The following is a 288,358-nucleotide window of genomic DNA, read 5'->3' as shown; positions in this document are numbered from 1 at the left end:
CATTACAAAATGATATAATACGTCTCATATTTGGTCTTAGGAAACCCACAAGCACCAAGTTTCTGCTTATGGAGAGTGGATTAACAACAATAAGGGACAGACGTAGCTTTCTCTTGATAAAACATCTTGCAAGAATTGAATCAAATAGCTCACTCACATTACATAATTGGTTAAGAAATCCAGTCATGTATAGAGGTATTGCAAATGAGTATGCCAATATTCAAAAGAAGTTCCCTGTACCAGTAAAGTCTATTGCACCTACTTTCCCCCAATCCCCTCCATGGAATTGTTCATTTCCCATAATAAATACTGAATTTTAAAAATGGAATAAATATTTAAACACAATTGCTTTTGTTAAGAAAAAATTTGCATAACTCAATACAATTACCTATAAAAATCACTTCCAAATGTTTTTTGATGGGTCAAAAATGAATGAGAAGGTTGCAAGTGGTGTTTTCCTTCCTCACCTGAAAATTGCAATGGGCGAGAGATTATTTAATAATTTATCTATAATGTCTGCTGAGTTAAATGCCATAATCATGGCATTAAAACACCTTAAGCAAAACCAACCTTTGATTGAAAAATTGAATAATATTATCATCTATTCCGACTCTTTATCAAGCCTTGAGTTGCTGGCCTCAGCTCCTCAATATAAGTTGGACATTGACACTTATCATTGTCTTAGTATTATTGATAATCTTGCTTCAAGTGGCATAAAGACTTACTTTCAGTACATTCCTAGCCACTCTGGCATAAGTGGTAATCATCAGGTTCATGAAATAGCAAAAAATGCTATAAATATTGACCGCCAAGTGGAAGACCAATTCCAGTTAGGGATATTTACCGATGGAGGCTATCAGATATTAATTTTATTAAGATTAATTCTATCCTTTCCCCCTTTCCCAATAAGAAATCTTTCTAAAATTTATCATAGAATTCGTTCTGGAACAAATGGACTAAATTTCCTTGCATTCTCATATAAGTTTTCTAATTCAAGTGGTTCAATTCCCCTGTCCCATCTTTGCAGGCATTGTAATATGAATAATGAAACAATTGACCATTGCCTATTTGAATGTAATATGCTGACGTCTGCACAACATACCTTGCTTTCTAAACCGTTAAAATACTTCAAACACCACAAAATCCCACTATCAGTCAAGAGCCTAGCCAACTATACCTGCACACAGAGCATAGAAATCGACATCTATCATCTTATATTTGAACTCCTAGAGTCGAAAGATCTGCTGAAAGATATCTGAATATATCTAATAAATATGAGGCAATCAAGCCAGTAGCTCTGTAGCCCACAGAGTGAAGCAGAAGGAAAAGGGCTAAATAGTTTTACTGAAAAGCCCGCCTGCTGTTAAATAGAAGAGGAAGAAGGAAAACGGTTAAATAGTACTACTGAAAAGCCCGCCTGCTGTTAAATAGAAGAAGAATTTTGTTCTTTTGGTAAGATTTTATTTTGAAATCTGACTGGTGAAAGGGTTCTCTAATAGCCTAGATACCCCCATAAAAATTTTGGAATAGGAAATACAGAAAAACAACCTAAAGGTAGTTGCTGGCCCTTACTTAATGCTTATAAAGTAGGCCTAGGCTATAACTATATTCTTATGTGTTTGTGCATTTGCTAAAAATTGAAAGGTCTGCAAGCATATTTTGGGCAATTTACTGATCTTATATCTTCTAAGAGTATGTTTTTGGCCCTGGGTTCCTTACTGAAAGATTCATTTTTCTTGCCTAACCCCTTAAAGTATAATTTTAGGACTAGCCAGGGTCATAAGGAGACATATTAGAAAACAAATTTTACTTCTTAATATGCAAAATAATTTTGTTAACATATTTTCTAGGGGGAGCACCTTTGGGTAAATTTCTACCAAATCATATTATTGACTTACGCATAAAGTGAATATACCACTCAATGCCTTTTTTTATGCTGATTATGAATATAGTAATCATTTCTATTGGAAATGAATTTCAGCCCCCCCCCCCGATAGCCTAGGCTATATGCCAATTCAGGGTATATATTTCTACAAACTAACCTACCCCTGAATTGGAATATATATGGGGGGGGGGGCTGAAATTCAATTCACAAATAAAGTATTATTATCTTTTTAATAAGAATAAAAAAGTGACTAAAATTGTGTAGTCACTATATTCCTAACTCAATAATATAATTTGGTAGAAATTTACCCACCTTTGTCCTCTCTATCCTCACTGCTGTAAGCTACATTTTTGCCACAAAATTATGAAAAGCAAACACATTTGACTGTATTTACTCCATTTTCAAATATTCTATAGGGAAGTTAAGCACCATCACTGCCATCTAGCAAAAAGATACAAATAGGCTAATATTAACCTAAAAAATTTAGGGTAGGTTTGGTTAGATTAGCTAGATGGCTCTTGGGTGTTAGTTTTTTAAACAATTTTCAAAACTTGGAGAAAAGATAAAATATTGAAAAGTGTGATTAACAAACTGGAAAAACAAGTAAAATAGTGAGGATAAAGGTGCTCCCCTTGGATAATATGTTAAGCTAAAATTCTACTGTAGCTACTTTTGGCTATCTTGGAAAGGAGTTAGGTTAGGAAAATGAAACTTTCAGGGATGGGTCTAAAGGCTAAAGAACGTCCTGGGAAGGTATTTTGAAGTACCTACTTCCAATCCTTCTCTCTCTAGAGGGTCCTGAAATTTGCGTGCATGACAGGTCAACAACATTTTGCCTTAATTGTCAGTTATCAGTTTCTTTTTCTCTGGCTTTAGTTCTGGAAATGCAATTCTGGTTATTTGAGTAGAATTTTAAGCCATATCAGTTTTTTTTTTTAATTTAGGAAATGTAGGCCTATTTGCATATCTTTAAAAACTTATAAATTGGGATTGACCAAAGTTGTGAAGCTGAAAACAATTTTGTTGTACTTTATTTGAGCAGAAGATATATGTATGTATGTATATATTTCCAAAAAAAAGCTATCAGGCCATAGAAAAAAAACAGAATGTAAACATAACAAAACCAAAAGAAATTATTTATTTTGTAATGTTTCACTTTTATTACACACAGATTTTTTAAGGTCATCAAAGGTCAGGACCCTCTAGATAGAGAAGGAGTAGAGGTAGGTCCTTCAAAATACCTTCCCAGGACATACTTTAGCCTGTAGAACCATCCCTGATTGTTTCATTTTCCAAACATAACCCCTTTCCAAGATAGCCAAAAGTAGCTAAAGTAGAATTTTACCATATGTTAATTATCTTAACCTTAAATCACACTTGCCTGCAATAAAGACAAGTCCTATGAATGCCAGTTACTAATGATGATAATTCAACTTGTTAGGTGCATCCCATATTGTGAGCCAAGGTTTCTTGCACCAGTCTTTGTCAACTGCATACTTGAAGGCTTCAACACTGGGCGACATAATAATATTCTGGCTAAGGGAGTTCCAGAGGCTAACTACGTGGTTAGAATAAAATTTGCTTTGCAGCCTGATGTTTGCACATTTTTGATAAAGCTTCAAGGGGTGGCCTCTGGTACTTGGTGACCTGACTATCTGGAACAGGTTGGGGATTGCACTCTGGTCATGTACTAACTTGTATGTCATTATTTCATCTTCTTACCTACACCTATATGTGAGAGATGGTAGTTTGAGCTTATGCAATCAGGTAGGATATGTAAGATGTTCAAATCCTTTTATGCATTTAGCTGCAGGTTGCTGCACTGATTCTAGAATTGAGATATCTCTGTTATTTACTGGTTTAGTGACACACATCCCAAATTCCAATTTTGGTCTGATCAGCCCCTTTATGAGCTTGGTGATCACAGCTGGAGATCTACTGCAGAATTTTCTTTTTATTAAACCAAGAGTTTGGTTGGCACTGGCTACTAATGACTGTGCATGAAAATTAAACTTGAGCTTATAATCAACCAAGACTCCCAGATCTTTTTCACCATGACTACATATGAGTGGCTGTTTTCAGCCATAGCTGGATTCCATAAAATACTGGCACAAGGGGTTATTTGCTCTAAAATGAATGACTGCATTTCTGTGTATTAAATTCAAGCTGCCAGAATTTTGCCCAATTTGACAATGCATCAAGATCAGGCTGTATGGCTCTGGCACTTTGAGGGTCATGAATAGGACCAATTATTTTAGAATTGTCTGAATACAACAAAATTTTATTCTATATGATTGAAGGTGCATTGTTGATAGAGATATTAAATAAAGTTGGACCCAAAACTGTTCCTTGGGGTACTCCACTTTTAACATCTGCTGATTCTGAGAAGAAGGTTGATCTGTTGTCTTCAAATACCCTTACCACCTACTTTCTATTGGTAAGAAATTGCATTATACAGTTGACAATATCATTATGGATGCCCATTGCACAGAGTTTAGAGTTTAGTCTTCTGTGGCAAACTTCATCAAAAGCTTTGGCTAATAACATATCAGTAGGAGATCCCTCATCCATAAGTTTTGAGACATGCTTGTATGTGTTGATGAGGTTAGTGTCAACTGATTGATTAGGACAAAATCCATGTTGATTAGGTGATAGTAGATTCTTAGTATTTAAATGGACCATAATGGCTGAATTGACTATTCGTTCAAGTGGTTTCCCAATTGCTGAGGTAAGACTAATTGGTCAATAATTGTTAGCTTCATTTCTATTGCCCCCTTTGTGTACAGGCATGATGTAAGCATCCTTCTGAGCTTGCAGAATATATTTAGTACTAAGGGACTTCTTCAAAGTAGAGTGAAAGAATACAACAATGCTGTGTTTGTCTTGTGTAGTAGCCAGGGGGTACTCCATCTGGTACTGTAGATTTATTTGGGTTAATTTTTTTCAATAGGGTTTCCACTTCAGATTTGGCTTATATTAATGAGCACCATGCTGTTTAAAATTCCATACCATTGGGGTTCTGGAATTGGGAGTATTATCAGAGACAGTAAATACCAACATGAAAACTGCTTATTTAATGTATTGGCAATCTCCCCTGGGTCACAGATTTTACTATTCTCCAGTAGAAGTTGTATGACAGAATGTCTACCAGGGTTACCAGATGATGCATACCTCCAGATTCCTCATAGTTTTCAGTTGTTTTTTAAGTAAGATTTTGCAGTTGGTCACATGTCTGTTTGTAGGATAATTTTGCATATTATGGAGTAAGAATGGTTTTCTTAACATGTCTCCTTATGACCAGGACTTGTCCTAAATTTATACTCACTCTAAATATAGTCATACGGACCTAGATGTCTTTTTAATATCTCATTCTATTAGCCTATTTAGTAATATAGCCTAAATAAAGTCAAACAGATGACTTTTTTTTAGTTTTTCTTTATATAAATGATGCACTAAAATTTCATACAGAAGACACTGAATCATAAGGAGCAAACTAAAGGTATAAAAGTCATCTGTATGACTTTTTATTGTTTTCTCTATATAGAAGTATGGCAGTATAGTGTCTTCTGTGTGACATTTTTGGTTTTCATCTGTATAAACTTTTTTATATTGCTTTATAATAGAATAAGACATTAAAAGGCTGATGTAGGCTGCTCTATAATAGTATAATGTAAAAAAGGCCACCAGTATTACTGTTTAGTATTTTTTCTATATAGAAGTTGGACAGTATAATGTCTTCTGTAATTATAGTGCATCATTTATGCATAAGGAGAAAACAACAAAAATCTGTATGGCTTTATTTATATTGCTTTATAATAGAATGAGACATTAAAAAGCTATCTTATGACTATGTAGGCTGCTCTATAATAGTACAAGGCACATAAAGTCATTTGTATAATTTTTTATTATTCTCTATAACTAGGGAAAACAGAATAATGTCTTTTGCTCTACTTTATAGAGCTTTCTAAATAAGAGAAATATTTTTTTTTTTTGTAAATACTTTATTATTTAATAAAGTATTTAGAATCTATTATTATTTAATTATTAAAATTAATTTTTTTATTTAAAGTATTTATTATTTAATTATTATTTAATAGTTACTTTATTATTTAATACTTTATTATTTAAATACTTTATATTTAGTGCTTTCTAAATAAGAAAATCTACTTTATAGTGCTGTCTATATAAGAATAAGTGTCAAATCTTGATGCTTAATATATAAAGGACCAATAACTATAATGGTCAAATATTACACACCTGAGAATTTATCTAAGACATGGAATTTGTTTAAAACTTAAATGAATATTTTGGTTATGTATCCAAGTGTTGTTCTCAGCAAAACATATGTTTAAAATAAATTGACTTATATCAGAATTCAATTGTTAAATTAAAAAAAAAGTTCGAGAATCATTAGGCTACTTCATCCAAGTTTAACCAGGAATGAAGATAATACAACATGAAACAAGGTAACTCATTCAAGTAAGTGCAAATCAAGAACATCTTTTAGTGCAATTCTTGCTTTTTTAGCTGCTAACCTAAAAGTTTTATTTGTAATAGGCTCATCAGTAGGCTATCAGCTGTTGATTTTCTGTTAAGTCATTCTTAACTAAATTTGTTTATAAAAGTATTGAGTGATTACTCCCCCAAATACATATTTTAAAGTAATCTGAGATTTAGCTGAAGTTTAATTTCTATTGCCTCACAAACAACTTGTTTGATTTCTAAATCATTGCTGATGAGGAAGGTACTTTCATAAAGCATTGCTTGGCTAGGGTTAAAAAAAAAACGGCTGCTTAGATTAAAATCAACAGAATTTGGTAAATACTTACATTTTTGCAAAATTTAACTAGGATTTAAAAAAATATCACCTTATCCTTTTTGTTATAATTTTTTCCACATTTAATAACTTCCTCTGGGGGGGGGGGTATTTGGGGGTGCCCACCTGCCCAGAGTCTCAGGCAAGTGACCCAAAATTTGAAGAATTTGGGAAAATTAAAATTTTTTCAGAATGTGGGACTGAGCTTAGGCAACGAATAGGTACTATTTGAAAGATAAAGATGGCTTTAAACGATTGTTTGCCTGTTATTTCAAGCAAATTAATGGTCCTATGTCAGTTCTAAATTCTTGGTCAATCTTCTTAAGACCATAGGTGGGCATGCCTTGTTTGCCTCTCATTACAGGCAATCTAACGGTCTTATGTCAATTTTAAATTCTTGGTCAATGTGCTTAAGACTAGGCAGGCATGCCTTTCGAAAAACTAATAAACAAGTATGTGTCCAATAAGAGAGTCATGCATACTCCCGCCATTTACCCATGTCCCAGCCATTTAAACATTTGCCTCTCAATTAATTCAACTATCTGTCTTGGCTTTTCTCTGGCTACAATTAGCCATATCTTGATGCAAGCTGCAAAATACATGATAACTTCAATTCAAAATCAACCATCTTGGTCAAGGCCTTCAGCCTTGACAAGCACAGAGTCATTGTGAAAAAAAAAAACAAGAAAAACCAAAATTCAATGAATTCCAAAATTAGAAGAATTAAAACCAAACACCTAACAACCAAAGGCACGTCATTCACCAATATCCACAAACTTGTACAAAATCCAAAATTTTTTGAACTGCCATCAAAAGATACTAGGAAATGACTGGCCTGTGAAATAAAATTTATTTACCCAAACAAACAAACCAGCAATTAAATAACTCACATAACTATGGCATTTTGTTTCTCATTTTAATAATTGCATTTCTTGCCTTGGTCCATGTTTGTTTTTGGTTTTCTTTGTCTTTTTTGGCATTTTCCTTAAATATTTTTTTGCTTGTGCTGAACAACAAACAAAAAAAATGTTTTTGTTTGTGTTTGTTTGAAGCGTTTTTACTTTTAAAATATTCACTTTGACTTTCTTCAGTATTTTGTTTCTGCTTTAAAAACCCCATTTTGATTGTTTTTTCTTTATATTTTGTGGAACTTTCCAGGTGTGGAGGAACTACTGCTGCATGGTTGCACATTCTGATTTGACAAGTTATTTTGTCCATTCAAGTAAATCTACTTTAGATGCAAAAATCCTTTAATATGTGCCTAATGAACAATACTTTATTCTTCTTTGCAGCAGATTTTTCTGTATTGTGGAGAATACACCTTCTACTAGTGGCATGGGTAAATATTGGATTTAATTGGATATGAGAAGTGATGAGAAGGATGTAGATCAGAATTTCAGTATTTCAGTTTCATCTAGCTTAATTGGAATACTAACCAAATATAGAGTAGAGAAAACACAGAAAAAGAAAAGAAAAAAAGGTGTAACTTATGATTAAAAAGGAAAAGTTGCCCCCCCCCCCCCAAAAAAAAAAGTATTAGTTGGCTCATAAGAGAGGGATCAAGAATAAAGATTAGTTTTAATGTGAAGCAGCAATTCCATTAGACACTCACAAACTTCCAAAAAATGAGATTAAATTTGAGCAAAAAAAATTAAATCACTGGGAATTAATTAAAGTAGAATAAATAAAACCCAAAGAGAAAAATTGGTAGAACTATATTATGTATCACACAATGTTTTATATGTATAATATGTATTACACAAGACAAAAAAAAATGAAGAAGTGAAAATGGCTAGTAATTATGTTTTCCTTACAGGTCAACTATTAAGAGCTGTCAATAGGCCTATCAATAAACAGGAATCCAAGGACTTCGGCATCAAAACACAACCTAAATTGACATAAGTAACACTTAGAGTTTTAAGATCTTCAACCCCATTGGAAGGTAATTTCTTCATATTAGGATTTGTGATTATTATTCTATATGTAATCAGTAGTTTATAGTATAGTCAGTTTGGTAGATGTATCTATTAAGTTCAGTTTGGGTTTTTCCAGAAAAAAATTCTCTGTCAAAGTTTTAGACTGATAGGATAAGAAAAGGTTCTATTTCAGAAAATAGACTTATAATCTAAGCCAATATTCCAATCTAACTAAAGTGTACCAATACCTGGAATCAATGAAAATTGGTTGTTGGTGATTTAATTGAAATATTTGCTTTCTCTTTTTTAATTATTCTTCCTTGTCAATTCAAAACCCCAGTTTTCCCCAAAAATATAGTAACTATTTTCTTTTTACTCTAGCTGAGCTGGTATTGTTACTGGAACACCAACAAGAATTTTGAAAATTTTGGTCTTTTTATATTTTCATGGAAAAAATTTGTCCCACCCTAAACAAATTTATCGGTCTTTTTCTCCTTATTGGTTCCAGGTAATGCTCTTGGATAGATACACAACTAAAAGAAAATATTATTTATATAATTTATGCTTAATTACGCACCACAAGTTTCTATTAATTAACCTAAATCTGTACACTAAAGGAACACCTATTAAAAAGCGTATTATGCTGTTTTTGAAATCTTTAAACAATATTAATTAATTTATCAACTAATTTAACTGATTAATTTTGAATTTAAAGATTGATTTAAAAACATGTCTGAAAATGGAAAGAAGGAAGAGAATCTGAGTAATAGGAACTTGTTGTATTTTATAAAATTACAGAATTTTATTAATAGTATTTTTTTATTTTTTTTATTTTTTTATTTTACATTGTCTAAGTCTATATCTGGGGCTATTAAGGGGACATGAATTTGGCAACCAAAACATATAAAAATAAGGGGTTTTTCAAATATGGGAATGGGATTTGGTTTGCAAAATACTTTAAAAAGTTTCTGTTGCACTGATTTTCTTGTTTCCTTCAATTTTTAACCAGATGGCAGAATAGTTGTTAAACAAAATATTTATCCAACTGTTTTGCATTATTTCACATTAACATGATGCTTTAGGCCTGATAACCTGAGTAAGCTATCCCTCCCCCCCCCCCTGATGGAGGAATGTGTAGCCCACAATATTTATTCCTATATTTTAAAATGATGCAGCACTTTTTCTCTTTGATATTCATATGCCTGTTGTTTAATTTTGCCATAAAGCTTGTTTAATCAAAGCCATAAAACCTTGACGTATTCTTGTTTGCAATTTTTTTCATCTTCCTAGAGCCACTTCATATGGAACGGTTGGTTGGATAGATTTCAGAGGGGGGCTAATTTGAATGGAAAGATCTTGTGCCTTTTTTAAGAGTCAAAAGGGATTGGATGGCAACCAGCCGCTTCCCATACCTTTCTTTCCCCAAACACATCTGATGAAAATTTTCAGGTAGCCAGTTGTTTAAAATAGTCCCAAGGCTAAATAACTGCCTCCAGGATTGACATAAACCCCCAGATCCCTGGGGAAAGGGCTGTAAATTGCCTGTTGTTACCATATACAGTAAGGTAACATCCTCTCAGACGTCTTAGAATCCTATGATGGCTTCTAAATGTATATTTCAATCAAATGAGCCCCATCCGTAGTTTCTACTAACGTCCTTGTGAATAATGATAATACATTGAAGCCTCGTGAACCTTTATAGGGGAAGCTAGTGTATTGCCTCTTTTCTAGTATGGTAAAATTTGCTAAAATCCATCTTCCATTTCACTTGTGTTGAGTTTTTTTCATTTTTTAATAACATGAAATTATTTCACCAATTCAATTAAGTTTGGTGATTTGATTGTGGTGTAATTCCCTATGGTGTTAAAAAAGAGAAGTAGATATTTAAGTTATTTCTCAAAAAAACTATATTTTAATTACTCATGGTTGGAGGTTCAATTTGATACCCTTAAGAGGAAAAAACCTATGAATAACCATCTACTCTGTAAAAATAGAAATTATCAAACAGGTCATGGTGAAGAACTCCAAGTAAGGAGCAACTCATCCCCATAGTAACCAAAACTCTGAAAAGGGGAATTTTTATATTAATAGATACATCAAAAGAATTGGCTCAAACCAATGCAACATCAGAAAATTTTACCATCATATCTGGCATATCAGAGAACGCTACTGTAGAAGTTTTAAGCACTCAGCTAAAAAGTGTGGAAGATTGTATTTTTTTTGTTAGAAGAAAAATTATAGATGCATGTTTATTTGTTGTTTTTTTTGTTGTTGTTTTTTCCCATGGGTGATTGTATCAAATCAATGGCAGTAGAAGACTAGAAGAGGGCTCATTAAAACGGAAATTAAAAGTTGTAGTGCTCTTTTTAAGTAACCAAAAAGATTGGAGGGTAACTACCCCTCCCCCTCCACGCTCCTTTGTTCCTTATGTACATTTTACAAAAGTTTGTATATTCATTTGATTCAGTATAATTGAAATGTATCATAACCATGCCTTTGGGGATGACATGACCCCCCATAGTTCCTTCAGGAAGGGATGTAAGCTACGCAATTTTTCCACTGTTCACATATAGTATTTGCCATTGGGAAAAATAAAAAAAATTTTAAGGGGGGGGGGGATTTCCACGAGGAAAAGTTTTTGGGGGAATTTTCCAAAGAGGACAGTCCATGGTGTTTTAAAACACAGTGTTCAACCACAATGGATTTTGAATATGAATGAGAAGTATTTTAAAAGGACTTAAAGACTTTGGTGATTCTAAATCGTATTGTCTTATTTGCGCGTCCCTGAAAACAAAATATATATTTTTTTTTTTTCATATGAATAGCATTGGAAAACTAAATTAAAATGCAGTGAAATAAAATATTGAATTGCTGAGGTTTCTATGAATGAATATTACAATATACTAAATATTCAGCCAATTTCAGTAGTTCTGTCCTGTTATCTTGATTATTATAGTGATTTAATTAAAAAGCAAGTGACATTATAAGCTTTAGAAGCTTAGGGAAAGAGAGAGAAGGGGATGATACTAGCCAAATTCCTGTGTATTGTAATTTTTTTTCGTTTTAAGTTTAACTTGAATGTTCAATTTAGTTTCAACTTGTTTTAAGATTTATGCATTAGTGTCTGTTTTAGTATCTGTTTCTTTATAGTTGATATGATGATCTATATTAGGTTCTTTTTATTTCGGGTTTCATCTATTCTTCAGTAGTAATTTCTGGTCGTTTTGAGTTTTAGTTATGATACAACGTTTTTGTGCTAATCGTGAGTTTAATATGACTTTTTGGTTTAAATTTTTTTTTCATTTAAAATCTTTTTTTAAATGAAGACAGTAAACACTTATCAATCAGCAGGATAGAAATAGCTGCAGTATTTTAAAATATGGTAGGAATTATTGCTACTTCTGTGGTTAAGAGCAAAATGAAGCATTGTGCTCTTGGGAATGAAATAATTAAGCATATATATTAGTGAAGGACCAATGACAAAATACAGGGGTCTAAACTAGTGATGCTTTGGTATCCTAATTATGTTTAATGCTGTTCCCAAAGATAACACCTGCTGCTCTTACAATTGCATTACAACCCCGTCCGAATTGAGAGGATATAAGCCAAGTTTTTGGGAATAAAGGAAAGTTTGCACATTATTCTCTTTGCTTTTTTTTTATCAATAATGACAAATAAAGCCAATAAAATATATATTTATATATATATATATATGATATATATATATATATATATATATATATATATATATATATATATATATATATATATATATATATATATATATATATATATACATATATGTATATATATATATATGTATATGTATATATATATATATATATATATATATATATATATATATATATATATATATATATATATATATATAATATATAATATATATATATATATATATATATATATATATATATATATATATATATATATATATATATATATATATATATATATATATATATATATATATATATATATATATATATAAACAGTATCCCTCGTTAAAGTCCTTACTATTCAGTAAGTGATTGCTTATTTACCCTCTAATGGATTTTTCTTAAATGGATCAATGGTTTCAACAGAGGCAGCAGGGCAATTCTAGTCCACAAGCGCCATTTGCATAACATCCAAGTATCACTATTTTGAACCAGGTTGCTTGTGTGCTGTCTCTGCGTATGCATTAGAATGCCAAATTCAAACTGGAAGGACTGTAAAATTCTTATGCCTGATTCACATCTGTCAATAAAATCAAAATTACGCACGACTACAGCACCAATTATGTTTGGCGTTCGTAATTTCGTCAGTTGAACATTGTTCAACTTTCAAGCATAGATTTCCTGACTGACCAATCAGATTAAAGGTTTGGGGCATATTTTTTAAAACTAGAAAAGATGGAAACTTAGAAAAGTGGTTCTTCTATCTATGAGTAGTGTCTGACAAAAGTTAAGAAGACGTAATATTAGTAGAGAACAGTGGGACACAAATTAATGTTGGTGCAAACTCTTTGATCTAATTTCTTGCAATTTAAATTTTCTGCTTTTTAAACACAAGTACGACGCAAAAATAAAGAAAAATGTCATATCATTCATGATATTTGGCTTCTTTATCGACAGATGTGACTATGCTGTGGCTCAGGCTTTTTTTTTTTTTTTTTTTTTTTTTTTTTTTTTTTTTTACTCAAGAAAAGGTAATTTTCATTTGCTGTCAGTGATGCTTCTACTAAAGAGATTAAATACCACTATCTCTTTCAATAGCTTTACCTCACTACTTTAAAAGTCTTGAGAGTGGAAAATCCCTCTTGATTAGTAGAAAGTACTGTTTTCCAGTTGCTTTCATTGTAAAAAGGAATTCTGGAAAATTCCTCCGCTCCGAAAAACTAGCCCCATTCAACACTTTCTAAATATAATACGCCACTACCGTAGCATACTCCTCTACTCTAAAATTGAGTAAATTAACGCAATTGAACTTTTTACAGTCCTTACTGGCGGTGCTGATCTCCATTTCATGACCCTTCATCCAGGAAGTGCAATGGGGGAGGGGGTCTGAGGGCTAGTCATCCTGTGCTTTCACAGACCCTTCCTCCTTACTTTCCCCAGATTTGTCCAGGTACCCATTTACAGCTGGGTCAAGTCTGACCAAGCTGACAGAGTCACGCCACTGCCCCCTGTCCTAAATCAAATAACTGGCGAAACCAGGAATCCACCCCTCCCCCTCCTCTTCGGACAAAGAACTCTAATCGAATTGGATTCAACACATGCCATCTGTAGTATATTCAATGCTATTGTGTCTGAGTTTGCATCTTTGCTGGTAACTTGAAAAAGTTTCTGAATTATTTTGAGGTCTTTTCCTGTTGTTGTTTACCCTCTAAAGATAGATTTTTTGTCAAGTAGTGTTTGTATGACCTTCTCCAACTATTAGAATAAGCCCTTTTCCCTGGGTATTTTCGCCTGTGCTATCTTTTTTCTGGGGAATATTATCATGTCATCTATTGTATTAGATCTCAATAACGCCATTTTTGACTTCCAATCATTAAGAAGCATACTGAGAACAAGCAGAAGAGGTGACGGAATCTCCCACAACTGACATATTTGTACCTACCAGTATTCGCTCGCCCAGGTTTCTGAAGCGAGGAGGCAAATCTTCCAGTTTCGCCATCCTGGGGACCCTTGATACCCTGGATGGTCATGATGGTATCGTAAGTGTGAGATCTGACCCTGTCAAAAAAAAAGGTGGATAGTCCATACCCGAGATAAATCCTCAGCCGTCTCTCTTGCCACCACTTCAATTAGTCAGCTAAGAGTATTAACTAATGTTCTTGATACGAAGCTGATGGGTATTCTCAGTAACATCTCTGTTGTTGTGCAAAAATCAATAGTATAATTCCTAGTCTTGTTGAAGTAAATCACTTTGGACATTCTAACTCCTTCTGCCTTTAATTTCTAGACAATGTTGCCCTAAATAAAGCTATTAATGAGGGTTTGTGTTTGAGATACGAGCTTTTTAAAATTAGACGTTTTCAGAAGTTACCTCCTAGATGCTACCGTTGTCAATCGCTGAACCACATAATTGCCCACTCCCATCGACTAATCAAAAGTGTTCAAGGTGCGCTGCTGGACATTGTGACACACGTGATAATCCTTGCACTGAAAGCCCGAATTGCGACAACTGCGGGTGAAATCATGTTTCCTATAGTCTCAGATGCCCAGTGTTAAAAAAAGCTCTGAATAAGGATAAAAAATGATTGTTAGTGGCAATAGATTTTGCTTTGTTTCACTTAATATTAACGGAACCAAAGACAAAGATTGTCTTATTGATGAGCTTCTTGATTATGATATAGTTTTCCTACAGGAACATTTTCTAACTAAGGCCAATACAGATACTCTTAAACGGTCACCCACCCACCACACGTTTCTGCGTGAAGCTAAAAAACGCGCGGTCGACCCTCTGGGGGCCTTGTAGCTTTAGTTCGCCTCGCTAAGAAACCTGAGCTTATTTCTTCCCATCATAATTTACTGGCAATAAAATGTGGAAATATGGTCCTCATCGATGTATTTATGCCAGGTAGTCGTAAGAACATTCCTTTCCTATCTGTCTTCGCGGGTTCTTGTAAGCGACTCAGGACACTTCTGCTTAGAGTGACCAATCAGGGATTAAATAGGATCTTGGCTGGTGATATTAATGCCAATCTTCTGTCCCAATATGAAAAAAGTGACCTGTTTCTTGATGCATTGCCTAGTGGCTATCAGTTAGTCAATAAAGATAAAGTTTACCTACATTCATAACCGTGATGGTTCTAGATCAAACCTTGACGATATTATAGTTTCAAGGGGATCTCTCGTGGTTCCTCCTGTCATTTTTTTGGATGATAAAATTGACGATGATCACTTGCCTTTAACTTGTGAAATTGAGTCGCCTGCTTTACTGGCTTATGACCGTTCTTCTTACCATAATAAATGGTTGGATAATCAAAATTGGAAACGAGTAAATTCTAAAGCTTATTTGTACGTTCTTTGCTCGGTATTATCAAGCCGGAAAATGCCTTTTCACCTTTTACAAACCTCTGTAAGGTTACCGACAGCTAAGATTGATTTAAATTGTTGCTTTTACCAGATCGGGCATTGTTTGAAGTCAGCTGCTTCAGTTTCAGTTGCTGTTGATCGTGTTAGATTTGCCACCAGAAAACCGTTACGGAATGTGTGCCCAGAAGTGAAAAAAGCTAAACAACGCGTGAAGTTTGGCTTCGCCTTTGAATTGCTTGTAATGGCCCAACTCTGATGAAGTATTTAAAATTAAGTAAAATCTGGAACGTAAGTTTAGATCTTCTTTGCGTCAAGCCCACCTAAATGGTTCGGATGGCCCCTCGAATCAGAAGTCTTTGTCTAATGTAATTAATAGCAGCAAGTGTGTGCCTGCTACCGTTTCGATTTTCAAAATCAGTGATTTTGTTGCTCATTTTACTCGTGTTTTTTCTAAATTTAATCATTCTATCCAGTCCATGTTTTCTTCCTTATTGCATCATACTGTTCCTTGAATTTTCTGGCAAGTCAATATAAAATCAATTTCAAGTTGCGATGTTTATTAATTTATTAAGAGTGTTATTAAATAATGTGCTCCTTATAAGAATGTTCTGTTTGACAATTATTTCATCACTAAAAGTCCACTATTTCTAACACACAATCGGCTCTTCTTTTATATGTGTTTAGCCCAGTCGTTAGTTCCAGATAGTTTTTTTTTTCGGGAATCGTAGCATCAGTTTTGAAAAAGGGAAAGGACGCAGATCAGTGTTCCAGTTATTGACCAATTACAGTTTCCTGTTTCATGAGCAAGCTGTTCGAGTATGTCGTATTGCCTAAAATTTTGACTAAATGTGATTTTTTTGACTATCAAGTTGGTTTTAAAGCTAAGGTTTGTTGTTCTTAATTCACAAGTAAACTTTGCAAGCTTCTAGTCTTTGCAAAAATGCAAAAAAGGCCCCTTTTTTTTTGATCGGGTAATATCTTAGGTGCTTTTCACAACGTTGTAAATTTGCAAGCACTTCACTGCTTAGTTAAAGCAGGGGTTAATTCTTCTGTAGTAAAAGTGATTCAATATTAATATTCCAATTCGTTGGTTTGGTTAAAACGATGTCTGATATACCCGAGCCTATCTCAGTAAAGAAGGGAGTCAGGCAAGGTGGTGTGTTGTCTCCATATACTTTTAAAACTGTGCTAGCGGACTGTTTGCGAATGCTACCTACTACTGTGTTTTTAGATGATACTGCTCTTAGTTACAATACCTAAACTGATGATGTTCTGATAGTTAGTCATACGAGGCCAGGCCTCACAAAGAACCTAAATGTTCTGATTAATGCATTTGAGTATGATTGGGCTTTCTGTAAATGCTTTATAATGCGATTTTCTGTGGTTTAATACTTCTAAACCTGCCACTCCTTTACATAGAGGTACAATGCTACTCAAGTATATCCTAAAGTTGAAACGGATTGGCTTTATTATTTCTGATATTCTTACAGTTATATGGTTATTTTTTGTTGCTAGCGTTGTGCAGTGTTTTCAATTCTCACATGGCGAAATCTCTCCTAATAGAGGGAGGTACAGCCGCCGAGGCTTATGTAAACTTTACCATAGTTTTTGTTCTCCTGCAATTCTTTTTCTTTCCAGTTTGCAGCCTTTAATGCGCGAAAAAACTGTCTTCAGCTAAGGAGAGGTTATTTTAAATATTGTAAATTCCTGCTATATTTACCAAGGTGATACAGAAATCACAGGATTATTTCCATTTTGGACTTATCGACCCTCTAGTGCTGCTTGACAACATCGCTAAGGATCTGAGGACCAATACTCCAAGGAAGATATGTGCCAGTAGCCCCCTTACTTTTTATTTTCCAGATTAGTGATACTATCGATATAGTTAAGTTATTTATGTTGTGTTTTCCTTATTATTTCCTTGTGGATAATATTATTTTGTTGTTTTCTTATTTTTTTACTCCGCGTTTATTTTATGTTGCAGGTTACAAATAAGCTTACTTACTAATTCTACCGCGCTATACTCTCGGCTAGAACGACTCCTCTTTAGGACCAGGTATCAGCCTAAATAACGTATTTAGCTGTTGTATTTCAGTGGCTGTACAGTTACTACATTTATTTAAAATACAGGGTGGCCGCCAAGGCAGATTTTTTACAAAAAGGCTCAGAAAATTGGAGGAAAGTTCGATTTTTGTCCGACCCATTACTTCAAATAGGTCAGAATTCCATGTTTTTGGTCACGAAACTTTGCGAGATTGCATTGTTTATTTTTGCTTCTCATAATTCTAAGCTAGGTTTTATTACCTTTATTTCTTTCTTTCCATGCTCTTACTTTAATGTTATTTTTTTCGATTTTCAAAGAAATTAAAAAAGAATTGGAAGTTTTTCACGAACATTACTAACGATTATTTTTGTAATATTACCTTAAATCAGTGTTTTTTATGTTTTTTTGGGAATTTTATTAGCAAAAGCAGAAATAAGGGATGCAAATTAGTGATTAGTGATGCCGGTATACTGTATTAATCAGGTAAAGTTTGTTGAAGTTTTGGCTAAATATTGCTATTAGAAGCTAAGCTGTGCTATTTTCTACTGGCTTATTAATTTTTCTTTTCTGTGAAAAAAAAAATCTTATCAAGTCAGTTTTTTTGTCCATCTAGTCACTTTTCTGAAAGTTTCTGTGGCAATGACAAGTCTTTTTTTTTGTCGGGCAGTCCTGAAAATAGGTATTTTATTAGGTTCTAGGCGTTTACCCCCCCCCCCCCCTGAAAATACTCCGTCCACCGTGTAAAATACCCCCTCCCACGTGGAAAATACTCCACCCCTCGGAAAACACATCCCTGCTGAGAGGAAACTATTCCCAAAATTGTTTTCCCCAATAAAAATTCACCCAGGCAATCCCCCGCCCCTTGCAAAAAATCCCCCACAAAAAGTGTCCGTATATTTCCCTATAATAAATACTATCTATGCGCAGTATACAAATTACAAAGCTTAAAAAGGTACTTGGACTTCTACAATGGGGTTCTCTGATTGTTTTGAAGTTAAGGAAGGAGGGAGATGCCTCAAAGGGTGCATTTTAATGCCATAACATCCCAGCTCTGATAGAGTCAACAGATAACTGTAGAATTAGTTCTAAGGGAAAGACGAGGGGAAGGTGGAGGTAGAAATTTATATAAACCCCAGAGTTGTAATCGGGATTTTTGTTTGGGGGGGGGGGTCAAAAGAACCTTAAAAAAAATCAAAAATGTAAAATTGATGTCTACTCCCTTGTGATTTCTGGGAATATTTCTGGTCTACGTTATTATTATGAAAGGAAAGAGTGACATTAAACCCCAAGGAGAGTAGAATTTATTCCGTATAGAAAGAGGACTAGCCTTCTTCATCCATACCTCCACCTCACAGTCGTAGACACTTTGGAGGGTGGCCATTAGATCAGAAATTTGGAATTCTAGTCTATTTTTTTATAAGTCGAAAATGATTAAAGACTAATCAGCCGTTGGGGGGGGGGTATTTTCTGAAGGGGGATTTTCCAGGGGGGGGGTAAACTCCAACCACCATTTTATTATTACCTGATTATTGTAAAGGTCTTCTTCTGCTACTTTTATTGGGCTAAAATAAAGTGTATTTGGCACAGAAAACACAAATGTTCACCATTCTTTGATGTAGCCTATTCATAAAAAAAGCTGATTCGGGAAGAAAAATTCCTAGCCCCATCTGGCATTCGACAATTTTAACCTACCTACGTAAAGCAGGCTAGCCTAATTAATAGGAATTTTCATCTTGGGGGAGGGGTATTTCATTCAAAATAGAATTTTATATTACTGGGACTTTCATAACAAATACTTTTTTGTTTTTGTTGAGGATGACAACAAAAAAGTACCCCAATTAAATGTAAAATTGAACAAGAATCATAACTTAATAGAAAACTAAAATCTCGAATGAAGAGGAAACGTGATTACATCCTATACTTCTGTTTGAAGTGTGCTTCGGTTCCTTATTTTGCTGTTATGAGGACCGATTTTCTCATATCAATCATGTAGTCCTTATCAGCTGTAGTCCTTATCATGTAGTCCTTATCAGCTGTAGTCCTTATCATGTAGTCCTTATCAGCTCTTTAAAAACTAATTGGTTGGAAAATTATTTGAAGTTGTAAACTTGCACCAAGTACATATGTTTTATACATATGTTTATATGTACATAATTATAAACATATAATGTTTAATAAACATTATGTTATAATGTTTAATTATGTTATAATGTAATGTTATAATGTTATAAACATTATAAACATATTATAATGTTTAATTATGTACATAATTATACATATGTACATATGTTTTATGCACCAAGTACATATGTTTAATTTATGTAACCCAAACCTAATTGGCTCTCCTCTAAGAAATTATTGGGCAATTTTGTGAAATGATAAGCAAAGGTAAATCAATTGCCCAAATTATCTAATTCATTCATAATTATTTTTGTTTTGTTTTTAATTTGAATTATTACTTTAGGTATGATCGCTTCATTTTATATGCAACTCTTTACTATCCTTTAGATATCGTTTTTAAGTTAATATCTGTTGTTTTTTAATTGATATTAAATAAAAAAAAACAAGTTCTTTTAACTGAAAGTAAGCAGCAATATTAAAACTGAAAACGAATAAAAATTATTCTGTATATGAAGGGGTTTTCCCCATCTTCAATATCTTGCTCTTGAGTTTCAATCTTGCTCCTTACTATCAGTTGATAAAACTTGTTCTTTTATTTATTTTCTCGATCGTCTTTCAAATAATGCCAATAAATCTGGCTCACCCTCAATGAAAAGTTCCTACCCCCTCACAACAAACTCCTCCGTGGAGTGCCTCCTACGTAAAATACACCCAACCCCGTAAAATTTCCTCTGGACAATTCCATCCTCGCTGAAAATTCCCCCTCCCCTCCATACAATTTCTTGCAAGAGATTCAGCCGAAAATTTGCCTCCACACGCAAAATTGTCCCCATTTAAACCCACACAAAGCACAATATCCCCCTTCCAAAAAACGTCTGTATGCTTCCCAATAACAACTATCGTACATAAACAAGGGGAAAATTTTGTAACTTAAAAACCTACCCCCAAAGACTGGGGGTGGGTCATATTATCTCCAAAGGCAAAGTTTTTGTACTTTTCAACTCATCTGAATAAAATGGATATCTCAAAGTTATGATCGGACGATTTTGGTGAAAAAAAAGGGGTGGTGAGGGTGGGTCGTTGCCCTCCAATCTTTTTGGTCACTTAAAAAGGTTGCTAGAACTTCTAGTTCCCTCTTCCGATGTTTTAGGATCATTTGTTCAATTCGGTCACCCCTGGAAGAAAAGATTTCTCCGTTTTTCAAGTCAGGCAAAAAAGTGTGTAGCTTATGATGGGAATCGTCATAATAAGCCGATTCGTTTGATATATTTATTGATATCAAAATTCAGTTTTTTTTAAGTTTCGGTTACCATTGAGCCCTGTCGCTCCTTACTTACAGTTTGTCACCACCAACTGTTTGATGGCTTTATTGTTGGTAAATATTCTTGAGGATTTTTTTTTTTCCAGTTTTTATGCTTGAGACTTAATATTTTGGATTGCGATTAAGAGTTGTGAGCAAAATTAGATATTCACTCAAAACATTTCAAGTGGAGAGGGGTAGTGATCTTTATTCCAAAGGATCGAAAATATGTGTACTGTATTCCTTTCATAGGACTGAAACCATCTCCTACAGATGTCATAGAATCTATATATATATATATATATATATATATATATATATATATATATATATATATATATATATATATATATATATGCATAATGTCAGGGGGCGCGTAAACTACCACTGAAGGAATTATTCCTTGACAAAAACTGGACTGATGTGTTTTATCGTCGAAGTGTCATGTGTATTCTGTCGCCACGTTGCCTATTCTCAGAAAAGTGATTTTAAAACACCACAGGAATCCTGTGGCCAATTATAAACTGGCAGTGTCTCCCGAAAATTTGCTTCTACTATCCCCAAATTTTCGGGAAAAAAAAGCGAATATCTCGCAAAAATTGAGCGGCAAAAATGCTTGGGCCTAGAAGCATCCAAGCTCTAAATCCGGTCCTGCATTTATGTCTTACTCAACCACTTTATCAAAAGTCTTTTATTGTTCTGTTTGTTGTAATGGATTGTTCAAAAAGACTCGACCATTTGTAAAAACAAAAACAAAAAAACTAATTAGTTGTCTTGGACGTTACGAATCACTAAAATATATTTGTTTCATATTTTTTATCTTCATGGATATTCTCTTGGGCGTTTCTTATGCCCTGCAGTTTTCAGGCCAATCGGTGAAAAATAGTTGAATCTTTTGGGCCATGAGTCTATCATCCTAATTTCTCTTTCGAAATTTATCGTTGTTACCCAGGTTCTCGAAGTCAAACTTACTCACTGTGAAATTTTCAATCCTATCAGAGACAATACAAATCTTAAAACTATTTTTGAATGCTATGAACCGGTTCAGCTAAAATTTGTTTCTACTTTTTGTCTTTATATATTATATTCGCTTTTCTTGAATATAATTCCATCCCAAGTACTCATTTGTTGTGTGTTGTCTACAAACTAATTATCAGTTGATTTTCCACCTTTTGTTGCTATTTTGTTAAAAACAGGTTTACGTTGCTTACTTAATCGACATGCCAACCTGTGTTGCCTGGCCAATAGGCCGAACGTTACTTAAATATGGAGTAGCCATACCCAACGTCGTGTTTACCTTTCACCACTTTGCCTCCAGACGGTGGGCTGGTATGCCTGGCTTGAAACAAAATGGCCACAATGTCGATTTTATACCACTTTTGTTTTCAGACTGTTGCATTTTTTTTAGATTTATTTTTGTTGTTTTCAATTGCGTCTTCGTGAACTAAAAAGATGCAAATTATAGAAAAAACTTAAAAAAATGAATCTTAACTTGAATGTTCAAGTTAAACTTTTAACGAAAAAAACTGAATGCAAAGCAGGAACTTAGCTAACTGAAAAATTTCTTAATTCTATTGCGTCATTTGCGTCTTAATACCAAATATATTATGATTTTTTATATTTATAAACCTGAAAACAAGAAATATAAATAAAATTTTGCGTTGCTGAAATTCCCAGTAATTAGTACCATTATATACTAAAAAGTCATTATATTTTCGCTAGTTTTTTTTCCAGTGATCATGATTATTATAATAATTTATTTTTGCGGACAGATTGAAAGATTAAAGCACATTGTACAGAGTACGTATAGTTTTCAATAAAATGTAAATCAAATAATAGGGCTTTGAAACCTATTGGAAACTTCAGGAAAGAGGGATGGGGGGAGAAGCTGTAGTCATGTTTACATTAAGGTATATCCCTTTTTAAGTTTCAGCAATGTTCAATTTAATTTTTGTTCGTTTTCAGAATTAATTATTATCTGTTATCTTTAATTTCTGTTCTTTTTTATTTCATTTATTCTTTGATAGTAATCTTTCTTGGTTTTAAGTTTAAAGTATTATAGGACTTTCTTTATCACCTCAAGTTTAATGAGCTTCTTCGCATCTGTTTGAAAATTTCTTTTGTGGTTTTTTTTTTTTTTTTTAATTAATAATAAGAAAGAGGTGAATAGGCACTTAATACTTGTTAATTTTTTTTTTTTTTTTTAGCTTAGGAATTCCATTATCTTCATCATTGAGACCATCCTTGAATGGTTGGTAAACAACCAGTACTTGGTCTCAACCCTTTGTTCTTTTTTTTATTGTGATGTAGTGAGTAGTGTGCTGTATTGTGAGTAGTGAGGATTTAAGATGGGTAATTTCGGTTCGTGGTAATTTTTTGGGTATTGGAGAAAGGAGGAAATATATTGGGAATTATAGGATTAAAAATGGTCCTTACCAGTGTCCTATGTGTGGAGAGGAGGAAGATCTTATCCATTTTGTGGGTACATGCCAGGAGTTAAGAAATTTGAGGAGGGAAGTGTTTTCAACAGATTTTGGAGGAGTGGATTGGTTTGAAAAATTTTTAAAAAGTAGAAATTTTGATGATTTAGAAGGTTGGGTAAATTTGTAAGAGTGGGTATGGCACATAGAGAAACTTTTTTGATGAATTGTGAGTAATTTAATGTGTTGTTTTTTTTTTTTTTTATTTTTGTTTTGTTATTTTGCCATGGCCCGAAAAGGCTTTTGTTGCAATAAATATCTATCTATCTATCTATCTATAACAGTAATAATTAATCTTTTTTACCGTATAGATGTCTTTGCTGTGGTCAAGACGGCTACCGAGGGAAAAGGAGCTCGAACAAGCGTTTGCCACCACCAACCTGTCTGCATTAAAACATTGGAGCAAACCAGAAAATATTCCTATCGTCACCAGCAAGGATACACAGCCTGCAGTACTACCCGACCGTATAGTCATGGGAGGGCCTATTTCTGGATTCACAGTATTTTTTGGAGATACCGACACCTGGCGGGTGCAACCTCCAGAGGGCAGGCTGTCCGAGATGTTCAAGCATCTCCACCTACGCCGCGATCACATGGGAGTAAATGAAATGTATCACCACGTAAAAAATTTTGTTCACGCTCCTAAAATTCACCAGATCTTAAAAGAGTCGGTGAAGGAATGCGTCTGCAACGCTTGGAAGGAAGAATGCCTTCGAAAAAGCCGGCTACCGTCACGTCGCAAGGGTAAAGGAGCCAAGGCAGCTCACAATTTTCCTTCCACTTTACCAGCTGTAGCTATGCATCCCCAGGGACGGCAGGTTTTGCCCAACCCTCCTCGTCTAACGGATATCTTCGTCTCTTCGTCTCCTCGCCTAATGGATGATCAACAAACTATCTGCAACAGCTTTGAGAGACGGCAGGCCAGTCCGAATTGTCCCTCTTCTTCGCCCCACCTGAATAATCCCCAACAGTGGTTGCTCTCTTCACGTGATAATGCCAAATCATCACATAACCTCAGTCTTCCATATCCTCAAAGACCCTTGGTTAGAAACGGGAGTTCCCTTGCCTGGCAAGAGGGTAACCCTTCCCAAACTATCCACACGAGGGCCAACCCCCGTGATGAATCCTTGTCAATGGAGAGGGATCAATGCTGGGCGACACTCACTCCCCGAAATCCAGCATTCAACCCAACCTCAAATATTTCATTCCCACGTTGCTTCTCAAAAAACAAAACCCTGAGTCGACGCCACCCATATCTAACCTCTGTTCAATCTCAGGGTAACACTTTAAAAATGACCGAGGTCATGCACCCTGCCACAGATATAAGGTACCAAGACTTCCCAAACCATTTTTCTGCACAGCCAAGGGAAAGTACCTTTTTGAATATCTTTAAAGATTGTCAGAAGAAAAGTACGGCTGGGATTTGGGACATCTTCCCTAGGAAGGAAAATATGAGCCTCCTCGATGCTATTCCAGGAGACAGGGTGGAAATTCCAGCACCGAAATCATTTTCTATGGCCCCCATTATTCGGCCGGGTAGAAAGGCAGGTTTACTTCCGCATCCGGCAGGTTTACTCCCGCATCCGGCAGGTTTACCCTCATACAGAGGAAGAAGATATTGAGAACAACATCGCTGGCAAAAGGTCGGGAATGAAGCTATACAATGGAAGAAGATAAACGTTTAATTGCAAAATTCTCGAAGTCTTTTTTTTTACTGAAGGTATGTTTGGCGTCCATTTAGCTTAATGAAGTTTTCTTTGATGTTGAATGACGCCTATTTAATTTTGTCTAAACGTCCTTATTTTTATATTAAATTCTATGTAAATTTGTTTACGTTTCTTATGTAATTGACTCAGTGACTTGTGTTAGCTGACCACTAATTCGTCTGTTCTTATTTAAAAGTCTTACCCTTTGCCACGGACTGGCACGGAGAGGTCTAGACAAATGAGCGTGGAACGCATTTTTCTATACCTTTTGTTTCAGACTTTATGCAGATTAAACAAGCAGTCCTTTTGCATATACTGCGTATCTTTTACCCATTTCCGGTTAGGGAAATACTGTAAGATTACAGCTGGTGTATGTCTAGTTTTGTGTGAAAATCTAACTTTGGTAATCTTCAGCTGTGAGAACACCAGATGTTATCATGAAGAAGTTTAGGGGGTCTCCAGGCATAATATCCGTTTGTTTACCTGAATGCACTTAGTATGCATAATTAATATCCTTAGCTGCATTCGTAGTGGTAGAAGCAGCACATAGAGCCTAGTGTCGTATGCACGTAGCTTAACCTCCCCTCAACCTACCCTGTTGTTTAAAAAATTCTAAAACTACATGTTTTTACTTGCTATATTTTAATAAAAACCAACCTGTCATTTATTAACTTTAGTTTGAATACAACTTATTTTCTTATTAATATAACTAAATATTAATTATATAACTAAATTTTAATACAACTTGGTTGTGTTTGCTCTCTAGGTGCAAATAGGAGCTTGAAACCTCTACACTATGATTATCTCATACGCTGAATCTGATGGTGTGATTTTCATTAAGATTCCTTGACCTTTAGGGGGTGTTTCTCTTTTTCAAAAGTTAGGCAAATTTTCATAGGCTCGTAGCTTGTAATAGGAATCTTATATATTTTGAGTCGGCATAATAAGCCGATTCTTTTTATGTATTTATTAATAACAAAAATCCGTCTTTTACAGTTTTGGTTACAATTGAGCCAAGTTGCTCCTTACTTACAGTTTTTTACCACGAACTGTTTGATAGCTTTATTGTTGGTAAATGTTCGTGAAGATTTTTTTTCATGTTTTATGCTTGAGACCTAGCATGTTGGATTGCAATTTAGATTTTTGGGCAAAATTGAATATTCACTCAAAATATTCGATCAACCTTAGATGCAGTAGTATTTCTACTGCAAATTTTCAAGTGGAAGGGGGGGGGGAGCAAGTAGTGTGGGGCTAATCCATACAAAAGGCCACCCTTCGATTTCCAATACCGACGCTTTTTTAAGACTGTGCTGCCATCTACATAACCAGAATCATAGATGGCGTTATTGTTAATTACAGTTATAGATTGGGACAGTTTTCTTTTCCAACGACACATTTTTTAGCTTCTAAGTAGTTTTCTATTTGATTTTATGAAATTTATGTCTGATCCTAATTTCTATTTTGAGGTTTGTTGTTGATACCAAGGTTATCTTAGTCCAGTCTACTTACTATGAAATTTTCAATCTTATCAGAAACAATACAAATCTTGGACCTATTCTTGAATGTTATGAACCGGCACAGCTAAAATTTGTTTCAACATTTGTCTGCATATTTTATATTCGCTTTTCTTGATTATAATTCTGTTCTAAGTACTCACCTGTTGCATGTTGTCTAAAAATTAATTATCACTATTTCCTACCTATTGCAGTTATTTTTGTTAGAAGCAGGTTTACGTTTCTTGCGTAATTGAGTTACCAACCTTTGTTGCCTGTCCAGTAGTTTGACCGTCACTTAATTGTGGAGAAACCATATCCTATGTTGCGTTCACCTTTCACTACTTTACCTCCACACGGCGGGCTGGCATACCTGGTTCGAAACAAATTGGCCACAATGTCAATTTTCTACCACTTTTGTTTCAGATCTTATAGAGATTAGAAAAGCAAGCCCTTTTGTATATCGCCAGTTGGGTATCAAATGGACGTATCTCCATAATTGTAAATTTTCAGAAAAAAACCTCAACTTTTTTATTTCCCCTCCAATAACCATAAAACAAAAACTGATTGATATGTATTGATTTTACACATTGATTCGTTTTAGTTTTACGGTTATCAGAGGGGAAATAAAAAGTTGAGGTTTTGTTTGCTCTTCTGAAATTTACAATTATGGAGATACATCCTTTTGATACCCGACTGACGACATGCTCTGTGTTGTTTACCCTTTTTTTTTTGGTCAGGGAAGTTGAGACTGTTAGAATATAGTTTCTATATATCCAAGAATACGAGATGTTTCAGTGTAGGAATTTAAGGGGGTTTACCATCAAGATGTCCCCCTTCCCTCAAGATGACTGCTGCAGAACAGCGGAGATATATGAGTTTTCGTGCTGGAAGCTACACTACAGGGCTTAGCTTATATTAAGAACCTCTAGAGACTGCAAATAGGCTATAGCCACGAAATTATCGCCTTTTTTCCGAAGAAATCAGTGGCCTAGCCATAAACTGAGCTTCTTTTTCTTAAAACAATCACCTACAATATTGAATATTACATCTGAGGAGAATGTGTGGGCCAAACATACAAAACACTCTAGTCCGAGTTGCATATGGCTTTATTTTGCCCTGTTAAAAGGGAGTACACTCTCAGAAATGTCATTCCCCCATGTCTGAAAAAAAAATTGATTAAATTTATTAACAGAAAGGTAGTTACTGTAAGGAAATTGAAATTTCTCGTTTATTGAGTTTGGAAAGAACTTAGAGAACTGTCTCAGCCATAGGTTTCATGTTATAAGGTCGTTAGTGGAAGAAAAGAAGCAACAGGCCTTCAACTTTAATAAAGTTTTGAATATTTTAATTGGAACCCAGGAGACTATTTGGTGTGATCTGCAAAGCTGCAGATTAAGTTATAGTGCATTAGTTAGTTTGCAGTGGGGCTGGACAAACATATATATATATATATATATATATATATATATATATATATATATATATATATATATATATATATATATATATATATATATATATATATATATATATATATATATATATATATATATATATATATATATATATATATATATATATATATATATACATATATATATATACATATATATATATGTATATATATATCTGAGGAGCAGATATTGAGATTTGATAAGAAGGGTAATGGCACTTTGTTGTCTAATGTCCAGCTAATCCAGAGGAAAATTGTGTTATTGCACCTTTTTTAGATTTGATTTTGTTGTTTTCACCGGAGTCTTCGTGAACTAAAAATATGCCAATTAAAGTCAGAAAAAACTTCAAAAATGAATCTTAAATTGAATGTTCAAGATAAAATTTTAACGGAAAAACTGAATACGGAACAGTAACTTAGCTACTGCCCCCTCCCCTAACTGTAAAATTTCTTAATTCTATTGCGTCATTTGCGTCTTAATACCAAATATATTACGATTTTTTTTATATTTATAACCCTGAAAATAAGAAATTCAAATAAAATCTTGTGTTGCAAGAATTCGTATCAGTATATACTAAATAGTCATCATATGTTTTCGCTAGTTTTTTCTAGTCATCATTATTATAAGGATTTTATTTTTGTGGATAAATTGAAATATTAAATGACATTGTTCAGATTACATATAGTTTGCAATAAAACGCAAATGTCACTATAGATCTTTGAAACCTATTTGATACAATAGGAGAGGGGTGGGGGAGTAGCTGTACTCATGCTTACATTAAGGTATATTCCTTTTTAAGCTCGAGTTAATTTTCAATCTAATTTTTGTTCGTTTTAAGATTTATTATGTTTTATGTTTGATTAATGTTTTTTTTTTCATTTATTCTTTGATAGTAATATGTCTTGGCTTTAAGTTTAAATTATTATAGGACTTTTACTTATCATCTCAAGTGTATTGTTTCTGTTCTCATGTTTTAGAAAATTTCTTTTGCGGAATTTTTTTTTTATAAATAACAAGATAGAGGTGAAAAGACACTGAATATTTTTTTTTTTTTTTTTTGGGCTTATTAATTCCATTTAGCTGTACTTTCATCATCGAGAACATCCTTGAATGGTTAGTTAGCAACCAGAACTTAGTCTCAATCCATTATCGATTTTTTGGTTAATGTGCAGTATAGTATGTATGCCAGTAATAATTAATCTTTTTTTTTTACCGTATAGATGTCTTTGTTTTGGTCAAGACGGCTAGTGAGGGAGAAGGAGCTACAAGAAGCGTTTGCCACCACTAATCTATCTTCATTAAAACATTGGAACAAACTAGAAAACATTCTTATCGTCACTAACAAGGATTAACAGGCTGCAGTACTACCTGACCGTGTAGTCCTGGGAGGGCCTACTTCGGGGTTTACAGTATTTTTTGGAGATGAAGAAACCTGGCGGGTTCACCCTCCAGAGGGTAGGCTGTTGGAGCTGTTCAAGCATCTCCTACTATTTCACGATCATATGGCAGTAAATGAAAGTATCACCACGTGAAAAATGTTATTCACGCCTCTGGGATCCACCAGATCTTAAAAGAGTCGGTGAAAGGTTGCACCTGTGACGCTTGGAATGAAGAATGCCTTCTGAAACGCAAGCTACCGTCACATCACAAGGGTAAAGGAGCCAAGGTAGCTCACAACCTTCCTTCCACCTTACCATCCGTAGCTATACATCCCCAGAGACGGCAGGCTTTGCCCCCTCCTCTTCGTCGAAGGGATATCTTTTTTACTTCGTCTCCTCGCCAAATGGATAATCACCGAACTATCTGCAACAGCTTTCAGGGACGGCCACAGTATATAAATTATAGGCAGTATGATCTTTCCGTATCTCACCCATTATAAAAACCCGGACCGAGGTGCGAGTGCTTCAGAGAACGTAGAAACATAAGAGACATTGGATCTTTTCACGGATAGACAAGTCAGATTTTTCTTGAACGCGAAACTTGGCTTCAACGTTGGAACACTAAATTTTGAAGAAATGAATTTTAAAATAATTTATTCCAATACAAATATGAAAATCGGTAATTAGTAGTGCAATTTTATTATTAGATGTTCTTAGGAATTAAAAGTAGGTTTCGAAGTCTCAAGTTAGTTTCAAAAGCATTTTGAGGAAGTTTCTGCCAAAATACGTGTTCCAGGGTAATTGGACCGCTGATGTCAGATCAAATAAGAGGAGCTGTTTGTACGCGCTAACGCAGAACAAGTGGGAGGAGCTGTTTGTTCACACCGAGAATGAAGAGCCAGAAATTATCTGCGGTAAACTTAATGCTATATCTTTATACTGTGGGGACGGCAGACCAGTCCCAACCGTTTCTCTTCGACGCCCCACCTGAATATAAACCAACAACGGTCGCTCTCCACACGTAATCGTGCCTCATCATCACAGTACCTCAATCGTCCGTACCCTGAAAGACCCTTGGTTAGTAATGGGATTCCCTTTGCCTGGCAAGGGGGAAACCTTTCCCAAACTATCTACACGAGGGCCAACCCCTGCAATGAATCCACTTCAAGGGAGAGAGATCAATTCTGGGAGATACTCACTCCCCGAAATCCAGTATTTAACCCAACCTCAAATATTTCACTCTCACGTTGCTTCTCAACAAACGAAACCTTGAGTCGAAGCCTCCCATATCTATCTGCTGTTCAATCACAGGGTGACACTAAGAATGGCCGAGATCGTGCGCCCGGCCACAGATATCAGGTACCCAGACTTCCTAAGCCAGTTTTCTGCACAGCCAAGTAATGAGTAAAGAGGAAATGAGCCTCCTCGATGCTATTCTGGGGCAGTTTGGAAATTCCAAGATCTTTTTTTATGGCCCCCATTATGCGGCCGGGTAGAAGGTCGTATCTGGCGGGTTTACTCACATACAGAAGAAGATGATATTAAGAAGAAATTCGAGTGGCGGAAGATCGGGAATGAAGCTCTAGAATGGAAGAAGATAAACGAATAATTGCCTAATTCTCAAGTCGTTTCTTTAACTGGAGGTATGGGGCTTGGAGACTATTTAGCTTAATGAAGTTGTTTTGGGTGTTGAATGATGCCCAATTGATTTTGTCTAAACCTCCTTATTTTTATGTTAGATTATATATAAGTTTGTTGACGTTTCTTGTGTGATTGACTCACTGACTTGTGTTACCTGGTATCTAATTCGTCTGTTCGTCTTTAAACGTCTTACCCTTTCTGACGGACTGACACGGAGAAATCTAGACAAATGAGCGAGCAACGAATTTTTCTCTATCTTTTGTTTCAGACCTTATGCAGATTAAACAAGCAGTCCTTTTGTATATACTGCGTATCTTTTACCCTTTTCCTGTTAGGGAAATACTGTAAGATTAAAGTTGGTGTATGTCTAGTTTAGTGTGAAAATCTAGTTTTGGTAATCTTCAGCTGTGAGAACATCAGATGTTATCATGAAGGAGTTTAAGGGATCTTCCTCTCCAGGCATAATATCCGTTTGGTTATCTGAGTGCAAACTGTATGCATATTTTAATACCCTTGCTACATTAGTAGTAGTAGAAGCAGCACACAGAGCATAGTGTCGTATGCACATAGTTCAACATTCCCTCAATGTACCCTTTTGCTTAAATAAATTTTAAACTACTTGCTTTTACTCGCTTTATTTTGATAAATAAATTTATTTGATAAATTTATTTTATTTTGATAAATAAATTTATTTGATAAATTTATTTTATTTTGATAAATAATATTTTATTTTGATAAAATAACCTGTCATTTGCTAACTTAGTTTGTATACAACTTGTTTTCTTGCTAAATAAATTCTATTTCAACTTGGTTTTGTCAGTTCACTAAGTTTTTATACAACATTCTTTTTTGCCCAAATTCCAATACCAATAGTTCTCTTATGTTCGCAAAGTTTTAATGCATTTAGTCTTTGCTAACTAAATTATAATACAGATTGTTCTTTTGTTTTGTAAATTTTTTAAACATAATTTTTTGTTAACGATATTTAACTTCAATGGTAATGCATTACAAAAAAATAAACTTACATACAACTTTTTTTCATTTACGAAGTTTTAATCTAATTTTTTATGTGGAAAAAATTTTTGCACCATTTTTTCTGACTGAATCTTAATAGAGCCTGTTTCTACTCGCTAAATTTCAATACAATCCGTATTTCGCTAATTTTAATCTTAAGTTTCAATACAATACTAACATCCAATAATCATTTAATGTGATGATTATATTATTTTTTTTGCTAACTATATTTTAATTCAACTATTATATTGTTTTACAAGCCTTAATATTAACTATTTTTGTTGTCTGTCAAGTTTTGATACAACATGTCTTTTCCTAACTAAATTTTAACAGGAATAGTTTTTCTTTTTTGGCTGTTTAAATTTAAAAGACAAACTTTTTTTCTTTTTTATGCGTGTTTTTTTTTGTTGCTAAATTTTATCTACTTAAATGAAGTTTAATGCAAAATTTTTTTTTTTTGGTTCAATGCAACTTGTCCCGTTTTAATAACAACATCAGAATGTGAACTTTTTTGTTCTCAAAATTTTAGAACAATTTTTTTGCGTTCAAGTGTTTTTACTATGCATTTTTTGCTAATTAAATTTTTATACAACTTATGTTTATTCATTAAGTTGTAACAAAAAATTTATGTTCATCATGTTTTAATAATGTTTGGCAGCACTGTCATACTGTATCTATAGTTAATTTGAACTGCCTACAGATCGGTTGATCCACCCTGGTATTAATTATTGTCACATTGGAATTTTCAAAATTAGAAATAGGTGTTCTCTAAATTAGATTATATCACAACACCAGTGATACAAAATCATTTTCACTATAAAACAAAACTTATTGTAATCACAAGTTGCGCAAATAGCGCTGATTAGGGGAGGAGCAAAGTTGACGATATGTAACAGTTTTTTTTTTACCAAGCCACTTCGTATGGAAGTTGTTGTCGTAGAAATGTCATAGGGGGCTCTTCAATCGTAAATTAAAGGCTGTAGTGCCTTTTCTGAGTCAAAGGTGATTTGTCAGCAAGCAGCCCCTTATTACATCAGAAATTTCCAATAAAACTTTGAAATAGCCATTTTGCTCAGCACAGTTGAAATGCACGATAACTATGCCTTTAATAATGAACTGAGCTCTTACAGCCTTTAAGGCAAGGGCTTTTTGCTCTGCAGTTTTTCCATTGAACACAACATTTTTTGAGGGAATGGAGGCTACGTTTTATCCTGGGGGTTCAATAAAGGATATGGGTATCAATTTGAAGCTTTTAGAAAATGTTCAGGAGAAGGTTGAACTGAATCATAAGACACTATATGTATGTAGGTTGTCAAAAGGGTGTGTCCTGCCATGCAAAAACTGGGGATCATAGTAGCAATGCTACTTGACGGTTTTCAAATTTGTTGACCGATTTTGTTTGAAAATACAATTCTTACAAATGAAAATACTTTTTGCTCAAAAGAAAAGCTCTCAATCCCAACTAGCGGTCAGTAGTCAGCCAATCCCAACTAGCCAAGTCCCAACCATCTAAACCTATATATCTTATTCAAGAATAGGAGCCAGTTGTTCATGTCTATGAAAGCTACATTTTACTTAAATATACATATTAGGCGCCATCTATGGAGGCTACTTAGGCTTTCCCCCTAGGTCTAGGCTACTTTCTTGTTGAAATAGCCGTTAATTTAAACTGAAACCTTCATCCAAAATCACATCCTTTTTCAAACACTTTTGGGATAGCTTCTTTTTAAATGAAACCTTGTTCACTTTAGTATAAAAACAGATATGGTAAACCAGTGCTAGGCCAAGCTAGGGCTATTATCGCATTTAGGCTACTTAATATCCTTATTTTTTTCATTTCAATAGACTCAACTCAAATTAAATATATAACTCGAATATAACTAAACTCAAATTAAGTTTTGTCTGGCAGAAAATTGAGATGACTAACGATTATGTACTTCCAACAGAAATGTTGCTATTGGTTTAGAGCGTGCTATCCTGAGGGAATCTACTTAGTTTTTAGAGACAGTGAAATTTTATTACTGTATATATTGTTTTGCTTTACGTTCTTATATTCTCTGTGAGAAGTGTCAAATAAATGTAGATAATTCTCAACTATAGCTATCAGATTAAGGGTCTGTGGATAGCTTCTTCTAGACATGATGCTAAGGTTTTTAATTTTTCGCATCGATTTCTCTAGGATTTGAAAAAAAAAGCTTCGTTTTGGGGGATTTCTCAGTCAAGCCTAAAGTGAAGAACGATTCTTTAGCAGTTCCTCTTTGTATTATTCTAAATTTGGGGATTGCTCTGTCAAATGATGAACGATTCTTCAATACCCAAAGTGAAGAATGTTATCAGTTCTCAGGCTTAATTCTCGTGATCTGTCGAGCTCTCAAAGGGAATCCATAAGAAAAGAAAAGAGATCCCTCCTAATTCTCATCGTTCAATTCATGGGCAACATTATAAGAGAAAGATAACAAAAATCCATCAGGACCCATCAACTGCAAACTGGATGGATGAGTGAATCAAACACTGAAAGCGGTAATTGAGAATAAGCTTCAAAAAACCCTCGAACTTTCAGTTTATATACCCCTCCCCCTCCCTCAAATCAGTGGCGAAGCCTGTTTAAAACAAAGAGGCAATCACGACACAAAAGAACCCTAAGACGTAGTAGTATAAATAAATATAAACTTTCATTCTTGCTTTTCAGTGTATTTTAAAGTGTCGTGTTTTTCTATTCAATATGTTCCAAAGGTTCTTTTAGTAAACAATTTCAACAAAAAGTTTTTAGAAATTTTTTTAAAGAATTTAAAGAAAACAAACATGCCCCTCCCTCCCCCCCCCCAAAAAAAAAATCCTACAACCACGACAATTAATTGAAACTTCGGTAGAAATTGTACGTAGCCCAATTTAATATCCTCTTAGACGAATTTATAGAATGACAAAAACAAGTTCAAAGACTGACAAACATGTTACTTTTAAGGCTAAGAGGGCAAGCATCGACAGCAGTGGCGTAATTTCGTCAAAATCCTGGGGGAGGGGTAAAGTTGGAGCCAATTTTTCCAAATCAAGTGAAACTGACAGTGAAAATTGAAAAATGATCCATATATCAAACAGTTCGTGGTAACGAACTGTAAGTAAGGAGCGACCCGGCTCAATGGTAACCGAAACTCTAGAAAACGGGTTTGATACCAATAGATACATCAAAAGAATCAGATTTCAATGCTGATTTCAAATATATAACTTTCATCAAGTTTAGTGCTACCCATCAAAAGTTACGCGCCTGAGAAAATTTGGCTGATTTTCAAAAAAGGGAGAAAGACCCCCTAAAAGTTATAGAACCTTAATGAAAATCACACCATCGTGTTCAGTATATTAAACAACCCTGATGCAGAGGTAATAAGCACCTATCTGCAAACATATGTAGTTATCTATTTTTTGCCAAAACAAAGATGCGTGTGTATTTGGTTTTTTTTTCCACGGTGGATTATATCGACCCAATGGTCCTAGAATATCGTGGGAGGGCTCATTCGAACGTAAATTAAAAGTTCTAGTGCCCTTTTTGTGTGACCAACAAAAATGGAGGGCAACTAGGCCCCCTCCGACGCACATTTTTTTCCCAAAGTCATCCGATCAAAATTTTGAGATAGCCATTTTGTTCAGCATGGTCGAAAATATGATAATTATGTATTTAAGGATGACTTAATTCCCCGAAGTCCTCGGGAGGAGGGCTGAAAGTTATGAACTGTACCCAATCTTAACATATGGTATTGGTTATTGGGAAGTATAAAGACGTTTTCAGGGGGGATTTTTTCTGCTAGTGGGGGAGGGGGGTGGGTTGGGGGTTATTTGGGAGGGTCTTTCCATGAAGGAACTTTCATGGGGGTAGGGACATTGCTATAAAGGGGGTACCAGATTTCCCAGCATTCTTTAAAAAAAAGACCAGAAATCAAATAAAAAAAATAAGTTTTTCAACTGAAAGTAAGGAGCAACATCACAACTTAAAACGAACATAAAATATTACGTATATGATTGGGTTCACCCCCTAGTCAATACCTCCCTCTTTAAGCCAAAGATGTTTTAAGTAGAGATGGGGGTCCGACTCGTGTCACGCACCCCTGCTGCCACCTATAACTTTTTTTAACACCATATATGAGCACGAGAACCACTTGGTTTATGGTTTTTGTCAATGAGAATTTGAAAAACAGGAATTTTGTCACATTTATGTATGTTTTCATGGATGGTTATGTGTGTTGGTCGATTTATTTGATGTTTTTCATGGATGTTTAATGGTTTTTGTCAGTGAGAATTTGAAAAACAGGAACTTTGTCACATTTATGGATGTCAACAGCAATTCATGTCTGTTTTATGGTTTTCTCAGTGAGAATGAAAAAAAAGGAATTTTCTCACATGGAAAAACAGGAACTTTCTCACTTGGAAAACCATAAACCACGTGGTCCTGTCACGAGTAGCACCTGTGAACTTGATTTACATAAAGTTCGCTGGGAGCGTGCACTTACAACAACAACAACATCAACCTTGGAACACCGGTGCTGTCGACCTCAATTCACCTATCGTGAATCAATAATTCCCCTTAGAAACAACAAATTAATTTCCCCTTTCTTGACAGATCAATCAATCAATGACATCATCTGTCAGACTTTAAAAGTATGTGTTTGTGTATGTGTGTGTGTGTATTTGTTTCTGTGTCTATGTGTGTGTGTGTATTAGCTTATTTGTATTTGTGTATTTGCATGTATATCTGTTTATGTTTATTTATCTGTGTGTATGTGTGTGTCTATTTGTGTATGTGTATGTGTGTGTGTGCGTGTATGTTTATTTGTGTGTATGTGTATGTGTGTAAGTGTGTGTGTATGTGTATGTGTGTGTGTATGTTTTTGTGTGTATGTGTGTGTGTGTATGTCTGTATGTGTATATGTGTGTGTAAGTTTTTGTGTGAATGTATGGGGACCGGGGGAGGACCTTTGGGGCCCAGGGAGGGCGTTTGAGGGTCCGGGACCTTTGGGGACCGGGGTGCCCTTTGGGGGTCCGGGGGGGGGCCTTTGAGGACCAGAGGAGGGCCTTTGAGGGTCTGAGGAGGGCGTTTGGGGTGCCGGTGGCTCTATGGGAGCTTGGGGGCCTTTGAGTGTCCGGGGGGCAGTTGGGGGCCTGGGGGACATTTGGGGACCGGTGGAGGGCCTTTGGGAGCTTGGGGGGCCTTTGAGGACCGGGGGCTTCCTTCGGGGTTGGGGTAGGAGGATTGGAACCCTTTGGGGTTGGGTTAGAGGACCTCACAACACTGTTCAAATGAAACTTGTGTATTATAACGACCACGGAGTTTCACCATTAAATTCTCTTCTAAAATCTCTTCAAAAATCTTCTTTTAAAATGTCTCTATCTGTTTCGCCGAAATAGTTCCATAACCTGTCTAAAACGGTTTCGACCAAATAATCCCTAAAAGAAAATTCAGCGTGTTCCTTTGTTATTGGAATCTCTGCGCTAACGAATTTCAAATTAATAGGAAACCTTTTCGCGCGCTAAAACAATTCATCGCTAAGATGTTTCTTGCCTAATTGTTTCCATGTCCTTTGGTTATTAATATCCTTTGGAGTTCGACCAGTAGAACTGTTCCCGAGGCAAAGACATTAATGATTTGGATCTATTCCTGGAGATGTTTCTAGGCGAAAATTTTTAAAGTCTGGCAGATGATGTCATTGATTGATTGATCTGTCAAGAAAGGGGAAATTAATTTGTTGTTTCTAAGGGGAATTATTGATTCACGATAGGTGAATTGAGGTCGACAGCACCGGTGTTCCAAGGTTGATGTTGTTGTTGTTGTAAGTGCACGCTCTCAGCGAACTATATGTAAATCAAGTTCACAGGTGCTACTCATGACAGGACCAAGTGGTTTATGGTTTTCCAAGTGAGAAAGTTCATGTTTTTCCATGTGAGAAAATTCCTGTTTTTTCATTCTCACTGAGAAAACCATAAAACAGACATGAATTGCTGTTGACATCCATATATGTGACATAGTTCCTGTTTTTCAAATTCTCACTGAAAAAAACCATTAAACATGCATGAAAAACATCAAATAAATCGACCAACACACATAACCATCCATGAAAACATACATAAATGTGACAAAATTCATGTTTTTCAAATTCTCATTTACAAAAACCATAAACCACGTGGTTCTCGTGCTCATATATGGTGTTAAAAAAAGTTATAGGTGGCAGCAGGGGTGCGTGACACGAGTCGGACCCCCATCTCTACTGTTTTAGTACTTTCATAAGAGCTATTTATTCTAATTAACGGCCTTTGTGATTAAGGGTCATTTTTAAAGAACAAAATTCAAAATTTAGCTTAAAGAGCAAGGTATTGACTAGGGGGCGAACTCCCTAATATACGTATTAAGAATATATGAATATAGAAAATCGTTACGTAAGTTAATTCGTAAGTTACGTATATTTATTGCTAATAAAAACGTTCGTAAATAAAATTAAAGAAGTTTCGAGAAAGCCATTTAGCCAAATAAAAGTAAAATTAATGTAAAAATTCTGTTTTAATTATTCATATACGGTGAGCCAAAATCAAACCTGTATTAATTCAAAAACTTGCAAAAATGAAATAAAAAAAAACAGGTTTTTTTTAAATGAAAGTAGGAACGACGTTAAAATTTAAAACGAATAGAAATTGTTCCGTATATGAAAGGGGCTGTCCCCTCCTCAACGCCTCGCTCCTTACGCTAAAGTTCGACTTTCTCACAACTATATTTTTTAAACAATAAAAAAATTTGCCGTAAAGAGCGAGACGTCGAGGAGGGGACAGCCCCTTTCATATACAGAATAATTTCTGTATTGGTATTTCTGTATAGTATTGGTTTTGGTTTATTGGAAAGCCATTTAGCACAAGAAAATTAAAATTAATATGCAAATTTTGTTTTACTTATTCAGTAACAGTAAGCCAAAATAAAAGCTGCATTAACTAAAAAACGATCAGAAATTAAATTAAAAAAACAAGTTTTTATAACTGACAGTAAGAAGCGACATTAAAACTAAAAACGAACGGAAATTATTCCGTATGTGAAAGGGGCTGTCCCCTGCTCAATACCTCTCTCTTTGCGATGAAGTTTTTTATTTTTTTAAAAAATAAAGTTGTGAAACAGAGCCAAACTTTAGTGTAAAGAGCGAGGTGTTGCAGTGGGGAAAGCCCCTTTCATATACGGAATAATTTCTCTTTGTTTTAAGTTTTGATGTCGCTCCTTACTTTCAGTTAAAAAAACTTGTTTTTTTTTATTTAATTTTTGATCGTTTTTTATTTAATGCAGCTTTTATTTTGGCTTACCGTCACTGAATAAGTAAAACAAAATTTGCATATTAATTTTGTTTTTATTTAATTGCCATAAAGGCCAATGTATACTAAAGAAAACTAACCTGTTTCTTGGGTACTTGAATTATGCGGGATTATCTTAGTTTTGACAAGATTTTTGCAGAAATTAAATTTCTGCTTGGGGGCAAAACTTCAGCAAGCTCTTCAAAGAAGATGCATTGACACCAGTTTATTTAGCAAATTAATAATCGGGATATATAATTAATAATATGCATAAAATAAAGAATCTCCACAGAAGTTCGATATGGCCTGGGAGAGGAAAAATTTCATAAATGCTTCCAAACAAGGAATTAAGCCAAAACTATACCGCCTACTAATCATAGGCAGCGCAATTGCGCTGCCTAATTAAAGAACGTTGTGGGCACATTTTTTTTTTTTTTTTTTTTCTTTCTTTTTTTTTAGACCAGGGCACTTTGTATCGAAGGAGTTGTCGTAGCAACTTCGAAAGGGGCTGATTGAATTGGGAATTGGAATGGCTACTGTCCTTTTTGATAGTCGAAAGTGATTGGAAGGCAACTAACACCCCTTCCAAGCCCACTATTCCCCCAAACACATTCAATCAAAATTTTGAAATAGCCATTTTGTTCAACGTAGTTAAAAGTTCTGGAAATTAGGTCTTTAAGGATGACAACCCCCTCAAAGCCCTCAGGGCAACGGTTGTAAGTTATACCCGGGGGGCATATAAGGTTTTTATAGAAAGTGTTGTCGTAGAGACTTCAAAAAGGGCTCATTTGATTGGAAATTGAAATGGCAATAAATGAAACCCAAAACAAACAGAAATTAAAATAAGTCAAACTCAAAAAGAGGAGAAATCAATCTGAGTAGGGTTCTAAACCCTATGCTTTTTAAAAGCCAGATTATAATTTGTACTTTACTGAAAAAAAATGTTTTAAATGTTTTCACTTATAACTTTAAGAAAACAAAAATTAATTAAGATTTTAAGGAATAAATATCAGCATATGTTTATTAAACTGACAATGCACGTTTTTTTCCATTAAATTCATTTGAATTTTTTTTCAGTAAAGTACAAATTGTGTTCTGGCTTTTAGAAAGCATGGGGTTTAAAACCCTACTCCGATAAATTTCTGCTCATTTTGAGTTTGACTTATTTTAATTTCTGTTTGTTTTGGGCTTCATTTATGTATTGATACTGATTTGTGGTAGTTGTTTGCTTGGCAGATTATTTGATTCTATTTTTGTTCTTTTTGGTTTAATGGAGTTCTTTACTTTTTTTTGAAAAACTTATTTGTGCAAACGTTTTTCTGATTAATTACTAAAATATGCCTAACTAGCAGTTCCGGAGGTTGAAAGAGCCACGAAAATTTGCAACATAGTATTCATCACCAGAAACTATTTACAAATAATGTAGAAACAAAAACTCCGAAATCTGAGAGACCCTTCCCTACGATCTCTTTCGAGGGAACCTTCGCACAAACCTACTGTAATTTTAACCCTCACCCCGCCAGGACAACTAGTAGTACGTTCTGCTCCCAAAAACAAGCGACCATTGAGCAGTCTGTAAAATTCTGTGCGTGTAATCGAGTAGGTCACTGCAATAGACTGCTTTTTGAAAACCAGCTGCCGCTCTACCAACTGCAGTACCAACTAGTAGTAGGAGTTTTGGGACTTAGGGGTGCAACCTACAAAAGATTTTTTGGTCCATAGAAGCACAAACTCCCTTAGATAACCTGAAAAAAGTACTTTTTCTGAACCATTACCAGATTTCCAAACAGAACACTTTGTGGTTAAAACGGACGCTTCAGCTAAGGGAATAGGGACCATTCTTTCCCAAATAATAAACAATACAGAAAAGATTATTACGTTACTAGTCGTACGCTGTTGCAAGGTGAGAGTATTTATTCTACAACTCAAATAGAATTATTGTCAACAATTCATCACCCGGATAAATGTTGACGTTACTTAGTGGGTTTGAAGTTTAATTTAGGCTCTAACAATAAAAACTTGCAATATTTACGAAGTTTCAAAAAGCTGATGGGGATCCTTGCGATGTATATATTAAGAATCCAAGGTTTGGATTATGAATTTGAACATCTTAGAAGAAAATAAAATGCCTCCCGTGACTATCTAATTGGATTTACAGACGCTACCCCTGCGGAAAAAGACGAAGAAAAATTAATGCAGTAAAATCAGAACACAATAGTAAAAGTGAAAATGTGATTAGAAAAATATAAATAATACTAAAAATAACATAGTCCTGTGTCATTAACAAACATCAAAAATAATCTAAGAAAAAACAAATCATGTGTTGCCCTGATACATTATTTCTTGCTTGAAAAGGATTTACATAAAGAACACAGATCATTTACAAAAGAATTTTGTTTTATTATGATATCAATGAAGAGATTCTCTTAAGAATAACAACAACGGACACAAACAGAAATCTAACTTCTATAATCCCAGTCTCACTGCAAAACTCTGCCTTTGAATTTTTTCCATTCAGAAATGGATGGACATTTAGGACTCAAATTTAAATTCCACAATTTAAGACAATATTTTTCCTTCTGTCGGCCATAACGAAACCTAAAGATTTCATAAATAGGTGTGAATCATGCAATTCAAGGAAAAACCACAAGTCTACCCCAACCCAGCAATGGGGAGAACACCCGTAGCCCAATTTTATTCCGATATAATTTTGTTTGATCTATATGGGACCAGCGGAGGTCTACCTGTACCTAATAGAGGTCAAATGTGTATTCTCAAAGTCATCAATCATTTTTCTGGGTTCACTTTTGCTAAAGCATTGAAAAATCAAATTGAATACGCCACGAGTAAGGACTTCGCGAACTCGTTTTTGAGCCTTGAAATACCCGATACGGTACTGAGTGACAACGGGAGTATAGTCAGTGAGTCACAAGAGAGAAATGTTGATAATTAAGGTTTTGGGTAGTCAGCAAGCAGCAGAAGGTTTTAGAATGCTAAGTGATGTAATCGATCAAGTTGAATACGAAAATCAGCGTTATATAGTTGACAAATTGGTGCTACATTCCCATGTCCTTAAATTCCCTAAAAATCAATCTCAACTGACCAAAATTCCCTAAAATCAATAAAAAAATTCAAAAGTGATCCAAAGTTGCTCAATTTAAAGGAAATTGAATAAATTTCAATGTTCTTTTTCTAAAATTTTATTATCTGCCTTATCATTTTCTGAATTTTACTCAGTTATTTCTGTGTTCTGTGTTACAACCTTTTGACAATCCGTATGCATATATCATGTTTTGATTTGGTTCAACCAAATCAAAACATGGCTCATCTGAATTCCCTTCATCTTTTTTGGAAAGTAAAGTTTAAAAATGCATACCTTTCTCAATAACATATTCCAAATGTAAACAATGAACTAATTGCCTAACTTATAAATTACAATCCTTGTCATGACGACTGTGGGGAGTTTGACATCCCCAAAGACATAATTACTGAACCTTTCGACAATGCTGAACAAAATAGCTATCTTAAAATTTTTATCGTACGTGTTTTGGGTAATGATAGGCTTAGGCCGGCTGATTGCCCTCCATTCTATTTCGAATCTTGAAAAGGGCAGTAAAACGTCCGACTTCCAATCAAATGAGTTCCATCCAATCCAAAGTTTATATGACCACTAGTTCCATAAAAACCTTATATGCCCCGGGGAATAACTTAGAGCTCTTGCCCTTGGGCTCTGGGGGATTGTGTCCACCTTAAAGACATTGTTATATAATTTTTTGACTATTGGTAACAAAATGGCTATCTCACAATTTCAATTCAAGACGTTTCGGGAAATGAGGATATCAGGGAAGGGGGTAGGGGCTAGTTGCTCTCCATCAGGTTTTACTCTTACAAAGGAACTATACCTATACATTTCCAATCAGATGAGCCTCTTCTAAATTTTCACGACCACCCTTTCCATAAAAACCTTGTATGCCCCTTGGGCTTACATTACAACCCTTACCCCCAGACTCTGGGGGATTCCATCAACCTCAAAGGTCTTGTTATATGATCTTTGGACTATTTATGGACATATGGCTCACTCAAAATTTCTATCTGATACATTTGGGGAAAATACGACGTGGAGAGTGGATGCCCTCCAATCAGTTTGGCTCTTAAGAAGAGCACTAGAACATCTGATACCCAATCTAATGAGCCCATTCCGGAGCCTATACGACCACACTTTCCATAAAAACCTTATATGCCCTTTGGGAATAACTTACAACCCTAGTGCTGACGGCTGTGGGACGGGGGTTGTCATTCTCAAAGACATAATTTCCAGACCTTTCAACTACTATGAACAAAATGGCTATATCACAATTTTGATTAGATGTGTTTTGGGAATTGATGGGCATGGGGGGCTTGTTGCCCTCCAGTCACCTTTGACTACTAAAAGGGCACTGGCCTAAATGCATTTTGGGAATATACGACGTGGGGGGGGCTGCTCTCCAATCACTTTGACTCATAAAAAGAGCACTAGAACTTCTGATTCCCAATCAAATGAGCCCATTCCAGAGTCTTTAAGACCACCCTTTCCATAAAACCTTATATGCCCTCAGGGTGTAACTTACAACTCTTACCCTAAGGGTTGTGTGGATTATCATCCTCAAAGACAAAATTTCCAGATTTTTTAACTACGCTGAACAAAATGGCTATATCAAAATATTGATTGGATGTGTTTTTAGAAATGATGGTCGGGGAGGGGAGATTGGTTGCGCTCCCATCCCTTTTGACTATTAAAAAGGACTTCAGCCCTTTCAATTTCCTATCGAAGGGTCCTTATTCGAAGTATCTACGACAACAAATGACCACCTCAAAATTTCTATCCTATGTATTTTGGGAAAATACGAAGTTTAGGGGGGTCATCCGGCCTCCAATCGCTTTGAATTCTAAAAAAGGCACCAGAACTTCCGATTACCAATTCAATGAGCCACCTTCGAAGTTCCTACGACCACCTTTTCTATAAGAACATTATATGTTCCCAGGGCATAACTTACTACTTTGGCCCGGGGGGCTGGGAGGAGGGCTGTCATCCTCAAAGACATAATTTCTTGACCTTTCAACTACGTTGAACAAAATTTTTATTTCAAAACTTTTATTGAATGTGTTTGGGGAAATGGAGGCCGTGGCAGGGGGGTTAGTTGTCTTCCAAGCACTTTACAATGTTAAAAAGTAGCATTAGCCCTCTCAATTTCCAATCGGATGAGCCCTTTTTTTAAGATTCTACGACAACTGCTTCCGGTCTAAAACCTGAAAAAAGTAAATAAAAATAAATAAATGATACATTTTGCCCATATCGCTCTTTACTGAGCGGGAAAAGGATTAAAGTCGGAGTTTGAGATCGATTATCAAAATGTTAAGCATTCCAGGACTACTCAGATCACTTCTAAATTCTCTTCGTGACTTTATACTGTAAGTATAAAGAAATTTTGTTTTGTTAAACGAACCAGAAAGGAAATTTATCATATAAGTTGTTTCACTTATTGATTTGCTGATCCCTCTTCTGTATTACGTGAGTACCTCAATAGACATTTATACCTGTTTGTTGCATATTTATGCTATCAGATCTCAGGCTTACTTTTCGTGACCTCTGGAGCTCTCAAAGAGATCCAAAAGAAAATAAAAAAGAACCCTTTTAATTCTCATCTTTCAATTCACGGGCAAATTAAAAGAGAAAGATAACAAATATCCAGCAGGATTCACCACCTGTTAACTGGGTAGACGAGTGAATTAAACACTCAAAACGGTAATGGGAAACAAGCTTCAAAAATTCCCCTAAACAGTGATGCCAGACGTAGCATAATTATGCTGGATGTTGCATAATTATGAACCAACAGCATCCAAGGATAATCTTCTCTAAGACAGCATAATCTAAGGGAATGTAGAGCAACTCATAATAACGGTCACATCCAAAAATCAAACGAACACCAGAGACGCTATTTCGAATTTTACGACCAAACTAATGCTCGTCCCAAATTATAGTCACATCTATCGATAAAGAAAGCCAAATACCATGAATGACATGGCAATTTTCTTGATTTTAGCGTCACATTTGTATTTAAAATCAAAAAATTAAAATTGTAGGAAATTAGTTTAAGGAATTTGCTCCAACAGTAATTTGTGTCCAACTGTTCTCTACTAATATAGATGGGAGTCAAGCTGCTACTTCGCCATATTCAAAAATGAACCATCTGATCTACAAATGTTTCCTATTCCTTTTAAACGTGGTGCTTGTTTAGCCTGTAATTAGGCCTTGCCAGTAATCAAGAAGAGTAGTAGAATCATCAAGAGTGAAATACAGAAAATATTACTATGTAATTCCAAAATATTGTTAAACATGCAGAGCATGGTATGTCAACACGTGTTTGTTGTTGACAACAGTCAACAATGTGTAGTATTTCTGCCATCCATGTGGCAGCTAGACTGAAGCATAAAGGCTGTGTCATAAAGGCAAAGCAGGGAAAATCGATATACCATAATTTGAATGAGAGCAGAAGATATTTCTTACGTTTTATTTTAAATTTAGTTTCAATTAATTAAATTCACTCTCAGTTTCTGATCCTTTTGAACTTTTACATGTCTTACCGGTAAGCAGACTTCTTCAGTGATGAAGAAGAGTAATAGAGTCATCAAGAGTAGGATAAGAAAGTATTGCCATGTAGTTCCAAAATACTGCTTAACATGCAGTGTATGTAATGTAGATAAATTATTTCTAAAAGAAACATAATTAGTTGGTCTCTGTGTGGCGACTTGCTAAATTAAGCCAAAGTTCATTTTCAATGAAAAAACTAAGTCTAAAGTCTAAAACTAAGTCTAAAAGAAAAAACTAATTTATAGTATTTCAGCCATCCACTTGGTAGGTAGGCTGAAGAAGAAAGGCAAAACAGGGAACATTACATGTACCAAGATTTGGATGAGAGTAGATGAGACAATCCGTATACATATAGAATAGAATAGAATATGATTTATTGGCTAAAATAGCACAAAAGCTAGCATAAGCACGTCAGAATTACCATAACAAAACAAATGTTATGTGATAAACATAAAACAAAAAAATCAATAATAAAACAGATGTCAGGAGAAAAGTTATATCAATTATTAAAATAGGAAACAAAATAGGGGACAAAAGATTTTTTGTATCTCATGGTCAACATTTGGGGATACAGGTCCAGTTGAGTATTTGGAGCTCTAAGAGCATTGCGTCTGGTATTAGGAAGGGTTGGGGTATTTTCTTTAAAGGGAGGGAGAAAGTGTTGATGATAGTCAGAATTAAAGCACTTGAGACCAAAGTTCATGGTAAGGATGTGACGTCGTGATTCCAATGTAATAAGTTCAAGTCTAGCCAAACCTTCATTGTATGTAGTATAGGCCGTCCCCAGAATAATTTTTACTGCTCTTTTTTGAATACTTTCAATTTTAGAACATTGGTCTTTGGTCAACCCAGGGTGCCAGACAGGGCAAGCATATTCAAGACAGGGTCTTATATAAGAACAGTAAATTATTTTAAGGTTTTGAATTGATATGGAGAACCGTTTGAGAAGGGAGAAAGATTTAAGGAGAAAACTACCTAACTTAAATAGGTGGGAAATGTGGGAGTTCCATTTAAGGTCGTTGTCCAACTGCACACCAAGCAGTTTAACAGTATTTAGATTTGGTATGCAAAGGTAATTATTGATAGGGGGCATATTTTTAAAAAAAGAAAATAACCTGAAACTGCTTTTGGGTATGCTTAAGTTGAGTTTAACATTGTCAAGATCATTCTTTAAATTGTTAATTAGTGAATCGAGTCTAACATTCAAAGTATTAGATGTTTGACAAAGGTTCAGTAATGTCAAATCATCCGCAAATTTAAAAGAGTTGTCAAAACTTGGTAAAACATTATTAAAAACTCAAAAAAGCTAAAAGACCTAATTTAGTCACTTGAGGTGCTCCACAGAAAATCGAGGAAAAACTTGATGAATCCCCGTTAGGGAGGACTAAACATTGCTCAAGGCCAGGCAAAAAGCTAGCTACCATACATAAAACAAAATCTCTTGCACCTAAAGCCCTTGCATTATCAGTAACTGTCTGATGATCCAAGTTGTCGAAGGCTTTGCTAATATCAGCAAAAACAGCCTCAACATAGGAACTATTCAACTCAAGATGTTTGAAAATAGTGTCAAGTATATAAATTAAGCGATACGTGATACTATGATTCGGCCTAAAGCCAAACTGATTTGGGTTGGTTTTATCATGAATATTATCAAAAAGGAAATATTAAATAAAACTTTCAAAGATTTTAGAGAAAATGGAGTTTTTTGATATTGGTCTTAAGTCAGAGGGAACTTTTGGGGTCTTAGTTTTCGGTATTGGAGATAAAATAGCTTGTTTAAAACACACTGGAAAAATACCATCTACAAAACATTGGTTAAAAATAGCAGTTAGAGGTACACTTAAATACTGGGCACATTCCACAATCAATTTGGTAGGGATATCAACTGGGTATACTGACTTATTTGTATCAAGAGTTTTAAGTTTAATTTCCGTCTGATGAATTTCAATCACAGGAATGTCACTCACCGCAATCTTGGTTGGCATATGTTAGAGTGGCGGGTGAATTTTGCAAATTGAAGCAAAATGATAATTTATGACATCCGCACCCACTGGGTCACCATTACTGTCCAGTAAGAAAAATTTTGAAGAGACCTTTCCCATGAGATCTTGGACGCTTTTGTGGAAGTTCCTGGTGTCCGAATACAATAACTTATTGGGCCCGTGCGCATCATGCTCGTGTAGTGCTTTACAGATTTCGTTAACAACGACGTTTCCAAGTCTTCAAGATTCTTAGAAAAATCCTTTCTTAAAGAGTTTATCATACTCATTTATTAGGTACAAATTTTTTTTATTTATCAATAGTTTGCAGTTATCCAGATTTACAAGTAACATTATTCACTGGAAAGGTGTCACAGTATAACTGGAAAAGTTCCACTGAAAACTTAGAAACCATTTCATTACCACTGGTAAGACATAGGATATTGGCCCAAGATTTGGAACTAAGTTTTAATTTGAAATGGGCAACCTTCTCGTCAGTAATGGGTCTATAAGAGTAACTGATAAATTGCTTAGGGGGAAAGGAAGATAAGGGGGTCCAAAAGATGCATAGATGGTCATTTGCTCCTAATGGAGGGGCCAGTTTGGGGACACAGTAGTAATCTTCAATGTTGATAAAAATTAAGTCTAGGGTTTTATCACCGCGAGTAGGCGACTTGACCACTTGATCAAGGCTAAGAGCAGAGCTAAGCCACTTTTGGTCTAGCTCATTAAAATCACCACACAATGTAATTGCAGCATAAGGATACTTGCAGCGAATTCTGTCAGTATAAAGTTGCAGATATGCCGTCAGCTCCTTCTTAAATCCACTACGAGGAGGGTAATAAATAATATGAAAAATCATGCAAGATACTTCTTTTGGGAGGTTTTTGGGCCTGGTCCATAGCCATAGAACTTCGGTTTTGGAGTTGTTCACTATTTCGGAAAATGAAAGAACCCGATTAGGAAGGGTAGACCGAAAAAAAAAGCTACTCCTCCACCATGAGATAGAGGGATACCATCTTTGTCTATCCTGGGCTTAAAATGGGAAACATAATTTGGAATGGAACAAAAGTCTTCAGTTGCAGACCATGTTTCGGTAAGGCAAGCAATATCTATCTGGTTTTTATCAAGATTAATTTGAAATTCATTCATTTTATTTACCAGTGACCTTACATTCGCTAGAAGGATTCTGGGAAATGTGTAGGAGGAGCAGCAATGTGTATTAGTTCAACGCTCCCCTCGAAATTCTCTGAAAGGCTCATCTGAATTCCCTTCATCTTTTTGGAAAGTAAAGTTTAAAAATGCATAACTTTCTCAATAACATATTCCAAATGTAAACAATGAACAAACAATAAACAATGTCACATTTATCGATAAAGAAAGCCAAATACCATGAATGACATGGCAATTTTCTTAATTTTAGTGTCACATTTGTATTTAAAAATCAAAAAATTAAAATTGTAGGAAATTTGTTTAAGGAGTTTGCTCCAACAGTAATTTGTGTCCAACTGTTCTCTACTAATATAGATGGGAATCAAGCTGCTACTTCGCCATATTCAAGAATGAACCATGTGATCTAGAAATTTTTTCATTATTCCTTTTAAACGTTTTGCTTGTTTAGCCTGTAATTAGGCCTTGCCATGGTTCAAGAAGAGTAGTAGAATCATCAAGAGTGGAATAAAGAAAGTATTACAATGTAATTCCAAAATACTGGTAAACATGCAGAGCATGTTATGTCAACACGAGTTTGTTGTTGACAATAGTCAACAATGTGTAGTATATTTGACATCCACGTGGCAGTTAGGCTGAAGCAGAAAGAATTCACTCTCAGTTTCTTATTCTTTTGAAATTTGTGCTTGTCTAACCTGTTAGCAGACTTCGTCAGTGATTAAGAAGAGTATTAGAGGCATCAAGAGTAGGATAAGAAAATATTGCCATGTAGTTCCAAAATACTGGTTAACATGCAGTGTATGTAATGTACATAAATTATTTCTAAAAGAAACATAATTAGTTGGTCTCTGTGTGGTGACTTGCTAAATTAAGCCAAAGTTCATTTTCAATGAAAAAACTAAGTCAACAGTCTATAGTATTTCAGCCATCTACTTTGTATGTAGGCTGAAGAAGAAATGCAAAGCAGGAAACAATAGATGTACCAAGATTTAAATGAGAGTGGATAAGATTTCTTACATTTATTTTAAATTCAGTTTAAAATTTAAATATTTCAGGCAGCTTGAATTCTCAGTTTCAGATCTAACGAGCAGCCTCCGAAGTTTTGTGACCATTAGGTGGAGTTATAGATGAGGAAGGGGTAATCCCCTTCCCCTATATGGAATAAACTCAGCCCATTCTGGGGTTTAATATTACTCATTACTTTCATAATAACTCCATAAACCAGAAATATTCCCAGAAATCATAAGGGAGTAGATATAAATTCCATTTTTATGCGTTTTTTTCAGTTTGTTTTGTGCCCTTTCCTCAACAAAAATCCTGGTTATGACCACAGGGACTATAAATCAGGTTCTACCTCCACCCTCCCCTCGTCTCTCTCTTAGAACTAATCCTGAATCTATCTAATGACAATAAGAGCTGGGATGTTTTGGCATTAAAATACACCTTTTGAGGTACCTCCCTCCCTCCCAAACTACAGAAAAAATCAGAGAACCCAATTGTAGAAGTTTAAGTGCCTTTTTAAGTTTTGTAATTTGTTTGCTTAAAGATAGTATTTGTTATTGGTAAATGTAAGGACATTTTTCTCGGGAGATTTTTCTTAAAGGGGAGTAAGTTTTTGAGAATAATTTCCTTTCAGAAAAGATATAATACGGATCTTTTTTTCTGAGAGGTATACACCAACCACCATTTGAATAGTGCTTTTAATTGGCAATTAAAATTACTTTCACTTTAGATTTTTTTATTTCCAGGAAGCAATTTACGATGGCACCAGTGTCTCCAAAGAAAAATGATACAAAGAGAAAGAAAGACACTGGGCGAGATCAGAAGTTTATGAAGTCTTGTTTGAATGAAAAGGATCTCTAGGGTGGTTGAAAGAAGTCACTGGGGACCCGTACAGTGCTTTTTGCCGTGCATGCCGTGTAAAAATTCTGGCACGTAAAAGTGTAATAAAAAAAACATGCAAAAGGAATTGGTCACAAGAAGAATGTTCTGTTATGGAAAAAAAAACTGTGTTTTTAAAGGCCTTCACGGCTAGTAATGACAAGGAAAGAATTCACAAGAATGTCGTTAAGAGTGCGGAGATAGAGCTTGCTGTTTTTTTCGTGGAACATAATATTCCCTTTGCCACTTGTGATCTCCTAGTCAGGACGCTGAAAGTAATAGCAAAAGATTCGAAAGTAGTACAAGGCATAAAGCTTGGTAGAAAAATTGACTTCCATCACAAGGAAAATTCTACAGAAGGATTAAAATGCTCAGATAGTTGCAGAGCTCAAAGATTCATTCTTTAGTTTACTAAAAGACGAATTTACCGACATCACATTGGATAAATGCTTGTGTGTTCAATTAAAATAAGCTATGATGAGTGATGGGAAGATCTGTACAGAATTACTTGGGATGATTAAACTTGAACCTACCAATCTTTCTGCTACTGGCATTTTTTCGCAGTCAAGAGTTTTTCGTTGGCAAAAATTTATCTTTGAACCAGATTGATGGCCTGGCCTGTGATGTTGCGTTTATCATGGTTGGGGCCAAAAATTACGTTTATCAAAAACTCAAGAATTCAAAGTACTCTAAGGACCTAGTGCTTTTGAAACGTATTTGTGATTTAGTCCATCTATGTGCTGTGCTGCTTCAGCCGAGATACAAAAGAATATCGAGGAATTTGTGAGGATAGCTTTTAATTACGTTACTTCAAGTTCGAAAAGAATTGAGATTCTTGTGGAGTTTCAGGAGTACTATAAAACATCCTTGAAGAGACTGCTCAAACTCGTAGACACGATATGGCTTGCTGCTAACCAGTGCGTTGTGAGACTTTTTGATCTTTGGAGTGCCCTTGGACAGTTGTTCGTGCTCGCTTCAGGAGATAAGACCGACAAGCTGCTGTAGAATAATCTTGCTAGAAATGAAACATCTGCACAAAAATCGTACTTGCTTTTTCTTAAGTATGCTCTCGACGACTTCAACTCCTTTTTCCAGTCGCCGAAAATTCTCATTGGAGATTTGCAGTATGAGGGGGAAAAGTTCATGAAGACCCTATGTAGCAACCTTTATCCAAGAAAAGTTTCTCAGAGACTGTACAAAAATCAATCCATCAAATCTGAGTCATTACAAATCCTTAGAAGACGTTTTTTTAAGAGATGAATGTGCGGAATTTTCTTATGACATCAATGCAGAGTGGTAAAATAGCCCCTGAGGACGTAAGCACTTTTCTAAAAAGATGTTTAGGTTTTATATTACCGCAGCGACACAAAAGCTGAAGCAATTCCCGCGTGGTGATCCTTTTTGAAGTCCCATCATTTTGCAAATCCCAAGATGGCCCTGGGAACTGAAAGAAATAGTATTCCGTCACTAAGCGTCGAATTGAACCGATTTCCAAGTCTCTTGCCAAAACTCAGAGATATTGACTCCCAGTGGTGCAAGATGCCATATACTTTTAGTGACTCCGAAAAGAAGATATGAGTAAGTTGACTATACACTTTATTTGGATAGGCGAAACAAGAAACTTCACCGACAAAAAAGTTTTTCCAACCCTGGCTGAACTAGTCGAGAGGGTGCTCTCCCTACCGCATTCGATTGCAGACTCAGAAAGAATTTTTCTTGGATGAATGATGTCAAGACAAAAAAACGGAATAGGTTAAAGATAGAAAGTATTGAAGCCGTCATGGTTATAAAATCGCGACTAAGAACAAAATAAAATCGTGAAATTCAAAAAGAAGATAATATAGATGAAATAGACTACAAAACACTGGATATAGAAACTATTATGCGTCTTGTCCATCTTTGCAATAGTTTCTCCTCGTATCTCAGATATAATAATCAATTTTTCACCACAAATCAGGGGTTTACCCATGGGTACAAGTCTTTCACCATTTTTGGCAACTTTTTATATGGAATTCATTGAAACTTCTGCTCTAAAAATTTTTCCTATGAAATACCGGTTCTGGAGTCGGTTTGTGGATGATGTTATTTCTTTGTGGGATCATGGAGAGGAATCACTTAACTCATCTAAACACTTTGGACTCTAACCATCAGTTCACTTTAGAACTAGAACATAACCACAAACTTCCTTTTCTAGATGTTTTAATTTTTAATAAGTCTCCTTGACTTGAATTTTATATTTATAAAAAGCCTACGCATAATGATAGGTATTTGCGTTTTTCCTCCAACCACTCTCCCTGCATAAAAAAAGGAGTTGTTATTTCTTTGGTTGACCGAGTAATAAGAATATGCTCAGAGCCTCATATAGACTCAGAATTGAACTATATTAAGGACATTTTATTTGGCAATGGCTACCCTATAAAAATACTTGAGACCATTATAGACAAAAGATGAAAAAAGGCTGAAAAGAATGCATCAAATCCACAAACCACAACAGATAACGTCCCATTGGTGGATGATAAGAAACTTTTCACTGTTCTACTATACATTCCAAAATTGAGTGACAAATTGAAAAGAATCCTTAAAAAACAGAAACTTAATGTCGCCTTTAAGAATTCAAATATTACACAGAACTTTTCTAACAACGGCAAAGATAAAACCAGCCCCATTCTGGGTAGTGGTGTTTATAGAATTATAGAATTCCTTGTTCTTGTGGCTGTTTTTATGTTGGTAGAGCCCAACAGCAATTGGGGGAGAGGTTATCTGAACATAAGTCCTCAATCAACAAGGCCATGAGGTTACGCCAAAGGCCTGAGGTTTCCTTGGCGCAACATGTGTATGAGAGTCCACACCCTTTCATTTTGTTTGACGAAACCTCCATTGTTGCCCCCGTTAAAGGTCTCGCGCAAGTTTTCAGGGAGGAAGCTGAAATAAAAAAGCACATTCACCAAAAGGTAGCTCTTAATAGAGACACTAGAGAAACTTTTCTCCCATTAAGTCCCATTTATGACAAAATTGTTAAGTCTGATCGTTTTTACATACATCCACAAAATTATATTGTGCAATCAAATAGAATCTCCGATAATAATCTAACCGGAAAGCGTTTGGCCTTTAAGAGTGCTTTACATAAAATGAAATTGTGAAATTAAGGTTAGCCAGTGTGGTCTCAGAAATTATTTAAGAACAAAAGACACAGTTTGCTGCAAATATGTCCCTACAGACAATCAGATAAGGTTCCACAATTCCAAGAACATCTATTTAGGCCCTCCACCCCTTGGTCAAGAAGATGAATTTGAAAGCAAAGATTCTGCTAGGATCAGGCGATTCGTGTGTTGCACTTTCCATGGGTCTTGTCTACCGTAGAATCCTTAAAGCTTGAACATAATGCCACCAAAGAGATCTCGTCAGAGCCCCAAAAAATGTACCGATAAGTGTGCAAATCAGGAGTTAAGCAGGATTATGTTCTATTCCCCTTTATATGGATTATTTTGATGGACTTTGTCTTAAAGAGTCCAGTAAAAGCAACGGGAGACTACTGAATCAAATGGGGAGGAAAAAGTCTCCTGGAATTAGATTATGATAATGATTTAAGCATCCTAGATGAAAGTGTGAGCAAAATGAATGAAGTTTTAGAGGTTTAGCGAGTTCAGGGTGCTAGAATAGGTTTGAAAATTAATGCTAAGAAGACTAAGTAACTAAGGCTAGAAATAAGTGAAGATAAAAAGGTTAAGCTGGATAATGAAAAGATTGATCAGGTGATTAGTAAAGATGGTGAGAGCAGTGAAGATGTTAAAAGTAGAATAGCCAAGGCTCAGGGTGTTTTTTCACAGTTAAAAAAAAGTTTGGAAGAATAGGAAGATAAGTTTGCAAACCAAGATTAGAATATTAGAAGCTACAGTGATGACAGTGGTCAAATATAGCTCTGAAGCATGGGTGCTCAGAATCGCGGATGAAGATTTGCTACATGTTTTCCAGAAAAATTGCTTAGGGATTGTTCTGGGTACCCGGCTGACTGACCGTATTTCAAACAATAGGCTATACGAAAAATGTGGTTCAATACCGATCTCTAGGGCTATAATGAAAGAAAGGTTGAGGCGGCTAGGGCGCATTGTGCAGATGAAGGATGACAGATTGCTGAAGATTGTTCTTTTTGGCCAACCGTCTAGGGCTAAACGGAAAGCAGGTCGTCCTCGTCTGGGGTGGGAGGACGTCATAAAGAAAGATTTAAAGGAAATGGGAACTTCGTGGGTGGGTGTAAATAGGGAGGCTTTGAATAGATTGGGATGGAGGAGGAGCGTGCGTAGCTGTATTGGCCTCAGGCGGCTTGGTGCTGCGGTGAGTTGTTAGTAGTAGCAGTATTAGTAGATAAGAGCGCAACATGTGATGACAATTTAGATGTAGATTCAACTGCTATGAACTGCGACAGACATTGCCTCTGGATATACATTGATTGTCTGGAAATGTCAGAGGCTGAATACTCTCTACCAACTAAAATGACACGGCGAGTAGACTGTGAGTGGAAAGGCCCAGTTTGCAAAGGTAACCCACAAGTGACAGGTGGGGTGTCTTTGGACGATTTTCAAAACGTATGGACAAGACTCTTAAACCATTCTGGTCAACTCTTAGTGCAGTAAATGAACTGGACACCAAAGTTAAAGATGCAGTGAAAGAAGCATTTTCCGAACTGCGAGAACAACTAACAACCGACATTCAAACTCGTTTTGGTAATGTTGAAAGCCGGATGACAACCCTTGAACAGTCTCCCTCGTTTGACAAGGACTCTGTTCAGAATTTGGTTGAGTCGAAGATTCAGAAGTTGAAAAAAGATCTTGAGATGCAGCTTGAAACCGAAGTTAAACAGATGGTTGCAAATGATAGAGACCGTCAGCGTCGCTAGCTAAATATTGTTGTTTTTGGTGTCCCCACTCAGACAAATGATGAATTCTACATCAGAAAATGCCTTGCAAGTGATTACGAGCTCTCAAACATAAGCGTCTCTAATATCCGTCTTCTGAGGAGTCAGCAAAGCCAAATGGTAACCACCAATACCAAAAAAAGATCTTTTCCCATATTATTATCAGTCTCAGATTTCAAGACTAAGAAGCAGATTTTACAAAAGTCTTACAAAAGAAAAGGGTCAGGTACAATTCAGTTCCGAAATGATGTCTCTGAGACTGACCGTCAGTAAAGAGAAAAGTTATATGAGGAGTTGCAGGTCAGGCGTGCACAGGGCAAAGCTGATTTGTTTATCTGAACTCTCTAGTTCCAAAAAACGGTCAGATTCGTGCAGCCCTTCCAGCTGCAATGGAACATTAAATGTTTTACCCTACAATGTAACCAGCATAAATAGACGGTTAAAATGTAACGTTTTTTAATGTAACATTAGGGACAAGCGACCCCCTCCAGGCATGAAATGGAAGAATAATATTTCCGTGTTGTATACAAATGCTGATGTACTTTCAAACAAACTCGATGAACTTTATTCTTGTGTAAATTTACAGAAACTGATATAGTTATCGTGACTGAGGTGCTTCCAAAGCACTACTTCAACCCCGAAGCACATTTCTGTCAACTGAGTGGCTATAATATAGTTCACAACAAGTATTCGAAAAGAAGAATTTGTATTTATGTTTCGTCGTCGTCAAAATTGAAATATGCAGAAGTTAATGTTTCGTTTACTATGGAATTAAGTGAAGTAATTAGGGTGGAAGTTAAGTTGCCAGGGGTATCCCAAAATGTGAGGGTTGTAGGCATATATTGAAGCCCATCCTGTAATGAATTTAGTATGTTAAATGATGATCGCCTGCTAAGTTATCTGTCGTACCTTTCGTCTGTTTCCTCAAAAATTCTTGTTCTTGGTGACTTCAATGCGCCCGATATTGACTGGTTATTCCAAGCTACGTCAGGGAATGACCAGAGTTTTGCTTTTAAACTTGTGGAAACCTTACAGGATAGCTATCTGTACCAGAATGTTGTTGATCCCACAAGACTCGGAAGTAATTCCACTCCCCTTGTTCTAGATTTGGTGATCACGAAATCTCCAGATGACCTACTAGACCTTAAGATGCTACCACCTCTAGGTAAAAGTGACCATGTAGTTACATCTCTATCAATGAATGTAAGTGCAGCGGTCAACTCTGGTTCTAAACTTTATTATGATTATAGCAAGGGTCGTTACGATGAAATTCAAGACTTTATCCGTTCCGTTTCTATTGTTGAGGAGCTTCAGTCTAGTAATGCGAATGTGGATGTTTCTTTTGAGTTTATCCGAGAGATTATAAAAGATGCATTTGATAGGTTCGTTCCACTTTATTACATAAAAGATGTTCCAACAAAAATAAGACGACTGCCAAAATTTGTACTTGATGCTATTAGTGACAAAAATAAACAATGGAGACGGTGCATCTTGGAAGAAAACAAAGACTCGTGGTGTGCGTATAAAAGGCCTCAGAATCGCGCCACTCGTTCTCTACGCGTTAACCGAGAATCACTCGAATCGTCAATCATTACTAATACTCGAGGGTGTCCAAAGAGGTTTTGGAAGTATGTTAATAGAAACAAGACTGATTCCTCAACTGGTTCGTGCATTTTTGATGACCCAGCTACTAGAATTAATAAGCAATGATCAGAAAAAGGCTGATGTCTTTAATCAATTGTTTTCGTCAGTTTTTGTAAATCTGAATGATGTCCATGCATGCAGTCCGCCCAATTTTAGCGAATTTGTTTCAGCAGACAAATTGCCCTTCAATGACTCTGATATTTCTTCAGAGCAGGTTTTTAAAATTCTGTTTGACCTTTTCGTTAATAAAGCTCCAGATATAGATGGTATCTCTGACGCTTTTCTTCAAAAGACTGCCACGTGTTTAGCTAAACCTCTTGCGTTTTTGTTTAACGATTGTCTATTGAGTGGTAAATACCCCCCAGCATGGAAAAAAGCGGTTGTAAAGCCAATCCATAAAGGAGGATCTAAATCCCAACTTTGAAATTATCGTCAACTTTAAACACCTCAATTTTTTCGAGAGTTCTTGAAAAGATTATTGTATATTTGATAAAGGATTACTTCAACCAAAATAAATATGGCATCCATCACAACATGGTTTTAAAAAAAAAAACAGGTCATGTATTACGCAGTTGCTAGAAGTCGTAAAAGATTTCCAAAATATGGCTTATTTTGGTTTGAAGTTTGATTGCTTGTACACTGACTTCAGTAAAGCATTTGACAAAGTTTCAGTTAGTTTGTTGCTTGAAAAATATGAAAAATATAAGCTAGGCAGTAGAACTTTAACGTGGATTAAAGATTATTTATCAGGCCGTTCCCAGCAAGTTATAATCGGTAGTGTACTTTCAAGTGAGAGTCCGATTTCGAGTGGTGTGCCACAAGGCAGGTGTTTAGGCCCAGTGTTATTTTGTTTGTTCGTCACTCCACTGTCAAACTGTTTGCAGACGATATAAAACTGTATAAAAGTGTTACCTCCCCGGTAGACGTCACCCTTATTCAAGAGGATCTAAATGCCCTAACTGATTGGTGTAAATTAAACTCATGTTCGTAAACCTTCAAAAATGTTTCGTACTCAATTACTTTTGGAAAAGCTCGACTTATCATTATTTTCTTGGTGATACAGCTGTTTCATCTACAGATTCAGTAAGGGATTTAGATATTCACTTTGTTAACCAGTTGAAGTGTCACAAGCAAGTGTCAATAATTTCACGAAATTCTAATTACAGTCTGCTTCGGATTAAAAAAGTTTCATGAAATTTAACCTTCACACTTTTATGACACTATACAAGACAATAGTACGCCTGGTGGTAGAATATTGTTCCTCTTTGTGGTATCCTAAATGGAAATGTGACTTACAGCAAATTGAAAAGGTTCAGCATCGAAAAGCAATTGCAAGTTTGAAAAGTAAATTGAAAAGTTTGTGCCATATTTGAGTCATTTACCGTATCAGCGTCGACTGGAGTGTTTGGGACTTCCTTCTCTGGAGTTTTGACGGGTTAGGATTGACCTGATCAATACGTTCCGTTTTATGAGGGGTGTTGATAATGTGGACTGGGCTGATTTCTTCAAACTTAGTTATTACTCAGCCACTTGACAAAACTCGTATAAACTGTATCAGCAACAAGTGAACAAGAAATAGGTAAATGTAGCTTTGTTAACCGTGCAACAAAACTTTGGAATAGTTTACCTGATACCGTAGTTTCTACGCAAACAGTGCAATCATTTAAGAGTGCTCTTGTTGAAACTGAGTTCTATGAAAAACAGTTTCTGTAATATAGTTGTTGAATAGTTGTTTCTCACTGATGAATATTTTTTGTTTTGTGTTTTGCAGTGTCGCTATTTAAGCTGTCATTTTAATGTTTGTTACGCGACCAGCCTATGACTTCCTCCTTTATTGAATAAAATAAATAAATAAAATAAATGAAAGAGGTCAGTGAATATGAACTGATTTTTTTTTCAATGTTCGAAAAGTAAAATTTGGATGATGAAATAAGACTACATTTGTGAAGGCCGTCAGCCGGTTCGAGAAGAAAAGCAACTTGGAGCGAAATGGAGTTTCAAAAAATTCTAAATGGAACAACTATTCCAGAAGATAATTATATTATTTACCTAGGTCCCATACTTGACCAAAAACTTATTGTCCCCCTCCACATATCCAACTCACTGAAAAAATGCTATAGTAAAACAATTACGCTAAAAAGACTTTTTTTTACACCCCGAGACTGTAAGGAGACAATCTTAATCTAGTTTTACAATTCCTACATAAGACTCTATACTGACTATGGGCTCATCACCTATGGTGCATGTACAAAGACCCAAATGCAAAAAATTGAAACAACATAAAATGATATAATACGTCTCATATTTGGTCTTAGGAAACCCACAAGCACCAAGTTTCTGCTTATGGAGAGTGGATTAACAACAATAAGGGAGAGACGTAGCTTTCTCTTGACAAAACATCTTACAAAAATTGAATCAAATAGCTCACACGCCCTACATAATTGGTTAAGAAATCCAGCCATGTATAGAGGCATTGCAGATGAGTATGCCAACATTCAGAAGAAGTTCCCTGTACCGGCAAAGTCTATTGTACCTACTTTCCCCCAATCCCCTCCATGGAATTGGTAAATTCCCATAATAAATACTGATTTCTCAAAGTGGAATAAAGATTTAACCCCCAGTGCTTTTGTCCAGAAAAAAATTGCTGAACTTAATACAATTACTTATAAAAACCACTTCCAAATATTTGTTGATGGGTCAAAAATAAATGAGAAGGTAGCAAGTGCTTTCCTTCCTCACCTGAAAATTACAATGGACGAGAGATTATATAATAATGTATCTATAATGTTTGCTGAGTTAAATTCCATAATCATGTCATTAGAACACCTTAAGGAAAACCAACCTTTGATTGCAAATTCAAATAATATTATAGTATATTCCGACTCTTTATCAAGCCTTGAGTTGCTGGCCTCAGCTCCTCAGTCTAAGTTGGACATTGACACTTAGACACTTATCATTGTCTCAGTATTATAGATAATCTTGCTTCAATTGGCATAAGAACTTATTTTCAGTATATTCCTAGCCACTCTGGCATAAGTGGTAATCATCAGGTTGATGAAATAGCAAAAAATGCTATAAATATTGACCAGCCAAGTGGGAGACCAATCCCGATTAGAGATATTTACCAATGGAGACTATCAAATATTAATTTTAATAAGAATAATTCTATCCTTTCCCAGTAAGTATTTTTCTAAAATTTATCATAGAATTCGTTCTGGAACAAATGGACTAAATTTTCTTGCATTCTCGTGTAAGTTTTCTAATTCAAGTGGTTCAATTCCCCTGTCCCCTCTTTGCAGGCATTGTAATATGAATAATGGAACAATTGACCATTGCCGATTTGAATGTAATATGCAGACGTCTGCACAACATACCTTGCTTTGTAAACTGTTAAAATGCTTCAAACACCACAAAATCTCACTATCAGCCAAGAGCCTAGCCAACTATACCTGCACACAGAGTATAAAAATTGAAATCTATCATCTCATAATTGAACTCCTAGAGTCGAAAGATCTACTGAAAGATATCTGAAAATATCTAATAAATATGAGGCAATCAAGCCAGTAGCTCTTTAGCCCGCAGAGTGAAGCAAAAGGAAAAGGGCTAATTAGTATTACTGAAACGTCCGCCATCTGTTAAATAGAAGAAGAAGAATAATTGTGAACCAAGATTCTTTCCCTGGACAATAAAAAGGTTTTTTTTATTTATTTTCTATGCTATTTTTACTTTTGCTTCGCCTTATTGGCCTGTTCGTGAAACCTGGGAGAATAAACCTGTGCGTAGCCTAAATCTGTCCAAAAAAGTATAATTTTGGAATCAAAAAGGCAATATCTGTTCCGTCCGATCTAGCAACACTGCCCCAACTACAAATGTATACACTTCCCCTTCTCCCCCCTCCCCCCGGACACAAAAAGATATGACGGGAAAACGGTAAATCCTGAAAGGAATTAAAAGAAAACTTTCTCCATAAAATAAGTTTTTCAAAGAAAAGTAAAGAACTTCATTAAACTAAAAATGAACAAAATAGAATCAAATAACCTACCAATCGTAGAACTACCACAAATCAGCATCAATAAATAAATAAAACCCAAGATAAACAGGAATTACAACAAATAACTGAGTCAAGACGAGTAGGGCTCAAAATCCCTATGCCTTCTAAAAGAAAGTACAAAATTTACGCTTTACTAAAAAACATACAAATGAATGTGCTTTGTCTGTTTAATATACATAGGCCTATGCTGATATTTATTCCTTAAATCTTAATTATTTTGTATTTATTAAAGCTATTAAAGTGAACACATAAAAAATTTTAATAATGGGAACACCATTTATGCAACACATTCCATAAATACACTCCAAACCCGATGCCTGAAACATAGCTCTAAAAACACGACTCGGAGAATCAACGAATCAACGTTACTATCATCAAAATTAAAATCTGAAGCACGTGCAGCCCAGGCGGAATTTAACCAAACTGAAAGGTGATTAGTCTTTTCAAAGTTACAAAGTACAATTGTGTTTGTTGGTCAGTATAGTGGCTAATCGTAGTCTATTTCATAGCTTTCTGGTTTTTCTCAAGAATTCCAACAGTGTAAACTAGGCTATATGTAAGTAGAAAAAGGGCTCTCTTCTAAGCTGGCTTTTATTTTAGACTGATCACCTAAAAATAAACTTGGCTCATTACAAGCTCAGATGGCTTGAATTTAAAGAAACATATTGAGAGGGAAGGAAAATAATTACATGATTTACCATCTCTAGAGCTTCTGTGCTTAGACAGTAGCCTACCTAGTTTTGGACAAATCAGCCTAGCTTGGGTTAGATACCTATTAGGTGGACAGTCAATAGTCACATCAACAGTAAGCCTACATTATTATAAAACCTACATATTACCACCTAGAAAGTCAACTAGGTATTTTGGCCTAGGTATCATTAAAGTTTATATAAGCTTCATAGGCTAATAAGTAGCCTAGGTCGCAAAATAAGGTAAAATTCTAGACAAGCTACCATTTGCCATTTTGGAAAAAGATCAGGAGAAATGAAACTTTTGTTACTGAATCCAGGGCCAGAAAATATTCCAGGAAGGTATTGCCAAGCTTGTATGTTAACCCTCTTCTGATTTCTTACTCTTGGAAATTTGTATATTTTACAGGTCTGTACATAGTGGAATTTGAACAGAAAGCAGGCTTTACCTTAGTTTCTCAGGCCCCAGAGGCAACAGAACTTGTGGATGTTTTGTCTGTCATATGTATAAACAGCATGTCTCTTCTTTGTTTGATTCTGTCTATTTTATCAGTGGGTCCAATTTTCCTCAAGAACTACTTTTGCTTGGTAGGATTAGCAATCAAGCCTGCAGGCAGATTTGAAAAAAACAACTAGGATAGTCCTTTCTGGTTGGGGCAGAGATGGCCACATGAGTGGCTGGTTCTCAGAGCTAGGTACTACAGAGGTTTTGTGCTTCTCTACAAGAAAACTTAGCATTACTTTACAATCATCCAATCATGAGGCAACAATCATACTCACATACTCAGGAATGGCAGGAATGTCAGCTGGGTCAAGAATGTCAAAACAAGGGGTTGGAACTTCATTTACAAACCCTTCTGACATAACCTCATAAATATCCCCATAAAAGGCAGAAGCCGGGTGAGAGCCCCTACAACTCTGATTAATGTCTTTGTTGAGAACTGTTGTGCATATATCAATAGAATCTTTCAGAGCTTGCTTTGAGAAAAACTCACTGCTTGATAACAATATACTTATTTGTTTTTTTTTCCACATGCTTCTGTATAAAGTTCAACACTGGACTTAAAACCACAGAATTTTCTGTCATTCTTGATCCAGCTATCACCCCAAAAGACAAGGGAAGTGTCAGCCCCTGTTACCTTATTTCTGCAGTTTAAGGGAGACTCTCCAGGCAGGTACAATGGCACTTGCCTTGGGTTTACAGCCCCTCTTCTACTTGTCAATTAGGGTTATGCAAAATTGAAATCAGCACAAATCTATTTTTGTAAAGTAAATAAATGTTCATAAAATAGGTCAGTAGATTACAACTTTTTTAATCTGTATAAAATGTTTTGAAAGAATGGTCACACAATTAACTCTGGTCACTGAATTAATTTAAGATCCTACTGGGTTTAAAGTTGATAAAATCCAGTAAAGGTGTTATAACATTCAAGACTGATTGAAGACTGGTAATGTTGTAGGATGAAAGATTGCATCCAAATACTTAGTCACATTTTGATTCTCTCAGTCCTACCTTAATTAATGAGGGAGCCAGTTTGTAAAGTTGTAGGATGAAAGATTGCATCCAAATACTTAGGTACATTTTGATCTCTCAGTCCTACCAGAACTTTGGGGAAGCTAGTTTGTAATGTTGTACAATGAAAGATTGCATTCCAAATCCTGGGCTACATTTTAATCTCTCAGTCCTACCCAAACTTTTGGGAGAGCCAGTTTGTAATGTTGTTGGATGAAAGATTGCATTCCAAACACTTAGCTTTGGTTTGATCTCTCAGTCCTGCCCAAACTTTTGGGAGAACCAGTTTGTAATGTTGTAGGATGAAAGATTGTATTCCAAATACTTAGCTGCATTTTGATCTATCAGTCATATCAGAACTTTGGGAAAGCTAGTTTGTAATGTTGTACAATGAAAGATTGCACTCCAAATCCTTTGCTACATTTTAGTCTCTCAGTCCTACCTGAACTTTTGGGGAGCCAGTTTGCAATGTTGTAGGATGAAAGATTGCATCCAAATACTTGGCTATGGTTTGATCTCTCAGTCCTACCAGAACTTTTGTGGGAGCCAGTTTGTGATAAAAATAAGTAAGTACGTATGGCAGCACTAGACCCTTAACCAGCAGTGCTGACCTCTGTTTTGTGGCCCTTCAGCCAGGAAGTATAATGCCATCCATCCTGTGGGCCATTTGGGGGCCAGTCATCCTGTGCTTTTGCACACCCTTCCTGCTTACCTTCCCCAGGTTTCTCCAGGTACCCATTTAGAGCTGGGTCAACTCTGGCTAAGCTTACAGAGTCACACCACTGACCTGCATGCCAAACCAAATTACTGGCTTGTAATAACTGGCCAGTTTGTACCAGATAACATTTTAGGATGAAAGATAACATTCCAAATACTTATCTGCATTTTGATCTCTCAGTCCTACCTGAACTTTTGGGGAGCCAGTTTGTAATGTTGTAGGATGAATGATTGCATCCAAATACTTAGCTATGGTTTGATCTCTCAGTCCTACCAGAACTTTTGGGGGAACCAGTTTTTGATAAAAGTAAGTAAGTAAACATAAAGGGATGCTTGTATAAACTTCATAGAGGGCTCATTTGATTGGAAATTGAAAGTTCTAGTTCACTTTTTAAGAGTCAAGAGAGTTAAACTAGCCCCCCCCCCATGCTCTTTTTTCCCTGAACCTATCTCCTACAAATTCTGAGATTGCCAGTGTTTTGGAAACTGTTCAAAAATTAGATAACAAAAACACCCCCCAGAGCCCACAGGATAGGCATTGTAAGTATTGTCCTGGGGGCGTATATGGTTCTTATGAAAGGATACTCATATAAACTTCAAAGGGGGCTCATTTGATTGAAAGTTCTAGTTCAATTTTTAAGAGCCAAAGATATCCGAGGGCAACTAGCCCACTCCCACTCACCATTTTTTCCCCAAGCCCATGCAATAAAATTTTTATAATAGCCATTTCATTCAAAATATTTCAAAGGTCAGATAAGAAAAATTCCTGTGTCAACAGAACCTGATAGGGCCCAGAGGCAGGCATTATGAGTAATACTCTAGGGGCATATATAGTTCTTATGGAAGGGATGCTTGTATAAACTTTGGAGAGGGCTCATTTGATTTGAAATTGAAAGTTCGTGTTCACTTTTTAAGATTCAAAAGAGATCAGAGGGAAACTAGCCCCCCTACCTTCTCCACACCCTAAATGCATCAGATAAAAATTTCGAGAGAATTTTATAAAAAATAGTTCAAAGTTCTAATAACAAAAAACTCTGGTGTCAACACAGCCCCCCAGGGCCCGGGGGTAGGTGTTGTAAGTTATACCCTGGGGGCATATATGGTTGTTATGGAAGGGATGCTTGTATAAAATTCCTAGAGGGTTCATTTGATTGTAAATTGAAAGTTGTAATTAAAATTTTAAGAGTCAAAAGTCGTTGGAGGGCAGCTAGCCTCCCCCCACACTCCATTTTTTTTCCCAGAGGCACTTCATATCAAAGGGGTCATTGTATAAACTTCAAAGGGGGTTCATTTGATTGGAAATCGAGAGTACTAGTGCCCTTCTTAAGAGTCAAAAGTGATCAGAAGGCAACTGGCCCCCAAGCCCTTTTTCCCCAAATACATCTGATAAAAAATTTGAGGTAGCCATTTTGTTAAAAATTGTTGAAAGATCATATAACAAAAACACCTTTACGTATGGTCATTTTGTTAAAAATTGTTCAAAGATCAGATAAGAAAAGCTCCTGTGTTAACACAATCCCCCCCCCTCCAGGGCCAGGGAAGGTGTTGTAAGTATTGCTCTGGGGGCATATATGGTTCTTGTGGAAGGTATGCTTGTATAAACTTCAGAGAGGGTTCATTTGAATGGAAATTAAAAGCTGTAGTTCATTTCATCTCACAGTGAAAAAAGATCAGAGGGCAACTAGCCCCTCCCACCCTCCACGCCTTTGGGCGTATTGGATGGATAAACCCATCCGATAAAAATTTCAGATGACCATTTTGTTAAAAATAGTTCAATCATGAGATATTGAAACTCCCGGGTCGACACAACCCCCCAGGGCCCAGGGACAGGCGTTGTAAGTTATACTCTGTGGATACATATGGTTCTTATATAAGGGATACTCGTATAAACTTTAGAGAGGGCTCATATGATTGAAAATAGAAAGTTCTAGGTCACTTTTAAAGAGTCAAAAAAGACCGAAGCTTAATCTAGTTCCCCCATGCCCTTTTTCCCCAAAAACATCCGATAAAAATTTTGAGATAGCAATTTTGTTAAAAATAGTTCAAAATAGTTCAGATAATAAAAACTCCAAGGTTGACACAAACCCATTTTCTCACTTTGATATTGTTACTTTGATATCAGTTTTGATATTTTGATGAATATTTGATTTTTTTTAAAGTTTGATTTAGAAATAAGGAATTTTTAAAAACATGAAATTTTTTGCAATAACAAACAAAAATTAATTAAAAAAAAACTTTCCGAAAAATAAGTTTTTCCAAAAAAGTAAAGGCCATTTTAAAGTTAAGCTAAGCAGATATAAATAACTTTTAAAATTCAAACTCAAAACGACCAGAAATAACTACTAAAGAATAAATTAAAACAAAAACGAACGGAAATTATATAAACAATCATAGCAAAAACATACAACAAGCAATAATATAAATCAAAAATTAGATCTTAAAGCGAGTAATGCTGAGATTGAATATGAATTTCAAGCTTAAAATGAAAAAAAATATCTTCTGATTGAAGTATAAATGAAACTTCAAACAAACAGAAATTAAATAAACAATCAATGCAAACAAACACACAATAGATATTAATGTAAATTAATAAATAAATCTTAAAACGAGTGAAACTTAAATTGAATATGCAAATCAAGCTTGAAACGAACAAATATCACCACAAACAAGAGTTTGGGTATGGCCTCCTTCTCTCACTGTAAAAGTCTAAGACCTACTGCGTCATTGGCGCTTGTTATTGTTATTTGTTATTGAAAACTATATGCGTCTTGAACAGTCTTGGAAAGTATAAACAATATCAAATTGAATATTTGATGAATAATGATATTAATTGTTGAAAGATCCATCAGTTCAAGAATTTATTTCACTGTAATTTATTTTTATTTTCAACAGTGTAAGAAGTGGAAAAGAAAATATTTGTAATATAATTTATTTTCAATTAAGTGCCAATGATGCAGTAGGCTTTTGGTTTTTATTTACAGTTAAGGAGGGGGGCAGTATCCAATTTCTTGTTTGTAGTGAAATTTAATTCGTCTTGTACAACCTTAGAAAGAACTAATAAATTAAACTGAATATTTGATTTATAATGATATTAATCGTTCAAAGCTCATCGGTTAAAAATTTTACTATAATTTTAATGTTTATTTTAAATATCAAGTACAAAAAAAATATTTGCAATAAAATTGGTTTTTAGTAAAGTGCCAATGACGCAGTAGGTTTTAGACTTTTATAGTGAGAGAAGGAGGTCATACCCAAACTCTTGTTTGTGGTGATTTTGGCTTGTTTCAAGCTTGATTTGCGTATTCAATTTAAGTTTCACTCGATTTAAGATTTATTTATTAATTTACATTAATATCTATTGTGGGTTTGTTTGCATTGATTGTTTATTTTATTTCTGTTCGTTTTATGTTTCATTTATACTTCAGTAGGAAGATTTTTTTTCATTTTAAGCTTGAAATTCATATTCAATCTAAGCATTACTTGCTTTAAGACCTATTTATTCATTTATATTATTACTTGTTGTATGTTTTTGCTATGATTGCTTATTTAATTTCTGTTCGATTTGGGTTTCTTCTTCTTCTTCTAATTCACAGCAGGCGGGCTATTCAGTTGATACTATTTAGCCCTCTTCATTTATTCTTTAATAGTGATTTCTGGTCGTTTTGAGTGAATTTTAAAAGGTAGGCCTATTTGTATCTGCTGACCTTAAGTTTAAAATGGCCTTTACTTTTCTTTGAAAAACTTATTTTTCGGAAAGTTTTTTTTAATTAATCATCTAAAAATGGTAGGAATTTGTTTGTATGTGTGTCAGAGGGTTTATATCTTTTAACAAGTTTGTGGAAGCAGTTTTGGCATCAAGTGCTTTCCAAACTTAACCAAAGAATTTCCAAGGTGTACTTTGGAAAATCTTAACAGGAATTCTTCCATATCATAGATTACAATTACTTTTCAAAACATATGTGAGGTAATCCCTGGCCCTCCTTTGCTTAGCCCTCCTCCCCTCACAAAACATATTACAATACTTTATTCCAAAAATTTATACAGAAAAATATTTTCTTCCAAAACATACTATGCTGAACAATTGTAGCTAGCGCATTTTGCCTGCAACCCTGCTCTACTTTACCCCAACTCTCCTCATGTTCACATCTATACCTAAAATTACACATTTCTCTTTTTTTTTTTTTGCCAATCTCTCTCTCTTGTTTTGACCAATGTACCTGTAAATTCAATCAACTCTGACAAAACAAGAACTAGAAAAACAGTGACAGGAAGCAGAATGTATTTGAAATATATAATTTTGGCTATATATTTGCACATTAGGGGGATTGGGGTGAAGTATGGGAGAGCTGCATGATTTTCCCCTGGATATGTAAGCTAAGTGGTTTGTCATTTGTACCTGATGCAGTCCCTATTGCTTTAATTAGATGAGGAAAAAAATCCAAAGAATGTCTCCCTGGAAAAGAAAGAGCCCAAAAGTGTGATTGAATATGTCAAAGCTTGAAGGTTTATCCCTTCTGTCTGTTTAAGGAACACAGATGCATAATTGAAGCTTTGTTCATTTCTATCTTAAGAATGCCCTACATTTATGACCTTGCATTTGATGGGTAAAAAATGATACTTTTACGCCCATCATTTGTCTTGCTTGTTTTCTACAAGATTTTTTTTTTTTACAAATGACTCATTCACATCAGAGGTTCATTTACAAATTGATAACCTATTTTAGAATCCCTTGTCTCAAAATTACATTTGAATTTGTTGAAGCTAGGAGGTATAGACCTCCTGTCTGTTTAAAGAAAATGGATACACTTCAGTGGGTTTTATTGCATTAATGCCCTAGGGCCATGGCAATACAAAATAAAGAATGAAAAATAACTTTCGTTTATTTTACATTGCAGAAGCAACGAAAAACAAGAACCAAAACAGAAACAAAGAAAAACAAATTATAAAATTTTTCATCTGTGCTCCACTGCCAACTTGAGCAATTGCCATAAGTTTCTAAATCTTGTAAAATATTCATTCCCTTAATACGTTCACTAAACATCTTCCACAAAACCTATACTTTCAATAAACTTTATTTCTCAACTCACGCAATTATACATTCACATACATCACATGACTCTATACTTCTACAGATCAGACTAAGATAAGCACCATCTTACTGACAATTTAGTCTTATATATAATGGGTTTAATAGAAGTCTTCTGTGGCTAAGTCAGTAATTTAAACAAAAGTTCAAATAAGGATAAAATCTTTTTAATAGACAGTGATAACTTTCACAAACTGTGGGTTCCCACATACGCGATTTTTTTCCGCGAAATATCGTATTAAAAAATCGGAAACAAAATTCCCATGCTAAAGCGATAATTATAATAGCGGGTCACACTAGACAATTTATTCGTCTGATTTTCAGTGGGAAAAATTTCAAAATGCAAGATAGTGTTTATAAGCTCTAGAAAAAAGAAACTTATAGCCTTATATCTTCTTAATGAACAGGTAAAAAATCAGAACTATGCAGCACCAGAAAATCATAGATGATTGTTTTTATTACATTAATTTGAAGTTGATTTTGAAATCAATCTTTGCTGAATTTCAACAAAAATTGTGTTACAAAGTGCAGTATTTTCATTAGCCTGTGTTTACACCTGGAATGAAGATAAATGTGTTGATTTATTTATTAGCTGTTAAAAAAATATGCCACTCAGTGTGTCTCTTTTAACCCTACTTCCAAAAATTATGATTGACTTGCTTGGAAATGCACCCATGCCTTCTTTATGTAACAGGTTAAATATATTAATTTTAATTTTCATTAATTTTTTGCACTTGCTTCTCATCATCAATTGGTTCATTATTTTAAATAAAATCAAATAAAGAAATTGCTTAATAGCCTAGAAATGCAACGGCCAGTAATAGAAGTTGCTAGGGCAAACTTTTAAAGGTAACAACTAGTATAATTGGTAAATATTCAGATTATCTAGAAACTATTTGTCCTATTGCTACCAAGTGTAATTTAATGTAATTTTTTAAGATAAACTTAGGCCCAGTCGGTATAAATTATACTTACCTTTACAGCCAGAATTTCTCCTTCTCCCCGATGTATTCAGAAATAGCCATCATCAATTGGATCACTATTTAAATTTTATACAATTTCTAAAAAAAATATTAAGAAATAAATCTTTTATGTACAGTTCTTGGAATTTTAAATGACCTTTAGGTTTAAAAAAATGAAGTACTTTCTTGAATAGCTTATATTTATACCTGAAATGAAGATAATTTGTTTGATTGATTTGTTAGTCATTAAAGAAATATAACACAAATACAGAGTCACACCACTGACCCGCATCCCAAACCAAATAACTGGCTTGTAATGCTGTAAATAACTGGCCAGTTTGTACCAAATAACATTTTAGGACGAAAGATTGCATTCCAAATACTTATCTATGTTTTGATCTCTCAATCCTACCAGAACTTTTGGGAGAGCCAGTTTGTAATGTTGTAGGATGAAAAGATCACATCCAAATACTTCACTACGTTTTAATCTTTCAGTCCTACCTGAACTTTTAGGGGAGCCAGTTTGTAAACCAAGTCAAGTTTGAAGACATAAGTTATGTCATGTGACAGTATGAATTTGTTTGCGTTTTTGCTCAGGGAGCTGCAACCTTTTGGACAGTAAATCTTCTGTTTTGTTGCTTTTTCAACAACCGTAGTCTGCTATTCTATTTTCCCTGCTTTAGCATATGTCACTTTTGCTTCTCTTTAAGGAACTTGGCTCCTACTAGCGATGTCACTAATATCAAGGTCTTTTTATCCATTGTGCGATTTTTGTTTCTAGATATAAGATTTTGCAATAAAATTTTCATCATTCAACCTGATTTTGGTGGTAATTTTCTTCAGGGTGTCCTTTGCTTGTATGTTTTCACGATTTTATTTTCAAAATGGTTTTGGCATGCATTTCTCATGTGGCTGAAGTGTTGCCAATTGGTACATCTCCTAGGTTTGGTGCCTGTCTGAAAAACTTAGTTGTCTCAGAACCTTCTCTGGGGTTGATGCTTTTGATTATAATATTAAGAATTTTGATGAAATCCTCCCCTATTTTCTAAAAACTTTGTCCATTTATGAAATGCCATCTTTATTTTCTAATTAAATTTCTAGCCTATCTGTTCCATCTTTCCTAGGGTGATATATTTGTACAGAGTTAGAACTTCCCTCCATTTTAAAGATATTTTGGGGTGATACCCTTATTGGTACTATTTAATAAACTGTAATATCTTCAAGCACTTTAAGTCTTGTTTACTTGTTACCCTAACCAGAATGGTCTAAGAGTATTCTTAGGTATCCATTTAACTGACCATATGTTGAACAATAAGCTGTTAGAAAAATGTGATTCGATCCCACTTTTTAAGGCTGTTATGAAAGAAACGTGAAGATGCGCGGGTTAAGTTTTATGGATGAAGAATGGGAGATTGCCAAAGTTTGCTTTTGGCCAGATATTTGGGCCCAAGAATGTGGGTTGGCCTTGAATGGTTTGGTTGGGGTTTTGGATAAATCAGTGCGGAGGAGTAGCTATTGCAGCTGTGCTTACCTCAGATGGCTTGGTGCTGCAGGGAGCTGATAATAGTCATAGCTAATTGAAATATTTCTTCTTGCCATTATCCTCATTTCTTCTTGAGCTTGGCATTTTTTTCAAGGAGCCAAAGACATGAAGTAAATTTGCTAATCTTAAAACCTTGTTCATTTTCTTTCATTCTACATATTCATGGGACAATTTCCCTGCTTTTTGTCTCTTGTAATGTTGCATGTAAGAAGCTTGTAGTGTTGATTTTCTTTCACTGTAAGACTTCTTACTCATCTGGATGCTCTTTAGAATGAGCTATTTTGGCAGATACACTACATACACTTCATTTTTCATTCGAAACTGCATTTTGGACTGTTAATTTTTGTTTTATTCACTTTTGAATTTGTTGCTAAGAAAGTCCAAAAATTGCTTGCTAGTATGTTTTTTATTCAATATATTTATGGAAAACAATATGCACTCCTCTGCAAGGAAAAATTAGGGTGTGGGGGGGGGCAGTGGTATTTCCGCCATAGGCATCTAGTAGTCTGTCTTTCACCTTTTATAAACAACCTTTCTCTCTCTCGGATTTTTCCTCTTCATATGTTACTTGTTCAGGTACTTCTTGTGCAGCTTTAATTGAAGCATCTTGCAACATATCCAGTTCCTCTTCTATTGAAAAATATTACAGATTGTAATCTGAGGAACGTTATTTATCATGCATAAATTATAACTTAACTATCTAAAGTTTTACCTGTGCGTTTTCTGGGCCTGTCTCCTTATCATCTAGATCTAATCACCCGACTTATGATCAGTCATCCAGTAGGCTACAGGTCTCCCAAAGCGAATAATTTTGCACATTTTTTTTTCTTTGCCACTGTTTCACTAACAAGCTTTTAAAAGAAGAAGCAATATACATTGCTGAATTAGTTGAGATACAATACCACAATTTCTGCCAATACAATACCACAATTTCTGCCAATACAATACCACAATTTCTGCTATAGGTTTCACTGATGACTTTTGAGAGGATGGAAGTTTTCTCACGGAGAAAGCTTCCATCCTAAAGTCATTAAGCATTTTTAATTTATCTTTGATTGAATTTTTATGGCTTGATATTATATTATCAGAAAAAAACTCTCTTTTGATGTGTCATTGGAGCCCTAGTGCATTTTTGTCCCATATAATGTGAATCAGCACCATATACAATCATTGGTGAAATGACTTAATCCACAAATCTAAACAATTCTGCTGGTCTGATAATCATCAGTGACTTCAAATTCCACACAATCCTGTGTATTCATGGCCTTGGCTATTCTGCATCTAGCAGAGCAAGTTTGCCTTTCTTGTCTAGTTTATCCTAAAATGGTCTTCACTACATGGCTGATGAACCAACAAAATATTATGGTAGCCAGATCCCATACTCCTTGGATCATGTGATGCCAAGCATGGCGGAACGGTGCCAAGCGTGGCAGAACTGTGCAGCACACATAGAGCTCTGATATATACGCGAGATCGGGATAAGTCAATGTCACCTTGGCTTTCATTTTTCTGATCCGCATTGTCGACTTGCTCCTCCCTTTAGCTGTTTGTCAAGTGCTTCAAAAACAAATCTTTAAAAAAATGAAAAGAGAACATAAAAAAAAAAAAAAATGAGTCCCTACCCCCTATTGAAAACTCTGTGCACTAACTTACCCCTTCTGTATTCTACCTGAATAGTTGTCCTCGACTTGAGCTTTTTCCTCAAAATCGTATTGACTATCCAGCTATACACAATGAGCATATGCCTTTTAAACTGGTGCTCATTGCAAAAGATTTTCCTATCATCAGATAAGAAACACTCATGCTTCATCAATTGGCAGCAACAAGATATGTCAAGATGCCAACAGGAAGGCTAAAGCTGAGGCTACAGCAAGAGAAAGACAAGGAGAATCATCCAAAATATATGAATTTTGTTCCTAAGATCATCAGGAAGTTGAAGTTTTATTGAGGAAAAGATAACCTCAATACCAAGGAAAATGTCATATCTTTCCGGAGGTACATTTCTGCTAGAAGTCATAACCATCACCAGTGGATAAGGCTAACGTGTTTGAATGCTTAGTTTGCCTACTCTTTCATCAAACAGTCTTGTGTATCTATTTCTGTAATGTCATGGTGTTCTAATTAGCACAATGCCCAACTCGTCAGTAGATGAACGAATAGTTCTTGTTAGCCTTGGTAAACTTAAAGTCAACAAATCTAAGTTGTCAAATGGAATGCAAACAGGAATCTTAAGTAAGGACGTCATCAAACAGTCTTGTGTATCTATTTCTGTAATGCCATGATGTTCTAAGTAGCACAATCCCCAACTCGTGAGTAGATGAACGAATAGTTCTTGTTAGCCTTGGTAAACTTAAGGTCAACAAATCTAAGTTTTCAAATGGAATGCAACCAGGAATCTTAAGTAAGGACGTTCAGGGTATGTCTGAACGTCCTTGCTTATCCCCTGTGCAACGTCTTCCAGTTGTCCCTTCAAGCTAATCATTGTTAATAACAAATTGAAATTAGAACGAATTGAAATTGAAATTAGAATCAGAACCCGTGCTGAGACTGTGTCATCCTCCACTTTTTGATGTCCTTTTATCATTAAGAAGAGAGTTTCAACGCTGTGTGCTAAAGTGTTTGTGAAACACAATAAGGTGATGCCAGACCGTAACTTGAGGTTGGAATGCTTTTGACATAGAGGTACTAAATTAGAGAGGAGAGGGGAAGAGCAATCGCCCCCTAGGTTGAAAAAAAATGCTCTTTTGTTGTATTTTCGTTGAAACAAAATCCAAATAAATTACAAAATGCTTCTCTCCCCAGGACTTTTTGATGTCCTTTTATCATTAAAAAGAGAGTTTCAACACTGTGTGCTAAAGTGTTCATGAAACTCAATAAGGTGATGCCAGACCATAACTTGAGGTTGAAATGCTTTTGTCACAGAGGTACTAAATTAGAGAGGGGAGGGGTAATCGCCCCCCTAGATTGAAAAAAAATGCTGTTTTGTTGTATTTTCGTGGAAACAAAATCCAAATAAATTACAAAATGCTTCTCTCTCCAGGATTTTCCTTTATATCTCCATTTAAAAGGTCTCAAAAAAACCTGCTACTCCTCCTGCCTCCATTTTATGAATGCTTTATTTTTCTATTATTATTTTTTAATGTCTTGATTTTTCATGTTTAGTTTTTTTTTTAAATTTAATTATTATTATTTAGGGGTTGGCCCTATCCTGGGTTAGAAACGTTTGTTGTGAGGGGTACTGAGTTTGTCTAATTTTTTTCTTTTGGCTTGGTTTCAAATATATATTTAGAATTTTGATTTATTTATTGGATTGTCCTACATCTTCTTCTTTTTTCTTGGGGGGGGGGGTCTTAAAATCGCTTTTTTTTTAAATATTGTTTTTTTTTTCTCGTCTTTGTTTTGTTTTGCAATTATGATGCCCGTAACTATCTATAGTAAATGTTATTACATGGATAGCTGCCGTCCCAGCTTTTCTGCCGTTAAAGTTTTTTTGTGTGTGTGTGTCTCCTTTTCGTTTAGCATTGATTGGAGTCTGTTTAATTTATTCAATTATATTTAATGTGTTTAACATTTTTCTTTTATTGGTTTAGTGCTTAATTGAAATGTATGTATTCCCCTCTTTTACAGGCCTAGGAGCCTTTGGGGGATTAGAAGAATGTATTCATTGTGTGATTAATTAATTACGAATAAATCTAATATTATATTATCCCTTTTCTGAAAAGGGTAAAGAAGCCCACAAAAAGCTGCAAAACATACCAGCCAAGATGTCCATTGGATTACTGTAAATATACAATGAAGAATGTCCATGCCATCTTCAACTCCCTGTGCTTACATATAAATAAGGAATTGATGAGAAACACTTCTGACAGACTAAATTATATATAAAAAAAAACCTTCTATATCTTCTAACCTACTCCTTACGCCACGTTACATTTAAGAAACCTCAAAAGGAACATTGTACTACCAAGAAGTGAAGCCAGTTCCTCAGCCAGATGGTAGCTAATCTATACCAAAGGTTAGCCAGAGGGTATTTGTCAAACATTGACAAATAGTGGCTACATAAGGAGCTCCTCATAAGGAGCTCCTGCATAACATATGTCGTCCATCTGGGCTCAGCAAACATTACCACAAAGTATAATAAAAATGGAAATCCTCAACTTGCTCCAAATTGTACTTGAAGGTAATATGTATCTAAAGTCACATTTCAGAAAAAAAAGTGTAACCTATGGTGAAAGGGTGTGATATCAAATACTTTTATAAGCGGATGTATGCTTGGATAAATGTGAGGATCCATTTTTTTTTAAAATACAAATTGTTTTTACAAAGTAATTTAAATAAAACAAACTGTTACTTCAAAAACAGCTAATAGTATTTTTCATTGGGGGGTCAAAACGAGTAAGTATATATCTAGGTCATGATTTTTTTTATCCTCTGTAATTGAAAGGAACTTATGGTATGGATACCTACTTGATGGCTACCATTTTTGTTGTTGAAAGAACATTTCCATTGTATTCTGTATTGTCAAGTCACAAACGCTATCACATACTGAAAATGGATTTCATTTTTATATAGACATGTAGTAATTCATATGTTTTTCCTATGACATCCCTGTTATTATAAAGTAAGTCAAAAGGTATTATGAACCGTTTTAATCTGTAGCCAGAATTCAACTAACTATAATATTTACAACACTTGCTTATATACTATCAATTCATTCCTTCTTCACTCGGCGTGCACTCCTCTGTGACGTCAGCCCATGTGACAGGTCACGTAATCCATTAATTGGTACATTTGAGTTCAGACCATTGGAAAGGTCGCTGAAGCCATTAATTGGTACATAACAGTTCCTCCCTTTCCTCGGAGTTTGTAAACCTTCAAAGGTTTGTGTTACGTTAAACTTGGCGAGCATATCATCCGATTGCTTTGTTCCTTCTTGTATTATGATTCTTTTGCCATTATTATTGGTGAAAACCATTTCGTTTGTCACTATAGTTAGTAGAGTGGGAGCAGGAGGAGTGTAGTCAAACATTTTTCTAAGGGACTCGTGCTGTTTCCTCCGTACAGCCCCCCCTGGACGTTTGTTTTTTTACTTCGTTGTTGTAAGAAATGGAATATCGGTAGCGTTGTTCACAGCCGATACGGCTGGTTGGAGCTTCCCGGTGGCGCCGGATGCTTCCCCGATTGGCTAGAGGTTTGGAAGGTCCTCTAAGTTCTCGTAGGAACCCTCGGTGATGCCGATAAGCTTAGCAAATGTCTCCTCTATTTGAAAGTCCCTATCTTCCAACAGGATGATTTATGCATCTTCTTCCATCTAAAAAAGAATAATATTAACACACATATTTACATAGAGAGCAACGCCTGCTACTTAGAGGCGCGAGAGGGCGTCCGCGTTAGCATTTAATTTCCCTGGTCTTGCGCGGATTGTGAAACTATATTCTTGAGGAGACAGAGCCCATCTTTCAAGGCGATACTGCCTCTCACAGAGTTTAGCCATGCCAAGGGGATTGTGGTCCGTTACTACCTCAAAATGTCGCCCATATAGGTAGTAGCGGACTCGTGAGAGGGCCCAAACCACTGCAAGACACTCCTCGATCGTCGCATATCAAGTCTCTCTGTCCAGCAGTTTTCTCGACAGGTAGAAAATTGGATGATCTCCATCACTTAAGGACTGGGACAGCGTTGCTCCAATTGCTATCTCGTAAGCGTCTATTTGCTAGAAGAAAGTCTTGGAAAAGTCAGGAGGATACAAAACTGGGTATGATGTAAGTCTGCTTTTCAGTTCTTTGAACAAGACTTGATGTTTAGGCCAGTGGCGTATCCAGGATTTGTTTGTTTTTTGGGGGGGGGCCGTCTACCTTTTTATAGCAGTCATGTGAGCAAGAAAATTATCTATTATAGTGCAAGATTTCAGGCGGGGGTATGGGGGGGGGGTAGCTAGGTAAAGAAATGGAAAGTAAACACTTGTCATGAGTATTTCTAGTTGTAGACTTTTTTTGTTTGAGAATGTATGACAAAATTTTGCCAACAAAGTCAGAATTAAAAAAAAAGTTAGAAGCATTGAGAGTTTCTATTTTGGGCGAGTAGATGTTTTGGAACTGCCACAAAGCGGCAGAATTTATAAAATATAAAAAAGAAGTGCATTATTCCTTATATTTGCCTATGGGACCCTTTTTTTAGAGAACCAAATAAATAAAAAATAATATTATATCAAAGACAATTGCCCAGAATTTGGTTTTGGAGGGATGGGGGCCTCAATCTACCTAATATAGCAGCCATGAAAGCAAGAAATGGATTGATATTAACATTGTTTACAGAGGATGAAGCACAATTAAAGTTTAAAAAACAGAATCAACTGAACTTAGAGAAACGAGCAACGAAAGACGACCTAATCTCTCACAGTCACGGCCGCCGGTGTTTTTTGGCTGCAAATCGATCAAAAACTTGGTCATCATCGACCTGGATATCGTGGTTCAGGGTCATGTGAGCTAGTCCGTTCAGACGCTCCTCGCCCGTTGAGCTCCGCAGATAAGTTTTTAATAGCTTAAGACAGCTAAAGCTCCTCTCAGCAGAAGCGGTAGTCACTGGTAATGTCTGAAAAATCGTCAAAAGCCTTTGAAGGCATGGGAAAAATTTTGCATTGCATGACGCAAGAATTGAAGCAACAGTTGATGGTTTTGTCAAAAATTCTAAGCCACTTCTGTTTCCAAAGGACTAACTCACATTCAAGCACACATCTACCCCCGTGAAATCCCTCATAAACAGCAACAGCGTTCACAAATTCATTAATTTTTAATGACTCGCTGTTAGCTGGCAAAAGCCTTCCGATTTTGAAAGATGCCTCCTGATGGTGCAAAAAATTTTGATCAAATTCTTCAATAAGTGAAGCAAAGTAAGGTTTGAACAATGACTAGCGATAAAAAACCTTGATGGACTCATTATCGTTGATGGACTTTCGGCGGATAGACCTTGGAACAGTTGGAGCCACATTCAACTCTTGTGCAAGCTCATAGGCTTTCTGAAAAATTGTTTCAAAATTATTTTGTTCTGACTGCAGTAAAGTATCAGAACATAGATTAACATGCCGACAGCACTCAACTAAGTCTAAATCTTCGGCTTACAGCGCCTTAGAGGCAGAGAGCATTATGGCACTTACAAACTCTAGCATAGCCATAGTTAACATAAAACTAAATTCGGTTGCTGCTGAAACCAACGCATTCGCTTTTGAAATATTTTCGCACCGTATGCTACCAACTATTTCCTCAAGTACGGAAATAATCGCACAATACAAAGACATAAAAACTAAAATGCAATCGTGACACTCCACCCATCTCGTTTCGCACAACTTCACAAGCTTCTTCACAGGACAAATGACAGTGACCGCTTTTACAAACATATTCGTTCTTTTTGGTGAGGATAATAAAAATGATATAATCTGCTGTATAGTAGCAAAGGTGGACCTAACAAGTCCTACCCTACTAGTTTTACATAAAGCCAAATTTAAGCTGTGCGATGCACAGTGGGTATAGATGACATGCGGATATTTTTTCATAATTTCTGCCTGTGAACCAGAATAGCAGCCTGACATGTTGCTGGCCCCATCAAAACCAACCCCCACAAATTTCTCCATTTTTAAGCCGAACGTAATGCATTGGCTGATGATTTGTTTCGCTACTGCAGAGCCGGTGAGATTTCCGGAAACAGAAAACCCGAGAAACCGCTCTTCAAGTAAAAAACGAGTTTCATATTAGTATCTGACTACAAGAACTAACTAGAACTAATTAGGCTTGTCAGCATGTATATCAATAACTGTACAACGAACCTGAAGAATCCTTTGACGCTATATGCTGATGACTGCAATCTATCCTATGACTAAATCGACCTTAATCTATCAACTATGCAAGAAGATCTGGACAGACTATCTAGATGGTCATCGGATTGGTGTCTACAGTTCAATGCCTTAAAATGTAAAGTTCCACATCTTGGACGCAATAATCCAAAACTGGCATATCACATAGGAGACGCCCAGCTTGAGGCAGTCAGTGAGGAGAAGGACCTAGGGGTTATTGTTGACAATGAGCTGAAGTTTCACTGCCACACACGAGCCCAAGTTGCAAAAGCAAACCAAGCCCTTGGCCTTATAAAGCGAAAATTTACCACCAGGAAGTCGGGAGTGATTACGAAACTGTACAAAGCCATGGTCCGTCCTCACCTGGAATTTGGCATGACCCTAGCCTCTCCGTACTATAAGACAGATGTGAAAGTACTTGAGAGTGTCCAAATAAGAGCAACTAAGCTTATCTCTGCATTCCAAGACAAATCTTACGAGGAACGTCTCACATTACTCAAACTCCCTACCTTAGTATACCGTAGGAAAAGAGGAGATGTAATAGCAACTCGTAAGTTGCAAGAAAATGACCAACTAAGTCATGTCTTTTCCCTATCCTTCTCGACTTCTACAAGAGGATACACCAATAAGCTACAGCCCCCCCATTTCATCAAGCGAGAGTACTAACAGTTCTTCTAAGTTCGTTCAGTCCCATTCTGGAACAGTCTGTTCGAAGCCACTGTCCAATCTAAACCTCTAGATGCCTTCAAGAAAGGAGTTGATCAAGACTGGGCCAACGCTGAATGGAGGCTGAACTGGAATGTCAAATCATAACCTTGAAACACCACCAGCAAGATTTCTACAGGAGGCTCAACACCACCTTATCTCGCTGGACATGCAATTTAAGGTAATTTTCTTTCTTTCCTCTCATGTGACCTATCCGTTTCAATGCTTAGCTTACACTGGAATTATAGCAGCGTTTGTAACTTTGAATGAACTATTGCCTCTTAGTCCGATTCCTTATCGCAATTCTTTCAATGCAGATAAGCTAGTGCTAATAGCTGCGGGAGTTAAATAGTGAGAAAAATTTCTTGACATCTTGTTTGATTACAGGAGGCGATTGCACGTTTGATGATAAAATAATGATATAAGCTTGCTGGAGAAATGTATAGCCATTTAACAAGAAATGAAAAAAAGAACGGGTGTTGCAAATAACATAAAAGCGTGAATATTTCGGAACTTACTATATTGGCACTTAAATAAAAAAAGAAAAGAATTTTTTTTTGGTGGGGGGGCCAGTCAGCCCCCCCCCCCCTGGATACGCTACTGGTTTAGGCTCCCATGGTAAAATGTCAGGTATTTGTATCCTGGTTAGTGCGCTGAGTTCCCTTCTGAGTCTGACATACCCCTTGATGAACCGTAAATAATAATTGGTCATTCCAAGGAAGGTTATCAACGCTTTCTTGGTGGCTGGGCGCTGGAATGTTTTGATTGCTTGTACTTTATTCAGTACTGGACTTATCGTACCATCCCCAACTGTGTGTCCCAAATATTCTTTTTTGGTATAACCAAACCTACTCTTGCTGGTATTGATTTTTAGGCTCACCTTGTTCAGACGTTTTAATACGTCACTCAGGTGTCTCAGGTGCTCTGCTAAAGTGTCGCTGAAAACTATGATGTCATCGAAGTATGCTCGAGCGTGTGGGTTTTCTCTCAATACTTCATCGATCATCCGCTGGAAAGTGGGGGTGCGCCTTTCAGCCCAAATGGCATTACACGGAACTGGTAATGACCAAATGGAGTCGAAAATGTTACTTTCTTGACCAAAATACTTGCCATATTGACTTGCCAGTATCCTTTTCGGCAGTCTGTTATCGAGTATAACCGTGCATTCTAGAACTTTTCTAATATTTGATCAATATGCGGCATGGGACAGGCGTCGAATTTAGTTATAGCATTTTCTTGCCAATAGTCAGTGCAAAACCTCCATTCACCGCCTTTTTTTTCACGATAACTAGAGGGGACGACCATTCACTATGTGAAGGTTCGATAACGCCATCTTGCAACATTTTTTTCATTTCTTCTTTCAGCACTTCCCTCTGAGACTTTGGCATACGATACGGTGGAACTCGAATGGGATGATGGATTCATCCCTCATCTTGTATGGCAAGGCAGGGTTTATATCTGGCATTACTTCATATTCCTCTTTTTCATAGGTTTGAATGGCATATATGTTTTCTTCTTCTTCATCGACCGTTGCGACGAAAGCTTCATTGCTATCTTTCTCATCTCTTTCCTCATATTTCCTTAGGAGGTTGATGTGATAAATTGCTTTCTTTTTTCTTCAGCCTCCAAGCTCTATTTCATAGTCGACTGGCAAAATAATACGTAGCACCTGGAATGGTCCTTTCCAACGGACATTCAATTCATTACTTCCTTTCGGTAATAAAAGTAGAACTTGGTCACCGATGGACAAGGTCCTTGGCTTCGTTGCTCGGTCGTAGTACCGCTTCATTTTTACTGCCTCAGTTGCTTTTGTTTCTGCCATTTTTACTGCCACAGTTGCTCAGCGCATATTTCCGATAATCGCACGCGCATCTGTCGAATATATTCTGCAATAATTATTGGGTCTTCCCCTGTCTTATCTTCCCACTCTTCTTGCATTAGGTCCAGGCCCCCGCAAGGATCCTATCCGTGTAGTGCCTCAAATGGGCTATACCCCATACAAGGATACCTTTTTCTCGACAAGCAAATAGTGAAAATGGTATAAACCTTTCCCAGTGGTTAGTTGATGTCCCTACGTATTTCCGAAGCTTGGATATTAGAGTCCCGTTCAACCTTTCAGTTTGTCCATCCGTCTCAGAGTGGTACGGAATTATCCTTATTGGTTTTATATTCAGTACCTGGTACAAGTTTTTTAAGACAGAAGACAAGAAATGATTTTCCTGATCTATCAAGTTTTCGTCGGGAATTCCATAACGTCAGACAAAATTAGTAACTTCATCTGCAATAACGGGTGATTTGTTGACCATAGTGGTTTAGCATCAGAATATCTAGATCCGTAGTCAGTAATAACTAGAAGCCACCGATGACCTGCGGAGCTTTTAGGTAGGGGTCCATGGCAATTCTCGAGAATGGCTTAATTATGGTGGGAATAGGCCTAAGGGGTACCTCTTCCTTTTGTTTGCGTCTGGCGGTCATTTGACAAGCTGTGCATGACTTGATGTAACTACCGATGTCTTTGCAAATTCTGGGCCTCCAAAAACGACATAGAATGCTGTCAGTGGTCCTTGCCCTGCCTAAATGACCACTCGTCAAGTTGTCATGACCTATCTTGATAATCTGTGATCTATACTCACTGGGGACAATAAGCTGTTTTTTTTGTTCTACCAAGATGATCAGTCCAAAGTCGGTAATAAATTCCGTCTTGGAATAAAAACTGCTGAGGAAGGGAGTCATTGATTTCTCGCAATGCTTTCTCCTTCATAAAATTAAAAGTTGGGTTCTTTCCTTGGAGCTGAGAAAGTGCTCCAGATCTGGTTGTCTAGCTCTCCCTGCATGTTGTTATGTTACTGTCTACTTCCGGATCAAAACCCAGATTTCCAGCTTGGGTTGTTGTGTCTGAAATCAGTCCCTTGTTGTTGGGGTCAGACTGATCTGTGGCAGACTAATGAGGCAGGGTAGTGACCTCTGTCTGAGAGATCGTTTGTCCTGAGCTTGAATCATCTTGCGATTTTGTCGCTGATAACATGTCGCAGGGGTTAGAATCATGCAGAGCCACAGTCGGCGCTTTGTGGAACTCTGGTTCTGAGCTGGCACCACTATGATTCCTTAATGATCTCTGCCTGGCTTGAGATCGTGTTGCCACAAAGGCTTCTTTTGTTTCCACTTCGAGTAGATCCTGGATATTAATTGGAAGCACGTTCTCTTCGAATCTCGGAAAATTTATTTCCAGTAAAATGTTTTGGGGTAATGTGGGGCACATCCCTGTTTCAATCCGTCCTTAAAAAATTCTTCCTGCGTGATTCAAAAGCTGTATCGTAAAAAGTCCAACGACATATTCTATTTTTCGGCCTTCCGCGAAAATATATTTCACAGTTTTCCCATGAAGGGGGTAAACTCCCTTCACCCGTTCTGGGTTTACCATGGTAAATTCACATCCTGAGTCAACCGCTAAAGGTATCATTTTCCCATTCCAGTGATCCTTGACAATGAATCAGGGGATGAGAGCTGATAGCTCCTCCACGAAAAAAGTTGTATGTATCGCTTCCCCTTTTGGCTCTTGGGTTTAGCGTTTGCCTCCCCTGCATTCCTCTGTTGTATGTGACGTTGAGTTAGGATGGTAATAGCAACGTTTTGGTCAGGGTCTGTCTTCCAGACCAGGAATTTGTTGAAGTTTGGTAAGAGGTCCTTTTGTTCGAGCTACTTCCTTCTTCAACGTAAACAGAGATCAGAAATAGAAAAATGGACTTCTGTTCGGAAGTAAACCCGTAAACAGAAATTAAAACGAAAACAAAAGTGAATTTCTGTTCGGAATTGAACCCGTAAACAGGAATCAGAAAAGTAAATGAAGATTGGATTTTTTTTTTTTTTTTGGAAGTAAGCCCGTAAACAAAAAAAGCGATTTCTGTTTGGAAGTGAACCCGAAAACAGGAACCAGAAAAGTAAAAAAATTTTATAATTTCTGTTTGGAAATAAACCCGTAAACAGAGATCAGAAATTGAAAAATGGACTTCTGTTCGGAAGTAAACCCGTAAACAGAAATTAGAACGAAAACAAAAGCGAATTTCTGATCGGAACTGAACCCGTAAACAGAGATTACAAAAAAAAAATGGATTTCTGGTCAGAAGTAAACCCGTAAACAGAAATTAGAACGAAGCAAAAATGAATTTCTGTAAACAGAATCAGGAAAGTAAAACAAGAAAATGGACTTCTGTTCGGAAGTAAACCCGTAAACAGACTTGAGTAACGAAAGTAAGAAAGTGATTCCTGTTCGGAAGTAAACCAGTAAACAGAAATTAAAACGAAAACAACTAAGAGATTTCTATTCGGAAATAGAAACAAATGAGTGAATTTTCTGCTCGGAACTGAACCCGGGAGCAGAAATTTAAAGTAGTCTTTCACCCCGAAAGAAGGAGCTCACCTTGGGAACGGATTCCTCCGCTGTTCACCAGATATTATAAAGTAAGTCAAAAGGTATTATGAACCGTTTTAATCCATTGTCAGAATTCAACTAACTATAATATTTACAACACTTGCTTATATACTATCAATTCATTCCTTCTTCACTCGGCGTGCACTCTTCTGTGAGGTCAGCCCATGTGACAGGTCACGTAAGCCATTAATTGTTACATTTGAGTTCAGCCCATTGGAAAGGTCACGTAAGCCATTAATTGGTACATTTGAGTTCACCCCATTGGAAAGGTCACGTAAGCCATTAATTGGTACATAACACCTATCTGTGTTGAAATTTATTTTATTTTTCTAGAATATGGTTGTAGAAACTGGTAAAATGGCCTCATCTAAAAACAAGTTGAAAATGAAGACCAAACCAGAACAACTTAAAGCACAAAGGAAGGTAAGTGAGATCCCCTTGTCTTAAATCCAACTATGCAAGTATTGCCAGTTGAAAAGCATTCAAAGAAGCACCGTTTAGATGTCGCAATTCTCATGTTCAGGTGTCGTATCTAGTGAAGCCTGAAAGATTAATGAACGTCTTTATCTCTAATTGAGGCTCCATTTTGGTCTTTATGGGAACTAGGTAGCAGTCACTACTTTCCCTTAATGTCTTAACCTTTCAATACAGTATCTTACTATTGCGCCATCTAGTTGCAGCCTCCAGATCCTTAAAAACATTCTCCTCCTCAAATTAACTAAGTCCTTATCTTTTATGCCTAAACTACTTCTGCAGGCTACAAAAATACAACAAAAGCTGTTTCATTTGTGCAGAAGATGCGTGGGTTAAAAATGTGATTGTTTGATCACTTTTTCCTATTCATTTCCTGCTGCTGTAGATGGACTTTATTCATTTGTGCAACATATGTCTAATGAAACATAATACAACAACCCCTAAGGCTCACCGCTATTAAAAATGAAAATAACAATGGTATACTTCCCCTCAGTAAATTGAACTAAGCATTAATAAAGTTGTTTCATGCTAAAATTTCCACACTACATTTATGTAATAAATATATATATTAATATATATTATAATAAATAACCTAATCAGTCTGGCTTTTCAATGCTTTTCAATGGTGTTTCCAAAAGCTGTGAGATCTATCAGTTAAGTAAAATATAATTTTATCAATTGAAAAGAATCCTTGGTCAGTCATAGAAATATGATAAAGCAGTCCCTGTTTTGAATTTTAGTTTTTAAGTGATGAATGCAAAGACGTGATAATTTTTGGGCGACTTTTTATATTTTGTTCGATGCTTCAGCCATTCTTTTTTCTCGAATTCCTTCAATAGTTTTTACATCCAAAGGATATTCCAACTTATATTTGATTCCACGTCCTAAGGATTTTGAAGATCCTGCAACCTGCTTAGCAAAAAGTCAAAAACAAAATAAGGCTGACTTATCCCACTTCTTTACATAGGGGAAATCTTCATCGGGATTTAAATGAACCCCCTTCCTCCCAAAAATAAAAATGTAATCTAAAATATATTTGTTTCGTCATCATTGGCTTTATATTTGCTGAAGATTTTGAGACATGAGGAAAAGTTGGTAGTGGCAACGTATAAGCTTTTACCTATTTGGGTCTCATGTTAGTGATAATTTAGTAAAGTGTAGAAAAATGTCTCTTGTAAGTGAAGTAAATGTGCTTGTGAGTTCCCAAGCTGCTCGAAAATACCCGATAAAATTAAGAGTTTTCCAGAACTTGTCGTGTTTTCTGGTTTGTTTTCTCTATTCTCAGAGCCAGCACCTGATTCAAAATTTGCAGGGTCAATTTAAAATCTATATGCCAGAAAGCATAGCTTACTTATAAGAATGGAAATTGGTGTTGTCGGAAATAATTACTATCGCCATCTAGCCTTAAGGTTTTTTCGATTTTTTTTTTAGTGTAGTAAGGCAAGACTTGTGCAGTAATACAAGCCTCATCTCAGTTAAAAAAAAAAATACAATTACAAAAAAAACGTCAAACACTAGATGGCATTGGTGATTTTTCGACGCTTGAGGTAGTTGCTACTCTTATCATTTGCCCGAACTTTTTAGAGTATACCTGCATGTGTTTTGTGTCAGTGATAATTTCGCAACTACTACTACTACTACCAGCAACACTGCAGCATAAAGACGACTGAGACCAACAAGCGTAGCGTGTTCATTCCCTACCCCTATCTATTGAAAGTTTTCCAACTGCAATCTATTCATAACCTAGAAAAGAGCAGATTAGTGTCTATTAAGTGGAGTGAATCTGTTTCTGGTTTTATAAACTACAGCTACTACTACTAATAACTCACTGCAGCACCATGCTAGGTGAGTTCAACGCTGCTGCTCACACGCCTTCTCCATTCGAATCATTTCAAACCTTCACTTCTCACCCCCTCCAATAAAGTTTCTGTTGCCTTTAAATCGTACTTTTTGAACTTTTCCTATCCCATAGGGGAACCACCTGTTTTTCATTGGGCCAAAAAGAACAACCTTGACCATCTTTCATTCCTATAACATGTCCTAGCCTTTCTCAGCTTTTTCTTTATCATAGGCACAGAAAGTTACGGAAATATCTGGAGAAATTAATGTTTTTCAAACATCTTTTTGTTTCAGAAGTGGAATCTAATGTAAATAACTCATTGCTCTAATAACTAATTAATAATTTTATATATAACGCCAATTAAAAAAAAAATATATGAAAGTATAGAGAAATGGGTGTAATATTTGAAATAAGAGCAGAGAAAAAATAATAATAAAACAAAATCCGATTATTTCGGCTTCACATCTGAAAGCCTTTATCAATAAAGGTAAAAATATATAAACAAGGGAAAAAAACTAGCTTAAGCAAAACATAAAAACAAAGAAAACCCCAAAACGCTATACAGAAAACAAAGAGAAAGATGGAAGGAAACTACAGATGTCTGCTGCATACTATTGCGTGCGCATATGTCTGAAGTAATCTTCTGAATGGGGCAAACTGACACAGAATTTTTATTTTAAAATCTTATTTCTGACCAAGTTTGAATTCCAAGGGTCAAGGATAAATAAACTCTAGAAGAAGTTTAGAAGAACTAGTTTAGAAGTTTAGAAGTTTAGAATTCTAGAAGAACTCTAGAAGAAGGTTATAATTGAGAACAGGTCAATAAAACTTAATAAATTGAATTGATCTTCTAATTTGTTATTCTAGCTGAAGCATTTTTGACTCTCAGATTTTATCTTATTTTGAATTTTACGTTTATTTTAATAATTTTTTATATAACGCCAAACGATAGCAATGAATAATCTGTTCTAAAATTAAATTTTAGATATCAAAATTTGTTTTACTAGAGAAAAAAAAGCCCATGAAAAATACGTATTCCTTGCCAGTTTTTTACCTTTTACCTGATAATTCTATATCAAACAGTTCGTGGTAACGAACTGTAAGTAAGGAGCGACCCGGCTCAATGGTAACCGAAACTCTAAAAAACGGGATTTTGATACCAATAGATACATCAAAAGAATCAGATTTTAATTCTGATTTCAAATATATAAGTTTCATCAAGTTTAATCTTACCCATCAAAAGTTACGTGCCTGAGAATATTTGGCTGATTTTCGAAAAAAGGGAAAAAAAGTCGTATAAAAGGTTCCATATAAGGTTCCATAACCTAAAAGTTATGGAACCTTAATGAAAATCACACCATCATATTCAGCGTATCAGAGAACCCTACTGTAGAGGTTTCAAGCTCCTATCTACAAAAATGTGGAATTTTACATTTTTTGCACTAATAAAGATCCCGGTTGCGGTTTTATTTGTTTGTTTGTTTGTTTGTTTTTTTTGTTTTTTTTTTCCCCAGGGGTGATCGTATCGGCCTACGGGTTCGAGAATATTAGGAGTCGGCTCAATCGAGTGAAAATTAAAAGTTCTAGTTCCATTTTTAGGTAACCAAAAAAAATGGAGGGCCAGTTGGTCCCCTCCTACGCTCATTTTTTTCCAAAACTCATCCGATCAAAATTTTGAGAGACCCATTTTGTTCAACATGGTCGAAAATATGATAACAATGTCTTGTAGGATGACTTGATCCCCCAAAGTCCCCGGGGGGAGGGCTGAAAGTTATGAACTTTACTCAATGTTAACAAATAGTATTGGTTATTGGGAAGTATACAGACTTTTTCAGTGGAGATTTTTTCTGGTAGGTGGGGGAAGGAGAGGGTCGGGGGCTATATGGAAGGATCTTTCCATGATGGAAGTTTTCATGGAGAAAGGGACATTGCAATGAAGGGGGTGCCGAATTTCTCAGCATTATTAAAGAAAAAGATCAGAAATTAAATAAAAAAAACAACAAGTTTTTCAACTGATCAACTGATTGTGATTAAGGGGTCATTTTTAAAGAATTGGAAAAAAAATTCAAACTTTAGCTTAAAGAGCAGGGTATTGACTAGGGGGCGAACCCCCTAATATACGTGTTAAAAATTTATGAATATAGAAGTTCGTTACGTAAGTTAATTCTAAGTTACGTATATTTATTACTAATAAAAACGTTCGTAAATAAAATTAAACAAGTTTCGAGAAAGCCATTTAACCAAATATAATATGCAAATTTTGTTTTAATTATTCATGTACGGTGAGCCAAAATCAAAACCTGCATTAATTCAAAAACGTTCAAAAATTAAATAAAAAAAACAAGTTTTTTTAACTGAAAGTAAGGAACGACGTTAAAACTTAAAACGAACAGAAATTATTCCGTATATGAAGGGGCTGTCCCCTCCTCAACGCCTCGCTCTTTACGCTAAAGTTTGACTTTCTCACAACTCTATTTTTTTAAACAATAAAAAAACTTTAGCGTAAAGAGCGAGGCGTTGAGGAGGGGACAGCCCCCTTCATATACGGAATAATTTCTGTTCGTTTTAAGTTTTAACGTCGTTCCTTACTTTCAGTTAAAAAAACTTGTTTTTTTTATTTAATTTAATTATAGAAGTAACGGGCTTCCTCTTTAAAACATTAAAACCAGAGTTGCCAACCTTTTGGTCCATGGTTATGTCCCCTGAGCCTCCAACAATTTGTAATTTTTAGCTAAAATGTTTCCATCTTGAAATCTCAAAAAGAAGAGTTTTTTTGGGTAGTTGTATTATTGGCCAAAAAGTGCTTTGAAAAGCCTCTTTCGAAGCGGCCAGTTAACATAAAATATAATGAAAAAAAAAATCCATACACATTCCTACAAAATGACTTTAAACTCATTTAAACATGTAAATCCCTTATTTTGGAGAAAACTCTTTACTTACGATATTTCTGGCAAAACCCGGATTTTCAAAAAAATAAACAAAAACGAGATATAGTATTACTTTTGTGAAGTGAGTACTAATTTTCCTGGTAAAAAAAAACCTCATGGCAAGGGATGTAAATTTTGCCCCGAGGGCATATAAGGTTCTTTTTAAATGGTGGGCGTATAAACTCCAGAGCGGGATCTTTGAATCGGAAATCAAATGTTGTAGTTCCCTTCTTAAGAGTCAAAGTGATCAGGGGCAAAAAATAAAACTGAACTTTTAGGCATCGTTTTTTATGTTACCAGGACAGAGAGTTTTTTTTTTTACCAAAATATATTTCCAGTTGGGAAGTCTTTCATATTATGTCATAAATTGACAAAATACTTCCCTTTTTTAAACCTTTTATGTCCCAGTTTTCTTAAGTATGTCACTTTTTTGTCCTTTTATGTGAATGTGTTCCTTTTGATTGTTCCCATGGGAACAATCATGTGTTCCCATGGGTTCCCATGGGAACACAACATGTGTTCCCATGTTCATGTGTTCCCAACAAACATGTGTTCCCATGGGAATGTTTCCTTTTGATTAAATAAAAAAACTTTCCGAAAACTAAGTTTTTCAAAGAAAAGTAAAGGCTGTTTTTAAATTAAGCTCAACAGATACAAATACCTGTTAAAATTCAAACTCAAAACGACCAGAAATTACTATTAAAGAATAAATAAAACCCCAGCCGAACAGAAATTAAATAAAATATAAGAGCAAAAAAACATAACCTAAGCAATAATATAAATGAATAAGCAGATATCGCAGTTAGTAATGTTTCGACCTAAAGCGAAAGTCAAGCCTAAAACGAAAAAAAAAATATTTTGTCACTAAAACATAAATGAAACTTAAAACGAACAGAAATTAAATAAACAATCATTGCAAACAAATATACAATAAATATTAATGTAAATGAACAAATAAATCTTAAAACAAGTGAAACTTAAATTGAATATGCAAATCAACCTTGAAACAAACAAAAATCACTACACACAAGATTTTGGGTATCGCCTCCTTCTCTCACTGTAAAAGTCCAAAACCCACTGCGTCATTGGCGCTTTACTGAAAACCAATTTTATTGCAAATATTTTCTTTTGTACTTAATATTGAAAATAAACATTAAAATTTTAGTAATTATGAACTGATGAGCTCTCAGCTATTAATATCATTATACATCAAATATTCAGTTTAATTTGTTAGTTCTTTCTAAAGTTGTTCAAGACGAATATAGTTTCACTACAAACAAGAGTTTGGATACTGCTCCCTTCCTTAACTGTAAATAAAAACCTAAAGCCTACTACGTCATTGGCACTTAACTGAAAACGAATTATATTACAAATATCTTACAAATTTCTTTTCCAGTTCTTATAGCATTGAAAATAAAAACAAAATTAACTTGAAATAAATTCTTGAACTGATGGATCTTTCAACAATAAATATCATTATTTAGTGTCATTTATACTTTCCAAGACTCTTCAAGACACATAGTTTTCAGTAAAGCGCCAATGATGCAGTAGGTTTTAGACTTTTACAGTGAGAAAATGAGGCGATACCCAAACTTTTGTTTGTTGTGATTATCGTTGGTTTCATGCTTGATTTGTGTATTCAATTCGTTTCACTCGTTTTAAGATTTTTTTTTATTCATTTACATTAGTATCTATTTTATGTTTATTTGCATTTACTGTTTATTTAATTTCTCTTCCTTTTAAATTTCATTTAACTTCAATAGCAAAATATTTTTTTTCGTTTTAAGCTTGATTTGCATATTCAATCTAAGCATTGCTCGCTTTAAGATTTATTTATTCATTTATATTATTACTTGTTGTATGTTTTTCCTATGATTTTTTATTTAATTTCTGTTCGTTTTGGGTTTCATTTATTCTTTAATAATAATTTCTGGTCATTTTGAGTTTGAATTATAACAAGTATTTGTATCTGTTGAGCTTAAGTTTAAAATGAACTTTACTTTTCTTTGAAAAAAAATGTTTTTCGGAAAGTTTTTTTAATTAATTTTTGTTCGTTTTTGATCGCAAAAAGTTTAAGGTTTTTAAAAATTCCTTTTTTCAAAATCAAACTTTTAAAAAACATCAAATGTTCATCGAAGTATCAAAACTGGGGCTAATTGCCCTTCGGTCTCTTTTGAATCTTTAAAAGTGAACTAGAATTTTCTATTTTCCATCAAATGAGCCATCTCTGAAGTTTATAATAGCATCCCTTCCAAAACAGCTGTATATGCCCTCCTGGCCTAACTTACAACGCTTACCCCGGGCCCTGAAGGATTGTGTCGACCCCGGAGATTTGGTTATTTGATCTTTGAACCGTTTTGAAAAAAATGGCTCTCTCAAAGTGCTTATCGGATGGGTTTGAGGAAAATTGAGCGTGGAGGGGGGGGGCTAGTTACTCTCCAATCTTTTTTGACTCTTAAAAAGTGAACGAGAACTTTCAATTTCCAATCGTATAAGCCCTCTCCGTAGTTTATACGAGCATCCCTTCTATAAGAACTATATATGTCCCCAGAGCATTACTTAAAACGCCTGCCTCTGGGCCCTGGGGGGGGGGGGTTGTGTCGACCCCGGAGTTTTTGTTATATGATATTTGGACTATTTTTGACAAAATCACTATCTCGAATCTCTAATTGGACGTGCTTGAAGGATAAACAGCATGGAGGGGAAGGGGGCTAGTAGCCCTTTAATTTTTATTGACTCTTTAAAACGAAATTAGAACGTCACACTTCCATTCAAATGAGCCCTCTCCGAAGTTTATACGAGTATACCTTCCATAAGAACCATATATGCCCCCAGAGCAATACTTACAATACCTGCCTCAGGGCCTGGGGGGTTGCGTCAATACAGGAGTTTTTCTTATCTGACCTTTGAACCATTTCTAACGAAATGGCCATACTTAAAGGAGTTTTTGTTATATGATCTTTGAACTATTTTTAACAAAATGGCTACCTCAAATTTTTAATCAGATTTATTTGGGGAAAATGGCTTTGGGGGGGAGGGGGGGCTAGTTGCCCTATGATCACTTTTGACTCTTAAAAAGGGCACTAGAACTCCCGATTTCTATTCAAATGAGCCCCTTTTGAAGTTTATACGACGACCCCTTCTATATGAAGTGCCTCTGGGAAAAAAATAAATGGAGTGTGGGGGAGGCTAGCTGCCCTCCAATCACTTTTGACTTTTAAAAAGTTAATTACAACTTTCAATTTCCAATTAAATGAGCCCTCTGTGAAGTTTATACGAGCATCCCTTCCATAACAACCATATATGCCCTCAGGGCATAACTTACAACGCCTACCCCTGGGCCCTGACGGGCTGTGTCGACACCGGAATTTTTGTTATCTGAACTTTGAACTATTTTTAACAAAATGTATATCTCAAAATTTTTATCTGATGCATTTAGGACGGTGAAGGAGGGGGGGCTAGTTGCCTTCCGATCTCTTTTGACTTTTAAAAAGTGAACAATAACTTTCGATTTCCAATCAAATGAGCCCTCTGCAAAGTTTATACGAGCATCCCTCCAACAAGAACTATATATGCCCCTAGAGCATTACTTACCACGCCTGGCTCCAGGCCCTGGAGGTTTGTGTCGACACAGGAGTTTTTCTTATTTGACCTTTGAACTATTTTTAATGAATTGGCTATTTAAAAATTTTTATCGTAAGGGCTTGGGGACAAAAGAGTGTGTTGGGGGGGGGGCTAGTTGCCCTGGGATATCTTTTGACTCTTAAAAAGTGAACTAGAACTTTCAAATTCCGATCCAATGAGCCCTCTCTGAAGTTTATACGAGCATCCCTTTCATAAGAACCATATACGCCCCCAGGATAACACTTACAATGCCTACCCCCGGACCCTGGGGGTTTGTATCGACACCGAAGTTTTTGTTATCTAATTTTTGAACAATTTTCAAAAAATGGCTATCTCAAAATTTGTTTCGGATGGTTCTGGGGATAAAAGGGCACAGGAGGGCTAGTTGCCCTTAAATCTTTTGACTCTTAAAAAGTGAACTAGAACTTTCAGTTTCCAATCAAATGTGCCCTCTATGAAGTTTATACGAGCAGAACTATACATGCCTTTAGAGCATAACTTAGAACGCCTTCCCCTGGGCCCTGGGGGTTGTACTGACACCGGAGTTTTTCTTATCCGACCTCTGAACTATTTTTAAAAAAATGTCTATTCCAAAATTTTCATCAGATGGGTTTGGAAAAGAAGGCGGGGGGGGGCTAGTTGCTCTCGGGTCTCCTTTGACTATAAAAAAGTGAGGTCGACCTTTCAATTTTCAATCAAATGAGCCCTCTCTGAAGTTTATACGAGCATCCCTTTCATAAGAACCATATATGCCCCAGGGCATAACTCACGACGCCTGCCCCCGGACCCCGGGGGGTTGTGTCGACACCTGAGTTTTTGTTATTTGACTTTTGAATAATTTTTAACTTAATGTCTATCTCAAAATTTTTATCGGATGTATTTCCGAAAAAAAGGGCGTGGGGGGGCAAGTTGACCTCCAATCTCTTTTGACTTTCAAAAACTGAACTAGAAATTTCAATTTCCAATCAAATGAGCCCCCTCTGAAGTTTTTACAATCATCCATTCCATAAAAACCATATATTACCCCAGGGGATAATTTACAAAGCCTGCCCTCGGGCCCTGGGGGGCTGTGTCGACCCCGGAGTTTTCGTTATATGGTCTTTGAAGTATTTTTAAAAAAAATGGCTATCTCAAAGTTCTTATGAGGTGGGTTTGAGGAAAATGGCGTGGAGGGGGGGGGGGCTAGGTGCCCTCTAATCTCCAATCTTTTGACTCTTAAAAAGTTAACTAGAACTTTCAATTTCCAGTCAGATGAGCCCTCGTGAAGTTTATACGAGCGTCCCTTCCATTAGAACCATATATGCCCCCAGGGCAAAACTTACAACGCCTGCCTCCGGGCCCTGGGGGGTTGAGTTGACACCGCAGTTTTTGTTATATGATCTTAGAACTATTTTTAACAAAATAGTTACCTCAAAATGTTTATCGGATGCATTTGGGGGAAAAGGGTGGGGGGGGGGGCTGGTTACCCTCCGAAATCTTTTGACGCTTTAAAAGTGAACTAGAACTGTCAATTTCCAATCAAATGAGCCATTTCTAAAGTTTATACGAGCATTTCTTCCATAAGAATCATATATGCCCCCAGGGCATAACTTATAACCCTTTCCCTGACGACTGTGGAGGGGAGTGTCCTGCTCAAAGAAATAATTTCAAGAACTATCAACTACGTTAAACAAAATGCCTATCTCAAAATTTTGATTGGATGTGTTTGGGGAAATCGTAGGCGTGGAAGGGGTGTTAGTTAAAAAGGGCACTAGCTATTTAAATTTCCAATCGAATGAGCCCTTTTTGAAGTTTCTACGACAACGCTTTCTATAAAACCTAATTTGCCTCGAGGAAATAACCTGCAACACTTACCCTTAGGACTGCGGGGGAGTTATCTTCCCTAGAGACCAAATTTCTGGAAATATCAACTACGTTGAATAAAATTGATGTCTCAAATTATTAATGGGATAGATTTGGTGAAATGGTGGAAGTGAGAGGAGGGTTAGTTGCCCTCCAATCACTTTCGACTACTAAAAAGGGCACTAGTATTTTGGATTTCGAATCGAATGAGTCCTTTTTGAAGTTTCTATAACAAAGCTTTCTATAAAAACTTTATATGTCCCCAGGGTATAACTTTCAACCCGTGCCCTGAGGGCTGTGGGGAGACTGTCCTCCTCAAAAACATAATTCTATCTGGAAATCAACTACGTAGAACAAAATGGCTATCTCAAAATTTTGATTGGACGTGTTTGGGGAAATGGTTGGCGTTGAAGGGGTGTTAGTTGCATTCCAATCACTTTTGACCCTTAAAAAGGGCACTAAAACTCTCGATTTCCAATCGAATGAGCCTCCTTTGAAGTTTATACGACCCCTTCCATATGAAGTGGTTCGGGAAAAAAAATATAATAAAACATTGGAGCCGTATGGCCTTTACTATAGGCAACGCTATAGCGTTGCCTCTGATATAAAATGTGTCCATTTGGCAACCTTGATTAAAACATATAAGAGTTACATAGTTTTTGCAACATTTTAGTAGCGACAGCCAGTGGCGGATCCAGGGGGCGAGGGGGCGCGCCCCCGAGCGTAGTCTAAATTAATGTAATTTACTTAATTAGCGCAAGTTTGCCTTAATTAAACTTGCTCCTAACGCAAGTTTGTCGGGTCAACCTTTTTTGCGCCCCCTCCCCCTAAAAAAATCCTGGATCCGCCCCTGGTGACAGCATAATTTATAATTTGGACACTTTTTTGATATTTTGAGTTTGAATCTGTTTTTGTTTCTGTCAAAATAACTACTTTGAATCTACTTGAAAGAAACACAAAATAATTTTTCTAATCGAAAGCCTGGAAATGATGAAGGTAAATAACTACAAAGACCACACTGCATTTCCATCACACAAACGATGCAGAGGATATAAGGAGGAAGTTAAAGACAGTGATTTGTTGAAAAAAAATAATTGAATTTGAACTATTCTATTCTTGGTTTTATGTTGAGTTTCCTATTTCTTGTCGTCAGCTGAATTTTGTCTTTATTCTAGTTTTACTGAGACGGCTATTGGAAATCTAGCCTTAATACATTTCTTCTAGAATTCGCTGTCTTTAAAAATTTTTCTCACTTCTTCGCCCTCTTTATTGTGTATTAACTTTAAAAAAATGAGTTTTTTAACTGGAAGTATGGAAACGAACAGAAATTATTGCGTATACGAGGGAGCTGCTCTCTACGCTAAAGTTTTAAAGTTCTTTAAAAATGTTTCTCATTCAAATTCAACGGGGCTTGTATTTGAGTTGTCTTTCATTAAGCATTGCGATAGAAGAAGGGACATCCCCTCCCCCCTCATATAAGCAATAATTTCACTTCGTTTTAAGCTTAAATATTACTCCTTACTTTCAATTGAATAAACTTGTTTTTTTTTAATTTAGTTTCTGACCGTTTTTTTAATCATGCAAGGAAATAATTCATTTCCCTGTAAAATTTCAAATAGAAATTTCACCCCGGAAACTACCCTCCCCACGAAAAGTTCTCTCCGTGGAAATCCTCCCCCCCCAGAAAATACCCCCTGCCATTTTAAAATTTCCGTGTATTTCCGAATAGCAAATATGGATTACAGGTACAGATGTGCCTTATGTAAAAATGAAAATGATTTGGTTCCATTTTCTCCAACAGTGCCCAATAACTGACAATATAAGACCACGTTTTCTGCGTGAGGTGCGTTTCTCGGATATATTGCAGAGCAAACGGAAAGAAAATATTGTGACACGACACGGTTTCTTGGAAAGCTCTCCAGTTACGGAAAGAATGTAAAATGTGTTCATATTATATGTGCCTTTATCGTGTCTCTTTTCTTGTTAATTTGTGTATGACCTATGGCTAATAAACTTATTATTAATACTATATGTGAACAATGGGCAAATTGCATAACTTAAAACCCTGTCCTCAGGAACTTCTAGGGGTTTCGTCATCCTCAAAGGCATAGGTATTGCTATATCAACTCTCAACTATGCTGAATCATATGGCTACCTCAAAATTTTGGTCGGATGTCTTTGGGGAAAAAAGAGACAGAAGAGGGGGCTAGTTGCCCTCCAGTCTTTCTGGTCACTTAAAAAAAGCGATAGAATTTTGGATCCTCGATGGAATGAGCCCTCTTCCAATCTTCTAGGCACCCCTGGGGAAAACAGAAAAAAATTCTTTAACGAAAACAATTTTCGCATCCATTTTCTTTCTTCTGCCACAAAATGCAAAATAACTTTAAAGTGTGTATCTGAGAAACTAATTGGTCGCAAAGATAATCGGATGCATCAGCGGTTCTTCTGCCAAACGTTTTATCTGCAAAAGGTTCTCCTCATACTGTTTTGCATAACATTCGCCAAACGATATATTAACTGTATCAATAGCTGCTGGTAAGACTACTTATTACTCCTATTGTGTGTGTATGTTATTGAGAATGTCCGAAATCTGGTTAATGTCGACATTCACTTGTGAATGTCCAAAATTCCTATATCTCTGCTTGGATTTAATTAGTTTTGCGAATCAGCTTTTTCAGTTTTATGCAAGCTTTGATGGTAAAAGTTAGGTTAGGTTATAAATCTCAGAAATGGGTTAAAAACCTAACCTAACCATTCAACATCGAACCTTGCATAAAACTGAAAAAGTTGACTGCCAACGCTGACTAAATCCAAGGAGAAAATAGGGTATTTCGGACATTCACCGGTGAATGTCGACATTCACCAATTTCAGACATTCACGGTGACACGTATTTTTCATAGCTGATAATTAATTGTGTGTTGCAAGATATATTGTGTTATGGCAGAGTTTAAATTTCAACTTATTATTCGGTTAATCCTGGTTAATATTCGTGCCTCCCCTTAGACTTGTCCATGACTTCCTAGGGGGACATACCTCCCAGGTAGTCAAACGCTGTCATGGAGGTTGGGTTCTTTCGAACGACAACGGAGAGTATTTGACCCTATGTGTTGCAGGATTGCACATTCGTTTATTTTTGTAAAACATCTATTCTACTATCTACTGTATCTATGGCTGATAATTTCTTGAGATTATTTCCAGTGTCTTATATAATTGCCAAGTAATCAACACTAATAAATAGCGAAAATTGATTTTATTATTATTATTATTTTTATTATTATTATGCATTACTTGATTTGTGTTTTCTCTAGAATGTGAAACCTGAAGAAAAAAGAAAAAGAATTTTCTTAAAGAAAATGAACAAATCTCCCAAAGCCAAGAAAAGTGAAGGACAGACAAAAATATTTATTGGAAAAGGGGCTGGAGCCCAGCTAGTAAATAGAGAGCAGGTATGAAAATTTAAGAACATAATCATGTGCTTTTTAATTTTTATTATGTATATTACTGTTTATAATAATTATTGTTTAAATTTTCAATCGATTTATTAAAATTGATTATATAAGCAACTTCTATATACAAGGTTAAATATATAGGCTACTGTATAGGCTCTTGATCATTGATTCTTTTCCAATTTTGGGCCATGCCCTATCTAGGCGTTTCTAAAATCCTGATGCCCCCCCCCCCTCGTGATATCTAAATTTTGTTATTCAAACTTTAACATGTATTCACCGGAAGAAAGCGTCAAAGGCCATTAACTTTGTATCCTTTTTCAAGTCGTCCTCTGACATATTTAACATTAATGAAAAATGTTGTATGCATACCTTTTGTACAATGTATTTTGTACGTCATTGCAGTACCATCATGTATTTGTTATGCTCTTTAAAGGCATATGAATGTGACGTCACTCACACGGAAAATGTTTTTTCCAAAATTAAGGCTCTAACTCTAAAGCATAGTAAGGCAAAAAATGCATGTCCTGCCCATGAACCAACAAAATATTGCTATGCCGCACCGGGGGGCCTGCGCCCCATGTTGGGAATCACGCTGTAGATGAAGGATAATCTGTGCATATTTTGCTCTCTTATGACAAAAACCATTTATTGAAATAAATAAAATTTAAGTATCAATGAGCTACTTATAATACATTCCGACTTCTTATAATACTTCTAATGACTTCTACATTCTTATAATATTTGTACTACGTTCTGACTTATGAGAAAAAAAACACTAGTCTTTGCCCCTTGAATGGGTCCACCTTTTCTAGTAGTTTTTTCTTTATGCCTAGGTTTCCAGTGTTGGTAGTGAGTGTAATTGTTATTCTTTTTCTTGTTTGTTTTCAGTTTTATCTTGTTAATTGTAAGACGGATTATTAATAAAATTCAGTACATTTTATTGCAACACTAACTTATAGTGAACATGCGAAGATCGAAACAATCTTAAAAATATAAGCTGTGGTAATTAAATATAGAACTATAAGCTGTGGTAACTATAATCTATAAGCTGTGATGTATATAATCTTTGGTAAATCAAAAGGTGCTATGTAACATGGTATAATTATGCTGTGTTAGCATAATTACCAAGCTGTGGTAATTATGCCTTTGCGGTAATTATGCTATGGTAATTATGTTTAAAAGTATAAGCTGTGGTAATTATAAGCTACAAGCTGGGATGTATATCAGCTGTGGTAATTCAAAAAGGGTTATGTTACATGTTATAGTTATGCTCTGGTAGTATAATTACCAAGATGTGGTAAATAGTATATTTACAATTAATTATGTGTAATTACCGAGCTGAGGTAATTATGTATAAAACTATAGCCTGTCGTAAATATAAGCTATAAGCTGTGGTGTTTATCAGCTGTGGTAGTTAAAAAGGTGTTGCATGGCAATATATATTGCCAGGTATATATATTGCCATGAAAAAAGCTATTGTTTTTTTTTTTTTTTTTTTTTTTTTTTTTTTTTTTTTTTTTTTTTTACAATAAATCCAGGAGGATGGAATGACAAAATCAAAATCATGGTTATACCTCCTTGAACAAATCATTAGACTTTTTGTTGATACTGCTACTTAAAACTCTGTGCAGTACTAGGCCATAAGAGGCCAACACAACTACGGACACTGCTTCCTCTGCCTCTTCAATTTATTCAAAGCTTCGTTACTTACAGCATTCTACGAAGCTTAGATTTGTTTTAAGCACTTCTTTATATTCGGCTCCTGACAGATGGCTAAAAAGGATAAACTTTGGTAATTTGTCATCCTTCGTTTAAAAACCGGTCATTAGATTGGACTGATAGACCCCGTTTTGGCAGTTCCTATCAGAATAGCAAATTTCCATAAAAAATACCCGGAGTCTTGGTCATCCTTGGGTAACTCCACAGGGACAGACTTGAGATGAATATTTTGTTTGAATGCCAAAACTGAGATATTCATTTTTTTATATAGTATTTTTTATACTAGATACCCAAAACGGTCCGTAGACACTGCTTGTTATACAGAAACGGTGCTATCTATAAACTTTCTTGTAGATGGCGTTTGTCTCAGCACGAGCTTCAAAACTGAAATGTTTATTGAATACATACACAAAATTAAGAAATTTAGAAAAACTGTAAAACACTGACAAAAGTGAAGGTAAAGGTTAGCTGCATGCAAAATATGTTAGCTAAAATTATTCTGCATATTATGAAGTAAGAATTGTCGTAGCTCATTCCTTCTGGAGACATATGTACCTCCATGTGTCTCCATTGCAACCTGGTTCTTCTCATGTTTTAATTTTTTTTTCTCCTTGTTTAAATTATCTTTTTAATGAATTTCAGGTCCAGGGATGCGTGGAAGCTTTGTTTGAGTCACTGAAGAAATCAGAGAAGAATAAGGAGGAATTATTCAGCGATAATCCTTCTCCAGTTTACTTACAGTTGTCTGCTATCAGAATACCGGGTGGAGAAGAACGTCTCGTTAAGTTGTATGAAGTTTTACTTTATTCCTAACTCTAGGCTCATTCTTACCGCTGTTTTCCCCCTCTTTACTCTATACAGCTCCTACAAAACTGGAGAGCAAGAAGTCATATATAAAGGTGCAAATTTGATGAGGAAAGAGGAAGCCCCCCCCTCCCCCGAGATTGTCAAAAACATCTTTTTTGGTTATTTAGAAAAAGTAAATTGCCCGCTCCTTTTTTTACCTTGAGTTATCATTGCCGAGGAAGACAGGAGTTATCTGGGGATATTTCCCTTCTTTCTCCTTTTCTCTCTTATTTTTCACATCTCTCCCTATTTCTCTCCCTCCTTTTTTTACCTTGAGTTATCATTGCCGAGGAAGACAGGAGTTATCTGGGGATATTTCCCTTCTTTCTCCTTTTCTCTCTTATTTTTCACATCTCTCCCTATTTCTCTCCCTCCTTTTTATATATATATATATATATATATCTCCCTCTCTCTCTCTCTCTCTCTTTTCTCTCTCTCTCTCTCTTTTCTCTCTCTCTCTCTTTTCTCTCTCTCGCTCTCCTTCCTCTTTCTTTTTCTCTAATTGTCGTCAAATGCTAATTTGATTGATCCTCTATTAATAATCAAATACGAACTCATTGAGAAAAAGGCTATTGCGTGCTTTAAACGAGTTTGATTCAGATTTTTGGATCAATAGATACATAAATAAGCAAATTAGACACACAAAAAAGGAAAATAAAAGAAGATAACTATCTTAAAGGAGAAAGGAAGGATAACTTCAAGTAGAAGGGACTTGATTGATTATGAACAATATTCAAATTTTTTTTATGATATTTTATAATTCTAGAAGCTTTTTGAATGGCATTATAGCCGTAATAATAACTTTTACGCATGATCGATGATGGCCAAAGAAGGGGTTTTATGGTTATTATGGTTGTTTTATGTCACAGTAGAAAAGCTTGCTGGATACAAAAGGATTGTTACTTATGAATCAAGGTGGTAAAAGGTAGGTCTGTAGAGAGAATACATTTTCTGTTGTGGAGTATAAAGCACATTTTTTGCCCAATTGAGAAGCATAAGTGATTTATTTGTTTCTCAGAGGTTTTGAGTTACGTAACTCAATAAGTAGCGATAACCTCTTAAAAAGTCACAACTTTCTAAAACCTCTGTTCAACCATACTAAAAGTTTATATACCCAAATGCATTTTTGGTTTATTTTGTCTCTAATATATTTAATACGCTGTCTTTTTTTTTAGTATTCTAGTTTATATATTTGCCTGTTGTCCACTATCTAATTTTGCAATTTTTGTATATTTGTAATTATTTATATATATATACTTTTTTTTTCTGATATTGTTTGCTAGTGATTTTCATTTCCAGAAAACTTAATATTATCGTATTTTACAATAAGTCCACAACCTAAATATCATTAAAGGGGTTACATTTAAACATCAGCAAAGGAGCTACTAACCATCATGGTACATGGTGCATTTAAACATTCTACTACTACTACTACTAACAACTCACCTCAGCACCAAGCTGCCTGAGGCCAACACAGCTACGCACGCTCCTCCTCGATCCCGATCTATTTAAAGCCTCCCTCTTTGCACCCTCCCAGGAGGTTCCCATTTACTTTAAATCTCTTTTTGACATCCTCCTGAAGTTATTGATTGTTCGGAGAGAAAGGGGATGGTAACCAGAGTCTTTTGTCCTATATTTTATTTCATATTTTGCTTTTTATTTAGTACTATATTTTATACTTTTAGTCCTATATTTTTGCAAGTGTAAAAAGTAAGGTAAACTGGTATTCGAATATTAAAGGTTTTTTTTTATTGTAAGAGAAGAAAGAAGATGACGGAAAATATCGAGGTGAGTATCTACTCCCATCGTTTTGAAAGCTAGAAAGCTGGGGGAAAAAGTTTTCACTACTCCAAACGTGTTTGTAATCAGGGTAGAAAGGGGATGAAAAGATAGATGAGTATGAATTCCAGCGCTTTTCAATGCTTGAAAATTAAGTTTATGGGGTTTTCAGCATACCTAATATCAATAATTTATTATATCAGGTGAGAAAGTGGATGACAACAATGATAAAGCCTCTTTTATCTTTACCTCTTTGCTAGTCTACTACCTCACAATCCTCTCTCAGTTATTGAAAAAGTGGATGACAAAAAAGATAAAACTTGTCATTTTAATGTCTTTTACTGTGTTTTTATTGAGTTTAAATGTGTTGTAAAGATTTTTAACGCGTTGTACTTTCCGAATACTTTTTTTTCCTAAAAGTTTTATTATGGCACTACAATGTGTTGTCTTTGCCTCTTTTCTTGTCTAAAATCGTCGCCCAGTGGTGAGAAAGTGGATGACAACTAAGATAAAGCTAGCCATTTTAATGCGCTGTACTGCGTTTTTATTGCGTTTAAATACGTTATAAAGATTTTTAACGCGTTGTACTTTCCGAATACTTTCTTTTCCTAAAAGTTTTATTATGGCACTCTACAATGTGTTGTCTTTGCCTCTTTTCTTGTCTAAAATCATCGCTCAGTGGTGAGAAAGTGGGTGACAACTAAGATAAAACTAGCCATTTTAATGCGCTGTACTGCGTTTTTATTGAGTTTAAATGCGTTATAAAGATTTTTAATGCGTTGTACTTTCCGAATACTTTCTTTTCCTAAAAGTATTATTATGGCACTCTACAATGTGTTGTCTTTGCCTCTTTTCTTGTCTAAAATCATCGCTCAGTGGTGAGAAAGTGGGTGACAACTAAGATAAAGCTAGCCATTTTAATGTGCTGTACTGCGTTTTTATTGCGTTTAAATGCGTTATAAAGACTTTTAATGCGTTGTACTTTCCGAATACTTTCTTTTCCTAAAAGTTTTAATATGGCACTCTACAATGTGTTGTCTTTGCCTCTTTTCTTGTCTAAAATCATCGCTCAGTGGTGAGAAAGTGGGTGACAACTAAGATAAAGCTAGCCATTTTAATGCGCTGTACTGCGTTTTTATTGCGTTTAAATGCGTTATAAAGATCTTTAATGCGTTTTCTTTCCGAATACTTTCTTTTCCTAAAAGTTTTATTATGGCACTCTACAATGTGTTGTCTTTGCCTCTTTTCTTGTCTAAAATCATCGCTCAGTGGTGAGAAAGTGGGTGACAACTAAGATAAAGCTAGACATTTTAATGCGCTGTACTGCGTTTTTATTGCGTTTAAATGCGTTATAAAGATTTTTAATGCGTTGTACTTTCCGAATACTTTCTTTTCCTAAAAGTTTTATTATGGCACTCTACAATGTGTTGTGTTTGCCTCTTTTCTTGTCTAAAATCATCGCTCAGTGGTGAGAAAGTGGGTGACAACTAAGATAAAGCTAGCAATTTTAATGCGCTGTACTGCGTTTTTATTGAGTTTAAATGCGTTATAAAGATTTTTAATGCGTTGTACTTTCCGAATACTTTCTTTTCCTAAAATTTTTATTATGGCACTCTACAATGTGTTGTCTTTGCCTCTTGTCTTGTCTAAAATCATCGCTCAGTGGTGAGAAAGTGGGTAACAACTAAGATAAAGCTAGCCATTTTAATGCGCTGTACTGCGTTTTTATTGCGTTTAAATGCGTTATAAAGATTTTTAATGCGTTGTACTTTCCGAATACTTTCTTTTCCTAAAAGTATTATTATGGCACTCTACAATGTGTTGTCTTTGCCTCTTTTCTTGTCTAAAATCATCGCTCAGTGGTGAGAAAGTGGGTGACAACTAAGATAAAGCTAGCCATTTTAACGCGCTGTACTGCGTTTTTATTGCGTTTAAATGCGTTATAAAGATTTTTAATGCGTTGTACTTTCCGAATACTTTCTTTTCCTAAAAGTTTTATTATGGCACTCTACAATGTGTTGTCTTTGCCTCTTTTCTTGTCTAAAATCATCGCTCTGTGGTGAGAAAGTGGGTGACAACTAAGATAAAGCTAGACATTTTACTGCGCTGTACTGCGTTTTTATTGCGTTTAAATGCGTTATAAAGATTTTTAATGCGTTGTACTTTCCGAATACTTTCTTTTCCTAAAATTTTTATTATGGCACTCTACAATGTGTTGTCTTTGCCTCTTTTCTTGTCTAAAATCATCGCTCTGTGGTGAGAAAGTGGGTGACAACTAAGATAAAACTAGACATTTTTATGCGCTGTACTGCGTTTTTATTGAGTTTAAATGCGTTATAAAGATTTTTAATGCGTTGTACTTTCCGAATACTTTCTTTTCCTAAAAGTTTTATTATGGCACTCTACAATGTGTTGTCTTTGCCTCTTTTCTTGTCTAAAATCATCGCTCAGTGGTGAGAAAGTGGGTGACAACTAAGATAAAACTAGCCATTTTAATGAGCTGTACTGCGTTTTTATTGCGTTTAAATGCGTTATAAAGATTTTTAATGCGTTGTACTTTCCGAATACTTTCTTTTCCTAAAAGTTTTATTATGGCACTCTACAATGTGTTGTCTTTGCCTCTTTTCTTGTCTAAAATCATCGCTCTGTGGTGAGAAAGTGGGTGACAACTAAGATAAAGCTAGACATTTTAATGCGCTGTACTGCGTTTTTATTGCGTTTAAATGCGTTACAAAGATTTTTAATGCGTTGTACTTTCCGAATACTTTCTTTTCCTAAAAGTTTTATTATGGCACTCTACAATGTGTTGTCTTTGCCTCTTTTCTTGTCTAAAATCATCGCTCAGTGGTGAGAAAGTGGATGACAACTAAGATAAAACTAGACATTTTAATGCGCTGTACTGCGTTTTTATTGAGTTTAAATGCGTTATAAAGATTTTTAATGCGTTGTACTTTCCGAATACTTTCTTTTCCTAAAAGTATTATTATGGCACTCTACAATGTGTTGTCTTTGCCTCTTTTCTTGTCTAAAATCATCGCTCTGTGGTGAGAAAGTGGGTGACAACTAAGATAAATCTAGCCATTTTAATGCGCTGTACTGCGTTTTTATTGAGTTTAAATGCGTTATAAAGATTTTTAATGCGTTGTACTTTCCGAATACTTTCTTTTCCTAAAAGTTTTATTATGGCACTCTACAATGTGTTGTCTTTGCCTCTTGTCTTGTCTAAAATCATCGCTCAGTGGTGAGAAAGTGGGTAACAACTAAGATAAAGCTAGCCATTTTAATGCGCTGTACCGCGTTTTTATTGCGTTTAAATGCGTTATAAAGATTTTTAATGCGTTGTACTTTCCGAATACTTTCTTTTCCTAAACGTTTTATTATGGCACTCTACAATGTGTTGTCTTTGCCTCTTTTCTTGTCTAAAATCATCGCTCAGTGGTGAGAAAGTGGGTGACAACTAAGATAAAGCTAGCCATTTTAATGTGCTGTACTGCGTTTTTATTGCGTTTAAATGCGTTATAAAGATTTTTAATGCGTTGTACTTTCCGAATACTTTCTTTTCCTAAAAGTTTTATTATGGCACTCTACAATGTGTTGTCTTTGCCTCTTTTCTTGTCTAAAATCATCGCTCTGTGGTGAGAAAGTGGGTGACAACTAAGATAAAGCTAGACATTTTAATGCGCTGTACTGCGTTTTTATTGCGTTTAAATGCGTTATAAAGATTTTTAATGCGTTGTACTTTCCGAATACTTTCTTTTCCTAAAAGTTTTATTATGGCACTCTACAATGTGTTGTCTTTGCCTCTTTTCTTGTCTAAAATCATCGCTCAGTTGTGAGAAAGTGGGTGACAACTAAGATAAAGCTAGCCATTTTAATGCGCTGTACTGCGTTTTTATTGCGTTTAAATGCGTTATAAAGATTTTTAATGCGTTGTACTTTACGAATACTTTCTTTTCCTAAAAGTTTTATTATGGCACTCTACAATGTGTTGTCTTTGCCTCTTTTCTTGTCTAAAATCATCGCTCTGTGGTGAGAAAGTGGGTGACAACTAAGATAAAACTAGACATTTTAATGAGCTGTACTGCGTTTTTATTGAGTTTAAATGCGTTATAAAGATTTTTAATGCGTTGTACTTTCCGAATACTTTCTTTTCCTAAAAGTTTTATTATGGCACTCTACAATGTGTTGTCTTTGCCTCTTTTCTTGTCTAAAATCATCGCTCTGTGGTGAGAAAGTGGGTGACAACTAAGATAAAACTAGACATTTTAATGCGCTGTACTGCGTTTTTATTGCGTTTAAATGCGTTAGAAAGATTTTTAATGCGTTGTACTTTCCGAATACTTTCTTTTCCTAAAAGTTTTATTATGGCACTCTACAATGTGTTGTCTTTGCCTCTTTTCTTGTCTAAAATCATCGCTCAGTGGTGAGAAAGTGGATGACAACTAAGATAAAGCTAGCCATTTTAATGCGCTTTACTGCGTTTTTATTGCGTGTAAATGCGTTATAAAGATTTTTAATGCGTTGTACTTTCCGAATACTTTCTTTTCCTAAAAGTTTTATTATGGCACTCTACAATGTGTTGTCTTTGTCTCTTTTCTTGTCTAAAATCATCGCTCTGTGTTGAGAAAGTGGGTGACAACTAAGATAAAGCTAGACATTTTAATGCGCTGTACTGCGTTTTTATTGCGTTTAAATGCGTTATAAAGATTTTTAATGCGTTGTACTTTCCGAATACTTTCTTTTCCTAAAAGTTTTATTATGGCACTCTACAATGTGTTGTCTTCGACTCTTTTCTTGTATAAAATCATCGCTCAGTGGTGAGAAAGTGGGTGACAACTAAGATGAAGCTAGCCATTTTAATGCGCTGTACTGCGTTTTTATTGAGTTTAAATGCGTTATAAAGATTTTTAATGCGTTGTACTTTCCGAATACTTTCTTTTCCTAAAAGTTTTATTATGGCACTCTACAATGTGTTGTCTTTGCCTCTTTTCTTGTCTAAAATCATCGCTCAATGGTGAGAAAGTGGGTGACAACTAAGATAAAGCTAGCCATTTTAATGCGCTGTACTGCGTTTTTATTGCGTTTAAATGCGTTATAAAGATTTTTAATGCGTTGTACTTTCCGAATACTTTATTTTCCTAAAAGTTTTATTATGGCACTCTACAATGTGTTGTGTTTGCCTCTTTTCTTGTCTAAAATCATCGCTCAGTGGTGAGAAAGTGGGTGACAACTAAGATAAAGCTAGCCATTTTAATGCGCTGTACTGCTTTTTATTGCGTTTAAATGCGTTATAAAGATTTTTAATGCGTTGTACTTTCCGAATACTTTCTTTTCCTAAAATTTTTATTATGGCACTCTACAATGTGTTGTCTTTGCCTCTTGTCTTGTCTAAAATCATCGCTCAGTGGTGAGAAAGTGGGTAACAACTAAGATAAAGCTAGCCATTTTAATGCGCTGTACCGCTTTTTTATTGCGTTTAAATGCGTTATAAAGATTTTTATTGCGTTGTACTTTCCGAATACTTTCTTTTCCTAAACGTATTATTATGGCACTCTACAATGTGTTGTCTTTGCCTCTTTTCTTGTCTAAAATCATCGCTCTGTGGTGAGAAAGTGGGTGACAACTAAGATGAAACTAGACATTTTAATGCGCTGTACTGCGTTTTTATTGAGTTTAAATGCGTTATAAAGATTTTTAATGCGTTGTACTTTCCGAATACTTTCTTTTCCTAAAAGTTTTATTATGGCACTCTACAATGTGTTGTCTTTGCCTCTTTTCTTGTCTAAAATCATCGCTCTGTGGTGAGAAAGTGGGTGACAACTAAGATAAAGCTAGACATTTTAATGCGCTGTACTGCGTTTTTATTGCGTTTAAATGCGTTATAAAGATTTTTAATGCGTTGTACTTTCCGAATACTTTCTTTTCCTAAAAGTTTTATTATGGCACTCTACAATGTGTTGTCTTTGCCTCTATTCTTGTCTAAAATCATCGCTCAGTGGTGAGAAAGTGGGTTACAACTAAGATAAAGCTAGCCATTTTAATGAGCTGTACTGCGTTTTTATTGCGTTTAAATGCGTTATAAAGATTTTTAATGCGTTGTACTTTCCGAATACTTTCTTTTCCTAATAGTTTTATTATGGCACTCTACAATGTGTTGTCTTTGCCTCTTTTCTTGTCTAAAATCATCGCTCAGTGGTGAGAAAGTGGGTGACAACTAAGATAAAGCTAGCCATTTTAATGCGCTGTACTGCGTTTTTATTGAGTTTAAATGCGTTATAAAGATTTTTAATGCGTTGTACTTTCCGAATACTTTCTTTTCCTAAAAGTATTATTATGGCACTCTACAATGTGATGTCTTTGCCTCTTTTCTTGTCTAAAATCATCGCTCTGTGGTGAGAAAGTGGGTGACAACTAAGATAAATCTAGACATTTTAATGCGCTGTACTGCGTTTTTATTGCGTTTAAATGCGTTACAAAGATTTTTAATGCGTTGTACTTTCCGAATACTTTCTTTTCCTAAAAGTTTTATTATGGCACTCTACAATGTGTTGTCTTTGCCTCTTTTCTTGTCTAAAATCATCGCTCAGTGGTGAGAAAGGGGGTGACAACTAAGATAAAGCTAGCCATTTTAATGCGCTGTACTGCGTTTTTATTGAGTTTAAATGCGTTATAAAGATTTTTAATGCGTTGTACTTTCCGAATACTTTCTTTTCCTAAAAGTTTTATTATGGCACTCTACAATGTGTTGTCTTTGCCTCTTTTCTTGTCTAAAATCATCGCTCAGTGGTGATAAAGTTGGTTACAACTAAGATAAAGCTAGCCATTTTAATGAGCTGTACTGCGTTTTTATTGAGTTTAAATGCGTTATAAAGATTTTTAATGCGTTGTACTTTCCGAATACTTTCTTTTCCTAAAAGTTTTATTATGGCACTCTACAATGTGTTGTCTTTGCCTCTTGTCTTGTCTAAAATCATCGCTCAGTGGTGAGAAAGTGGGTAACAACTAAGATAAAGCTAGCCATTTTAATGCGCTGTACCGCGTTTTTATTGCGTTTAAATGCGTTATAAAGATTTTTAATGCGTTGTACTTTCCGAATACTTTCTTTTCCTAAACGTTTTATTATGGCACTCTACAATGTGTTGTCTTTGCCTCTTTTCTTGTCTAAAATCATCGCTCAGTGGTGAGAAAGTGGGTGACAACTAAGATAAAGCTAGACATTTTAATGCGCTGTACTGCGTTTTTATTGCGTTTAAATGCGTTATAAAGATTTTTAATGCGTTGTACTTTCCAAATACTTTCTTTTCCTAAAAGTTTTATTATGGCACTCTACAATGTGTTGTCTTTGCCTCTTTTCTTGTCTAAAATCATCGCTCAGTGGTGAGAAAGTGGGTGACAACTAAGATAAAGCTAGACATTTTAATGAGCTGTACTTCGTTTTTATTTCGTTTATATGCGTTAAAAAGATTTTTAATGCGTTGTACTTTCCGAATACTTTCTTTTCCTAAAAGTTTTATTATGGCACTCTACAATGTGTTGTCTTTGCCTCTTTTCTTGTCTAAAATCATCGCTCAGTGGTGAGAAAGTGGGTGACAACTAAGATAAAGCTAGCCATTTTAATGCGCTGTACTGCGTTTTTATTGCGTTTAAATGCGTTATAAAGATTTTTAACGCGTTGTACTTTCCGAATACTTTTTTTTCCTAAAAGTTTTATTATGGCACTACAATGTGTTGTCTTTGCCTCTTTTCTTGTCTAAAATCGTCGCCCAGTGGTGAGAAAGTGGATGACAACTAAGATAAAGCTAGCCATTTTAATGCGCTGTACTGCGTTTTTATTGCGTTTAAATGCGTTATAAAGATTTTTAACGCAATGTACTTTCCGAATACTTTTGCTTCCTGAAAATTTTAGTATGGTATTCTACAATGTCTTATCTTTCTTCTTTTCTAGTCTACTACCTCACAATCCTCGCTCAGGAGTCTCTGAAGCTTGTCTTGTTATAAAAGACAAAGAGCGGGATCTTAAAAAAGATCACGAAGAAAATGTCGAAGCGTTTAAAGCTAAGCTTGAAGCAGCTGGAGCGTCTTCACTCCTATCGGAGGTAAGATTCTTTTAAGCATTGCATTTTTATATCTCCTTCCCCCGCCTTCGATCCGAAGAACCTAATGAAAATTAAAGATCTTTCGTAGAAATTGTGCAAATAGACACTATGGTTGAAAAAAAAAATTATTTTCTGTTTTTAAAACACACCCTGCCCTCCGTCTTAGTGAAATCCTATGACGTAATGAGAGATTGTGGAGAGACTCCGTATAAATCTCCAACGACAAGGGGGTGGGGTGCATATTCTTATCCGAAGGGAGATTATGTTTTCAGTATTACCAGTATGGCTAGTAAAACTCACTTTTTACCATGCCGCCTAAGGCCAAGACAGCTTTGGACGCCCCTCCTCCATCTTAGTCCATTTAAAGCTTTACCATTTACTCCCATCAAAGTCGTTCTAATTGCCATTAAATTCTTTCCTACGACCTTTTTTGACTCCATTCAGGGATGGCCTGGTTCTCTTTTGGCCTGAGATGGACACTAAAGCACATTCTTTGGAAACTTTTCATTCTTAAAATGTGGCCGGGCTGTATATGTTTTTCTTTTATTATGGCCCTAAAAGTGAGATCAAATCTAATTTATCATGCAGCATACTACTTAATAGCAGTCGAACACACCTATCTCTAGACAAGGCATTTGAAAAGTACTTCATAAATCTTCCTCGCCGAGCCATCTTAACAAATATTATTCTCATGACTTCAAATATTGTATTATTATCTCGCCGTATTATTTTCCTATTCTTCCATTTTATTTATTTTTTCTTCTCTTTCTTATTTCTTTCTTTCTTTCTTTCTTTCTTTGTTTTCTTCTGTGCTCCGTGAGAGTTATTGAAGTTTAATTTCTTTTTCATTTTCTTTATTATTAAGGGAGGCGTAACGAGTTGCCTCTCTGTCTCTTTTGTATTACACTTTAATAAGCGTTTTTGGTGAATAAAGTCAATTCGAAGTCCAAACTTTTTCAACTTTGAAAAAAGCATGCTGTTCCTCGGCTATTCAACTTTTCATGTCTTCACGGCATCCACCATCAGCTGTTAGTAATATTATTCCGGTAAATGAAGCTATCTTCTGGATTAATTTTCTTATTGTCTAACACTCTTTTCGCCCCCTTTCTAGTCGAAACAGCTTAGTCTTTTTACTTTAATTTTGAAACCTATTCTTCAGCCGTGAACCCTCAATGAACCTCAGGAACCTCTCGTCCAAGACTTCATTCATTTAGCTAACATTTTATCTGGGACATTATCTGGATCTTTGAGAATTTCAGCAACCCACTGGGTACAATCTTCTCCGATAGCCCTCGCCGTTTTCTTTTTGACACATACATTAAAATAATCTGTATAAACTGGGATAGGACACAACCCTGCTTCACTCCTGTTTCCTCACCAAAAGAACTACTAACCTTGCTTCCTACCTTAAAAGTATCCAGATTATTCTCGTATATAGTACTTATACTAAACAATATGTGTTATACTAAAAAATAGCTTTTTAACCAAAACATGAATTAACATTTTCTATTTATATACAGCACAATTGAATTATGCTCGCTTAGCATAGATCATATAACTACATTAGCATAAATATAACTACATTTTTAATTTTATGCTAAGCATAAATATTAAGAAAAATTTAATTTAAAAAAATGTATGACTACATTTTTGTTTTTAATAAAATATGTATTAAAAATGCATTTTTTAATTTAAAGCGGCTCCTGCGAAAATTCAAAATGATGTGTAAAAAAGAAGAAACAAAGAACAAAATATAGAAACAAAGAAAAAACTAAAGAACAAAGAAAAAAAAATAAAGAAACAAAATAAAGAAAAAACGAACTTTAGCTAAATGAAACTTTAATTTCATTTCCAAAACTGTAACTTACAAATCTTGAATAGGTTTATACCAAATTATGGAGCACTATTCCGCTGGAAATAAAAGGTCTTGTTTCAGTTACATCAATCCGATATAATTATTAAAAAATGTTCTTTCTACTAATACTCCTGGCTAGTTTTGAAAAAGATTTCCTTCTTTTTTGCTGTATAGTGCATAGTGCCTTTGGTTTAGTATTTTTTTATGTATTCTATATTATTACGTGATGTATATCAATGATGTCTTAATATGAGTCCTCAACGCTCTCCAGGGGCTAACGTTTAGGCCCTAGGGATCATTGATCAGTCCCTACAAAAGGGTTTCTTTGGGGGGAGAGGGTTACAAAATAACTTCAAAAAACGCATGAAAAATTCGATTATATTCATTTTTTTACGTTTTTACGATTCGGACACACATTTGTGGGTGGAATTTGATTTTATATCCTATTACAGGATATAAAATTGATAAAATGGTATTGAATTGAGTATTAACATTGCTATTTTTTATATTTTAGTTTTGAAGGGTACGTGTTAAGGAAGGATTTGAGTGTTGCATGTTAAATTAATTTGTATAAGAGTACATGACGTTGTTGTTATGTTGTTTTTTCTTTTTTTGTGTGGATTTATTTGATATTCCCTGGCATTTGGAGAGGATGTGGTTGTGTTAAGTTTAAAAAATAAATAGAAATCTCCAAAATTAAACGTCTGAAATTTAAAAGGGTAGCCAAGTCTTGTTCTTAGCTAATAGAAGGCTCAACTACTCCGTTCTGTTATCTCTAAATACTAAATCCAGAAGTAGTCGCTGTTTAGTAGTCTGGACTATAAGATTGAGACTAAAAAAAAATAATAAACGCATTAAAGAATATACATAAATACGACTCTCATCTACGACCCCTCCCTGGGCCAATTAATGTTCCCCTTTATTTTGGAATTCTTGCTAGTTTTTAGTTTTGTATATTCTCTTTATTATTTTTCATTTGTCATGTTTTTATTATTTATTCCGAAACTTGAATTGGCCCTTTGGGTCTTTGATATATATTTTTATTTTATTTTCTGTAATAAATTATAGTAGAATTATGTATTTTAGGTAATTTCATTGCGTCAGCTTAAGGTTGAATATAACGTTTTTGAGGCAAAGAGGAAGTTGTGTCAACGCTTTGATACGGTTTTAGTTGATGAACGCATTTATTTTCGCTCGTCAACATTTTTTGGCAAATACTTTTACGGCAGGAATAAATTTCCGATCCCAGTTGAACTTAACGATAATAATTTGAAGGAGTCAATCGAAGTGGGGCTAAAATCCACAGTGATGTCAATTAAGACAACTGGATCTACTGTTGATCTGCAGGTGCGTATTTTTCTCTTTTTTTTCTTTTTTTTTCTTTTTTTTAATTTTAAATATATTGTTTACTCTCAAAACTGTATACTGGTTGGCTTGATGTTTCTATCCCTGAGGTTGGCGCCCATTGGAAGATTAAAAATATAAACTTGGAAGTATATTCTTCTAATTTTAATCTCAATTATCCCTCTGATTCCCTCGACCACAAGATTTACTCTGTATTCTATTATCATTTCTCTATTTTGGTGTTTATAGTGGTGCAGAACCTAGCAAACTCAACCTTTCTCTCATTATAGCCCTAGAAAGCGGGATTGAACCACACTTTTCGTACAGCCTATTATTTGAAATACGGTCAGTCAGTTGGGTAACCAAAACAATAGCTTTTTTGTATAGACAAACAGCCTTTGAAACACCAAGGGCATCAAAACAATATTGATTGTCCCCTGGGCCTATCTTAGGTTTATTCATATTTGAAAGCTACAATTTCATAATAATTTTCTTTTGGTTACTTCAAAATTATAAAGTTTTCAGGTAATACCATATTTTCGACAGTGTTGCCAGAATGAACCGTAAAAATAAAACCTCAAAACTAATTCGCTAAATTTGATTGCAAAAATCCAAACATTAAAAATATGTCGATTTCCAAAGACAACTACACCTCAAAAGCTGTTTAGTGCCATGTGTTCATAGCTTGTTTTTTTTCCTGCATATTTTTTTCTATATATATTTATAGCTTTTTTTTTTCAATATGGCACTCGGGAACAGCGGAAGCAGCTGAACCCCATACGGAGGTTCTTCTCATTAAAAATTGGATTCCTGATTCTTCAAAATTTTGTAATGTATTTTATGGTTGCAAGGGGGAGGGGGTTAGGGGTTTTGAACCCCCCCCCTCCTCCCGAAACGTTTGTCCGACTCGTAAAAATCTAACAAAATGAATATAAACAATTTTTATGCGTTTTTGTAACTCCCCCCCCCCGAAAAAAGCTTTTGTAACCCCACCCCCTCCCCTCCCCCGGAAAAAAAATGCTGGATACGGTCCTGTATGGTTGTGAAAATTTTCCACATAACTTATTGAAATAATTAGATTTTATTTTAAGTTAAATTGGTACTTGAAAGTTTTGTCCTCAATAAAACTTGATGTAGTGCTAAGTTTTTGTAGAGCATTAAATAGATGAGAACATTGCCTACACTAATTTTCACACTAATAGTCTTTTTCCGCTAACAAAAGTTGAAGGAGGCGTAAAGAAGCTAATTTATGTTTCATTATCATCTTGTATATTATTCAGCAGTACGTATTTGTTGCAGCTCAATAGGCTTAAAGCTTTCAATTAAGTTATACACACGTTTGGCTGAGAGCCAAATATTCACATTAGTTAACTGAAAAATTCTTATGATGATGGAGGTGTAGTCAATAAATTTATGACCCAATTTATGATAATCTTCTAAAGAGCGAATCAACAGTCAATAAGGGAATTAAGATTATAAATAATCACCAGGGGACTGTTTCACCTGCTAGACCAAAACGAATTGCTTCAATAATAGCATATAAAAGGATTATTTCGCAACAGAATTGTTAGAGTATAGAGTTAGAGTAATAGCTTGGTTTTTCAGTCGTTACTCGCGATAAAAACTTAAATCACTAATATATATCACATCAGTGATACATAGTCGTATATATAGTGATATATAGTGGTATAATCACATCAGTGGACTCATCGTTTTTTATTGCACCCCGCTAGAACCCCAAGTTTCATAGCCGAAAAGCACCAAATCAAGTTTTATTGAGGACAAAACTTTCAAGTACCAATTTAACTTAAAATAAAATCTAAGTATTTCAATAAGTTATTTAGAAAATTTCTACAACCATACAGGACCGTATCCAGCATTTTTTGTTTGGGGGAGGTTGGGGGGCGTTACAAAAGGATTTTTCGGAGGGGGGGGAGTTACAAAAACGCATAAAAAATTGTTTATATTCATTTTGTTAGATTTTTACGAGTCGGACAAACGTTATCGGGGGGGGGGGGTCAAAACTCTTAACTCCCTCCCCCTGGATACGGCCTTGCAACCATAAAATACATTACAAAATTTTGAAGAATCAGGAATCCAATTTTTTATGAGAAGAACCTCCGTATGCGGTTCCGCTGCTTTGGTAGTCCCGAGTGCCATATTGAAAAAAACGTGGATGAGAATCAGGAAAAAACAAGGCATGAACACATGGCACTAAACAGCTTTGAAGGTGCAGTTGTCGCTGGAAATCGACAGATTGTTAAATTTTGAATTTTTGCAATCAAATTTAGCGAATTAGTTTTCCTGTTTTATTGTCACGGTTCATTGTGGCAACACTGTCGAAAATGTGGTATTGTTTGAAAACTTTATAATTTTGAAATAACCAGAAGAAAATTATTATGAAATCGTAGCTTTCAAGCATGAATAAACCTAAGATGGACCCAGGGGACAAGCAATCTTGTTTTGATATCCTTGGTACTTCAAGAGCTATTTACCTAAAAAGCTATTTATCTATATAAAAAGCTATTATTTCGGGTTTATGACTGACTGCCAGTATTTCAACCGTAGGATGTACGAAAATTGTGGTTCAATCCCGCTTTCCAGGTCTATAATAAGAGAAAGGTTGAGATGGCTAGGGTACGTTTTATGGATGAAGGATGATAGATTGCCAAAGATTGTCCTTGTCGGCCAACCGTCTAGGGCTAAACAAAAAGCAGGTCACCCTCAGTTCGGGTGGGAGGATGTCGTAAGAGAAGGTTTAAGGGAAATGGGAACTCCCTTGAAGGATGTAAAGAGAGAGACTTTGAATTGATTGGAATGGATGAGGAGCGTGCGTTGTTGTGTTGGCCTCAGGCGGCTTGGTGCTTTGGTGAGCTGTTAGTAGTAGTATCTAAAAACTACTATTTTGTAGGGAGAATGTTATGAAATGGCTTGACCAAGACTAGAAAGAAAATCTTGGACTCCCTTATTCTAAATGTTCGAATTATTTCCAAACTTAAGCCATTTTGAATAATTCGAAAATATGAACATTAATTTATATATCACATCAGCATTGCTGCCTGAGATGCCACTGGTAATTAATATTCGAAAAGATCACGGAAACAGAAGAAAATTGACTGTTACATACCAAGGACATGAAACTTAAACTTTTTCTCCCCCTCCTAGACTTATCTTAGGTCTATTTACACCTGCTCATCGCTATTTTTTAAGATTTGTATTTGCGTGTTTCAAAATTATGAAGGTTTAGGGCAGTAATACATTTTCTTCAATGTTGCCAAGTTCAAGCACGAAAATAGATTAGCCGAACTAATTAGTTGAATTTGACAACGCTTTCTTTAATTTTTAAAATAGAATAGTTTTATTTATACAAGCAATCATAGTTTAGAATAAAAATTCCAACTAAATGGCGCTAGTACTTACAACTAAAACAAGAAAAACACAAGACTAGAACTCTTTAAACACTGAAATGTAAAAAGGAACAAACGAATTCGTGAAACAGCTTGTTCTTGGAGTAGGCAATTTCAATCTCACTTTGTTAGCTGATCTTGTGTTTATTTTATTAAACATTATTTTATTATTAAATATTCTTCGCCTTCTACCTTCATCTGATTTTTATTCACTAATTTTTTTCTATTTTCTCTGTTTTCGTCTGTGTTGCCACGTTCAAGCAGGAAAACAGAGAAGCCGAACTAATTAGTTGAATTTGACAAATCTGTCTTTAATTTTTAGATTGGTAATATAGGGATGAAAGGTGAAGATTTAACTGAGAATATATTTTCCGTCGTAAAGGCGCTGAATGACAAATATCCTGGAAGTTTCAGTAATATTAGAAGTTTGTTCCTTCACACACATGGATCACTTAGCATTCCGCTGTATGTCAGTTTAGGTAAGGTACCTTTTTTTTACCAAATTCGTTCTGGGCGAAAGGTAAGGGGATTTTGGGCCTATCTAAATTTGGGTTTGTTTTATGGATGAACGTTACAATTTGGTTTCTGTCATATTTGCATTAAGAAATTTTGGGCATATCAATATTTGGTTTTGTTTTATGGATGAATGTCATAATTCAATTTCTGTCATATTTGTGTTAGGGTATTTTGGGCATATCAAAATTTGGTTTTGTTATTTTGGTTGAACGTCATGGTTCATTTTCTGTCACATTTGCGTCAGGGAATTTTGGGCATATCAAAATTCGGTTTTGTTTTATGGATGAATGTCATAATTCAATTTCTGTCATATTTGAGTTAGGGTATTTTGGGCATATCAAAATTTGGTTTTGTTTTTTTGGTTGAACGTCACAATCCAATTTCTGTCATGTTTGTGTCAAGGAATTTTAAGCATATCAGAATTTGGTTTTAATTTTTGGCTGAACTTCACAATTCCACCTCTGTCACATTTGTGTCAAGAAATTTTGGGCATATAAGTATTTAATTTTGTTTTTTTGTTGAACGTCACAATTGAACTTCTGTCACATATGCGTCAGGGACTTTTGGGCATATCAAAATTCGGTTTTCTTTTATTGATAAGCGGCACAATTCAGCAAAATGAGGAAAAAGCGAGATATACAATCTACGAAACCAGAATTACGCCCAGATCAGTTATTAAGACCATTTACGGATGGTCTATGCCCTCGATTTATATGAGGTAGTTTTCTAAACATGCTTCAATTACATTCACTGGATCAGGTACTGACAACTGCCACTGATATTGAATACTGCCACCAGGTACTGAATGCTTAAAAAATTGTTTTTCCTTAACGGTGCCTCAAGTGGGATCAGAAGCTCCTGAGGTATTTGAAGAATATTCTTCTTACAGCTGCTTAATTCTGATTATTCGTTAGCTTCTGGAACTGCGAAACGTGAAGCTGCTGTTCAACAACTGCCCATGGAGCAGTAAATATTACTGATGTGAGAACTCTGAATTTTGTTTCTCTTTATTACCCTGGTTTACATTTTTTCCTTCTTTAAGTTGGTTAATTAATTTCTTGCTTATAGTCTTTAAATGGAAAAAAATTATAATTTTTAAAATTAAACATGAGCAAACGTTTTGATTATAAATCAAATAAGCACATGTGTAAAGATCCACATGCACAAAAAAAATGTTGCGTACATAGCTCTTTTAAGGCTTGGGCAGTAGATATTTTGGCTTTCTTACGCCACAAAACCTGAAATTGGCCTGGATATGGCTTAAATACCATCCAAATCAAATTAGTAGGTAACTATATATTGTGACTAGATTAACATTTATTCTTTGTCAAAATATCATTGTACTAATTAAGTTATTTTTAGTAATTGTTTTTTACCCTCTTTAAAGCCTAAAATATTTGATTCTATTTATTTTAATATTTCTTTTACTAATTACATTATATTATAGTCTATCATTTTTTGCCAAACTATCCTGGGACCGATCAAACTTCAAAACCAAATTTCACTAATGGAATAAATGAAATAGAGATATTGGGGGTTGGTGGGTTGGTGGGTTGGGGCCGTATAAACTCCTCTTGCTCTCTATGATGTTCTCGCTTGTCATGATTGTCTCGCTAGTGACGAAGAAAAAAAGAGGACACATTAGCACTTCCTTTGCACAAAAATAATTTTCTTTTGTTTTTCAACGTTGGGGACTATGTTTACTTCGTGGGATTTTCCGTAATGCAATTCCATGGCATTCTTTCCGTTTCGATCCAACGCCATTTTCAAGGGGTTTAAAAAAAAAAAACAGTTTATTATTTAGACTAATCAAAATAATAGTTACCATTCTTGAATCAGCTACAAATGGTAATTTTACCTTCATGCGTCTTGCTCTTCAACAAATGGCGGTGTACTTCGAACATTTCTTCCAATTTAAGAAGAAAACATGATTAAAATCTCTGTCGTCTTTAGTTCTATTGATTGAGGGATACACCATCCCCCAGTTTATATGTTTACACACAAAGGGAACGTACTTCTAAAAGTTAGGAATATCTTGTTAATTCTTCCAGATTCCTACACTAAATTTCTGGGATAGATGATAAAATAAACCAACATAGGTGTCTCTAGCATTGGAGACACCTATGTGATAATGTTGTCCTCTTTAAAAAAAAAAAAAAACAGTTTATTATTTAGACTAATCAAAATAATAGTTACCATTCTTGAATCAGCTACAAATGGTAATTTTTCCCATTAGAGAATTTCTGTCTAATCAAGTTCTGGAATTTACGGTTACTATGGGCCGTAGTTCGTTCAGTACTAGGTTGACATGATCTCCTCGCCAATCTTTATTTGAAGGCATCATTTCTATAGGTTTAAGATGCTAAAAGTTATAGTAATTAAATAGTTGATGAAATAAAGTCGGTATAAAGTTCTTTTCTTTTTCAGTGCCTCGCTGTATGGTCAAAAATTTCCAACTTGAATCCAAAATCAAGCAGAGTACAGTTGTTGGTGATGTTAGTACATTGCCACCAGGTAAAATGGTTGCAATTGAGCCAACTGGCACTGTAAGAGTGCTAAAAAACCCATTTTACATACCTACAGCCTTTGATCGTGGAGAGCTGTTCGCACCTGAACAGGAAGAAGAAAAAAATGATGAAGACGAAGATGATGAAGATGAAAGAATCAGGCTGAAGAAGAAACGGAGGACAAGTAAAGGAGCAGTAAAGCCTGAAAATGATAAAGCACAAGTAAACACAAGTATTGGAGAGGAGCTAAAAGAAGAGACGGATTTGAATTTAGATGAAAGTGATGCTGAAGTAGATCTCGAGGAAGAGAAATATATAAGTGCTATGATGAGAAGGAAAGGGGAAGAGCCATCAACAGAAGAAGAGGAAGAGAAAGAACCTATAAAAGCAAAGGAACAGCTACCTAAAAGAAAGAAGAAGCAAGTAGTAAAAAAAGAAAAGATGCAGACATCTGAAAAAGAAAAAAAGAACAAGAAAAAGTCTCTAGTTAAGAACAGAAAATCTTGAATTTGTGCAGCGTTTTCGGCTGGAATTAAACTTATTCCAATTAGAGTTCTAAAATTTAAGCCACATTAGCCAACCCCCCCCCCCCATACCTCGTATTTTCCCGAATTGCATCTGATAGAAATTTTGAGATGGATGTTTGTTATCGTAGAAACTTCGTAAAACTATGAAAGATGTTGCTATTGCTAAAAATCCCCCCCCCCCCCTGAGATTTTTCCAATGACAAATCTTGACCTAATAATGCACCTTTTTTGTGCATTAATTTTTTCGTTCTGATTTTTAATAAATTTCGCTAGATATAGTGTCATTTTTATTAAGAAAATAAAAATCAAACCTCACATTAAGCTGTACTTCCCTTTAAAAATTCCTATCAAAATTTCCTGATGATTTTTTTAATGTACCTCTTCAAAATTATTTAATAAATGCCCTGCCCTTCTTGCTTGATATGTATTACCTGCAGAGAGACAGCGATTTTACTTCCAAAAAATCAAAACAACTGGGAAGCGGGGTTTACTTCCGGAACCTACAATCAAAGAGAAACAGGGAGATTACTTGAAAAAAACTTTTCAGTCTTTTTAATGGCTTCCAAATTCATAAAAAAGAACCAATTTGGTTTTGCCTCTACTTTTTAATTGCTTAAAATTTCATACGAAAGAATTAATTGGGTTTTGCCTACTTTTTAACAGCTAAAAATCTCATAAAAGAGAACCAATCAGGTTTTGTATTCTTTTTAACGGCTAAAAATTTCATACAAAAGAACCAATAAGGTTTTGCATTTTTTTAACGGCTCAAAAGTTTATACAAAAGAACCAATCAGGTTTTGCATTCTTTTTAACGGTTCAAAAGTTCATACAAGAGAACAAATAAGGTTTTGGGTTGTTTGCAATTATTTAACATTTCAGAACCAATCAGGTTTTGCATTCTTTTTAACGGCTCAAAAGTTCATACAAGAGAACAAATAAGGTTTTGGGCTGTTTGCAATTATTTAACATTTCAGAACCAATCAGGTTTTGCATTCTTTTTAACGGCTCAAAATTTCATATGAAAGAACCAATAAGGTTTTGGGTTGTTTGTAATTATTTAAAGTTTCATAAAAAAGAACCAATCAGGTTTTGCATTCTTTTTAACAGTTCAAAAGTTCATACAAGAGAACAAATAAGGTTTTGAGTTGTTTGCAATTATTTAACATTTCAGAACCAATCAGGTTTTGCATTCTTTTTAACGGCTCAAAAGTTCATACAAAAGAACCAATCAGGTTTTGCATTCTTTTTAACGGTTCAATAGTAAATACAAGAGAACAAATAAGGTTTTGGGTTGTTTGCAATTATTTAACATTTCAGAACCAATCAAGTTTTGCATTCTTTTTAACGGCTCAAAATTTCATATGAAAGAACCAATAAGGTCTTGGGCTGTTTGTAATTATTTAAAGTTTCATAAAAAAGAACCAATCAGGTTTTGCATTCTTTTTAACGGCTCAAAAGTTCATACAAAAGAACCAATCAGGTTTTGCATTCTTTTTAACGGTTCAATAGTTCATACAAGAGAACAAATAAGGTTTTGGGTTGTTTGCAATTATTTAACATTTCAGAACCAATCAAGTTTTGCATTCTTTTTAACGGCTCAAAATTTCATATGAAAGAACCAATAAGGTCTTGGGCTGTTTGTAATTATTTAAAGTTTCATAAAAAAGAACCAATCAGGTTTTGTTCATAAAATATGAACTAAGGAGGTGTGAAGTGGAGGCCATGGATAAAATTGCCGAGGATCTGGAAGATGCAGCTAGACGGCATAATAATAAAACTTTGTACTTGCACTTTAACAAATTGAGAGGGAGTAGTCAATCTGGATTTTTTCTAGTTAAAGATAGGAGCGGTGTTGCAATTAGCTATAAGGAAAAAACTAAAGAGAGATGGGCCGAACATTTTGAGAACTTGCTTAACCGAGATAGAGTTGCAGGAAAAAATATAGAGGAGAATGAAAAAGTTTGTGATACCTTGGATGTGAAGGAAGATTTGTTTTGTGAGGAGGAATTAGCAACAGTACAAAAAGGATTAAAAAATAATAAGGCTGCAGGTGCCGATAGGGGGGTAAATGAATTTCTTAAATGTGGTGGGTCTGAGGTTAGAAACAAGTTATTGAAGATTATGAATATTATTTTTGAAAAAGGGGAAGTACCTAGTGATTTTAGGAAAACCTTAATTAAACCATTGTATAGGATAGGTGATAAGAGTAACTGTGGTAATTATCGAGGCATTAGTCTGGTCTCTGTAGGTAGTATATTGCTTAGCAATATGATACTTTTTAGACTGAGAGATGCCGTAGACAAATTTTTAAGAGAAGAGCAGTGTGGTTTTAGAAAAGGTAGAGGGTGTGTCGACCAAATTTTCACTCTTAGGCTAATAATTGAGAAGTGCCTGAGTTTTCAAACACCTTTGGTCCTTAGTTCTTATAGATTATCATCAAGCGTTCGATTCTGTTAATAGAAGAGCTTTAGTAAAGGATTTATCCTTGTATGATATACCAGACAAAATACATTAAAGTGACTAGTGCGATTTACGGGAATAACACTGCTGCGGTTAAGGTAGGAAATGAGGTTAGCAGCTGGTTTTGTATTAAATCAGAAGTTAAGCAGGGCTGTGTCCTATCCCTCTTTATATGGATTATTTTGATCGACTCTGTTTTAAGGAGGATAGGAAAGGCAATGGGAGACCAGAGAATCAAATGGGGAGTAAAAAGTCTCCTGGACTTGAAATATGCTGATGATTTAAGCATCCTAGATGAAAGTGTGAGCAAAATGAATGAAGTTTTAGAAGGGTGCTAGTATTGGTTTGAAAGTTAATATGAAGAAGACTAAATCACTAAGGTTGGGAATAAGTGAAAATGGAAAGGTGAAGTTATGTAGTAAAAGGATTGATAAGGTGAGTATCTTTACCTACCTTTGTAGCTATATTAATAGATAGTGTGGAAACAGTGAAGATGTAAAAATAGAATAGCCAAGGCTCAGGGTGTTTTTTCACAGTTAAAAAAAGTGTGGAAGAATAGAAAGATAAGTCTGCAAACAAAGATTACAATATTAGAAGCTACAGTGATGACAGTGGTCAAATATGGCTCTGAAGCATGGACGCGCCGAAAAGCGGATGAAGATTTGCTAGATGTTTTCCAGAGAAATTGCTTAAGGATTGTTCTGGGTACCCGGCTGATTGACCGTATTTCAAACAATAGGCTATACGAAAAATGTGGTTCAATACCGCTCTCTAGGGCTATAATGAAAGAAAGGTTGAGGTGGTTAGGGCACGTTGTGCGGATCAAGGATGACAGATTGCCGAAGATTGTTCTTTTCGGCCAACCATCTAGGGCTAAACGGAAAGCAGGTCGTCCCCGTCTGGGATGGGAAGACGTAATAAAAAAAGATTTAAAGGAGATGGGAACTTCGTGGGCGGGTGTAAAAAGGGAGGATTTGAATAGATTGGGGTGGTGAAGGAGCCTGCGTAGCTGTGTTGGCCTCAGGCGGCTTGGTGCTGCGGTGAGTTGTTAGTAGTAGTAATCAGGTTTTGCATTCTTTTTAACGGCTCAAAAGTTCATACAAAAGAACCAATCAGGTTTTGCATTCTTTTTAACGGTTCAAAAGTTCATACAAGAGAACAAATAAGGTTTTGGGTTGTTTGCAATTATTTAACATTTCAGAACCAATCAGGTTTTGCATTATTTTTAATGGCTCAAAATTTCACACAAAAGAACCAATAAGGTTTTGGGTAGTTTGTAATTATTTAAAGTTTCATAAAAAAGAACCAATCAGGTTTTGAATTCTTTTTAACGGCTCAAAATTTCATATAAAAGAACCAATAAGGTTTTGGGTTGTTTGTAATTATATAAAGTTTCATAAAAAAGAACCAATCAGGTGTTGCATTCTTTTTAACGGCTCAAAAGTTCATACAAAAGAACCAATAAGGTTTTGGGTTGTTTCAATTATTTAAAGTTTCATAAAAAAGAACCAATCAGGTTTTGCATTCTTTTTAACGGCTCAAATTTCATACAAAAGCACCAATAAGGTTTTGGGGTCGCGTTTTGTTTTCCAAGTACCTTTTACCTTTCAGAGTAGGAGGTTTTAAATTCTGTCAGGTTTGAAAAGAGCACGACTACTTGTCTTTCTAGAAATAAGGTATGACACTTACGAGAATTAGTCACAAAAAATTAACTTTGTAAAGTACAGTTTCACTTGGAAGAATATGACAGTAATCTCTCTTCATTTTCTCTGTAATAACCTTTGAATGAAAATTGCAATATAAGTGATACTATTGTTTATTTCAGCTTTGAAGCATATAAGTTTGGAATTAAATATTTCCCTAGGTGCTGTTTCAAACTTCCAACATGAACTTTTTCCGAGAGGGTTGTATCTCTTGTTCTAAGAGAACAAATGCCATTTGTGAGAGTTTCGGGGCTGAGCAGAACAGAAAATGGTACGCCTGCGCCATCAAACCTGAAAAAAAATCGAAATTATCTATTCTCGAAACATCCTTGTGTGGGTTTTTTTTGCTTTGCCCTTATTAATAACAATAATAATAGCAGTTTTTTAGTTACATATTATTTTTAAAAAGCGTAGTAAATAAAAAAGAAAGTAAAAATCATCAAAAACACGAAAATTATCAAAGGCATGAAAATGTTCAAAAGAAAAGGAAACGAAATATAAAGCTAATTATGAGAAAAAGCGAGTAAGATGATGGAACTACTACTACTAACAACTCACTGCAGCACCATGTCGTCTAGGCCAACACAGCTACGCACCTCCCTCCTCCCTCCCGATCTATTCAAAGCCTCCCTCTTTAATCCATCCCAGGAAGTTCTGGTTTCCCGTAGATCTTTCCTTAATACGTCCTCCTATCCCATTAGGGATGACTTGCCTTTCGTTTGGCCTTAGATGGTTGGTCGACAAGGGCAATCTGTCATCCGAAGAACGTGCCGTGGCCATCTCAATCTTTCTCTCATTATAGCCCTAGAAAGCGGGATTGAACCACATTTTTCGCACAGCTTACTGTTTGAGATACGGTCAATCAGTTGAGTACTGAAAACAAGCCACCCACGAAGTTCCGATTTCCTTTAAATCTTTCTTTATGACGTCCTCCCGCCCCAGACGAGGACGACCTGCTTTCCGTTTAGCCCTAGACGGTTGGCCAAAAAGAACAATCTTCGGCAATCTGTCATCCTTCATCTGCACAACGTGCCCGAGCCACCTCAGCCTTTCTTTCATTATAGCCCTAAACAGTGGTATTGAACCACATTTTTCGCACAGCCTATTGTTTGAAATACGGTCAGTCAGCCGGGTACCCAGACGAATCCTTAAGTAATTTCTCTGGAAAACATCCAGCAAATCTTCATCCGGTTTTTGGAGCGCCCAAGCTTCAGAACCATACTTGACCATTGTCATCATTATCATCATCATTTTATTCTTTCAAACCTTTTTTAACTCTAAAAAACACCCTGGGTCTTGGCTATTTTAATTTTAGAATCTTCACTGCGCTTACTGTCTTGACTTATAATTCTACCTAGGTTAGTGAACCTGTCCACTTGATGGATCTTCTCGTTACCCAACATTCACTTCACTTATTCCTAGTCTTACCACCTTCCTCTTCCCAACGTTAATTTTCAAACCTAATTTTGTACCCTGAACTCGCAAAACCTCTAAAAGTTCATTCATCTCGCTTACATTTCATATAGGATGCTTAAATCATAGGCATAATCAAATTCCAGGAGACTTTTACTTCCCCATTTGATTCCGTGTTCTCCCATTGCCTTCGCTGCGCTCTTTAGGACAAAGTTCATCAAAATGATCCGTATAGAACGCAACCCTGCATAACTCCTGATTTAATACGAAACCAGCAACTAACCACATTTCTACCTTAACCACAGCAATATTATTCTCCTACATAGCGCTAATCATTTTGATGCATTTATCTAGTATACCGTATACCGAAGGATAGGACCTTCGTCTAAGCTTTTCTACCAGCTTTATCAAACGCTTGCTCATAATCTACAAAACTGAGGACTAATGGCGTTTGATCTCTCAGGCACTTCTTAATTATTAATCTAAGAATGTAAAATATCATTCGTGAAATAGATGGTGCTGGGGCATCTGCAACAAAATGTTCAAACTGAAAAATGTACAAATTGTCTTGTCAGCCGAGCTAGGCGCTGGTGAGTTCCATATTTTTCTCTGATTGCTCAGAAATTTTGTTATCTTACTACGTAAGTGCTTTGGCTGTATTAAGAGCTGGCCAGACGTAGATTTATTCAAGATAAAAACGGCTGTATTTACTCAATACGTTCATACTTACGCCAGCTTTCAAGCTAGTCTCTTTCTAGGTTAACGCTTGATTTGACCGTTTTTAGGTAGATTATTTGGTTTGAGTTTCTCAGTATGTTGGAATGTTTTTAATGTAAGATGGATGCACTTAATACCACTAATTGATGGCTTGGCCTATTATTGATAAGCTGAATCGTACTGACGTATCGTATCGATGCCGCTAGTCCTATTAAAATTTCTCATCAGCTTAACTTTTGTTTTATTTCGTTTTTTCTTAATGTTTTCACCCCACTACTTATCGCTATGCTTTAAGTGTGGGATATAAGGTTCTAGGCGTTTACACCCCCCCCCCCCAAAAAAATACCCACCCCGTGGAAAATACCCCCCGTGAAAATAAGGCTTTCAAAATTTGATAATTTTATTTGAGTTTAGTTTTTTTAGTTTTCGTAGGGAGAAGGATTTTTGGTACTCGTGTATTATCCGCCACTCACTCAAGTTTATACTGAGTAAAACTCGAGAACAAACCAGTTTAATTTCTTTAAGCGTAGCGCGAAACAAGACAAAGATAAGTGACAGAATAGATGGGAAATATATACGCTAATTTGGGCTATATATTTGCACACAAGGGGGGGGGGAAGCATTTGGACAGTTTGAAGCCAGAAAACAATTCTTACTTCATAATATGCAGAATAATTGTACCTAACACATTTTGCATGCAGACCCGCTATACTCCCCCCCCCTAATGTGCAAATATAGAGGCCAAATTTGTTTCTAAAGTAACAAAGAAACCTGTTTGTTCTCGAGTTTTACACACCGTAAACTTGAGTGAGTGGCGTATAATACACAAGTACGGGAATTTTTCATGGAGATAGAGCCGGATTTCCCGGTATTATTTAGACATGATCAGGAATTAAATTTCCAAAAAATAAGTTTTTCAAATGAAAGTAAGGAGCAATATCAAAACAACAGTTTATAGAATTAGCAGTATGATCATTCTCTATCTCACCCATTATAAAAACCCGGACCGGGGTGCGAGTGCTCCGGAGAACGTTTTTGCAGATATAAACATAGGCGAAGTTAGATTAGCGGGAATGCAGGTTAGTCTGTTTCCGATTGTTTCCATCAAAGTGCATTGAAACAATCGGAAACAGACTAACCCGCATTCCCGCTAATGCAGAAATAAGTGGGAGGAGCTTTTTGTTCGCATCGAGAACGAAGACCAGAAATGATCTGCGATAAGCTTACTGGTATATTCTGTCTACTGTGATCAAAACTTACAGAACGAACAGAAATTATTACGTATATGAAAGGAGTTGCCCCTTACTCAGGACCTTGCTCTTTACGCTAAAGTTTTGACTTCTGTCCTAATTGTTTAAGAACGATTCCTGAAACACAATGGCCTTTTATTTAGAACAGTAAGCTGTGTTCTAAAATTCTATAAAAAAAACTTTAGCGTAAAGAGCGAGGCCTTGAGGAGGAGGCAACCCTTTCATATACGTAATAATTTCTGTCTGTTTTAAGGTTTCAGGTTTTTCCTTACTTTCAGTTGAAAAACTTGTTTTTTTATTCAATTACTTACAGTTAGTATTTGTTAATGGGAAACATACGGAACAACTTTTGAAAGAAAAGTAGAGAGCCTCATTAATCCAAAAATGAACAGAAAAAAAAAGTCAAATAATTTTCAAAATAAAAACTATGGTGTCTAATAAAAAAGAAAAAGATATAAAATATTTTTTCTATGAAAAAAACAATATCAATAAAAAATGAACAGAAATTAATTTAAAAACTTTTTCTACAAAACAAGTTTGTCAAAGAATAATAAAGAGGCTCGTTAAGCCAAAACTGAGTAGAAATGAATTCAAATTACTTTCCAGGCGTAAAACCACCACAAATAACTATTATTACATGAATTAAACCCAAACGAACAGAAATTATAATAAATAACCGATTCAAACTCAAAACAAGCAAAAATTAACATGAGAAGGGCTGACAACCCCCAACCCTCCTCAAGACCAAAACATAATTTGCACTTTACTGAAAACAAAATACATTTTAAATGTTTTCACTTTTTTTACTTTAACAAATAAAAAATTATTAAGACTATAAGGAATTAATATCAGAATATGTATATCAAACTGACAATACACGGTTTTTTTTTTGTTTTTTTTTTTTTAGTAAAGTGCAAATTATGTTCTGGCCTTGAGAAGACATGGGTGTTGTCAGCGATACCACTTTTAATTTTTGCTCGTTTTGAGTTCGACTGGGTTGTCTACTGTATTTCTGTTAGTTTTGAGCTTCATTATTTATTAATGGTGATTTGTGGTAGTTTTACACTTGGAAGATAAGAAAACTAACTCGTAGAATTTGACAACGTTTTCAGCCGTAAAAACTTAAAGACTAAGAATTCGTTGGTTCCCAAAGCCAACTATCCTTTCAAAGGAAAGCTAAACCTTCTTAAACTTTTGGTGCTATATGTTTTAGCTAAATTTTCATTATTGTTCGCCTACATTTTTTCTTCTTCAATTTTCTTTTTTTATAATTTGGCGCCCTCTACTTTCAAAAATCGCTGAAGTTCATATGGAAGTCTTCAACAAAAATGGGTTTGCGTTTTTTTTTCTAAGTTTTTAAGATACTTTTGGTGTGAAAATTCCTCTTTTTCCCGTTCCTTAGCACTTTTCAACAAAAATAAAAAAAAAACTCAAATAAGATTCTCAAATTCGAAACCTTATTTTCCATGGGGGGGGGGGGTATTTTCCAAGCAAGAGCTATTTTCCAGGGGGGTATTTTTTGCAGGGGGGGGGAGTATTTTCCGGGGCGGTTAAACACCTAGAGCCCTTCCTTAGTTAGCTATTTTTTTTTGGTAGCTCTGGTATAGCAGAGGGGTTATTTCCCTTACTCAAATGAGCAAAACCTAGATTAGTTTATAAGGCTTCCATCTAATTTTGCCATCTCTCTCTGGCCGAGCTCCCCCTTTCTTGGGATTTCTTATTAGATGGATAACTTTAGAAAATAATTTTGTCCCCTATCTTGTTGCCTTGACCCTTGTCCTGTCTTCTTGGCTCTCAGTTTATTTTTATTTTAAGATTGCTGTAAGTTATATAGTATTTCCCTGGGAAACAGAATTGAAGGGTTTGGATTTCTTAGGAATGCTATAAATAGCATTTAATAAAATTCTCACTGTACTTTTATTATAAAGCTTCACGTTAACCAAACAACCAGCCTTCAAAGCTGAAAATAAAAGATTTTTAAGTTTTGCTACCTGATTGTTTGCAATGGACGAGGGTAATATCTACATAATAACAGTACCAACGTATCTTTTTATCTTTTAAACATTATTAAATATGAGAAAAAGAACTTTTTTCAACCGAAAGTAATGAGTTAAAATAAATAAAGTTTTAGTACTGTTGAAAAAGCTTTTTATTCTAATCAAACAGTGCTTGTGTTTCAGGAGTTGCTCTAAAGATTTGGGACAACAAGTCAAACTTTAAAGTAATTAATTAAAAAAAAAACTTTTTCCACAAAATAAGTTTTTCAAAGAAAAGTAAAAAACTCCATTAAACCAAAAATGAGCAAAAATAAAATCAAATAATCTACTAAGCGTGAAACTACCACAAATCAGCATCGATAAATAAATGAAAACAAAAACTAACATAAATTACAATAAATAACCGAGTCAAACTCAAAACGACCAAAAATTAACGTTAGTTAGGCTCAAAACGCCTATGCCTTCATAAGGCCAGAACATAATTTGCACTTTACTGAAAAAGTATACATGTTTTTACTTTTATAACTTTAGTAAGTCAAAGAATATTAACATTTTGATTACTAAATATCAGTATATGTATATTAAATTGACAATGGTTTTCTTTCGCCTATGTACGGCCGGGCAATCATAAGCTAAAGACGTTAGCACGAAGAAAGAAATGGGTTTTAGACGATTTATCAGTTAATTTATAAAGAGGGACTTCCTTTACTGGGTCCAAACGACATCGTACGGTAATATATGTTTGAGCGTCGCTCCTTATATGTTTAATGTCGTTACCATCGACATTATATGTTAAATATATGTTTAATGCCGCTCCTTACTTTCAGTTAAAAAAAAACTTGTTTTTTTTTATTTAATTTCTATTAGACTTCATAGTTTTTACTTTGAAGATTATTTGACTTTATTTCTGCTCATTTTTCGTCGAATGAGAATCTTTACTTTTCTTTAAAAAACGTATGTTTCCCATTAGCAAAATTCTATCTGGAAGTAATTAAATAAAAAAAACAAGTTTTGCAACTGAAAGTAAGGAGCAACATCAAACCTTAAAACGAACACAAATTGTTACGTATATGAAAGGGGTTGCCTCCTCCTCAAGAAATCGCTCTTTTATGCTAATTTTTTTTTTATAGAACTTACATGTAAATTTTTGCTCGTTTTGAGTTTGAATCGGTTATTTATTGTAATTTCTGGTCGTTTTGGGTGTAATTCGTTTATTGATGGTAATTTGTGGTAGTTTTACGCTTGGAAAATTATCTGAATTTATTTCTACTCATTTTTGGCTTAATGTGGCTCTTTACTATTCTTTGACAAACTTGTTTTGTGGATTTTTTTTTTAATTAATTTATGATCATTTTTTATTGACATTGTCTTTTTCATAGAAAAAAATATTTCAACTCCATATTTTTTACTTTGGAAATTATTTTACTTTATTTCTGCTCATTTTTGGTTTAATGGGGCTCTTTACTTTTCTTTAAAAAACTTGTTCCGTACATTTTCCATTAAAAAATACTATCCTTTAAGTAATTAAATAAAAAAAAACTAATTTTTTCAACTAAAGTAAGGAGGAACATCAATCCTTAAAACGAACTGGAATTATTACGTATATGAAAGGGGTTGCCTCCTCCTGAAGACCTCGCTCTTTACGCTAAAGTTTTTTTTTACAGAATTTTAAAACAAAGCTCATTGTTCTTATTAAACGGCCATTGTGTTTTAGGAGTCGTTTTTAAATAATTAGGACAAAAAGTCGAAACTTTAGCGTAAAGAGCAAGGTCTTGTGGAAGAGGCAACTCCTTTCATATACGTAATAATTTCTGTTCGTTTCAAGTTTTAATATTACTCCTTACTTTCAGTTTAAAAAACTTGTTTTTTTAATTTAATTTCTGATCGTTTTTAAATAATACCGGGATACCGGCTCTCTTTCCTTGAAAAATTGCGGTGCTTGTGTATTATACGCCACTCACTCAAGTTTACGATGCGTAAAACTCGAGAACCCTACCGGTTGATACGTTAGTTTCTTCGTTACTTTGGAAACAAATTTGGGCTACATATTTGCACACTAAGGAGGGGGTAAAGTATAGCGAATCTGAATGCAAAATGGATTAGGCACAATTATTCTGAATATTCTGAAGCAAGAATTGTTTTCTGACTTCATACCTTCCAAATACTTTACCCCCCCCCCCCCTTATGTGCAAATATATAGCCCGAATTATATATTTCTCATCTATTCTGTCACATGTCTTTGTCTTGTCTCGTGCTAAGCTCAAAGAAGCTAACGAAGAAACCGGTTTGTTCTCGAGTTTACACAGCGTAAACTTTTGTGAGTGACGTATAATGCATAATTGACGGCGTATTATATATAGTGGCTTATATATAAAATTACCACTTTTTAATTCCTCCTACGGAAAAAAAAACTAAAATAAAATTCTCAAATTTAAAAAGCCTTATTTACCACGGGGGGGGGGGGTATTTTCTGCGAGAGAGTATTTTTCGGGGGGGGGGGCGTAAAAGCCGGCCATAAAAAAGGCTCAGGCCTGACGTATTTCATAAGTCAGGCCCAATAATATACACGCAGTTTATGTAGGTTGACTTACCATAGTCGTAAAACACTTGCTCGTTTTTTTTTTGCCAACACATGCTTTAATAATTTAAGTGACAAAAACTATATAAGTTATGTAAAATTACGTAGTTTTTTTTACGTTAAATTTAAAAATTATGTTGAATTTTTGTGGGAATTGTAAGGGGATCGCATATCAGCATATGCTGTGAGTCTAAGGAGCTTGTTGTCAAACAAATTCCTACTATATATCTTAATTTCATATGCCAGATGAAGTAAATAAAACGCCTGGTCCTGACGATTTTTTCCTGGTCCTGACGATTGACGATTTCAGGAAAACGCTTTTCCTGACGATTTTTAGAGAGAACAGGAAGAAATGAGAATCTTATACTAGTGCGTTTTGTTTTTTTGTCCCCGTTTTGGGATGGCATCCACACCCCTCTTGTCCAGCATTTCTTTATTTATTTGCTGCTTATCTTTTGTTGTTTTTTTTTTCTTTTTTTCAACTTGTGTTAATTTTTGCCATTATTATGACGAGATGTTTTTTTATGGACTACTATTTATATACCCAACTTTAGGAGCTATGCTCTCCGTTGGGGCTTAATGTTTTTTATTATTTTTAAGTGAATTAAATAAACAGTTAATGCCTAAATACAGGTTCTGGGATCCATTTGTTCTATTAATACTTTATGCAGACTCTCTGTTATGTTTCATGTTCTTTTCGTATTTTTTAATGATTACTCTTCACTATTTATCTTTTTTTATATAAGAGTTAGTTCAGACGTTTGGGAATTCCCATTCTCCCTATGGGAATTTCGATATAGAGTTTCGTAATTCCCCTTCGGAGTATGGTTGGATTCTAAACAGGAATTTAACATAGCATTAAAAACAGTCAATCTAAAGATGGACCAGGATTTTGAACAGGAACTTAACGAGCATTAGAAACAGTTATCTATTTATCTTTTTATCTTTATCACTTTTTATCATTATTTATCTTTTTTTATATAAGAGTTAGTTCAGACGTATGGGAATTCCCATTCTCCCTATGGGAATTTCAATATGGAGTTTCGTAATTCCCATTCGGAGTATGGTTTGGATTCTAAACAGGAATTTAACATAGCATTAGAAACAGTCAATCTAAAGATGGAACAGGATTTTGAACAGGAATTTAACATAGCATTAGAAAAAGTCAATCTAAAGATAAAACAGGATTTTGAACAGGAATTTAACATAGCATTAGAAACAGTCAATCTAAAGATGGAACAGGAATTTGAACAGGAATTTAACATAGCATTAGAAACAGTCAATCTAAAGATGGAACAGGATTCTGAACAGGAATTTAACATAGCATTAGAAACAGTAAATCTAAAGATAAAACAGGAATTAAACATAGCATTAGAAACAGTCAATCTAAAGACGGAACAGGATTTTGAACAGTAATTTAACATAGCATTAGAAACAGTCAATCTAAAGATGGAACAGGATTTTGAACAGGAATTTAACGAGCATTAGAAACAGTTATCTATTTATCTTTTTATCTTTATCACTTTTTATCATTATTTATCTTTTTTTATATAAGAGTTAGTTCAGACGTATGGGAATTCCCATTCTCCCTATGGGAATTTCAATATGGAGTTTCGTAATTCCCATTCGGAGTATGGTTTGGATTCTAAACAGGAATTTAACATAGCATTAGAAACAGTCAATCTAAAGACGGGACAGGATTTTGAACAGTAATTTAACATAGCATTAGAAACAGTCAATCTAAAGATGGAACAGGATTTTGAACAGGAATTTAACATAGCATTAGAAACAGTCAATCTAAAGATGGAACAGGATTTTGAACAGTAATTTAACATAGCATTAGAAACAGTCAATCTAAAGATGGAACAGGATTTTGAACAGGAATTTAACATAGCATTAGAAACAGTAAATCTAAAGATAAAACAGGAATTAAACATAGCATTAGAAACAGTCAATCTAAAGACGGAACAGGATTTTGAACAGTAATTTAACATAGCATTAGAAACAGTCAATCTAAAGATGGAACAGGATTTTGAACAGGAATTTAACATAGCATTAGAAACAGTCAATCTAAAGATGGAACAGGATTTTGAACAGTAATTTAACATAGCATTAGAAACAGTCAATCTAAAGATGGACCAGGATTTTGAACAGGAATTTTACATAGCATTATAAACAGTCAATCTAAAGATGGAACAGGATTTTGAACAGTAATTTAACATAGCATTAGAAACAGTCAATCTAAAGATGGAACAGGATTTTGAACAGGAATTTAACATAGCATTAGAAACAGTAAATCTAAAGATAAAACAGGAATTAAACATAGCATTAGAAACAGTCAATCTAAAGATGGAACAGGATTTTGAACAGTAATTTAACATAGCATTAGAAACAGTCAATCTAAAGATGGACCAGGATTTTGAACAGGAATTTAACATAGCATTAGAAACAGTCAATCTAAAGATGGAACAGGATTTTGAACAGTAATTTAACATAGCATTAGAAACAGTCAATCTAAAGATGGACCAGGATTTTGAACAGGAATTTAACATAGCATTAGAAACAGTCAATCTAAAGATGGAACAGGATTTTGAACAGTAATTTAACATAGCATTAGAAACAGTCAATCTAAAGATGGAACAGGATTTTGAACAGTAATTTAACATAGCATTAGAAACAGTCAATCTAAAGATGTACCAGGATTTTGAACAGGAATTTAACATAGCATTAGAAACAGTAAATCTAAAGATAAAACAGGAATTAAACATAGCATCAGAAACAGTCAATCTAAAGACGGAACAGGATTTTGAACAGTAATTTAACATAGCATTAGAAACAGTCAATCTAAAGATGGACCAGGATTTTGAACAGGAATTTAACATAGCATTATAAACAGTCAATCTAAAGATGGACCAGGATTTTGAACAGGAATTTAACATAGCATTAGAAACAGTCAATCTAAAGATGGAACAGGATTTTGAACAGGAATTTAATATAGCATTAGAAACAGTCAATCTAAAGATGGACCAGGATTTTGAACAGGAATTTAACATAGCATTAGAAACAGTCAATCTAAAGATGGAACAGGATTTTGAACAGTAATTTAACATATCATTAGAAACAGTCAATCTAAAGATGGAACAGGATTTTGAACAGTAATTTAACATAGCATTAGAAACAGTCAATCTAAAGATGGAACAGGATTCTGAACAGTAATTTAACATAGCATTAGAAACAGTAAATCTAAAGATCAAACAGGAATTAAACATAGCATTAGAAACAGTCAATCTAAAGACGGAACAGGATTTTGAACAGTAATTTAACATAGCATTAGAAACAGTCAATCTAAAGATGGACCAGGATTTTGAACAGGAATTTAACATAGCATTAGAAACAGTCAATCTAAAGATGGACCAGGATTTTGAACAGGAATTTAACATAGCATTATAAACAGTCAATCTAAAGACGGAACAGGATTTTGAACAGGAATTTAACATAGCATTAGAAACAGTCAATCTAAAGATGCAACAGGATTTTGAACAGGAATTTAACATAGTATTAGAAACAGTCAATCTAAAGATGGAACAGGATTTTGAACAGGAATTTAACATAGCATTAGAAACAGTCAATCTAAAGATGGACCAGGATTTTGAACAGGAATTTAACATAGCATTATAAACAGTCAATCTAAAGATGAAACAGGATTTTGAACAGGAATTTAACATAGCATTAAAACAGTCAATTTAAAGATGGAACAGGCATTTTGATGGAATAGAGCAGAATATTTAGATTAGTTTTTAAGGGCTGACGCAATTTTCATTGTAGCCTATTTTCTCTCAAAATGCAAGCATTGATACCAAAACTGCTTGCAGAAACTTGCTGAAGACGTAAAAACTGAGACGCACATAAAAAAAAAAAAAAAAAATTCCTACCATTCTTCAAATAAAGAAAGGTACAAACAACAAAAACCCGAAGAACAATTGGGAATTCTTTTTGTAAGACAGTGAAGATAATTTGAATGAAAGTTTCGGCCCTATTTCCAAGAGTCGTTCTCAGCAAGAGAAAAATATATAAAAGAAAAAGACTCACAACAACATGCGACCAATCAAACCAAAATTCAAAATTTTTTAAAGCAGTCCCAGCATCCTCACTTCAGCGAAGTTCAAACAGGACTGATAAAAAAGTGAGGTAACACAAGGCGATTTTATAAACGAATATCGGCACCGCCGGTAGAGATTTTAAAATTCAATGCCGTATTCTTTACCTGTTACTCAGAAGTCATGACTGAAGATACAGACTTGGAAGTTGCTTTTTTAGCTTCTTTATTGCTTATCTTCGCACGGGGTGCAAGTTGATAATTCTGTACAAAATCAAATTGGGTGTTTTGTGATATCTGACAATCGACATGTTTTTCAAATTTCAAAAATACCGCCACAAATTCCCAACCACTTCAGCCCTCCGTACGGAAAAGCTAGAATTCCTGTTCCATCTTTAGATTGACTGTTTCTAATGCTATGTTAAATTCCTGTTCAAAAGCCTGTTCCATCTTTAGATTGACTGTTTCTAATGCTACTTTAAATTCCTGTTCAGAATTCCTGTTCCATCTTTAGATTGACTGTTTCTAATGCTATGTTAAATTCCTGTTCAAAATCCTGTTCCATCTTTAGATTGACTGTTTCTAATGCTATTTTAAATTACTGTTCAAAATCCTGTTCCATCTTTAGATTGACTGTTTCTAATGCTATGTTAAATTCCTGTTCAAAATCCTGTTCCATCTTTAGATTGACTGTTTCTAATGCTATGTTAAATTACTGTTCAAATTCCTGTTCCATCTTTAGATTGACTGTTTCTAATGCTATGTTAAATTCCTGTTCAAAATCCTGTTTTATCTTTAGATTGACTTTTTCTAATGCTATGTTAAATTCCTGTTCAAAATCCTGTTCCATCTTTAGATTGACTGTTTCTAATGCTATGTTGAATTCCTTTTTAGAATCCAAACCATACTCCGAATGGGAATTACGAAACTCCATATTGAAATTCCCATAGGGAGAATGGGAATTCCCATACGTCTGAACTAACTCTTATATAAAAAAAGATAAATAATGATAAAAAGTGATAAAGATAAATAGATAACTGTTTCTAATGCTCGTTAAAATCCTGGTCCATCTTTAGATTGACTGTTTCTAATGCTATGTTAAATTCCTGTTCAAAATCCTGTTCCATCTTTAGATTGACTGTTTCTAATGCTATGTTAAATTCCTGTTCAAAATCCTGTTTTATCTTTAGATTGACTGTTTCTAATGCTATGTTAAATTCCTGTTCCATCTTTAGATTGACTGTTTCTAATGCTATGTTAAATTCCTGTATAGAATCCAAACCATACTCCGAATGGGAATTACGAAACTCCATATTGAAATTCCCATAGGGAGAATGGGAATTCCCATACGTCTGAACTAACTCTTATATAAAAAAAGATAAATAATGATAAAAAGTGATAAAGATAAAAAGATAAATAGATAACTGTTTCTAATGCTCGTTAAATTCCTGTTCAAAATCCTGTTCCATCTTTAGATTGACTGTTTCTAATGCTATGTTAAATTCCTGTTCAAATTCCTGTTCCATCTTTAGATTGACTGTTTCTAATGCTATGTTAAATTCCTGTTAAAAATCCTGTTTTATCTTTAGATTGACTTTTTCTAATGCTATGTTAAATTCCTGTTCAAAATCCTGTTCCATCTTTAGATTGACTGTTTCTAATGCTATGTTAAATTCCTGTTCAAAATCCTGTTTTATCTTTAGATTGACTGTTTCTAATGCTATGTTAAATTCCTGTTCAAAATCCTGTTCCATCTTTAGATTGACTGTTTCTAATGCTATGTTAAATTCCTGTTTAGAATCCAAACCATACTCCGAATGGGAATTACGAAACTCCATATAGAAATTCCCATAGGGAGAATGGGAATTCCCAAACGTCTGAACTAACTCTTATATAAAAAAAGATAAATAATGATAAAAAGTGATAAAGATAAAAAGATAAATAGATAACTGTTTCTAATGCTCGTTAAATTCCTGTTCAAAATCCTGTTCCATCTTTAGATTGACTGTTTCTAATGCTATGTTAAATTCCTGTTCAAATTCCTGTTCCATCTTTAGATTGACTGTTTCTAATGCTATGTTAAATTCCTGTTCAAAATCCTGTTTTATCTTTAGATTGACTTTTTCTAATGCTATGTTAAATTCCTGTTCAAAATCCTGTTCCATCTTTAGATTGACTGTTTCTAATGCTATGTTAAATTCCTGTTTAGAATCCAAACCATACTCCGAATGGGAATTACGAAACTCCATATCGAAATTCCCATAGGGAGAATGGGAATTCCCAAACGTCTGAACTAACTCTTATATAAAAAAAGATAAATAGTGAAGAGTAATCATTAAAAAAATACGAAAAGAACATGAAACATAACAGAGAGTCTGCATAAAGTATTAATAGAACAAATGGATCCCAGAACCTGTATTTAGGCATTAACTGTTTATTTAATTCACTTAAAAATAAGAAAAAACATTAAGCCCCAACGGAGAGCATAGCTCCTAAAGTTGGGTATATAAATAGTAGGCCATAAAAAAACATCTCGTCATAATAATGGCAAAAATTAACACAAGTTGAAAAAAAGAAAAAAAAAACAACAAAAGATAAGCAGCAAATAAATAAAGAAATGCTGGACAAGAGGGGTGTGGATGCCAACCCAAAACGGGGACAAAAAAACAAAACGCACTAGTATAAGATTCTCATTTCTTCCTGTTCTCTCTAAAAATCGTCAGGAAAAGCGTTTTCCTGAAATCGTCAATCGTCAGGACCAGGAAAAAATCGTCAGGACCAGGCGTTTTATTTACTTCATCTGGCATATGAAATTCAGATATATAGTAGGAATTTGTTTGACAACAAGCTCCTTAGACTCACAGCATATGCTGATATGCGATCCCCTTACAATTCCCACAAAAATTCAACAAAATTTTTAAATTTAACGTAAAAAAAACTACGTAATTTTACTTAACTTATATAGTTTTTGTCACTTAAATTATCAAAGCATGTGTTGGCACAAAAAAACGAGCAAGTACTCTCTCGCAGAAAATACCCCCCCCCCCCCGTGGGAAATAAGGCTTTTTAAATTTGAGAATTTTATTTTAGTTTTTTTTACGTAGGAGAAATTAATTTTGTTAATTTTATATATAAGCCACTATATATAATACGCCGTCAATTATCCATTATACGTCACTCACAAAAGTTTACGCTGTGTAAACTCGAGAACAAACCGGTTTCTTCGTTAGCTTCTTTGAGCTTAGCACGAGACAAGACAAAGACATGTGACAGAATAGATGAGAAATATATAATTGGGGCTATATATTTGCACATAAGGGGGGGGGGGGGTAAAGTATTTGGAAGGTATGAAGTCAGACAACAATTCTTGCTTCTGAATATTCAGAATAATTGTGCCTAATCCATTTTGCATTCAGATTCGCTATACTTTACCCCCTCCTTAGTGTGCAAATATGTAGCCCAAATTTGTTTCCAAAGTAACGAAGAAACTAACGTATCAACCGGTAGGGTTCTCGAGTTTTACGCATCGTAAACTTGAGTGAGTGGCGTATAATACACAAGCACCGCAATTTTTCAAGGAAAGAGAGCCGGTATCCCGGTATTATTTAAAAACGATCAGAAATTAAATAAAAAAAAACAAGTTTTTTAAACTGAAAGTAAGGAGCAGTCTCAAAACCCAAAACGAGGAAAATTTGTTACGCATATGAAAGGAGTTGCCTCTTCCACAACACCTTGCTCTTTACGCTAATGTTTTGACTTTTTTTCCTATTTATTTAAAAACGACTCCTAAAACACAATGGCCGTTTAATAAGAACAATGAGCTTTGTTTTAAAATTCTGTAAAAAAAAACTTTAGCGTAAAGAGCGAGGTCTTCATTCGTTATAATTCCAGTTCGTTTTAAGGATTGATGTTCCTCCTTACTTTAGTTGAAAAAATTAGTTTTTTTTTATTTAATTACTTAAAGGATAGTATTTTTTAATGGAAAATGTACGGAACAAGTTTTTTAAAGAAAAGTAAAGAGCCCCATTAAACCAAAAATGAGCAGAAATAAAGTAAAATAATTTCCAAAGCAAAAAATATGGAGTTGAAATATTTTTTTCTATGAAAAAGACAATGTCAGTAAAAAATGATCATAAAATAATTAAAAACAAATTCCACAAAACAAGTTTGTCAAAGAATAGTAAAGAGCCACATTAAGCCAAAAATGAGTAGAAATAAATTTAAATAATTTTCCAAGCGTAAAACTACCACAAATTACCGTCAATAAACGAATTATAATTTACTAAGTTATAATTGACTAATTTATAATTTACTAATTTACTAATAATTTAATAAGCGTGAAACTACCAAAAATCAGCATCGATAAATAAATGAAACCCAAAACGACCAGAAATTACAATAAATAACCGATTCAAACTCAAAACGAGCAAAAATTTACATGTAAAATCTATAAAAAAAAATTATTATAAAAGAGCGATTTCTTGAGGAGGAGGCAACCCCTTTCATATACGTAACAATTTGTGTTCGTTTTAAGGTTTGATGTTGCTCCTTACTTTCAGTTGCAAAACTTGTTTCTTTTTTATATTTAATTACTTCCAGATATTATTTTGCTAATGGGAAACATACGTTTTTTAAAGAAAAGTAAAGATTCTCATTCGACCAAAAATGAGCAGAAATAAAGTCAAATAATCTTTAAAGTAAAAACTATGGAGTCTAATAGAAATTAAATAAAAAAAACAAGTTTTTTTTTTTTTAACTGAAAGTAAGGAGCGGCATTAAACATATATTCAACATATATTAGTCTGGTCTCTGTAGGTAGCAAATTGCTTAGTAATATGATACTTTTTAGACTGAGAGATGCCGTAGACAAAGTTTTAAGAGAAGAGCAGTGCGGTTTTAGAAAAGGTAGAGGATTTGTTGACCAAATTTTCACTCTTAGATTAATAATTGAGAAGTGCCTAAGTTTTCAAACACTTTGGTCCTCAGTCTTATAGATTATGAGCAAGCGTCGATTCTGTTGATAGAGGAGCTTTAGCAAAGGTATTATCCTTGCACGGTATAGGCCTACCAGACAAATACATTAAAGTGATTAGTGCTGTGTACGAGAATAACATTGCAGCAGTTAAGGTAGGAAGTGCGGTTAGAAGATGGTTTTGTATTAAATCAGGAGTTAAGCAGGGTTGCGTTCTATCCCCCTTTATATGGATCATTTTGATGTACTTTGTTTTAAGGAGCACAGGAAAGGCAATGGGAGACCACGGAATCAAATGGGGAGGAAAAAGTCTCCTGGACTTGGATTATGCTGATTATTTAAGCATCCTAGATGAAAGTATGAGCAAAATGAATGAAGTCTTATAGGTTTTGCGAGTTCAGGGTGCTAAAATTGGTCTGAAAATTAATGTTAGGAAGACTAAGTCACTAAGGTTAGGAATAAGTGAAGATGAAAAGGTGACGTTGGGTAATGAAAAGAGTGATCAGGTGGGCAGGTTCACTTACCTTGGTAGTATTATTAGGAAAGATGGTGGGAGCAGTGCAAATTTTAAATATAGAATAGCCAGGGCTCAGGGTGTTTTTTCAAAGTTAAAAAAGTCTGGAAGAATAGGAAGATAAGTCTGCAAACCAAGATTAGAATATTAGAAGCTACAGTGATGACAGTGGTCAGGTATGGCTCTGAAGCATGGACGCTCCGAAAAGCGGATGAAGATTTGCTAGATGTTTTCCAGAGAAATTGCTTAAGGATTGTTCTGGGTACCCGGCTGACTGACCGTATTTCAAACAATAGGCTAGACGAAAAATGTGGTTCAATTTTTTTTGGGGTGGAGGAGGAGCGTGCGTAGCTGTGTTGGCCTCAGGCGGCTTGGTGCTGTGATGAGTTGTTAGTATTAGTAGTAGTATTAAAGTTATAAAAGTAAAAACATGTATACTTTTTCAGTAAAGTGCAAGTTATGTTCCGGCCTTAGGAAGGCATTGGGGTTTAGAGCCCTACTCATGTTAATTTTTGCTCGTTTTGAATTTGGCTCGATTATTTATCGTAATTTCTGTTCGTTTTGGGTTTCATTTATTTATCGATGCTAATTTGTGGTAGTTTCACGCTTAGTAAATTATTTGATTTTATTTTTGCTCATTTTTGGTTTAATGGAGTTCTTTACTTTTCTTTGAAAAACTTATTTTGTGGAAAAAGTTTTTTTTTTAATTAATTACTTTAAAGTTTGACTTGTTGTCCCAAATCTTTAGAGCAACTCCTGAAACACAAGCACTGTTTGATTAGAATAAAAAGCTTTTTCAACAGTACTAAGAACTTTACTTATTTTAACTCATTACTTTCGGTTGAAAACAGTCGTTTTTTCATATTTAATAATGTTTAATAGATGAAAAAAATTACGTTGGTACTGTTATTATGTATATATCACGCCCGTCTATAGCAAACAATCAGGTGGCAAAGCTTTAGAATCTTCTATTTTCCGTTGTGAAGGGTGGTTGTTTAGTTAACGTAAAGGTTCATGATAAAAGTACAGTAAAAATTATATTAAATGCTACTTATAGCATTCCTAAGAAATCTAGACCCTTTAATTTTATTTCCGGGGGAAACACTAGAAAGCTTATAGTAATCTTATAATAGAAATAAACTGAGAGGCAAGAAGAGAGAACAAGGGCCAAGACAACAAGATAGGGGACAAAATTATTTTCTAAAGTTATTCATTTAATAAGCAATCCCAAAAAAGGGGAATCCCAGCCAGAGAGAGATGGCCAAATTAGATGGAAGCCTTATAAACTAATCTAGGTTTTGCTCATTTGAGTAAGGGAAATAACCCCTTTCTGCTATACCAGAGCTACCAAAAAAAATTTAGCTAACTAAGGAAGGGTTCTAGGCGTTTAACCGCCCCGGAAAATACTCCCCCCCTGCAAAAAATACCCCCCTGGAAAATAGCTCCTGCTTGGAAAATACCCCCCCCCCCCCCATGGAAAATAAGGTTTCCGAATTTGAGAATCTTATTTGAGTTTTTTTCTTATTTGAGTTTATTTGAGTTTATTTGATAATCTTATTTGAGTTTATTTGAGTTTCTAATGCTATATTAAATTCCTCTTCAAAATCCTGTTCCATCTTTAGATTGACTGTTTCTAATGCTATGTTAAATTCCTGTTCAAAATCCTGTTCCATCTTTAGATTGACTGTTTATAATGCTATGTTAAATTCCTGTTCAAAATCCTGGTCCATCTTTAGATTGACTGTTTCTAATGCTATATTAAATTCCTGTTCAAAATCCTGTCCCATCGTTAGATTGACTGTTTCTAATGCTATGTTAAATTCCTGTTCAAAATCCTGTTCCATCTTTAGATTGACTGTTTATAATGCTATGTTAAATTCCTGTTCAAAATCCTGTTCCATCTTTAGATTGACTGTTTCTAATGCTATGTTAAATTCCTGTTCAAAATCCTGTTCCATCTTTAGATTGACTGTTTATAATGCTATGTTAAATTCCTGTTCAAAATCCTGGTCCATCTTTAGATTGACTGTTTCTAATGCTATATTAAATTCCTGTTCAAAATCCTGTTCCATCTTTAGATTGACTGTTTCTAATGCTATGTTAAATTCCTGTTCAAAATCCTGGTCCATCTTTAGATTGACTGTTTCTACTGCTATGTTAAAAAATTCTGGTCGTTTCTTGGTATAGCATTGCTTTTCCTAGTTATTGTCTTCCTTGTAAAGAAGTTTCTGAGAAACAAATGTAAAGAAAAAAACACAAACGAGAGGTAAATCCCATAGCTTCTCGACAAACCGTACAAGAAAATACTATTTATGATCGCTCACCTAGTTTATTTATTAGCAAATGAACAAAAAAGGCTAAGGTGGCTGCAGTATAGAGTCCAGGGGTACTGCTAAATAGAACCAAGACATACCGCAAGAAAAGAGTTGTTTGTATCATGCTTCTACTGGGCAGTATCTGTCACAGTTTTTATTATTCATTTCTTAAAAACTTAAACCCTCCACGGGTCGAAGCTGGTTTTTATGTTATGTTTTATAAAATGTGTATCCAAAGCAAATATAACCCTTTAAGTAAAGCTGAAAGGCTTTAAGACTTGAAAAGCTATCTGGGTCATTATGTGAGCTTAATCACCTGGCAAACTGCAATTCTTTACGATTCTGTATTTTCTCATATTTTGAGCCCAAAGTTAGAATATCACTGAACTGCCATTTCGGTTTTCTTGTTCGAGCCATCATGTTTTGTAGGCCATATTAAAAATCATTCTTATTCACCAAAAAGAAGGGAAAACCTTTTATTGTTATGAAATCACAATCCGGGAGTGAATCACAACTATGAGCTTTTTTATGTGTATTCTAATTTCAGCTATATCACGGCGCACTTTTACTTTTTAAATCTTCGCCGTAATGTCACAAAAAGTAAAAATTTGAAAATACTAAAAAATATCAACTATATGTAACCACTATAAGCACCTGCGTCACTAATACAATTGTAGTGACTGTTATATAACTGCAAGGCCGTACTCGGAGGGAGATTAGGGGGGTTTGAACCCCTCACAAAATGTTTGTCTGACTCGTAAGAACATAACAAATATGGATATAAATAGATTTTGTATGCGTTTTTTTAGTTTTTTTGTGTACCCCCCCCCCCAAAAAAAAAAAAAATTTGGGAGTAAAACCCCCTCCGAAAAAAATCCTGGGTACGGCCTTGTATAACTGTTAGCTATAATTTTTCTTGTTTTGTTGTAGTTCACTTCAAAAAGTCAGTTTTTTCTTTTTTTTTTGTCCGTGTGTGTGTGTTGAGCACTGATGACGGATTATGGGCGATCTTTGTCAAAATTTCTCCTTAGTATTTTCGTTTTTTTTTTGCTTTTTTTAGCTAACATCGCTTTTGCTTAAACTGGGAGAGACAATCTTTCACATCTTGCTAGAAATAATCTTTGGTCCGGCCCAAAACTGAAGAGGATTCGAGTAGCTTGTTACTCTCCTTGCGAAGGGGGTAACCTGTGTGGTTTACCTTATCTTCCATATTAAAGGAAAATATTCCGCCTGTCCTTCTATCTAACGTTTGTTTGAAACTTCAATTGAAAAAGCAAAGTTTTAAATAATAACATTTCTGCATCTTGTCATTTTCTAGCAGAAACTTTGCTCATTTGAAAGACCGTGTATGAAATTTGGGGAGCTACCACCTCTAAGTCTACTACTACTACTACTACTAACAACTCATCGCAGCACCAAGCCGCCTGAGGCCAACACAGCTACGCACGCTCCTCCTCCATCCCAATCTATTCAAAGCCTCCCTTTTTACATCCTCCCAGGAAATCCCCATTTCCTTTAAATCTTTCTTTATGACGTCCTCCCACCCCAGACGGGGACGACCTGCTTTCCGTTTAGCCAAAGATGGTTGGCTGAAAAGAACAATCTTCGGCAATCTGTCATCCTTCATCCGCACAACATGCCCTAACCACCTCAACCTTTCTTTCATTATAGACCTAGAAAGCGGTATTGAATCACATTTTTCGTATAGCCTATTGTTTGAAATACGGTCAGACAGCCGGGTACCCAGAACAATCCTTAAGCAATTTCTCTGGAAAACATCTAGCAAATCTTCATCCGGTTTTCGGAGCATCCATGCTTCAGAGCCATATTTGACCACTGTCATCACTGCAGCTTTTAAGATTCTAATCTTGGTTTGCAGACTTATCTTCCTATTCTTCAAGACTTTTTTTAACTGTGAAAAAACACCCTGAGCCTTGGCTATTCTATTTTTAACATCTTCACTGCTCCAACCATCTTCACTAATAATACTTCCAAGGTAAGTGAAGCTGCCCACCTGATCAATCTTTTCATTACCCAACGTCACCTTTTCATCTTCACTTATTCCTAGCCTTAGTGACTTAGTCTTCCTAACATTAATTTTCAAACCAATACTAGCACCCTGAACTCGGAAAACCTCTAAAGCGTTATTTATTTTGCTCACACTTTCTTCTAGAATGCTTAAATCCTCAGTGTAATCCTGATCTATGAAACAGTGGCCTATCAAATTACTTCTGAGATGTTTAAGTGACTTTCCTGGGCTGCTGACAACAGTCCATACGCTTAATCCATCCCACGTCAGATGGCACACAACTATGCTAAACTAATGAGATATTAAGAAAAAAGATACGCCCAATATATCCGACATTTGACTAAGCAGAGTTATTCTCGTTTATAGCACTAATCACTTTAATGTTTTTGTCTGGTATACCATACAAGGATAAAACCTTTATTAAAGCTCCTCTATCAACAGAATCGACGCTTGCTCATAATCTATAAGACTGAGGACCAAAGTGTTTGACAACTTAGGCACTTCTCAATTATTAATCTAAGAGTGAAAATTTGGACGACACACCCTCCACCTTTTCTGAAACTGCACTTTTTCTCTTAAAACTTGCCTACAGCATCTCTGAGTCTAAAAAGTGTCATATTACTAAGCAATTTGCTACCTACAGAGACCAGACTAATGCCTCGATAATTACCACACTCACTTTTATCACCTTTCTTATAAAGTGGCTTAATTAAGGTTTTCCTAAAATCGTTAGGTACTTCCCCTTTTTCAAAAATCATATTCATAATCTTCAATAACTTATTTCTAACCTCAGAGCCACCATATTTAAGAAACTCATTTACTACCCTATCAGCACCTGGAGCCTTATTATTCTTTATTCCTTTTATTACTGTCGCTAATTCCACCTCACAAAAAAAATCTTTCTTCCCATCCAAGGTATCACAAACTTTATCACTTTCCTCTATATTTTTCCTGCAACTCTATCTCGGTTAAGCAAATTATCAAAATGTTCAGCCCATCTCGCTTTAGCTTTTTCCTTATCGCTAATTGCCACCCCATTCCTATCTTTAACTGGGACAAGTCCGGATTGACTACTACCTCTCAATTCGTTAACGTGCCAGTACAATATTTTACTATTATGCCGTCTAGCTGCATCTTCTAAATCCTCGGCAATTTTATCCATGGCCTCCACTTCACACCTCCTTTGTTCATATTTCAATGCTTTCTCCTCTTTCTTTACATTTCTTTTGTTTTCATGCGATCTATCACTCAGATAATTCTTGTACAAGTCCTTTCTCCTTTCTATTAAACATAAAGCTTTTCTATTAAACATTAAACCTCTAAGTCTAACAGTTAAAATCTCCTTTTGGAGGAGAATTTGAAGATTTCCAGAGAGGATAGGACGCTTTTACTAATGTAATTTGGTACTTATGTAAACATACTAATCTGTAGGAATGTAAACTGATCTATCATTAGTCATCTAAATGACCAATCGGGAACATGCTTACATTCTTAAGAATCTTAAAGCACCAAAGGCTGTAATTTGGTACTTATGTAAATGTATCAATCTGTAGGAATATAAACTGGTCTATCATTGGTCATCTAAAGGACTAATCGGGAACATGTTTACATTCTTAAGAATCTTAAAGCACCAAAGGCTGTAATTTGTTACTTATGTAAATGTATCAATCTGTAGGAATGTAATTTGGCTGTAATTTGGTACTTATGTAAATGTATCAATCTGTAGGAATGTAAACTGGTCTATCATTGGTCATCTAAAGGACCAATCGGGAACATGTTTACATTCTTAAGCTTAAAGCACCAAAGGCTGTAATTTGGTACTTATGTAAATGTATCAATCTGTAGGAATGTAAACTGCTCTATCATTGGTCATCTAAAGGACCAATCGGGAACATGTTTACATTCTTAAGAATCTTAAAGCACCAAAGGCGGTGACGATGAAATATGGTCGTTTGGATTGGTTAAATGAAAACGCACAAACTCATGTTTATCTTCAAAACATTAGGACAAATTGGGAAATCTGTTCTAAGGAAATTACCTTTTTGTTATGCAGATGTTGGTGGTAGCGGGCGCTAAGTTAAAAAAAAAGAAACATGTCTAAAAAATCAGCAAAAACAAGGTAAAATCAAAAGGCACCAAATCTAAGGAAATCTACACATGAATGAGGCATTGAATTGCATACATGGGCGCCCATATGGGGGCAGAAGTGGGCTTCAGCCCCCCTCCCCCTAACTGAATGATGCTGGCTTATATTTTTACATATTTGTTTCAAGATTTCTGTTATTCAGCATTGGAAGTGCCGATTAGACTTATGGCAAATTATTAGACTTATGGAAAGAAGAGAATGAAACACAGAAGACAAAAAGATGTATGTTCATATTCTAGCTATACTATAAAATTGTAGTATTTTGATATTTTATAGCTTCCCCCCCCCCCCCCATGTATCTAGTCTTGTGGCAAAAAAAGGCCGCTAAATTTTGGATATTAACATATTTTTACTGAACGTTCAATACAGCAAATACAACAGCGTTGCATAGGAAAAATTTAGACGATTCAGTCTTCCCTCCAAAATGTAAAGAATTGCAAAAAATTATACAGTAGCATATATTTAAACCAGGACTCCTTCGTTTTGAATAGGAATACTGTAAACGTAAAGCCATGTAAGAACAGTGCTATGTCAAAATTCAGCTTATGGGCGCCCATGATTGCATATATTACGAGCCAAAATACATTCAGACTTTAAATTCAAAATTAGTGATCTAAATCTTTCACAGCTTAGATATAACTTTAGATTAATTTCGTTTAAGTTTCACCTTTCTGTAAGTAATCCCTTTCAAAAAAGATTTAAAGAACCAAGGACATCAAAATTAGCACATTTTGCCCCTGGACCCATCTTAGCGACCCATTTATAGTCTATATATGGTTATATAGTCTATCATGACTTCATATTGTCCAATCATATTCCTTTTTTCCTAAAAAGGGCTCCGATTTTTTTCGAGAAAATTTGTATCCTGAGATATTCTGACCTAAAAAAACGATCTAGATAGGTCAGAAATTTGAGAAAATTGGTTAAGAGCCTTAATTTTAAAAAAAGAAAAATTATGTGAGTGATAACCAGCGATAGATAAGTTTGGTAATGCTTTTTGTCCGTAAAAATTTATAAGATCTATTAATTCTCAAAGACAGCTTCAGCGGAAAGCTACATCTCTTTGAGCTGCCAGAGCTTTTTAGTTTGTTGTTTATTGATCTGCCACCCACGTTTCTTTTTTTTTTAATTTAACGCCCGTTACTTATACCAAAAACCGCATAATTGACCAATCCGACTTCATTTTTTACTGTCCTTGGTACTTCAAACTGTTATATAGTCCAATAATGACCTTCTAAGATTTTCCTTGAGCTGTTTCAAAATTGTGGCGTTCTTAGAACTGTATCACATTTTCAGTGATCACATTTCATTATCACATCAAATTGCAGTATACCCACAATTAACCGCACAAACAAATAAGGGTTACTTACAAAGTTTTAAATTTGACAACAATTCATTTCTTATATTTGAAATGTTTTTAAGAAATATTACGAACAATATTTTGTCCGAAAATATTCAAAAATAAACATTCCTCCATTTACAAAGACAAGTATATCTTCAAAGGAAAACTATTAAATTATTTAGTGTCTCTTATTTTCGGTTTATTTTTCGCTGGTTATTGACTCACGTTTCTGTTTTTTAAGTTCGGCACCAACTACCAAAAACTTCAATATAGTGGATCTTTATTATTAAATGCTAAATTTTCGATTTTACCATATTTTATAAAACACAAATTTTATAAAACATATTTTATACTTTATAAACATATATTTACACATATTTTATAAAACACAATTTAAAGACTGAAATTTCGATTTTACCATATTTTATAAAACACAAATTTTTTAAAACATATTTTACACATATTTTATAAAACACAAATTAAATACTGAAATTTCGATTTTACCATATTTTATAAAACACAAATGATTGGTTGTTTCTAACTAATTTAAGTTTCACTTAGTTTAAGTTCCAGATTTCATGTTCATAATCTTTTGTGCTTAAAGAGTCATATCACTACTCAGACAGACCTGAGTTTTGGAAAATGCTCACCATTTCGCGCTAGAGTCAGTAGATCCAAGTTTATAGGGTGCTACGTCAATTCGTAAAGATTTGAGTTCGCTTGATAACAGTATTGCCAGTTCATATAGAGGTTGACCAGTGGAAACTGAAAGAAAAAGATCATAAAAGACCAGGGCCTTATCAGGATTTTGTTCCGGGGGGGGTTCAGGTTACAATCCCCCTCATTCGATACGGCCTTTTAAGAGATATTAATCGATTCACTAGTAAAACTAGGTAATGAGAGGTAAAATTTTACTTTATTTGGGCTCAGACTTCTAGAATACAATTTGTCAGCCAACAACGCCATATTTAAAATAAATAAAAGCTTCCTATTTTTGTGCTGGTAGAAATGTAAAAATCAAATTGCCCAAAGGTCAAATAACTATGCTTCCGGAGATGACGTAACCCACCACAGCCCCTGGGGCAAGTGTTGTAAATTTTATGTGTTGCCCTTGTTTATATACAAGGTTTTTATTGTGAAAAGGGGGTATGTTTTATTTAATACTACTACAACTAACAACTCACCGTAGCACCGAGCCACCTGAGGCCAACACAGTGGCACACGCTCCTCCTCCATCCTAATCTATTCAAAGTCTTTCTCTTTACACCCTCCCAGGAAATTCTCATTTCTCTTAAATCTTTCTTTATCAGATCCTCCGGTCTCAGCCGCAGACTAACTGCTTTCGGTTTAGCTCTAGACGGTTGGCCGAAAAGGGCAATCTTTGGCAGCCTTCATCCGCAGAATGTGCCCTAGCCATGTCGACCTTTCTCTCATTATAGCCCTAGTAAGCGAGATTGAACCACCATTTTTGTACAGCCTACTGTTGGTCAGTTAGCCGGGTACCCAAAACAATCCATAGGTAATTTCTCTGGAAAACATCTGGCAAATCTTCGTCCATTACAAGGAGCGCCCACGCTTCAGAACCAGAATTGACATCTGTCATCACTGTAGCTTCCAATATTCTAATCTCAGTTCGCAGACTTATCTTACTATTCTTCCAAACTTTTTTTAACTCTAAAAAAACACCCTGAACCTTGACTATTATTCTTTTAACACCTTCACTGCTCCCACCGTCTTTACTAATAATACTACAGCTGTCCACTTGATCAATCTTTTCGTTACCCAACGTCACCTTTTTATCTTCACTCAATCCTAGCTTTAGCGAGTTAGTTTTCTTGACTTTAATTTCAAGCCGATTCTAGCACCCTGCAATCGAAAAACCTCAAAAATATCATTCATTTTGCTAAGACTTTCATCTAGGATGCTTAAACCATCAGCATAATCTAATTCCAGGAAAGTTTGTCTTCCCCGTTTGATTCCGTGTTCTCCCATTGCCTTTCCTGTGCTCCTTAAAACAAAGTCCATCAAAATAATCCATATAAAGAGGGATAGAACACAACCCTGCTTAACTCCTGATTTAAATACGAAACCAGCTGCTAGCCTCATTTCCTACTTTGACCATAGCAGTGGTATTCACGTAAATAGCACTAATTACATTAATGTATTGGTCAGGTATACAATACAAGGATAAGACCTTTACTAAAGCTCTTCTATCAACACTTTCCATTAAAAAAAAAAATCAAGTTCGTAATCTTCAGTAACTTATTTCTAACCTCAGAGCCATCACATTTAAGAAACTCATTTACCACTTTATCCACACCAGGGGCCTTCTTATTTTTAATCCTTTTAGTACTGTAGCTAATTCTTCTTCACAAAAAAATCTTCACTTCACATCAAAGGTATGACAAACTATTTCATTTCTATCTATATCTTTTCCTGCAATTCTATCTTGGTTTAGCAGATTCGCAAAATGTTCCGTCCATCTCTCTTCAAGTCTTTCCTTATCACTAATCGTGGCCCCGTTCCAATCTTTAACTGGAACAAGTCGGGATTGACCAATCCCTCTCAATTTATTAACAAGCCAGTTGAACATTTTACTATCATGCCGTCTAGCTACATCTTCCAGATCCTCGGCAATTTTATCCATGGTCTCCTCTTCACATCTCCTTAGTTCATATTTTAATGCTTTCTCCACTTTTTTTTTCATTCCTCCTGTTTTCATATGATCTATCACTCAGATATTTTTGGTACAAGACCTATCTGCTCTCTATTAAACATAAAGCTTTTTCACTAATATTCCTAGCTGCAGTAATAAATTTCTTCCCTAAAACCAACTATTTTCCAAAAAGTATTCCATTCATCTTCTACATTCTCAAATTTCACACTCTTCAGTTTAGTCTTCAACTGTTTCTTGAAAGTTTCTCTCAAATTCTCATCCTGGAGTCTACCAACGTCATAAACTCCCGGGAAATAGTTACTTTTCCAAGATTTCAGCTTCAAATTAACCATAGATACTGCTACAGGGTGATCTTTACTTTTAACATCAATAACAATAACATCAATATATACCCTAGTATCTTGTATTGATCCAGCCAGTCTTCGGTTTACAATAAAATAATCAGTAAGGTTAGCTGTCTTCCAATCATGTGAGTACCATGTTAACTTATGGACCATTTTATGAGCAAATACTGAATTGGTTATAACTAGGTTGTTATACCTACAAATTACAGTAGTCTGTGGCCAATACCGTTTTCTCTTTCTAAATGAAATTTACCTAAGCTATGATACCATCTATCCCCATTTCTACCGACATTGGTGATCCCAAGTCTACAAAAAGGCTAAGGGTATTGAAGTAAAACTTTTAGAAAATGTTGAGGGGGATTTCAAGCAAAATCAAAACACACTATGTGTAGGGTGGTTGTCAAAAGGCCGCAATAACAATACAAGGAACAACTAAGAGTTTTAAGTTGAGACTTTCAAGGTATGTTGAGGGGAATGTTGAATAGGAATTGATAGACAACCAACTCTCTCCCTCTTCCTCTTTCAGACACCCCCATAAGTCACTTTATTCCCAACCGTCAGAAAGTACAGCAATTATGCCTCCGGAGATACCATGCGCCCCACACCTCCAGGACAAGGAATATAAATTATGTAATTTGTCCAAAGCTGAAATGTAGGATTTACCATCAGGAAACCGGAGAATGTTTATTCTGAGTGTGTCCAAAAAGGCTAAGGATATCGATGTGAAATTTTGGTCATTATTGACCAAAATTGAAACAATCAAAAGATGTTATGCGCATCCAAATAGGTGTGTACGTAATATCTTAAGAACAAGTAAGGGTATAAACTTGAAACTTTCAGGGCCACCACTCCTGCAATAACGCCCTCCCTTCTTATCCTGTTAAGACTCGCCCTCCCCAACAAAGATCGAAATTTTTATTTTTTTTCAAAATAGTCAATAGTTCTAATAACTACCCCTCCAGGGATACCAAGCCCCCACAGCCTCAGGGTTAAAACTTGTAAACTATGCAATATTTCTATTGTTTATATACAGGTTCTATCATTGCGAAAAGTGGAATATTGGATCGTGAGTGCGTCAGGAAAGGCTAAACGTGTTAAAGTGAAACTTGAAGGAATGTTAAGGGGAATGCTGAACTAAATCAAATGATACTCTGTGAATCCAGGCTAACACTAGGGGGAATCGCAATTTCTTAAGAATGGATAAGGTATAAAATTGAAACTTTTAGGGTCACTTTTACAACAACTATTGCTGCTACTACTGCGGTTACAAATACGACTGAATGTAATTGTGACTACTTCCAACTACAACAACATGCAACTGTGACTACGACTGCTTGCAACAGCGACTATATCTGCTTGTGACTACTTTCAGGAAATGTTGAAAGGGATACTGAACAAAATGGGAACGATTTGTCCAGGCTGATTTTCAAAAGGGCGCATCAGCAATATCTCAAGAACGGCTGAGGACATTCAGCCGAAACTTTCAGAACATGTTTAACAGCGTTTGGAGAGCAAATGGGCCCCTTGTCACTTTTAGATCTCATAACACTGATCACATTATTATATAGTAACTTTGTTCAAATTAGTTTAAATATCTAATAACTGTGCCTCTGAGGATTTCACCCCCTCCCACCATAGCCCCTGAAGAAAGGGTTGTAAATTATTCAATGTCCCAATTGTCTACAAACAGGATTTATGATTGGGAAAGAGGGAGAATGTTTGATCCTGAGTGTGTAAAAAAGGCTAAAGATATTACGGTGAAACTTCAGGGAATGCTGAGAAGAACTAAAACAAAAGGCACTATGCACATCTAGGTTATAAAAGGATATATATGCAAAATCTTAGAAGTATCTATGGATATTAATTTCACACTTTAAGGACCACAACTGCTACTACTACTGCGAACACTACTACTACTACTTGCAACTGCTACTATGACTACTTAGAACTGCTTGTAAGTGTGACTACTTACGACTTCGACCGTCTTTACTTGAGATCTAAACTGCGGCTACTTGTGGCTGCGACTACTTGCGACGGGTATTGCAACAACTTTTGACAGCGGCAGTGATAGTTTGTATCTGCTAATGCGACTACTAGTGACTTTGACTATTTGTGGCTATAACTACTTATAACTGCAAATACTGGAAAATACGACTAGTTACGACTGTAACTAAGGCTACTTATGATTGCGAATATGACTATTTGTGACTACGACTCCTTGCAACTGCGACTGTGACAACTTGCAACTATGATTTACTCTGACTGCTGCTACTTATGTATGCAAATACTTGCGACTAAGGCAACTTGCAATTACAACGACTTATGACTCTTACTGTAACTAATTACGACTGTGAATATAAATGCAACTTTAACGCTATTGCGACTACTAGCGATTGTAATTACTTGCAACTGCGACTACTTGCGACTGCAAGTGCGAAAACTTTCTGACTACAAGAGCGACAACCATGTCTGTAACTGCTACTGCGTCTGTGACTATAAATATTACTGCAAGTTCTGCTATTACAACTTAAACTATTGAAATATGTCGAAAGTGGTTAGCTGCATTCTGTTTGTCAAACGAGATAGTCCATCCAGATTGTTAAAAGGGCTTATCTACAATATTTCTCGTATGGCTATGGTTATTAACTTGTAAACGTCAAACAATATTGAGGAGGGTGTTGCACTAAATCAAAATACATCAGGTGCATCTAAGGTGTCAAAAGGGCGCATCTGAGCACATCTACATTGATCTCAGGAACGGCTATGGGCGTTAAGTAGAAGCTTTCATGGAATTCTAAAGGAGATGCTAAACAAAGTCAAAAGCGACTATATGAATTCAGCTTGTCAAAACGACATATCTTCGGTATTTCAAAAACAATGAGGGAAGGGTATCAAGTCGAAACATTCAGAGAATGTTGAGGGGAATGTTGAACTTAAAAAACTATGTGCATCTTATTTTTTAATGGGCGTGGCGGCAATATCTCAAGAACAGCTAAGATTAGTAAGCTGAAAATTTCAGGATGTCAAATTAAATCAAAAGAAACCGTATGCATTCTGGTTGTCAAAATGGAATCTCTGTAATATTTCAGGAATAGGCAACGGTATTAAGTGGAACTTTCAGAGCTGAGGGGGATGTTGAACATAATCAAAATACAACAACGTGCACATTGGTTGTCAAAAGTTTGTATGTGGAATATCTAAGAATCGATCGGCCAATGGTATTTAGTTGAAACATTTAGGGGATGTTGAAGTAAATCAAAAGATATTATGTACACAAAGCTTGTTAAAATGGTGTGTAACATCTCAGAAACAATTAAGGGCATTAAGTTGAAACTTCAGAGAATGTTGAGAGGGAAATTGAGTTCAACCAAAAGAGGCTATGTGCATCCCGGTTGTGAGAAGGGCGTACCTACAATGTCTCAGGAACGGCTAATAGCATTCAGATGAAATATTAATGAATGTTGAGGGAGGTGTTGAAACAAATCAAAAGACACCAATTATAAGTACTAAATTGGAATGGAATATTTTAATTCTTAAGCCGGAGAAGTGAAAAACTGGAGAAATATTTATCATATTAACCAATAGCAAAACTTTAGCAATCAAAACGAACAGAAAATAATTTTTCAAAACTTTCTGAAAAAGAGGCTTTTCAAAGAAAAGTAAAGAGCCATATTAAACTTATGACCATCAGAAATGCATTCCTATAATAATTCAAGCTCAAGACGACCAGAAATTACTATTAAAGAATAAATACGAACTAAAACAAACTGAAACTGAAATAAAACGAACTGAACGATCTGAAATCGAAATAAACGATCATAGCAACGAAGATAACAGGTACTAATACTTCAAACAAAACTTAAAACTGTATAAAGCCAAACTTAAAACGAAAACATTACTATAAATATATGTTTGTCTACAGCCCCCTCCCCCCTCCTCTAACCGTAACAGCCTTATGCTTCTTTTGCGCTTTACTGAAAATGAATCATATAAAAAATATTTTCTTAAAATTATAGTGAAATAAAATCTTGAATTACCTGAGTTTGGAATTAATATTACTATATATTAAATATTCAATGTTTGATTAGTTTTTTTCAGTCATATTCATTTTATTATAGTGATTTTTTTATTTGTCGTCAATGTTTTGGAAAACACACTGTCCAAATTGCATATTGTTTTCAATCAAACGCAAGTGACGCAATAGGCTTTGACACAATAGTGACGCCATAGGCTTTTATTGTAGAGGTTTGAAGCTCCTATCTACAAAATGAAGAATTTTGCAGTTTTCTAGGAGAAAGATCATGGATACCTATTTATTTGTTTTCTTCAGTGGTGATCGTCTTGACCCAATGGTCCCAGAAAATTGGGGGAAGGCTTCTTCAAACTGAAACAAAAGGTTGTAGTGCCCTTTTTCAGCAACAAAAAAGATTAGAGCAAAACTTCAACTCCTCTTTTTCCAACACAGACAGCCGATAGAAATTTCTAGACAACCATTTGGTTCAGCAAAGTTAGAAAGTCCAATAATTATGACTATGGGAATGACGACCCCCCCCCCCCCCCAGAGCCGACACTCATTTGGTTCAGCAAAGTTGGAAGGTCCAATAATTATGCCTATGGGAATGACAAGACCCCCCCCCCCCCAAAGCCCTTGGGGAAAGGGATGTAAGTTATGCTATTTTCCAGCTGTTTACATATAGTATATAGTATTCGTTGTTGGGGAATAAATTAAAAATAATGGGAAGAATTTTCTGCGGGGGGGGGTGGGGCTACAGGGAGGATTTTCCTCCCTGCTAGAATTTGTGCTTTTATTTTACTATTGAGGATTATTGTGATTTTAATATTTTAGTTCGGTTATTTCAGTTGTTGTGTTAGATAGGGTAAGTAGGATTGTATTAGTAATGAAAAAGGAAGAATTGAGTTTCAGAATATTGTTTTCAGTTTTGACGTCAAAAATTTTACGCTTGCATTTGTAGTTTCATTATTTGAGGTTTTTATATTAAGCTATAAAGTACTGATTTTTAAGATTAGACGAAGGTGTGACATTACGAAAAATATTTCGTAATTTTGAAACATACAAAATGAAAATATTAGAAAATCGCAGTTTTCAGGTATGAATAGACCTAAGGCGGATCCATGGGGCATAATTTTGGTAATCATGATAATTCAAGGTAATTTTGTAATAATTTTGGTTGGTTATAATTTTACGTTGATGCCCTTGGTATTTCAAAAATTGTCAAAAATTGTCCTCACCTTTCTCGGTACTCACTGCTTCAGCGAAGTATACAACGAAAGCGATGTCAACAGGAAAGCAGAAATATTTCAGTCCCTACTCTATGAGAAATACTTAGAAGTTTTCCCGGAAAAGCAATTTGTCGTGAGCGAATCTGACAAGCCCTGGATCACTCCAAAAATAAAACAGCTGATTCGCAAAAAAACCTCTGTAAGGCAGTCAAGTGGTGACGCAACGTCGTTACGATTATTAAGAAACAAAATCGTTAGCCTTTGTCGCGAGGCAAGAAAGTCCTTCGGAAAATCCCTTTTGGACACTGAAATAAAAAAGGATCCCCGTAAATGGCACCGTCTAGTGAGGCAGATTGCTGGAAAAACAGTATCATCCAGTATCCGTATTCTGAACGATGATGGGTCACTCGTGAGTGCAAATGACGTCAACAATTACTTTACTGACATTTGTACATCCTTTCCTGCCCCAACTAACACTGAAATAGAGAATCTACTGTCAATATGCCCTGACGAAGGTGAAATCGAAATAGTTGAGTATCAAGTTTTCAATGAGCTGAACAAGTTGTGTCCATCCAGTAGCTCTTTTCCTGAAGAGCTACCTATAAGGTTAATACGAGAGTTCTCTCTTTTCCTTGCCAAGCCACTTGGACACATCATCAGCGAATGTTTCGCCCAGTCAACTTTCCCGTCGTGCTGGAAACGCGCATTTGTGCGTGTTATACCGAAGACTAAAACACCCAAATCTTGCAACGAGTTACGACCGATATCAATCACATCTACCTTTGCAAAAGTCACCGAGTCATTCATCCTGCGTGAATTGCTCAAGCAAACGCGGGAAAACATAGACCGTTACCAGTATGGCGGCCTCAAAGGTTGCAATACCTCGATATACCTCGTGCGCCTAGTTGGCATTATCTTTAAGTGGCTTGACAAGGGCAGTACCTTCATCGACCTAGCTCTCGCCGATTTCAGGAAGGCATTTGACCTGATTTGTCATCTTACGGCAGCAAAAAATATGCGAGCAATGGGCGCACAGAAGCGGTCTCTTGCATTAGTGATGAGCTTCCTTCAGGACAGAACGCAGTGTGTATTTCCATTGTTTGAAGGTGACTTGATCTCATACTGGTCTAAACTTACCTGTGGAGCCCCTCAGGGTACAAGACTTGCTGGTTTCATATTTATCTCCCTCATCAACTTCCTCCTTCAGAATTTCGAAGAGCGACTCAAATTCGTCGACGATTTATTATTTGTCCTCAAATACCTCGTGAGAGAAGGTGAAATCGAACGTCAGTTCAGCGAGACCCTTCTGGCTTCCTTCTCTGAGGACTGTGAACGTTACAAGTTGACACTGAATGCAGATAAATCAACGATCCTCAGGTTTTGCCCCTTAAAACGTGATCTGGAATTCCCGCAAGTCCCTTTCCCTATTGTTCCATCTGCAAAATCCTCGGAGTCACATTATCGATGGACTGCACATTCACCGAACACGCGGAGAAGGTTATTAAGGCTGGCAATGCATCACTTCAGACCCTAGTCCTGATGCGCAGGTTTGGCTGCGACACTCAAAGCCTAAAAAATGCCTATATTACGTATGTGAGACCTCTACTCGAATATGCCGTCGCTGTCTGGGGACCTTTTGTCCAGAGCATCCACTACCTTTGCGATGACCTTGAATCTTTGCAGAAACGAGCTGTTAACATAATCGTTGGTAACAGAAGTGACGACTACAACAAACTCTTGCAAGAACTGAACCTTGAATCTCTCAGCGACAGACGATTATCACTGATCATGTCCCTCGGCAAGTCACTGCTATCTTCGCCCCATCACAGACTGATCCTCCCACCTGATGCTCCTGTTAACCAAAGAACCAGATCCCAGTCGAAGCTACAACCCCCTGTCTGCAGGACCAACCGCTACAAAAACACGTTTGTCCCCTTTTTCGTTGAAGCATACAACAAGACTTAGTGTTATTTGAATTCACGTGTTAGTGTTTTTATAGTTTTCTTTGTATTTTTTTTTTTTCTTCTCATATTGTTGTAAAGACGACATAAATTAGCCATGGCTACGCTGTTCGATCTTAATAAACCTATGTCTATGTCTATGTCTATGTCTAATGGTAAAAGGAATCCAACTTCCCAAGGAGCAAGGATATTAAAGATTAATTGCCCTATTATATTACCCCTTTCTATGGAGCAATTAAGAATTTTATCTTGACATCTTTGGTATTTACAAAATTTTTCTCATCTTTCCCTAACGGTAAAAGGGATCCAACTTTCCAGGGAGCAAGAAGATTAAAGACTAAATGCTTCTATTATATTACCCCTCCATGCGAGAATTAAAGTTTTATCTAGATGCCCTAGGTACTTCAAAAGTTGTCCTCACCTTTCTCTAATGGTAAAACAAATCCAACTTTCCAAGGAGCAAGAAGATGATGAATTTGAAATACACAAGATTTATCCATAGACTTCTTCTTTAAAGATCTGAGGGAGTAAGCATCAGCCAAAATAGCCAGGAACCCTTGGTGAGATGACGAGGTTATCTTAATTACAGAGGGCATTACTGACTTCTTTCCATTTATCTAGTTAAGTAAAATTGTTTTATTAATTAACAAACCTAAAAATTCATTACAAAACCAAGTCATATCAGGTCATCACGGTAAACTCCTTTATCCCTAAAAAGACTCCTCCTCTCTCTATTTAGACTCCTCCTACTCTTTTTCTATTAGACTATGTCTTTATTTTGAGCTTAAATCTTTGCTAAGAAATCCTTCTAAGAAAGTTTCGACTTTCTTTATAGCCTTTTTTTGCCATCTTCCGGCCCTATTCAAGGAAATTTTGATATTTTGAAATTTTGATATTTGATATTTTGAGCTTAAATCTTTGCTAAGAAATCCTTCTAAGAAAGTTTCGACCTTTTTTATAGCCTTTTTTTGCCATCTTCAGACCCTATTCAAGGAAATCTTATTTTTAATTTTGCAGCAGGTGACTTGACAGAAACAGGAATATTTGAGAATCTATTTTGTACAATTTTTTTGGTGCAATCAAATCAAAAGTAAATTTAGCATCGAAATGTCTCAAGTTCGTTAATTAAAAAAATAATGAAAAAAAGATGAGTTATAAATCTTTAGGTACAAACACTTACTTCATTATACCTCAAAAACGCCTAGATACCCCTATACCCCTAGATCTATTAGACTATGCCTTTATTTTGAGCTTAAATCTTTGCTAAGAAATCCTTCTAAGAAAGTTTCAACTTTCTTTATAGCTTTTTTTTGCCATCTTCAGACCCTATTCAAGGAAATCATATTTTTAATTTTGCAGCAGGTGACTTGACAGAAACAGGAATATTTGAGAATCTATTTTGTACAACTTTTTTGGTGCAATCAAATCAAAAGTAAATTTAGCATCGAAATGTCTGAAGTTCATTAATTAAAAAAATAATAAAAAAAAGATGAGTTATAAATCTTTAGGTACAAACACTTACTTCATTATACCTCAAGAACCCCTAGATACCCCTATACTTCTAGATCAAACCACATTTTCCGCACACTTTATTATCCAATATACGAACGTTTAAACGCAGCCTAAAACTGTCTTAGAACCATTTCTCTTAATCCTTTCCACAATCAAATCACCAAGTCTACTTTTCAAAGATGAATTTTTATTTCTGAATGTCATTTCAAAGCTGAATTTTAAAAGCACTATTTTTCATCATTAAAAATGAAGCTAACAACCACAATCACTATCGCAGCTTCTAGAAACTTGACTTTATTTCTAAGATTTATTTTCTTATTTTTCCAAACTTTATCTAACTGCGATACCGTGTGCCAATTATTCTACTTTTTACATCTTCGATGCATCCACTTTATTTCACTTCAGTTTTACTCAGTCAATTTTCCAGTTTAGATTAGATAGTTCTTCAGTTCAGTTTCAATTTCAGTTGAGATGAATTTCGCAAATTTTCCTGAGGATCTTCATGATATGAATTTGCAATCTTCTCCATTTATCCCATACAAACAAAGAAACAGAGAGAGAAAACTCAATGAAGAAAATAGGCAAAACAAGACTTCGGCCAGTAGCGAAAAGAGATAAACCAATACAATGCAAATATTTCACACCCGTATAAAACGAGGCGTCTTCAGCGTAAAAGAAAGTAAGATTAAAAAACTAAAATAAACTAAAAACACATTAAAAACCACCACCAATATTAAACACTACAATTGTCGCAATTGTCGACCACTTCGGCTACTGTTAAAAATAGAGTTACTTCGATGTTTTTTTTTTTTTTTTTTTTCTTTTTTTTTTGTCATGGCTTGCCAGTTCAGCTTAATATCCTTCAACCATAATAACAATATTCATTTCATACTTTCAATCCATTGAGTATTGCACTTTTGATTGAAAGAAATTAAAAAAAAAATGACTGAATCGCAGTTGTTTTCCAAAATAACACACAAAAATAATGCTTACCTAAGCTTAGTTATAGATCAGATATTCAAAAAAAATAATAATAGTTGAAATCAAAAAATCTTCAGATATCAAGAATAAAAGAAACCCCCCCCCCCCTTCCGCCTGCGTTCATATTTGATAAATAAAATTAACAGCAGGGACGTAATAAAAAGTGGCCCAGGCTCTTGATACGAACCACTACAAGTTTCATGTCTTGCCTGTGACCTTTAATTGGCACTTTCATGTTTCATATACCTAATTAAGCCCATGAAATGGACTCCTAATTAGGATGGAATCCTAATATATTGGAATCCTAATACGTCACGTACTCGAGGCACCAATTGTGGGAACTAGTTTACAATCAGGCCTCCTCAGAAGGACAAATGTTAAGAAAATAATTCTTATGTAGAAAATTAGAAAAATTTGTTTTCTTATTAGAAATAAGAAAATAAATCTTGACACAAACCACTACAAGTTTCATGTCTTGCCTGTGGCCTTTAATTTGCACTTTCACGTTTCATTTACCTCATTAAGCCCATGAAATGGAATTCTAATATATTGGAATCCTAATACGTTACGTACTCGAGGCACCAATTGTGGGAACTAGTTTACAATCAGGCCTCCTCAGAAGGACAAATGTTAAGAAAATAATTCTTATGTAGAAAATTAGAAAAATTTGTTTTCTTATTAGAAATAAGAAAATAAATCTTGACACAAACCACTACAAGTTTCATGTCTTGCCTGTGGCCTTTAATTTGCACTTTCACGTTTCATTTACCTCATTAAGCCCATGAAATGGAATTCTAATATATTGGAATCCTAATACGTTACGTCCTCGAGGCACCAATTGTGGGAACTAGTTTACAATCAGGCCTCCTCAGAAGGACAAATGTTAAGAAAAAAATTCTTATGTAGAAAATTATAAAAATTTGTTTTCTTATTAGAAGAAAATAAATCTTGACACAAACCACTACAAGTTTCATGTCTTGCCTGTGGCCTTTAATTTGCACTTTCACGTTTCATATACCTAATTAAGCCCATGAAATGGAATTCTAATATATTGGAATCCTAATACGTTACGTCCTCGAGGCCCCAATTGTGGGAACTAGTTTACAATCAGGCCTCCTCAGAAGGACAAATGTTAAGAAAACAATTCTTATGTAGAAAATTATAAAAATTTGTTTTCTTATTAGAAATAAGAAAATAAATCTTGACACAAACCACTACAAGTTTCATGTCTTGCCTGTGGCCTTTAATTTGCACTTTCACGTTTCATATACCTAATTAAGCCCATGAAATGGAATTCTAATATATTGGAATCCTAATACGTTACGTCCTCGAGGCACCAATTGTGGGAACTAGTTTACAATCAGGCCTCCTCAGAAGGACAAATGTTAAGAAAACAATTCTTATGTAGAAAATTAGAAAAATTTGTTTTCTTATTAGAAGTAAGAAAATAAATCTTGACACAAACCACTACAAGTTTCATGTCTTGCCTGTGGCCTTTAATTTGCACTTTCATGTTTCATATACCTAATTAAGCCCATGAAATGGAATTCTAATATATTGGAATCCTAATACGTTACGTCGTCGAGGCACCAATTGTGGGAACTAGTTTACAATCAGGCCTCCTCAGAAGGACACATGTTAAGAAAACAATTCTTATGTAGAAAATTAGAAATATTTGTTTTCTTATTAGAAGTAAGAAAATAAATCTTGACACAAACCACTACAAGTTTCATGTCTTGCCTGTGGCCTTTAATTGGCACTTTAATGTTTCATATACCTAATTAAGCCCATGAAATGGAATTCTAATATATTGGAATCCTAATATGTTACGTCCTCGAGGCACCAATTGTGGGAACTAGTTTACAATCAGGCCTCCTCAGAAGGACACATGTTAAGAAAACTATTCTTATGTAGAAAATTAGAAATATTTGTTTTCTTATTAGAAGTAAGAAAATAAATCTTGACACAAACCACTACAAGTTTCATGTCTTGACTGTGGCCTTTAATTTGCACTTTCACGTTGCATATACCTAATTAAGCCCATGAAATGGACTCCTAATACATTGGCATGGAATCCTTTTATATTGGAATCCTAATACGTTACCTCTTCGAGGCACCAATTTTGGGAACTAGTTTACAGTTCCCACATAGCTAGGCTATCGTACAATTTTTACAATTATTACAATATTTCTGTGCAATTTATCTGTTCTTTTTTATTTTCAACCCCTCCCCCCCCCAAAAAAAAACTACCATCTTCTCCCCCCCCCCCAAAAAAAAAAATAAAATTCGTATATATCTGGCAGGATGTTTTCAATATCCAAATGATGTCTTGACAAAAGGCTCGTAGTAAACTATCTTAAGAAAAGGTACAATTAGGCCTCCTCAGATGTACACACGTTAAGAAAACAATTCTTATGTAGAAAATTAGAAAAATTTGTTTTCTTATTAGAAATAAGAAAATAAATCATATACAGAAAAATTGCAGTTAACACATATTCAAGGCGTTTTCTATTTCAATTCACTTCAAAAAAAAATTCTTTCTCTTTGTCTGTACGTATTGGATTAGCGACGTTTCTTGACTACTAAGGTCCTTTTGTCGGCCCTGCAGTGTATTGCTACAACTGGGTTTGAACTCTGGGCCCCGTATTACCTGAGAATCAACCCACTGTGCCCCTACCCTACAAGACTTCTTTGATTTAATATGGGAAGTCTAAGGATGTAAAAAATTTGTGCAAAAATAGCAGTTATATTTTATTAATTTTTGGGCAATTTAAACACTGGTTCTTAATTTATAGACGTGCATCAACTGTTATGTTAGGTTATATTGTTAGGTTAGGTTGTATTATTCTTTATTTATCATTATTTTATTATTTTCCTTGTTATTTTAATTTTTATTTATTCACTTATTCAATGATTTTATTCGCCCGGAATCAATATTAAACAATTGCTATTTTACCGGAATTTTTCAAATCCGAAGGCAGCGCTATATTGAAACGAAAGAAAATTATCGTTATGTTTTTCAATAAAGTGGATAAGAAGCGAATAAAAGTGGGAACGCATTGAACATGTATTAACCACAACCTTTTTTAATACAAAATATGAGCTAAGATATATTTATCAACGTGTTTCCTTCCAGGGAGGTTTAATTGCCAATTGATGCCTAATTATGCGTTAAGCTAACACGTAGGGGGCAGCACCAAGCAGGGGACTTGCAGCACTCCCATTAGAGAAGATAACGCGGTTGAAAAATCGATGATCCTTCCCAGACAAAAAAACAACAAAAAAACATGAAGATTAGATGGTGAAACGTTCAATAAATTAATCAACGCTAACGTTAAACGTTCAACGATAAAGTTCAACGTTAATCACGGCCCTAGTTCAAAATGAGTTACAGAAGTATGAAATCGACATACTATTTGAAACTGAGATCTCTGATTGTGGAGTATCAACTATATTTAGCTCATCAAACGAGCTCTACCTCCTGTTTTACTCAGGAGTAGATGACAACTCTGGTTTTTGTGGCGTTGGTTCTCTTCCCTCTGGTGCCACTGATCGTGCCTTTATTGTGTGGGAGACAGCATCTCTAACATTTGGTATAGAATAATGTTTAAAAGTTTAAAGGGAGAAAGAAAGACCTTACTGTCATCTATTCGTTCGCTCCATCCTTATGTGTGGAATTTCCCCTCCCAGGCTTTGGTTCCCCTCCATGCTTTGAATTGGAGGCTCTTACACTGAACAATGCTTCTTAGTTTGTTGTTTCATTAAAGCCATAGATACTGTCTGCAGCCGATCCCCATTTTCGTCTATTTTATAGCAGCCTTCTTGTAAAGGCTGCCTCTCATTTCGTAGGGAATGTGATTTTGTAGGGAAACAGTTTTTTTCTTTTGGTCTCTTTCTTATTTTTGTTCTTTGTTTGTGAGTGTCATCAAACACTCGCAAGTCTTTGAATGCGCACTACGAGGGTATGCTGACGAATGTTCAGGCTTATGGGTATGATTCTGAAAATTTCGCTGAAAACTCAGTAGTTAAGCAAGGTGATACACTATCCCCATCCTTTTGAATTACTTAATAAACTGGATTATGGAGAGTAGTCGGTATTCTGGCAGGAAAATCGGATGAAGATTTGCTAGATGTTTTCCAGAGAAATTGCTTAAGGATTGTTATGGGTATCCGGCTGACTGACCGTATTTCAAATAATAGGCTATACGAAAAATGTGGTTCAATACCACTCTCTAGGGCTATCATGAAAGAAAGGTTGAGGTGGCTAGGGCACGTTGTAAGGATGAAGGATGATAGATTGCCGAAGATTGTTCTTTTCGGCCAACCGTCTAGGGCTAAACGGAAAGCAGGTCGTCCTCGTCTGGGGTGGGAGGACGTCATAAAGAAAGATTTAAAGAAATGGGAACTTCGTGTACGGGTATAAAAAGGGAGGCTTTGAATAGATTGGGGTGGAGGAAGAGCGTGCGTAGCTGTGTTGGCCTCAGGCGGTTTGGTGCTGCGATGAGTTGTTAGTAGTAGTAGTAGTAGTGATGATGGTTGGAAACTTGTGCAGGTCACTAGATTGAACTATGCTGACGGTATTACCCCCGCCAAGAATGATTCACTGAAGGCCCAAATGATGACGATCAATGCTGTTAACTACTCTACTATAGTCGGATTAAAGACCAAAGTGATGATTACTGATTCTCAGAGTCCCCTTCTATACACCTCAAGAGGAAGCATTATTTATCAATACTTTTACCTTGGAACCCTTGTGAATTCGGACGGAGGATCTGGCCAATAATTTGAAAAATGTACTTGCCTAGCTTCTGTCGGCTTTGTTCAGCTAAATCGATCGTCATGAAAACTTCAATGCATAAGCCTCAGTACCAGTACTAGATTCTACGAGGCGATCGTCAGAAGCACTCACCTAAATTGGTGTGAAAAATTGGCTGTGAAAGTTCGAAATAGCGGAAAGCTGGATGTCTTTGGTCACGAATTTCTCCATCATAGAACCATGATGAATATCCAATGAGAAGATCTGTGAGCAGAATATCTAATGAGAAGATCTGTGAGCACTGTAGACGACAGCACCTGCTCTTAGAAATTGTACATCCACAGCGGTTCTTGTAGAGGGCAATTGCAACCGTGATGACCAGCGATGCATCTAGAAAGTCAACTATTAAACTACAACCACTCAGAAACTGGAAACATCGAGAAACATCGAAGTCGGTATCAGAGAAAGATAGCAGACCAATGGCTAAGATCAACACACAGCCACTTGGAGGCTCCTCCCTCTTTGGTCTGCTCTGGGAGAGCGATTGGCTAAAACCTTGTCAAAGTTATTACAAAATCCATACCCCTTGGAAATGAAATTAAGTAAGTAAAAATAAGTAAGTACATATCCTATCTAACACAGAGAGATAAATGAGATCATAAATTTCAATTTGTTAAATTTTTATTGGTTTCCTTAAATTTACTTTATTTATACTTTCATTTGAATATTGACTAGGCTACATTAATATGCTGCAATTTACATTTTAATTTATTTAATTTATAGGCCTATTCGTTAAATTTTAATCTATTTTATCTAAATTTTAGTTTATATTATCATTCCGTTAGAAATTTTCATTCTGAAGTACAAAAAAAAAAAAACCACCCTATAATTTACAATACACAAAATCTCACCATATACTGTTGTACATCTTCTGCATCATCAAAAAAGGAGGAGCCAAGTCTAGAAACGCTTTCAAGCTCGATTGAAATAGATGGCAACTTTAGCTCAAGAGCAACTGAGTCCTCTCCCAATGTTTTCTGAGCAATCAGATCCGGATTTCTTAGGTACTAGAATTAGACAATAACCGGTTTATTGCTGTTTGTACATAGAGACAATTAACTTCGGCTAAACGGAAAACTACATTGTAGCTATATTTTAATAAATATTTAGTTCGTATTTTTGTCAGGTTACATTTTGCATGTAGCCCCGCTATACCCCCCCCCCCCCCCCTTAATGTACAAATATACACACCAAATTATATATATCCTATCTATCTCCCAAGCGTCTCATTTTTTTCAACCTCGCCAAATTCTCGAGTGTGTACTGGCTAACAGAGAAGTACCATATTTTCTTTTGGATTACCAAGTTCAAACATTTACGATTTTACGAGGTTAATGACAATTTACGTTCTTATTAACGATTATCGTAGTTACACTAGATATTGTGGGTACTTGGACAATATTTAAAATATCCCGCGAAGTTGATTAGCTGATTTATTGTGGTTGTTGTTATTTTATTATGTTATTGTATTCGAGTTTAATATTTTATTGTATATATACTGGCTAACAGAGAAGTACCATATTTTCTTTTGGATTACCAAGTTCAAACATTTACGATTTTACGAGGTTAATGACAATTTACGTTCTTTTTAACGATTATCGTAGTTACACTAGATATTGTGGGTACTTGGACAATATTTAAAATATACCGCGAAGTTAATTAGCTGATTTATTGTTGTTGTTGTTGTTTTATTATGTTATTGTTGTTTTATTGTATGTTTTCGAGTTTAATGTTTTATCGTATATATACTGGCTAACAGAGAAGTACCATATTTCCTTTTGGATTACCAAGTTCAAATATTTTCGATTTTAAGAAGTTAATGACAATTTACGATTAATCGTAGTTACACTAGATAGTATGGGTACTTCGACAATATGTCAAATATACCGCGAAGTTGATTAGCTTTAATTTTAACAATAAATCGTGGTTCAAACTAGAAAAGAATAGATTTAAGGGCATATATGACAAAAATAAACATGGGAGAATTGATTAAGATTGTAAGGAAATATCCTAGAGGAAACTTCCATTATTGTATAACGAAGAGAATTTAATAAATGAAAACATCGAGACAAAAAAAGGGTATAATTTAAATAACACAGTGGAACAAAACAGAAAAAAAACAACAAGCTTTAAATAATACAAATCCAAATATTTCAACTCCACGTCCGGGAGCCTTCATCAACGGGAAAAAAAATTATTGCGTAAAGTTAAATCAAATTAAAAGCAACACATGAAGAAAAAGAAAAAAACGGAGAAAGAAATAGAAATCACAACTTGATAGTTTCCAAACTTCACTGCAATCACTGTAAATAGCCTGAATAAGCACACAGAAATGACAAACAGATTGTCTCTGGAACAACAGGTTGTCTCTCGCATAATTTTACTTTGGCAATGAAGTAGTTGGTTTAAGAAATTATTTATGTATAATGAACTCTCACATTCCCTGATCTGGAATAATATACTTAAACTAAGCTTGCAATATAGATACTAAGAGAAGAACTGCTCAGCTATTATTGCAGGAGTATGTGTAGTGCCAAGTAAAACTAAAATTTTATAATACACACAGGGTCGCCCACTTTCCATTGCTTGGTGTACATTGGAATACCACGTGTGTTGCATTGTTGCGCTACGCATGGGACAGTTCCGCCACACGCGAGACAGTCACCGCAACACTTGGCTCAGTTCCAACACGCTTGGAATGCACCAATTGGTCTACGCGGTTTCTGTAAGTCGGCATTCCTTCAATGATACTATTAGGCGGGTGAGGAGACTTCTTAGGGAAAGTATGGAGCGCTTTGATAGCTAAATAATGTTGGCTAGCTTTTATGTGAATGTATTTGTGCGTCAGGTTATTAACGCATACTTAAAGCGTACGTTACTTGAATGTATTTTTGTGAATAAAGTCAAAATAGCTTTAAGTTGCTGCATGTAAAAGCTAGATGGCGTCAGTTCACGTCTTTTTTAAAGAGACAAACCATTAAATTCCAAAAAATACCTCGTTTTTGGAATTCTTATTGAAAAATAACAATTTTTTCGTGGTTTCCCTGACAAAATCTCAAAACACAAATTGACATCCCCCCACCCCACCCCCCAGGTTTTGAAAAAATATTTATTGCCTCTAAACCAACATTTTTGTCAATCGGTGCCACTGCAAAATCTACTGGTATTTGAATTGGAAATGTGTTAAAACGGTTCTCTTTTTCATTGATCCTCTATTTGGAGATCCCTCAAGAACGGAAGCAAATGTCTATCTACAAGATATTCAGGTTCAATTATTTTTTTTCTTTTCTAGCATGAATAGATCCACGTCAAATTCCTTAACTCATATTTCTGAATAGTCATAAAAAAGGCAGCGTGAAGTACATCAGTATCATTTAGAATACCAGGAACATCAGGTTTCGATTCAACTGCATTTTGTGACACTTTGAACTAAGGTCTAATGTAGAACTAAAACATTTTCCAACTAAAGGACTTATTCTGGGGGATTTAAGATTATTTTGCGTGATTCAGTAATATACTAATTTGATACTGCAGAGGCAATGCTGAATAGAATATAATAAATTTTTTTTATTATATTCTTAATAGAATATTCTTAATATATTATAATAGAATATAATATATTCTATTATATTCTTAATAGAATATAAGAATATAATGATTTTTTAAAAACTTTATTCACTGTACACAAGAAGTTTCAATTAAATGGAATCAACCACCCTCGTCCACCAAGCTCTGCGTGATCTTAGCCAGTAGTCATACTACTTCATTTCAGCACTGGCTTGACAAAAATACAGGAAATTCATAACCTTATAACTCATAATATCTATTGTAACAACTATATCTACTATATATACTATGACAACTATATCCTTATAACAACTACCTTGGTCCACCAAGCTCTGCGTGATCTTAGCCAGTAGTCATACCACTTCAGTTCAGTGGTTGGGTGACAAAAATATAAGAAGTTCATATCCTTAAAACTTATAACATCTACTCAAGAACTATAGATATTATAACAACTATATCCTTGTTACAACTACCTTGGTCGACCAAACTCTGCGTAATCTTTGCCAGTAGTCACACTACTTCATTTCAGAAGTAGGGTGGTAAAAATACAGGACTATCCCTATAACCTACAACATCTACTATTACAACTATATATACTATAACAACTATATCCTTATAACAACTACCATGGTCCATCAAGCTGTACATGATATTAGTAAGTAGTCATACAACTTCAATTAAGTGACAGGGTAAACAAAATATAGAAAGTTCATATCCTTATAACTTACAACATCTACTACAGCAACTCTATCTACTATATATGTTATAAAAACTATATCCTTGTAACAGATTCCTTGGTCCACCAAGCTCTGCCTTAGCCAGTAGCCAGACCGCTTCATTTCAGAAGTAGGGTGACAAAAATACAAGAATTTTATATCCCTACAACTTACACATCTACTATAACAACTATATCTTTATAACAACAGCCTTGGTCCACCATTATAACAACTATACCTACTATATGTACTACATCTACTATAACAACTATGTTCTTAATACAACTACCTTGGTCCACCAAGCTATTCGTGATCTTAGCCAGTAGTTATACCACTTCATTTCAGTTGTAGGGTCCCAAAATTATACAAAGTTGATATCCTTTTAACTTACAATATCTACTACAACAACTATATTTACTATATATGTTATAAAAAATATGTCCTTGTAACAGATTCCTTGGTCCACCAAGCTCTGCCTTAGCCAGTAGCCAGACCACTTCATTTCAGAAGTAGGGTGACAAAAATACAAGAATTTTATATCCCTACAACTTACACATCTACTATAACAACTATATCTTTATAACAACAGCCTTGGTCCACCATTATAACAACTATACCTACTATATGTACTACATCTACTATAACAACTATGTTCTTAATACAACTACCTTGGTCCACCAAGCTATTCGTGATCTTAGCCAGTAGTTATACCACTTCATTTCAGCTGTAGGGTGACAAAATTGTAAAAAGTTCATATCTTTTTAACTTACAACATCTACTACAACAACTATATCTACTATTTGTACTACATTTACTATAACAACTATGTTCTAACAACAACTACCTTGGTCCACCAAGCTCTTCGTGATCGTAACCAGTAGTCATACCACTTCATTTCAGTTGTAGGGTGACAAAAATACACGAAGTTCATATCCTTACAAAACTTTCGTTGATCATACTTCATATTAAAATCACTGTTTTGTAAAGCGATTAATCCCAATGGTAGCCTTTTATCATTTAATTCATAAAGTTCATAGTAAACGGCTGGGTTAATATTTGTGGTACGGAAAAAGGGTTCAAGCTGAGTTGTGGAAACGCTGCATACCCACTCGCGACGGATATTTTCAAGTAAAATGAGTCCGAGAGAGCCTAGTGTATACTTATCACTCTTTCTAAGGTAAGAAAAACGTAAAGCATTTTCTAAGACTTTTTCCATTATTTATTCTTTTTCTTCTGTTAGATGGTAGCTTTGATTATAGTCAGCTTTTGGTTCAAGAGGAATATTTCCCGGCGGCGCGACAAAATAATCTTCTTCTGTTAAGGTTGCGTTCTTTAGTACGTCTTCTAGTATATTCCCGTCAGTGACTTGATCAGCTTCCAGAAAGAGGTCCCTAAAAGTAGAAATTAAATGTGAGAGCAAGAAAGCTACAATAAAGTGGAAGAAGAGACAAAGAGGTGCATTGAAAAAGATAGAGAAAGTGGGAGGGGTTAAATAAAAATATTCACCATTGTAAATTCATCTGGATTGGCTTATGCATGGAAGCTGATGTTTGATTCGGTTTTGTGTATTTTCAACCTACTTTAAAAAGAACTTTTTCACATCCTGACCAATGGCCTGTGTAATGCAGGTAGCGATTTCCTGATTTGGTGCCTACGGGCAGTAATGCAACGAGCGGTTTGGGGAAAATCATCCGACGCTTCCCATGTTTTTCCCCCAGAGTTCTCCAGGTACCCATTTAAAGCAGATTTGACTCTGCCTGAGGTTACAGAGTCACCATTGATCCCCGTTCAAAACCAAATAACCGGCAACCAGTGGCGTAATTTCATCAAAATACTGGGGGGGGGGTGCTATGTTGGAGCCAATTTTCTCAAACCAAGTGAAAATGACAGTAAAAAATAAGCCATTTGTTACCATAAAGGTATTATTTAGTACTATAAAGGTACTTTATACTTTTATAGCACTTTATAAACCGAGGTCTGGGGGGGGGGAGCTGCCCCCTGCCCTATAGCCACTGGCAGATCCAGGGAAGGGGCGAGGGGGGGCACTCCCCCCTAACATAGTCTAAAGCAGTGTAATTTACTTAATTAACGCAAGTTTGCGTTAACTAAACTTGCTCCCAACGCAAGTTTATCAGATCCATCTATTTTGCGTCCCCCTCCCTAAAAAAATCATGGATCCACCACTGCCCATAGAAAATTACGCCCCTGCCGGCAACACCAGGACTCAAACCCCTGTGCTCAGGATTTCTAAGCCTAGCGCTAACCACTGTTGTTCTGAGCACCTGTTCTAAACGTATAAGACTAAGCTGTTAAACTGCCAGTTTTTGAGATGTGGAAGCAATAATTTTACTTAATTCAGATTTCACCGTCACTATCCATGGAACTTTAAAGATTTGTCTTTATCGACAAGTATCTGTAATCATTTTTTATTGTCTTTGTTATTGTCATTTTTTATTATGTTATTGTCATTCTTTGTTATCATATTGTGATTTTTTATTGTTATTGTTGCTTTGTTTTTCAATCCGATTCATTCCAAGAGGTTAAATGTTTGTAGTGTTCACGCTTTCTTAAACGCATAACAATTTGGTAAATTTTCTGTTTTTTCTATTAATTTGCTAGTTGAAAGATAAATATAACACTCTATGCGTGTTTTAGCGATAATTCCAACTAAACTCATTGCTACCCTTACAAATGCGCCCAAGTCCACCTAGCGGGGTCGGATATACCCGTAGGCACCTAAAACTTTGGTCATTTTTTTTTAGATTGGCTTTAATTGGCATTATGAACAATACTACTATGCTAGCAATGCCAATACGTAAACATATCATGCCAACAATTTCATATTAGCGTTGATGAAGTATTTGCGGAAAAAAAATACAAGCGAACAAAATCAACAGAGTTTTGTATATAGCCTAGGGATTTATCCAGGTCCATTAAGTTTGAGAGAGGGAAACCCCCTCAAACGCATTTGCGAGATTAGAAATTAGTATTTTTGGAATCAGCACTCAAGGGCTAGGCATACGTAGCTGATTTCGGGAACCGATTTCAGCATCAGTGGACAAATGATAGCGGTAAGAAAAATTTGTTGAAAGAAAAATTTATTGCGCAAAATTTTCAAAACGAAAAATTATGGACACAAATAATCAACTGGAGTTTATTAATAGTTGCTTGATTGATCTCAGCTGAGTCCTCAGTTTAGTTCTCAGCTCAGTAGTGGGGTCTTTAACCACAGATACCTCTGGCTGACTATTTATTTGTATCCCAATTTTTTTTGTGATGATCATGATGAAAACCAGCGCTGATTTTGTAAATCGGCGCCGAAAACTAGAAAATTTTTCAAGCTCAAATCAACGCCGATTTCTTTTAAAATCGGCGCTGATTTGGAAATCAGTTCCAGAAATCAGCTACGTGTGCCCAGCCCTTAAAAGACACATCAATTTGAATCTTAATCTTTTACAAGAAAATTCATCTTACTTCATCTTTTACTTAGCAACTTAATGGAAAACACTGCAGATTTACCCAAATTTTTAAAGTTGTACAAAAATTCCAAATGTTTATAAAAACGTCAAATTTGTCTTTTATGGGATCAATAATACATCTTGCTGATCAATCTGGTGGATCAATCTGCGGATTATGTTGGAATTATCTCTTAAATCACCTTTAGATCTCTTGAAGTTTTTATTTCTCGCTGCACTAACAGTTCTTACTTTAAAACTTAGTTGTACCTCAGCTCATTGATTCCCCTCCGTGTTAAAAACTTGACTAAATACGCTAAAATACACAAAAAAGAATATTTTCGCTAAGTTTTTGGAACACGCAACTCTCGCATACAAAAACAGACATCTGAGGCTGACACATAGGCTACGAAACGTAGGTCCTGATTAAAACACTTGAAAAGGAGTCTAACTAGAAAAACAGAACTACCATTACCTCCACCCAATCCAGCCACTCCTCTCACTCCCTAGCCAAATTAAGAATTCTAAAGAAAATCTAAGTGCAGAAAGTATATATGGACCTTCTCAAACAAACAGTCGTTGAAACTTATATTTTGATTACGCAATACCTGAATAATCCAAAGTGCTGGATAGATGTATCGTAATTTTCCGGAAGTATAAAAACAGTGCAAAAGACGGATACACTGCTTTTTCGAAGAAAAGGCAGTGTATTGGCAAGTATTTTTGACTTACAGAACACGCACGCTCAAACAAAAATATATGCTATTCCAAGCCATTAACATTACGTGATTGGATTAGCTTTAACTTCTATAGAAAGCATTTCCACAAAGCCGGTATTTAAAGTACTTAATTTTATTTAATCAACCTCTCAAATCTAAATATATCAACATTAAAACCACCCAAAACAATCGATTGTTCATGAAAAATGGGCTGGTGTAAAATACAACTTAACCTCTTTTGTGCCAGGTTTCATACACTATTATCGTATCTTCACACCTTGACGGCTATTATCAATTATTTAACTTACCGACCAAAAATCTCATCGACTATAAATTATTAAATTAAATTGTTTTTTTATTACATTAGATTATTAAATTATTATTATTGTAATATAATACTACTACTACTAACAACTCACCACAGCACCAAGCCGCCTGAGGCCGACACAGCTACGCACGCTCCTCCTCCACCCCGATCTATTCAAAGCCTCCCTTTTTACACCCGCCCACGAAGTTCCCATTTCCTTTAAATCTTTCTTTATGACGTCCCACCCCAGACGTGGGACGACCTGCTTTCCGTTTAGCCCTAGACGGTTGGCCAAAAAGGACAATCTTCGACAATCTATCATCGTTCATCCGCACAACGTGCCCTGGCCACCTCAGCCTTTCCTTCATTATAGCCCTAGAAGGTGGGACTGAACCACACTTTTGTACAGCCCATTGTTTGAAATACGGTCAGTCATCCGGGTACCCAGCACAATCCTTAAGCAAGTTCTCTGGAAAACATCTAGCAAATCCTCATCCGCTTTTCGAAGCGTCCATGCTTCAGAGCCATATTTGACCACTGTCATCACTGTAGCTTGTAAAATTCTAATCTTGGTTTGCAGACTTATCTTCCTATTCTTCCAGACTTTTTTAACTGTGAAAAAACACCCTGAGCCTTGGCTATCCTATTTTTAACATCTTTACTGCTCCCACCATCTTTACTAATAATACTACCAAGATAAGTGAAGCTGCCCACCTGATCAATCTTTTCATTACCCAACGTCACCTTTTCATCTTCATTTATTCCTAGCCTTAGTGACTTAGTCTTCTTAACATTAATTTTCAAACCTATTCTAGCACCCTGAATTCGCAAAACCTCTAAAAGTGCATTCATTTTGCTCACACTTCCATCTAGGATGCTTAAATCATCAGCGTAATCCAAGTCCGGGAGACTTGTTCCTCCCCATTTGATTCCGTGGTCTCCCATTGCCTTTCCTGTGCTCCTTAAAACAAAGTCCATCAAAATAATCCATATAAAGGGGGATAGAACACGACCCTGCTTAACTCCTGATTTTATACAAAACCAGCTGCTAACCTCATTTCCTATATTATAATGTAATGACACAATAATAATAATATAAATAAAAATATAACAATAATACAATAATATTATTATATTATTAATATATTAAATTAGATTTTAAATTATTCCCATTTGTGCAAAGACAGCCAAACCCATCTACCGAAATCTATTGACTCTAGGAGACAGCCTGAGAACAAAGCTCACCAAACCTGCTATGTCCTTCCAGCCAATACTTTCTGAGAAGGCGGGTTCGATGATACACCTCATGGTTAAATGCCCAGCAATCTTAACTCCGCGATGAAAGATAAGTTTCATACCCTCACCAATTTGATGTAATTACCTAGTAGTTATCAAATCCATTTAGCACCTTATATTCAACTATATATACTCCCTTTTGCATCTAAACAACTATAAGAAGATCTCGGAGACTTAAATTTATTCCCTTTATTTATTCCCTAGAACTTATATCTATTCCCTTTCGTATCTAAACAACTACAAGGAGAACTTGGGAACTTATATTTATTCCCTAGAACTTATATTTAATTCCTTTTGCATCTAAACAGCTACAGGAAGATCTTGGGGACTTATATTTATTCCCTAGAGCTTATATTTAATCTCTTTTGCATCTCTTTTGCGCCTAGAAGAAAAGTGTTTAGTATTTTAAAGTCTTTACTTAATGATTGTATCTTTTTTTTATGGATTTTTTATATTTTTATTGAATCTATTATTAATAAAATTGAATTGAATTGAAAAAAATTAAACAACTACAAAAAGATCTTGGGGACTTATATTTATTCCCTAGAACTTATATTTATTCCCTTTTGCATCTAAACAACCAGAAGAAAATTTTGGAGAATATCAACTTGAACCCATTAGCCAGTAAATCCACCCAACAACGTCGAAAGTAATATATTTCCCCACATTGTCAGGATACTCGCAATGCTAAATATAAACTGAGACCTAATTGGTTAATAGCTAAGGCATGTTGAAAGGGAGTCTTTGAATTGAATCCCAAGTGGCAACAGCGTTCGAAGAAGAAGAATATACGTTGTTGTTATTCAATGTAAACGGATGTATCTGCCCAAATTGATCCGAATGATTTAAGGTTTTGCCAATTCCACAGGACACGAGCTGTTTCGAATAAAAAAAAAAAAAAAACATAACAATACGCAACTGTAAGAACCGTCAACACGAAGTGCCATTATCTACAACGAAGGTTAGATTAAAACAGACAGATTGCTTGGAACATCAATAATTAATGTTCAGGAGGCCCATCTACCCTCACAAAAGTTCTCTCTTACCTTTCAAACTTACCTTCAATGGACCAACACACATCAGTAATTGCGCTAACATTGTAATTGTTGCTATTTTTTAATTGAATGATGATTTAGTCTCTTTTCGTATGAGTCCAATTTATGTGACGCTGGTTATTCTCACTATCGGTGTCAATTTTTCTCTGATAACATATTGCGTATATTACTAATAATTTAACTGTTTATTAATTATCCACTCCTTTAAGCATTTTGTTTTATGTAATGATGTAAAAAAATCCAAGACCAGCGGACGAAAGTGTCGTTTAATTTTTTTTCCGTCTCTTGTTATATTTAGACTAGTTGATATGATTATCTACTGTATATTTTTAATTCAATGATGACTATTTGGTTTAATTTTTAAACAATTGCGGCTTGATGCAACGATACTCATATTGCTTATGTCTGTTCAGTATTTGAGAGTTTAAAAAGTAAAATATGTTACGTACCTGCAGTGCAGTATATAATTGAGTTTTTTTTTCTTTTCTTTTTTAGGGATACTCCGTCTTTTGCACCTTTTTTTGGACGGTTAATAAATAATAATAATAATAATAATAATATTAGTTACTGCTCGAACAGTTGCAACATAGATTCTGACTTTTGTTTGAGTTGAGATCTCCCGTGTGGTCCATATTGCTTTTTTAAGACTAGTAAACACTCCCCAGATTTTTTCTATGCGGGCAGAGATATCCCTTTCAGCTCCGCCATCTGGTGTTATGATAGAGCCAAGATACTTGAATTCCTCGACATTTTCTATTGGCTCGTCGTCGAAGATAACCTGGCAAGGAGCAGGTTGGTTGAGAGCCAATACTTTAGTCTTTGCGCCACTGATGGCCAGTCCGATGCGCTTTGAGACCTCAGAGGTATCGTTGATCATGCTTTGTAAGCTATCGGCGGTATTTTCGAGCTCAGCAACGTCGTCTGCGAAGTCCAGATCTGTCAGGGACTGGAGGAGACCAGCTATTTGTCCGAAGACTATTCCGCTGTGCTTTCTCTTTGTATTGTTTATGATTCAGTCTATCGCGTAGTTTAATAATATAAGCGACAGGGGGCATCCCTGCTTTACCCCAAACTCCACTGGAAACTTAGGGGTGTCATTGCCGGAAACACGCACGCAAGTCTCAGTGTCCTTATACGCACTTCGGAGTATCTCAATGAGCTCTTGTGGCGCACCGTCTTCAGCCATCATTCTCCATAGCTATTCTCTGATGAGGGAATCGAAGGCAGCTACTAAGTCAATAAAGGCGATGAGAAGAGGTAGACGAAACCTGCTGTACTGCTGAAGGATGAGGCGAATCGTAAATATCTGTTCTGGACAGTCTCTGTCTGATCTGAAGCCTGCTTTTTCAGGACTGGTTAACTTGTCACGTGTGTTTTTAAATCGATTCAGAAGAATGATGCAGAAGATCTTCATACTTTGCAGAACCGGGACTGATACTTTCCATTCTTTTGGAAAGGTCTTTGTCGTCCGTACCTGGACAAACAGGTCGGTTAGGCGGCATAGTAGAGTTGGTGAGGACTTGAACATTTCAGAAGGGATCCCATCCTCTCATGAAGTTTTATAGTTTTTCATGCACTTCAGCGCTTTTTGTACGTCCGCAATGCTTGGCGGGTCGAGGTTTATTGCGTAGGGCTCTCTATCAGCACTCGAGAAGCCAGGTAGATCGCACGGGGATTTGAAAGGGGTCAGTAGCTCAGAGAAATGATATCGCCAGCGTTCCATGCGTCCTTCTTCTGTTCGGCTGAGTTTTCCGGACTTATCTTTCAGTTTGTCAACCGCTACAGGAGCTTTTCCTGTCGCTTCTTTCAGGAGTTTGAACATTTCCCTGCTGTTGTGGTTTTTGGACACTTGTTCCAATTCATTCGTCAGTTCTGACCAGTACTTTTCTCTGTCCCGTTTCAGTGACTGTTTAATTGCTTTGCCGGCTACTTTTAAGGGTTCTTTTGCACCTCCCACGAGGGGTCACTTCTTCTCGACTAATTCTAAGGTGTGGTCAGAGATCCAGGCTCGCTGTTTTCGTTTTGTGTGACCAAGCACCTCCTCAGCTACGTCTTGTGTCACAATTTTTATCTGCGTCCATTCTTCGTCAACGTGTGAAAGACGGTTCAAGGCTTCAAACCGGTTGCATAGCTTTAACTCGAAGTCGACTTTAATTTCCGGGCATCTTAGTTTCGACATATCGAAGCGCTTCCCTGCCTTCTGTCACTTCTGCCTACTAAGGCGGTGACGGACTTTGCAAGTGAGGAGATAGTGATCAGATCCATTTAAAGATTCTATGTCTGCTCCTCTGTATACCCGGGCATCTGTGCAAGAGCTCCTCCATCTTCTGCTGACTAAGATTTGGTCGATCTGAGCTGCTGTTAAACCGTCGTCCGGGCGCCATGTAACGAGGTGGAGTCTCTTGTGCTCAAAGAGAGTGTTTGTGAAGCATAGGTTGTTGTATCTGGCTAGCTGTAAGAGCCTTTCTCCATTGATGCATCTGTCACCAACGCTGTGGTGGCCAATAACTACTGCTGTGTCAGGGTATACTCTGCCGAGACGGGTGTTCCAATCTCTAGTGACAAAGAGTATCTCACGGCCTTCTGTCGTGTCGATGATCCTTTGTAGGTCATAATAAAAGGCATCTTTGACCGCGTCACTGCTGTCCATTATCGGAGCGTACACAGCGATTAAGGTTATGTGGCTAATGTGGCCTCTCAATCTGATCATGGCGATCCTTGGTGACACTGGCTCCCAAGAGGTAACGCATGATGCAGTAGGATCGTATATCAGGAACGCAACTCCTTGTTGGCCGAAACCATCCTTGGGACCCGAGTTGTAGAACTGGAATCAGTCAGATTCGGAAACGGTCAATTTTTTCGACAGAACATCATTCAGTCTCGTTTCTGACAGACAACAAACGTTGAATTTGTACTTCTGTAGCTCCCTTGCAAGGAGTAGTTGCGTGGATTCCAGCTTGCAGCTGTGAACATTCCACGCGCCTATATTCAAATGATATATTCTTGATCGGGCGGCTTGCATACTTATAGGGCCAGGCACCACCCTGACCTGTTCCGCGTCAGCTACCGCGAAAGACGTAGTAGTATCTCTCTGCATTTGATCTTCAATATCAATTGGTATTTCATGGGAATTGACTTGACCAAGGGCTCCCCAGACCCTTGGCACCCCTTTGCGTTAGCCATTCTATTTTTCGGGCTAGGCTACTAACAGAATGTTACACCACTCCACCGCTGAGAGGTGTTACTTAGGGTTCTCCCCCCGGCGAGCTAAGGACGGGGGCGTGAATCCTCGTTCCGAGGCCCAAACCATAGCTTGGGAGCACTCGTTCAGCACAGTTCAGGTCTTTGGGATAACTTTTAATTGTTAATTTAGAATTTACTAAGCGGAGTTTAATTTTATTGGTCTATGGAAAAATCTGAAAATATGGTGATGTTTAGAGGAATTCGGCTTACTGATGAATTATACAGTTTAGCAAGGACCATTCAGTTCAATGTTATTTCTTATTTCAGACAATTGATACGTAATACGCAGCAATATTTTTTTCAAGACGGGAAACCAGCAGCAAATGGGTTCACTTTGATGATGGTCCTTAAACGTACGTTCTGAGCCGTCCTAGCCGAGTGGTTAGCGCACTGGAATTGAAATCCTGAGAACAGGGGTTCGAGTCCTGGTGTCGCTGGTTATTTGGTTTGGATCAGTCAATGGTGGGACTCTGTAAGGTCAGACAGAGTTGACCCATCTCTAAATGGGTACTTGGAGAAACCTGAGGGAAAAACACGGAAAGTATCGGGTGATTTGTCCCCAACATTGCACTCCCGGCCGAAGGCAGTGAATCAGGAGCATTGGTCGACCAATGGTCAGCATACAAAAAAGTTTTTTTTAAGGATGGGACCCAGGTAATAAGATGTTCGACTGTTTTTAATACAGAACATCCTAATGGGAGTGACACAGCTCTATCCATAAAATATATTCAGGAAACCCCCAAAAGAAGCTTCCTTCTACGGCAGTAAGGAGCTGTCTGTATTGATAAGAGCCCGGCTGTTTAGACCAAGGTTAATGTGCCTTCTTTTAGAATGCACACCTCACTTCTACTAATTGAAAGTATAAAAGATAGTAAAAATTAAGTCGGATTTAAATTCGACGAATATTCGATAATAATGAATTTTAATTCGTTAAGTGAAAACTAACACAGCCTCATATATCTTGAACAATTTCAAAAATAAAAAAACATATTTTAATTTAAAAAGAACCTTCATATACAGTTATAATTTTTTTGGTAGTAGTGGGTGCAAAATTTAAAAAAGGAATGTGGGGGGGGGGGGGGAATAAGGAAAAAAATTAGGTAAAAAAAGTAACATCAATTAGCTTAAAAAGATGTAGCATTCCTTTGAGGGGGTATTTTTCTTTGTGAATAGACATATTGTTAACTTTTGAACTACTACGCACAAAAGTTTTGGTCGAATTTTACGAACTAATTTTACTTTTTCTAATTTTCTTGGTTCGAAGTGATAAAACTGATGAAAATATAAAGCAGACCGGAAAACATACGTTTTGAAATAATTAACAGAATAGTCTTAAAAAAAACTGTGGTTTCCAGGTATGGAAGGACCAAGATGTGTTCAAGGGGAAAAATTGTTTTATCTTATTTCTCTTGAAACTATAAGAAGCCTTCAAACTTACCGATCTTCAAGCACAGAAACCAAGGGCTCAACACCTTCAGTAGGTACGAATCGAATGGGCTGCACGAACTGAATTGCTTCAACTAATCTTTCAACTCCTCGCCTGATGAAAAGATTAACGAGTCATATATGAAATTGAACAAATTTATGATTGATCCAAATTTGAACTTTATCACGTCAATATTATTATTTTAAATATTATTGTTAATTTGAGCTTATTCATATTATTCATAATACAATACATTAAAAAATAACATTTCGGAATTTATACAGTTTGGTATAAAACTAATACTGAAACAATGATTAAAAGTGATTACTTCTGTTTTTTGTTATTTTATGTTTGTTTTACGTTATGCTTGATTTTTCACTTTAATTTTTTTTCTTTTAGGAATCACCTTAAGCAGTGTGTTATCTTTATATTTCAAGTGATTATAATTTTTAATTTTTGTTCGTTTTGCGAAGCTAATATTCATTATTGTTAATAACTATTGTTACAACTATCAACAATAATCATTGTTAATAACAAATATGTTAATATGAAATTATTTATATCAATCATCATACAATACATTAGCAAATGGCACTTTGGACTTTATGAGGTTTGGTGGGCCTACTTCTGTTTGTGTTAATTTCTGTTTGTTTTAAGTTTTGCTTGATTATTCGATCTAATTTTTCTTTGTTGTAAGAATCACCTTAAGCAGTGTCTGTTATGTTTATATTTGAAGTGATTATAAGTTTCAATTTCTGTTCGTTTTGGGTAGTTAATATTATTGTTAATTATTGCGTTTAACTATTGTTATAACTGTTAACTATAATTATTGTTAAGCAGAATTGTGTTAATATAAACGTATTTATATTACTCGTCATACAATAAATTAACAAAAAACACCCTTTGGACTTTATACGGTTTGATAAGTTTCTGTTTGTTTTAAGCTTTGCTTGATTCTTCACTTTAATTTTGTTTGTTTTAGGAATCACCTTATGCAGTATCTGTTATCATTATATTTCAAGTGATTATAAGTTTCAGTTTCTGGTCGTTTTGAGTAGTTAATTATTGTTAATAACTATTTTTATAACTATTAACTATACTTATTGTTAATAACAATTATGTTAACATAAACTTATTTATATTAGTCATCACACAATACATTAACAAAATGACACTTTGGACTTTATACGGTTTGGTGGACCTACTTCTGTCTGTGTTAATTTCTTTTTGTTTTGTGTTCTGTTTGATTTTTCACTTTAACTTTTGTTTTTTTTTAGAAATCATCCTAAGCAGTATCTGTTATCTTTATATTTCAAGTTATTATAAGTTTCAATTAATGTACGGTTGGGGTAGTTAATATTATTGTTAATTATTGTGTATAACTATTGTTATAACTGTTAACTATAATTATTATTAATTATTATTATTATCATCATTATTTATTAGAGAACCCATCACATAAAAGTGTAAAAGACAGAGCAGAAGGCAAAAAAAAAGCAATGGACATAACCTTATGATTTCTGCATAGGGTTTCTAGTGACAAAACTTGAAACTAAGATCTAAATCAGCTCATGGACGAGATTACACAAAAGGAGAAAGAAAAACTCAATTATACACTGCTCTGTAGGTACGCGACATGTTCCTTTTTTTTAGGGTCCTAAATACTGAACAAACATAAATAATACGAACATCATCGCGTCAAGCTGCAATTGGTAAAAAAAAAATAACCCAAATAATCATCAGTGAATTATAAAAGATATACAGTAGATAATCATATCAACTAGTGTAAATATGGAAATAAACCGTAAAAATAATGAGACGACACTTTCGTCCACTGGTCTTGAACTCAGATTACTCTCAACAATTGATTCATATAATCCGATATACATAAATAACAGAAACAAGGAAATTATTCAATCATGGGTCCTTTTACAACTTTACTTAAAGCAGTATGCTTAAAAGAACCGATAATTAATAAACAATTAAATTATTAACAATATACGCCATATATTATAAAAAAAAAATTGACACCAAAATTGAGAATAACCAGCGTCCCTTAAATTGGACTCATACGAAAAGAGACTAAATTATCAATCAGTTTAAAAACTGCAACAATTATACTAAGCGCGAAAACAAACACTTAAAAAAAACAAAAAAAAAACAAAGAAACAAACAAAACACAACAAATACATCTTGACTACTGGGCCGGGGCTTACTAGTAAGGATGATTCAACTTCGTTAAACGGGGGTTAAACGCCCAATAGTACTTCTTCACAGCTCTAATCGACTCAACAATGCTTAATTCTATAACTAGACAACAATTTCGGGTGCAAGAGGGAAAATGTATGATACATGTCGTAAACTGGAAGAAAACTGAACGGACATTTGACTTGTTAGAATATTTGAGGATTTTCCAAAACGGCGATATGTACAGATAATGGAGTAGAGCGAAAGAGTTAAAAAGTTTCGAGAGAAGATGGCGGTTGAACCGTAACTTATTAGTTACAAAAGAAGCATATGATGACCCAACTCTACGCTCAATGTGAGCAATTAATAGCTGTCGCGTGTGCATTACTGACGAACCAATGGGAAGACCGAGGTAGGTGATATGATCTACTGGCTCAATCCTACTATTTCCGAGAGGAATATCCCTAGGCGACACTTGCTTCCAGTTGAAGAATACAACTTCGGACTTTTCAGCATTGAACTAAGACCTAGTTTTGCATACTCAGATTGTAGCGTTGCGAAAATCTCGCTAATGCGCTGGATAGTATGGCTCAAGTTCAGAATGTCGTCTGCATAACATACAAGAGATAAATCAAGACCAGCAAAGATGAAAGATGTGGGAAAAGCTGACTGTGCATCAAGAACTCCATTATTGAAGAGTGAAGGGTAAGTAACAGCACCTTGACGGGTACCTGTTTTGCCATTGACAAAAATATGAGGGGTTGGTGCGAAGACTTGAGAGCCGTCAACTTTAGCTAATGGGTGAAGTATTAGGCGAATTTTAAGACGATAGTACATGTCTCAAAGGGCTCTGATATATGAGGGGCTCACTTCACGTTTTGCTGCATGGAGTAGCATAGCGGCGTGAATGAGAGTCGAACGCTTTTCGAACATCATACCCAGCAAACACGAGAGTTTCACCGGATGTATCAGCATCGTTCAATGCGTTCGCGACAACCGACAAAGCGTGGGAACAACCGAAACGTGGCTGGAATCCAAATTGGTAAGATGGGACATAGCGTTTCGCGTTCAGATGGTCAATGAACAAAAGTTCAAAAAGCTTACAGAAGGTAGTAGCCACTGTTATAGGGTAGAAGGAGGAGTACTGGGTAGCGAGTTTGCCTTTCTATGGAATTGGAGTGAGATCTCCGATTGAGAAAAAAGACGGTACACCTCCTTGGGTAACAATCATCTGCATCAAAAGAGCAATATGGTTTACCAGCAGCTCGCTTCCATGCAGATTGTGAAGAGCGCTTATTTTATCGATTCCAGAAGATTTATTACGCTTTAGGCGTTGGATTGCTCGCAGTACAGAATAAACTGAAACAACAAAATTGTCGATTGGACGACTAGACAGAAATTTATATAGCTTATCTTCATATTCGGACTGTAGGGCGGCATCTGGTGGGGAGAGTTCAGTCGAGAAGTATGAATTCCATTCGGAATCAGGAATAACTTGGGCAGATAGGCGGGCCCTAGTAGGATCTCTTGATACATTTCTCCAGAAGGAAGGTTGGGACAGAGAAGCTTGCTGGGATGTCTCTTCAACTATCTGGTTCATATGGATAGATAGTTCTCTTGCAAACTTTCTTTTAGTAGAAAGACGAATGTCAAAAGCCCAGCCGGAGCGAGAACGGTCACACTGGAGCCACAAATGGTACCAAAATTTGGATTTTCTCCAAGCTTCAACTAGGCTCGGATTACTGGACCAGTGCTCTGTGACACCCCGACGTATAAGTTTAAGAGGTATACTGGCTTTTTCTGTGCATTGCAGAGCATGGCAAATTTGTGCAAGATAGATATCTAGCAAAACCCGTATTTCATTTGCATCAACTTGCGGATTTTCCATGAGCAGCTGGAACGGAGCATGAATTTTATGTACGACAGAATAAGTAACTGCAGCAAAAAGATCATCTTGGATATTTTCCCAACCCCTGTAAAATTGGGCGTGGGCTGATGTGGTTGTGTGGTGGAAGTAGACTGAGCAGAGGGACAATAAATAGAAACAGATATTGGAAGGTGGTCTGATAGTTGGAAATCAGTAACGACGTGAAAAGGTGACACTTGGAGGTTTATAGAAGAAATTGCATGGTCAAAGTTCGACACGTGACTTTAATGGTGTGTGTAAGTGTAATCGAGATCTTTCGGCAATGTCCTAAGCCAATCGTCAAAAATACAAGACAAAATAGAAGTAAGCAATAACGAGGCGTCAGTTAAATTACAGTTCAAATCTCGTATAATAATACAACACTTACCTAACAGGCGAATCTTTGAAAGTCAGAACTCTAGTTTCTCACACCTAGAAGTAAACTAAAACTTCGATCGGTCATTGCGGTGATCTTTCAGGTGACATACGTTTACAATAACATACTCTTTTACACGGACAGCAAGAAAAAAAATCACATGAATCAAAAATACTCGACCGACACGAGGTCCTAACAAGCATCGCAATACCACCCGGGGGGCGGCTACTGGAAGCGGATTATTCAGCGGGAACCGAATAGCTAGTACAATTATTGTCAATTTTCAGAAGGTCTAAACTATGACTCGTCAAAAAATGCTCTTGCAAGCACAATACGTCACAATTTGAAAGCAAACCTTTTATCACAGGAATTTTGACTAAAAGTCCACCATTAATATTCCACGAAAGTACAGCTTGCGTAGTAGTAGACACATCCATGTCATACCATGGGCTTTGCTAGTTGACTGTTGTTATTAGGACACTTTACACTGTAACAACTATGGCCGGTAACATTACATTCTAGACAGAAGATTTTTTCCGAACACGGAGTGGCACTGTTTGAGGTGTGATAGCAAGATCCACATCGAGAGCAGAGGGCCCGATTAGAGCACTACGAGGCCAGATGCCCAGTCTTATGACACGAGAAACAACGCTTTGGGAGATATAGAGATGCTTATGCTGAAAGCTTTTCGTAGCCAACTTTCACAGAAATTTTCAAGAACTGATCCAGGTTTTTTTTCACTCAGAGTAGACCTTGAACACTCGGGACTTTCCGCACTGTGAAACTTTCATGCAATTTGGTACAAGAGATTTTACTTGATTCTCATCGTATTTGATCGGTACGCCTTTCAGGATCCATTTAAACAGTGGGGATTTTACACTCGCCAAGATACCTGAGGTACTGCTTTTAGCATTCTCGGCAATTTTATTCGCTGCACGCTTGGACTTAACAACAAGTTTCCATTACTTAATTACAAGTTGCCATAATCAGAATTGTGTTAATATAAACTTATTTATATTAATCGTTATACAATAAATTAACAAAATCACACTTTGGACTTTATACGGTTTGATAAGTTTCTGTTTGTGTTAATTTCTGTTTGTTTTAAGCTTTGCTTGATTTTTCACTTTAATTTTGTTTGTTTTGGGAATCACCTTAAGCAGTATCTGTTATCTTTATATTTCAAGTGATTATAAATTTCAGTTTCTGTTCGTTTTGAGTAGCTAATTATTGTTGATAACTATTTTTATAACCATTAACTATAATTATTGTTAATAACAATTATGTTAACATGAACTTATTTATATTAGTCATCACCCAATACATTAAGAAAATGACACTTTGGACTTTATACGGTTTGGTGGACCTACTTTTGTTTGTGTTAATTTCTTTTTGTTTTGTGTTCTGTTAAATTTTTCACTTTAATTTTTGTTTGTTTTAGGAATCACCTTAAGCAGCATCTGTTATCTTTATATTTCATAAAATATTGTTAATAAATATTGTTATAACTATTAACTATAATTATGGTTAATAACTATTATGTTAATATGAACTTATTTGTATTATTCATCAGACAATACACTAAAAAATGACACTTTGAACTTTATACTGTTTGATAGGCTTGCCTCTGTTCGTATTAATTTCTGTTAATTTTAAGTTTTGTCTAATTTTTCAGTTTAATTTTTGTTTGTTTTAGGAATCACCTTAAGCAGTATCTGTTATCTTTATATTTCAAATGATTATAAATTTCAATTTCTGTTCTTTTGGGGTAGTTAATATTATTATTAATAAATATTGTAGTAACTATTAACTATAATTATGGTTACTAACTATTATGTTAATATGAACTTATTTATATTACTCATGATACAATACACTAACAAACTGACACTTTTGTCTTTATACGGTTTGGTGGGCCTACTTCTTTTCGTATGAATTTCTGTTAATTTTAAGTTTTGTTTAATTTTTCAGTTTCATTTTTGTTTGTTTTAGAAATCACCTTAAGCAGTATCTGTTATCTTTATATTTCAAGTGATTATAAATTTCAATTTCTGTTCGTTTGGGGTAGTTAATATTATTATTAATAAATATTGTAGTAACTATTAACTATAATTATGGTTACTAACTATTATGTTAATATGAGCTTATTTATATTACTCATGATACAATACACTAACAAACTGACACTTTTGTCTTTATACGGTTTGGTGGGCCTACTTCTTTTCGTATGAATTTCTGTTATTTTTAAGTTTTGTTTAATTTTTCAGTTTCATTTTTGTTTGTTTTAGGAATCACCTTAAGCCGTATCTGTTATCTTTATATTTCAAGTGATTATAAATTTCAATTTCTGTTCGTTTGGGGTAGTTAATATTATTATTAATAAATATTGTAGTAACTATTAACTATAATTATGGTTACTAACTATTATGTTAATATGAACTTATTTATATTACTCATGATACAATACACTAACAAACTGACACTTTTGTCTTTATACGGTTTGGTGGGCCTACTTCTTTTCGTATGAATTTCTGTTAATTTTAAGTTTTGTTTAATTTTTCAGTTTCATTTTTGTTTGTTTTAGGAATCACCTTAAGCAGTATCTGTTATCTTTATATTTCAAGTGATTATAAATTTCAATTTCTGTTCGTTTGGGGTAGTTAATATTATTATTAATAAATATTGTAGTAACTATTAACTGTAATTATGGTTACTAACTATTATGTTAATATGAACTTAATTATATTACTCATGATACAATACACTAACAAACTGACACTTGTGTCTTTATACGGTTTGGTGGGCCTACTTCTTTTCGTATGAATTTCTGTTAATTTTAAGTTTTGTTTAATTTTTCAGTTTCATTTTTGTTTGTTTTAGGAATCACCTTAAGCAGTATCTGTTATCTTTATATTTCAAGTGATTATAAATTTCAATTTCTGTTCGTTTAGGGTAGTTAATATTATTATTAATAAATATTGTAGTAACTATTAACTATAATTATGGTTACTAACTATTATGTTAATATGAACTTATTTATATTACTCATGATACAATACACTAACAAACTGACACTTGTGTCTTTATACGGTTTGGCGGGCCTACTTCTTTTCGTATGAATTTCTGTTAATTTTAAGTTTTGTTTAATTTTTCAGTTTCATTTTTGTTTGTTTTAGGAATCACCTTAAGCAGTATCTGTTATCGTTATATTTCAAGTGATTATAAATTTCAATTTCTGTTCGTTTGGGGTAGTTAATATTATTATTAATAAATATTGTAGTAACTATTAACTATAATTATGGTTACTAACTATTATGTTAATATGAACTTATTTATATTACTCATGATACAATACACTAACAAACTGACACTTCTGTCTTTATACGGTTTGGTGGGTCTACTTCTTTTCGTATGAATTTCTGTTAATTTTAAGTTTTGTTTAATTTTTCAGTTTCATTTTTGTTTGTTTTAGGAATCACCTTAAGCAGTATCTGTTATTTTTATATTTCAAGTGATTATAAGATTCAATTTCTGTTCGTTTTGGGTGGTTAATATTATTGTTAATAAATATTGTTATAACTATTAACTATAATTATGGTTAATAACTATTATGTTAATATGAACTTGTTGATACTACTCATCATACAATACATTAACAAAATAACACTTCAGCCTTTAAAAGTTTTAGTGTCCCTACTGCTGTCTGTTTTATGTTTTGCTCCATTTTTCATTTAATTTTTTTTTTTTTTTTTTGTAGGAATCACCTAAAGGAGTATCTGTATTCTTTATGTTTGGTGTAGTTCAGTTTGTTTGTTAATTGATAGTAGTTTCTATTTTCGTTAAGTTTGAGTTATTATGTGACATTATTTCTACTCCTTAGGTTTTAATCGCTTTTAAGTTTCCGCTGAAAGACTTCTTTTGTGGAAGATTTTCAGTTAATTGGTCTCGATATTTAAAAATTATTTGGTCAATAAAGCATTGAAATATTAAATAGCCAGCGAAAGGCTTGGATCCTCACAGAACATATTATGCACTTTTGAAGCCAGGGTCCTCTAAGACTTTGCTACTTGACCAGCGAGTTTGAGAACCATATAGGAATATATATATTGACATATATAGAATATAGAGAACATAGAATAGATATATAGATAATATAGAATAGATATATAGAAATGTGTGAATAGAAATATGAATGGATAGCCATACTCATGCTGATAAGTGGATTAGAATAACATTTATTTACAGCAAGACATAAAACCTGCTAATAAATGAAAATGCAAATGCCTTATGGCATGCTTAAGCGCAATATCTGTTACAAAGAAACAAAAAATCACCATACAGACTACATTTTCAATCATTTAAAAGGCTACATCTTTACAAAATAAGACTGGAATAACAATAACAACCTGACAGTACTTCTTCCCAAAATGAAACAGGAAAAACAAAAACAAACTGACACTATAATGTTGCAACGTGTTTCTTTGAAACATTAAAAAACTGAACCTTATCAGGCCACTATCGAATCGGTAATGGTAAAGAGTTCCAAATTTTTGGTCAAATGTGACGAAGACTAACATTAGCCCTAGTCGTAGGTCGTAATTCAGATAAAAAATATGATCTATGAGATGTAGGGTAATTGTGATATTGCGAGTTTGTCGTAAAAACAGTAGAAAATCTCGATGGAAGTTGATCAAAATCATGACAAATACGGGAAATAGAAATCAGATGGATCTGAATAATCGAAAATATACCAGAAGACCGTGTCTTACTGAAGCTGAACAATCAATATTAAAAAGGATCCAAAGTGCTTTATTTTGAAAAAATTGTATTGGTATATAAATAGATGCAAACGTAGATGCCCAAATTGAAGTACAATAAAGGAAATAAGGATAGACAAAAGATAAACAAACTGTCTTCAAAATATTATGAGGAAAATGATGGCGCAATCGTGAAAGAATCCCAATTTTTCTTGATATCTTTAGCGACAAGATTTTAGTGTATTCTCGGAAAGATGAATTTTCACCTAGAAAAATTCCCAAGATACTTAAAATGGCGAAGCGTTTAAGTTCAACATTATTCAAAAAATAGAAGAAGAACTGCATTGAACTGTGCCCGTGCGTGAAAACAACACATATTGACATTTATTTTAATTAAGAACAAGTAGATTCCTTGAATATAAATCAAATGCAGCTTAAAGACAGGAGCAGTAAACAGATTACTAGGGAATTACTAGGGAATTACTAGGGAGATTACTAGGGAATTACTAGGGAATTCGTAAAAGGTGGTAGGAATAAAGATTTCAAATATACTTTCATGGCGAAAAAAGGAAACTTTGTAGCTACATACCTATTAGCAAAATCTACAAGAGATAATCGCTCCAGGTGTTCAACCGTTGACTGATCAACAGATACTTTTTTTCTAGCTTCTTCAATCAACTGCTTTCTTGGTTCGTTAATAACTGGCTTCTGTGGTACAGCTGCTCTTCCGACAGATATGGATCTAGTCGAAAACTGGAGTGAGTAAATATGGCCGAATTTTTTGTAGGCTTTACTTATCATTTCATCCAGAAATCTAAAAGAATAGCTGAATTCGTAAACAGACGTCAATAAAAAAAAGTCACACTTGAACTTTTTCTGTATGTAGATTCAAGCCTCAGGAAGAGAGACGTAGACGAAAGAGGGGACTCGGACCCACTCCCCCCCCCCCCAAAAAAATTTAATTTTATGGGCTCTTCGGTTTCAACTTTCTTTTTATAATTCCCCCTCCACAAAAAAAAATTCTGGGTATATACCTGCTTAGAAATTTTGGATGATCTATTTGAGGAGTAGAGAAGGAAACAGAAGAAATAAAGCTCATTTTCAAGTTAAGTTTTCCTTTTTTCTGGTTGTTCTTTAGACCAGTCTTAGGGACCCATTCTTAATTGTCCAGGAACACTTGTGCAATGTATCACTTTAGATACATATTTTTACCAAAATGCACCAAATTCCTTGCGAGAACAGTCATAAATGCAGGTTGTTGATAGCCCAGGCTGCGCCCTAGGGACAAATTTCTTCTTATCATACCCCCCCAAACTTGTGTTTTATGTTCTTAATCATTTTAGCAATATTACCAGGTAGATTGGAATCAAGAACACAACATAGCGGCCCTACCCGTTTGCAAGTATATTTTAGGACTGTAAACAAAAGCACAAAATTTCTCAAAAGCTAAGATAGCGAGTCCTTCCGATTTTCTGTTTCAATGAACAAACTAAATCGAATTTTAACATCAGAACCCTTCGACCAAAAATCAAATAAAAACGATTATGCTTAACAAACTCACTGATGTAGAAAAAACCTCTCGTACACTCTTTCAGGCTGAGGACCTGGGGTTTCCTACCCCATTCCTCATATTTCAATGGCCTTCCATACATGTAGCTATCATTGAATTAATTGGCTAAGGTCTTTTAATTCAATATTCTAGATTCATTAAGCAAAGTAAATTCTTTATATATTTTACCAAACTTTGCTTGAAAGAATCAATAGATGAATTTAACAGAAAATTCCTTGCAGAGACGATTTCAGATGGGTGTAGAGTAGCGAGTTAGATGTTGATTCGAACATTTTTCTTGTGTTTCTTCCTTCAGAAAACCAGAGCGAGCAGAATGCTTACGTTTTTGTCTAATCACATATACAAAAGGTAGAATAAAAAGAGATAGCTCCTCGGAAGAGGAGGGATGGATATTCATCTGCAATATAAGGTACTCTGCTATATCGCACCTTTAAAAGCAGTAGCTGGCCTTCGGTGGCGCTACAGCAATGGTGTAATTTCGTCAGAATCCGGGGGGGGGGGAGGAAGTTGAAGCCAATTTTCCCAAATTAAGTGAAAATGACTGTGAAAAGTGAAAAATGAGCTACAAAGTACCATAAAGGTAAAAATATACTAAAGAAAACTGACCCGTTTCTGTGCAGGCTTGAACTATGCAGGCTTATCTTAGTTTTGACAAGATTTTTGATGAGCTAAATTTCAGCTAGGGGAGCCAAGTGGGGCTTGAGGGGGGGCCAAAAGAGGTCTGGGAGGGGCAGTTACGCTCCTGTTCCACAGCAAATTACGCTCCTGCGCTACAGCCTTATTTTAGATTCTTTAGAGTAATTCTAGGTGAGTTTTACGAGTCAAGAAGTAATCAGTTTGGCGGCCATATTCGTCACCAACCCTTACACAAGGCTTGTATAAAGGAACGATCGATTTGATTGGAAGGGGGGCTTTCTTATATTTTTTTTATGTCACCGGGGTTTTAGCTTAACGGAATAATACAAATACTTACTATATGTGGTTCTTCATTTATGAATAAATTACCCACCCATTGAATGAATGAATGCATTTATTACCCATCAATTAAAAACAGATGGAGCACAACAAAAGACAAGAAAAAACGCAAAAACACTAATTCCTCTGAAACAAACAAAAAAAAAACCAAACACAACAACCAACAGCTTATGCCCACTACTGCTGGAGAATCATAGCCCAGGGATGGGACTTAAGTGTCAAATTATATCGAGTAATCTGCGCTAGGATAGCTTCTTCAGGATTCATGATGCCGTACCGATGCGAAACATATCGATTGCTTGTCCATGGTGGTAAACGCAACAAAAACTTTGCATACTTGTAGTACACTGAACGCAATTTCAGTCTATCTGTAGCCGTAAATATACGCCAGAATGGGCTGAGGTACAAATAATGGGGCAAAACCATAGCATTCTACACCCGGGCCAGCAGACGACGGTCAAACTTCCGCTTATTTGCCACAATACGGCTATACGTAAATGAAACCCGCTTCTGAAAATGAGAAAGCAGTAACCGCCGCGTCTCTAGTATTGACCGTCCAATAGGAAGGCCCAGATATACAATGCCACCGGCGAGCCCAACAGTAGAAACACCAATTGTGATGCTTCGACCAGCATCAGATTTCGAATTAAACAGCAGTACTTCAGACTTGTCGGCATTAAACTGAAGTCCAATCTGAGCATACTCTTGTTGTAGTCGAGTAAAATTATCTTCTAGTCCTTGCAGAAAGCGGCTCAGGTTCAGTACATCGTCCGCATAACCAATCAAAGATAAATCAACACCGCGCAGAATGTAAGTCATAAGTGACTTCGATTGCGGCTTTACGATACTGTTATTAAATGCTGTCGGTGACGAAATGGCACCTTGTCTTACCCCCTTCTTTACCGGGAGAAGGGGATTACCATGCGGAGAAACAGCAACATCATTCAACAGGCTAGTGCACTCACTCGCTGGTAAAGGAAGTTTAAGTTCCGCTTTTAGATTTTCATACATGTCAGCCAGTGGGGCTAGAGAGCAGGGATCAACACCGGCCAAACCCATATCCAGTATAATCTCCTCGTGGAGAAGCGAATCAAACGCGCGCCTTACATCATGAGTGGCTAAAGCGATGCTTTCACCGCGGTCATCTGCGTCAACTAAAGCGGATACTAAAGCAGAAAGAGCATGGCCGCACCCGAGGCGAGACTGAAAACCGAACTGATGGGCCTGAACTGTACATTTAGTACGAAGCTCCTCAATAATCAGATTTTCAAATATTTTACAAAAAACAGTTGAAACCGTTATTGGGCGAAAAGACGAACAATCGGAAGGAGGTTTATTTTTCTTTGGGATAGGAGTCAGACATCCAATTGAAAAAGAATCGGGCGCAATTCCCAAATTAAATATCATTTGGTAAAGGAGGACCAAATGCTCAATAAACATACCCCCACACAACGACAAATGTTGTGCAGAAATCCCGTCATATCCTCTAGACTTTTTTTCTTCAGTTTCCCAATTGCAGAAATAATCAGACTCTTTGTAATAATCGGTCCCGGACTAGATGCATGCTCAAAGAAATCTTGGAGTCTCGCTTTATAACTATTTTGAAGATGGGGATCCGGAGCAGAAAATTCTTTTTTATAATGCTCAATCCATGAAGAAAGTGGTATAAGAGACGGGGTTTGACTTGGCGCCTCTTTCACAAGACTAGACCACAGCTTATTAGGCCGCGACCGAACTTCTTCCGAACAAGACGAAATAATCGAATTCCGATGCAAAGAGAGCTGCTTTGCAAACTGACGTTTCGTATAGATGTATAGTTTTCTCAGCCACCCATCCCGCGGCTTATCTGCTTCAATCCAGACCGAGAGCCAAAATTTAGCAGAAAAGCAAGCATTGCGCAAGTTACTATTAGTTGACCAACCGGGCTCTTCGGTTCCAGATTTTACTCGCCTAATGGGTACCACCGATTTTTCTGCAAGGGATAGGGCATGAGTAAGTTCACTACAATATAGATTCAGCCGAATTCGAGAATCCCGCATATTCTGTTTTGAACTCCGCATTAATAAATCAAACGGTACGCGAATTTTCGCCAGAATATCATTACACGCATTCTGGAAAAGATCAGATGACGCCCTATCCCAATCACTAATATAAAACACAGATCGCTTTTTAGCAAACGGGATAAAAGAAGGACCGACATCATCAAACCGAGCACTAAAAAACAGAGGAAAATGATCTGACGTAAAACTAGAATCACTAACACCAACTTCCACAATAGTTACAGATCGCGTGTGACAAACATGGTCTAAATTAGATGTGCTACCCGAATTATGGACGTAAGTAAAACTCTTATTCTTCGGCGCAACCAAGTAATCATCATCAAACAGACCGAAGATAATACTTGGACGAACAGAATCACCAGAAGAATTAAGTGAGTCAGTTAGGTCACAATTGAAGTCACCAGTCACGATGCAGCATAAGCCCTGCTCATTTATTTTTCCCAAGCACTTAGATAAACGAGCGACACTAATGGCAAAAAGTCTCTCAGAACGGTCATCGCGATAGTTCGTGGGTAAGTATACATTCAGCACAACCACATTCTGGATTCTAACCGCTAAAAAGTCACTTGCTGAATCAAAGACAGAAGAAGTAAAACATGACTTCACGTAAGTCGCTAGACCACCACAAGGCCGGCCATGAGACTGAGAGCGGCGCGCAGCAACCGAGAACACTTTGTGATTAGTTGATAGTTCCAAAAGGCTCAGGCTCAAAGTGTTTGCAAAATGTTCTTGAATACACACTATGTCACACTTCGATAAAAAGTCCTTCAAAAACACAGACCGACTTAACAGATTTCCATTTATATTCCACGAGGCAATCGCATAAGAGGCTAAGGGTCCTCGATTCATTTCTTCGCTGGGGTAGGTCTATTTGAAGGGCACCGAACACTGTAACATGTATGACCTCTTTTTTTGCATGTGATACAGAACATATCGTTGTTGCACTTATTGTCCTTACTAGATACGTGGTCAGTGCCACCACAGCGGCCACAGATGGGAGATGCGGCGCAATCTGCCACCACATGACCGAGTCCATGACAGGAGTAGCAACGTTTCGGTAGGAAATTAAATTCCTCGGCAGGCAGCTTCTCGTAGCCAACGCGGACGGAGTCCGCGAGAAAACGGTCTAGATTCTTTCTGGATTCAAAGTACACCTTGAATACTTTCGAATGTTCGTATTTTCCTATTTCCACTGCTTTTACGGCATTTGGGACAATAGTTTCGGCATCCGTGTGGGACATACTATTTGGGACTCGTTTTAGAACTCCGATGAACAAGCGCTCCTTCAGTGACGCTGTAACCGTGGGTGTCCTAGACCTCATATTTTCCATAATCTTCTCTGCAGTCGCCTTCGACTTGACGTAGAGCTTCCAGTCCTGTTTAGTCTTGCGAAGTTCGCTAATGTCGTCAGAATTTGGACATAAACTATCCACAAAACCCTTACGAGCAATTGGGTTGTCTAGAGTCTCTGGTAGGTCTTTCAGTACAACGACATAGGATGGCTTAGTACTGACATGAGCATGACCACTACTGATAGAGACACTGTTGATAGAAACTTCAGTAGTTGCAGACATACTCGGAACAGCGTAGCTTTGGGCTGAGACGAAGTTCCGGAACTCTAGGCACAAGTCATTTACTTTGCGCGAAAGAGTCGCTGTAACTTCGCCAGGAATAGAGGGTACTTAATCCGGCTCATATATGACGAACTTCGGTAGCTGGACATTATTCTTATCACAGTAATCCCACACTTTCAGAATGTCCGCAAACGTATCCGCTTTCTTCTGCCTATCCGTTTGGCGGGTAGACATCTGTCCCTCGGACCAAATAAACTTCTTTGCTTCATTAATTTTCTCTTCAGGAAAAAATCCGCAACCAGTTTGGATAATGTCAGCAGACGTATTTCCTGTACTCCTTGCCCGTATAGCAAAATTTAAAACCGCATTCAGGACTAGTCGATCGGGCGGCATCTTCGTACGAAATGAAATACAGCTCGGCAACGAAGGAACCTAGGAACAAGAGAAGTGTAAGGACCCCCTCAACTGTCCCCCGCAATTTACGGGTAACTTAATACCGGCGGGTACAATACGTCGCTTGCGGGAGGTTCCTTCCCCTCTTCTGCTAGTTCCCAGTACACTTCTTAACGATAAAGAATAAAAAATGGCACAATATAAAATTGAAACTGTAGATGGCGTGCCAATCTACCCGAGAAAAAAGATGGCGCTGGTGAGAATACCCAGTGAAGAGGGCTTATTCTAACAATTGGAGAAGGTCATACAAATACTAATTGACAAAAAAACTAATTTTAGAATGTAAACAACAACAAGAAAAGACCTCAAAATAATTCAGAAACTTTTTCCAAGTTTCCAGCCAAGATGCATTCCATTGTTTTCATGTTACCGAATGTGAATATGGTATGGAAGGGCGGTCACTTCTTCCATTGGACTTAGCTGACTTTGATTTTGAGAAATTTGTGCCATAGCTCAGCAGTAAAAATAAATTAGATGAGAACTGTTTGTAGTGCCTCTTGGCCACCTCTTGCAATGATATTTCAGGAATGTATGGAAATTTTTTTTTAACATTTTAGCGTGATACGGGACCTTAAATGATCACCCTGTCTCGTCCATTATAAACTGTTTCCTTTGCAAAATTGTATTACAAATTTTAGTTTGTGAGGCCATGCTAGCGATCTTGCCGTCACTGGTAGAACTTGAATAAGAGATTCGAACAAATGACAGAACACTAAAACACACCTACTTTCTAAGAAATCTTAGAAGAACCATTTAACTTCTCACGTTTTGTGCTTGAGATATTCAGTTTTATTATAACTTTCATCATCAAAAGATGCAATTTTTTTTAATCGAGTCCAATTTTTTTAAAGTTCAGAATACGGTTGTTCCTAAAATTTTTTTAGCATACCTGCTAGGAAAATGCTAAAAATTGGCACAAAAACATTAACATTTCTGAATTTGACTGCTTTGGCAGTTCTCTGTTTTGTTCACCGGTTTTGATGGAAAAGCTCACCGACAAAAGGGGCTTAAAATATCCTAATATTCTCAGTCAAAGTACAAATTCACGAAAGCTTTCGATGATAACTAGTCCCTTGAGACAGTTCGCAAATGGGCCTTTTGTCTTTGTGACAGTCAGCAGACGTTTAAGCTCGCAAAATGATTTTTTAGGTACCGTGTCATCCTAAAAGCAGACCCCTTTTAATTTTCTATTCAGTGGGAAACTGAAATACAGTTTTTATATCAACAAATTCCGATCAAAAATCAAATTCAAAACAATCAAGGTTATTAAGTAGAACTTGGCTTAAAAAGCCTCGCACTAGGCCCCTGTGATGATAGAACCTAAAAAAAAGTTGACCTTAATGCAACCAGAGCCTACTTTGTGCCTATTTTTCTTTTGACATGATGAAAGATGGTAAAACGATGAGGGATAGATCCGCAAGCGGAGAAAAGAAGGCAATCATTGATATAATACTAAAACGTATCTTCAAAGCAGTAGCTGATCCTAGATGTTGATCAAGCCTGTCAAACTTACAATAATCGTGGGTATGTCAGTGGTCGTCAGTGTTCTTCTAGAAGACCATCATAGAGATAAATAAAACCGTATTTTTAAAGCAATAACTGATCCTAGACGGTGATCAGGCCTGTCAAACTTACAATAATCGTGGGTGTTCTTCTGGAAGACAATGATAGAGATAACACTAAACCGTATCCTTAAGGCAGTAGCTGATCTTAGACGGTAATCAAGCCTGTCAAACTTACAATAATCGTGGGTGTTCTTCGTCGGTATTCAATCCTGGATGTTTTTCTGGAAGACAATCATAGAGATAATACTAAACCGTATCTTTAAAGCAGTAGCTGATCCTAGACGGTGATCCAGCCTGTCAAACTTGCAATAATCGCGGATGAAAAGTGGGTGTTCTTCTGGAAGTCAATCAATGAGATAATACTAAATCGTCTGTTTAAAGCAGTAGCTGATCCTAGACGGTGATCAAGCCTGTCAAACTTAAAATAATCGTGGGTGTTCTTCGTCGGTATTCAATTGTGGGCTTTTTTCTGTAAGGCATCGCAGAGTTAATACCAAACCGTATCTTTACAGTAGTAGCTGATCCTAGACAGTGATCCAGCCTGTCAAACTTACAATAATCGTGGGTTCTTCGTCAGTGTTCAATCATGGGTGTTCTTCTGGAAGACAATCATAGAGATGATATTAAACCGTATCTTTAAAGCAGTAATGATCCTAGACAGTGATCAAGCCTATCAAATTTACAATAATCGTGGGTGTTCTTCGTCGGTGTTCAATCGTGGGTGTTCTTCTGGAAGACAATCATAGAGATAATACTACACCGTATCTTTAAAGCAGTAGCTGATCTGAGACGGTGATCCAGCCTGTCAAACTTGCAATAATCATTGATAAAAAGTGGGTGTTCTTCAGAAAGACAATAAATTAGACAATACTAAATTGTCTCTTTAAAGCAGTAGCTGATCCTAGACGGTGATCAAGCCTGTCAAACTTAAAATAATCGTAGGTGTTCTTCATCGGTATTCAATTGTGGGTTTTTTTCTGGAACACAATCGTAGAGTAATACTGAACCGTATCTTTAAAGTAGTAGCTGATCCTAAAAAGTTATCCCGCCTGTCAAAATTACATTAATTGTGGGAGTTCTTCGTCGGTGTTCAATCGTGGGTGTTCTTCCGGAAGACCATCATAGAGCTAATACTAAACCGTATCTTTAAAGCAGTAACTGAACCTAGACGGTGATCAAGCCTGTCAAACTTACAGTAATCGAGGATGTTCTTCTGGAACACAATCATAAAGATAATAATAAACCGTATCCTTAAGCAGCAACAGATGTTAGACGGTGATCAAGCCTGTCAAACTTACAATAATCGAGGGTGTTCTTCGTCGGTATTCAATCGTGGGTGTTCTTCTGGGAGACAATCATAGAGATAATACTAAACCGTATTTTTAAAGCAGCAGCTGATCCTAGACAGTGATCCAGTCTGTCAAACTTGATATAATCGTGGATGAAAAGTGGGTGTTCTTCTGGAAGACAAACAATGAGATAATACTAAATCGTCTCTTTAAGACAGTAGCTGATCCTAGACGGTGATCAAGCCTGTCAAACTGACAATAATCGTGGGTGTTCTTCGTCGGTATTCAATTGTAGGCTTTTTTCTGTAAAAGTGGGTGTTCTTCGAGAAGACAATCCATGAGATAATACTAAATTGTCTCTTTAAAGCAGTAGCTGATCCTAGACGGTGATCAAGCTTGTCAAACGTACAATAATCGTGGGTGTTCTTAGTCGGTGTGGGTGTTCTTCTGGAAGACAATCATAGAGATGATATTAAACCGTATCTTTAAAGCAGTAACTGATCCTAGACGGTGATCAAGCCTGTCAAACTTACAATAATCGTGAGTGTTCTTCGTCGGTGTTCAATCGTGGGTCTTCTTTTGGAAGACAATCATAGAGTTTTTATTCCCTACATAATTAGCTAGTTCCGGCAGTCTTTGTGGTTTCAATTACCCTGAAATCCAATCCCCTCATTACCCAGCGTAGGCTGGTTAAGTTTAAACAACTACTGGGTTCATAGTTTCCAGTTTCTCTATTCTTTTTAATTAAAAATTTCTTCATAATCACAGTCATTATTAGTCATTTTGCCATCATGTAGACTAAGCCTTTTATTTTTGAAAGTAACTTCTTTTAGTGTCTCCTATTCAGGATTATTAATTCTTAGTTTGTCGGTTCATGTTCTTCCGACACTAACCCACTGGAGACAAGAGTTTTTTGTACCCCAGAGGTGGAGTGGTGAAGGGACGGCTGATAAATCATGTTTTTATGCAAAATTTTGTAAACAAAAAAAATTCCTGAATGGATCCGACATTAGAAGGGTAAAACTAAAAACAATCATGACAAAGAAAAAACGGGGATAATCACAACCACTGAAAAAAAAATTCAGAAAAAGAAGAAAAAGAAGAAGAAAGTGAAAAAAAAGAAGAATAGTACGCAAATATTTCTGTCGACACCTCCCCTCAACCATCCACATTGCAGAATTCAAAATATATAATAAAAAATAAGATAAAAAATTCAACGGAACAATACAAAAATACAAACGTTAATAATAACCACTACAATAAAAGAGTTCCTTACTAAGCAATGATTTTTCTTTCGCTACGATTTTTTTTTGACATGCTTTGCCTCTGTGGTCTCCGAAATTACACGTTACAAGGGCCTTCCCTTCGCCTATTTTAAGTTCTCAGCATTTGTTTCCTTTGCTGTTCTCTTTTGTTTCCTTTTTCTAATCCCATGTTTTATTTATTGCTCAAAATAAAATTATATAATATTCTATAAATAATTCTATTCTATATTACTTACAGAATATATAATTTATAATTATATATAATTATAATGTATAATTCAATAAATAATTCTGTTTGACTCAAAATAAATGGTACAACCAAATTCAGAAATGCTTACGACATATTTAGTCCATGATAGTAAATACTGCTAATGTAGTAGATCTTTATTTTAAACTTAAAATATAAAAAAGGATATACAATACAAAAAAAGCATTAAAGTATATTATGAAATATCATTAGCACCAAACACAAATTATTACTTCCAAATTTAAGATAAGAAACAATTCCAACTATTCTTTTGAGAACCCACTAGGTAGCAACTTCAGATATAAGTTTTGTTTCCTTCCGAAGTCATACGTAAGAGGCTATCACAACAGACCAAGGCCGTATCCAGGGGGTAAGGGGGACCCACCCAGCAATTTTTGTCTGACTCGTAAAAACGTAACATAAGTGAATGTAAACATTTTTTATACGTTTTTTAAAGTTTTTTTTTGTTACACTCCCCCCCCCCCCCGAAAAAAAACCTGGATAAGGCCCTTTAACAGACCTTTGATTTTTTTTTTACATCCTATGAACTCACATTACGAACAGGAAGAAAACAGGAATATTTCAGGGAAAGATGGGGGGGGCAATAAAACCAGTCATTTCATTTGATAATTTGAATAAAAAGGTCCATAAATTTGAGAGTTCAAGGATTTCGGGGGGGCCCAGATCCTGAGACACACCAAGAAAGGGAGGAGATTTCAGAAGAGTATTGAAAATTTACCAAAAGAGTAAAGGCTATCTATAAAGGGGAACCTTGGCATAAATATTCTGCCCTATTTAAATGAGTGGCTAAAAGCCGCTCATTTAAATAGGGTGTACGTCTCAACTCCAAACGCTGAATTGGAAGAATTCAGTAATTTAACAATTAGCTAAATAACTAAGACGTTGCTCCTTACTTTTTGTCAAAAAAATTTGATTTTTTGTTTCAATTAAATAGAGGATCAAAGAGGTGAAGTACATCAGAAACCAGAAATTTGACTGAACGTAAATTGTCCGGCTGTTCCTTCCTTTCAATTTAGCTTAGCAAACAGTATTTGGTAATTAAATTGTCCGGCTGTTCCTTCCTTTGAATTTAGCTTAGCAAACAGTATTTGGTAATTAGTTTCAGAAGAATAGAATTTTCAGATCCGCCCTTTGGACGTAATAGTGTTGACATGTTTGGAGATGATCGTTACACAGCCAATAACAAACGGGAAGAGTTGAAAATACAAAGTCTGATTCTTTGGCTGGGAAACACCACTGGCAAGTCATTACGCAATATGAATATCATTTGGGCTAATGCTTCATCTCATTTGACCAAAAATAGTCAGCGAAACTTTTTTTTAGGTGGGGATAGCATCGTGACTCTCTTTTCTTTACGCCTCTTTGAATGAAATTTCCAACAAAAATTTTAGAGGCAGAATAAAATATGCTCAGAAATGGTATGAAACACATCCTTTGTTTTAAAACCAACGAAGTACAAATTTCTATATTGTGCGTCTGATCAGATCAACATTGTACTCTAACATAGTAATATACAAAATAAACATTGTAAAGATTATTTTTGTCCACAGAATCAGTTATAACTGACTGAATATGACTAAGGAAAAGACAGAAACTGGTAGAAAAAAAAACTTTCAACATTTAGGACTGGGTGGGGGATTGAAAAACTGCTTACAGGAGATGTAAAAGGTTTGGAAGTTGTTTTTCAGCATCATATTTTTTCTGAATCTTATAAAATGTTTCACGTTTTGTTCTTCGTGGGAGAGTAGGACAAATGCACAGTTTGTCCCCCATACGCTCACCTATGACTTCCATTGATATGAAATATTTTATTATTTCATTTTATTAACCAAAAATATTTCCTATATTTAATACTGTGCTTTCTATAAGTTGCTGCTAAAAGAAATCATATATTACCCCTAAGTTTGTAGGAATGTACCATGCTAAGCTTCATAATTGAGGCACCCAGCAGTGTAGAGAAATTATTTAGAACATAATAATACGTTCTAACATATTATGTTGTGAATATAATATGTTCACATAACATTAACACGCATATATAGATGCGAACACATTTAAAAGGCTGAGTTTTCAAGTTAAAAGCGGATGTATTTATTCGATCCTGGCGCATATCACCCAGATTTCAAAAAATAATTTTTGTTTTCAAAATTAAAGCATAACTCAAAGATTTTTATGCTGGCTTTTTACTTCGAGAGATTTTCTCAGTATATTTGAATACTTTCAAGAATAATTTGTGGAGTTCCTTATTACCTCAGTTAATACGCCAAGTTTGGCTAAGCAGACTGCCGTTATTTACTTTTCATGTTTTAGAAATTTAAAATAATTTGCCAAGAATACACTACGATTTCGATGAAAAAGTCAGCTTATCATTTGCACGTGTGCATACCTAATACGCTGAAGAAAACGCTTTGTCTGTACAGTTCTTAAGCATTTTATAATTACGTATCAAATTTGTGTTTGGGTTGGGCGAACACAAAAAGCGTCAAACCCGTAAAACTAGTAAATTATGTTGGAAGCATAACCATATTTCCTGAAACAATTTTAAATGTATAGAGAGCATCAGATCTAACTAATCTCTTTCTAAAATTTCTAGTCTCTAATCTAATATGATTAGGGCATCAGATCTAGCTAATCTCTTTCTAAAATTTCTAGTCCCTAATCTAATATGATTAGGGCATCAGATCTAGCTAATCTCTTTCTAAAATTTCTAGTCGCTAATCTAATATGATTAGGGCATCAGATCTAGCTAATCTCTTTCTAAAATTTCTAGTCCCTAATCTAATATGATTAGGGCATCAGATCTAGCTGATCTCTTTCTAAAATTTCTAGTCCCTAATCTAATATGATTAGGGCATCAGATCTAGCTAATCTCTTTCTAAAATTTCTAGTCCCTAATCTAATATGATTAGGGCATCAGATCTAGCTAATCTCTTTTTAAAATTTCTAGTCCCTAATCTAATATGATTAGGGCATCAGATCTAGCTAATCTCTTTCTAAAATTTCTAGTCCCTAATCTAATATGATTAGGGCATCAGATCTAGCTAATCTCTTTCTAAAATTTCTAGTCCCTAATCTAATATGATTAGGGCATCAGATCTAGCTAATCTCTTTCTAAAATTTCTAGTCCCTAATCTAATATGATTAGGGCATCAGATCTAGCTAATCTCTTTCTAAAATTTCTAGTCCCTAATCTGATATGTATATAATATTCCTAATCTAATAGTCCCTAACACTCGTCTAATTTTATTTAATTTCTGAATTTCCTCACAGATATATTTTAGTATATTTACACTGAGACTGGTGAGATTGTTTTACAAGAGCAGTTAATCTATTCCAAGCTTTCAACAAAGTTTCCATGACATCTAAAGAAGAGAAAAAAAAAGGAATTCAGCTCTGACAATACACTTTTGATACTGGAACGCGTCCTAACTTTCATTGTTTTTCTTTCAATTATAGAAAATCTCAGAATGGTATGATGAGAAACATCATGAGTAAGATATGAGAAAAGAAAGATGAGAAATATCATAAGAAAAAAACAAAAGAAACACTACGAAAAGACGCGAGAAAAGAAATGTGAGACAAATCATGGAAAAACAAAACAAAAAAAGCTTCTCTAAAAATGTGTAAAAAAAAAAATCACGTATACTATTAGTTCATAGAGCTTTTTATACTGGACTTTATGTACCCCTAAAAAGACCAAAACATAGCTAAAATGCATTGTTCTATCACTGTTGACCTTGTGGGATCACAAACTTAGCACAGCTCATAAAACTTCTTGGATGTGAACTTCGCTAACAAAACTTCTTCAAAAACTGTCTCTGCCAGCACTGAATAAAAAGTCACAAAATAATTAATTAAATGAATATCTTCACTAGATATCACACATCCATGAGATGACTGGACATGAGTCAGGTCAGATTCAGGGTTTCGGAAAGAGGTGGGAGATAGAATTTTGATTGCCTATTTTCCAGCAGTTGTTGGATTTACACGAATGTATTTGAAAGCTTTGCAAATGGCCTTGAAGATGGAGGGATTACTTCTCCTTCCACCAGGAGGGCTTAATATCACCCCATTTTACGTCAAGCAGTTTTAAAGAGCGTCAAGAGTATTAAAGAGCGTTTAAAGTCAAGAGGTGGATAATGCTAAAGATCAATGATTTTTCCAAAGCAACAGCAATTTTGTATAGATAATCCCTCCTCCTCCCACAAGAGTCCTCATTGTCCCTCCTCCTCAAAGATTCAAAAAAGGGCACATAATCATATCTTTCAAATTTGATAACCCGAACCCAACTAACACATTTTTTTTTATATACAACCTTATCACCAGCATATGTTTCTACAGAATATTTGTATGTATGACCAGATTTCTGCATATTCGCTACTTCTTCAAGACCTTTTCAGCCTTTTCTATTCTTTTTAAACTATTTCATTTTTCCCTTCTGTTCCTTTTGCTCAACTCCCTTTTCTCTTTCCTTTTCCAAGGCATACAATCTTCCCCAGACACTAATAGCCCTTTCTTCAACTTGAAGTTAATCGCTCCTTCTGTTAATGCACATTCAAAGGACATATCCATTTACATTTTTTCATATTTGATAACATGACCACAGCTAAGACATTTTTTCGATATACATTCTTATCATCAGCAAATGTTTCTACACAATATTTGTATGTATGACCAGATTTCTGCATAAACGCTATTTCTTAAAGACCTTCTCAGCTTTTTCTATTCTTTTTAAACTATTTCATTTTTCCTTTCTTTTTCTTTTGCTCAACTCACTTTTCTCTTTCCCTTTCCAGGGCATACAAACTTCCCCAGACACTAATAGCTCTTTCTTCAGCTTGAAGTTAATCCCTCCTTCTGTTAATGCACATTCAAAGGACATATCCATTTACATTTTTTCATATTCGATAACATGACCACAGCTAACACAGTTTTTTCGATATACGTCCTTGTCATCATCATATGTTTCTACGCCATATTCGTGTTTATGACCTTCCAGGTTTTTTGTATATTCACTACTTCGAACAGACATTCTGAGCTTTTTCATTTCTTTGTTAAATTTTTTCACTTTTGTTTTTTCCCTCTTCTCAGCTCGTTTTTCTCTTTCCTTCTCCAACCCTTCCAAACTTCCCCATATATTAATAGCCCGTTCTTCAACTTGAATCCTCAAATACAGTTTCATATCATGTCCCATCGGGTTATGCGGATTGGGTTTTGTGATGAACTTCAATGTCGGTTCTCTTCTATCAAGATCACAGTCTTTCAGCAGATATTCTTCTTTAGCTGCACTTTTGGGTATCAGATCAAACTTTTCCTCATCCTCTCTGCATGGGTCACAAACAGAATACTCAAAACTTTTAAGAAGAAAGGATGAAATAAACCGTGTTTCGCATTCAATACAACGGGGATAGTCTTCAGGCTCAAGTTCAGGGGGAGGTTCAGTTACTGTGATTTCTTCCTCTCGCTTTTTCACTGCTGCTAGTACTTCTTCATCAATGACGAAGCCCCCTTCAGTTAGAATCAGTTTCTTGTCATCTACATGCAGCGTTCGGTGCTCTGTGGTTCCGAGCAGAAAATCAATCTCAGACTTCAATCTCTTTTTGTTTGGCTCCATTGAAAACCTAGCAAAATGCTTCAATTGAAACAGATTTAAAATAATGGCAAACACGATTTAATCAGGCACATACATAGGGGGTGGGGGATCCTAGCCGACGCCCCCTGTCTGATTAAGATTATTTTTACAATTCTCACTTGATTACATTTGAATACAACAGCTACTACTATGAACAATTCACCACAGCACCAAGCCGCCTGAAACCAACACAGCTACGTGGCTAGATGGCTATTATTGGTTTATGATGTTAATTTGAGGGTAAAAACAAAATGTTTCATATCTCTCATAGATATCTCTCATATCCCTCGGTTGAGTGCACTACACTTGATCTTTTTTTTTGGCCAGAAACAGTAGATGGCAGCATTTGTCTGTATAATATTTCATAAAATATTCCATAGAAAGTCAAAATTTCACTCTGCTGTCCAAATAAACTTAAAGACTTATAACCAATACGCTTTTAAACCAATTTTTTTTACTGATTGTGTTTTCCATAGTTTTATTTTACTAAACAAGAATAAGTCACCTCAATGTTTATTAGATGATAAAAAAGATAATATAGATTCCCAACAATTTGAATTTAGACCCTGGGGGTAGTGCTAAAAATTACTTGGTTGCAAATTTGGACACAAAGGCACTGAATTACATCCGTTTTAATTTTTTATTGGTTTTAGCTCTATTTTAAAAACGATTCGTAAATATTTTAAAATTATTGGCAATTTAGCTGCTTTAGCACATAAAACGAAATAAAAATACGCAAAAACAGGTATTATATTTTAAATAACACAGCGAAAAATAACCCACTAATAATATTAAAGGTCTAAGTATTTCGGGTCCCGTTCGGAAGCCTTTGTCATGGAAAAAAGACCTAAATTAAACAAAACATATAAGGAAAATAAAAAAAAGCACAAGCAATAAGAAACTCACATCTTGATAACGTTTAGTATGATATGTTCACCATGCAAATAGCAACAAATCTGACAAAAGCAAGAAATTTCAGGTTCTCTCTGGTATATAACAATAAAACTAAATACAAATTAAAGAAAATTAAATAAATACAATAAAACAATATCATAAATGAACTAAAGCAGAGCTACTGTTAGTTCGTTAATGCAATCTATCAAAATTATATAGTTTATCTATTTTTTTTTAAGTGGTAGAAACCCTGGGTTAGAACAATTATAACGGAATACAGGTAAAAAACAGGCTCGCCTTCTATAAATTTCACTGCTACTTCGTTTGCTAATCTAGAAAAAGCTGATGATTCTTTCTAAAGTTTATTTCATTTTGACGTGTATTTATAAGGTTCTAACTTGTTTGGGTTTGATTCTGCGGAATTTTCCCGACTGAAACGTATGATGCAAAATATAGGAAAAATTTTACATATCTTCTGAGCAAAGGAAACATTACTTTTCCGAAATTCGTTCCGAAAGATTCGGTTTACCCGAGAATGTTTGGTTTACCAAAAATACATAAAGTAGGCATTTCCCTGAGATTTATAGTATCATCGCTAAATACCCCCCCCCCAAAAAAAAAGAATGAAAAATGGCTGGCAAGACCACTTAAACCTCTACTTTAATTCCAAAAATCAAACATTAAAACTTCTTCATTTTTCAAAAACTAATTAAAAATATAGAAGTATCTAGTGAAACGTCGTTGTTTAGTTTTGATATGCAATCAATGTGAACATATGTACTATTTGAGCAATCTCTTTTTATCTTGCCTGAAAACTCAAACACTACAGAGACATGATAGAGGAGTTAACCGCAGAGATAGAGACAGAAACCATATTAAATTAAGTTAAAATTGCTAATAAATACACAAGTTATTTCAAGTTTAGAAATAATTTTATCAATTGAGAGGCTGACCTATGAGAGGAGCTTTAATCCACTTTCAGAAAATAGTTCCACAGACCGTATAGAAAAATTAACTCCAGAAACATATTTTAAAAAAATTAAATCACTAGGGGGTATTTAATCACTTAGAGAGAGGGGATAGAATTAGTTATTACAAACAAAAAAATTGAACAGAAAATAACTTACAATTTTTAGAGATGTGGAATCTTTGCGATGATACTGAATATTTTTTCGATATATTGTGACCCGAATTTTTTTAATTATCTTTTATGTCAAATCAAACTATTCGAGTTAAAAAGAGTTATTATTTCATTAGTTGATAAGGTATTAAAATTAACAATACCAAAATAAATAGATAATGAACTCATCTTCATTAAGGGTATTTTAATTCGGAATGAATATCCTGACGAAATGATCCCCCAAACTGTAGAAAAATGAAAGGAAAAATAAATTAACAAAAAAATCTAAATAAATAAAAAAAATATATAAAAAAACAATTACATTATCTTATTTAATCGCAAAAATTAAGAAACGAATTAAAATTACATAATATAATAACTCCTTTTAAATCTTAACTAGCTATAGGATTTTTATCAAATGGTGGACAAGATGTAATACCCAAATGAATACAAAATGAACAATACAGAACACTTTGTTACCGTTCAAAATTTCCACAACACAGCAAAATTTCGAAAATAGACTACAACAGCATAAAAATGCAATAGATTCTTCTTCAAAGTGTATTAAAAACCAGAAACTTTTGATTTCGCAGTCACAGAACCTGATAGCATACTATTTGATCAAACAAAATAGTTGATAATTGTGTTGGGCTTTCACAAAGTTTAAAGAAAATAATAAAAAGTAAAAAAATTATTTATGGGGGGATTAGCATAAACATAGATGAAGGGGATATAGACTGAATCCTATTTATAATAGTTTTAATTAAAAGACAAGTCAAAACCTCAAATATTTCATATATTGACATTCCGCATAATCAAATCCAAATAAGAATAAACCTTATAAATAAAGGTCAAAATATAATGAAATTTTCAAGGAGTCAATGTGCTCCTGCTAGATTTGTAAACGAAAAGATTCACACAATTTATCAAACGCAATAAAGTTTTCTTTATCTGTATTTAGTTATAATTGTTTTCACCAAGGGTATATGTAATTTTTTTAAATGAATAGATTATGTTATTTTGCTAGATGTCACTAACAAACCAACCAAACCCTGTTGTTGTGTTATTGTCATATACCAGATACGTAACCTAATTTATCCTATTTTTGTTTGGTTTATTGCAATTTGTATAATGAACATTATCATATTGATCAGTTAAGATTTGATAAAAAAGATTTTACTGCTTTTGCTTTGTTTTTTTCCTTTTCTGTATACGTTTTGTTTAAGTTAGTTTAGTTTGCTGTTTTTTCGTTCCTCCGTTTATAAAGGCTTCTGGACGCAAAGCCGAAATACTTGGACTTTTTTCATTACTAGTGAAAAACATTGTTATTTTCCACTGTCTTTATTGACAGGGTATACCCGTTTTTCTATATTTTCGTTTCGTTTTATCTTTAAATGGAAAGGAAGTGCAGCCTGCAAAATTGCAGCACAGTCTGAGACTGCGGGAAGTATCATGCACATGAAATATCATACATATTTTCTATATTTTCGTTTCGTTTTATTTGTAAATGGAAAGGAAATGCAGTCTTGGAAGTTGCAGTTCATTCTGAGACTGAAGGAAGTAGCCTACACATGAAAAATCATGTACGTTTTTCTATATTTTCGTTTCGTTTTATTTGTAAATGGAAAGGAAGTGCAGTCTGAGAAGTTGCAGTGCAGTCTGAGACTGCAGTTTCGAAAGGAAGTGCAATCCGAGACTAAACCCTTCAACTACAGTAAAAACTGACTTAAGGAAAATTTTAATGAATTACAAGCTGACCTAAGAAAGGTGACATTGGTCACCTTTCTTAGAAAGGTGAAAGAAAGGTGAAGAAAGCTGAAAGGTCAATGAGACTAGGAGCTCTTTTTTACTTTTTCTTCCTAAAGATTGAGTCATACTTCCCAAAATTCCTTACTACCAACAAAAAAAATGTTCAAAATTCTTGGAAAAATTTTAGACGAAAATTTAAGGTGGAGTTTGCACAGTCACAATCTTATTGAAAAAGATGCTGAATTTTTCATTCTTTTTCAAACCTGAAGAAATTTGGTTTCTAACTGAGGCTTTAAAGCATATACTAAGGTTACGTTAGACCTTTGAATAGACATGTCCAGCTTGGGATTTGAGGCTCATGAAAGATAAACCAGGTTGGCAAACTGATGTTTTAAAGCATATACTAAGGTTAAGTTAGACCTTTCAATAAACATGTTCAGCTTGGGATTTGAGGTTCATTAAAGATAAACCAGGTAGGCCAAAGATGACCAGGTAGGCCAACTGAGGTTTTAAAGAATATACTAAGGTTAAGTTAGACCTTTGAATAGACATGTCTAGCTTGGGATTTGGGACTCATAAAAGATAAACCAGGTAGGCCAAAGATGTCCCGGTAGAAGGCCAACTGAGGTTTTAAAGAATATACTAAGGTTAAGTTAGACCTTTGAATAGACATGTCAAACTTGGGATTTGAGGCTCATGAAAGATAAACCAGGTAGGCCAACTGAGGTTTTAAATCACATACCAAGGTTGAGTTACACCATTGAATAGACATGTCCAGCTTGGGATTTGAGGCTCATGAAAGACAAACCAGGTAGGCCAAAGATGGCCAGGTAGGCCAACTGAGGTTTTAAAGAATATAGTAAGGTTAAGTTAGACCTTTCAATAGACATGTCCAGCTTGGGATTTGAGATTCATGAAAGATAAACCAGGTAGGCCAAAGATGTCTCGGTAGAAGGACAACTGAGGTTTTAAAGAATATACTAAGGTTAAGTTAGACCTTTGAATAGACATGTCAAACTTGGGATTTGAGGCTCATGAAAGAAAAACCAGGTAGGCCAACTGAGGTTTTAAATCACATACCAAGGTTAAGTTACACCATTGAATAGACATGTCCAGCTTGGGATTTGAGGCTCATGAAAGACAAACCAGGTAGGCCAAAGATGGCCAGGTAGGCCAACTGAGGTTTTAAAGAATATAGTAAGGTTAAGTTAGACCTTTCAATAGACATGTCCAGCTTGGGATTTGAGGCTCATGAAAGATAAACCAGGTAGGCCAAAGATGGCCGGGTAGGCCAACTGAGGTTTTAAAGAATATACTAAGGTTAAGTTAGACCTTTGAATAGACATGTCCAGCTAGGGATTTGAAGCTTATGAAAGATCAACCAGTTAGGCGACAGATGGCACAAAAAAGAGCCATATAAATCATACTTGGACAAAACTACTAAACATACACACTGAAACACCTCAAACTAAATATCTTTGACAGTCGTAGACATGAGTTAACACATCGATTTGGACTAAATCGTTTGAACTTTCCAGCTTTTCATGATTTATGGTTGGTACTGAATCTATACTAGAACAGACTTCGATAAATACCAGCCACATTAACACATTAAAAACAAACAGAAGCTATTACCAGAGTTCTTAAAATTGGATAATATATATATTTCAGGATCTTGTCTTTGAAATAGCAACATCCCATATCTCATATTCTGTCAATGAACCATTCAAGTTAATCAGAGAAGAAAAAGCCCTTAAGCCGCAAATAGATCCTACCAAACTACATACATAACTTTGCTTGCTTGACTTAACGCTCTGGCTCAGCAGGGTCGCCAGCGTAGAGAGAACTGGTCGACAGCGCTGTCAGTCTTCTCCAAGCAGCCCTATCCAGGGTTAAGAATGGGGCCCCATTTGGGTCGATGTTGCGGTTGAAGAGGCGCTGATTTATTACATCAGCCCATCTTGTGCGCGGTCTCCCTCGAGGAAATTTCCAGACAATAGAGGGATTTAAGTCCGATATGATCCTTGCAGGGTTAGTTGGCGGGAGGCGGGGAAGTGGCCGTACCATCATAGAGAACGAGCTTCTACTTGGGTGGAGAGACTCGCTAACTTTAAAGTTCTCAGGATCTCAGTATTGTGGATCTTATCATACCATTTGAAGCCCTCAACTCGACACAAGTGTCTAGTTTGTATGGCATCGACCTTTCTTAGCTATGTCTGGGTTATCGCCCCTGTCTCAGAAGAGTAGAGCATGATGCTTGAGACTGTGGCGTTGTAGATACGGGCCTTGGTAGGGTGACTAATTTGCGGTTTGTGGAAGACTGCTCTCAGGAGCCGTCCGAATACAGAGTTTGCCTTGGCTGATCTGGCTGAGACTCGGCGTCAATTCTGCCATGTGATGATATAATTGATCCGAGATAAGTGAACTGCCTTACCACGTCAACAACTTGGCCGTTGATCACAACAGTTAAGGGCGATGCCGATGCGGTCTTTTCTACAGGCATGATCTTCGGTTTCTTCCAGTTGATTTGCAGCCCAACTCCGGAGGCAGTGGAGGAGAGTGTCACGAGTGCAGACTTAATTTGGTCTAAATTTTCGCTAAGGACGGCTACATCGTCGGCAAAGTTAACATCAGACAAAGTCCTCCCGGCATAACTTATGCCAAAAGGGTGGACACAGTGTGTCTTGTTCAAAATGTGGTCGATGACGCAGTTAAATAGCTCAGGTGCAGCAGCGCAACCTTGCCATACACCATTTTTGATCGGGAAGGAAGAAGAAAGGTTCCCGTTAACAAGGATGGCGGTTTCTGTGCTTCTATAGAGTTATTTATAGAGGATGACTATCTTTGTTGGTAGGCCTGCAGCTTTCAAGATTAGCCAAAGGGACTGCCTGTCAACAGTGTCAAAAGCAGAACGAAAATCAATGAAAGCTATGTAAGCTTTCTTGTTGAATTCCAGTGTCTTCTTAATGATATGTCTGACCATATGAATCTGTTCAGTTGTCGATCTTCCAGGCACGAATCTGGCTTGTTGGGGACGGCGCAAAGCATGTAGGAAATTTTTTGCACGTTTCAACAGGAGCATTGCAAACAGCTTTCCAGCAATAGAGAGTAGGGTGATACCACAGTAGTTGCTGCAATCTGTTGTGCTGCCCTTGTGCTTAAGCACTTGCACGATGATTCCTCTCTTCCAGTCTGATGGTATAACTTCAGTGTGCCAGATTACACTGAACACCATCTACAGCCAAAGCATCATTGCAGGGCCTCCTGTAGCAAGTAGCTCTGAAGCAACGCCACAGGTGCCAGCTGCTTTATTGTGTTTCAGTTTACTCGCTGCTGATTTAATCTCCTCAGGAGAAAACTCGGCGCCGTAGGGGGCAGGGGTAGCTTCTGCAGCAGCGGCAACAAGCCCTGGGTCAATGAAGTGGGGCGGATCTGAGTTTAGCAACTTATTGAAGTGTTTCTCACAGAGAGCAACACATTAAGACTGGTCGTATATAGTCTCTCCATTTGCTGCTTTCAGGCTTGTGGACATCATGGCATGTTGGCCAGTCAGCTCACGCAGGATCTTGAATGTTGCGCCTATGTCTTTCTTTGGGCAGCTTGCTCGAGCTCAGCGGCTTTACCCGCAATGAAGTCTTTCTTGTCCTCGTGAAGTAAGGAGTTCCGTTGTTTGTTGAGCTGTGTGTAGAGTGTCATATCTCCTCGTAATCTCGCTTGCCGTCTCTGCTCAATTATTTCAAATGTCTGGTTGCTAATCCACTTGCGAGTCATGCCAGCATTAAAATCTCCTAGGACTAAGAGGTTGTCGTGCAGGGGTAAGAAGGAGAGCTCGGAGGACAGTACTGCCTAGAAGTCGTCCATATCCTAATCTTGGGTCTCATTTGTTGCTGCATAGCAGGTAAGAACAGTTATCTTCCCATGCTTGTCGTCAATTCCCGCTCTCAGTAGACGTGGTGAGATAGGCGTAAATGACAATAGTGCTTTCCGATAGAAATTGTTGAGAACAAGACCGACTCTCTCTTTTCTTTTGGGTCCACCGGACCAAAGTACTGACCGCCCTTCTCCAATATGTTCTTTGTTACTTTCCGTAAGCGGAGTTCCTGTTATTCCTGTGACTGACAGTTCGTATCTTCTTAGTTCATTTGCTAAGAGAAGCCTTAGAACCATGCTGGTTCAGCATCGGGATATTCCAGGTGGCAACACTAATGCTACATTGGTCAACAATGTTCAAATGGGTACGTCCTTGGGCAGGCATGGGTCCAATTAGGATAGTAGATGGGGCATCTGAAGCTGTACATCCAGTTCCTTTCGTAGCAAATATTTTCAGAAGGAGGGTTGCTAGCCCAACTGTCTCTAGGTGCATTTAGTTCTCTGGTGACTAGCCGGATATCCAGAGGCACGTGAAGTCAGCTGATTTAATCTCCTCAGGAGAAAACTCGGCGCCGTAGGGGGCAGGGGTAGCTTCTGCAGCAGCGGCAACAAGCCCTGGGTCAATGAAGTGGGGCGGATTTGAGTTTAGCAACTTATTGAAGTGTTTCTCACAGAGAGCAACACATTAAGACTGGTCGTATATAGTCTCTCCATTTGCTGCTTTCAGGCTTGTGGACATCATGGCATGTTGGCCAGTCAGCTCACGCAGGATCTTGAATGTTGCGCCTATGTCTTTCTTTGGGCAGCTTGCTCGAGCTCAGCGGCTTTACCTGCAATGAAGTCTTTCTTGTCCTTGTGAAGCAAGGAGTTGCGTTGTTTATTGAGCTGTCTGTAGAGTGTCATATCTCCTCGTAATCTCGCTTGCCGTCTCTGCTCAATTATTTCAAATGTCTGGTTGCTAATCCACTTGCGAGTCATGCCAGCATTAAAATCTCCTAGGACTAAGAGGTTGTCGTGCAGGGGTAAGAAGGAGAGCTCGGAGGACAGTACTGCCTAGAAGTCGTCCATATCCTAATCTTGGGTCTCATTTGTTGCTGCATAGCAGGTAAGAACAGTTATCTTCCCATGCTTGTCGTCAATTCCCGCTCTCAGTAGACGTGGTGAGATAGGCTTAAATGACAATAGTGCTTTCCGATAGAAATTGTTGAGAACAAGACCGACTCTCCCTTTTCTTTGGGGTCCACCGGACCAAAGCACTGACCGCCCTTCTCAAATATCTTCTTTGTTGATTCCCGTAAGGGGAGTTTCTGTTAGTCCTGCGACCAGCACTTTGTAAAACTTCTTAGTTCATTTGCTAAAAGAAGCCTTAGAACCAGGCTGGTTCAGCGTCGGGATATTCCAGGTGGCAACACTAATGCTACATTGGTCAACAATGTTCAAATGGGTACGTCCTTGGGCAGGCATGGGTCCAATTAGGATAGTAGATGGGGCATCTGAAGCTGTACATCCAGTTCCTTTCGTAGCAAATATTTTCAGAAGGAGGGTTGCTAGCCCAACTGTCTCTAGGTGCATTTAGTTCTCTGGTGACTAGCCGGATATCCAGAGGCACGTGAAGTCAGCTATGCATGCGCCATGAGTGCATGGGAGCAGACTTCCGACGTTCCATTAGATTTTAGGTGCTTTTGAGGTGCCATTCCATTAGATTGAGGTGCTTTTACTTTTAATTTTACAACAGATTACATTTATTAATGATAACTTTGCATGAATTGGGGCATTTCTATTTGGCTGACTGTTGGGTTATAGTGTTTTGTCTTAGGCGATTGGATAGGCAAGTAAGGTCAAGACCTTGTTAATCTCAATTTCGTTTTTTTTCTAACCAAATAATTACCTTTAACACATTCAAGACCTGCAAGCTACAGTAAAACCTTTTCAGCTTGACCTCTCCCAGTTGAATGGCTTGAATAGAAAGGCATCAGTAACTAGATTACATTATTTGCAATAAAAGAGCACAGATTCCTAAAAAAAACACTGATGGTTCATTTACACATTGCGGAATTTGTCTGTATTTAGCAATATGTGTGGATTCTGTCCGTTTTCGTGTTTGAAAAACTCTCTACCTTTCCACAAAGATTTGGTCAAATCAGGATGGATTCTTGGCAAAGTTTTTAAATGAACAAAACCATGACTAATGAACATCAAATTCTTTGTTGTTTCAGAGTAAATTTCTTTCTCTTCTTGTCTTCTGTTTCTCCTTTGCAGTATACAGACTTGTCAAATTAGCCAATATTCTTTGTTTAGACTTGTTGTCATCCACTCTGATACATTTATTTGAAAACTTTGCCTTAAACTTAAAACATAGCGTTTTCTAGGTCATCGTTTAAAAAAATACAGATGGATTTCTGCAATGTGTAAACTAACCATGAATTCCTCTCACTGTTGCAAAATTTCCAAGGATTGTGCTCACATTCTCAGCTAAGAAAATTAGAAGAGTTTCAACCAATACCAGGCCAATACCTATAGTAATAGACTTTATTAACCAATGTTGTTCCATCCATCTTCTATGTTGTCAAATTTTAAACTCTCTAGTTCAGTATTCGACTGTTTCTGGAAAGTTTCTCTTAAATTCTCATCCTGGAGTCTACCAACAACATAACTTCCTGGGTGCTAGTTACCCTTCCAAAATTTCAGCTTTAAATTAACCCTAGACACTACTAGATGGTGATCTTTACTTTTAACATCAATAACAACACTCCTATGTCAAGGGTGGATCCAGAATTTTTTTAGGGGGGGAGGTGCAAAATAGGTTTATTCAATAAACTTGCATTAGGAGCAAGTTCAATGAATGCAAACTTGTGTTAATTAAGTAAACTACACTACTTTAGACTATGTTAGGAGGGGGGGGGGGTATTGTACTGATCATGCCAGTCTTTGGTTTACATTAACATAATCAACAAGGTTAGCTGTCTTACCATGATGTGAATCACATGTTAATTTATAAGCCGTTTTATGACCAAATACTGTCTTGGTTATAAGTAGATTGTTATACCTACAAAATTGTAGCAATGTGCGGCCATTAGGCTACTGTTTTCCTTTTCTACACCATATTTACCTTGGCTAGGATGCCATCTATCCTTAGTTCTATCCACCTGGGCAATGGAATTTCTTAATAAAAGCACCATGTGAGGTGCCTCAGGGAAAAGTAAATAATAATACACTGAATTGAAGGTTTACGGTTCTTATATTGAAGGCTTATGGATTGAAATCAAATGGGAATTATCACCAACCCTTAAGTAAGGCATTATGGAATCCCATTTGTCTATAATTCCATGTACTTTTAAGCTGAAAACATTAAAAACATTGTTTGTGGCTAGGGATGGTAAAACGGTCTTTCAAAAGTCAGTAGATATAAAATAATTATACTATAAATTGGCTTTTGACTCTAGGATTAGGTCATCAGTGTGGTCAGTACTAGTACAGTTACGATTTATACCTGCATGACTGAAAATATCAGAATAAATAAGAGAAAGCTTTTTTCAGAAAAGAAAATCTTTCATCACTAAATAACATTTATAATAATAAAATTTTTAGATTTAACAACATTACCACCAAGTTTAAGGTTAGGCAGAGGAACATAGGGTTTCAATGTTACTAGTGTCCTTAAGGGTTGCTATATTACCACAAAAACAATATTTCCAGATTTGGCTAATTATTAGTGGTTTTCAGTGATTTTAGTTTTATCTTATTTAGTGATTTTTTTTCTGGCAAAAGATTTGAATTTGAACCTAATCATCATTGGCACAGGGCCTGTCAAAATTATTATTTAAAAAAAATCAAGACCTGGCATACATAGCTTAGGTAAGCTTATTACGATCTACCATTATTATGTATAAGAGTCAGGCTGATATCAGAGAATATACAAGCACAACAATAGTGACTTTTGTGTTTTTGAAAAAGTATTAAATACTAAATTATCTTTTCTATTAACCATTTTTTGAAAAAAATTCAAATGAATTTACTGAAAAAAATGTACAATGTCAGTTTAATATGCATATGCTGATATTTATTCCTTACAATCTTATTTAATTTTTGATTTATTAAAGTTATAAAAATGAAAACATATAAAAGATTTTTTTTCAGTAAAGTACAAATTATATTCTAAGTTTTAGAAAGCATAGGGTTTAGAACCCTACTCAGATTAATTTCTGCTTGTTTTTAGTTTGATTTATTTTAACTTCTTTTTGTTTTGGGTTTCATTTATTTATTGACACCAATTTGTGGTAGTTGTATGATTGGTAGATTATTTGATTCTATTTTTGTTCATTTTTGGAGTAATGGAGTTCTTTACTTTTTTTCAAAAACTAATATTGTCCAAAAAGTTTTTTGATTAACTTCTGTTTGTTTTATATTGACATAGTCTTTTTCAGGGAGAAAGACTGAGCCTCTTCTGAAGTTAAACAACCATCCCTTCCATAAAAAACCTTTAATACCCCCTGGGCATAACTTACAACCCTTGCCCCTAATCTCTGGGGTTTGTTTCAACCCCAAAAGCCTTTTATAATGATATTTAGACTATTTTGAACAGAATAGCTATCTCAAATTTCTATTAGACGTATTTCGGGACAATATGAAATGTGTGTAGGGGGAGAGGGTAGCTGCCTTCTGATCACTTTGACTTTTAAAAAGGGCACTAGAGCATCTAATTACCAATCGAAAGAGCCCTCTTTGAAGTTTATATGACCACACTTTCTATAAAACCCTACATGCCCCCAGGGCAAAACTTACAACCATTTCCCTGAGGGCTAGGGGGATTTGTTATCCTCAAAGACATAATTTCCAGACCTTTCTGATAGGATTAACAAAATGGCTATATCAAAATTTTGATTGGAAGTGTTTGAGGAAATGATAGGCATGGAGGAAGACATTTGCCCTCTGGTCACTTCTGACCAATAAAAAAGGCACTAGTCCTCTCAATTTCCAATCTAATGAGCCCTTTTTAAAGCTTCTACAACAAAAATTTCTATAAAAACGTTATATGCCCCAAGGGCATAACTTACAACCCTTCTCCTGAGGGCTATGGGGGAAGGGTTGTCATCATCAAAGAAAAATTTCCAGACCTTTTAACTACGTTGAACAAACTGACCATATCAAAATGTTGATCGGAAATGTTTGGGGAAATGGTAGGCGTGGGAGGGGGGGGGGGGGAATTCTCCCTCTGATTATTTTGACTGCTAAAAAGGGCAATAGCCCTCTCAATTTCCAATTGAAAGAGCCCCTTTTTAAATTTTACAACAACACTTTCTATATGACATTATATGCCCCCAGGGCATAACATACAACCTTGTGGGGGGTTGTCATACTCAAAAACATAATTTCCAGACCCTTCAACTACATTCAACAAAATTGCTATATCAAAATGTTGATTGGAAGTGTTTGGGGAAATGATGGGTATGATGGGGGGGGGACATTCGTTTTCCAATGGGTTTTGACTATTAATAAGGGGACTAGCCCTCTCAATTCCCAATGATAAATACCTTATTTGCCTCCAGGGCATAACTTACAACCCTTGCCCTGAGGGTTATGGGGGGTTGTCATCCTTAAAGACCTAATTTCCAGAACTTGAAACTACATTAAACAAAATGGCCATCTCAAAATTTTGATTGAATTTGTTTGGGGAAATTGTGGGTGCAAGAGGGGAATTAGTTGCCCTTCAATCACTTTCGACTATTAAAAAGCGCACTAGCCCTTTCAATTTCCAATCAAATTAGCCCTTTTTGACGTTTCTACAATAAAACTTTCTATTAAAACCATATATGCCCCCAGGGCATAACTTAAAACCCTTACCCTGAGGGTTGGGGGGGGGGGGTTGTAGTCTTCAAAGACCAAATTTCCTAAACTTTCAACTATGTTGGAAAAAATGGCTATCTCAAAATTTTGATTGGATATGTTTGGGGAAATGGTGGGCATGAGAGAGGGGTTATATAAACACAAGGCACTAGCCATCTCAATTCCCAATTGAATGAGCCCATTTTGAAGTTTCTATGACAACACCATCTGTAAAAACCTTATATACCCCAAGGGCATGGGGCATAACTTACTACCTTTGCCCTGAGGGCTCGCAGGGGTTTGTCATCTCCAAATACATAATTTCCAGAACTTTCAACTACATTGAACAAAATGGCTATCTCAAAACTCTGATTGAATGTGTTTGGGGAAATGGTGGGCAAGAGAGGGGGATTAGTTGCTCTCCATTCACTTTCAACTATTAAAGAGGGCACTAGACCTTTAAATTTTAATCAAATGAGCCCTTTTTGAACTTTCTACGACAAACTTTCTATAAAAACCCTATGTGCCCCCAGGGCATAACTTATAACCCTTGCCCTGAGGAATGTGTGTATGTGTGGGGGGGGGGTTGTCATCCTTGAGGACCTAATTTCTAGGACTTTCAACAATGTTGAACAAAATGAATATCTAAAAATTTTGATTGGATGTTTTTGGGGAAATGGTGGACATGAGAGGGGGGTTGGTTGTTCTTCAATCACTTTTCAAGCATTAAAAAGGGCTCTTTGAGCCCTTGAGCCAAATCAAATGAGCCATTTTTGAAGTTTCTATGACAACTCCTTCTATAAAAACCACATATGCCACCAGGGCATAACTTACAACCCTTGCCCTGAGGGCTGTGGGGGGGGGAGTAATCGTCAAAGATCTTATTTCCAGAACTTTCAACTACACTGAAAAAAATGACTATCTCAAAATTTTGATTGTATGTGTTTGAGGAAATGATGGGCGTGAGAGGGGGGTTAGTTGCCCTTCAATTACTTTCTACTATTAAAAAGTGCACTAGCGATTTTAATTTCCAATCAAATGAGCCTTTTTTGAAATTCCTACAACAAAACTTTCTATAAAAATCATATATACCCCCATGGCATAACTTACAACCCTTGCCCTGAGTTGTGGGGGGGGGGCGGGCGGTCATGCTTAAAGACCTAATTTCCGAAACTTTCAACTATGTTGAACAAAATGGCTATCTAAGAATTTTGATTGGATGTTTCAATCACTTTCAATTATTGAAAAGAGCACTAGCCGTTTCAATTTCCAATCGAATGAGGCCTTTTTGAAGATTCTACGACAAAGCTTTCAATAAAAACCTTATATGCCCCAATGGTATAAATTACAGCCCTTGCCCTGAGGGCTGTGGGGGAGTGTCCTGTGCCAAGATATAATTTCCAGAACTGTCAACAACATTGAACAAAATGGCTATGTCAAAATTTTGATTGTATGTGGTTGGGGAAATGGTGGGCATGGAAGGGGTGTTAGTTGCCTTCCGATCACTTTTGACTATTAAAAAGGGCACTAGCCCTTTGAATTTCCAATCGAATGAGCCCCTTTTTTAAGTTTCTATGAGAATGCTTTCTAAAAAAATCTTATATCCGCCAGGGCATAACTTACAGCCCTTGCCCTGAGGGTTATGGGGGAGTGTCTTCCTCAAAAACATAATTTCTATCTGGAAATCAACTACACTCAACAACATGGCTATCTCAAAATTTTGATTGGGTGTGTTTGGGGAAATGGTGGGCGTGAAAAGGTGTTAGGTGCCTTGCCTTCCAATCACTTTTGACTATTAAAAAGGGCACAAGCCACTCCAATTTCCAATTGAATAAGCCCTTTTCAAAGTTTCTATGACAACTCATTCAATATGAAGTGCCCTGGTCTAAAACCAAAAAAATAAATAAATAAATATTACATTTTGTCAACATTGTTCTTTACTTAGGCAGTGCTATTGAGGTGTCTATGATTAGGAACCAACACTAAGTGAAAAGGAGTGCAAATATAATGAAAACTCCCCAAAAACTGGTCTATAAGAGTTTGTAGATGATTGGTAAAGGGAGGACTTGAAATCTTTATATCATCATTATGATATCTATAATCATTAAACTATCATTGTTAATCTGCCTGATGGAATAATTACAAAGATAACCATACCTATTTATTGCAGATTAAGGCAAGGCCCCCTTACATCCCCAATCATAGGCAGCACACTAGTGCTGCCTAAGTAAAGAATGATGTGGGCACAATGTGTTTTTTTCTTCAGTCCGGCACTTCATATCAAAGGAGTTGTCATAGAAACTTTGAAAAGGGCTCATTCGATTGGAAATTGGAGTGTCTAGTGCCCTTTTTAATAGTCAAAAGGGATTGGAGGGCAACTGCCCCCCCCCATACCCATCATTCCCCCCAACACATCCAATCAAAATTTTGAGATAGCCATTTTGTTCAGCATAGTTGATTTCCAGATAGAAAATATGTTATTGAGGGGGACACTCCCCCACAACCCTCAGGGCAAGGGTTTTAAGTTATACCCTGGGAGCATTTAAGGTTTTTATAGAAGGCGTTGTTGTAGAAACTTCAAAAAAGGCTCATTCGATTGGAAATTCAAAGGGCTAGTTCCCTTTTTAATAGTCGAAAGTGATTGGAGGGCAACTAGCCCCCTCCCCATACCCATCATTTCCCCAAACACATCCAATCAAAATTTTGAGATAGCCATTTTGTTCAGCATAGTTGATTTTCAGATAGAAAATATGTTTTTGAGGAGGACACTCCCCCAGAGCCCTCAGGGCAAGGATTTTAAGTTATGTCCTGGGGGCATATAAGGTTTTTAAAGAAGGCATTGTTGTAGAAACTTCAAAAAAAGCTCATTTGATTAGAAATTCAAAGGACTAATGCCCTTTTTAATAGTCAAAAGTGATTGAAGGGCAACTAGCCCCCCCCCAGTCTCTTTCTGTTATTTTACCTGTTAACACCTATGCAGGGTTAAATTTTTGAAACCCGTTTGGAAGTTATTATAATCCAAATTTCAGTCATTGACCAGTTTCGAGCTATATTAACTGGATTTATTGTTTCACTATTATGTCAAGGCCCATGATATTTATATACCTTGAGTTCAGACTTTATGCCGCTAGTAGAATAGTAAATTGCAGCCAATGTCAAGAGTGGTTTCGTTCAGAGTGTACAGGCATTTCTATTAAGGAGAAAAAATAATGTGGTGAGTGATTAAGTTTAAACTGCTAGTCCCCCCTTTCTCTTAATGAGGACCCCAAAACACCTTCAACACCACTTTCTCCACCTCCTGGCTCTAAACCACGCTCTACGCCCAAGTCTGCCACAAAACCTACAACCCCAAAATCAGTTTAAAAAAATCAAGCTTCCCAAGTCCCCCCTTGTGTTGACTGTGTTAAACATATCAAACACCTGGCTGATCTCCGAGCTAAATACAATTCCCAGTTGGAGCAGAATTCAGACCATGAAGTAGCCATAGAAGACTTGAAAAAACAAGTTGACATGTTTCTCAATGACCAAAAAATTGGTAACGATATACTCCATGAACGCGATCTGGAAATTAAAAATTAAGTGAAAATATCAACTCCCATAATTCCCACCACCTACTTATGGAAGATGAACTCTGCAATCTAGAAAACAATCAAGTGACCCTTAAATCGAAAATCACCAAATTACAAGAGGACTTTAAAAACAACGAAGCAACTAATACTACACTAGGGGATCAATTATCAGAGTTCAGCAAATCCAGCATTAATTGCGAAGTATCCCATGAGAGCAAACAAATACCTACGTGTAGTATGACTACTGATGACGCACTTGAGTTTGGGAATAGTCCAGTGACTTCCGGTTTTTCACATAAATTATCAGGTGATAATGAACTAAACAAAAGGATTACAAAGGTTATGGAGAAGTCATTACCAGATGATGACATTGTTATTATTTTTGAAAAAATTACGAAAGTGATGGATAAAAGGGAAACAAATTTAAAAATAAGCCAGAAAGGAAAATGTGATCTGCACGCATTTTGATAGTGGTTTCTGCAAGTTTCGCAAACAACGCAAGTTTCTACATATTTGTCGTCATTTTATTTCGGGAGTTTGTGTGTCTGATAAGCGTATTTTTGACCACGTTGATCTGTCTTCTGTTTTTATCTTATATTGATAAGTCGTGTACTTTTGCTCATGTATCTTCAGGATTGGAGCGCAGGTTCAGCACCCACCGTTTTTTTGGGCGACGCCTAAATTATTCACGACCCCCCCCCCCGTCCCCTAGTTCGTGTTCCATTCGACTTTCAGTCTTATCCCCCTGCATACCCGATACAGCGCAGTATACCTCAGGAATCCATCCCTCGGAACAATCCTCTGCCCCAAGTGCTTATGCCTGCCCAGTCAGTCCAACCCCCACAATCACTTTACTCAAAACGGACCATCCCCCCCCCTTACTCATTTTCCTCCCCAAAATCCCCTTCCTATCGACTCCATTCTTCTCCGTGCGTCCAAGAAGTTACCAACCGGTTCTGGACTCCACCCATTATTTGTCAAAACAAACCCAACCCCTCCCCTCTCAGACACCCCCACTGTACTTCCCTCCCTCAGCATCATCTTGCCCCCCCCACCCCCCATATAAAGAACACTCCCAATTTGACTTATTCCCAGATCACCAGGAAACCTTTCTCCCTTCCCTTGCACTTTATCCCCCCCTGGCTACCCTACCAGTATGACTCTGGTTTAAGAGTAAGCAGGCAGAACAATCCACAGGTAACACATCCATGCAGAGTTTCTAAAACTTCAAATAGTAAGACAAATTCCACCATAGTTCCATCCCAACTTAATAATATTCCCATAATTTGTCTGCTGTCCTCCTTTTCTCTCCAGCCCCGTCCAGTCCCCCCTTTTAATAATGCCTCAAAACCACCCCCTTACCCACAGCATCCTTCTCATAAACTTCAACCCCAACTAACTCCCTCCCGAATTGAAAAAAAAATACCAATACCCAAATCAGTTTAAATTTCCAATTTTCCTACTTACCAATGCTGAGAGCCTGAATTTTGACAAAATTACCGAACTCGAGGGTATCTCTGAAATTCATAAAATTAATATTATTGCTGTGACAGAGGTTCAGTCCCAGAACCCAGATTTCCTAAAAATCAGCAATTATACTCAGTTTATAAAACTTTGACCTCCCTATCACCCTCTCGGGAAAAAAGGGGGTGGTATATTATTTTTTGTCCATGATAACCTCCAACCTAAACTCATCCCCACCCCAAACTTATGAGATTATGATGAAATCCTATGGCTGAGCCTTAGACCAAAAGTACTTCCCCACCCTTTCAATTTAATTGTAACCGCCGTCTTTTATCATTCCCCTAACCAAAGTATTGACCAGAAACGCAAATTTATACAACAATTTTTTATAAGTGCTGATTTTGTGTTGTCAAAGTATCCGAACGCTGGTATTTGCTTACTTGGCGATGCAAATGACCTGAGGATAGACTTTATCTGCACCTCTCTTAATATTAAACAACTGGTTAAAATATCTAAAACAAAAGGTGACACCTCTCTGGATGTCATTTGTTCAAACATGAGTAAGTATTACAACTCCCTGCAAGCACTGCCACCACTGGGAGGCAGTTACCACTATTGTCTTCTTTTTTCTCCCTCTTCAGCCATTGAACATTCCTTTACTACCTCCATTGGGGTTTGCCATCCCCTCAGTGACACAAGCCTTTTTTTCTTTTGGATCATGACTGACGAGTGAAAGTTGGTCAGACCTTTATAATTCTAATAACCTTGATGACAAAATTTTGATTTTTCACAAAAAAACTAATTGATTCCTACTCATAATGTTTCCCAGAAAAAAAAAAATCAGAAAATGCTGCAGTGATAAACGTTACATAAATAATCACATAAAATGTTAATCCGCACAAAAATAAGCTTATTTAACAGGGGTAATTTAGCTGAAGCAAATAAGTTAAGAAAGGAATTAAAAAGTCAAATTAGAAAAGCTGCCCAAGTCTATTATAAAAATAAAATTAAATACTTGCGCTATGATAAACAAAAGAACTGGTACTCTGAAATTAAAAAACTTACCTGCAAGAGTCAAGAACAACTAAGTTTTAATATAAATGAACCTCCAAAGACCACAGCTAATGACCTAAATAAGTTTCTGGCTTCTATTGTCCAGAGTCTCCAACCACTATCTTATGCATTTCCAGGTATTCCTGATCCTTTTTCACTCCCACATATTTCTCCACGTGATGTTGTAAAAAAAAATTGAAAAACTAAAACGATCAAGCATTTTCCCTTTAGATATTCCTGTTCCTCTGATTAAAGCTTTCAGTTATTACCTCTCAAAACCCCTATCCACCCTGTTTAATGAAATTACCGAATCTGGACAGTTCCCTCAATATTGGAAACAAGGCTTTATTTCTCTAATCAAAAAGAAAAATGGGAAGCCTGGCTTTGATGGTATTCGTCCTATTACCCTCACCTCAATTTTTCAAAATTGTATGAAAATTTTCTCTCAGACTGGCTTAACATGAAAGTCCTCCCCCTCATTGATCTTAGACAGTTTGGTAATCTCAAATACACATCAACCTCTCATTACCTGATCCATCTTGTTGATACCATGGGTAAATTACTTGAAAAACCTAACACTTGGCTTAATCTAATTTCTATTGATCTTCAAAAAGCTTTTGATTTGATTAACCACAATTTACTCATAGATAAACTTATAAATGAATTTCACATTGAAAGTTTCCTTGTTAAGTTCGTTGCCTCTTTTCTCTCTAATAGATCTCAAGCAGTTAAATATCAAAATTGTTTCTCAGATCATCTCCCCATATTTAATGGCATTCCTCAGGAGATTATTCTAGGACCTCTCCTTTTTTCTCTTATGATTAACACCCTTTCAACCCTTTATGACAATAAGTGGAAATTTGTTGATGACTTGACAGTTTCAGAGATATACCATAAAAAGACTTTTAGCAACCCAATGGGCATACTCCAAGATATTGCCTGTGAGGCCTCTTCCCTTGACATGACAGTTAACCCTTCTAGATCCGAAATAGTCTCAGTAACTTTCCTTAAATCCCCTCCCCTTTTTCTTACTCCTATTTCTCCTGAAACCTCTGTCACATCTCTTAAACTCCTTGGTGTTACAATTTCTTCCAATTTGAAATGGGATGCCCATATAAATAATATCCTACAACAAGCAAACTCCTCGATTTCCTTCCTAAAACTTTTAAATAAATTCAGTTGCCCCCAATCACATTTACTACAAGTATACATTTCTTTTGCGTGTCCCATATTAGAGTATGCTTGTCCTGTGTGGCACCCTGGCCTCTCAAATGAAGCAACACAAAAAATGGAAAAATGTCCAAAAGAGAGCTCTAAGAATTATTGTTAAAGAGGGCCATATACCATATTTGCATTTGTTAAATATTTCAAACCTAGAGACCCTCAAGAGACGAAGAAATAATTTGTGCCTCCGTTTTGGTAAGTTGGCACTTTTGAACCCTTGTACTGCAAACCTTTTCCCTGAATACCATGTACCCAATAGAAATCGTCCTCCACAAACTGTGTCCCAGCCTATCCCCACCTTATCTCCTATTCTTTGTACTACCTTGCGGCATAAGAAATCTTTTATCCCTTTTTTACTGATATAATAAATAGTGGTTAATTTGTACATAAATTTTGTCTTTTCTCTTATATAATAAAAGAAACAGATCGTTTTTCTTCATACTCTTTTTTTTTGTTCCCTATCTCCTTTTTATGTTGTTTTTTAAAAATTTGTTAATGTGTATATAATTTATTTTTTCAGTTTTGGTCTTTTTAACTAGTTGCCACTTTGCAGTTTTTAATATAAGTGACAAAGGAATCATTCCGATATTTAATTATTCATTTATTTTTATTTTTTTGCATTGGTTGCCAATTTTTTAGTTGTTGTGCTTTTGTTATGATTTTCTTGCTTGTTTGTTTTTTTATGGACTTCGAAATTCGAATTCGGCCCTTCAGGGCTTGTGATAGTATTTTCTCAAAATAAATATCTCTCTCTCTCCCATGCCCATGATTCCCCCAAACACATCCAATAAAAATTTTGATATAGCCATTTTGTTCAGCATATTTTATTTCCAGATAGAAAATATATTTTTGAGGAGGACACTCCCCAACAACCCTCAGGGCAAGAATTATAAGTTATGCATTGGGGCATATAAGGTTTTTATTAAAACCATTGTTGTAGAAACTTGAAAAGGGGCTCATTTGATTTGAAATTCAAAGGGATAGTACCCTTTTTAATAGTCAAAAGTGATTTGAGGGCAACTAACCCCTGTCTCATGCCCACCTTTTCCCCAAACACATCCAATCAAAATTTTTAGATAGCCTTTTTATTCAACATAGTCGAAAGTTCTGGAAATTATGTCTTTAAGGACCCCTCCCCCACAGACCTCAGGGCAAGAGTTGTAAGTTATGCCCTGGGGCATATAAAGTTTTTATTGAAAGCATTGTCATAGAAACTTCAAAAGGGCTCATTCAATTGGAAATTGAAAGGACTAGTGCCTTTTATAATAGTTGAAAGTGATTGGATAGTGACTAATGCCCCTCTCATGCCCACCATTTTCCAAAACACATCCAATCAAAATTTTGAGATATCAATTTTGTTCAACATAGTTGAATGTTTTGGAAATTAGGTCTTTTAGGATGATAACCCCCTCAGAACCCTCAGTGCAAGGGTTGTAAGTTATACCCTGGGGGTATATAAGGTTTATATAGAAAGTTGTTGTATAAATCATAGGCAGCACAATTGTGCTGCCTTTACTGAACAAAATTTGCACTTTACTGAAAAAATAGAAATGAATGTGCATTGTCAGTTTAATATACATATACTGATATTTAGTAATCAAAATGTTAATATTATTTGATTTATAAGGTTGTAAAAATAAAAACATTTATAATTTTTCAGTTAAGTGCAAATTTTGTTCTGGCCTTGGGAAGGCATAGGGGTTTTACACCCAACTTATGTAAATTTCTGCTTGTTTTGATTTGGCTTGGTTAATTATTGTAATTTCTGTTTGTTTTGGTTTCATTTATGTATTGATGCTGATTTGTGCTAGTTTCATGCTTGGTAGATTATTTGATTTTATTTTTGCTCATTTTTTGTTTAATGGAGTTCTTTACTTTTCTTTGAAAAACTTATTTTGTGGAAAAAGTTTGTTTAAATTAATTGCATTAAATGACTATATTATCAATGCATAGTCCCAGGTGGTTTCTTCCTGTATTCTAGAAGGGATAGATGTATATCTTATTGCTTATGCAGATGATGTCTTTAACCCCAGCCAAATGATACTGGCATTTAAGTTAAAATTTTCCATTTTGAGTTGAAAGTATTCAAAAATAAATCTCAAGGGGGAGATAGATGTTTTGGGGGTGATAGAAAATGTCTATCCTTTTCTATCCCCCCCCCCCCTAAGGGAATTTTCAATCCCACCCCCCAAAACATATATTAGTAGAAGAAATCATCTGTAATGTAGAGTGAGCTATAAACTCTAAACTAGAAAACAATCAACATTGATCCACAAGATATCAGATGCTTGGTTTCTAATACCCTTGGAAAAGGTTTAGGCAAATTTCTAGGTGTGCTCTATAATTTAGCTAGGATGAAAGTGAAAACATTATTTGATACCTTTTTTATGCTCTTTCATAATTCAATAATTGTCTCTGGGGCTAATTGCATTTTGAGCCCTTAAAGGGGCCCCAGAGGTATTTTAAATAAATTATGAAATAGCATGAAAAAAGCATCAAATGATGTTTTCACTTTCATCCTGGCTAAATTATATGGTCTACTGTAAATTTACCAACCCCCCGCCCCCCAAACCCCTTATGTGCAAATATATACCCTGAATTGTCAACAGCACACGTCTTAATCGCAAAATTCAGTACTATTTTTGTCAACAGCATTTGAAAAACTTGAAACAGTAGGACAATGTTTTATATTTGAGTTGACTAACAAATAAGGTTTGACTTGTTATAAATCAGTATTTTTGGAATATATTACTCTTGAACAACTTATTTATAAACTAGGGATATGTTTTAACCACTTTTCAATAACTTTTATCAGTTATCAACTAGTGTTGACAATTTCTTTGTTTAGTTAAAAAAAAATGAAATATTTTGGGGCCCCTTTAAGGGCTCAAGATGTAATTAGCCCCAGGATCAGTTATTGAATAAAGAAAGAGCATAAAAAAGGCATCAAATGATGTTTTCACTTTCATCCTAGCTAAATTATGGTGCCATCTAGAAATTTACCAAGGTGTGTCCAAACAGAAACATATCAAGAAGAATCTAACAAAGGATGAAATGAAGGTCCACACAGATTTCAAAAAAGATACTAACATCATAATTACCAAAGCTGATAAAGGTGGCACTTATGTTTAGAAAAATTATTAAATACTAAAATCTCTTTTCTATTAACTATTTTTACCCTACAATACTCTTTCTAAATATAGTGCATAATGGTCATTGCTACAGTTGTCTTGCCACTTGCCCAAAACCATTTAAAACTATAGTTTACTGATTTTCTTTTTTATGTTTCAAATTGGATTTGTTTGTTTTTTTAATTCCAAAAGGTAAATTTTGGTCAATATCTACCAAATCATATTATTGAGTTAGGAATAAAGTGAATACACCATTTGATGCCTTTTTTTATGCTGATTATAAATATAATATCCATTTATATCGGAAATTACAGCCCCCCCCTATAGCGAATATCCATAATTTAACATTGAATTGGCATATACTGGGGGGGGGGGCTGAAATTCAATTATGATGGAAATGATTGTTATATATTTAATCAGCATTAAAAAAGGCATTGAATGGTGTATTCACTTTAGTCCTAACTCAATAATATGATTTGGAAGATATTGACCTAAATTTCTAGGGCTTAGAAATCAGGAGAGGGTTAACATGTGGTAAAGTTCTACAAAATATTATTGAGTTAGGACTAAAGTGAATACACCATTCGATGCCTTTTTGTATGCTGATTATGAATATAATAATAATTTCTATCGGAAATTAATTTCAGCCCCCCTATATATACCTAACCTAACCTAACCCTGAATTGGCATATATAGGGGGGGGGCTGAAATTCATTTCCAATAGAAATGATTATTAGGCTATATTTGTAATTAGCATAAAAAAAGGCATTGAATGGTGTATTCACTTTATTCCTAACTCAATAATATGATTTTGTAGAACTTAACCTAACATGTAAGCTTGGCAATACCTTCCTGTAGTATGTTTTTGGCCTTAGATTCACTACTGAAAGTTTCATTTTCCAAACCTAACCCCTTTCCAAGATAGCAAAAAGTGGCTTAAATTAATTTTACCATTTTTTTCTATCTTACTTGTGTTCTAGTCTAGAGATCTACTACAAATTTAGCCTAACCTATCCAACTTTCTAAACTTTAAAAAAAGGAAAGGGTAAATTTTTACAAAATCTTATTAGGCCTATTGACTTATGAATAAAATGAATATACTACTCAATGCCTTTTTTTATGCTCTTTATGAATAAAATAATCATTTTTATCAGAAATGAATTTTAGCCCCTATGTCCTATAGCCTATATACCAATTCAGGGTAGGCTATATATTTGCACATTAGGGGGGTTGGGGAAAAGTTTAATCTTACCTCTCATTTACATCAGAAATAAAATTTATCCCTATCCCCCTAATGTGCAAATATTTGCCCTGAATTGGTATAAATAGGGCTGGGGGTAAAATTCCTTTCAGACAAAAATGATTATTATCTTTGGAGAGCATAAAAAAAGGCATCAAGTGGTATGTTTACTTTATTCATAAGTTAAGAATATGATTTGGTAAAAATTTACCAAGGAAAGAATTAAGGATTGGAGCTTGGGAGCACCTTCCCAAGGCACAGCTTAATCTAGGCTCCAAAATTCAGAGTGCAAATATAAAAGAAGTAAGCAAAAAGCCTTTTCACTCAGAAGGTTGATGTTGTAGCCTATAAGAATAGATATCGTTTCCTTTGCAGTGAAATGAAATGAAAACCAAAAAAAGTTCTGAGTTTTATTACTTGTACTTACTTATATGGTTACGTTTTTCTTGTGTGTAGGATTTAAAATTTGCTGGTATTAAGTCTTCTTTGTTTTCTAAATCCCTAAAATCGAAGTAAAATACCTAAAACCGGAATTTCTTATACGCAAGAGCCCTCATCCCCTATTATCTGACTCCTATTTCGAATTGCTAGTAAAATCCTAAAGGGCAGTCTTGAAAATTTGCACTTTACTGAAAAAAATATAAATGTTCTTACTTTTATAACTTTAATAAATCAAATAATATTAACATTTTGATTACTAAATATCAGTATATGTATATTAAACTAACAATGCAGATTCATTTGTATTTTTTTCAGTAAAGTGCAAATTATGTTCTGGCCTTGGGAAGGCATAAGGGTTTAGAGCCCAACTTATGTTAATTTCTGCTCGTTTTGAGTTTGAGTTGGTTATTTATTGTAATTTCTGTTCGCTTTGGGTTTCATTTATTTATCGATGCTAATTTGCGGTAGTTTTACGATTGGTAGATTATTTTATTTTATTTCTGTTCATTTTTTGTTTAATGGAGTTCTTTACTTTTCTTTGAAAAACTTATTTTGTGGAAAAAGTTTTTTTAATTCATTTCTGTTCGTTTTATATTGACATAGTCTTTTCAGGGAGAAACAAAATAATACTTTAAATCTTTTCTTTTTTTAAGACTTTATAGTTTGGCCTGCTATTTGTATGCAGGAGGAAAATTTTCAGCAATCTTTAACAACATACACCCTTTTAAAAATATGGACACAAATAGTAGTGTTTAACTTCGTTTCATACCTCCTCTAGTTGACCTGAAATGGAAAACTTGATACCATTTGCAAAAAAAATCTGCTTACTTTTTTTAAGAACTTGGATACACCTACTCTATTTTGACTTGGTTGAATTTTAAGAGCAGAAGTAGCCCCGAAAGTTTGAACATAATACCCGCAGTCGTTCTTGGGATACTGTTGAGATGCCTTATTGGGAATTAGCATTAACTCAGTACATTTTGATTTAATCTTAAGGCATCACTTAGTTTTTAACTAAATGATAAATGATAATGATAACTTTCGACAATTAAAAAGGGCCATTTTCGATTTCCAAACAAATGAGCCCTTTTTGAAATTTCTACAACAATTTTCTATATAAACCTTATATGCCCCCAGGGCATAACTTACAGCCCTTGCACTGAGAGCCAACCCTTGCACTGAGGGCTCTGAGGGGATTATCATCCTAAAAGACCGAATTTCCAGAACTTTCAACTACGTTGAACAAAATAGCTATCTCTAAACTTTGATTGGATGTGCTTGGGGAAATGGTGGGCGTGAGTTAGTTGCCTTCCAATTACTTTAGACTATTAAAAAGGGCACTAACCATTTCAATTTCCAATCCAATGAGCCCTTTTTGAAGTTTCTACGACAACACGTTCCAAAATTCCTTATATGCCCCCAGGGCATAACTTACAACCATTGCCCTGAGGGCTGTGGTGGAGTGTCCTCCTCAGAAATATAATTTTTATGGGGAAATCAACTACGCTGAACAAAATGGCTATCTCAAAATTTTGATTGGCTGTGTTTGGGGAAAAGGTGTTTTGGGGAATGATGGGCGTGGGGGGGGGGGGTAGTTACCCTCAAATGACTTTAGACAAAAAGGGCACTAGCCACACCAATTTCCAGTCGAATGAGCCCGTATCAAAGTTTCTACAACAAATTCTCCTATTCAAAGTGTCGTGGTCTGGAAAAGAAATATTTCATTTTGCCGAAATCGTTCTTTATTTAGGCAGCGCGATTGCGCTGCCTATGATAATACCAAACAGACTTGTGTTAATTACAACACTGATGTGAACAATGCATTACTTTTATAAGAATCAAGATATCATAATAAAAAATTAAGGAAAAAGGAGATATAGCCCCTACCCAATCCCTATATCGAATTTCTAATATTTGAGTGTAAAATTGCAGGGATAAAACCATTGTCAATCTTTTGGTAAAGTAACTAACTGCACCATAAAAGAGATTCTGTTCAGACTCAATGGAAAAACCTTAAGTTATAAACAATGAACAAGTTGTTCTATAAACATAAACTTTATTGACCAAAACAGAAGAATAGAGAAAAATTGATACAAGTATATACTTCTTGAAAAATACATAAGGCTGTACGTCTTATTAGTGTAAGTTCAAAACGTACCAGAATCATCGCTATCAGAGGATTTCCTCAAAGCATCAATAGGAAATCGAACTTGATACTAAAACTAGTAAAAAAAAAGCAAAGGGGTAGGTTTTACTTCATTAAGCCTGCTGGAATGAAATAAGCTTCTATTCTGAAGTAAAGAGATTCACTCATTCTGAAAACTAACCTTCTTCTTGAACTAGACTATTCTTAAACTTTATTCCGGTCTATAAGCTATTTGAGTTCTAGCAAACAAAAACTTGTACCTGAATTTTGGGTTTTCTCTCTCTTTTTCATTGGCATTGGTTTCTTTATTTCAGAATATTTTTAAGCAATATCAAGGCTATTTTCCTAAACGAAGTGAAACGCAAATAACTTAGTGGGTTTTACAAGGTCCTATATTTGTTTTTTTTTTAGCTTCTGACGTTTTACTTTAATTTGATTATTTACCGCAATTTCTGTTTGTTTTGGGTTTCACTTATTTTTTATTGGGATATAAATAAGTATTATATTTCGATTACAATTGGTTTTATTTTAACTCTTCCTAGGTTTAATGTAGCTCTTTACTCTTTTTTATGTCCTTTTGAGGAAAAAGTTTTTAATTTTTATTAATTGTCAAGTAAAAGCGATTTATAAGAATTTTACAGTCTACAGATAGGATTTAGAGAAAATACCAGCGGAAACAATACTTCCGCAGACTATGTGAGGTAAAACCAAATCAAATTAACAAAATAAAAGTAGATAAATCAGAAAAAATAGAAACCAGTCGGGTTTAATGGAATGAAAGCAATCGGATAGAAAAATAAAGCAACGAAAGCTTTGATGACATTTGATGGAAAGGCTTGAAGGCACCTAAACTGTGGTTTCGTTATTTCTTTAACTTTTAAGAAAAGTTAGACAGAACAATCAGTTTTCATTTACCATTTATAATGATTTGCATAAGACTAACACGAAAGAGGAAGATACTTGGCAGAATATGTATTAGATTAGAGATACGGCCTGTACAAGTGCAAGTTACCTGAGTCTTTTAGAAAAAGTTTTCCCCCTATTGTTTGAACACTTTTATCTTCACACCGGTAGGTTTTTTTCATTGCTTTTTCCATGTATTTGAACAGACCGTTAATAAGAAAAAGTACAAGAAGAGAATTAAAGAGTTTCAGGATTGGATTTCTTTCTACCATGCCTAAAGCAAGAACAAAAAATTTGTCCCTGCTCCCAAGGCCGTATCCAGGGAGGTGGGGGGGGGGGGGCTACCCGGTTTGCCCCCCCTCCCCCTTCCCCCGAAATTTTTGACCGAGTCGGAAATTAGTCTAAAAAATACCTGTAAAGACAAAACCTTACCAGAAAAAAAAATATGCTCCCACACTAAATCCTATTGCATTTTGTGGGTTAACGGTGCTCATCAGCTTACGCAATTAGGTAACCGTAGGTAACCCCATGTTCTCCTAACCTTGCATAGTAAATTAGGGTTAATAATATGTGCTCTGATCAGCTTACGCAATTAGGTAACCCCATATTCACCTGACCTTCCATAGTAAATTAGGATTAATGGGCGCTCGAGGTATGGTATAAGAGAGTGCAAGATTGTCAGTTCAGTTCAGTTCCATTTCGGACTTGGCTAAGAGAAGAGCGATTTTCAACATGAAGAGGAAGTGTGACATTACGTCGTTTTTTGCGCCCAAGCGGACCAGGGATGTTTCTGACAGTGGCATTAGCGGGACGTCTGCGGAGCATTCATCTACACCTGTGGATCTGAAGGGCACTGGAACCATTGTTGAAGCTTCTGAATTACGCACACTGGAACCAACCACGAAGCAACACGCACTTGCACCAGCCCAGTCTTTGTCGTTGTTTGCAAATGACATCGGTCGTTTTGTCAACAAATCATCCAGTCTCGATTCAAATTCTAAACTTCGTTTGCTGAAGAGCCCTTGGACTCCAGATGTCTCCTACATTTTTCCAGTATCCGAAAAACGGAAGCTGAAAGTTCAGTTAACTTGGCTCGCTCGTTTCAGTCGGTTGTCCTACTCTCCGTCTGAGGACGCTGCTTTTTCTGCTCCGTCTGAGAAGTCTTCTAGCCTACTATTTGGCTTCTTTTTGCGCAAAAAAAAAAATAGCTTTTAGTATTTAACTGTATGTAAATACTTGTCTTGTTTTTGCGTTACTAAAAAAAAAAAAAAAAAAAAAAAAACATGCCCCTTATAGATACGAAAGTATGCCTAGTGGACGCGTCCTCGTTCGCAAGGGGCGGACTAACGGTCTCGAGATAACGTAATGTTGCTCGAGGATGTTAGACAAAGTCCACGGGAAAAAATCAGGTAACCCCCCCCCCCCCCCCGAACAAAAATCCTGGATACGGCCCTGCCTGCTCCTTTCCCTGCTAAGGTAAATTGGAAATATTTCTTTTCTGTACAGGAGAGCTATATTTTTATACTATAAATGATCTTGATTCTTTGCAAAAGAGACATTGAGAAAATGAAAGACAGAATAAGAAATTAAGGAAAACCTCTCAGCAAACATTTACCCAGGTGCCTCAAAAATCCGTCACCCTTTAGTCATAAGCAGCACTATAGCGCTGCCTAAGTAAAGAGCAATGTCGGCACAATGTATTATTTGTATTATTTTTTTTTTTTGCTTTTAGATCAGGGTACTTCTTACAGAAGAATTTGTCGTAGAAACTTTGAAAAGGGCTCATTCAATTGGAAATTATAAGGGCTAGTGCCCTTATTAATAGTTGAAAGTCATTGGATCGCAACTAACACCACTCCCATTCGCACCATTTTCCACAACACATGCAATCAAAATTTTGAGATAGCAATTTTGATCAATGTAGCTGAAAGGTCCGAAAATTATATCTTTGAGGATGACAACCTCTCTACAGCTCTCAGGACAAGGGTTGTAAGTTATGCCCTGGTGGCATATAAGGTTAATATAGAAAGGATGATCGTACAAACTTTGGAGGACGCTCACTGGATTTGTAATCAGTGTAAACTTCCGAGTGATCGGAAGGTGGATACCCCCCTCCCCCCCCCACAGCTCATATTTTTCCGAAACGCTACCTATAGGAAATCCGAGATGGCCATTTATTGTCGTAGAAGCTTCAAAAAAGGCTCATTCGAATGGAAATTGCAATGATTTTTTTTTTAATTGTCAAAAGTTATTGGAGGGGAACTATCCCCCCTCAAACGCCCATCATTTCCCCGAACACCTCTAATCAAAGTTTTGAGATAGCCATTTTGTCCAACGTAGTCCAGAAATTTAAAATTCTGGAAATGATAATTTTGAGGATGGCACCCCCCCCCGCTCTCGGGGCAAGGGTTGTAAGTTATGCCCTGGGGGCATATAAGGTTTTTATAGAAAGGGTAGTCGGATAAGCTTCAAAAGGGCTCACTAAATTGGGAATCAGAAGATCTAGTACCCTTTTTAAGATTCAAAGTGATCGGAGGGTGGATACCCCCCACAAACCTTGTATTTTCCCAAAATATATCTGATGGACATTTGGAGATGACCATTTGTTGTCGTAGACACTTGAAAAAAAGTTCATTCGAATGAATATTGAAATAGCCTTTTTTAGTAGTGAAAAGTGATTTGAGGGCAACAAGCCATCCTCCCGCGCCCATCAATTACCAAAACACATCTAGTCAAAATTTGGATTTAGCCATTTTGCTCAGCGTAGTTAAAAAGTATGGAAATTGTGTCTTTAGGGATGACAACCCCCCCCCCTCCAGAGCCCTCGCCGCAAAGTGAATGGAGGGAGTCATCCCCCCCCCCCCCTAAGCCTATCATTCCACAAAACATACCCGATCAAAATTTTAAGAGAGTTATTTTGTTCAGCATTGTTGAAAGGTCCAGTATTTGTGGATGTCAACCTCCCCACAGTCCTCAGGACAAGGGCTGAAGTTAGGCAATTCCTTCATTGTTTAGAGATAGTATATGTTAATGAGAAAGGTGCATGTTTGAATTTTTCTTTCCAAGAAGACGATGGGTATTCAGGTGGGCCTTTCAGAGAATATTGAGGGAAGTATTGAACTAAATTAAACACGTTATGTGTATATGGACTGCAAAAAGGGTACAACACAGGATTGTTGTACACAAATTAACTGAGTATGTTAATTTGGAAAATTCAGGAAATGATAAGAGAGATGATCAAAAAGGCAATATTTGCACGCTACCAATACTTCTTCAACTACCACCAATACTACTACTACACTCCTCCATTTACAGTATTGAGGGAAAAATTGAACTAAATTAAAAGACGCTATGTGCATGCATATCAGAGGCAACGCTGTAGCACAACCTATAGTAAAGGCCATACGGCTCCAATGTTTTATTATTATTTTTTTTCCAACAGTCTGTTTATATGGAAGAGGTCGTCGTAAAAACTTCAATGGGGGCTCACTTTATTGAAATTCAAGAGTTCTCGTGCCCTTTTTAAGAGTCGAAAATAATTGGAGGGCAACTAGCCCCCCCCCCCCATCATTCCCCCAAACACATCCAATCAAAATTTTGAGATAGCCATTTTGTTCAGCGTAGTTGATTTCCAGATAGATAATATATTTGTGAGGAGGACACTCCCCCCAACCCTCAGGGCAAGGGTTTTAAGTTATGCCCTGGGGGCATATAAGGTTTTTATAGAAGGCTTTGTCGTAGAAACTTCAAAACAGGGTCATTGGATTGGAAATTAAAGGGCTAGTGCCCTTTTTAATAGTCGAAAGTGATTGGAATGCAACTAGCCCACCCCCCCACGCCATCATTTCCCCAAACACACCCAATCAAAATTTTGAGATAGCCATTTTGTTCAGTTTAGTTGATTTCCAGATAGAAAATTTGTTTTTGAGGAGGACACTCCCCCACAACCTTCAGGGCAAGGGTTTTAAGTTATGACATGGGGGCATATAAGGTTTTTATAGAATGCATTGTCGTAGAAACATCAAAAAAGGCTCATTCGATTGAAAATTCAAAGTGATAATGCCTTTTTTAATAGTTGAAAGTGATTGGAGGGCAACTAACCCCCCTCTCACGCCCACCTTTTCCCCAAATACATCCAATCAAAATTTTGAGATACCCATTTTGTTCAGCGTAGTTGATTTTCGGATAGAAAATATGTTTTTGAGGAGGACACTCCCCCACAACCCTTAGGGCAAGGGTTTTAAGTTATGCCCTGGGGGCATATAAGGTTTTTGTAGAAGGCGTTGTCGTAGAAACTTCAAAAAAGGCTCATTCGATTAGAAATTCATAGGGATAGTGCCCTTTTTAGGCGTCGAAAGGGATTGGAGGGCAACTACAGCCCCCCCCCCACCACGCCCATCATTCCCCCAAACACATCCACTCAAAATTTTGAGATAGCCATTTTGTTCAGCGTAGTTGATTTCCATATAGAAAATATCTTTATGAGGAAGATAATCCCCCGCACCCATCAGGGCAAGGGTTTTAAGTTATGTCTTGGGGGCAAATAAGGTTTTTATAGAAGGTGTTGTCGTAGAAACTTCAAAAAAGGCTCATTCGATTGGAAATTCAAAGGGATAGTGCCCTTTTTAATAGTCGAAAGTAATGGGTGGGCAACTAGCCCCCCCCCCCATGCCCATCATTCCCCCAAACACATCCAATCAAAATTTTGAGATAGCCATTTTGTTCAGCGTAGTTGATTTCCAGATAGAAAATATGTTTTTGAGGAGGACAATACCCCAGAACCCTCAGGGCAAGGGTTTAAGTTATGCCCTGGGGGCATATAAGGTTTTTGTAGAAGGCACTGTCGTAGAAACTTCAAAAAGGCTCATTCGATTGGAAATTTAAAGGGCTAATGCCCTTTTTAATAGTCTAAAGTGATTGGAGGGCAACTAGCCCCCCCCACGCCCATTATTCCACCAAACACATCCAATCAAAATTTTGAGATAACCATTTTGCTCAGCGTAGTTGATTTTCCCATAAAAAATATGTTTTTGAGGAGGACACTCCCCCACAACCCTTAAGGCAAGGGTTTTAGTTTATCCCCTGGGGGCATATAAGGTTTTTTATAGAAGGCTGTGGAGTAGAAACTTGAAAAATGGCTCATTCGATTGGAAATTCAAAGGGATAGTGCCCCTTTTAATAGTCGAAAGTGATTTGAGGGCAACTAACCCTCCTCTCACGCCAAACTTTTCTCCAAAGACATCCAATCAAAATTTTCAGACAGCCATTTTATTAAACGTAGTTTTAAGGTCTGGAAATTTGCTGTTTGAGGATGACAACTCTCCCACAGCCCTCAGGGAAAGGGTTATAATTTAAGGATTCTCCGAATCCTTCATATCATTTTTTATGGAAGGGATACTCGTATAAAACTTTAGAGAGGGCTCATTTGATTGGAAATTGAAAGTTCTTGTTCACTTTTTAAGAGTCAAAAGAGATTGGAGGGCAACTAGCCCCCCCCCCCTCCTCCACGCCTTAAATACATCTGATAAAAATTTTGATAAAAATAGTTGAAAGTTTAAGTAACAAAACTCTGACGTCAACAAAAGCCCCCAGGGTCCGGGGGCAGGAAGGGATTCTCGTATGAACTTCAGAGAGGGCTCATTTGATTTGAAATTGGAAATTCTAGTCCAGCTCTTACGAGTCAAAATCGATCGAAGGGCAAATACCACCCCCACGTCCTTTTCCCCATCCCTCCCTGTTTATACCTGATTATACCTGAAGGCCCAATGAGAGTTAAAATGTTTTGGTATTAAAACACACCTATTAGGCATCTGCTCTCCTCCCTAACAAGGAAAGATACAGAGAGTGTAAGGCAGTGGCGGATCCAGGGGAGGGGCGAGGGGGGCGCCCCCCTAACTGAGTCTAAACTAATGTAATTTACTTAATTAACGCAAGATTGTGTTAATTAAACTTGCTCCTAACGCAAGTTTATCGGATAAACCTATTTCCCCCCCTAAAAAACCCTGGATCCGCCCCTCGTGTAAGGGCACTATAAATTTTAATTTGTAATTCAATGAACCCCGTTCCAAAGTTTATTCGACCACCTCTTCCACATAAAGTGCCCCTGGAAAAATAAATAAGTATTAATTCATTGAACCCTTATGGCTCTTTACTTAGGTAACGCTGTAGCATTGCTTCTGACCTAAAAAGTTGAGTAGAAATTTCAGCTTCCATTTTTATGAATATCCGAAATTATATAAGGGGAATATGTTTGGGGAGCATATTCCACGGCTGGGAAATTTCTTCTGGGTGGAATTTAACGCGGGGGATTTATCAGCAGGAAAAGAAAATGTTCTTTGAGGGGGGAAGAATTTCCCAGGGGTGGGTTTTCCAAATGTGAATTATTCAGGGAGGGGATGACTAAACCCATTCGATAATATTCTAAATTTTACATCTGAAAGTAACGGGAATAAAGAATCAACGGAAATGTCAGAGATAGCACTTCAGGTTCCTTTAGACGATTTTGTTCGTGTCTTTTGAAAAAAAGACATTTTCAAAAGACAGATTAATTTCATTTGTTTTACTTTCTCTGTGAGAAAGACTTCCCCCCACCACTGTCTCCGCTAAGGTTTCAGTTTTTATCTCAAGCCTTAAAAATGAACGCAATGCGATAAAACTATAACTCAAAATAACATTTATAGAATAATATATGCAAATAACACGGAACAAATAATCAAAATTGCTTACTATGAGTTGAGGCTCATACAAATGATGGGCCAGGGGGCTCACCATTTCACAATCTATAAAATCAATCCTGCAATAAATGAAAATATAAAGTATTTTTGAGTATTTTAACGTCTTCCATAACTCAAACGGTCCAATATGCTACAGCCCAATGAGTCTGTCTAATCTCCTAAATTGGGAATGGAGGAGATAAGTGAAGTTCAGCCCCGTACTGGATGAGTCTCCAACCTCACCCTCCCCCTCTCCTACTGTCTACGCTAAAGTTTTCTTCCTTCTGCCAACTACGCTGCTCCTACCCCAAAGACTTTTGGTTTTTTTAAAATAAATTTTTGTTCGTTTTTGATTGCAAAAAGTTTCAAGTTTTTATTGCATGGGGGGGGGGGTGCTTACTGTCCGATTATTCTTGACTTTAAAAGACGGATCTAGAACTTTCAATTTAAATCAAATGAGGTTTTTTTTAAAGTCTATACGATTACCTCTTTAATAAAAATCTTATATATGAACAATAGATAGCTTGCATAACTTGTGGACAGCGATTGACTTGCCATTTGACTTGCTGACTTTGCATTTCTGACTTTGACATTTGACTTGACTTGCATTTGACTTGAGCGGTGATTTGACCATTTGACTTGCTGACACAAAGGGATCACGACTGTTTGGAATTGACCTTAATAGGATTTTGTGTGCCAAAGCAATGGCATCTATCACAGAGTATGTATTTTAACCTTATAATTGGATAATTATAATAGATTTACTATGTGTTCTTCCCATAAAAAACTTTGACCTACAGCGTCATTGGCGCTTTACTGAAAACGAATTATATTACAAATGTTTTCTTTTGTGCTTAATATTGAAAATAAATATTAAAATTACAGTAAAATTTTGAACCGATGAACTTTCAGTAATTAATATCATTATACATCAAATATTCAGTTTAATTTATTAGTTCTTTCCAAGATTGGTCAAGACAAATACAGTTTCACTACAAACAAAATTTGGATACTGCCCCCTTCTTTAACTGCAGAAACCTAAAGCCTTCTGCGTCATTGGCGCTTCACTGAAAACGAATTACTCTTATATTACAAATTTACTCTTTTCCAGTTCTTACAGCATTGAAAATGAAAATAAGAATTACAGTGAAAAAAATCTTGAACTGATGGATCTTTCAACAATTAATATCATTATTTATCTAATATTCAATTTGATTTTGTTTATACTTTCCACGACTGTTCAAGACTCATATAGTTTTCAGTAAGGCGCCAATGACGCAGCAGGTTTTAGGCTTCTGCAGTGAGGCGATACCCAAACTCTTGTTTGTAGTTGTTTTTATTCGATTCAAACTTGATTTGCATATTGAATTTAAGTTTCACTCGTTTTAAGATTTATTTATTCATTTACATTAATATATATTGTATGTTTGTTCGCATTGATTGTTTATTTAATTTCTGTTCGTTTTAAGTTTCATTTATGCTTTAATAGCAAAATATTTTTTTCAGCTTGATTTTCATATTCAATCTAAGCATTACTCGCTTTAAAATCTATTTATTCATTTATATTATTACTTGTTGTATGTTTTTTGCTATGATTGTTTATTTAATTTCTGTTCGTTTTGGGTTTCATTTATTCTTTAATAGTAATTTCTGGTCGTTTTGTGTTTGAATTTTCACAGGTTAACATTCATATCTCCTCAGCTTAAGTTTAAAATGGCCTTTACTTTTCTTTGAAAAACTTATTTTTCGGAAATTCTTTTTAATTAATTGTCAAAATAGTATACCTCAAGAATCAATTTAGGTATAAAGTTGAAACTTTCAAAAAATACTTGCAGGGGAGGATCATCTCACCAAAAGTCAGTATGTGCACACTACTGCTAATATTGTTAAAGCTACATTTGCTACTACTTTTACTTCTTTTGCAACTACTTGTAGGGCTAAGAGCATTGAGATGAAAATTTCAAGAAGTATAAGAACATACATGTTATCAAAAGGACATATCAGCAATGTCATAGCAACGGCTAATTGCATTAAGTTGAAACTTCCAAGACTTGATTAGAGGGATGTTCAACTGACCAAAAGGCAATAGATTATTACTACCGCTGCTAGTAGTACTACCGCTTTCCAATACTATTGCTAGTAATATGAATACTACTGATGTGACTATTATTACAACTATGCCTATGGGCATGAAGGTGAAACGTTCAAGAAATTTTGATGGGGGGGGGGGGAGATGAACTAAATTAGAACACACCCCCTGTATGCAGGTTTTGAAAACGGTGTAACAGCAATATTTTATGAACAGTTTGGTATGTGAAGCTGAAACTAACATGGCTTGTTGTGAATGCATTCCTTATGGGTGCATTGCAATAAATAGCCGAGTCAAACTCAAAACGAGCAAAAATTAACAAGAGTAGTGCTAATACCCCTTGTCGTCTCAAGATCAGAACTTAATTCGCGCTTTACTGAAAACAAAATACGTTTAAAATGTTTTAAGTTTTTTTACTTTCATAAATAAAAAATTGTCAAAACCTTAAGGAATAAATATCAGTATATATCAAGTAAACTGACAATCCACGGTCATTTGTTGTTTTTTTTTTCGTTTTTTTTTTTCAGTAAAGCACAAATTGTGTTGTGGTCTTGAGAAAGCTTAGGGGTTATTAGCCCTACTCATGCTAATTTTGCTGGTTTTGAGTTTGACTCGGCTATTTATTGCAATTTCTGTTTGTCTTGAGTTTCATTTATTTATTGATATTGATTTGTGGTAGTTTTACGCTTGGAACATTATTTGACTTTATTTTTGCTACATTCGTGGCTTAATGGCACTCTTTACTTTTCTTTGAAAAACTTGTTTTGTGGAAAAAGTTTTTTAAATTAATTCTATAAGGGCTCCTTTAATCTAGACTGTAGTATACTTTAGTTCTTGAATCTATGAGATCTATAATATACTGGTACATATATTATAAAGAATTCATATTATGAAGGTCTGAAATACCGGCTCTTTAGAAGGGGACGTGCAAAAACATAAAGAGACACTTTTAAATTACTAGTTTTATATTCATTTCTATAGTTTGTTTGTGTTTCGACAAATCATAAGCAGCAACCCCTATAATGGATTCATTTAGCTCTTGGCTACGTAAAAAATAACATAACTGTTAACAAAAACTGATTCAAAAACAGATAAAAATGAGAAAAAATAGTAAATACCATTCATTGATACTTGATTTATATTACAAAGTAGGAACTCCATAGTTTTTTGATTATTTTTTTTTTGTATAACTTATGGCTACGTGAAACCATTAAAAAGGGCTGGAGATTGATTGTCATAAACGTGAGCAAAACTATAAAAATAAACATAAAATTAACAATCTAAAAATGACATTTTTTGCCCTGCATATCTTATTCTAAAGAGTCACTTTTCTATATTTATATCATTTTTTTTTTCAAATCTGGCAGCCTTAGATTGAATGACAACATTTCAACATTTGAGTTAGGGACTGATTGGACTGAGACATTATTTTATTCAATCTCGCAGATTTTGCTTTGGAGAAAGTATGCGGGTTGCTTGGCAATTCATAAAGTCTACCTTCACTTTGAAAAAACTTATACCATGATTTGTTGTTCTGAGATTTCTTTGCCATTCATTCCCCTGTGTTTAGCATCTGCATACGATGTTTTAGATCCAAAAATCGTTCAGTTTGCACATGACGGTTATAAGTTTTGCATACAATTCCAATAGACAAAATGAATTTGCTGAATACCAGAAATTCATCGAAGTTGCCGTTTACTCTATTCTCTATTTGTCTAAGATACGCTGCCTTGAAATGGAGCTACTGTAATAGTGGAATACACTGAACATTTATTTTCAGAGCATAATCACTGACAATATTTCCACTGCAAAGCGTATCAATGATGTTAAAATTTAGCTGCATTACTTTTTTTGTAGTATATATTACTGGTGGTGAAAAAGCTTAACCCTATTAACATTCCTTCACCTGATTGTTATGTAAGAGTGTGTAACCCTACTAAAAATTGTGCAGATTTTTATCAAAGAGGATCTTGTGAACAAGATGACGCATGCAACCCGAAAGTGAAATAAACGTTTTACGCTTCAAGAAAGACTTTAGTCCACTGGCAGAAAGAAGTTGGAAGAGACCTGTCTTTTTGATCTAGTGACTACTCTTGGTTCAAACAGATACGGTCCCAAAATAATGAATGCAATTAGGTTTTCAAAAGTCACGGTTCCTGGTCGAATCTGGGCTCTCAACAATTACAACGGCAGACGCGTAGAAAAATTTTATGTACCCAACATCCTACAGGACACAGAATCTGCGATTATTTGGAAGGAAGAAAAATCACCGCTTTTGTGTTTTTATGACTTATTTGCCGAAAAGTAGCCCACGAGCTGCCCATGAGCGATGCGAAGCATCGTAAGCGGCACATTTTTTTCAATTTTGTGGCAATTTCAGTCGAAATTGAATACCCAAATTAATTCAAAAAGAAAAATGAAGGCATAAAAAAGGAAAGGAAAGAATCTCACAAAGACAGGAAAAGAAAAGTGAAATATTAAATCTAGCTGATTGAAGCAAAATGAGAGGAAAGAGACTGAAAAATAGAGCAACTAAAACCTCCCTAACATTTGATGAAAAGGCTAGAAGGTATAATTTGACAGCAGCTTTAATTTTTATGTTTTCAAGAAAGCTGTTGAGCTAGATAGATAGGATAGAATTTAGGTTCAAGAACAACCCTCTATCCAGAGGACAGTAGCCATTGATAAACTTATGTAATCTTTGTTATAACAGTGAAAATTTGTATAATAGATCTTTGGCAAAATTCTTGTTTAGCTACTTTTTGCTATCTTGGAAAGGGGTTAGGTTAGGAAAACAAAAATTTCAGTAATGAATTCAGTGCAAAAAAACATACTCTGTGAAGGTATTGCCAAGCATTTATGTTAACCCTCTTCTGATTTTTAAGTCTTAGAAATTTGCCTACTGGATAGGTACCTATGGAAATTTTGACAAAACAACATTTTACCTTACTTTTCAGTTATTAGTTTCTGTTTCTCTAGTTTTAGTTATGGAAATGGAATTCTTGTTATTTGAGCAGAATTTTAAGCCATATCAATGCATTTTTTCTAAAATAAAAAAATGTATCTTCAGATCCTTTGAACCTCATCAATTAAGATTGAGCAAAATTGTAAAGCTGAAAACTGCTTTGTTATACTTCATTGAAGCAGAAGATCTATTTTGTAAGGTTTCACTTTTATAACACAAAGATTTTTAAAGGTCATCAAAGGTCAGTGCCCTGCTAGAGGGAGAATGATTGGAAGTAATTGCTTCTAAATACCTTCCCAGGATATAATTTAGTCTGTAGACCTATCCATGAAAGTTTCATTTTCTTAACCCCTTTCCTTGATAGCAAAAAGTTGCTAAACTAGAATTTCATGTTTTAAAGATATAGGTTATAAAAAATTTTCTCACATTTAAGATAAAACCCATGATATAGCTTAAAATTATTCTGAAATAACAGGAATTGCATTTTCAAAAACTAAAATCAGCCAAAAAGAAATTGAACACTTAAAATTAGGGTAAAATCTTTTTTCTTGATTGAATTTAGTAAGGTTGCTTGTAGAACAGGGCAAAGGTTAAGAATGGTGGTTGCCCTCAAAGAATATAGTTGATAAAATTTAGTATGCTATAAAAGCTTCTTATTGTTCTAGTTATACAACCCTTGTGTTTCAGGGGTTGTTCTTAAAGAATTGGGACAAAATTCAAACTTTAGTGTAAAGAGTGAGGCGTTGGGGAGGAGGTAACCCCCTTCATATATGTAATAACTTCTGTTTCTTTTAAGTTTTATTGTTGCACCTTACTTTCAGATGCAAAAACTTGTTTTTTTATTTAATTTTTTAACCCTTTTTGAAATAATCCCAGGAAATATGGCCCCACCTCCATGGAGAAATACCCTCCCCACAGAGATATTCTCTAGACAATTCAATCATGTTAAAAATGTACCCAGGACAATTACTCTTAACAACTCCACATGTAAAATTAAGATGGAAAAGAGAAAGCAAGACATATAAAAAGAATTTTGTATAGGAATTTTTGCAAATTCCCCCAGTGTATAATAACCCCTGACAAGTTCACCCCCTGGAAACTTTCCTCCCATGGAAAATCCCCAAGAAGAAAATTCCCCCTCCCCCCATACCATAAAATGTATTCACACTTCCCACTAACAAGTACTATGCATAAACAATGGGCACATTTTATTACTTAAAGACCTTTTCCTAGGGGATGTGGGCAGGAGCATCCTGTGGCTCACTTCATTGGGGGGGGGGATCTTTGAAAATTTTACTGAATTGATACCTGATTTATGCTGAATTTTCAACAGAAACCAAGAATTTTGCTAAATTTTGGGTGATTTTGCAAAATTTCTCCCAAATATTTGCCTTCAGCAAAAATTTTACCAAATGCCAAAAAGTTAGGGGGCAGCACGCCCCTCCCCACCTCCCCCCCTTGGAACACCCCTGGCTGTGGGGAGTCATGTTATATCCAAAGGCATTGTTGTTGGGCCTTTCAACTATAATGAACAAAACAACTATCTCAAAATTTTGATCAGAAAATTTTGGGAAAATGGGGACAAGGGAGGGGGCCTAGTTGCCCTCCAGTCTTTTTGGTCACTTAAAAAGGACATCAAAACTTTTAGTTTCCTTGCGAATCAGCCCTCTCGCAATAGGCATATTATAGGACCACAGATTTGATATGATTTCCCCTAAAAAAAAAAAAAAAGAAAAAAAAACATGCATCTGTGATCTGTATTTGGCAAAAAATACAAAATTCCACATTTTAGCAGATTGGAGCTTAAAATCTCCACAGTAGGGTTTTCTGATACACTGAATCTGATGGTGTGATTTTCATTAAGATTCTAAGACTTTTACGGGTGATTCCCCCTTTTTTTGAAAATCAAGCAAATTTTCTCAGGCCCATAGCCAATAATGGGTAAGACTAAACTTAATGAAACTCATATATTTCAAATCAGCATAATAAGGCATGTCTTTTTATATAACTTTTGGTATCAAGGTTTTGTTTTTTACAGTTTTGGTTACTATTGAGCCAGATTGCTCCTTACTTATATTTTCTTACCACAAACTGTTTGATTTAAAAAAATCACCATTGTTTAAAATAATTAGATTTAGAATAGCCTAATTACACCATTTTGTTATAAAATTTGAACTTAGCCTACAGTAAAATTATGTATTTAGTATTTTTATTTAAATCATCCTCCTACATTATTCTCAATTCAATTAGCTTTTTCTTTCTGTTTTCTTCTGTTTGAGTAATTTATCTTTTCAGGATATCCATTTCCACTTAAAATATCCTTTATGAAGATGAGTTCACTGCTTATGTATTTTGGTAAGGTTTTTTTTTAATGCCTAATCAACTAAAGAAATAATTACACTGCTTTTAACTTGAATTGGGTGATTTAACATAAAAGACAAATAATGTTTGTATTTTGTAAGGTTTGCAATGAATTGTAAAATCTAATTCATTATCAAACAGTTTGTGGTAACACACTGTAAGTAAGGAGTGACACAGCTCAATAGTAACCAAAAAATGGAATTTTGATCACAATAGATATATCAAAAGAATTGGCTTATTATGCTGATTCTAATATATAATATTCATTAAGTTTAGTGTTACCCAAGAAAAGCTACAAGCCTGAAAATATTTCCTAGATTTTTTTAAAAAGGGAGAAACACCCCTTAAAAGTCAAAGAATCTTAATGAAAATAACACCATAAGATACGACGTATCAAAGAACCCTACTCTGGAGGTTCTAAGCTCCTGTCTGCACAAATGTGGAATTTAATATTTTTTGCCAGAAGAAAGGTCACAGATGTGTGTTTATTTATTTTTTTGCCAGGGGTGATTGTATCAAATCAATGGTTCTAGGATATCTCGAGAGGGCTCATTTGAATGGGAATTAAGCGTTCTAGTACCCTTTTCAAGTTACCTAAAAAACTGGAGGGAAACTAGCCTCCTCCTATGCCCTTTTTTCCTAAAAGTTTCCTGATCAAAATTGTGAGATAGCCTTTTTGTTTAGAAACAGTTGAAAAGTACAAAAACTATGTCTTTGGAGGTGACATGGCACCCCAGGACCACCAGAGGAAGGGCTGCTAACTATGAAATTTGCCCATTACTTACATATAGTATTTGTTATAGGGAAGTATACTGACATTCTCAGGGGGGAGGCAGATTTCCAGGGATGTATGTTCTGTGGGGAGATTTTCCCATTGGGATGGAAGTTTTTGGAGGGTGAACTTTACAGAGGAAGTTTTAAAAAGGAGAAATTTGCCAGAATTTGTGTATGAGATTAGTTTTATTGGTCTTATTTTTCATTGGCAACCCCATTTTATATGTGGAGATGCTTTGGAGGAATTGTCCAGGGGAAAGTTTCAGCAGAATTGGAATTCTCTGGGGAGTTTTACATAGGGGGGGGGGGGTTCCACCAGATAAATTCTCAATGGGGAATTAACACCTGGAGAAATTCTCCATGGGGAAATTTTCTGCCAGAGAATCTTTCCATTGGGGGTGTATGGTAAAGGTACTGATGATTCAACAGTTTTTGTAGAAAAAAACACTTTCTACTCCAGAAGGCTTAATTTAAAGACTTTCGGTTTGAAAAGGGTTCCAGTATGTAGAAAAAATATCTACAAAACTGTTTGATTAGAAGTTTGAAGTTTTATCAGAAAAGGATATCATACAGAGGGTAATTGTGTGACCTAAGTCTCTATAACATATTGTGTGATATAGGTCTCTTTATAAATACTACCTGGAATGGCCCACTTTGTCTCAGGTTTAATGGTCCCGCAAAGATTTCTTTGTTATTCACAGTTAAAGTGTTGTCAACATTTGGCCATTTAAAAGTTAATCTAACAGTTTATTCCACTCGATTAACCGTGAGTCCCTTTGGCTGATACTAAAACGAACTCGACTCCCTGATAAATGTTGCTGCCTGTTCAAGGTACTCTATACTGGTACAAAAAGCTCCGTCCAGGTTAATAGTCGCCGAAGCCCACTATTCGAGATAGATACTGTTGTAAGGCAAGGCTGTGTTGGTGCTCCTGAACTTTTCAACGCGGTGATTGATTATGTCATGGATCAAAACACGAATCGGCTCCAATTCGGACGGAAATATGGCGATAGAGTCCTAGCCGATTGCGACTTTGCAGATGATATTGCCCTGATTTGCACTTTTGCAGTTGAACTCGAGGCAGCTCTCAATACACTGTCGGAAGAAGCCGTGAAAGTGGGACTACATATTAGCTGCCAGCTAATATGTAAACAAAATAAAAACAAAAATAATGATCATCGGCCCAGCAGGAAATTCCGCCAACTCACCATCATTCAACGTTTTAGGGCACACTATCGAAATTGTCAAGTATTTTACTTACCTTGGATCTGTCGTCTCGGATAACGGCTCAATTGAAATGGAAGTCCAGTCGCGCATCGCGAAAGCTGCGTCTATTATGGCTCGATTATGCTGTTCCTTGTGGTCAAAGCCCAATATTAGCCGAAAAACAAAAATGCGGATCTACAACACGCCCGTAACGCAAGTCCTTCTCTATGGTGCTGAAACTTGGCCGGCAGCTATTTCTGTTCGTGAAGCCATAGATGTGGCCCAAACAAACTTCATAAGATGAATTGAAGGGATCAAGTGGCACGACTTTGTCTCAAACACCAGATTGCTGACACTAATGGATCAGACCCCCAACTCTCGTCAGCTCGCCATAAGAACTCTATGGTGGTTTGGCCACTTAATTTGCATGCCAGAAGAAGCACCCGCCAGCATACTTTTAATTTTGATCCTCCTCAACATGGCTGGAAGCTCCCGCGTGGAAGACCCCGGTTCAGATGGAGGGACAGCCTTACCCAGTACTTCTCCGTGATCGGTACTGATCTCCAAGAAGCAGTCACGCTTGCGCAGGACCGTTCGGAATGGAGGCAAAGAGTCTCATCTCTCTCTACACTGGACCACCAGCAGGAGCCTTAAGTCAAGTCAACTAGGCCTCCATGTTTATGCATAGTATTTGTTATTGGGATGCATGCATACGTTTTTGGGGTGGAGGGGGACAAATTTTCTGCTGGGGATTTTCCAAAGGGGAATTTTCCATGGGGAGGGAAGTTTTCCAGAGTGAACTTGTCAGTGGAAATTATACACTGCAGGGATTTGCCAGAATTCTTCCACAAAATTCTTTTTAGGAAATATCCTGTCTCAATTTTACGCTCAGAGTGGTTAAGAGTAATTGTCCGGGTAAATTTTCACCTTGCTTTAATTGTCTAGGGGATATTTCCATGGAGAGGGGGTTTCTCCGTGGAGATGGGGCTAGATTTCTTGGCATTATTTAAAAAAAAATCAGAAATTAAATAAAAAAACAAGTTTTTTCAACTGAAAGTAGGGAGCAACATTAAGACTTAAAACGAACAGAAATTATTATGTATATGAAGGGGGCTGCCCCCCCTCTCAACCCCTCGCTCTTTACGCTAGAGTTTGAATTTTATCCTAATTTTTTAAGAAATGACTCCTGAAACACAAAGGCCATTAAATTAGAACAATAAGACAGTTTTTAAAAGTACTAAAAAGCTTTAGTGTGAAGAGCAAGGTGTTGAGGAGGGGAGCAACCCCCTTCATATACATAATAATTTTTGTTCGTTTTAAGTTTTAATGTTGCTCCTTACTTTCAGTTGAAAAAAACTTTTTTTTTTATTTAATAAAACAGTTCATGGTAACAAACTGTAAGTAAGGAGCAACCCGGCTCAATGGTAACCAAAACTCTAAAAAACGGAATTTTGATACCAATAGATACATCAAATGAATTAGATTTTAATGCTGATTTGAAAAATTTAAGTTTCATCAAGTTTAGTCTTACCCATCAAAAGTTACGCGACTGGGAAAATTTGGCTGATTTTAGAAAAAAGCGGAAAGACCCGCAAAAAGTTATAGAACCTTAATGACAATCACATCATCATATTCACGCTCATTTTTTCCCAAAGTCACTGGTCAAAATTTTGAGATAGCCATTTTGTTCAGCATGGTCGAAAATACGATAACTATGTCTGTTAGGATGACTTAATCTCCTGAAGTCCCTGGGGGGAAGGCTGAAATTTATGAACTCTACCCAATGTTAACATATAGTATTGGTTATTGGGAAGTATACAGACGTTTTCAAGGTTTTTTTTTCTATTTTTTTTGGGGGGGGGGGGGTGTGCGTCGGGGGTTATGTGGGAGGGTCTTTCCATGAAGGAAGTTTTCATGAGGGAAGGGACATTGCTATGAAGGGGGCGCCGGATTTCCCAGCATTATTTAAAAAAAAAGATCAGAAATTAAATATAAAAAACGAGTTTTTCAACTGAAATTAAGGAGCAACATCAAAACTTAAAACGAACAGAAAATATTACGCATATGATTGGGTTCACCCCCTAATCAATACCTTGCTCTTTAAGCTAAAGATTTTTTAGTACTTTCATCCGAGCTATTTATTCTAATTAATGGCCTTTGTGATTAAGGGGTCATTTTTAAAGAATTGGAACAAAATTCGACCTTTGGCTTAAAGAGCAAGGTATTGACTAGGGAGCGAACCCTCTAATATACGTATTAAAAATATATGAATATAGAAGATCGTTACGTAATTTAATTCGTAAGTTACGTATATTTATTACTAATAAAAACGTTCGTAAATAAAACTAAACAAGTTTCGAGAAAGCCATTTAACCAAATAAAAGTAAAATTAATCTTCAAGTTTTGTTTTAATTATTCATGTACGGTGAGCCAAAATCAAAACCTGCATTAAGTCAAAAACGTTCAAAAATTAAATAAAAAAAACAAGTTTTTTTAATCAAACAGTTCGTGGTAACGAACTGTAAGTAAGGAGCGACCTGGCTCAATGGTAACCGAAACTCTAGAAAACCGGTTTTTGATACCAATAGATACATCAAAAGAATCAGATTTCAATGCTGATTTCAAATATATAAGTTTCATCAAGTTTAGTCCAACTCATCAAAAGTTATGCGCCTGAGAAAATTTGGATGCTTTTAGGGGGAAAGACCCCCTGAAAGTTATAGAACCTTAATGAAAATCACACCATGATATTCAGCGTATCGGAGAACCCTATTATAGAGGTTTCAAGCTCCTATCTACAAAAATGTGGAATTTTGCATTTTTTGCCAGGAGAAAGATCACGGATGCGTGTTTTTTTTTTTTTTTTTTTTTTTTTTTTTTTTTACCAGGGGTGATCGTATCGACCCAGTGATTCTAGAATATCGTGGGAGGGCTCATTGGAATGGAAATTAAAAGTTCTAGTGCCCTTTTTAAGTGACAAAAAAAAATGGAGGGCAACTAGGCCCCCTCCCATGCTCATTATTTTTCCAAAGTCACCCGATCAAAATTTTGAGATAGCCATTTTGTTCAGCATGGTCGAAAATATTATAAATATGTCTTTTAGGATGGCTTGATCCCCAAAAGTCCCCGGGGGGAGGGCTAAAATTATGAACTTTACCCAATTTTAACATATAGTATTGGTTATTGGGAAGTATACAGAAGTTTTCAGGAGGATTTTTTTCTGGTAGTAGGAGGGATTGGTGGGTCGGGGGTTATGTTGGAGGATCTGTCCATGAAGGAAGTTTTCATGGGGGAAGGGAAATTGCCATGAAGGGGGTGCCGGACTTTCCAGCATTATTTATTGGTTATTGGGAAGTAAACAGACATTTTCAGGAAGGTTTTTTTTTCTGGAGGGGGGGGGGGCTAGATGAGGGGGTTACTCTGGAGAATATTTCCGTGGATGATGTTTCTTTGGGGTAAGGGACATTTCTATGAAGGGGACGCCGGATTTCCAAGCATTATTTAAAAAACGATCAGAAATTAAATAAAAAAAACAAGTTTTTTCAACTGAAAGTAAGAAGCAACATTAGAACTTAAAACGAACAGAAATTATAATGTATATGAGTGGGTTATCCCCCGAGTCAATACCTCGCTCTTTACGCTACAGTTTTTTTTAGTGCTTTAAAAAGAGCTATCTATTATAATTAAACGGCCTTTGTTTTTCTGGGTTTTTTTAATCAAATTTTTTTTTAACTTTTAACTTAATGAGGGTTGTATTCACTATGGGGATAACCCCCTCATATACGTAATAAAATATACGTAATAAAAAAAAACAATAAAAAAACAAGCGATACGGCTCAATAGTAATCGAAACCTTTAAAAACGGAATTTTAATGTCAATAAATGTATCAAAAGAATGGGTTTATCATGCTGATTCTAAATATATAAATTTTATTAAGTTTAGTATTACTCATCAAAGGCTACGAGCCTGACAAAATTTACCAGATTTTTTAAAGAGGGGGGAAACATCCCCTACAAGTGAAAGAATTTTAATGAAAATCACACCGTCAGATTCAGCGTATCAGAAAACCCTATTACGTAGGTATTCAAGCTCATATCTGTAAAAATCTGCAACTTTGTATTTTTTGCCAGAAGAAAAATATACGAATATAGAAGTTAGTTACGTAAGTTAATTTGTAAAGACATCCATTTAGCAAAAGAAAAGTAAAATTTTTATGCAAATTTCGTTTATTTATTCAATGACGGTTAGCCAAAATAAAAGCTGCATTAACTAAAAAACGATCAGAAATTAAATAAAAAAAAACAAGTTTTTTAAACTGAAAGTAAGGAGCGACATTAAAACTTAAAACGAACAGAAATTATTCCGTATATGAAAGGGGCTCTCCCCTCCTCAACGCATCGCTCTTTACGCTAAAGTTTGACTCTGTCTCACAACTTTATTTTTTAAAACAATAAAAAACTTTAGCGTAAAGAGCGAGGCGTTAAGGAGGGGACAGCCACTTTCATATACGGAATAATTTCTGTTTGTTTTAAGTTTTAATGTCGCTCCTTACTTTCAGTTTAAAAAACTTGTTTTTTTTTATTTAACTGAAAGTAAGGAACGACATTAAAACTTAAAACGAACAGAAATCATTCCGTATGTGAAAGGGGCTGTCCCCTCCTCAACGCCTCACTCTTTACTCTAAAGTTTGACTCTTTCTCACAACTCTTTTTTTTTAAACAATAAAAACTTTTATTTAAAGGGGGTATTGTTTTGTTCTTGGTTAATTTTCCGGTGATTCTTAAGTTTTGGCCATAGGTTAAAAAAATACATGTAATATGATGTGTAAGTGACTTTGTCTCTCTGTTACAAAAAAAAAAAAAACTATTATCAATCCAGTGAGGGTCTAAGAAACATTATATATTCTCTTATTTGCCGTGACTTTCTTATTACAAATGTAATATTACATAGTTTTACAATGGACAAGATAAGCTTTTTTTCTAAAAAATCTAAGAATTTCCTAAATCGTGTTTGAAATTTGACTTTGGGAATGGCTAGACTCAATGGCCAGTTTTAGAGGTGGTACCTGAGAAAAGTTAGATCAAGCCTGCAGTTTGATTGCAAAAATTTACAAATTGATTGCAAAAATTTAAAAAATTTAAAATTCACCATAAAGTTTGTTTGTTTGAAAAAGAAAGACTTAATTTTTCAAGAAAGGCTTGAAAAAAAAATTAGATATTGGTATTTTACTCTATTTGTTTCATAGTCTCTACTGTTAGATCTAGTTCACTATTATACAAATTTGAAAGTAAGAGTGATGTTAGATGACTGATCGTATTGTTTTTTATTGCTCTAACTCATAATCTTCACAAATATGCCATAGAGATGATTGATTTGTATTTTGCAGAAATCTAATTCATGCTTATAAAAAAAAGGACTCGGGATCTCCATGACCCAGAAAGTATAATGTACTTACGAGCCTGGGATATTGCTTTGTAATAGCCAAAACGATACTTACCGTACTTTAGCAGCTGACCAGCATAGAGAGGGAGACTACTTGCTGCCTCTGGACTTGAGAGTCATGAAATTTCCTACTGCAATAATTAAGTATCTAAAAGTAGTTTTCAAAATGCCTATGAGCAGCTCCAGGAAAAAACTAAAGGTATTTTTTCCTTGAATTGCCTAAGCTTTGGCAATTACTCAGAAAATATATGGTAAATATTTACCAAATCATATTATTGAGTTATGACTAAAGTGAATATACCACTCGATGCCTTTTTTTATGCTCTTTACGAATATAATAATCATTTTTGTCGGACCACCCCTATATATACCAATTCAGGGTAAATATTTGCACATTAGGGGGATGGGGGAAAGTTTAAACTTACCTCTCATGTACATCAGAAATAAAATTACCCCCACCCCCCTAATGTGCAAATATATACCCTGAATTGGTATATATAGGAGTGGGGGCTAGAATTCATTTCCGACAAAAATGATTATTATATTCATTAAGAGCATTAAAAAAGGCATCAAGTGGTATATTCACTTTAGTCGTAACTCAATAATATAATTTGGTAAATATTTACGAAATATACTCCCCAAAAAGTGGACATGCCCATTTTTCTCCTAAGCGATCCTCCTCATATGACTCCCACTGTCTCCTATGAAGTGACACACAATCTGCCTGCACTTGCAGCCAACACTCAGAGGCTCTCCAGGGTAGGCTCAGTTTCAAATAAAACGCCTCGCCCTACACTGCTTTAATATGGTCAAACATGCCGGATGCTAGATTTTTTTTACACCAGTAAGCTTAACCCGAATCTCCTAGTTCTGAAGGCATGATTCAAACTCAGCAAGGAAATCATCAGCCTTACACTATTTTTCAAAGATCTACATTACTCTCTGCTATTATTTAAGATAATCTTTTGAGCGAATACTCTTTCTAGAGATTTCCTTAATGGTTTTCACAAAAGAAAAGTGGAAAGGAAACTAAAATACAAGAAGAAACTTGAAGAGCAAGTAAAAGCAGAATTGAAAAAGGCAAAGCGAGAAGCACAGTAAGTAAAAGAATTAATTTGATAATCTACCTTCTTATTCTTTTCTTACGGCTTTGTGCTTGACCGGTTAGGCTAAAAAGCTGTCTGTTAGAGTGCGTCCACATTTAGTGTTTTCTTGAAAACTGGAACGAAAAATCAGGAGACAGGTAGCAGTCTACATTCATAATGAAGATTGCTAACAGTCTCCCAGTTTTTTTTTATTATCCAGTTTTTCAGTTATAAAATTTGTCCTTCCAGATTTCAATTAGTGAGAAAGTCTCTTCATTTAACCATTTCTCTGAGTTTTTTGAAGCCTTTTTATCTTTTTTTGTAAGTCCCATAGTTTCTTTTTCAAATTTATTGCTTGATAAGCCTCCCAGAAATCGGAACAACCTTTCTTCAGTTCCTGATTTACGGCTTGCCGGCCCATTTATTGGGGTATTTTTATGCCAAACCTGGAATCGGAAAAATGAAATGGCAACATAGTCTGCACTGCAAAGTTTTCCACCCCAGTTTCTCAGAAAACGTTGAATATAGACTCAACTTTATTGTTTTAGGCCTCTTTATAAAGATGACAAAGTTGGATAAGATTTTACTCCCTTTGTGATTTTAGTTTTGAATACCTAAGGATTTTATGTTTTCAGATTTGAATAACCAAGCATGGATTTGTTCTTCTGTCTTAGTTGTACTATGATTCTAGACGTGGTCAACCAAGCATTCATTTGTTGTTTTATGCCGTAGTTACATTATGATTCTTGATGTGATCAACCAAGCATTTATTTGTTGTTCTATGCCTTAGCTGTACTATGATTCTAGATGTGATCAACCAAGCATTTATTTGTTGTTCTATGCCTTAGTTGTATTATTATTCTAGATGTGATCAACCTAGCATTTATTTGTTGTTCTATGTCTTAGGCTAGTTGTACTATGATTCTAGATGTGATCAACCAAGCATTTATTTGTTGTTCTATGCCTTAGTTGTACTATGATTCTAGATTTGATCAACCATGCATTTATTTGTTGTTCTATGTCTTAGTTGTACTATGATTCTAGATTTGATCAACCAAGCATTTATTTGTTGTTCTATGTCTTAGTTGTACTATGATTCTAGATGTGATCAACCGAGTATTTATCTGTTGTTCTATGCCTTAGTTATATTATTGTTCTAGATGTGATCAACCTAGCATTTATTTGTTGTTCTATGTCTTAGTTATATTATTATTCTAGATGTGATCAACCTAGCATTTATTTGTTGTTCTATGCCTTAGTTGTACTATGATTCTAGATTTGATCAACCAAGCATTTATTTGTTGTTCTACGTCTTAGTTGTACTATGATTCTAGATGTGATCAACCAAGCATTTATTTGTTGTTCCATGCCTTAGTTGTAGTATGATTCTAGATTTGATCAACCAAGCATTTATTTTTTGTTCTAAGTCTTATTTGTACTATGATTCTAGATGTGATCAACCAAGCATTTATTTGTTGTTCCATGCCTTAGTTGTACTATGATTCTAGATTTGATCAACCAAGCATTTATTTTTTGTTCTACGTCTTATTTGTACTATGATTCTAGATGTGATCAACCAAGCATTTATTTGTTGTTCCATGCCTTAGTTGTACTATGATTCTAGATTTGATCAACCAAGCATTTATTTGTTGTTCTATGCCTTAGTTGTACTATGATTCTAGATTTGATCAACCAAGCATTTATTTGTTGTTCTATGTCTTAGTTGTACTATGATTCTAGATGTGATCAACCAAGCATTTATTTGTTGTTCTATGCCTTAGTTGTACTATGATTCTAGATTTGATCAACCAAGCATTTATTTGTTGTTCTGTGTCTTAGTTGTACTATGATTCTAGATGTGATCAACCTAGCATTTATTTGTTGTTCTATGCCTTAGTCGTACTATGATTCTAGATGTGATCAACCAAGCATTTATTTGTTGTTCTGTGCCTTAGTTGTACTATGATTCTAGATGTGATCAACCAAGCATTTATTTGTTGTTCTATGTCTTAGTCGTACTATGATTCTAGATGTGATCAACCAAGCATTTATTTGTTGTTCTATTTCTTAGTTGTACTATGATTCTAGATGTGATCAACCGAGTATTTACCTGTTGTTCTATGCCTTAGTTCTAGTATTGTTCTAGATGTGATCAACCTAGCATTTATTGGTTGTTCTATGTCTTAGTTGTACTATGATTCTAGATGTGATCAACCAAGCATTTATTTGTTGTTCTATACCTTAGTTGTAGTATGATTCTAGATTTGATCAACCAAGCATTTATTTGTTGTTCTAAGTCTTATTTGTACTATGATTCTAGATGTGATCAACCAAGCATTTATTTGTTGTTCCATGCCTTAGTTGTACTATGATTCTAGATGTGATCAACCAAGCATTTATTTGTTGTTCTATGCCTTAGTTGTACTATGATTCTAGATTTGATCAACCAAGCATTTATTTGTTGTTCTATGTCTTAGTTGTACTATGATTCTAGATGTAATCAACCAAGCATTTATTTGTTGTTCTATGCCTTAGTTGTACTATGATTCTAGATTTGATCAACCAAGCATTTATTTGTTGTTCTATGTCTTAGTTGTACTATGATTCTAGATGTGATCAACCAAGCATTTATTTGTTGTTCTATGTCTTAGTTGTACTATGATTCTAGATTTGATCAACCAAGCATTTATTTGTTGTTCTATTTCTTAGTTGTACTATGATTCTAGATGTGATCAACCGAGTATTTACCTGTTGTTCTATGCCTTAGTTATATTATTGTTCTAGATGTGATCAACCTAGCATTTATTTGTTGTTCTATGTCTTAGTTGTACTATGATTCTAGATGTGATCAACCAAGCATTTATTTGTTGTTCTATGCCTTAGTTGTACTATGATTCTAGATTTGATCAACCAAGCATTTATTTTTTGTTCTACGTCTTATTTGTACTATGATTCTAGATTTGATCAACCAAGCATTTATTTGTTGTTCAATGCCTTAGTTGTACTATGATTCTAGATTTGATCAACCAAGCATTTATTTGTTGTTCTATGCCTTAGTTGTACTATGATTCTAGATTTGATCAACCAAGCATTTATTTGTTGTTCTATGTCTTAGTTGTACTATGATTCTAGATGTGATCAACCAAGCATTTATTTGTTGTTCTATGCCTTAGTCGTACTATGATTCTAGATTTGATCAACCAAGCATTTATTTGTTGTTCTATGTCTTAGTTGTACTATGATTCTAGATGTAATCAACCAAGCATTTATTTGTTGTTCTATGCCTTAGTCGTACTATGATTCTAGATTTGATCAACCAAGCATTTATTTGTTGTTCTGTGCCTTAGTTGTACTATGATTCTAGATTTGATCAACCAAGCATTTATTTGTTGTTCTATGCCTTAGTTGTACTATGATTCTAGATGTGATCAACCAAGCATTTATTTGTTGTTCTATGCCTTAGTTGTACTATGATTCTAGATTTGATCAACCAAGTATTTATTTGTTGTTCTATTTCTTAGTTGTACTATGATTCTAGATGTGATCAACCGAGTATTTACCTGTTGTTCTATGCCTTAGTTATATTATTATTCTAGATTTGATCAACCTAGCATTTATTTGTTGTTCTATGTCTTAGTTGTACTATGATTCTAGATGTGATCAACCAAGCATTTATTTGTTGTTCTATGCCTTAGTTGTACTATGATTCTAGATGTGATCAACCAAGCATTTATTTGTTGTTCTATGTCTTAGTTGTACTATGATTCTAGATGTGATCAACCAAGCATTTATTTGTTGTTCTATGCCTTAGTTGTACTAAGGCATAGAGTACAACTATGCCTTAGTTGTACTATGATTCTAATTTGATCAACCAACCATTTATTTGTTGTTCTATGCCTTAGTTGTACTATGATTCTAGATTTGATCAACCAAGCATTTATTTGTTGTTCTATGTCTTAGTTGTACTATGATTCTAGATGTGATCAACCAAGCATTTATTTGTTGTTCTATGCCTTAGTCGTACTATGATTCTAGATTTGATCAACCAAGCATTTATTTGTTGTTCTACGTCTTAGTTGTACTATGATTCTAGATTTGATCAACCAAGTATTTATTTGTTGTTTTATGCCGTAGTTATATTATGATTCTAGATGTGATCAACCAAGTATTTATTTGTTGTGTTGTTTACCCAGCCAGAAGTTTTGATAAGGTAGATGTCACAACTTAAAACATTCACTGGGTGGCTTTTTATTTTTGTGGTTGCTAATTTGAGAAATAACATGTTATCAGCATATTTCCATTTAAATGGAAAATCAGAGGCGAAGATCTTCATCATGATTAGAAGAAAGAAGAGGACCAAGTAAAGCCTCCTTTGACCTTCTTGTTAAAAAATTGATAGGGGATTCCTCTAACCATGAAAACTATCATCTATGGAAAATGAATGGAAATTCTCCTATCCTATTCGTTGCATTCAAGTACCTCATTGAATGCAAACCATTGGATAAATAGATAGATTTATTCAGAAATTAATTTGAATAATAAAACGATATTTGTCATTGTGTAACAAACAACATCAAATATCTAACCCCCCCCCCCCCCTCACACACACAAGGATCAGTGGGCGGGAATGCAGGAGAAAAAAAGCATAGAATATAAAAAAGGAACAGTTCCGGAAACCAGACGTAATTAGTCTATCCTGTTACTAGGAAAGGCTCAAAATGGAAACGACTTAAAAGCTTACCAATGATGGTATTATGAATAATTGGGATGAAAAAATTTCGAAAATCAAGCAGGATGTGATTTAGCTGTGTTTTAGGATTCTTTGGTGAGTTAGAAATTCTATTGAAAAAGGTTCATTTGGCTGTGACATGCTAATGTATTTTTAATATAGTAAATTTTCGTATTAATTTGGTATATTGTGGTTTCTATTACCCAATCACTGATGAAAGATTTGGTATATTTTTGGAAAAAGAGGTTAAGGGATAGAATGGATTCGATAAGATCCATCTTTACACCCTTTTCTCGTGGCGGGAGTAATCAACGCTAGTTTCCTGCTCTGAGGAAGCTCAACAGTTTCTTCAGTTGCACCAATGGTGCTAGGTAGTGTTATTGAAATCATTTTGATCATAGTTTTTTTTTTACAAGGGATATAGGAACATCTAAAGGGGAAAATCCTTTTTGTTAGATTCTCTATTATTTTTCCATCTTGGCTAGGAGAAATATGAGAATAATGAAAGAGGGAACTTCTAAATGATAAATAGGACGATTTTAATCAGAACTCTCTTTGCATGTATGCGCGCTCTATATGCTTTTCAATTATTTCAGGGAAAAATATGCACTGGCAAGAAAGAACCAAAGGACGGTCCCAGAAGTGGCTCATTTAGTTGAACCTATTATAGAAGAAAAAGAAGATGCAACTGTAACAATAACAGATCTCAGTGGAGACCCTCTTTCTGAACAGAATGTCTTTATTGGACCAAATAAGGTATAAAATCACATTTCCTATGTCATGTCGTACATCATAGGACTATATGCACAGTTCTCTACTTCAATTGTCCCCAACAATGTAATACTAATTATTCCTACATTACTGTCTCTACATCAAGTATCTAGCATGTCCTTAGTCATCAGGGCCGTTCCTTTGTCTAGTATGTCTACAATACTAATAGTGTTATTTGTTACCCCCAGATTCCTTTAAAGTTAATGTCTGATCGTTTAAAAATTAATATTTGCAATATAAGTGTTTTTACATAATGACTGCGAGGTCAAAGTCTCTATTAGATAAAAATATGAAATAAAAGCAGCATAAATATTTATAAAGGAAGAATAAACAATAAAATAATAAAATTTATAAAATAAGTCAACTAAAACTTACGGGAAAAACCCCAGGCTCTTTGAATCAGTTTCTAAAGTAAAAATGTGAAATGTCAAGTTGGAATGGGGCTTTCTATATCTGCTGAGTTTATTGGGACCAGTTTCTGGTACCAGTCATGGCCAACTACTTCTTATTGGATAGATGCGATGTTGTGATATATCTGTGACAGTTATACAATTCACGAGAGCTCGGAAAGGCTGTTTTAAACCTCCTCTTCCCCTTCAAAGTGCACTCAAATTCACCAAAATTCAGAGGGCCAAGATTTTTTTTTTTTAAATACAAGAAACCATTATTTTTTGAATTTTAGAAAGAAAGGCTTTTTTTTTGAAAAAAATATTTTTCTAAAATCTTGGGTGGCAATTAAAAGTGAAAAATTAAAAGGAAATAAAAAAGGAAGAAAATAAGTTAAAAAGGAATTATCTGAAGTCTAAAGTCTAGCTCACTTTTAAGGAGACATAAATTTTACTAAAGAAAACTGTATTAGAAAACTTGTAATTCCCAGAAAAGGTAAATTCCATTGTCCTTTCTTTTTTTGGTATTGCCTGTTAAAAATTCAGAGTGAAAAAACCTTTTAGCCATTCATTGGGGACCAATCTGAATATAGATAGTCACCCAATGGCAGGGTAAGGGATCACAAGAAGGGATTTAAACGAAATCGGAACTTCATGCATCGGGTAAAGAGTGAAGCGTAGGCTCAGGCAGAGGAGAAGTGTGCAGAGCTATGGTAGTGTTAGGGGGCTTGATGCTGTAGTGACTTTTTAGTTGTGGTAGTAGCCATCAGTATTAACACTTAAGACTCTTTATGAAACAGTAACATCCAAGAAACAGATTGGATTGCCAGGCAGAAGAGGTCTTACTATTCTTAACGTATATTAGTTGGAATCGATAATCTTGATTGCTTTGAATGATCGGTGGGCAGGGTTGCCACTCGGTAAAAAAGCTAGATTTTAGTGATTTTATGGTTGATTTAGTGATTTTCTTCAATAATCTTTTTGATTTAGGACGCTTCGAATTGTCTGTTGGTGCTTTCTACGTCGACTGATTGTGAATCATTACCAAGGAGAGTGGGACCTCGTGACATCGTTTGTAGTTAAATATAGTCAATCCCAGCTTGCAAAATAATAAGCTGTAATAATAAATGTTACTACTACTAATAGTCGCAACTCAATGTATTTCCAAGTCACTTGAGGCTAACACAGCTTCTCCGCCTCAGTCTATTCAGACCTTCACACTAAACCTCCTCCTATGAAGTTCCAATGTTCCTTAAATCCTTTTTGTAAATCTCTTCCCAGCCGCAACAGTTTGGCCTGCTTTTCGTCGAGTCCCAGGTGGATGGCCAGAGAGAACAATTTATCATCCGTAACACGTGACCTATCCATCTCAGATGTTGCAGTACCCGGCTAGCTGCTGTTCAGGCAGGGGGGCTGAAATCTACATGTATGGAGTTTTCGATTATCATGATTCAAATGGTTCACTTTTTATCTTGATGCAGCGCCATTTACACGGTGTTTGATGCTCGTTCAAAATTCTCGTATTATTGTTTTCAAAATAACATTTTACTGTTAAAAGCAGTAGAAATAATAGTTACCATTCCTGAATCAGCTCCAAATGGATTTTTTTTCTCATTTTTTTTTGCAATTTAAAAAAATCGTATTTTTAAAACGTTTATTACCATGGGCTGGAGCTCGCTCTTTAAACAGTTGCAGTTATCGCTGTAACCATGATAAAGGGTCAGTCAAACAAGAACAAAAACTATCATATGGCAGTTCTTGTGGAAATCATTTAACGTTTTATCCTCAGCCTTTCAAAAACTCTTGTTTCAGAGTCATCTCCTAAGTGTTAAGGGTGACCTTGAGGAGTAGCGCCCCTCGAGGATTTTATTGTCTTACAAATAATTCAGCATTGCACTGAGGAATAGCAGATAAGGAGTGATAACAAGTCATTACCACAGACAAAGGATTTTGCAGACAGTTGATACGCCTGTAAGGGTGAAAAAATTACTATATTTCGTCCAACAAATAGTTCTTCTAACAAATAGTTTCTGTTATCTTATTGATAATATATGCATTCATTGTCTTCATACATATTCTATATGAAGAATTCCATAAACTTTCTGCACCGTCAAAGCTTCTTATCTGTTATTGAGTTCCAAACTTGGTTTTGATTCCAAATTATATTGTTGTGAGATTCATGATTAATTTTGTCATCACGACACAAGACAATTTACATAATCTTTATTCAAATGATACATCCAAGCTATGAAGTACACAAAATCATTCAAATCCTAATTTGAATATGCAAGTCAAACTTGAAACGGAAAAAGTTACTTCAAGCATGAATTTAGCTACTGCCTGCTTCCCCCTCCTCTAACTGTAAAATTTCTAAAGCCTATAGCGTTATTTGCGTTGTATTGAAAACTATATGTATCTTGAACAGTTTGATCTTGTTTTTCATTATATACATGACAAATAAAAAATAAATCTCCATAATAATCAAGAAGACTGTAAAGAAACAATGAAAACTGAACATGTAATATAAAATGATATTAATTCTTGGAATTTCAAATATTCAAGATTAAATTTCATTCCAATTAAATCTTTATTTATTTATATTTAAAAACGGTTTGTGTTTTGAGCGGTGTGCTTTGTTTTTTAAAACCATCGACAACAAATAAAAAACAAATTTGCTATAATAATAAAAATGACTTGAAAGAACTAATGAAAATAAACTGAATATATAATGATATTAATCCCTGGAAAGTCAGCAATGCAAGATTTGTTTTTTAATTTTTTTTTTTAATTACAAATATAGAAAAATTTGTATAGTATATTTTGTTTTTGGTAAATGTCAAATGACGCAATAGGTTTTAGAACCTTTACGGTTAGAGGAGGGAGAAGGAGGCAGTAGCTAAACTTGAAGTAATTTTGTTTGTTTTAAGGTTTATTTGTTCATCTATATTAGCATCTCTCATCTTTATGTTCTATATGATCATTTGTTTTAATTTCCCATCGTTTTGAGTTTACTTTATTATAGGACCTAATTTCTGCTGATCTTTAGTTTGATATTGCTCCACTTTTATTTAAGAACTTCTTTTTCGGAAAGTTAAAAAAAAAAAAAAATTCTGTTCGTTTTTGATTGCCAAAGTTTGTCATTGGTTAATGTAATGAATATTTATTCAGTATTCATGTCTTTGGGTTAAGAATTTTAATATTCGATTCTAATTTATTAGGTCTAACTAGCGTATTTTTATTTCTTTCAACACCCCTTCAACGTTCCCTGAAACTTTCAACTAAATGCCACTATCCTTTCCTTGGATAATCGCAGATGCACCACTTTGACTACCGGGATGCACATATTGTATTTTATTCGAGTGCAACTTCCACCTCAACATTCTTTAAAAGTTTCAATTTAATATGCTAACCATTTCCTGAGATATTTCACATATTGCACACATCGTTTTAACAAGATGGATGTACATAGAATCTTTTGATTTAGTTTAATATCCCCTGAAAGTTTCAACTAAATACCATTGGCCGATCCTGATATATTCCACCTAAGCCCTTTTGGCAACTGTGATACACATAGTGTTCCCTTCAACATTTTCCGAAAGTCTCAACTTAATACCCTTCATTATTTCTGAGATATTACAGACGTTCCATTTTCACAACGTGGATGCATGTTGTGTCTTTTGATTTTGCTTAACATCCCTCGCAGAGGCATAGTTATTAGACCTTTAGGGTAATTTGAACAAAGTGGCTATTTCATAATTTTGACCAGTGATGAGGGGGTATAAAAAGGACAAGATGGCCCTTTGTCCTCCAAGCACAGTTCAACATACCCTGAAAGTTTCAAATAAATGTCCTCAGCTGTTCCTGAGGTGTTGCTGATGCAACCTTTTGACAATCCCAATGCACAAAGTGCGTTTTGATTTTGTTCATCATTCCCTGAAAGTAGTCACGAATATATGTAGCCGTATTCGCATACAGTCACAATTGCAAGTTGTCGCAGTCGCAGCCAGTCGCGTTTACGGCTGCAGTAGTAGTAGTACTAATAGTGGCCCCAAAACTTTTAAGTTAATGTCCTTACCAATTCGCAAGATATTGCAGATACGCCTTTTTGATAACTTGGATGCAGGTTCTTTCTTTTGATTTAGCTCACCCAACCCCTCAACATTCCCTAAATTTCCCCTCAATACACTCATTCTTTTCGGGCATACCCAGAATCAATCATTACCCCCTTTTTCAATGATATGTCCTGCATCTATGAAACGGACAAACAGCTTATTTTATATCTCTTGTTCCGGGGCTGTAGGGGCATCGCATTCTTAGAGGCATAGGTATTAGAAGTTGTGGCGATTTTGAATAAAATTACCTTTTAAGATTTCTGTGTGTTTTCAGGGGGGGCTTTCTAAAAGGGTAAGAGAAGGGGGGCTAATTGAACTTTTTTCAACATCCCTCTCGACAGCCCTTTAAAGTCCTCAACATTTTCGGAAAGTTTTATCTTAAAACCGTTAGCCCTTTTGAAAACTCAAGATCAAGCGTGGCCCTTTTTCCTAGTAACCAATCTCGCATATAAGCAACGGGCAACTTACATAAGTTGCATCGCTTGCCACAGGGGTTGTGGGGTTATGTCACCCTCAGAGGCTTAGATGTTCGACTATTTTGAACGAGATATTCCAAAATTTTTATCAGATATCTTTGGAAGAACGGCAACTTAAAAGGGAATGGGAGGGAGATTGGTTGCTCTCCGACCATTCTTCAACACCCCCCTCAACAGGCCCTGAAAACTTAAACTTAATAACCTCAGTTCTTCTTGAGATATTGGAGATTTGCCTTTTGGATAAATTGGATGCACATACTATCTAGTTTAATATGTCCCTCAGCATTCTCCAGAGTTTAACCTTAATATCCTTAGCCTTTTCGAACTCATCCAGAATCAAAACATCACCTTTATCTTAATGCTAAATCCTGCATGTAAAAAAGAGCAGATTGCATAATTTACAGTCCCTGGCCTGGGTACTTCATCCCCAGAGGTATAATTACTGGAATTTTTTTTTACTATTTTTAAACAAATTCGCTTTTTCAAAATTTTGATCAGATACCTCTGATCACTCTTCAACATTCTCTCAACAGAAGAGATTTTCAACTCAGTACCCTCAGCTGCTGCTTTGATATTGCTGATACGCCCGTTTGACAACCAGTATGCACACAGCGTGCTTTGATTGTGTTCTATAGCTCTTTCAAAAGCCATGGGGGGTCATGTGATCCCCATAGGCATAGTTATTTGACCCTTAGACTGTTTTGAACAAGATGATTATTTTCAAATTTCGATCGAACGTTTTTCGAGGGAGAACAGCTAAAAAAGGCATGTTGAGGGGGTGCTGTCAGACCTCCAAACACTTTACATTATCCCGCTCATCATGTCCTGAAAGGTTCAACGAAATTCCCTCTGCTGTTCTTAGATATTGCACTCTCCTTTTTGATAAACTGGATGCATATAGTGCCTTTTGATTTAGTGTAACATACCCCTCAACTTTCTCCAAGTTTCACCTTAATCTCCTAGTCTTTTCGGATCCACCCAGAATCGAACATTTTTTTCTTTTCCCAACGATAAATCAAACATGTAAACAATGAATAAATTGTAGAATATACAATCTTTGCCCTATTTGGGGGGAGGGGCACGGCATCCTTGGAGGCATTGGTATTAGACCTTTTGACTATTTAAAAAAAAATGACAATTTTAAATTTTGATCAGTAATGAGCGGAGGGGGCAACTAAAAAGGACAAGGAGAGAAAAGGGCGCTGGTTGGCCTCCAATCCGTCTGAGTTATAACTGGACAACTTTATCCATTATTTAGATATTGGTGATATTCCCTTTTTACAACCAGCAAGTACATAGTGCGTTCTGATTGTATTCAGCAGCTCTCTCAACATTTCCTTAAAATTTTGCATTATTACTCTAAGGCTCTTTGGAGACCAATGAGTAAACATGCCTTCTTTTCCCTATAAAAACCTTATATACTTCAAAAATGGGTAACTTGCATAACTTAGAGCACTTGCCCTGGGGGCTATGGGGGTATTGTCGACCCCGTAGACTTAATTATTTGACCTTTGAATCATTTTTGAAAAAAAATGGATATCTCAAAATTTTGATCGGATGCATTTGGATGGAAAGGGCATAGGAGGAGGATAGGTTGCCCTTCGATCACTTTTGACTCTTAAAAAGGGTATCAGAACTTTGAATTTTCAATCGAACGAGTCCCTTCCGAAGTTTATTCGGCCAAGCCTTCCATACGAAGTACCCCTTGGGAGAAAAACAATAGTAATACGTTGAAGCCATAAGGCACTTTACTATGGGCAACGTGGTAGTGTTGCCTGATTTGTCAGAATAATTAACTTAGCTCATAGAAAGTGTGGAAAGTTGTAATGTTGGCCAACAATTGCTGTAATTGTTTTTTGTTATTATTTAATCTTTTTAGGCTTTGCTAGATGACTCTAGTGAGGACGAAGCAGAAGAAAAGGCGGCTCTTCATGGTGGTCTAGTTTGTAAAAGCAAAAAACAGATCCAAAAAGCCGTCAACAAGAAAATCACACGAATCTTACACAAGTCTAAAGCAATGAATAAAAAGAAAATGGAACAGACAAAGAAAAACATAAAGAAGAAAAAGCAGAGAGAAAAACTTACTAAGAAGAAGTAGCAGATAATATTTTGAAATTTTGTTAAAATAAAATCGTTTCAATTTTTCATTTTATTCCTTCTTAGTTTTATTTAAAATAGCTTTACTAAATGGCAGGGGTAATTCTTCATTTATAAGTTAGAATATTGTCAGTTACAATTCGGATCTGCAAATCCGAAATCAGAGAGCATAATCCCCACAAAAAACAAGAAGACAATAATAATTGCGTGAAAATCAGAAAATGAAAAATATTCCCATTGTCGTTAAATATTTCCAAATCTCAGTAAAAACAAAGTTCTTTGTACCACTTGCGCCATGAATTCACCCTGGAAAACTTAATGGTGGTTACATTTTCTGATAAGCATGATCCAATCAAAAAATTCTAAGAGAAAATCTGATTGGCCCAATTAACGGTAGCTAAATCTCGGTGTTAGCAAAAATTTCATTGTGAATAAGCCTTCAGTTACTTTACTCTTCACTATTGGTAAAGAATGCCATCATGATAAAAGAGAATGATTTTTCAAGCTATACAGACTTAAATAAGGCAATAAATTCCCAAAGTGGGAGTAAACCTCACATCTATGGCTAGATACTAGATTGACAGTGATATAAATATAATATATTACATGAATATAACATAATATGTTATGCAATAAATTATGACATGAACATAATATAATACATTATAATAGATAGCATATTATGCTATCTTAAACTCGTAAATTTAAAAACAGAAAAGTGATGACGTTTCCATTGATTATCTTTCCTGTGGACTCAGGCTACAAACAGGCTAACAAACCTATTTATAAACTTTCATGTGATTCATGTGTCGATTTTCAAACTTGTTTTTCATATTGAAACACAAAGATCTGACAGGTTATTTTGGATTGCTATAGTATCTGTTCGTTAGGAATTGAACAAGAATTTTGACGAAAAATCATACGGATTACTTTAACTCAATTGAATTTTTTTTTCTAGCCATAAATCGTTTCCGTAAAACAAAGTCACAAAGTATATTTTATTTCAGTCTATGTTTTTGACATTGAAAGAAAAAATTCGTTCGCGACATGTATAGCCTCAATATTCATAAAACCAGTTACTAAACATAGGAAGGGGCTATATAGTAAATTTGTAAGTGGAAATTTTTTATTTACCCATTGATTTTGAAAAACTGAACTGTTCTTAAGTTATTTGAATAGTTTCGACTAACTCATGAAACAATAGATTGTCTTGGGTAAGACGAAAACGGACACGTATAAAAACTGTAGTGTCGCAAGCTGGGAGTTAAAAATTGATACCATACCACCTTTGGCCCCCTCCCCTCCAAAATCCCAAAGTCCTAGGTTCTTCTTATTCAAATTAGTAACTTTCATGGTCATATTTTTATGTATTAAATACTGCTAAAACGGCCCTTGTTACTCTGAATATAATAACCTATCAGGTTGTGAAGAACAGATTGAAAACCATCTTTGTTGTGGAAATTTAAATCCCGTGACTTTCATAGATTGTGGATTGATAGCTTCAGTTCTGTGAAAAAATGTACCAGTGTTCAATCCTTTATTAAAATGCACCAGCGTTCAGTTCTATATGTAAATGTACCAGTGTTCTGTCCTATATGAAAAGGTACAAGTGTTCAGTTCTACATGTAAATGTACAAGTGTTATATCCGTATAATCTTGATTTTTGAGGCTGCCTTATATACATTTTTACATTATTTATGGTTGTAACCTAAGTTTGTGACTTGGTCAAGCTGATGAAAGACTTGAGAGCCTAAGTAGAGTAAAACCAAGGCAAATAGTCCCTGTGAGAGGCAAATCTGGTCTCTAGAGTTGTATAATCATCATGTGTACTCTGGAAGTCAAACAATAGGTCCTACATCTTCTATCCGAAAAGCGCTGGTTTAAGATGATTGAAGCAATGAAACACCTGCGCGAACAGCACTCACTCCAAACAGAAAAGCCAACACGTTTATTTGCTATTAACAGCCACCTCCTCAGATTTATGATGAAAGCACTGTCAGTGCCAGAACAAATCAGACCGACGAGAATCACAACATTTTATATATTCATGCTCCATATAACTTGATATCTTATACTTCAGAAGCGCAGGAATAATTTCGGAGCTGACACAAAGGTTCAGAGAAAACCTCTTGATAATCCTAGATGCTCATAGAACTCAATGAGTTGAGTCAAAAGTGACCTTTGTAAAAATCTTGCTTACAGAGCATAAAGCCCGATGTCCGTCCAAATTTCTTGTTTATCTTTACGCGAACAAAGACCCATTCCATAATATCTCAAGAGGCTCTTGAATTTGCTATAACACTCCTCGCTCTAAATGCATAAAAAAGATCTTTTCCAACGCTTAAGAAGGTTAAAAAGTATCTCCAGCAACTAAGACTGACGAGTGACATAATGATTTATTAGTCATTGCAACCCAGCCCAAAATATTAACTATAAAATTGCCTTCGAAACGTTCGCTGCGCTAAAGTTACAGCGGCTCCCATTAGAAGTGGCTCTTCACTTATACTGCAGTCGTAATATGAGCAGGTTTATGATATATTTTTTTTTAATTCAATATGTTTGTGTATTTATTAATGGCTAATTGTATTGTACACATAATTATGCATAAAACTATATTATGCATAAACTATATAAATTATAAATGAGCTGCCTACTGCTCATTTTGGCTTTACTGCCCCTTCCAGGATGTTTCCGAATTTACTCGACTTTCGGCTGACAGTCTAGACATGGAATTCAGCCCCCTCCTCCATCCCTAAATTTTCTGAATTTACGCCACTATTGCTCAGTGGTGGTTCTACACCTGGACGGGGGGCAGCTACCCCCTACCAGTTTTTCTGACAGTAATTTCCTTATATTTTATATTTTTACACTCCTACGGTACTTAATTGGCTAAAAAACTGTCACAATAGTAATTTTTGCATACATCCCCCCCTCCAGTTGACGAGGGCTAAAAACGTTCCTATTATTGCTTGTATGACTATGTCAAGAATTATTTATAGCGAACCATTAGTAGATTAAAAAAGAAATCTTAAAGTTTACTTTTTCTTAAGAAGGGCCTCAGTAAGTAAACATAAATCAAATGTAGAAAACATAATAAAAATAACAAACAAACACATAAACATAAATCAAATACAGAAAACATAATAAACATAATAAACAAACACATAAACATAAATCAAATATAGAAAACATAATAAACAAACACACAAACATAATTCAAATATAGAAAACATGATAAACAAACATAAACATAAATCAAATATATAAAACATAATAAACATAATAAACAAACACATAAATATAAATCAAATAAAGAAAAGAATTCTTCATAATCACGGGAAATACTCAATCAAACAGTTAGAGGTAGTAAAGTATTGATTTTTCCTCATTGGTCTTGCAAAAAAACTTCCAGCAAAGAAGTAAATTTATCAAAGTTCGCAGTTCAAAGTTGAACTTAAAAACCAACACGGAAAGCCTAAAAATACATTTAAAACAATTAATGTTCTGGCAACCAGTAAAACGTGACTAACCCTGGTAAATTTCGATCAAAGTAATAGTTGCAACTATCTGTAGATGAATTCTCTGGAACAGCTAAGACATACTTCTTCAACCTTTTAATCGGCTATGCTTGTGCTTGAGAGTGCCCATGCTTGAGTTAGTATGGATCTAATCACAGTTCAAAGCTTAGTTCTGCTCTTTCCGGCAGTTACCTTTGAAGATTGTAAAACAGGACATGAATTCTTTTAGGTTACTGAATAACTAGGTGTAACAAATTATTGCTAACTATACAAAACAAAATTTATAATAGGTTATTAGAGCTTTGGGGATTTTAGATAAAGACAATACGTTTATTTCAAAAACTCACTATCACAAGCCCCAAATTTGGACTTCGGAGTCAAAAATATCATAAGAAAACACAAAAACTGGCAAGAATGCCAAAACTACAATGAAAAAGAAAAATCGAGAATGAATTCGTAAGTCAATAATTTAACTGTAAAATGTCAATTAAAAAGGTAAAAACTGGTCAAACTAAAGTAAAAAATACAGTAACATATAAGTTATGTTACTGTAAATAATACCAACAGTAACATGTAAAATATTGAGACAAAAATCATTTTAAAAGCTATTGAAGTTAACAATTCATCCCAAAAGAACAACTTTGACATGCATAAAAGAAAATTTCAGCCATTATTTAAAAACAACGTGTAGTCAAGAGATATAAGCCTATCGAATTCACATGAATCCTTCTAGTTGTAGGCTATACAATTGAGGTACAATAAAAAAATTGAGAGGGTTCTGTCGTTTTATTGAGGTGGCAATTAAAAAAAACAGACGGTAACTTGCGATGAGCTGACGAGTGCAATTTGAATTTCAATTGCACACTTCCATTCCAATGGATTACATAGGGTAATTTTGTTGAAGCTAGTGTTGTGTTTTTTTTTATAAGAAGTAATTCTTAGTGTCTCAATCTTGCCCACAAGTTCTTAGCATATACTAAATAGCATATACTTGATAAGTTAGAGAAAAAGGAGACGTCTAGGATTTCAGGTCAGGCTACGACGAGATAATAAAATGACTCACATCGCTTAGGATTTTTTTAGAGGTGACTAAGAGACTTTCAACACTGTTTGGTAATTTTATATGTTTGGTAATTTTATATGTTTTATATGTTACTGTAAATAATACCAAGAGGAAACAAAACAAGCAAATAAATACAAAAAAAAAAACAGTTTGAATCAATGTAAACGAAAACAAATGTAGTTTGAAACGAATTTTGGATCTCCTAATAATTGGCAAGAGCAGGGTTTATTTTCTTCCTTAGATCCCGTACTTTTTTTTCGTTGGATTTCTAGGAAGTAATTTATCTGCACCTTCACCCCCCCCCCCCAATCCCCAAATCAAATGTCTATATAAAGCCCAAGTCTATGTGCAGATGTTTACTGATTTGCCATAATTGTTTCAATTACTTCTCACCAGGAGTTGGTTCTCAATGGCAAAGACTGCCAGTTTAGAAAAGTCTATAAAATAAATACATTTTGAATAATACCCACGACTATGGGTCACTCGAAATATTCAGCAAGTGGAAGCTATTCAACAAAAAATGTTTGGCTCAATTTCGAACATCAAGAATGGTACAAAATTTCAGATACAAAATTTATTAGCCAATGCTCGGGCTCCCAACTCCACTCTAAAAGGAATTCAATGTCTACTTTACCAGCAAAACAATCCCGAAAATTTCAAGCCGATCCAGAAAATAGAGTTTTTAGCCTATTTTGATGAACAACTTCCTAAGATTTTTTTTGCATTTAAAAACAAAATTCAATTTTTTTCCCTGTAATCCTGTTATCACTATCTCAAAAAATATCTTCCGTAAAGAAGCAAAAAAAATGATGAAGTCAAAGACGTATAGAATAAAACACGTAACATGAAAACATGTACGGAAAAACAATCACTTTTCGTATTCTATATTGTTTCTTTTTATTTGGAAAAAAGTAATTCCTAGTTGTCGAGATACATTTATTTCTATCTTTACATTAGGCAATTTTGATTGCCACTTTTCAAATGATGATGAAATGATGTTTGTCCCAGTAGGATGGAGGTTAAGCAATAGAGTAAATAGGATAAATAGTAGATACAAGAAACAGACAAGTATTCTTTTTTTCTTTATATATATATGTATATATATATATATATATATATATATATATATATATATATATATATATATATATATATATATGTATATATACGAATATTTAATTATATAAAATTATGTAATATAACTTTTTGTAACATAAATGATCGGCACCATTATAAAAAGATAAGGACCATTAAGATTCACAAGAGAGCCTCGCTTTTTAGGCCGTCCTGGCTAAGTGGACGTGCGCTGGGTTGAGAATTCTTTGTCCAAGGGGCACGGGTTCGATCCCTGGTGTGGCCAGTTATTTGGTTTGGGACGCGGGTCAGTGACTCTGTAAGCTCAGCCAGAGTCGACCCAGCTCTAAATATGTACCTGGAGATATCTGGGTAAGGTGAGCAGGAAGGGTGTGCAAAAGCACAGGATGGCAAGCCCCCCCCCCAGTGCACTTACTGGCTGAAGGGCCACGAAACGGAGATCAGCACCGCCAGTTTGGACCTTAATGGTCTAGCGTCATACTTACTTTACTCGCTATTTAGGATCACAAGTTTTATTATAAACTATATACTATCTCTCTAGCATAAATTCTATTTAAATGGTTTCACACCAGTATGCACTCTTTGATGCACATTCAAATTGCTTGATCGAGAAAATTTCTTCTTACATATATCACATTCAAATGGTTTCTGACCAGTATGAACTCTTTGGTGCACATTCAAATTGCTTGAGTTAGCAAAGCATTTCTTACATAGATCACATTTGAAAGGTCTCTCCCCTGTATGGCATCGTTTATGCCTATTCAAATCGCCTGATGTAGAAAAGCATTTCTTACATAGATCACATTTAAATGGTTTAACGCCAGTATGCACTCTTTGATGTGTATTCAAACTGCTGGATGTAGAAAAGCATTTCTTACATACATCACACTTAAATGGTTTAACGCCAGTATGTACTCTTTGATGCAAATTCAAACTACTTAATCGAGAAAAATATTTCCTACATATGTCACATTTAAATGGTTTCTCACCAGTATGTACTCCTTGATGCAACTTTACACTGTATGACTCAGAAAAGTATTTCTCACATACATTACACTTAAATGGTTTCTCACCAGTATGCACTCTTTGGTGCCTACTCAAGTCGCTTGATATAGAAAAACATTTATTACATAGATCACATTTAAAAGGTCTCTCGCCTGTATGGCATCGTTTATGCCTATTCAAATCGCTTGATGTAGAAAAGCATTTCTTACATAGATCACATTTAAATGGTTTAACGCCAGTATGCACTCTTTGATGTGTATTCAAATTGCCTGATGTAGAAAGACATTTCTTACATAAGTCACACTTAAATGGTTTAAAGCCAGTATGTACTCTTTGATGTATATTCAATTTGCTTGGCCTAGAAAAACATTTCTTACATAGATTACATTTATATGTCTTTTTTTCTAGATGTATTCTTTGATACCTCCCAAATCTTCGGTGTTTTTTACTTTGTATCCGACTATACAAATATGTTATTTGATCCTCTAAACCTTTTTCTTCAGATCCCGATTTAAATGAATTTGAACAGCCGCTTGTAGATGGATTATGTGAAACAAATAGTGGCGCATTCTCCGTCAATGGTGGTTCAGACATGTTCGGTGCAAAGTGACCTTGTAAAACTAGATGTTGTCCCACATCACCATCACATTCTCGTAAACAAATAGGACATCTTTTTGTCTCTCCCATTTGATGTTCCAAAAAATGCACAACAAAATCTCTGTAATTTCGAACTACTGCAGGACAGATATCACACTCTATTGGTGAAAGCTCTTCACAGCCAGTGTCTATGTGAAGATCTAGTATCAAAAACGATTTTTCTGCCTTACCACAGGTACTGCAACGCCATATACCGCCAGTTAATTCTTCAATAGCATTCTCTGTCAGCTTCTTCACCATAACCATCGGTTTTGGGCCTAAGAGTATTTGCTGACTCACACCATCAGAAGTGATCACAGGTGAATGCATCATCCCTGTAGCAAAGAAACGTTTTTTTTATCGAAATTAAAATTGGCATTAAAACAATTGTAAAATAAAGACTCGTATTCGGTAAGTATTACAAGATTGGGATCTACATTGTCTCACATCATTTTCATCAGGTAATTTATATAATTAAATAAAAAGAAAAGAACTGAACTTTAAACTATATCGTTTCATAGAATAATTAGAGTTTGAACAATGAAAATTATCTTTGTCAGCTTTAAAACTTAAAATGTTTCAAAGTCATATCAGGTAAAAAAAAGAGACATTCGCTTCGATGAGTTTCAGCGACTATCTCTGCAATATCTCTCACGGTTGTGCTTATATTATCTTTTCAAAATGGTTTTATGATCTCAGTAAAGGGAAAATATTAAAGGAGGGGGAGTGCAGTTTTACTGGAAAAATTTACAAATTTAATGAATAGTAATTTTCTGAATCTAATAAAATAGTTATTTATTACTATAATTCCACTTAGAAAAAACAATTTTAAACTCCGAAAACACAAGTTAAGTGATTTTCTTTATACTCCCCCCTCCTACCTCCCTTCTTTACGGAAATTTTGCGTTCAATTGAGATGATATTGACGGAAAGGGATCGCGAAAACTATCATATGAGCTTTTAGCTTCGGATGAACTCAAAATAGGAGCAATAATATGAACAAAATTTCAAATAACTTTTTTACCGATTTTTTCTTTTTTGTACACTGATTATTCACTGAAAATAATCTACATTTTTATCCAATAGTTGTCACAATAATATTGTTCGACTATTTTAGGCCAAAAATAGCCTTAAAAATTCCTATTAAGGAATAGAAATAAAAGATAAATTACAAATCAGTTTATGACCCTCCAAACTTGAGTAATAATCTTGGATATCACTATTACTAATAGACAACACAGCTTCAAGAACTGAACAAAGAAGGTTAGAATTCTATTTTGTTGTGAAAGTCAGCGTTAGTAACCCCCAACCCTTATTCAACATTCCCTAATAGGCTAGATTATCAAAGAAAATGTTTCAAAGAAACAATAAAAAGATTGAGGTCTATGAGGGTTTCTGAAAATAACCATTTCAATAGTTACACTGCTTACTTCTGCTTCATATCGCCTCATATAAGATGAGGATTGTTTCAAAATTATAAAGCAAAAATCAATCATTCAAAACTACTCTTCTGTATAATATGTTTACTGGTTACTATTTCTTGCTTGGCGTATCTTAAATTTTCTTTTACAGCAAGACAGTTCCTTTAAAAAAGCGTTTTAAATTTTACTTTTTTTATGAAATTTAAATTTTTTTATTATGATTAAAAAAAAATATTATGTTTATAACTAAAATAATAATAATAATCTTTAATAATAAACTATAGACGCTATTTCTGTCGATAATTGATACATTCAACCCTCCCCTGAATGATTTGTAGATCTGATTATACCTCCATTGACGTCACGAAGTGTTTAGAGAGCGTCTGCCGCAGATAAGAATTGCCAGACCAAAAACCAAGACCAAGGCAAGACCAAGAACCGAACCGAAACCAAGAACCAATAACCGAAATTGCCATACCAAGAACCGGTTGATTTATTGACATGCACCGGCTTTCGTATCCTTCCATGTGACTTAAAAGTTAAGTAATTTCATGGTATAGCAGTTCCAGAAAGAGACAGCAAGAGAGAAATATAAATAGTGGCATTGCACGGGGTGGGGGGCAAAATTAATCTTAAACTGAGAAAGCAGGGGAAACTGATATGATCCTTTAAAAACACGTTCTTAAAGCTATCAATCTCCGGTTCTAAACTTTTTAACTGTGGCTCAGTGATGACATTTTTTCCCATCTATTCAGTAAAGCAAAACTCTATTCAGTAAAGTACCGAAAGGCAAAACTTTAGTACAATCTACATGTTTAGATTCATAAATATAATACAGATAACACTTCCTTAGAGAATAATATAGATAATAAGACCCTCAGATCAGGGTGAGCCGTTTTTGGTTATGATTGTAGAAAGAATAAAAGACCAGGAAGTCCAAATGTGGACCCAGGCAGTTAAAACATCTGAAACATTGAAGTTTTATTCCCATGTAAAAGAGATATTTGGATTTGAATATTATTTTAAAATAGGATTACCGGGGGAGACATTGAGGACTTGGTTTCGGATCCGAGCGAATTGCCTGCCACTAAAAAATAGAAAAAGATTATTTGAAAGAAAAAAGGTGGCCCCAGATGCAGATGCGGATTACTCTTGCCCCAGATGTAACCTAGGTATTGACGATGTGGCTTATATTCTCGTCGAGTGCCAGCAACTTTCTGTATTAAGGGTAAAGTATTTTGAGGGTGATAAATTGGAGTTCCCGGGGATCCTGAAAACGACTGTAAAAAGGACAATGAGGCAGTTATGTAAATATGTAAATGAGCGTTGACATCAATGAGTGAAACTTGATATTTATGTTATTTTTCTTACGGAGTGTAATTAAGAATACTGTTCTGTATAGCCTGCTTCTTTTGGCTCATAATAAATTATTATTATTATTATTATAGACTTGCGTTAAAATTTGCCGAATTTTGCATGTTTTGAACCAACTTGTTTTTTTCCACTACGAAATGCTAAGCAGATTTCAAACTTAGCTCTCAGCTACTATACAATTTAAATATTGTCAACATTATCAAGACTATCCTTTATTGTAATACTTTACAAGAGGAAGCTTTCTCCTATTTTAACTAGTTTTGAAGAAAACAAATAATAGACAAGCCAGAAATTATGGTTAATGTGATAATTAATGTTCTTTTAAGTATAATTCTATACTTGTTTATCTCTAGTCTTGTTTGATATTTTTCTCTTAAGCTGCATCATGTTATTTATGTTCAGGAGAACATTAATGTTCTTTATAAAAAATGAAGAAAAAATCAGTAAAGTAAAAAAAAAAGTTTCTTTTAAGGCTTTACAAATCATCTTTTCATGGATCAGTTTGGAAGCTTAATTTCCTCTAGTTACCCGTTATTTCCCCTCCCACAGTCTCTAATATGGGCGGATTTTGATAGACTTCTATTATCTCATACTCCTGATTTTCTTCATTTTGGGTGTATAAGTCACTTTTATTGCATTTGTTACTGGCTCTGTCCTTTTTAATCAGATTTTTTTTTTTCATTTAGTGTTCATGTTTGTAAACAGAGACTTAAAAATTTTCAAATTTCAAAGTTTTTCTTAATCAATCTAAACTTCACATGACTCTTAATTGCAGATATACCTCTGTCATTTCCATACGGTTCCTGTGAGCCTGACTCAGACACTAAAATCAAAATTCTGGAAGAAATACCTCTAGGTCGATTTTGTTGTTCAGATAACGGAATATAAATAGAAGTTTCTGTGATCGATTCGATATCAATGGATGAAGCATCTTCAGCTTCTAAAGAAAATAAAAGATAGCAAAAAAAAATTATAATAAAATCGTCGGAATAATTCACATAAAATAATTCATATTTTGAAACTCAGGGATATAGTGAAATAATTAAACTAGAAAATAGAGAAAATGAAACATACAGGGCATACAAATAAGGACTTCAAACTTGGATAATTAGACACAACAAGAGGCTGAAACAAATTCAATCATGATGATTTTATTATTATTAAACTAAGTTCATTAGTAGATCTTTTTTTTCTGCTTTCAGGAAGTACAATTTTTTATGTATTGTCGGTCAGAACATGTCGGGATCAGGGTTGCCACTCCTTGAAGTTTTAGACCTGACCATTTCTTTTGATTTTTTGAAAGCTATGGTTTCACTTTTGTTTACGCCCGTCCTGGTTGAACTTCCTTGAAGTAATTATGCTAGGGCTGTTTGGAAAATATTTTAGTTTTAAAGATTGAATTTTAATGTAAGTTATTTTATATTCATCTTTTCTTCATTTGTTTTGCTGAGGACAGCCCTTGAATATAGGGTCGAAATTTTCATTTAAAGTTGCATTCCACTGTCTTATATAAAAACATTTCCCCATTGTTCTACTTGTTATATATTTACGCCTATTTGTTATTTTCTGCTTCTTGGATAACCAAATGGCCCATCCAAAAGGATTTATTAGTCAATAATAGGTTTGGTAGATAAAGCAAGGTCATCATCAGAGCTAGTGTTTGGAATTTTCTCAAGATGTTGGAAAAACAGTCCTGAGTTTAGGGTCTTTGCAAAATATCTGTATCAAATTTTAACCTCCGAAAGTATATTTTAAATATTCTTATCATTTATTATTTATTTAAACCTTGGAATTTTGTTGCTAGTCACTCTTGGGACATGATTTAACTTATCCAGGGTGAGTTGTAACCTGGGTGGTCTACAGGATAAATGTTTGCCATTTTGGTTGCTATAGATTGCTTAAGGCACCTATTCACTTACGATTTACAGTAATCATTAACAGGCTACTGATCAACATGGTTATTTTTACTAACACTGAAATTTAGTTAAAGGCAGATTTTGGGAATCAGTTTGTTGTAGAACCATAAATAATATAACTAATATATAATATAACTAATAAATAAGATAACTAGTATCCAGAGCCAGCTAGACTGGAACCCAAGTTCAATCTATTTATATATTAATGAGGCTCAGCCAATAATAGACCCTACAATCATTCCTTAGCTGTACAGAAACAAAACATAAGTAGTAAACTGAGAATTGGAGGTTGCTGAGGCTGAACTGAATTCTCATTCTGTATAGACATGTTTATGGGGGGTATTTCAAAGTGGCTGGAGGGCTGCCAGCTCCCTCCCATACTCTCTATTACTGATTTCTCTCCCAAAAAATCGATCAAAGTTTGAAACAGTTTTCTTGTTTTGAATAGTCCATTTTGAAAAAGGGCAAATAATTATGCCTATGGGAATGACGTGACCCTTCAAAGCTTTGGAGATGAATTCTGAACACAATCAAAACATGCTAAGCGCATGCTGGTTTTCAAAAAGGCACATAAGCAATATCTAATGAACGGGCAGGGGCGTTAAGTTAGAAATCACACGGGATGTTGAAAAATGATTCGAGGACTGGTAGTCCCGTTGCAATTTTTAGATAATCCCCCCCTCAAAACTGATCAAACTTTTGAAAATGTTATTTTGTTCAAAATAAACGAAATGTCTAGTAACTATGCCTCCCGGGATGCAGAGCCCGCTCCTCTCAATCCCCATTAGGGAAAGGACTGTAAATCACACAATTTACGCTTTTTTTTAATTGCAGGGCCTGTCGTTATAAAAAGAGGGGATGTTTGTTTCTGACTGCGTTTGAAAAGGTTATGTGTTTTGGGGCATGTTTAACTAAATAAAAAAAAAATACAATATGCATCCTTTTTTTCAAAAAGGTGCATTTGCAATATCTTAAGAACGACTGAAAGCATTAAGTAGAAATTTTCAAGGCATTTTGAGAGGGGTGATGAAAAATGTGTGAGGGCAACCAGTCCCCCTCTACTATTGTAAAATTACCGTAAAATAAAAACTCTGTCAGTAAAATTGGTAAAAAAAAATATGGAAATATTGGGGAAAATTGCTGTTTTAGAGTTGCTCTATAGCTATTGAGCCGAGTCATCAAAGTCATCAAACATCAAACTATTAGGAAGCCATAATATTTATTTGACAGATCTGATTCTTTTTCTTATCACAATTCTATAATGCTCCTTATTTTAATTGGCTGTTTAGACGTTTCGTAGCTTGCTTAGCCACAGGTGAAAACCAGAAGATCAAAATTATATAGTAGCTAAAAATAAAAGATGCAGAAGTTTGGTAAAATGTATTAAAGGATGCTTTATTAAAATGAAATAACAATGTTTTGATATAACATTCATAAAAAATTTTTAATCCAAATGCAAAGTTTTTAAGTTCAATTTCCCTTGTACTTTCATCTTAGTTTTTCTTTCCGATTTTCTAGGGATTTATTTAAACTTTTGTATTGATACATCTTTGCTTTCTATTTGTTATGCATGAAATGTCAAGTTGCGAAACATGAAAATCATAGGCAGCGCAATCGTGCTACCTAAGTAAAGACCGATGTTGGCACAATTTTTTTCTTT

General features: G+C 35.4%; 7 protein-coding genes across 9 annotated transcripts; 3 read left to right on the top strand and 4 right to left on the bottom strand.

Annotated features, from left to right (window-relative positions):
- The first annotated feature begins 1,161 nt into the window (after positions 1–1,161).
- LOC148942378 (uncharacterized) lies at positions 1,162–25,619 on the top strand. 2 transcript variants are annotated; one of them, XM_089102932.1, is made up of 3 exons: positions 1,162–1,452; positions 8,518–8,643; positions 23,914–25,619. In XM_089102932.1, exon 3 carries the CDS (start codon positions 23,914–23,916, stop codon positions 25,222–25,224), a length of 1,311 nt encoding a protein of 436 aa, XP_088959058.1. In that variant the 5' UTR covers positions 1,162–1,452; positions 8,518–8,643; the 3' UTR covers positions 25,225–25,619. The 2 variants fall into 2 exon arrangements, with proteins under 2 accessions (XP_088959058.1, XP_088959059.1); XM_089102933.1 differs by lacking the exon at positions 1,162–1,452 and adding an exon at positions 1,530–1,554.
- A 36,614-nt stretch (positions 25,620–62,233) lies between these two features.
- Positions 62,234–122,136, top strand: LOC148942377 (uncharacterized). 2 transcript variants are annotated; one of them, XM_089102929.1, is made up of 8 exons: positions 62,234–62,298; positions 85,692–85,781; positions 99,375–99,512; positions 101,877–102,022; positions 111,805–111,955; positions 114,897–115,157; positions 118,884–119,040; positions 121,505–122,136. In XM_089102929.1, exons 2-8 carry the CDS (start codon positions 85,695–85,697, stop codon positions 122,089–122,091), a joined length of 1,527 nt encoding a protein of 508 aa, XP_088959055.1. In that variant the 5' UTR covers positions 62,234–62,298; positions 85,692–85,694; the 3' UTR covers positions 122,092–122,136. The 2 variants fall into 2 exon arrangements, with proteins under 2 accessions (XP_088959055.1, XP_088959057.1); XM_089102931.1 differs by having other exon boundaries at positions 62,254–62,342.
- Positions 122,137–126,371: 4,235 nt separating this feature from the next.
- PolG2 (DNA polymerase subunit gamma-2, mitochondrial) lies at positions 126,372–174,674 on the bottom strand. The gene is made up of 5 exons (XM_089102927.1): positions 174,303–174,674; positions 170,027–170,182; positions 162,288–162,483; positions 152,294–152,408; positions 126,372–126,565 (listed from the first exon to the last, which is right to left on the bottom strand). Exons 1-5 carry the CDS (start codon positions 174,672–174,674, stop codon positions 126,388–126,390), a joined length of 1,017 nt encoding a protein of 338 aa, XP_088959053.1. The 3' UTR covers positions 126,372–126,387.
- A 3-nt stretch (positions 174,675–174,677) lies between these two features.
- On the bottom strand, positions 174,678–236,458 carry GatC (glutamyl-tRNA(Gln) amidotransferase subunit C, mitochondrial). The gene is made up of 4 exons (XM_089102928.1): positions 236,401–236,458; positions 194,775–194,999; positions 184,972–185,073; positions 174,678–174,849 (listed from the first exon to the last, which is right to left on the bottom strand). Exons 2-4 carry the CDS (start codon positions 194,984–194,986, stop codon positions 174,678–174,680), a joined length of 486 nt encoding a protein of 161 aa, XP_088959054.1. The 5' UTR covers positions 194,987–194,999; positions 236,401–236,458.
- Xpac (DNA repair protein complementing XP-A cells homolog Xpac) lies at positions 208,415–210,821 on the bottom strand. Its single transcript, XM_089103002.1, has one exon. The coding sequence runs from the start codon at positions 210,816–210,818 to the stop codon at positions 210,093–210,095; it is 726 nt and encodes a 241-aa protein (XP_088959128.1). The 5' UTR covers positions 210,819–210,821; the 3' UTR covers positions 208,415–210,092.
- Positions 236,459–250,697: 14,239 nt separating the features above from the next.
- On the top strand, positions 250,698–274,725 carry vito (nucleolar protein viriato). Its single transcript, XM_089103358.1, has 4 exons — positions 250,698–250,834; positions 262,001–262,111; positions 267,425–267,584; positions 274,453–274,725. Exons 1-4 carry the CDS (start codon positions 250,767–250,769, stop codon positions 274,669–274,671), a joined length of 558 nt encoding a protein of 185 aa, XP_088959484.1. The 5' UTR covers positions 250,698–250,766; the 3' UTR covers positions 274,672–274,725.
- A 5,786-nt stretch (positions 274,726–280,511) lies between these two features.
- LOC148942372 (uncharacterized) lies at positions 280,512–285,631 on the bottom strand. Its single transcript, XM_089103195.1, has 2 exons — positions 285,564–285,631; positions 280,512–282,322 (listed from the first exon to the last, which is right to left on the bottom strand). The coding sequence occupies exon 2, from the start codon at positions 282,318–282,320 to the stop codon at positions 280,896–280,898; it is 1,425 nt and encodes a 474-aa protein (XP_088959321.1). The 5' UTR covers positions 282,321–282,322; positions 285,564–285,631; the 3' UTR covers positions 280,512–280,895.
- Positions 285,632–288,358: the final 2,727 nt, after the last annotated feature.

The sequence above is a fragment of the Artemia sp. Qi Xiang Cuo genome, chromosome 17 (genome assembly GCF_049724085.1).
Source record: "Artemia sp. Qi Xiang Cuo chromosome 17, ASM4972408v1, whole genome shotgun sequence".
NCBI classification, from domain to species: domain Eukaryota; kingdom Metazoa; phylum Arthropoda; class Branchiopoda; order Anostraca; family Artemiidae; genus Artemia; species Artemia sp. Qi Xiang Cuo.
Note: the sequence above shows the minus strand (reverse complement) of the source record. Positions and strands in the feature narration are given on the sequence as shown.

Excerpts from the sequence above, each read along its gene's own strand:
- GatC (XM_089102928.1), bottom strand. The coding sequence starts at position 194,986 with ATGATAAGTAAAGCCTACAAAAAATTCGGCCATATTTACTCACTCCAG. Across the intron at positions 185,074-194,774 it reads CTTGTAGATTTTGCTAATAG|GCGAGGAGTTGAAAGATTAG; the intron begins GTATGTAGCTAC and ends TCTTTTCATCAG. Across the intron at positions 174,850-184,971 it reads GTTTCTGTGCTTGAAGATCG|GGACCTCTTTCTGGAAGCTG; the intron begins GTAAGTTTGAAG and ends TTCTACTTTTAG.
- Xpac (XM_089103002.1), bottom strand. The coding sequence starts at position 210,818 with ATGGAGCCAAACAAAAAGAGATTGAAGTCTGAGATTGATTTTCTGCTC.
- LOC148942377 (XM_089102929.1), top strand. The coding sequence starts at position 85,695 with ATGGTTGTAGAAACTGGTAAAATGGCCTCATCTAAAAACAAGTTGAAA. Across the intron at positions 85,782-99,374 it reads AACTTAAAGCACAAAGGAAG|AATGTGAAACCTGAAGAAAA; the intron begins GTAAGTGAGATC and ends TGTTTTCTCTAG. Across the intron at positions 111,956-114,896 it reads CGTCTTCACTCCTATCGGAG|GTAATTTCATTGCGTCAGCT; the intron begins GTAAGATTCTTT and ends TATGTATTTTAG.
- LOC148942372 (XM_089103195.1), bottom strand. The coding sequence starts at position 282,320 with ATGATGCATTCACCTGTGATCACTTCTGATGGTGTGAGTCAGCAAATA.
- LOC148942378 (XM_089102932.1), top strand. The coding sequence starts at position 23,914 with ATGTCTTTGCTGTGGTCAAGACGGCTACCGAGGGAAAAGGAGCTCGAA.
- vito (XM_089103358.1), top strand. The coding sequence starts at position 250,767 with ATGAGAGGAAAGAGACTGAAAAATAGAGCAACTAAAACCTCCCTAACA. Across the intron at positions 262,112-267,424 it reads AAGGCAAAGCGAGAAGCACA|GGAAAAATATGCACTGGCAA; the intron begins GTAAGTAAAAGA and ends CAATTATTTCAG. Across the intron at positions 267,585-274,452 it reads TCTTTATTGGACCAAATAAG|GCTTTGCTAGATGACTCTAG; the intron begins GTATAAAATCAC and ends TAATCTTTTTAG.
- PolG2 (XM_089102927.1), bottom strand. The coding sequence starts at position 174,674 with ATGGAAAAAGTCTTAGAAAATGCTTTACGTTTTTCTTACCTTAGAAAG. Across the intron at positions 162,484-170,026 it reads AAGATGTACAACAGTATATG|ATAAATGGAAAGAAGTCAGT; the intron begins GTGAGATTTTGT and ends TTACTTAACTAG. Across the intron at positions 152,409-162,287 it reads TGTTTTACCATTAGAGAAAG|TTTCCACTGGTCAACCTCTA; the intron begins GTGAGGACAACT and ends TTTTTCTTTCAG.